At 42.6% G+C, this 288,358-nt stretch overlaps 4 protein-coding genes and 1 pseudogene across 5 annotated transcripts; 4 read left to right on the top strand and 1 right to left on the bottom strand.

Annotated features, from left to right (window-relative positions):
* Positions 1–16,349: 16,349 nt before the first annotated feature.
* Positions 16,350–19,459, top strand: LOC122124636 (annotated as a pseudogene).
* Positions 19,460–27,607: 8,148 nt separating this feature from the next.
* On the top strand, positions 27,608–39,088 carry LOC122124629 (proprotein convertase subtilisin/kexin type 9-like). The gene is made up of 12 exons (XM_042699307.1): positions 27,608–27,847; positions 28,278–28,466; positions 29,240–29,414; positions 32,200–32,342; positions 32,550–32,688; positions 32,837–33,033; positions 33,714–33,897; positions 34,270–34,443; positions 34,694–34,842; positions 35,702–35,870; positions 37,387–37,565; positions 38,885–39,088. Exons 1-12 carry the CDS (start codon positions 27,608–27,610, stop codon positions 39,086–39,088), a joined length of 2,142 nt encoding a protein of 713 aa, XP_042555241.1.
* A 19,532-nt stretch (positions 39,089–58,620) lies between these two features.
* LOC122124564 (E3 ubiquitin-protein ligase RNF180-like) lies at positions 58,621–60,404 on the top strand. Its single transcript, XM_042699214.1, has one exon. The coding sequence runs from the start codon at positions 58,621–58,623 to the stop codon at positions 60,355–60,357; it is 1,737 nt and encodes a 578-aa protein (XP_042555148.1). The 3' UTR covers positions 60,358–60,404.
* Positions 60,405–75,218: 14,814 nt separating this feature from the next.
* LOC122124619 (proprotein convertase subtilisin/kexin type 9-like) lies at positions 75,219–81,954 on the top strand. The gene is made up of 9 exons (XM_042699294.1): positions 75,219–75,377; positions 75,581–75,725; positions 75,897–76,093; positions 76,747–76,930; positions 77,299–77,472; positions 77,730–77,878; positions 78,281–78,449; positions 79,944–80,125; positions 81,751–81,954. The coding sequence occupies exons 1-9, from the start codon at positions 75,219–75,221 to the stop codon at positions 81,952–81,954; spliced, it is 1,563 nt and encodes a 520-aa protein (XP_042555228.1).
* Positions 81,955–84,228: 2,274 nt separating this feature from the next.
* On the bottom strand, positions 84,229–209,667 carry Usp24 (ubiquitin specific peptidase 24). 2 transcript variants are annotated; one of them, XM_042699227.1, is made up of 68 exons: positions 209,319–209,667; positions 186,565–186,730; positions 185,248–185,315; positions 180,271–180,414; positions 179,540–179,662; positions 175,905–175,940; positions 175,490–175,555; positions 174,090–174,155; positions 171,699–171,773; positions 171,000–171,158; positions 169,844–169,958; positions 169,590–169,693; positions 168,140–168,247; positions 167,906–168,001; positions 167,650–167,811; positions 167,407–167,454; positions 161,894–162,001; positions 160,463–160,612; positions 159,448–159,579; positions 158,596–158,707; positions 157,424–157,500; positions 155,618–155,758; positions 155,129–155,182; positions 153,857–153,972; positions 151,147–151,213; positions 150,908–151,018; positions 150,215–150,313; positions 149,958–150,131; positions 149,637–149,722; positions 149,378–149,471; positions 147,791–147,946; positions 144,703–144,800; positions 142,239–142,334; positions 141,898–142,126; positions 141,020–141,179; positions 139,497–139,652; positions 136,431–136,501; positions 135,528–135,688; positions 133,270–133,331; positions 130,944–131,135; positions 129,946–130,063; positions 129,211–129,355; positions 124,857–124,976; positions 124,187–124,312; positions 123,027–123,125; positions 122,112–122,194; positions 121,293–121,434; positions 120,980–121,099; positions 119,094–119,314; positions 118,149–118,273; positions 117,020–117,161; positions 116,361–116,511; positions 114,770–114,865; positions 114,086–114,189; positions 112,224–112,337; positions 105,579–105,675; positions 103,183–103,299; positions 102,120–102,212; positions 100,751–100,853; positions 99,882–100,003; positions 98,885–98,998; positions 97,052–97,117; positions 94,545–94,611; positions 93,075–93,153; positions 90,600–90,675; positions 89,093–89,179; positions 88,852–88,962; positions 84,229–86,851 (listed from the first exon to the last, which is right to left on the bottom strand). In XM_042699227.1, the coding sequence occupies exons 1-68, from the start codon at positions 209,634–209,636 to the stop codon at positions 86,789–86,791; spliced, it is 7,857 nt and encodes a 2,618-aa protein (XP_042555161.1). In that variant the 5' UTR covers positions 209,637–209,667; the 3' UTR covers positions 84,229–86,788. The 2 variants fall into 2 exon arrangements, with proteins under 2 accessions (XP_042555161.1, XP_042555169.1); XM_042699235.1 differs by having other exon boundaries at positions 186,565–186,727.
* Positions 209,668–288,358: the final 78,691 nt, after the last annotated feature.

The following is a 288,358-nucleotide window of genomic DNA, read 5'->3' as shown; positions in this document are numbered from 1 at the left end:
GGTGTAACCCAGGGGAGGAGCTGCTCGGGTGCTCTAGCTTCTCTCAGAGTGGGATGCGACAGGGAGAGCGTTTGGCGGTGAGTTGCAGCACTCTATGTGCCCAGTCCTCTGTCCCCTGGATTCCAATCCTTATCTAAACTTTAAAAGGCCTGGGGGACTCAGGACAGAGAGCAGCATCATGGGCAGCCCATGTTCCTCAGGCTCCAAACCTCTTCACAAGTTCCCATTTCTCTCTTGGACTCTCAGATCCTAGGAAACAGACGCATTTGCCTGGCATTTGGAGATAGCCAGGTTTCTGCAGTGGCCAGATGCTGCGTGCTCCCCCAAGCCAACTGCAGCATCCACACAGCTCCTCCAATCTCGATGGGGCTGAAGACCTACATCCACTGCCCGGATCCTGACCAAGTCCTCACAGGTAGGGGCTGGTCCCGCTAGGGTGAGGAGGACACCCTATCTTCTGCTGTTCAGGAGACATATCCCACACACTTGGTCCCTATGAGTGTGAGCAGATGATTTGTGAGCCTAGGATCTATAGCCAAGCAGGATCTACAACTTGCATGCTGTGTGGCCCTGGGTAGGTGGCTTCACCTCTCTTCCTCCCCTTCCTCAGTGGCAGCAATGAGAGGGGTGGCTGATGGGCTCCGGCTTGGGCACAGGGAGCTGTTTACCAGCTGTGTGGTGGGGAGCCCCGGTTCAGGCCTATCAGAATGGGGCACAGCTCAGGTTGATTCCAACTGCCACTCAGTAGCTGGCAAGTTCCTTCTCAGCCCTGTGCCTTAGTTTCCTCATCGTGAATGCTCAGCTGTTAGCCTGGGACAGTGGCATTCTGATGGCCACTGTCTTTGACCATCACTCTGAAGTCCTTTCTCTGGGATAGGGACCTTCTGTCAAAAACTTGCCCAGGCAGTGGCTGGAAGTCATGGGTGAGGGCCCCTCATTAGAGCTAGGGACTTTGGTACTTAGACTAGAGCTGGGCTCAGATGGAGCCTGCTGCCTGGGATGGCTTGGGGGAACTGTGGGAATTATCTTAAATAACTAGCTCAGGAGCTGCTCTTGGACAGCTAAGTACTGGGGACCCTGAAGTTTCTGGAATAGTAAGGGTTAGATGGGGTTAAAAGCTGGCTGGAATAGGATTAGCAGCAGTCAGATGAGCCCAGTGGCTAGAGCCTTGTTCAGAACAAGATCTCCATGTGGCTGCTGGCCTGACAGGAAGCCTGGCCTTTGGCAAAGCTGGCAGAGCCACAGGAACTCACTGCATAGCCCATGCCAAGTTCCATTTGCAGGTAAAGTTGCCGGGTGTCTTTCTTAAAGCCACAGAGCTGGGACAAGGGCTCTGGTCCTGGTTATCATAACCTTAATGTGGGCAGAGCCCGGGTCCTGCATGGGCAGTACAGGGACTTCTCAGGCTGTTCCTGCTTCAGCTATGCAGCATCTCTGCAAGTCGATGCAATTGTTCTGGCTGTTTTACAAAGAAGGAAAGTGAGGTTTGTTGAAGTCCAGCACACTGTCTATGATTTTACAGCCAGATGTACCTGACTGGCAAGCCCACAAAACAATGCTCAGGCTGAACTTCTTCTGGATTTGGATGAGGAAGAGACCTGAGGTAGGAGGGAGTTGGAGTGAAGAGCAGTTGAACATCTCAAGCATGGAGACCCTGCCCCATGGCTCCCCTTCTTTGATGGAGAGGGATCAAGTGTTTCCCAGGAACCTATGGCTCAGAGCAGTTAAGTTGCTCTCCCAATTCCTACACGTCAGGTCAGCTGCAGAGCTATGCTGGAAGTCCTGCTGCTCAAGCCAAAGTGTCTTCTACTCAGAGCTGCTCCTGGGTTTCCCTGGATTTGGACCCTAAAGAGAAGGGGGTGTGGTTGAGGGAACAAAGCTAGAGGGGTCCACATTCAGTGTGTGAGCTGGCTCTCCTCTGCCCCAGGTTGCAGCTCCCATTGGGAGGTAGAGAACCTTGGTGACTACCCACATACTTCAAAGCAGCAAGGTGACCAGCCCAGACAGTGTGTGGGGCACAAGGAAGCCAGTGTCCATGCTTCCTGCTGCCATGCTCCGGGCCTGCAGTGCACAACGAAGAAATACAGTCCTCCAAGCCCCTTGGAGAAGGTGAAGGGTTGGGATTATGGGAGGTGGGGTGGAGATGGCTGGGGCCTGCATCCTCTTGGGTTGGTCAGTGCCCAGGGGAAAAGGGCTTGAGCACCTGTGCTGTCATGTGCAGTGTGTGTGAGTGTGTGGGGGGGGGGGGGTGTTAGGTACTTCTACCTATTGCATGTAGTCTGGGCCCAACTGGTCAAAAAAACCTGAAAAAACAACCAACCAACTAACCAACCAAGAAACCTGAAATTACTGAATATCTGAAATTACTAAGGCAATATTGGCTAGATTTGTGACTCAAGTGGTAGAGTGCCTGCTTAACGCTCATGAGTTTAAATCACAGCATTGGGAAAAAAAAAGCCAGTAGCCTGTGTCTCACACATATATTCCTAGCTACTTAGGAGGCTGAGATCTGTGGGTTGAGGTTCAAAGTCATCCAGGATAGGAAAGTCTCTGAAACCTACCTACAATTAACTGCCCAAAAAAGGAATAAGTAGAGTGGTGGCTCAGGTTTGGAGTTCAAATCCCAGGATTGGCGGGCACACACATGCTCATGTGCATTCACACACACTCACAGCAACAACTATGCACTTAACAAACCTACTGGGAGTTGTTCAGGGCTGGAATGCCTGAGCAACCATGGACGGTTGGAGGAAGAAGGAAAATCTCTGAAGGGAGGGCAGGTCACACTTGGACTCTTGGAGTCTGAGAGCTAGCCTCTAGAGGCCCTGGCAGGAGGAGTTTGGGACCTGAGGGTGGTGGCTCTGGTCTGGGATGAGCTGCAACAAGGAGTGGAGGGCTGTTGCAAGGTCTTGTGGAGCTGCTGGGGGGATGGAGGTGCCATCACTGGGTGGGGAAGGCTGTGGGAGATGTGGCTTGTAGGGAAGTGGGAAGTGGGAGGGGCTTTGGTTTGTTAAGATGTCTGTCTGGACCCCAGTGTCCTGGTAGGCTGGGGCTGAAGCACCCTGAGGGAGTGGTGGGCAGCATTGGACACAGCCCCTTTGGGGTGTGAGGGGCAGAACCAAGCCAGGTGTTGACAGTTTGGTCCCCACTGAGGGTTGCTGGGAGGGACAGTGTAGCAGGTGGCTTAGAGACCTGACCATGGATGCAGGACCTGGCCTTACTTGTCTTCCCTGGACTCTGGCAGGTCACCGTAAGCTGTGATGCAGGCTGGACCCTGACCAGCTGCAGTGCCCATCCTGAGACCTCAGTCACCCTGGGAGCTTTCCCTGTGGACAACACGTGTGTGGTGAAGCACCAGGGTCCTCACAGAAGAGGATGGATAAGTAAGGAGTTTGTCATAGTCACCGCCATCTGCTGCCGGATCGAGCTCTCAGGACAGCCATAGAGCAGATGGAAAGACTTTACCTGCCGGGTGGTGCTGACCAGGGCAGAGCTGCAGGGGTAGTGGTGGGGAATTCTGGCCCTACACTGTGTACACTGGCAGCCATATTTTATGGAAGGGCCAGAGGGAAGAGGGCCTGCTAAGCACATAGCCGGGAAGTGAGGTGATATAAAGGGAGGTGGCAGGTTGGGCACTTTATTTCTGAAGGGAACAGTGTGAAGGCAGCCAGAGCTTCGCCTCTTGCTCTATGGCTGTTCCCTGGGGGCATGGAACTTCTCCTGTGGTGGTTCCACTCTTAGGGGCTGGGTGCAGGTAGCATGTGTAAGGATCGGCTGCCCACTCGTGAATAAATAGCAGAATGAACGAACACTCATCTATCCTTTGGGTCTCAAGTGTGTCAGTTTGGGGCTTGAACTCAATACCTGAATTTCCTGAGTTTTGTGCTCAAGACTAGCATTCTACCCCTTGAGCTACAGCTCTAGTTCCAGCTATTTGAGTAGGTTACTGGAGATAAGAGTCTCTCAGACTTTCCTGCTTGGGCTGGAACTAAGTTCCTCAGATCTTAGTCTCTTGAGTAGCTAGGATTACAAAGATGTACAACCTACATCAGTTCTCTGTTGCTCTTTTAAAGCAGCAGCTTTTCTGACCTGTTTTGCTTTTGTGACTTGGTATTTATTGCAGGGTTTACCACCATTTTTATTTTTAGTTGTATTTGAGTGAGAAGGAGAGTGCTTAGCTCAGCTGGGACTGGTAGGGAGACCAGGAACTCCCTCTGGATACTCATCTTACAGGAGCACCCTGAATATCGAGATGTAGCCACCTTAAGTCCCACACACACCTGTGGTGCCTCATCCTAGGATCTGCTCCACCACTGAGCCCAAGTTCCCAACCCCTTTCCCATCCCACCAGTCAAGAGGACAGGGCCTAACCCAGAGAATGTTCATGGAACCGCTGTTCACAAACCTGCAGATGCTTCTAAGGAGTCAAGTTCTTGACTTGAAACCAAGCCTGGCATGTGACTAGCTTTCCAACTATCATGCTGCCATAGAGTTACTCTTGGTGCCACACTGCAGCACAAGCCCCCTGCCCCATGGTGAGATGGTGGCTGCCAGGTCCACAAGACCCCAGAGAAGAAGAACAAGGACTAAGCCTGATAAACCTAGCTCTTCCAGGATGTCTTCTATTTCAGCCTGCAGTGATCTCTTCTGGCAGTAGGTGGCACTCTCAGGCAGGTTTCTCCACTAGATCTAGAGCATTATGAATTAGGAACTTTCCAGATGGGGGAAAAGGAAAGTTTCTGGCTTTAGGGAGACTCCAGATGACAAGAGTTTGAGGGAGGCTGGGAAAATACAGTCCCTAAAATTATCTATTGTTCTGTAATGTGTGCCTAGTAAAACTCATTCTACTCATTTCAGCTGGATTTGAGTCATTATTGGGCAGTGAGCGCCATCCAGTTTGAAGGAACACTGTTCTGCCAGGCCTCCCTATAGAATTCATGAAGCACATGGTGTCTCTATCCATTTTACAAAATATAGTCATCCCATTAAGTGTGGGAACTCCTGGCCCAAGATGATGTTGGTGCGTGTCACTGTTTTTAGGCAAAGACTACCTCCACTCAGCCAATGTAAAAGTGATGGGGTTCAACAGAGGCAAAACTCCTCCCATCCTATCTTCAGACTGTGTGTTCTGGAGAACAAACTGCATTGAGTAAATTGTGAAATTCATTCTTTTTTTTTTTTTTTTTTTTTTTTTTTTATTAGGGGGGTCTGGTCGTGGGGGCCCAAACTCTGGGCCTGGGCGCTGTCCCTCAGCTCTTCAGCTCAAGGCTAGTGCTCTACCACTTGAGCCACAGCACTACTTCTGGCTTTTTTCTTTTTTTTTTTTTTTTTTTTTTTTTCCTTTTTTTTTTTTTTTTATTGTAAAGCTACTATACAGAGGGTCACAGTTACATGAGTGAGGTTATGAGTACACTTCCTCTTGAACATTGTTACCCCCTCCATTGTTTTCCCCCTACCATCCCCTCCCTCCCTCCCTTCCCCGAGGTTCTTTTTTTTTTTTTGATTGTGATTAAATGATTACATAATTTCAAAGTCACAAGTTCATTCTAACTTCCCTGGAGCAAATTGTCTACCACAGTCTGTAATATATAACAGTGTTCACATGTTATATACCATATTTGTGATCAGCAGCATGAGGATATTTAGTAGTGGTTCAACCAGATGAGCGGGAGTTCTTTGTTTCTTAAGTCCTGTTAGTTTTGTCGTATCACTAACCTTTTGGATTTAGCATCCACTTATGAGGGAGACCATGTACCGTTTGTCTCTTCGTTCTTGGCTTACCTCGCTCAACATGATTCCTTCTAGCTCCATCCATTTCCCTGCAAATGCCATTATTTTGTCATTTCTAATGGCTGCATAATATTCCATTGTGTATAGATACCACAATTTTTGGATCCATTCATCTGTGGTGGGGCACCTAGGTTGTTTCCATATCCTAGCTATTGCGAACAGTGCTGCAATAAACATGGAGGTGCACGTGTCCTTGTATATTGGTTCCTGTTGTTCAGGGTAGATGCCTAGAAGTGGTATGACTGGGTCGTAAGGGAGGTCAATCTTTAGCTTTCTAAGGACCCTCCAGACTGCTTTCCAAAGTGGTTGTATAAGTGTACATTCCCACCAGCAGTGTAATAGGGTTCCTCTTTCTCCACATCCCCTCCAGCATTTGTCGTTGGCTGATTTGTGGATGTGGGACATTCTGACTGGGGTAAGGTGGTATCTCAGGGTTGTCTTTATTTGCATTTCCTTCACCACCAGGGATGATGAACATTTCCTCATGTGTTTCTTTGCCATTTTTATTTCTTCATTTGAGAAGTCCCTCTTTAGTTCCCTTGCCCATTTAGTAATTGGTTTGTTAGGTTTGGGAGGGATTAGTTTCTTGAGTTCCCTGTATATACAGGATGTTAACCCCTTGTCTGATATATTGCTGGTAAATATTTTTTCCCAATTAGTTGGTTGTCTTTCTAGCTTAGTTGCGATAGATTTAGCTGTGCAGAAGCTTTTTATTTTAAGGTAGTCCCATTTGTCGAGTCTCTCTCCAACTTGTTGTGACCCTGGGACTCTGTTCAGGAAGTTCCTTCCTGTGCCTATTAGTTCAAGTGTCTCTCCTACTCTGTCCTGCAGTAGTTTCAGAGATTCAGGTTTAATGTTAAGGTCTTTAATCCATTTTGAGTTGATGTTGGTGCATGGTGATAGGCTGGGGTCCACTTTTAGTTTTCTGCATGTGGCTGCCCAGTTTTCCCAGCACCAGCGGTTGAAGAGGCTGTGTTTCTTCCATTGTATGTCTTTGGCTCCTTTGTCGAATATCAGCTGGCTGTAGGCCTGTGGATTTATATCTGGATCTTCTATTCTGTTCCATTGGTCTTCGGGTCTGTTTTTGTGCCAGTACCATGCTGTCTTTGTGATTATAGCTCTGTAGTAGAGTTTGAAGTTCGGCATGGATAGCCCTCCCATATTGTCTTTATCCCCTAGAATTGTTTTGGCTATTCTAGGTCTTTTGTTGTTCCATATAAATTTTTGGACTGTTTTCTGTATTTCAGTGATGTACGTCATTGGGATTTTAATAGGAATTGCATTGAATTTGTATATTAATTTTGGAAGTATCACCATCTTTACTATATTAAGTCGGCCTATCCAGGAGCATGGGAGGTCTTTCCATTTCCTAGTGTCTTCTGCAATTTCTTTCTTTAACTTTTTATAGTTCTCATTAAATAGTTCTTTTACATCTTTGGTTAGGTTAATTCCTAAATATTTTATTTTTTGGGAGGTTATTGTGAATGGGGTTGCTCCCTTTATTTCCCTCTCTTCCTGTGCGTTATCAGTGTATAGGAAGGCAACTGATTTTTGTGGGTTTATTTTGTATCCTGCTATTTTGCCGAAGTGACTTATGATTTCTAAAAGTTTGGGGATGGAGTTTTTGGGATCGTGGAGGTATAGTATCATGTCGTCTGCAAAAAGGGATAGTTTCACTTCTTCTTTCCCTATGCGGATCCCTTTAATGTCTTTTTCTTGCCTTATTGCCCTGGCTAAGGGTTCTAGGACTATGTTGAAGAGGAGTGGAGACAGTGGACATCCTTGCCTTGTTCCTGTTTTTAGGAGGATTGGTTGTAGCTTTTCCCCATTAAGTATAATATTGGCTATTGGTCTGTCATAAATGGCTTTTATTGTTTTTAGAAATGTTCCTTCTATTCCTATTTTCTCCAGAGCTTTTAGCATGAATGAATGTTGAATTTTATCAAAGGCCTTTTCTGCATCTGTGGCGATAATCATGTGATTCTTGACCTTGGCTCTGTTGATATGCTGGATTACATTTATTGACTTACGTATGTTAAACCATCCCTGTGTCTCTGGGATGAAGCCTACCTGATCATAGTGTATTATTTTTTTTATGTGTTTCTGGATTCTGTTAGCTAGAATCTTGTTAAGGATCTTTGCATCTGTGTTCATCAAGGAGATTGGCCTGTAATTCTCCTTTTTGGTTGGGTCTTTGCCTGGTTTGGGGATGAGTGTGATATTGGCTTCGTAGAATGAGTTTGGGATAGCTCCCTCCTTCTCTGTTTCTCTGAAGAGCTTGAGGAGTATGGGTATTAGTTCTTCTTTAAAGGTCTTATAGAATTCTGCTGTGAATCCATCTGGTCCTGGGCTTTTTTTTGTTGGAAGACTTTTGATAGCTTCCTGTATCTCATTATAGGATATTGGCTTATTTAATTGGTTAACTTCTTCTTTGCTCAGTTTGGGTAACTTGTATTTCTCTAAAAATGCATCCATTTCCACCAGATTTTCTTCCTTTAGAGAGTATAGCTTTTGAAAGTAGTCTGTTAGAATTGTTTGGATATCTTGGGTACGTGTTGTGATGTTTCCCGTGGCATCCCTAATCCTATTAATATGGGTTTCCTCTCTTCTTTTTTTAATTAATCTTGCCAACGGGCCATCAATTTTGTTTATTTTTTCAAAGAACCAGCTTTTTGTTTGGTTTATTTTGGTTATGGTTTTCTGATTTTCTAATTGGTTAATCTCTGCTCTCAATTTGGTTATCTGGCTTCGTCTAGTAGCTTTAGGTCCCATTTTTTCTTGTTTTTCTAGCTGTTTTAGTTGCAACATGAGATTATTTACTTGGTCTGTCTCCATTCTCTTGATGTGGGCACTGAGGGCAATAAATTTGCCCCTCAGGACTGCTTTTGCTGTGTCCCACAAGTTTCTTTGTGAGGTGTTTTCATTTTCATTGAGTTCTAGGAAATGCTTTATTTCTTCTCTGATCTCTTCTGTTACCCAGGCCTTGTTAAGGAGTGTGCTGTTCAATTTCCATGTATTAGAGAAATTTCTGCGGTATGCTTTGTTATTGAGAGCTAGCTTGATTCCACTGTGGTCAGATAGGATACAGGGGATTATGTCGATCCCTTTGTATTTGCTTAAGTTCCTTGAATGAACTATGATATGGTCTATTTTGGAGAAAGTTCCATGAGCTGCTGAGAAGAATGTGTACTGTGTTGTTTTAGGGTGAAATACTCGGTAGATGTCAGTTAATTCCGCTTGAAGTATGGCCTCACTTAATTCGGTAGCTTCTTTGCCAATCCTCTGGTTGGTAGACCTGTCCTTTGGTGAGAGTGGCGTGTTAAAGTCTCCTAGTATTATCGTATTGGGATCTATTTTATTCTGTAAGTTTGAGAGCATTTGTTTAACATATCTGGGTGCACCGATATTTGGGGCATATAAGTTGATGATGGTTATATCCTCCTCTTGGATTGTTCCCTTTATTAATATGTAATGTCCGTCCTTGTCTTTCTGTACTGATTTTAATGAAAAGTTTATTTTGTCAGATATCAGGATAGCTACACCTGCTTTCTTATTGGGGGAATTTGATTGGTAGATCCTTTTCCACCCCTTCACTCTGAGTTTGTTTGTATGTTTGGCTGAGAGGTGGGTCTCCTGAAGGCAACAGATGGATGGGTCTTGTTTTCTGATCCAGTCCTCAGTTCGTTTTCTTTTAATTGGCGAATTCAGCCCATTTATATTAAGAGAAAGTATAGAGAGATGCATTGTTGTCCCTGCCATTCCGTTTTCCTAAGTTTTTCTTCTTTCCTTTCCTCCTGTGCTTGCTCAGTTAGACTTTGAGTAATGCCTGTTTGGGGCAGGTCCCAGTTCCTGGTTGCTTTCTTCAGGTTGTGTCCCCCCTCTTAGAATTCTTTGTAATGCTGGCTTAATGTTTATGTATTCATTTAGTTTTTCTTTGCTATTAAAAGTTTTCAGTTCTCCATCGAATGTGAATGCTAGCTTTGCCGGGTATATCAGTCTGGGTTGGCAGTTATTGGCTCTCAGGGCTCGTATGGTGCTTTCCCAGGCTTTTCTTGCATTCATTGTTTGTGTGGAGAGATCTGCAGTGATTCTAATTTTTTTCCCGTTGTAGTATAGCTCCTTCTTCATTTTTGCTGCATGCAGGATTGTTTCCTTATTATTCAGATCCATCATTGTTACTATTATGTGCCTAGAAGTGTTTCTCCTGGGATCTTGCTTGTTGGGTGTTCGATAAGCTTTTGTGATGTAGTTAAGATGGTCGTTTTTGAGGTGGGGAAAATTTTCATTGACTATCTTGTTAAATAGGTGTTGCATTCCCTTGCTCTGGAATTCCTCACCTTCGTCCACTCCGATTATGCGAAGGTTAAATTTTTTAGCATTATCTGCTTGCTCTTGAATTTCCCTTTGGTTTAATTTGAGTGATTTTTCCATATCTGTCACTTTTTGGTCCAGTTGGTGTATTCTGTCTTCTGTATCTGACACTCTACCTTCCATTTCATTCACTCTGTTGACCGTGGCTTCTATTGTGGTTTGCATGATGGAAATGGATCCCTTTATGGATTCAATGTTGGTTCTCAGAGTACTGATCTCACCTCTCAATGAGGTGATATCAGTATGCATTACCTCTAATTTGGCGTTTATCTCACTTCTTACTGAGGTTTGTGCAGCTTCTATTTTTGCATCCAATTTTTGTTTGATATCCTGTATATCTTTTGATAGTTCATCCTTGTGCTCTTTCAATTTCTGATCCATTTCTCGCTTTATTTCTTGAGTCATTGCCTCCAGCAACCCTTGGATGTAGTTTTTGTCTTCCATTCCTGCTTTGCTCCCACTGGGGCTCTCCCCTGCGTGGCTGCTGGCTTTTGAGGTGAGCTTGCTGTCCTGGGTAGTGGTAAACCTTGTGATTTTTCTCTGTGATTTTCGCATGGGGGTTCAGGAGACTGCTCTTCAATCTTGTTTTGGTGTGTCTGTCTTTGCTTGGTTGCTGATTCTCTATTGGTAGAGAGAGTCTGTGTCTGATCTGGATTCTGTTGGGAGCCTATTTCCAGCTGCTATTCACTTAGGATTCTCAGCTCTCTGCTGTAGCAATTCCCGCCTTTGGAAGGGTTGAGCAGCCTAGACTGCTTGTGTTTGCTCCTGCGGGTGCTCTTGGGAAGATCAGATGCTCTGGATGCACTCTCCCAAATACTGGAGTCTGCTATGGGCTCCTGATGTGTTTTTGTTTGTTTTGGGCTGGTTGTGGGCTTGAACTCTAGGTTTGGGTGCTGTCCCTCAGCTCTTCAGCTCAGGGCTGGCACCCTACCATTTGAGCCACAGCCCCACTTCTGACCCTTTTTGCTTTGTTCAGGCGCCGGTCCCCTGGCCTGGTTCCGGCCCCAGCCTGGAGCGCGCTCGTTAGGCCTGTGCTAATGTGTATACCACCTTGGTTATGCAGCCTGGAGGACACAGTTCAAATTTCTTCTACTGTTGGTAGTCTTGACCCAGGGGCACTGTTCCTGGCTTGAGCATTTAAGCTCCCTTCCCGGGGCGCTCTTGCTCTGGCCTGGCCAGCAGAGTGTGCTCCACCGGCTGGTGGGGCTCTCGAACAGTTCCCAGTTTTAGTGGGTCCTGTGGTCCGGGTGTTGGGGTAGGGAGTCTAGGTCAGGGTCTGGGGATTCCCTCCAGCTCTGGTCTCCCTTGATGGATTCCCTGTCCCCTGATGGGTACTCACCCTGTAGGTCGTCAGTTGTTGTTGCAGTCCGTCAGTTGTTGTTGCAGTCCGAGTTCAGTTGGGGTGGTTGCGGGCTGGGTTGGGCGGCCCCCCGCCGGGTCGTTGCGATCGCGACAGGTCCCTTTGTGGCGCTGCTGGTGCCGGGCGGCTTTGGCGGGATGGAGCCTCTCCGCTCCGGTGGAGAGTGATGGGTGGGGTGGGATCCTCCTGGAGACTCCCGGCTGGTAGGTTTCTCTGTTCCTGGCGATCCGCTGTTCTGCAATCCGGTACCTGGTGATCTGCAAGCAGCCCCCTGTGTCTCTGTGGCTCCGGCAGCCCCTGCCGGGCCGGCTGGCCGGCGGCTTGGCGCACTGCCGCGCGGCCAGTAAAGGTTGGGGGAGGGGTCTTCGCTCTTCTCTGTTCTGAAATTCTTCTTTTCCTCTCTTTCTTTTTTTGTTATTTTCCACCTCTGGTTTTTCTCTGAGTGTTCGTCTTTTTGTTGTTGTCGGTCTCTTGGGGAGATTAAAGGTTGGAACTCGAACTCTCTTTTTGGTTGGAGAGAGCTGTGGCGTTTCCCTACTGCCCCGTCGCCATCTTGAGAACTCCCTCGAAATTCATTCTTGAATTGAAGACTTTGTGAAAGATTATAAAACCATCATCAAAAAAATTATCAGTGAAAGGGAAAGTTCTTCCAAGGCAAGTCTGTCACAATTGTTACTTTGTAGTACGATATTAAAAAACAGTCCACATCAGGTTTGTTGTCTACAGCTAAGGATAATAGGTGGTTGCTAGCAAAGCAGACACGATGCTTATTGCAGCAACAACATAACAATGAATCAAGGTGTAGAGTGAACAGGGATGCTGATGTAGCTTCCCAAGTGGAGAGACGGCAGGTACAGGGGTGGAGGGCATCATCGTTTCCATAGGAAATAAGGGACTAGAAGTGGCCATTTCACTCCTGAATTTGGCTCCTGAGTGCAGTTGCTGGCAACTATATCTCAACACATATCACCGCCAGCATTTCAATGCATGGTCTCACACAATCTTTCAGCAAAAATGGGTGTGCAGAGAAGTGGCAGGGATCGGGGGGATATAGTAGAGAGCATGGAGCAATCAGGTATTTAAAATCAACTTTAGAACCTTACAATCAAAAGTATAAGAACATTGGAACCACATCAAACTTCCACTCATCTGTGTGCTTTGGAGGCACAGTTCTCTTCAATGCTAGTCTTCCATCTCCTGGGTGTGGGCTTACACAATTAAACTAGAGCCCATGGACCACAAGGGACTTTTGCAGGGGACCCACTGTCTCCTATTCTAAGGGCTATTCTAAGTGCACAGCAGGGACGTTGTCACTTCTGTCATGTGCCCCCACAGATGTAAAACAACCAGACAGGAACTTTGGGGCTGGTTGGGCCTCTTTGCCTTGGCAACTCTGGCTAACAGTGGTAATCTGGCACTTCCCAAGGCTCCCAAGCTCTGCACACAGTGAGTGGGAAATATGGCAGAGCATGCATCTAAAGCTGAACGAGGGCTGAAACTGAGCCATTCAACACACAAAAGGTACACAATACAGGAAAAGTCTGTGTCCACTCCTTCCCCACTGCCCTGGGCCTCTGAACCTGATAAGCTACACCGGAAAGTACAACTAAACTTAAGGGTGTTCAATCACTCCTAGAGATTTCTGAGGATGTCACTCTTACAGCTTTCCTCCTTTTAGTTTAGTCATTGAGGAGAAATAAAATTTCAAAGTAATTCTCAGTATTAAACTTAAAAAGAAACTCAAAACAATGTCTCCAGACCCAGATACCTGACCTTTGTATACAACCAATAATAAGGAACACAGCAGTTCTGATCAGGTAAAGCAAATGATTTCAGGTCCCATGGTTTGAGACTACAGTTTATTCCATATATCTCCAAGCACTAAAAAAATAAAATTTAAGAAGCCAAACTGGATAAAAATTATATCTGAGAATGCTTTTAATTTCACTTAAAAATTGTGTTTTGGGCTGGGCACTGGTGGCTAATGCCTGTAATCCTAGATACTATTGAGGCTGAGTTCTGAGGATAGCAGTTCAAAGCCAGCCCAGGCAGGAAATTCTGTGAGACTTTTATCTCCAATTAACAACTCCAAAACCAGAAGTGAAACTCTGCCTCAAAGTGATAGAGCAGTAACTGTGAGCAAAAAGAGCTCAAGTACAGTGTTTAGGCCCTGAATGCAAACCTCATTACAAACCAAAAAAAAAAAAAATGTGTTTTGTGAGCAATCCATAACTTCTTTAGGTTTGATGGCCAAGGGTGCAGCCTGTGCTTCTGCAGAACATGTTTTTATTACTCTGAAAAGAGCAATAATTGCATCCGAAAGTACCTTCAAGAGCTTAGTGAACGTTCCAGTTTTGATCCTGAAAGCTTTTCTTCAAGGTCTAAGCCTAAGCCTAGATCTCAACCAGACCCATGGGCAATGCTATATGGAGAGGGAGACATATTAAACACAAAGGTCCTTGTAAACGCGATTCTTCAGCCACTACTTCACAGTGAAAAGGAATTTTACCACACACACCAAAAGGCAGCTCGCCTTTCTCCCATAAAATATAAAAACAAAGGAGTTTCTCTTGTGGCAATGAAGACAAAGCTACTGCTTACCCCTCTCTTGTGTGCTTATGGGACACGAACTTGGCAGCAGCTCTGTTTCCTTGGTCTCCACACAAGTGTCAATCCACATGCGGGACTCGGGTCCATTTGCTGGAGTTTGCCTTCCAACATCTCCCAACCTTCTAGGGGCCAAAGAAAGCTTTCCTTCAGAGCACATGGCCCTCCAGAGTCACACTTTCCCAGCTCTCCAGGTTCCTCTAAGGGCTTTAAGGATGAGATTCTGGTTTCCCAGTGTTGTCAGGAGCTAGGCACAGTTTTCTAAGGGTCAACATCATCAAGGTCACTTCTTAACTTGCCATTCAAGGGATTTTCTGATCCCTGAGGCAAAGAACAGGAAATTAAGGTTCTTATAGTAAAAATGAAGGGCATGTTTTCTACACAAAGTTCCTTATGTATGTTCTCTATGTCCCCATTTACCCCATTAAATCTATGTCTACTAAAAGGTAATAAAACACAATCCTTGTACTCTATCGATTAGGTTAAACCTTTCACATGTACAGTCACATTTAGTCACAATAGCCATAAATATGCTCCAATTAGAACTGCAGTGAGCAAGAGAACCAAGCAGAGAGGTACTACCACTGCACTGCACCTGCTGCAGAGTCTCTGGCTCAAGTAGTAGAGCAGCAGCCTTGAGTGAATAAAGCCAAGGGGCAGTGCACAGGCCCTGAGTTCAAACCCCAGTAGTGGTACAAAAAAGTATATACCAATGAGAAATTGAGAGATGGTGTTTTAAACCATGGTGACACATGAGGTAAGTGTAAGGTCCGTTCCTGGATGGCGAGCAGACTCCACCCTCCTCACAGCAAAGTCTCCACCCAGTACCCGCATTACCTAGGCAACTGTGACACCTGGAAGAGGTCACATCTGCATCCACTGAGGTCACATCTGAATTTGATGTGGCCACACCTTTCTCCGCCCATACCCTACATAAGGCCTACCCCAGGCCCAGATGCTCTCTCTCTGCTCTCTCTGCTCTCTTCTAGCTCTCTTCTAGCTCTTTCCTCTCTCTTTCCTCTCTTTCCCAGCTCTCTCTCATTCCCAGGCCTTTCCCAGCCACGTGGAGTGCCAACCTTGCCTGGTCCCAGCAGGTCTACTGAATAAACCTACCCCTTACCTGAATACCACGTGTGTGCTGCTGTTCTTACTCGGCTACCTCTTTTTAAAAACCTAACAGTAAGGACAGCCTAGGCCACTGTGGCCTCCAGATTTATCCCTTCGGCTTCTTCCCAGGCTCTTGGTACACAGCTCAGTGTATAGGATGCTTCAGTGTATAGGAATTTTCTGAGTTGACTGAGATGTTAATATATGGGAATACAACTGTTAGCTAGGATATGAGGGCAGTGGTAGCCAATGCAAACACAAATTAGGCTCTCCCTGCTTTTGAGTAGCTGGAAGTCTAGGGGAGAGAGTTATCTGTATATAGGAAAGAAGTAACCCTGACAGAGCAAATGAGCTGGGGTTTTATAGGTTAAATAAGAATTCTTCCAGGGAGAAGGGCATGAGCAAAGCGGTGATAAGAGAATGAGGTCAATGGGTCAGCGTGGCTGCTGGCTGGCAGGCAGGGGAGCAAGTACAGATAGAGAGGAATGGGCTGAGCTGCCACGGAAGGAAGCTGGAGCTTCCCCTTCAGTTGATGGATGAAGGAAAGGGAGCAGCCGTGCTGAGTGAGAAAGTAGTCAGGCTGATGTCCAGAAGCAACAGAGTTGCTGTGAGACTGATGCTCTGTAGGTGGGAAACATGATGTCAGGACTTGAACCCAAGGCTGCAGGAACTGAGGAGCCATCCAGTCGCCTCCATGTGGCATGGCTGTGGTGGCTGGGCCAGCTCCAGCTGGTCGCCTGTGTTGACTCATTATGGTAAAGCATAGTCAGTGAGAGCCAGCATTCTCCTGCCCAAGGATGAGGAATGGAATGAGGGCAGAGCTAGAGGGTGGGGATGTGGAGTCTGGCAGCTGAGCTGGAGCAGGGAGAAGAGGAAGGACTGGAAGGGAGAGCTGCCTCTGAGGCCCCCAGTCCTTGCTCCTGCCTGCTCTGCCTTGTGCATGTCAGGTTTGGGATGAGACTCTGGGAAATGAATGATGAGACTTGAGTTCTAGGGCAAATGGTCTCTCACTCGTTGCTGCCCCTAGTGGCGGAGAGAGTGAGTGCACAGAGCAGGTCTGGGACAGCCACCGCCCACCACTGGAGCCATGCTCTGAACAGCACCTGCTTGTCAGATGGAGCCCCAGCCAAGTCCAGCTTCTTTTCCTGGGCACCCAGGGAGGTCTACCGAGGCTCTGGGCTGTGTGGAAGCAGCTGTGTTCAGATGCACAGGCTGTCTCCCTTTGTCTCTGCAGGTTGCCTTTGTGCCTGCTGACTCTGACTTCCAAGGCGCCCTGTCCCCGAAGGCACTAGGCCTGCTGGAGAGCAGACTGTCTGACTTGAAGAGGTGAGTGCAGGGGGGGCCCCGTCCCAGCCTCCCATCAGGAGGAGAATGAAGGAAGCAGAGGGGAAAGTGTCCAGTCCAGTGGGGGAGCAGTATCTTCTATTTTCTCTCATGACCCAGCTTCCACTTTGCCTCCCCATTTCCTGAGAACAACCTGTTACACATCGTGGGCTGTTTCTCATTCTTGGTTCTGGGAACTAAGTATTATTATTCCCATTGCACAGAATCTGAGACTCAGAGAAATAGAGTCACCAGCCCCAAATCTCATGGGGAGTCATTGATAGAGATGAAGCCTGAATTCAGGCCTGATGTGCTTCTGACACATAGCCAAGATCACCCTGGCCTCTGCTGCCCTCTGGCTCTGGCTCTGAGGACTGAGCTTCAGAGATGCTCTGCTTGGCTAGGGGAAATTGAGAGCACCGGCCTGTCTCTGTCAGGGGACAGAGTGGACAGAGTGGGGTGGCAATGCAGTGGGAAGGCAACGCAGCCCCGGGAGGACTGTCCAGCTCTGCCCTAGGACCACCTGGGCCTAGAACCACCCTTGGTTTTCTTATCATTCTAGATTTCTAGCCTTTTACTTGTCACTTCCTAGTCCTGTGACCTTGGGCAGGGTAGTTTGTCTCTGACCCTCAAATACCAGAGGTGGGACCATAACGATAGAGCACAGGACACTGGGCTCTGCACCAGCAGCTGGGCTGGTGTACTGTGGGCTCAGGCCAGTTTCAGACCCTAAGGTGAGGTCTCCCCACCAGGCCTCCTGGCATCATAGGGAAGGTCAGAGGAGTTAACTATCAGAGCCTGGCAGGCCAGGAGACTACAACAATTGAGTGACAGCCAGGGCAGCCCATGTGTTCAAGGAAAAAGATGATGTCTGCCTGGAGCCTCAGCTTAGAGTCAGGGTCTGCTTAGAGACCCATGCACTTCCATGGAACTGGTCTCTATTTTGCCCTCATACCACATGGTTCCCTTTGTAACACCAAGTGAAGAAACGCAGGGCTGAGAGGCAGACTTGGGGCCCAGGCCCAGCTCTGCCACTGAATTTACTCACTGTGCGAGAGCTGCACCTTGTCACCTACGAATGGGTACAGGGAGAGCCCCTGGGGGCCCTTTCTGAGATTTGTGGGTTCTCATGTGTGCCCCCAAGGCACGCAGGCCAGGGGAGGGCACTGAGGCTGGCTGAGTGGATTGTTGCCCACCTGCCTGGTCTCTCCCTTCCTTCCTCCCTTCCTTCCTTCCTTCCTTCCTTCCTTCCTTCCTTCCTTCCTTCCTTCCTTCCTTCCATCCTTCTTTCCTTCCTTCCTTCTTTCCCTCCCTCCCTCCCCCCCCCCCTCAGCCCTCAGTCCCAGCTCCCCTTTGTCAGGCTATGGGAGGAAGCCACCTATAACCAGAGCCTGCCCACCTTTAGCCATATCCAGATGAAGGATGGGCTACAGCAAGGACCCCCGGCCCACTGCTGACCCCTGAACTGAAGTCAGGAGCCAGAGCTGGAGGAGAGGGTGGCTCTCGTGACGCTCAGAGCTGGATGGAGGCTGCCATGGTTGTCCACAGGAGTTTGGACCAGAACCAATGAGAAGGAACCCGAGCTCAGGGCAGGCAAGTGTGCAAAGGAGGGGAGGGCTGTTGGGTCACCAGGGGTGGAGGGCACTTGGGAGTGAGGGGCAAGCAGCAGGGGATGTGGGACACAAAGACAGCAGCAAACACATGAGCAGACTGTGCAGACGGGCCTAGCTGCAAAACCAGCTCTTCGGCTGTGTCAACTTGGCAATTCTCTTACTCTCTGGAGCCTCCGTTTCCCCAATGGAATAGTCATTCCACATACCCAGCTGTGTTGTGAAGCTTGTAGTAATACATTTCTGATGCCTGGCACACAGTAGGTTCTTGCTTTCTCTGGATGTTTGTCATGAGTGCTGGAGGACAAGGAAGCAGAGGACGTGAGTCCACTGCTGTCAACCTCCCAGTGACCACAGGCCAGGCTGTCCCCCTGCTCGCCTGTGTCTGCTTGCTTGTGACTGAGCTCCTGACTCGTCCACTTGTTTACTCATTCCACTGTTAGAACCTGGCACAAGCTCCCTTCTAGGCCTGCCTGGCCTCCAACTGCTGTAACTCTAGTCTTGTGGGGCAAACAGAAGAGATAACAGAGGGACTCCTGGGGTGACAAGTGTTGTGAGAGACCTGAGGAGAAGAGGGATGGCTGGAGATATGGATGACTGGAGGTGTAGTCTGCACAGTGATCTAACAGCCCTGTGTTGAGCACCTACCACACGCTGGACATTGTGCAATGTGCTTTGCACATTGTTATCAGCTATGACTCTCAGAAACAGGCTCAGCAGTGGGTACTCTTATTTCTACTCATCTTCCAGGGGAGGAAACTGAGGCTCAGAGAGGTGAGCTTTTTCTCCTCAGGCCTTGCAGCTGGTGGCTATGATCAGGACCCAGGCGATCTGACTCAGGGGACTCTTGACCTCCTTGTTTTTGCCCCTGCAGCCCCCCAGTTTGTCCCTTGGCTCTTGCGCCCTTGGCTTCCTTCCAAGATGAGCTGGACCTGGACTCCAGTGAAGGCAGCAGCCCTAATTCATCTCCAACTGACAGAGAGGAGCTACGCTCTTGGTCACAGAAGACACAGGCTCAAAGGGGCCCAATGGACCCCTTTCACAACTTTGCCCTAATCGATGACACCCCCACATTGGATGACACAGCCCCAGAGAAGCACACTCAGGATGCAGCCCAACTCCAAAGCTGGCAGCCATCTCTGAGAGCAAAGGAAAAGAAGAAGGATTCTCTAGTTCCAGGCCCCTTAGAACTCAAGGAGCAAGAGGAAGACTTGTACTATGGGCTGCCAGACAGCCCTGAAGCCCCCATCCCAGCAAGGAGCTGAACTTTGAGCCTGACACTCAGGGCTGAGGTGGTTCTCTGCTCCCCTATTTCCAGCCTGGCAGCTCTGCTAACCCTAAGTGACATGACTGGGCCTCAGTTTCCCTATCTGCCAAATGAGACTGGATGGAGAGTCAAAGGAGACAGAGGATGACTGGAGTGTTCTAAGAACTGTAAAGGTGGAGATAACGACTCTCAGGGGACCATGGCTCTTCCAGCTTCTTCCTGCTGGAAGAGCCAATGAGATTTGCTGAGATTTTCAGCAGCTGGCTTCTTGTCTCCTCAAATACGGCCTCTGACAAGACCCCTCTGTGGTGCTTTCAGGGCCCTGGTCCTGCATGAAGGGTTCCTTCCTAATCCATTTCGGTCCCCTGGTGGGTGGTGTGATCCATCCCACTTAGAGCTGACTGGGTTTGTTCCTGGTCCTGTCCCTTCTGGGGCTCCCATGATCCTTTAGTGGGATGCATGACTAACCTCCTCAGACTCTTGACTTTACTCTTGGACAACCCCCTACCCAACCCGCCCCTACCATCCCACCAATCCACACACATAATCATTCTACAAATTCTATCCTTATTCTGCTGCCCATGCCCTGGCCTAGCTGCCCTTCTCTATCAAGATGCCTTTTGATGAGTTGAAGGTAATTTTGCCTTTGCCTTTTTGCCTTACTGATATCCCAGCTTCCTAGCATAAGGGAGTCCTCACTTCCCGAGTTCCCCTGGGGAAAGGCACATTTCTCACTGTGGCTTGCCTCCTGCGTCCTGCTCTATGGTGCCACCTCAACCTTACTCACTTCAGTCTCCAGAGTTCTGGAGGCCCAGAATTGGTAACTTCTGAGCACATGTAGAGCACCCTAGACCCCTCAGACAATGCCACCACCTTGAGTTTCCAAATTTGTACTCACAGCCCCTTGAATCTCCAGTATTCACATTTCTTTTTTCTTTTGCCTGTTATAGTGCTTGAACTTGGGGCCTGGGATCTGTCCTTGAGTTTTTCTGCTCAAGGCTTGCTCTCTACCACTTTGAGCCACAGCCCCACTTGCAGTTTTCTGGTGGTTAATTGGAGATAAGAGCCTCATTGAATTTCCTGCCTGGGCTGGCTTTGAATTGGGCTTCCCAGATCTCAGGCTCCTGACTTCCTAGGATTACAGCCTTGAGCTACCAGCTCCTGTCTCACATTTTCCTCCCTTCCTCCCTCCCTCCCTCCCTCCCTCCCTCCCTCCCTCCCTCCTTTCCTCCCTCCCTTCCTTCCTCCTTTCCTTCCTTCCTTCCTTCCTTCCTTCCTTCCTTCCTTCCTTCCTTCCTTCCTTCCTTCCTTCCTTCTTCCTTCCTTCCTTCCTTTTTCTCTTTCTTTCAACTTCTCTTCCTTCTTCTTCTTCTTCTTTTTTTTTTGTTTGCTGTTAGCAGAGATTGAACTCAGAATCCTGTGCTCTCACTTGGCTTTTTCTTCATTGCTCCTATTTGAGCCACATCTCCACACCAATAGTTTTCTGGTTAATTGGAGATAAGCGTCACTGATTTGTCTTCCCAGTCTGGCTTTGAACATCAACTCTCAGATCTCAGCCTTCTGTTTAGCTAGGATTACATGCATGAGCCACCAGAACCTGGGTGGATGTTGACATTTCTCAATAATGTGCAGACATCTCAAAGCCAGGCAACAAGGCTTCAGGATAACATCAGAGCTCCCCTGAGACCACCAGGAGCAAGCCTAGGAGCAGGAAATTAAGCTGACCAGCCTGATTCTGTTTGTTTCAAAGGGCATTTGCTGAGCATCTGCCATGTCCCAGGTGCTCAGCTGGGGTCTTCAGGAGGAACGAGACATGAATTCTCCATGTGGCCATGGAGCCTAAAGGACTCACCACCCAGGGACCTTGCAAAGCAGAAGCAGAGATGGAAAGAAAAGGGCTGACACTCCAGAGGAACAGAGTGACAACTACGTATGCCTGGGGTCATTGAGGGGTCAAAGAGCCTGAGCAGCTGGTGCAGGTCTTGCTGTCACTGTCCATGGCCTTCCAGTCCCCCTGCTTCCTGTGGACTGGGCAAAGCCCTGGGCAGCCAGCCCTGAGCTGGGCCTGGTGCTGCTGACCCATAGCAGGTCTGCACACTCAGCATTCTGCCCTGGCTGCCTCAGAGTGGAGCCCTTTACCTGGGCTGGGCCTCTGCATGGAGGGTGGGGCCCCACCAAGGGAGGGAGGTACCCTGTAATATGTCCAAAAGGGCCTGTTCTCCCTAGATTACACCCTCCTCTCCCCGGGCCATTTCTACCTCTGCAGTGGCCGTGGTTAGCTCCTCCTCTGTACTGATGAGACCCAGGGTGGACATCCCTGCTCATGTCCAGGTCATGGTGAGGGGAGGTGCAGCCTGTTCCTGTGCTCTGCTGGCCAAGGTGGGGCACCTGTGACCCCATCAGAGAAGGCCCGCACCAAGGCCTGAAATAAAATCCCTGTCAACAGGAAAAGAGTCGCCTTTATTTACCTATAAATTAACTTCTGTGAAACACCCATGCTCTCAGGGCAGGGTGAGTGAGGCGGCATGCCTGTGGGGCAGCAGTTACAACTGCACGGTGCTGTGACAGTGTGTGGTGTGTGCTGTGATGGTGTGTGCTGTGACAGTGTACAATGTGTTCTGTCATGGTGTGATGATGGTGTGGCAGTACGTGGTATGATGGTGTGTGGTGTGATGGTGTATAATATGTGCTGTGATGGTGTGTGATATGGTGATGGTGTGATGTGACAGAATATTGTGTGAAAGTGTGATGATACGACTGTATATTGCAATGGTGTGAGGTGTCAGTGTGTGGTATGACAGAATATGATTGACAATGTATGGGTTATGATGTGTATTGTGATGGTGTAACAGTGTGTCGTGTGATGGTGTGTGATGTGAGTGTGTGGTGTGATATTGTGATGGTAGTTTGGTGTGATAGTGTGATGGTACGACTGTGTGATGTAACAGTGTATTGTGTGACGAGTATACTTTGTGACAGTGTGATGATGTATGGTGTGATGGTAGGAGGCAGTATGTATCATGATCGTATATGGGATGATGGTGTGATAGTATAATGGAATGACTGTGGTGTGACAGGGTATTTGTGATGGTATACGGTGTGACAATGTGATGGTGTGACAGTATGAAAGTGTGTGGTCTGATGGTGTGTGATGTGACAGTATTCAGTGTGTCGGTGTTGTGCGATTGTATGGTGGTGTGATGGTATAATGGTGTGGTGGTATAGTGGCCTGGTGGTGGGATGCTATGGTGGTGTGTTGGTCTGGTGGCATGATGGTGTATGATAGTATGGTGTGGTGTGATGGTGTGGTGTGATGATGGTGTTCAGTGTGATGGTGTGGTAGTGTGATGGTGTGGTAATGTGATGGTATGGTGCTGTGATGGTATGGTGCTGTGATGGTGTGGTATGATGATGGTGTACAGTGTGATGGTGTGGTAGTGTGATGGTATGGTGCTGTGTTAGTAGGGTGACATGCTGGTGTATGATGTGAAGATGTTGTGGTGATGTGGGGTGATGGTGCATGCTGTGGTAGTGTGGAAGGTCTCTTGGTGGACACTGGAGCACCCCAGCAGTGTGGCCCTGCCTAAGCCAGGAGCTTCCCTTTCAGTCACAGTTCCACATATAGGAGTGGCTAAGCTACCCTGGAATTTATGCAAAGGAGGTAGTCTTACATATGTGCCAAGATGCACTGATAGAAGAGTGCTGGCTGGGCATTGATAATGCCCAGAGATAGGGGATTGGCTAAACAGCTGCACCCCAGCTCTGCAGGGGAGAGTGCACCACCATCCAATTGTCCTCTTGCTGTGTGAACCAAGTCCCCTCCCACTTGCGCACTCTATTGAGCTTGGAGTCGAACTGTATTTTTATGGTTCTTTCTGAGTTTCCTTGATGAATTCCTATCTCTAGTTTCAGAAACTAAGTAAGCTCCTTAGAGGCAAGGACTTGGTGCCTAGTTAAGTGTCCAGTGCAGAATGTGCTCAATAAATCCATGTGAAGTGAATGACAGGCTCTGGAGTGGCACATTCCTCCTTGCTCCTCACCGCCACCGCAGCTTTAATGCCAACTGGAAACACGCCCTTGGGAGGTTGGATCCAGATCAGCAGGCTGGGTGACACATCGGGTGTTTGCCTGGCAGGGGGCTGCTGACCGCACACAACCCTCGCCACATTTCGCGCATCTCATCCCGTGCTTTGTGGATGGATCAGAAGCTTTGCCAAAGCCACCATCTCACGTGGCTTCACCTGTCCTGGTAAGTTTGGAGATATTGTGGCCACTTTACCAATAAGTAAATTGAGAGTGGGGAGCGTGTTGTACTGGACACAGTGAGTTTAGTTGTAGAGCCAGGATGCAAACTCAGTGTCAAGGCCTGTCTGTGCTGCCTCTATAACTTTCTTCATACTCTTCATATTCCCCAGCCCCAGCACAGAGGCCTCCTTAGTGACCCTAGGGATCTGAAACCACCCTGTCCACAGCTGCGTGGAAGGGAGTGAGGATGGAGAGAGGGAATCACAGCCGTGGCTAGGTCTTGAGGGAGTGTCCAGAGAGGGCTTCCTGGAGGAAGTGATTTTGCAGTCCCAAAGGATATTGAGTCATTTGAAAGGAAGAATGCTAGGAGGAGGGAACAGCATTGCCTAGACACTGATCTAGCCCTGATCTTGTGACACACAGCAGGAGGAGCTGGCTCAGCTGGGGGTCCCTGGGCCACCCCTCCCCCTGGGTGGCTGTCCCATCCCCTACTACCCACGTGCCCCTGTGGGCTCTTCTCAGGAGCTCTCAGAAAACGTCCACACTTGGCTCATTTTTTTCTTTTTCTTTCTTATTTTTTTTTAGATTATCTGTAATCTTTTTATTCTTTTTATTTGCAAATGCTTAGAGCAGAGAGGTTATAGTTACACATGTCAAGCAAAAAATACATTTCCTTTTGGACATTGTCACCCTTTCCTTCCCTCTATCCAAGTTTTTCCCTTCCATCCCACGCACAAGGTGTATAGTTCATTTCAGCACAGTATCTGTGAGCACCATTGCTGCATTTGTTTATAAGCCAGATCTCTCAGGAGTGGGGGCTGCCTGGGGAGGGGACCTTTTCTACCTTGCACACTGCTGCCACCTAGTGTCTGTGACTCGTGCCGTGGCTGTTGTGTTCACTGTGATTATAGGCAGGCTCATAGGTGAGCAGGAAAAGAAAGGAAAGCAATGGCCCTGGCTCCATCATCTAACCACAGTGCCTGTAAGGAGCTTCTGGGAAAGAGAGGAGAGGAGCATTTAGAGGCCCCCAAACTGTGTTGAGCTTAGAGAAGTTCATGCACAAATGTGAATGAGTATGTATTGCAGAAAGCTAGTCAAGACTCCCTTTTGTTCAGAAGCTTCCAGAATCCCCCTACTCTCAGAAAGTGCCCTGTCCTGTCTTGGTCTGAAACATTAAAATCGACCCTGCACCCCCAATCCCAGCTTCTCCAAGTGGACCCAGCTGTGCTCTGTGGATGTGCTGCCTGTTACAGCTGGACCACAATGTTGAGCTGCCTCCTCCAGGAAGGCTGCTGGGACGCACTGCCCTCTGTCTGGGCTCCCACCACACCTAACCTGCCCTTCCTGTGTGCTTTGCCTCTCTTACCACCATGCTCTTACCACCTCCCTGTGGGCTTTGGTGGGAAGGCTGGAGCAGGTGATGCTCAGGCTGAGGTGGGCCCTGCCCTGCCAGCCTGTCAGGCTGCAGGCCGCAGGGCCTCACTCTGGCCACTGGGTGTCCTCTGCTGGTTAGCTGGGCACTGCCACTGCTTCCCACAGAGTCTCTAGAACTTCTTAGGGAGAAAGAAGCTCTTAGCCTGTCCCTCTGTCCCTCCTCCCTTCCTAACAGCTCCTCAGTGCTCTAGGCCTCCTGATCCTTGACTAGCAGCCCCCATCCTCAGCACCCTCTCTCCACATGCTGATCTGACAGTTAGAAGTGCAGGCAGCTTTTCCTATTTGCCAGCCCTTATTGCACCTGGGCACTGAGCCACAGCGTGCCCCTCTCTATCCTCTTCCAGCTCTGTTAGTCCAAGGGGAAGCCTGCGACTTCTGAGGAGAAGATACAACCTTTACCCCCACCCCTGTCCTGCTCCTTGGGGCTCCCAAGAAACAGCTGGAAAAATCAGATCTGCTTTGCCTCTAGCCTCGTGATGTTGATAAGATATTTCCCTTTCTGGTCCTGAATTTCTCCATCTGTGAAACAGGGAGATGACCCCAGTTCAGTGTGCCCCTCAGGCAGGGCTAGATGCTTCAGAAGAGCAGACACGTTCTGACAAAGGTGCCAATGAACACGGAGAGGAGAGGGAGTTGCCTGACCCCTGTTCATCTCATGTCAGAACTGCTGAACGCAGACATGGAGACTCCCTCCTGTTCAGCCTCATCTGTCGGCACAGGAGAACATTGTCTATACTGATGTGCTAGCATGTGGAAGAGCACCAGAGCAAAAAAGCTGAACAAATATTCAAGTCCAAGGCACTGTGCTCAAGTCCATGTAGTTGAAAATGAGGGCTGGCAGGCCCACCTTTCCAAACCTCCCAGGGAAAGATAACCCTTCTTTGCTTCTTTCAATACTTGGTTTTGAACTCAGGGCTCTCGGTTGTTTGGCTGGTGTTGTGCCACTTGAACCACCTCCCCAGCCCTTTTTGTTTTAGTTCAGCTAAGCCTTCACATTATCACTCTCATGCACTTGAAATTACAGCTGTGAAATACCAAACCCAGCTTGCTGGTTGAGATATATAGTCTTTTTGCCCAGGCACTTGCAGACATTCTTACTAGTCAAGAGAACTTTGTTGCTGTTGTTTTCTGTCGGTCTTGGGGCCTAAACTTGGGGCCTGGGTGCTGTCCCTCAGCTCTTCAGCTCAAGGCTAGCGCTCTACCACTTGAGCCACAGCACCACTTCTGGCTTGTTCTGTTTATGTGGTGCTTAGAAATTGAACCCAGGGCCTCATGCATGCAAGGCAAGCACTCTACCACTGAGCCACCTTCCCAGCCCTAGTGAAGAGAACTTTGTTGGGGAAGCTGCCCAAAGGGGAATAGCAGATACACTTCAGTGCCAATAGGTGACAGGAAGGAGAACTTCCACTTGATACTTTTAGCCAACAATTGAACACACTCTTTCTGTGCCAGAAAAGAAGAAAAGGAGTGTACTCCATCCCCATGATGCTGACGACCCTATGCTCTGGTGCTGTTCTGGTGCTGGTGTGGTGCTGGTCCTGGTCTTTGGAGATTCTGCAAACAGGTGGGAAGGGCAGCAGCTGTGAACCCCCAGGGTCCCAGCTCAGCACTGAGAATCTGCCAATCATTTTAAAGCCACTGGGGAGGGCCCCCCTGGGCTGGGCTGCCAGTCCCCCTTTCATCCTTCTGCCTGGAACATAGTAGGTGCTTTCTGGATGTTTGTCCCTTTGGGTTCTTGGACATGTGCCTGAAAGAAATCGTTACAAACTCAGTCGCTTGCAACACTGATGTGACGGTATCTCTGTGGCATTTTCCCAGATTCTAAGATCCAGCTCCTGTAGACTGGAACCGAGAACCCAGGCCATGCCTCTTCAGGGAGGCCTAGGTGGGGATGGGATGCAGGGCACAGAAGGAAGGGGTGGAGGCCAGAGAGGGATCCAGGCTAAGTTTAGGGTGCTAAGTTAGGCGGTGGGAGGAGGTGGGTGGGAAGTGAGGACTCTGCCATCAGACTAGTGGAATCACAAAAGTCAGAGTGGAGGGGAACCCCGAGGGAGCGGTGGGAAGAGCTGGATAATTACTCAAGGCCAGGGGCGGTGATCTGAGGGCAGGACTGGTGTCCAGCTAAATTAGGATTGAGGATATTTTTTTACAGCCCAGCTTTCCACCGGGGGCAATGTGGCACTTATGGAAGGCAGGATGAGACAGAAACTGGATGCTTCAGGTTTGGGGAGTGTGTGAGGAGGGGAGGGTGCTCCATTAGTATTTAATCAGATGGGACCATCCCAGGTTCTGGGTATACATCACTCTGCATCCTAGGTTTCACCTGACTTGGGAGTGCTGGGCTGAAGGCAGGTACCACATAGCTCCTCTCCGGATCAGAACCTGGAGGAGTAAGCCAGACAGCCCAGCTGCCCTGCCAGTCCTTGTGCTTGGTCCTCTCAGGTCCTGGTTCTGGGTGTCAGTGCCAGGGTGCAGATCTCTCCTCCTTCCCTGATGGGCTTCTATGGCTCTGGGTGGTTGCTGTGGCCGCTGCCACCCCTGCTGTTGCTGCTGCTGCTACTGGGCCCTGTGAGGACCGGAGCCCAACAGCAGCTGAACCAGTCCAGAGATCAAGAGGAACCATTCTGGTCCGGAGACCAAGAGGAGCTGGATGGAGACAGAGAGGGATCTGGGCTTGTCCCGCCATGGGAGATCCACCACTGGCCAACAGCCACCATGTACAAGAGCTCTGAGGTATGGGCAGAGTGGGGTGAGGCCCCGGGTGGATGCTATTTCTTCTCCAGCCTCGGTTTCCCCAGTGTAAGGTCTGAAGCAAAGATCCCCAAGAACTTTCTGCTCATTTCAGCCACTAGAGCTGCAGGGACTAGCAGTAGTTTGCAGCTGAGTCTCAAGAGAAAGGATCTGGGGAGAGACCAGGGTGGGTGCTGAGGGTCACCCACAGTTCCCCTAGGGGATGGACGCCACTTTTGGAAGTGTGTGGATCTGTTGTGGGTGATGTCAGTGGGGCTTTGTGTGTGTTGTGGAGAGGTTTAAGCCTCACCGAGTCAGCTGGTATCTGTAGTCTCTCTATGTCCTGGGTCTCTTTGGCTCTAAGTTGATCTGTAGACAGGGACGGGATCTTTCTTTTGATGTCCTCATGCTCCTTTTCCTCCCTTGGGGCCAGAGTGCCTGGAAGGTGCCCAACACCTCCTTGGTGGTATTCATGGAATCCCAAAGGCAGCAGATGGAGAGTATTGTCCACCACCTGCAGAGCCAGGCTGCCAGCAAAGGCTTCATGTTTGAAGTGCTGCATGTCTTCAAAGACCTCTTTCCTGGCATCCTGATAAAGTCAGACGTGAGCATGCTGGACCTGGTAAGTCCTTGAACAGGCATACACTTCTACAGGCTGGGGAGAGGCCTGTGTATGCTCCCAGATGGAAACTCAGGGGACAGAAGACATTGAGTACTGGTGGGTCTCTAGCTCAGTGATGCCAGCCTCCTCAGGCAGCTTCCTTGTTAGCCTGGCCAATTCCCCTATGGAACTTTGTCCATTCACCCTCATTTGAAGCAGGAGGGATCCCCGTGCAGAGGGACCACACAGTTAAGGTGAGAGAAGGGTCAGGGATGGGCCAGGATGATGTGTGAGTAGGGTATGCTACAGGGCAGGGAGAGGACTGAGCACACGCATTCTGCTCTCAGTTCCTGCAAGTATCCCCTGCCCCCTTTGTCTAAGCTCCCAGAAGCCACTACCAGCGGGCTTAGACAGAAAGGACTGGAGAGAAAGTGGGCACATAGGATGACTGGTGCTGACATCCTGATTTGGGCATGCAGTGCAGGCCCAAGGACTTCCCCCACTGTCCAGCCTGCCTAGAACTGGCAGTGCCTGGCTCCCGGATGAGATGTGGAAGCTGAATCCCTCCTGCCACTCATGTGGGCTCAGCTACCAGCTGTGGGGGCACTGGTCCCAGCTTCCTCCACTCCCAAGCCTAGGAGAGCAGTGAGGACCCTGGTTTGTCTTCAGGTCAATGGGAGGGGGAGTGTGGGTGGCCATGCTGGGGGCACTGGTGGGATCAGGTGCGGCAAGTGCTGGGTGCTGCTGGTTAAGTGACTCATGAAATTGAGATCCTGTGTCCTTGGCATCCGCAGGTCCTGAGTCTGAGGCGGGTCAAGTTCATCGAGGAGGATTCCTTTGCCTTTGCACAGAGCCTCCTGTGGACCCCGCATCTGATTTTCCGTCACCGGAACCACATTCGGAGCATCCTGTGGAACCTGCGGCGGATTTCTCCTGAGTGGAACCAGTCTCATAGCTTCAACCACAGCAGTAAGACCACAGCTGCCATGGCCCACCTCTCCTCCCTGTCCTGGGACTTGGCCTACTCTTCTCTTTCCTCTACTCTCCCACTCTGGACTGCGCCCCCTCCTGGTGCTCTGTGCACAATGCAGGAACATTTGTCTCTTCTATGTTCTTTTTCTTTTTTTTTCCTTTCCTTTCCTTTCCTTTTTAAATTAGAGCCTTGAATTCAGGGTGCTGAGTACTCTCCCTTAGTTTTTTCTATTCAAAGATATTGCTCTACAACTTGAATCAAAGCTCTACTTCCAGCTTTTTTTTCCTGGTTAATTAGAGATAAGAATCTTACAGACTTTCCTGCTCAGGCTGAGTTTTGAACTGCCACCTTCAGATCTCAGCCTCCTGAGTAGCTAGGATTACAGGCCTGGGCCACTGGTGCCTGAATAACCACCTTCATAATTCCTTTTCTCATCTTCTCTCCAGCAGGCCACTCTTGCCGGAGGAGGAGGCTGGACTTACAGTCTCTGGTCTCTAACTCTCAGTCCTCAAAACAAGACCAGATCTCCAGAGCTTCCCCCATCTAGGTCTCTGTCTCCCCGGCCTCCAGGCCTCTCTGCCCACATTTCCCTCTCCCTGTGCAGAGGGAGGCAGAGGAGGAGGCTGGGAAAATGGCTGTGTCTAGGCGGGTGTCACAGTGACACTGAGCTAGGGAAGGCAGTAAGGGCACCTACTTGGGAGAGGATCGGAGGTTCTGGCTGGACCCTGTAGTGTTGGACGAGCCTGTGCAGATCTGGGTTTGGTTTGTGCTGGGCCTCAGGTCTGGGGGTGAGCCCAATGCCTTCTCCTTATCCACGGATCTCAGGGTCTGAGGAGCCACCTCCCTTTCTAGGCCTTTCCCTTAGCTGTGAACAGGCCGTAATCAGCCTTGCCCTCCCCACTGTTTAGAGGCTAAGGGGAAGCAGAGGCAGTGTCTTCAGGACTGGAAGGTGGGTGATGTTGGCAGGCTGTCATTTTGCTCTGCCCCAGCTTCCCACCTTTGTGTGGTTTCTTGCTTTCTCCTCTTCCCATTCTTTATTTCTGTTTCTCTTTCTCTTCATTGACTTATTCTATTTATTTGATGAGTGGTATTGGGCTTGAACTCAGGGCTACCCATGTGCTCAGCTTACTTGTGCACCCTAGCACACTGCCACTTGAGCCACACCTCTAGCCTGGCATTTTACAGTAAATTGGAGATGGAATCTAGAGGACTTTGCTGCTTTGAGCTGTTAGTGCTCCAGATCTCTCTTTTCTGAGTAGCTAGGATTGTAGGCATGAGCCAAATTCATTCTTGTTTTCTCCCTTACAGTCTTGGGCTTTGCATTCAGGGCCTCATGCTTGCTAGGCAGGTCCTCTACCAGTTGAGCCATTTATACATTAGTTACTTTTCAGGTAAGTTCTCATGTTGATGCCAGAATTATGAGACCTGGACCAAAATCTTCCTTATGTGCTCGCTGAGTAGCTGGGATGACAGGCTTGTGCTACTGCACCTAGCTATTGGTTGCGATGTGGTCTTGTGAACTTTGTACCTGGGCTGCCTTTGATCCACCCATTCTCTGACTCACAAATAGCAAGGATTACAGAAGTGAGACACTTTGCCCAGGTTTCCTCTTCATTCTTGTGTGACGCCACTCTGCATTGACTTAGGGACTACTGGTTCATCCAGCATGATCTCACCTGGAGAATCTTCTCTTGATCCACCTAGAAAGACCTCTTTTCCAGATAAGGTCTGGTAGTGGTACTAAAGTTTAAATCCAGGGCCTCACATTTGTTAGGATACTACTTGAGCCATACCTTTAGCCTCCAGATAGGTCTAAAAGGATGTGGCATGTCTTTTCTGGGGCCACTGATGATTAGCTTTCCTACAAGTTCAAAGTAGACACAGGGGCCCATCCTGCCCTCTGGGGATGCCCAAGATGGCCTTGTCCCTACCTGGAGGAGTGGGGAGAGGGCTAGAAAGCATTGTCTAGAGTCTTCTCAAGGGACTGGCTGAAGGAGACCCTTTAGAAGCTGTTGGAATGGGACAGCGTAAAGCAGGTGCCATACGGACAGGTATAAAGCAGTCTGGACAAGCCCAAGGCTGTCCCTTCATTCGTAGAGAGGCCACACAGCACAGATGACAAGCCGGTTGGATATCCTCAAACCCAAACCCTGTGAGAAGGGGAAATTGGAGGAAACAGGTAGAACTTGGAGGTGGCCACAAACCAAGGAATGTCAGCAGTCAGCATAAGAAGGAAGATAAGGTCCAGTGAGGCTTCTTATTCAGAACCTTCAGAGGGAGTGTAGCATGACTGATCTCTTGATTTTAAATTTCTGGTTTCCAGAACAACAGTTCGAGTTGGTCACAAGAGCAACCATAGAGCTTGTGCTGCTGTAATCCTGCCTCAGGAGAACCAGTAGTAGGAGCAGGTCACTGAGGCCCTGCCTCCTGGGCTGCTCCCAGCCAATGACAGAGCTCAAGGTGGAGCTGGGCCATTTGAGTTGATAACAAGACCCAGTAACAGGCAGCATGCTATTAGGGAGTTTCCTAATTCAATCTCAATCGCCAGCTACATGGCTTAGGACAGCTCCCCATTTCTATGTCTCACTGGCCTCTTCGGTAACATAGTCCCACTAGCAGGTAGCTTGGGAGGACTTTTAGAAGATTGAGTTCATCTACCGTTTTTGAAACAGTGCCCACAATTAGTAAGCAGAGCATGCCATCATTGATACATGTGAACTACATAACCTCACCCTCCTGGTTCTCCTCTTTCTCCTCTAACACAAATGTCACCATGGGAAGACCAGGACAACCCCGTGGAGGTGTATCTCTTGGGCACTAGCATCCAGACTAATCACCTGGAAATCAAGGACAGGATCAACATCTCTGACTTTGAGAGAGTGCCTGAGGAGGTGTGGCAGAACACCAGTGCACCCAGGACACAGGTGAGCCATCCTTCCCCAGCCCATCCCAGAGGAAGATGAGGACCACCAGACCTGGAGCACCATGGCCACCCTCCCCAGCCACCACTGTCCATCCCCAGTCCTCAGCTGTAGGCAGGGAGGGCGGGCATTGCGGTTGATCCAGGGTCTGTTGGGAAATTGTGGGGCGGGTGGCATTCTCATCTGGTCCTTGTGTTGGTGGAGCAGGAGGTCAATTGTGTAGGCCATGGCACCCACCTGGCAGCTCTGGTCAGTGGCCAGAGTGTTGGCGTGGCCAAGGACATCAAGATACACAGCCTGCGTGTGCTCAACTGCCAAGGGAAGGGCACCGTCAGCGGCATCCTCATGGGTGAGTGGCAGACCCCAGCAGCCACTTTGGCCAGAAGCATTTGACTGATCATTGGGTCAAATAATGAGCATCACTGCTGTTGGAGGGAAGGGGCTAGGGGAAGGAAGTGTGTCCTTCTCCAGACAGTCATATGGCTCTGTTTTCTCAGGCTTGGAGTTTCTTTGGAAAAAGCTGGTCTCCAATCCCTCCAAGCGCATGGTAGTGCTGCTGCCCCTGGTGAGTGGGCACAGTCAGAGCATCAACAATGCCTGCAAGCGCCTGGCAAGGGCTGGAGCAGTGCTGGTGGCCGCTGCGGGCAACTTTCAGAGCAATGCCTGTGCCTACTCTCCAGCGTCGTCTCCTGAGGTAGGTGCCAGCAGGGCTTCCAGCTCATGTCCTGCCTTGCAGGTTGTCAGAGGCCCAGCATCCCCAAAGCCCAGTGTGACAAGGGGTTTGGCTAGCCCTGCCTCACCTTCAAAGGTGCTGCCACATTACCCCCTCCATCACATCCTCCCTCTGTGCCATCCCTCTCCTCCTGATTGACATTTGCAGAGCCACTGCTTTGTGTGGGGCTTGTGTGGGCCTGGCAGTATCAGGGGGAGGACAGGTGTCCCATCTCCAGGCCTTCTGGGCCCTGGAAGGAAGGGAAGGTACAGAGGCAAATGGGCAGTGCTGCCCTCCCCTTTCCCTCTCCCTCCTCACCCTGCACAACCTTCAGATAGCTTGAGGGGGTCTTACAAAGATACTGAACTTACAACCACTAGCACCCAGCCTGGCTCACTCTGGGTTGCCCTGACATCCCTCTGGCTTCTTGATGACAACACTGTCCATTTAGTATTTGATTCCCCATTAAGTACAATCTCTACAGGACATCAGGCATCATGTCTATATCCTATGGGAGCCCTAGGACAGCCTGGGATATCAGTTGTACTCAAGTGTCAGATTTTCCTCGGGAGGAGACACTTACATTGGGCTCAAATGGGTAATGTAGGAGTTGGTCAGTCTGCCCCCTGCAGCCTTTCCCTCAACTCTTTGCCACATTCTAGGTCATCACTGTTGGAGCTGTCGATTCCCAGGACCAGCCGGTCACCCAGGGACCTCTGGGGACCAACTATGGATCCTGTGTGGACATCTTTGCTCCTGGGCAAAGCATTGTCAGTGCCTCCAAAGACTGTAATGCTTGCTATGTGACGCAGAGTGGAACTTCGCAGGCGGCTGCCCATGTGGCTGGTGAGTCACCATGCCACTGCCTGGGCCACCAGGATTCCAGCGGCCCCTTTGGCCAGATCCTCCATATGCCTGGCTATGAGCAAGAGGACCCAATGTGCAGACCTGATGTTGATGGTGCCATTTTGCATCACTGGGGTTTGGGGAATGAACAGGTGTTCACCTGGTGAACACAATGGCCAATACCAAGGCTTAGAGGTAGGAGAACAAGATGTGTTACTTTCTAGCTTTCACTAAGCAAGGGATTGCAGGTGGCTTCATTTTGGGAAGATCACATCATGTGTGCATGTGTGAGCATTTGTGTCCTAAAAGGAGTTCCCAGCTAGGACGGAAGGCCAGGCTATCACCTTGTCTGACCTTTCCCTCCTCCATCAGGCATTGTAGCCCTGATGCTCACTGCCCAGCCAAACCTCACTGTGGCTGAGCTGAGGCAGAGGCTGATCCACTACTCTATCAGAAATGCTATCAATGACACCTGGTTTCCGGAGGAAGAACGATTCAAGACCCCCAACCTGGTGGCTGCACTGCCCCCCCGCACCCAGGAAACAGGTGAGCAGGGCAGGTGGGTAGGCAGAGGCCAACCTGGGCTGTGAGGTGACAATCCCCAACCTTGTCTACAGAAGAACTGTCCTCCTCAGATAGGACTCGGGGCTTGGGAGTATTGTTGCGACACTGACATTTTACCTAAAAGTTTCATGTGGTATCTTAGCTCCATTCCCTCACCTCAGACTGATGCTCTCTCTGGAGTCCCCAGGGTGTCCTGTACCCCAGAGCCTCATTACTCATGTTCTTGTTGCAGGTGAACAGCTGTTCTGCAGGACTGTGTGGTCAGCACCCTGGAACATCACACTGGCAGAACCTGCTGAGGCTGAGTGTAACCCGGAGGAGGAGCTGCTGGGCTGCTCCAGTTTCTCTCCTAGTGGGACACGGGTTGGCGAGCATGTGGGGGTGAGCTCACCACTCTGTGTGCCCAGTCCTCTGTCCTCTGGATTCCAATCCCCATCAAAGCTTCAGAGGCCTGGGCAGGGCCAGGTGCTCCTGGGGGACTTGGGACAGACAGCACCCTCATGGGCACAGGAGGGAAAGGACAGCGGTGGCTTTGGCTCTCTGCCTTGCCTAAAGCCATCCCAAGCTGGTTGTTACTGGCTTATGCCTGTTATCATAATGATTCAGGAGGCTGAGATCTGAGGATCATGGTTCAAAGCCAGCCAAGGCAGGAAAGTTCATGTGTTTCTTATCTCCAACTAACCACCAAAAAATAAAAAGAAAGAAAGAAAAGGAGCTGTAGTACCAGTGGTAGAGTGCCAGCCATGAGTAATAAAGCTAAAGGACAGCACCTAAGCCCTAAGTTCAAGTCCCAATACTGACACTCCTCTTACTTCCCTCCCCCCCTCAAAAAAAAGCCATACCCAGGACCCTCAGTTTGGGATGACAGAGGCTCTGTGAGTTTGGAACCTCAAAACTGCAGATGCGGTTGATGGGGCTCCCAGAGCCTGAGTGGCCCTGGGCAGGGTAGAGTGCTTGGAGGATGAGGGGAGCGAGCATTTCTGCACAATGTGAGGGAGGTTCTCAGGAGAGGCCTGTGGGGTCAGGAGCCCGCAGGCCTGGGCTGCTGTCTCAAGTCCCCTTGTGTTCACTTAGAAGTCATTGTCAGTGTCGGGAAGATTCATAGCTAAGCTGTGCTTGACAGGACAGCCTGCCTGGGGCTGAGCAGTATTAAGGGTTCAGGAGCCGGAACTTGCAGACGGGGTTCCCCAGGCCCCAAACCTCTTCACAACAATTTCTCATTCCTCTCTTGGTCTCTCAGTTCCTAGGGAAAAGACCCATTTGCCTGGCATTTGGAGATAGTCAGGTTTCTGCAGTGGCCAGATGCTGCCTGCTCCCCCGAGCCAACTGCAGCGTCCACACAGCTCCTCCAGCCTTGGTGGGGCTGAAGACCTACAACCACTGCCCGGATGCTGACCAAGTCCTCACAGGTAGGGGCTGGTCCCGCCAGGGAAAGGAGGATGCCCTAACTCCTGCTGCTCAGGAGACGTGTCCCACACACTTGGTCCCTATGAGTGTGAGCATAAGATTTGGGAGCCTCAGGACCCATAGCCAAACAGGATCAGCAACTTGCATGCTATGTGGCCTTGGGTAGGTTCACCTCTCTCTCTCTTCACTTTCTCTTCCTCCCCTGCCTCAGTGGCAGTGATAAGAGGAGTGGCAGATGGGCTCCGGCTTGGGCACTGGGAGCTGTTTACCAGCTGTGTGGTGGGGAGCCATAGTTCAGGCCTATCAGAAGTGGGGCACAGCTCAGGTTGATTCCAACTGCCACTCAGTAGCTGGCAAGTTCCTTCTCAGCCCTGTGCCCTAGTGTCCTCATCATGAATGCAAAGCTTTTAGCCTTGGACAGTATGCATTCTGGTGGCCTCTGTCATTGGCCATCACTCTGAAGTCCTTTCTCTTAGTTAGGGACATTCTGTCAAAAACCTGCCCATGAAAATGGCTGGAACTCATGGGTTAGGGCTCCTCATTGGAGCTAAGGACTTTGGTTCTTGGGCTGGAGCCTGGCTCAGATGGAGTTTGGTGCCAGGGATGGTTTTGGGGTACTATGGGCATTATCTTGAATAACTGGCTCAAGAGCTTATCTTAGACAGCTAAGTACTGGAGAACCTGAAGGTTCTGGAATAGTAAGGGTTAGGTAAGATTAAAAGCTGGCTGGAATAGGATTAGCAGCAGTCAGATGAGCCCAGTGGCTGGAGCCTTGTCCAGGACAGGAGCTCCATGTGGCTGCTGGCCTGGCAGGAAGCCTGGCCTTTGGCAAAGCTGGCAGAGCCACAGGCACTCACTGTGTACCTATGCCAAGTCCCATTTGCAGCTAACATTGCTGAGTGCATTTCTTAAAGTCACACAGCAGGGCAAGGGCTCTGGTCCTGGCTACCATAACCCTAATGTGGGCAGAGTCCGGGTCCTGCATGAGCAGTAGGGGGACTTCCCAGGCATATTCCTGCTTCAGCTAAGCAGCATCTCTGTGAGTCGATGCAATTGTTCTGGCTGTTTTAACAAATAGGGAAACTGAGGCTTGATGAAGTCCAGCAAACTGTCCACAATTTTACAGTCAGGTGTGCCTGACTTCCAAGCCCACAGCCCCAGGCTCAGGCTGATCTACTTGGTGATGGATGGGGAAGCAGCCTGAGGTGGGAGGGGTTTAGGGCGAGAAGTGGCTGGACAGTTCAGCCCTTGCTCTATGGCTCCCCTTCTTTGGTGGAAAGGAGACCATGTGTTTCCCAGGAAACTATGGCTCAGAGTGATTGAGCTGCTTTCCTACAAGTCAGGTCAGTTACAGAGCTATGCCAGAAGTCCTGCTGCTCAGGCCAAAGGCTCTTCTACTCAGAGCTGCTCCAGTGTTTTCCTGGTTTTGATCCTTACAGAGAAAGAGGTGTGGTTGAGGGAACAAAAATAGAGGGCTTCGCGCATTCCAATGTCTGAACTGTCCCTCTTCTGCCTCAGGCTGCAGCTCCCATTGGGGGATAGATCTTGATGTCTATCAGTATACTTCAAGAAAGGAAAATCCTCAGACCTCCCAGTGTGTGGGGCACCCAGAGGCCAGTGTCCATGCTTTTTGCTGTCATTCTCCGGGCCTGCAGTGCAAAACAAAGAAGTACAGTCCATCACGCCTCCTGGAGAAGGTGAAGGGTTGGGGTTACAGAGATGGAGTGGAGATGGCTGAGGCCTGCATCCTCATGGGGTGGTCAGTGGACAGGGGAGGACCTGAGCACCTGTGCTGTCATGTGCAGTGGTGCAGTGTGTGTGTGTGTGTGTGTGTGTGTGTGTGTGTGTGTTGGGGTTGATTTTGCTTCTGTCCAGATTAGTAAGTTTGCTCTCCATGTCCCCTGTATCCCTTTGAGGATAGCACACATAAATGTGGCATTAAAAAAATGCAATGCCAAGGCTGGACATAGTAATGTAATGCTGTGTCTTTTATGCCTGCTACTGATAAGCAAGAAATAGGATCTCAATTGGAGGCCCACCTGGACAAAAAAAAAAAAAGTGAGATCCTATCTGAAAAATAACTAAAGCAAAAAGGGGCAGAGTTGTGGCTCAATTGGTAGAGAGCCTGCTTAGCACTCACAAGTTCAAGCCCCAGTATTACCTTAAATAAAAAGCAAACCAGGAGTCTGTGGCTCATACCTATATTCCTAATTATTAAAGAGGTTGCGACTTGATATTGGGGTTCAAAGCCAACTTGGGCAAGAAAGTGAGTGAAACTCTTCTTTAACTAACTGCCCCCAAATTAATTTAATTAACTACTCAAAAAGCCAGAACTGGAGCTGTGGCTCAGTTCTGAAGTTCAAATCCCAGGATTGGCATACACACACAAACACACAAATGCACACTCAATCTACGGCATGCACATGCACGCACATGCGCACACACACACACAGAGCAATACTTCTGCATTTAACAACCCTACTGGGAGTTGTTCAGGGCTGGAATGCCTGAGCAACCATGGAAGGTTGAAGGAAGAAGGAAGATCCCTGAAGGGAGAAAGGATCACACTTGTCATCTTAGAGCAAGAGAGCTAATTTTTAGAGCCCATGAAAGGTGAGGTTTGGACCTGTGAGTGATGTCTATGGTTTGGGCTGGGCTGGAACAAGGAGTGGAGGGCTGTCCCAAGATCTTGTGGAGCCAGTTGAAAGATAAGTTGCCATTACTGGGTGGGGAAGGCTGTGGGAGGTGTGGCTTATAGGGAAGTGGGAGGGGCTTTGGTTTGTTGAAATGTTTGTCTGGGTTGCAGTGCCCTGGTAGGCTGGGGCTGAAGAACCCTGAGGGAGTGGTAGGCAGCATTGGACACAGCCCCTTTGGGGTGTGAGGGGCAGAACCAAGCCAGGTGTTCACGGTTTGGTCTCCACTGAGGGTTGCTGGGAGGGACAGTGTAGCAGGTGGCTTAGAGACCTGACCATGCATGCTGGACCTGGCCTTACTTGTCTTCCCTGGACTCTGGCAGGTCACCGTGAGCTGTGATGCAGGCTGGACCCTGACCAGCTGCAATGCCCATCCTGAGAACTCAGTCACCCTGGGAGCTTTCCCTGTGGACAACACGTGTGTGGTGAAGCACCAGGATCCTGACGAAACAGAAAGGACCAGTGAGGAAGGACAAGTAACCATCACTGCCATCTGCTGCCGCATCCAGCCTTCAGGACAAGCATAGAGTGGATGGAAAGACCTCAACCTGCCGGGTGGTGCTGACCAGGGCAGGACTGGGGTGGAGATTCTTGCCCTGAGAGAACTTGGTCTCACCTGAGTGCCCTTCTCTGCCAGAATTATAGAAAGGAAACCCATTAGGAGCAAGGAAGGGTGGTTTGACAGCATGCATGGTTCCTGGTAGACTTATGAGCAGAGTCACCTTTCATGTGCAGGAGTTGACACCTCTAGGAGTTGACACTGGCCTGGGGGAGGCACTTGGATTGAGAGGAGCCAGTGTTATCAGGAACAAATGAGGGTGACCAGTATTGGGGACCCCTCATGGTCTTCTTACTTTGTAGAAACTCCTTAAGAATTACTGATTGAGAGAGCCAGCCCCAGCCGGGACAAGCGTGTCTCAGGTGACCATAGGGCCATGCCTCAGTTTCTCCTTGCTATCCTTGCTCTGTTCCATCTCCAGCTATGTCCCTGTCTGCAGTACAGGCTAACAGATCACACCCCCACCCTTAGTTCTGACTTCCCATCTGCTTTATACCACATACACTAGCACCCATACTTTGTGGAGCAAGAAACAGGGCCAGAGGGAAGAGGGCCTGCCAAGCATGGTGAGGTGATATGTAGGGAGGTGGCAGGTTGGGCACCTTATTTCTGCGGGGAGCAGGGTGTGAAGGCAGCCAGAGCCTACTTGCTCTAGGGCTGCTCCCTGGGGGCATGGGCCTTCTCCTGTGGTGGTCTCACTCATGGAGGCTGGGTGGACATGAGGGGTGCAGGTGGCATGTGTAAGGATCAGCTGCCCACATGTGAATAAATATCAGAATGAACTCGTCTATCATTAGGGTCTCTGTTGCCTTTGTTTGTCAGTTCTAGGGCTTGAACTCAGGACCTGAACACTGTTTCTGAGGTTTTTTTTTTTTTACTCAGGGATAGCACTCTACCCCCTTGAACCACTGTTATACTTCCAGCTTTTTGAGTAGTTTACTTGAAGATGAGTATTGCCAGGGACCAGTGGCTCATGCCTGTAATCCTGGCTACTCAGGAGGCTGAGATCTGAGGATCCTGGTTCAAAGCCAGCCTGGGCAGGAAAGTCCGTGAAACTCTTATCTCCAATAAACCACTTGGAAAACCAGAAGTGGAGCTGTGGCTCAAGTGGTAGAGTACTCGCCTTGAGCTGAAGAACCGAGGAAAAGTACTCAGGCCCAGAGTTCAAGCCCCACAACTGACCTAAAAAAAAAAAAAAAGTGTATAGAAGACTTTCCTGCCTAGGCTGGAACTGAGATCCTCAGATCTCAGTATAGAAGACTTTCCTGCCTAGGCTGGAACTGAGAGCCTCAGCTCTCAGTATAGAAGACTTTCCTGCCTGGCTGGAACTGAGAGCCTCAGCTCTCAGCCTACTGAGTAGTTGGGACTAGAGGCGTGAGCCATTGACCCCCGGCTCTCTGTTGCCCTATTATAGCAAGCCGATTTTCTGACCTGTTTTGCTTTTGTGGCCTAATATTATTCCAGGTTTTGTAGCCAGTTTTTATTTTTAGTTGTATCTGAGTGACAAAGAGAGTGCTTGGCTCCGCTGGGACTGGCAGGGAGACCAGGAACTCCCTCTGGTGCTCATCTTACAAGAAGGTAGTAAATGTGGATCAGTACCCACCTCAATTGTGGTGTGTCACCCTAGGATCTGCTCCACCACTGAGCCCAAGTTCCAAACCCCTTTCCCATCCCACCAATCAAGAGGATTGGCACCAGCACAGGGAATGGTCATGGCACTCCTGCTCACAAACCTGCAGATGCTTCTGAGTCAGGGTACCTGCATGATGATGGTTCTTGACTTGAAACCAAGCCTGGCATGTGACTAGCTTTCCAGCTATCATGCTGCCAGGGAGTTACTCTTGGTGCCACACTGCTGCACAAGCCCCCCATTGCCCCATGGTGGGATGGTGTCTGCCAGGTCCACAAGATCCTAGAGAAGAACAAAGGCTAGCATGATAAACTTTACTTCCTGGATGTCTTCTATTTCAGTTTGCAGTGATCTCTTCTGGCAATAGGTGGCACTCTCATTCAGATGTCTGCACCACATCTAGAGCCATATAAATTAGGAACTTTCTGCGTGGGAGAAAGGAGTTTCTGGCTTTTAGGAGACTCCAGGTGACAAGAGTTTGGGCAAGATTGTGTAAATACAGTCCCTACAGTTATCTACTGCCCTGTAAGGGACGCCCTACAAAACATATTCTACTCATTTCAGGCTGGATTTGAGTCATTTATGGACAGTGAGTTCCATCCAGTTTGGAAGAACACTGTTCTGCCAGGCCTCCCTATAGAATTCATGTAGCACATGGTGTCTCTATCCATTTTACAAGGCATAATTATCCCATTCACTATGGGAACTCCTGTCCCCAGCTAATAATGTTGGATAGTGTCACTATTTTAGGCAATGTCTACCCCCACTCAGGCAATGTAAAAATGATGGGATTTCAACAGAGGCAAAACTCCTGCAAACCAGTCTTCGGACAATTCAGTGTCACATGTGGGAAATGCTCAATAGTCAAGAGATGATAATGGCTCCAATGTGAGATTGGGATCTCCAGTTCCACCTTCACCTCTGCTTGCTCCTTCCCTGAAGGCCCAGGACCTACCCCAAACCAGCAGGAATGATGACTGTGCTTAAATAGCTTCCTGCAGAGAGTTGGTCACCATGAGTCAGGAGGAAGGGCCTGGCATGCAGGAAAAGAAAGATCTGGAATAACACTAGGGAGAGGACTCATGTGAGCAACCCAGGACACGAGGTATAAGAACAGAGCAGGAAACCTAGCTTTACAGAGGGGGTGGATGGGGAAATGATTTGCACTGAGTAGTGAACTCCTTGGGAAAGCACTAAGCAAATTGTGAAATTCCTGATTGACTTGCAGACTTTGTGAAAGATTATTTTTAAAAATCATCCAAAAAATTGGCAGAAAAAATGACACTGCTTCCAAACAAGCTTGTCACAACTGTTACTTTGTGTTACAACATTAAAAACAGTCCTCAGAAGGTTTGTTGACTTCAGCCACTAGAAATAGGGTGGTTGCTAGAGAGCAGAAACAATGCTCATTGCAGCCACAACATAACAATGAATCCAAGAGTAGAGTGGACTGTGATCCTGATGTGACCACTGCTTCCCCCTCTCTTGTATGTTCATGTGACATGAGCTTGGCAGCAGCTCTGTTTCCTTAGTCTCCACACAAGTGTCAGTCCACTTGCAGGACTCGGGTCCACTTGCTGGAGTTCGCCTGCCAACATCTCCCAGCCTTCTAGGGGCCAAAGAAAGCTTTCCTTCAGAGCACTTGGTCCTCCAGAGTCATACTTTCCCAGCTCTCCAGGCTCCACTAAGCGATTTGAGGATGAGGTTATGGTTTCCTTGGGTGCCAAGCACCCAGTGTTGTCAGGTGCTAGGCACAGTCTTTTAAGGGTCAACATCATCAAGGTCACTTCCTAACTTGCCAATCATCATGGCAGATCCTGATCCCTGAGGCAAAGAACAGGAAATTAAGGTTCATATAGTAAAAATGAAGGGTATATTTTCTACCCCAAGTCCCTCATGTGCATTCTATATGTCCTTGTGTACCCCCATTAAATCTAAGTCTACTGAAAGGTAATAAGACACAATTAATCTTTGTACTGTGACTATTGAGTATGCAAAACCTTTTACCTAAACAGAGTTGTTTAGTCACAACCCCCACATACAGGCTCCAATTAAACACTACAGTGAGCAAGAGAACCAAGCAGAGAGATACTACCACTGGACTGTACATACTGCAGTCACTGGCTCAAGTAATAGAGCAGCGGCCTTGAGTGAATAAAGCTAAGAGACAGTGCCCAGGCCCTGAGTTCAAACACTCGTACTGATACCAAAAAAAAAACAAACCAACTTTATCCCTATGAAAAATTGAGAAATGGCGTTGTAAACCAGGGAGGATGATGAGGACAGCTGGGCCACTGCAGCCCTCCAGGCTCAAGGAGAGAAGGAGAAAAGGAGGGAAGGAAGGGAAGGAGGGAGGGAGGAAAAAGGAAGGAAGGAAGGAACGAAGGAACGAAGGGAGGGAGGGAGGGAGGGAAAATGTGAGCATGGTGCTAGTGGGAACAGGCTGTGGACACCACTGCAACCATCCACTTTTTTGTTTCCGCACAGTCTCTGCACCACAAAGCACATGAGAGTGACCTGTTTTCCACTCATGCACTGGCTGTGATTGAAGGGCCTTCTGCATGTCAGGCTTGAGATAATCTGGGAAATGAATGATGAGACTTGAGTTCTAGGGCAAATGGTCTCTCACTCGTTGCTGCCCCTAGTGGCGGAGAGAGTGAGTGCACAGAGCAGGTCTGGGACAGCCACCGCCCACCACTGGCACCATGCTCTGAACAGCACCTGCTTGTCAGATGGAGCCCCAGCCAAGTCCAGCTTCTTTTCCTGGGCACCCAGGGAGGTCTACCGAGGCTCTGGGCTGTGTGGAAGCAGCTGTGTTCAGATGCGCAGGCTGTCTCCCTTTGTCTCTGCAGGTTGCCTTTGTGCCAGCTGACTCTGACTTCCAAGGCGCCCTGTCCCCGAAGGCACTAGGCCTGCTGGAGAGCAGACTGTCTGACTTGAAGAGGTGAGTGCAGGGGGGGCCCCGTCCCAGCCTCCCATCAGGAGGAGAATGAAGGAAGCAGAGGGGAAAGTGTCCAGTCCAGTGGGGGAGCAGTATCTTCTATTTTCTCTCATGACCCAGCTTCCACTTTGCCTCCCCATTTCCTGAGAACAACCTGTTACACATCGTGGGCTGTTTCTCATTCTTGGTTCTGGGAACTAAGTATTATTATTCCCATTGTACAGAATCTGAGACTCAGAGAAATAGAGTCACCAGCCCCAAATCTCATGGAGAGTGACCGGTAGAGATGGAGCCTGAACTCAGGCCTGACGTGGTTCTGAGGCCCAGGCAAGAGCACCCTGGCCTCCACTGACCTCTGGCTGTGTCCCTGAGGACTGGGCTGCACACCTCAGGCATGTGGGGCTCAGAGACGCTCTACTTGGCTGGGGAAAGCTGTGAGTACTGGCATGTTCTGCTTGTGACATCCAGTGGACAGTTAAGGTAGCAATGCAGTGGACATCCTGGGAGGGCTGTCTAGCTCTATTCTGGGGCTAGGACCACCTTTGCTTCCTCTCACCCGGGATTTCTAACCTCTTCCTTGGTACTTCCTAGTCCTGTAACCTTGGACAGGGTAGTTTGTCTCTGACTCTCACATCCTAAAGGCTAGAGCATAGTGACAGAGAACAGGACACTAGGCCCTGCACCAGCAGCTGGCAGTGGTGTGCTGTGGGTGCAGGCCAGTTGCATTCCCTGAGGTGAGGTCTCCCCACCGGGCCTCCTGCATCATGTAGAGGATTATAAAGCTTATTACCAGAGTCTGGCAGGACAGGAGCCTATAATATCTAAGGAGCGATACCAGGGTGGTCCATCTGTACAAGGGAAATGACTACATCTGCCTAGAGCCTTGGCTTACAGAAGGGTCTGCTTAGGAATCTGAGGCCTCATGCACTTCCATGGAACTGGTCTCCATTTTTCCCACATACCACTTGGTTTCCTTTGAGGACATCAAATGAAAGGAACACAGGACTGAGAGGCAGACTTGGGGTTGGGGCCCAATCTGCCCCCTTAATTTACTCACTGTATGAGGTCTCAGCCTTGTAACCCGTGAATGAGTACAGGGAGGGCCCCTCGGGGCTCTTGGTGAGATGTGTGGGATCTCATGCCCAGGGCATTCAGGCCTGGGGAGGACACTGAGGCTGGCTGAGTGGATCAATGCCCACCTGCCTGTTCTGTCTCTTTCCTTCTCTCCACCCCTCCCTCTCCATCTTCCTCTCTCTCCCCCCTGCCCGGGCCCTCAGCCCCCAGCCCCACCGATGTCAGGCTGGGAGGAAGCCATCTATGACCAGAATCTGCCCAACTTCAGCCATATCCATATGAAGGTCATAGGCTACAGCGAGAACCCATGCCCACTGCTGACCCCTGAGCTGAAGTCAGGAGCCAGAGCTGGAGGAGAGGGTGGTCCTCATGACGCTCAGACCTGGGTGGAGGCTGCCGTGGCTGTCCACAGGAGTTTGGACCAGAAGGAACAAGAAGGAACCCGAGATCTGGGCAGGGCAGGCGAGTGTGCAAAGGAGGGGAGGGCTGTTGGGTCACCGAGGATGGAGGGCACTTGGGAGTAAGGGGCAGACAGCAGGGGATGTGAGACATGAAGGCAGCAGCAAACACATGAGCAGGCTGGATCAGAGGGGCCTGGCTGCAAAACCAGCTCTTTGGCTGTGTCAACTTGGCTATTCTCTTACTCTCTGGAGCCTCAGTTTCCCCAGTGGAATAGTCATTCCCACATACCCAGCTGTGTTGTGAAGCTTGGAGTAATACATTTCTGATGCCTGGCACACAGTAGGTTCTTGCTTTCTCTGGATGTTTGTCATGAGTGCTGAGGACAAGGAAGCAGAGGACGTGAGTCCACTGCTGTCAACCTCCCAGTGACCACAGGCCAGGCTGTCCCCCTGCACGCCTGTGTCTGCTTGCTTGTGACTGAGCTCCTGACTCGTCCACTTGTTTACTCATTCCACTGTTAGAACCTGGCACAAACTCCCTTCTAGGCCTGCCTGGTCTCCAACTGCTGTAACTCTAGTCTTGTGGGGCAAACAGAGGAGATAACAGAGGGACTCCTGGGGTGACAAGTGTTGTGAGAGACCTGAGGAGAAGAGGGATGGCTGGAGATATGGATGACTGGAGGTGCTGTCTGCACAGTATCTAACAGCCCTGTTTTGAGCACGTACCACATGCTGGACATTGTGCAATGTGCTTTGTACATTGTTGCCAGCTATGACTCTCAGAAACAAGCTCAGCAGTGTATACTTCTAGAGGATTGGATGGAGGGTCAAAGGAGACAGAGGGTGAGTGGAATGTTCTGAGAACTGTAAAGGAATCCAAAGGTGGGGATGACGACTCTCAGGGGACCATGGCTCTTCCAGCTTCTTCCTGCTTGAAGGCCCAATGAGATTTGTCAAAATTTTCAGCAGCTGGATTCTCAGAAACCCTTTCTAGTCTCCTGAAAGATGGTCTCTGACAGGACCCCTCTGTGGTGCTACCCAGGGCCCTGGTCCTGCATGAAGGTTTCCTTCCTAATCAGTTTCAGTCCCATGGTGGGTGGTGTGATCCATCCCTCTCAGAGCTGACTGCAATTCCTCCTAGTCCTGTCCCTTCTGGGGCTCCCATGATCCTCTAGTGGGATGCATGACTGACCTCTTCTATGACTGACCTCTTCTGACTCTCGACTTCACTCTTGGACACACCCCCGCCTCCCAGTCCACACACAAACACTCATTATACAACATTCTGTCTTTATTTTGCTACCCATGCCTTGGCCTAACTGCCCTTCTCTATCAAGATGTCATTTTGGTTGCAGAGATCATTCTGCAGGCCTTACTGATGTCACAGTGTTCTAGCATAAGGGGATCTTCTCTTCTTGAGTTCCTCTTGGGGCAGGCACATTTCTCACTGTGGCTTGCCCGCTGCCCTGCTCTATGGTGCCATCTCAGCCTTACTCGCCTCAGTCTCCAGAGTTCTGGAGGCCCAGAGTTGGTGGCCCCTGAGCACGTGTACAGCACACCAGACTACTCAGACAATGCCACCACCTTGAGTTCCAAAAGTTTATACTCAAAGACCCTTGACTCTCCAGCATTCAAATATCTTTTTTCTTTTGTTAGTCATGGGTCTAGAACTCAGTGCCTGAGCACTATCCCAGTGCTAGTGCTCTACCACTTTGTGCCACAGCTCCACTTGCAGTTTTCTGGTGGTTAATTGGAAATAAGAGTGTCACAGACTTTCCTGCCTGGGCTGGATTTGAAGTAGGATCCTCACATCTCAGCCTCCTAAGTTGGTAGGATTACAGGTGTGAGCCACCAGTGCCCTGCTCACATTTTCCTTCCTTCCTTCCTTCCTTCCTTCCTTCCTTCCTTCCTTCCTTCCTTCCTTCCTTCCTTCCTTCCTTCCTTCTTTCCTTCTTTCCTTCCTTCCTTCCATCTTTCCTTCCTTCCTTCCTTCCTTTCTTCCTTCCTTTCTCCTCCCTCCCTCCTTCCATTCCTTCCCTCCTTTTCTCCTCTCCTTCCTTCCCTTCCTTCTTTCCTTCCTTTTTTTCACTTTCTGGTATTGGAGATTGAACTGAAGACCTTATGCTCTCACTTGGCTTTTTCATTCACAGCTACTACTTGAGCCTCACCTCCAAACTAGTATTTTTCTTTTTCTTTTTCTTTGTTTTTTTTGTTTGTTTGTTTTGGTCCGGTCATGGGGCCTGAACTCTGGGCCTGGGCGCTGTCCCTCAGCTCTTCAGCTCAAGGCTAGCGCTCTACCACTTGAGCCACAGTGCCACTTCTGGTTTTTGGTTTTTTTTTTTTTTTTGAGTTTGAAACAGTAACTTGTTTATTTCAATAAAATGTTTAAAGGTTTTTTTTCTTATGTGGTGCCGAGGAATCGAACCCAGGGCCTCATGCATGTAAGGCAAGCGCTCTACCACTGAGCCACCTTCCCAGCCCCCACACTAGTATTTTTCTAGTTAATTAAATATAAAGGTCTCACAGCTTGTATTCCCAGGCTGGCTTCAAACCTTGACCCTCAAGCCGGGCACCGGTGGCTCATGCCTGTATTCCTAGCTACTCAGGAGGCTGAGATCTGAGGATCAAAGTTCAAAGCCAGTCCTGGCAGGAAAGTCTGTGAGACCCTTATCTCCAATAAACTACTAGGAAATCGGAAGTGGCACTTGGCTCAAGCGGTAGAATACTTGCCTTGAGCTGAAGAGCACAGGGACAGCGCCCAAAGCCGAGTATTCAAGCCCCGTGACTGACCAAAAACAAAAACAAAAACAAACCCTTGACCCTCAGATCTCAGCCTCATGAGTAGTTAAAATTATATGCATGAGCCACCAGAACCTGGCTGGATGTTAATATTTCTCAATGGCCTGTAGACATTCCAAAGTTGGCAAGAAGGCTTCAGGATAACATCAGAGCTTCCCTGAGATCACTGGCTGGCCTAGGGGCAGGAAATTAAGCTGACCAGCCTGATTCTGTTTGTTTCAAAGGGCATTTGCTGAGCCTCTGCCATGTCCCAGGTGCTCAGCTGGGGACTGCAGGAGGAAAGAGGCATGAATTCTCCATGTGGCCATTGAGCCTAAAGGACTCACCACCCAGGGACCTTGCAGAGCAGAAGCAGAGATGGGAAGAAAAGGGCTGACACTCCAGGGGAACAGAGTGAAAACCACATATGCCTGGGGTCATTGAGGGGTCAAAGAGCCTGAGCAGCTGGTGCAGGTCTTGCTGTCACTGTCCATGGCCTTCCAGTCCCCCTGCTTCCTGTGGACTGGGCAAAGCCCTGGGCAGCCAGCCCTGAGCTGGGCCTGGTGCTGCTGACCCATAGCAGGTCTGCACACTCAGCATTCTGCCCTGGCTGCCTCAGAGTGGAGCCCATTACCTGGGCTGGGCCTCTATATGGAGGGTGGGGCCCCACCAAGGGAGGAAGATGCCCTATAATATGTCCAAAAGGGCCTGTGACCCCTAGATCACACCCTCCTCTCCCCGGGCCATTTCTACCTCTGCAGTGGCTGTGGTTAGCTCCTCCTCTGTACTGATGCTCATCCCCAGGTGAGGGGAGGTGCAGCCTGTTCCTGTGCTCTGCTGGCCAAGGTGGGGCACCTGTGACCCCATCAGAGAAGGCCCGCTCCAAGGCCTGAAATAAAATCCCTGACAACAGGAAAAGAGTCGCCTTTATTTACCTATAAATTAACTTCTGTGAAACACCCATGCTCTCAGGGCAGGGTGAGTGAGGCGGCATGCCTGTGGGGCAGCAGCCACAATTGCACGGTGCTGTGACAGTGTGTGGTGTGTAGTGTGTGGTATGTGGTGTGACAGTGTGTGGTGTGTGCTGTGATGGTGTGTGGTGTGACAGTGTGTGGTGTGTGGTGTGACAGTATATGATGTGGTCTGTGTTGGGCGGATATGTTGTGATGATGGTGGGACAAAGTATGGTGTGACATTTGTGGTATAATGTTGTGTGGTTTGAGGTGTGATGAGAGCCTTGTGATGGTGTGACAGTGTGTGATGTGACAGTGTATATTCATTATATACTTTGTAATGGTATAATGGTGTGACAGTGTATGATGTAACGGTGTGGAGTGTGCTGGTGTGTGAGGTGACAGTGTATAGTCTGATGGTATATGGTGTGATGGTATGATGGTGATGGCATGGTGGTATGATGGTATAAATTGTGATGGTGGTGATGGCATGGTGGTATGATGGGATAAATTGTGATGGTGGTGATGGCATGGTGGTATATGGTGTGATGGTATGTTGGTGATGACATGGGGGTATGATGGTATAAATTGTGATGGTGGTGATGGCATGGTGGTATGATGGGATAAATTGTGATGGTGGTGATGGCATGGTGGTATATGGTGTGATGGTATGTTGGTGATGGCATGGGGGTATGATGGTATAAATTGTGATGGTGGTGATGGCATGGGGGTATATGGTGTGATGGTATGGTGGTGATGGCATGGGGGTATGATGGTATAAATTGTGATGGTGGTGATGGCATGGTGGTATATGGTGTGATGGTATGGTGGTGATGGCATGGGGGTATGATGGTATAAATTGTGATGGTGGTGATGGCATGGTGGTATATGGTGTGATGATATGACGGTGGTTTGCTGGAGTGATGGTGTACATTGTGATGGTGTGGTGTTGTGATGGTGTATGATGTAATAGTATAGTGTTGATGTTTTGGTGATGTGATGTCTTCATTGTGAGGGTGTATGGTATGATGGTGTGATGGTATACACTGTGATGGTATGTAGTATTATGGTATGTGATGTATGGTGTGGTATGATGGTGTGTGATGTGATGGTATGTGACATGACAGTGTAGAGTGTGGTATGATGGTGTTTGGTGTGATGATGCTATGATGTGACCATGTGGTGTGATGATAGGATGGCGTGTAGTATGCCAGCATGTAGTGTGGTGGTGTAATGGTATGACTAAGTGTGATGTTACAGTGTATAGTGTGATGGTATACTTTGTGGCAGTGTGATGGTACGTGGTATAACTGTGTGGTGTGACGGTGTGATATATGAGGGTGTGTGGCATGACAGCATACAATGTGATGGTATGGTGGTAGGATTGTGTGGTGGTGCTAGTATATGATGTGACAGTATGATGATATGACAGTCTGACAGTATAAAGGTGTGTGGTGTGATGGTATGTCATGTGGCAGTGTACAGTGTGACAGTGTATGGTATGATGGTATGTGGTGTGACAGTGTGATGGTATGATAGCATGACTGTGGGTGGTGTGATGGTGTAGGACAGCTGCATGGAATGACCTACCTTTGGAGGTAGGCCTCAGACAGACAAGTGCCTCTATCCCAGCCCTTCTGGCAGAGAAAAACCAGCCCTATCCCAAGGGTCTCCCTGTCCCTGCCATTGTACTGCTAAATCAAGAACAGCAGGAACGCCGGGCGCCAGTGGCTCACGCCTGTAATCCTAGCTACTCAGTAGGCTGAGATCTGAGGATCAAAGTTCAAAGCCAGTCCTGGCAGGAAAGTCTGTGAGACCCTTATCTCCAATAAACCACTAGGAAATCGGAAGTGATGCTGTAGCTGAAGTGGTAGAATGCTAGCCTTGAGCTGAAGAGCTGAGGGACAGAGTTCAGGCCCAGAGTTCAAGCCTCACGACCGACAAAAAAAAAAAAAAACAAAAAAAGAACAGCAGGAACATAGTCAGGCTATCCTTGACACTCATGCTACCATCAACTACCTACTCTTACTTCACCATCAAGGGTGCCAGGAGGTAAAAAAGTATGCTATTTTAACTTAACTGATAACAGCTATGCCATTAAGGAACAAATCAAGCGTCTCAAGGAACTTGAAAAAAATATCCAACAAAATAAAGGGGGACCTATTCGGGCAGCTTACTCCCTGGCTCATACCTATCTTGAGTCCCCTAACTGAAATTTCTTACCTTATTTTGATCATGCCTTGCCTGCTCAGGTGCATGCAGAACATCCTTTTGGGGAAAAGACTTGTCATCAATCAGTCCATCAATCAAATGCTCCTGGGAGGGTACCTGGTTGAGCATCCCTGCTAACTACTTCGCCCCCTCTCTGTAGGAAGCAGCTCCAGAAGAAACGACCTTCGTCCATAATCCTGACCTGGTGCCCCTTCCCTCATTCAATGATTAAACCAAAGAGTTGAGAATGTTATTCCAATGAGCTCCCTTCCCATAGCTTAGTCCACTCCTTCCCCTCTCCACAGCTTAGCAAGCTCCTTTCTTAGGCAACACTAGGCCCATTTAGTATAGGCAGTAAATAAGCAGCCTCCAACCCCCTTTACCTCAGGATGGCACTTCTCTGGGGCAGCTACCACCATATAAGACAAGAGCCCTTTAGAGTGACTTTCAGGTCTGGGCAGCGGCAGGGCCCCTTATCTACTATTTGGGCAGCAGCCATAAATCCTATTCCGCCATGATGAAGCCCCTGGCCCACATATCCACACCAGGATCTGCGACGGACCAGCTCGGCCGGAGCACTGGGACCAACGGGACAGGGATCTCGAGATAGGTGGGCAAGGAGTCAGCGAAGTGACAAACAGACACAGACTCAAAAAAGTTGCATCTGAGTGTATCTTTATTGAGGAGAATTAACATTTTTATACAGTGTGTGATTGCGACATAGGTTCTTTGTTTATTTAAGCACGTAATCAACTTTTTAAAAAGCAAAGCATTGATGCATTACATGAAAATTGATGACTATCCCACCAACTGTTTAAGCTAAGTGGTGAGAAACAAGTCTAGCATATTGTTTAATAGAATGCGTCATCTATTCAGCCTTTTTATGTTTAATAATTAAACCTAAGACAGGGCTGTACTTATATTGTACTCTTTTTATTTTTTCCATATATTTTCAAGCCCCTTTGAAACCATCCTAAAAACCACTTTCAGGTTAAGTCAGGCATTCTTCATTTCCTATGATTTTAATCCCAGTATTTGTTCACATAAATTTCTAATTGTTGTTTAAATAATTAAACACCATAATGATCTAGATCTACCTAATCTTTGTATAAAATCTAATGAGTTCCAAAATACTCTTTTTCCTTTTGTGTTAATCCAGGTATTTCCATCTTTATAAGCTCCTGGATAAGGCAATGGTTCATTGGTCAGTTCAGGAAATGTGATGTTACTAACTTTATATTTTGTGGGAAAACATCATCTATTCCCTATAACATAAGCTGGACTAAACTTAATCATAACTGTTGGGGGAATCTTTCTTTTCCTTTTATAATCAGAGGTCCCTTTTTTTAGAAGTCTCTGAACTGCTGGGATAACTCTTTCTAACTTAGTTTAATTCATTAATTCTATCTGTTGTAACATATCTGGAAATTTTAAGTTTCTATATTTACTATGCATGAGCCGCAAAACTGCTTGTGAAGTTATAGGAGTTTCTGGAGGCAGCGTCACATCAGATGATAGATTGATTGGGGCATTGCCCACATTTAATCTTTGGTCCTAGTCTTTATTATTTAGAGAAGCCGTCTCTATTGGACTGGAAAGATACAACATGCTCTGTTCGTGGATCAATAGAAAAATAGCTGGGCTGGGAAGGTGACTCAGTGGTAGAGCGCTTGCCTTGCATGCATGAGGCCCTGGGTTCGATTCCTCAGCACCACATAAGCAAAAAGAAAAAAGCCGGAAGTGGCGCTGTGGCTCAAGTGGTAGAGTGCTAGCCTTGAGCTGAAGAGCTGAGGGACAGCACCCAGGCCCAGAGTTCAGGCCCCATGACCGGACCCTCCCCCCCAAAAAATAGAAAAATAGCCAAAACAAGAATAAAGGCAATGAATGTACAGCCAAGAAGAATATAGTAAGAATAACGGTAGAGGCTATAAAGGTGCAGCCAAGTGTATGCGAAGTCTTGAACCAACACCTCCTTCCTGCAGGCATGCTTCCTTGAAGCTCTTTGTCTAAACGTGATCTCTCACACAGACTCCGCAGGAGGTGGTGTGGCAAGGGTCTCCACCTCCTAGCCCCTCTAAACCTCCTAGGTTATATAGGTCACTTCAGACAATAGCCGGTGCTGCTTCTCACTTCTCCCTTGTGAGAAGGGGCCTTGCTGGCCCCTTTCCCGGTAATAAACCTTTCTTTGTTCTCTGTACCTGGATGTCTGTGTTGTTTTTCTGGCAAAGTCTAAAATACTCGAACAGGGCAGGCCCCCATTTCTGCCACTATCTCTGCTTTGTCACGGTCTCACTCTGCCACCCTCAGAACCCAGGCAGAGGGGTGACAAGCACCTGGGATTTGGGCTCAGGGGTTGAGGGCGGGTTCTGGAAGCTGGAATTGGCTTAGAAGGGAAGCAGCCAGGACATGGGAGAACCTTGTAACCATTGTAAGGTTCTCTGGAAGGAGACTGCCACATGGTTCAGGTAGAATAAAAGCTTATTGGGAGGAGAGCAAACTGCTGGCCCTCATGAAATGTAGTGTGTAGAGAGCTGCACCAGATGTAAGTGTGCAGAGAGAGGAATTGAGGAATTAATCATGAAGATTCATTATATAGTGGGGAGGGCAGGGAGGGGAAGTGTGGCCATAGTGAAGGGCAGATGAAGATGTGACCTCAGAGGAAAAGGAAGTGACCGCAGAGCCTGGGGGACCACCCACTGTCCCCATGTGTACCAGTTACCTGGGCTACAGATGCTGGGTAAGGACTTCTATGGAAGTGGCCCGTGTGCGTGGGCAGAGAACAAAGGGAAGGGGCCATTTTCCCCAGGCAGACCTAACAGTGTGACTGAACCATCATTGGAGCAGTGGGAGCACTCATCCTGCAACCAGGAAGGGGAGAGAGTTCGGTCCTTATCGTGGCCCCAATCCCCCGCCCCCCTTTGCCTGCTCCACCACGGTTCCATGGCTGACTCACCCACTATTTCTCCACACCATGGCTGGAGCCCCAACCTTCACACTGCCCTGCCTCTGCTCAGTTGTCCCCTTCTCCTTGATGCCCTTTTTCCTTCACCCCTCACCACTGCCACTCCATCCCTCAAAGCCTGGCTCAAATTCTCCCCCCACTCCCTGGGGCCTGGACTGGCCCCCCTCCCAGGCAGGACTCATGCCAGTCCGTTTGTCTTCCAGCCCTTCTGTGTGCAACTGCTCTGAGCCTTCTTCCCAGGCTGCCTGTGTGGGGACTGGGAGAGCATTGGAGGACTCATCTCTGTGGACTCCCTCCTATTCCCATACTTAGCAAAGCAGGAAGTGGTCCATGATGGCATGGACTGAACAGAACCAAACAACCAGCGCCCACTCTCAAGGTGGTAAGCGTGGGTACAAGGACCCCCAGTCCAGGGGGCAGGAGCTGGCTTTGGAAAAGCAGCCCTGGGTTCAGGATGGGGTGTTCATCCTGGCTACCTCTGAGCCTGTGGCCAAGAGACTTAGCTTCCCTGGCACTTAATTAATTTTTGGCAGTTCTGAGGTTCTTTAACTCAGTATTTGCAAGGCAGACACTTGAGCCATGCCAATGAAGTGGGGAGATTTGGTCTGGCTGGCACCAGTTTGGCCACATGGTAGATGGTAGAGTCTGACATCTTGTCTTCATGGTCGGAGAAAGCGAAGCTCCTGCCGCCCAGGTGATAGGCATACCTGAATCCCTGAAGGCAGGTGCTGAATTGGTGTTAATATTGTTTTTGTTTATTCTTCCACTTTGGCCTTCATGGCTCAACTTCCTAACAGTGTTATGTGTATTCACTGGCTGCTGGTCAGGACTCTATCTTGCAGTCTCTGGCCTTTTAATAAAGACTCCAAAATTTGACCCCTTAAAATGTGGCTTCTCTGTTCCCTCACCATACTAGACCACCAGCCCCCTGTTATCTAAGGGTGTTTTTTTATTTGTTTTTTGTTTTGTTGGTCATGGGGGCTGAACACTGGGCCTGGGCACTGTCCCTCAGCTCTTCAACTCAAGGCTAGTGCTCTACCACTTGAGCCACAGTGCCACTTTTGGCTTTTTTTCTGCTTATGCAGGACTGAGGAATTGAACCCAGGGCCTCATGGATGCGAGGCAAGCACTCTACCACTGAGGCAACTTCCCAGCCAGGCCAACTTCCCAGCCCTATCTAACTTATGTTTGAGATGGGGTCTGACCTTATGATGTCTGGATTGGCCTAAGCTGCTATCTTCCTATTGGTGCCTAGGGAATGACAAGTATGCCATCACACCCAACCATTGTGCTCCCCGCTTAGCTGGAATAATAGTGAAATGGGGAGGCTAAGTCTAACTGGTGCCATGTTGGCCATGTGGTGGCTTGAGAATGGGGTTTAACTGGCACCATCTTGTCTTCATGGTTGAGGAAGGGGAAGTCCCACCTCCCAGGTGAAAGGCATGCCTGAATTCCTAGAGGCAGTGGTGGGGACCTGGTTGATAGGCTACTGTACCTCTCAGTCTTGTGCCTTGAACTGGGGAGACTCTCAAGTTTCCTGTGATCCTGCCTCCTGACCCTGGCTCTATTTAGGCTGGCCCAGCTCAGGCACAATTATGTCATGCCTCTAGTCTCCTGGCCCTCCTCCCACTTCAGCTCTCCATTGGAACTGCTATGGTTTGTTGGTATTGTTTTTCTGCTCTTTCTTTCCTTTCCTGCTGTCATGGTTCAGTTTTCTAACAGTGTTAAGTGTATTCACTGGGCTGCAAACTCTAAGACAGAAGTCCATCTGCAGACCACTGGTACTCCAAATTTGACCTCTCAAAATGTGGCTTCTCTGTCTTCTCACTGTACAACAATAGGAATGTACCACTATGTTCAGCCGATGGTTGAGATGGAGTCTCATAAACTTTCATGCCTGGGTTGGCTTAGAACAGTGTGTGATTCCTCCATCTTTCCCACCCGAGTAGATAAGAATGCAGACTGTGTCTGGCTTGGATGTTCTTAGCCATAAAGTAGATAAGAATTAATCTTAACTACTGAGGCAGCAGAGATCTGAGGATTGTGGTTTGAAACTAGCCTGGGCAGGAAAATCCATGAGACTTTGTATCTCGAATAAAATACTCAGAAAAAGCCAGAAGTAGAGCTGTGGCTCAAGTGGTAGAATGCTAGCCTTGAGCAAAAAACAAGCTCAGAGATAGTGCCCAGACCCAGAGTTTAAATCCTAGGACTGGCAAAAAAAAAGAAAAGAAAAGAAAAGAATTCATACATATAAGATGTTCATGCTGTGAAGATCAGACAGGATATATGTGTTGAGTGTGTAGCCTGAGGGCAGTGCCCAGCCAGCCCCAGTGAACCGCAGTCATCATTATCCTCATCATTGCTGAGCTGAAGCTGTGTAGACCAAATCCAGAGCCCACAAGCCAGTATGGCCTTGGGTCAGCATCCATGCATGGAGTTGCCAATATTTCCCAAATATGGTTTGGTAGACCCTGCTGAGCAGCTGTCATGAGACTCCCCCAGGGAGCCAGAAAATGCCCAGTTCAGTTTCAACCTAGGATGACAGCAAGTGAGGGACAAATGGCCTGGAAATGGGAAGCCCTGGAGTGGGTAACCGGCCCCACAGCTGCAAGTGTTCCCAGCTCTAAGCTATCTGAGCATCCTCCCTGTCACCCAGAGCAGGGTAGCCTGGGACAGAGGGCAAATGGGCGGCAAGGGTCACTCTAGCCAGCAGGGCTGGGAAGAGGCAGATTTCATCCACTGTCTGTTCCTTCCTCCGTTCTAGCTCCCAAAGATTTCCTAAGACTGTGCTTGGTCAGTGACCCCCTGTGACCCATCCCTGACTGGAATTCTCCCTCCCCTGGAGGCCCTGGGGTCAGGGCTGAGCCCAGGAGGCTTTGGAGGATGCCACCTGCCTGGGGAGTGGGCCTGAGGGACAGGAAGGGCAAACCACTGCCCACCTCCATGAGTGAGGACCTCTGCCAACAGAGGGGAGTAGGCATGGGGGGAGGGAGAGGGGCAGGACTCTGAGTGCTGCTCCGTGGCAACCCCAGTGGGCTGCGTGGACCGGGGTACAATTCTAGTTTCCACAGAAGAAGGAGGCTCTATCTAATACATGAAACAGAGGCTACGATGAGAGAGTGCCAAGAATCAGACAGGAGGAAGTGAAAGTGTAGCTCAAATGGTAGAGCACCAGCCTTACGGGAAAAATCCATGCCACAACACACACACACGCACACACACACACACGCACACACAGCACAGAACAGATAGACACTCCACACACACCCCAAAGAACAGACACAGACACACAGATACACAGACATAGACACATAGACACAGAGTCAGACAGACACACACACACACACACACACACACTACAGACACCAGAAAGACAGGACTGGAAAGGAGGGAAAGACCTGTTAAAGCAAATAGAAATAGCATCCACCTCAGGAACAAAGGAATGCAAGTGAAAACAGCAACCAACTTCCCCAATAACAACCTGAGGACAAATAGTAGCCAAGGCTGAAGAGGGGCCATGCTGGAGACAGATGGGGGAGTAAGGAAGGGGGCCCTGGCTTCCCTGTTGGAAGGTCTCTTGGTGGACACTGGAGCACCCCAGCAGTGTGGCCCTGCCTAAGCCAGGAGCTTCCCCTTCAGTCACAGTTCCACATATAGGAGTGGCTAAGCTACCCTGGAATTTATGCAAAGGAGGTAGTCTTACATATGTGCCAAGATGCACTGATAGAAGAGTGCTGGCTGGGCATTGATAATGCCCAGAGATAGGGGATTGGCTAAACAGCTGCACCCCAGCTCTGCAGGGGAGAGTGCACCACCATCCAATTGTCCTCTTGCTGTGTGAACCAAGTCCCCTCCCACTTGCTCACTCTATTGAGCTTGGAGTAGAATTGTATTTATATGGTTCTTTCTGAGTTTCCTTGATGAATTTCTATCTCCAGTTTCAGAAACTAAGTAAGCTGCTTAGAGGCGAGGACTTGGTGCCTAATTAAGTGTCCAAAGCAGAATGTACTCAGTAAATCCTTGTGAAGTGAATGATGGGTCTAAGATTTCTTGAAACGGACAATTTTAGTAATATATAATTAGGGAAAAAACATTGTGAAAGACTAGAGCCAGTACCCAGCTACTGCTAATTCTCTTCTTCTTTGTTTTTTTTTGGGGGGAGGGGGTGGGTGGGGGACCATCATGTGCCTGTCAGCTGCTAAATTAGGACTAATCCATAGCTAATCATGACAATTCTGTTGCTGTATTTCGTCCCCCCTGTTAGAGATAGCCTAATATATACTTTCGGCAAATGAGAGTTCAAAAGAAATATGTTGGGATTTATTATTGAAAAATGTTTTGCCTCCTCTGCCGCCGCTGCTGCGTGGGTCCTCCAAGCCCGGCGGCCGGGCACGCAGGGCCAGGGCGCGGAGCGGGCGGCTGAGGGACGCGGACGCCGCATGTAGTTAACATTCAATAAATGTTGCATGAATGAACAATGAAAGAACAAATGGAGAAATGTGATCAGGACGGACTCAACATTGCCTTCCTTTATGCTGAATAATTACCAGATGAAAAGAAGTGAAGAATTTACAACTAAAACACATAAGCCACAAGAAAGAAGTATTCTTCGTTGTTGGAAATGTAGAAACTGTATAGCAACTTCTGGTTGCTTCGTGAATTATCTTGAGAACCAGGTGATTAAGGAGAGACAGTCACTGGATGCCCAGCATAGCGGTCACCTGTGGCACATGAATGCAGAGGCCCTTCCAGAATGGATAACCTGCCTGGTACAAAGAGCCCAGTGGACAGTTGGAAAACTGAATTGCCCTTTTTGTAGGGCTCGCTTAGGGGGCTTTAATTTTGTCAGCGCTCCAAAATGTTCCTGTGGCCAGCTTGCAGCTGTCCATCTCTCTAAGAGCTGGACTGATTATCAACCAGCACAGGCAGACGGACTAATGAGACCATCGCTGATATCCATGTCACATCCCAGAGTTCAGTCAGGTTGTGACAAGAAAACGCTGCTGACAGGTGGTAGCTCCAAAACCAGAAACCATAAGCTTTTAAATATGGCCCAAAATAATAATGGTCTTGGAAGATTAACAGAAGCACTTTGCCTAGAGGTACGGGCCACATACTTTGAGATGAAGAATGAAAAACTGCTCTTCAAAACGTCAGATCCCAAATACCAGCTTTTTGTTCCCCAGCTGGTGACTGGCAGATGCACAAGAACGTTTCATAGGAAATCACATAGTTTAGATTTGAACATCAGTGAGAAACGGACTTTATCACCTACTTTGTACCAAATACATAGTAAGATTACAGCTTACCCCAGGCTAAATGAAACACAGCCCAGCGACCTTTCAGGACTGCCTTTACAGTCTAGTAAAAATAGCTGTTCTTTTCAGAACCCATCCCGTTTTGATCCTAATATGCTGCTTCAAAGGTTTTCAGTGGCTTCCCGTGAGACCCAGACACAAAGAGGAGAATTTCAGTGTGGACTAGAAGCTTCTTCAGTGTACTCTGACCACACTACTAATACCAGCAACCTGACTTTTGTGATGGATCTGCCCTCCACTGGGAGGAGCATGCTGGAGGCCTCAGAGCAAGAAGAACAGCTGTCTCCTCTGGACTTCCTGCATTCCGCCAGTTTTTCACTAGGCACCATTAACCAAAGGCTGAATAAAAGAGAAAGAAGCAAGTGGAGGAGTCTGAGAAGGAAGCAACGGAGGCATGAAAGATGGCTACAGAAGCAGACCTTGAATAATGAGATGAGTACAGATGATGACAATGAATATGCAGAAGAAAAGGATGGCTACATCTGTGCTGTGTGCCTGGATGTTTACTTCAACCCTTACATGTGTTACCCTTGCCACCACATCTTCTGTGAGCCCTGCCTCCGGACTCTGGCCAAAGACAATCCTGCAAATACTCCCTGCCCACTGTGTCGGACAATTATTTCTAGAGTCTTTTTCCAGACAGAACTGAACAATGCCACGAAAACATTCTTTACTAAGGAGTATTTGAAAACAAAACAAAGCTTTCAGAAATCCAGCTCTGCAAAATGGCCCCTACCAAGCTGCAAAAAAAGATTCCATCTTTTTGGGGATTTCCATAGACGTGCAGCTCCAGTTACACGAAGGCAGTTCCCACATGGTGCACACAGGATGGACTATGAGCACTTCGAGGACGATAGCCGTGGATGGTGGTTTGACATGGATATGGTGATCATCTATATTTACTCAGTGAATTGGGTCATTGGATTCATTGTTTTCTGCTTTCTTTGCTATTTTTTCTTTCCGTTTTAGGAATTGTCATATCTTACTACAATTGAACAATCGTAAATGTTGTAAATAACAATTGCTTACACATTTTTAAAATGTGTTTTTAAAATGTGTTTATAATGTTGTTATTTGCAACAATTTATATGACTGTTGGCATTTATGGAAAGCCTGGGAATAATGGATTTATTTATTAATGTCTTTCATGTAACAAACTAAACTTTATTCAATAATTAATGTATCCAGAATTTAGCAACAGTGACCTATTAATTTTATACTTCTTGGTTTGGGATTTGGGAATCTTATTTTACAAGGTCACTTTGATACTTTGATTGTAAAAGGCTGCAGTTTTCCTTCCACTTAAAAATAGTGAAAGTATAAAGTGAGATGATAATCTGGGTAGGTAGTATCTTTATTGATAAGCTAGTCAATCACTACTTAGGCAAATGAGATGCATTAAAGATTAATGATGTTCTCTGGGAACTAATCTAGCAGGGTGTATTGTTTAGGTTTCCAATTATCTCTACTTATGTCCCTTACTACTATCAAAAACTGAGTATCCTTTTTGTACAGATTTAAAAATAGGTCAGTACAAGATTTTTAATTGTAATAAGCAACACAATAACAAAGAAAATGAAACTAACCCCTCACAGCAGATGCTTTAGAGAGCCATATTAACCCTTCCCAATTTCAGGATGAATCACTTGAAGAAACAAAAAATAACTGATTTTAGTCATCTAAATGAGTAATGCATGCCCAAACTGTAATTAATGATTCACTTAACTAGACTATTGTCAAGTATATTGTAAATGTGCAATAAAGAGTGATTTAAAAAAAAGAAAAATGTTTTGATGCCCTAATAAAAATATAGAAGTGATTGCCTTTAGGGCCCTTGAAAATAGATGTGGTGTCATTTCAGCCATATTGTAACTTGAGGGAAATTGCAAAAGAATCCCAACAATGCTAGATTTAATGTTGTTGAGCCAGTGATCTAGTCAGACACCTCAGGTATTCTACCTACGTGCGAAAATTCACCTCTCTTGATTCAGGGTACAGCACTTGCAGCTGAATTCGCTCCACACAGACATAGAGTGGGATTCCATAAAGTATCCATATTGCAGAAGTGAACAGAAAAATAAGTAGAGATTATACCTGCGTGGTGGGATCCTCCTTCATAGTATCACATGTAAACAGTATGACATGTATCATGATCACAAAATAATACTTTGCATTCCGAAAATGGTAGTGGTTCTCTTTGACAGAAATAAACATAAGGTTAGGTCCCCAGGAAGCAGTTCACTCCTGGCCTCCTGTGATGTCATGGAGACCAGCGTGAAGCACGTGACTTGATGGTAAGGGTGCTCCTCCAGCACTGTGCCAGTCCAACCTCGGGAGGGCAGGCACGGTGGTCCCAGGTAGAACTTGGGGCTCTGGGAGGAGGGGAGGTGTCCCTCACTCTCACTAGGACATGTCAGTCCCCGCTTTCTCAGAAGGACCAGCCTGCCAAGCAGCTTCTCTACAAAGCAGCAACAGCCCTGGGTCTGCACATGGGGGCTGATGGGCAGACTCTACCTGTAGTGCTGTAAACACAGGTGTACAGGAAGTGGCCTTCAGTCTCTTCTACAACAAACCCGTGGTCTCTGCAAACATGACCCTGGGGAAAGGAGAAGAAATGCCAGTGAGGCAGGAAGGGAAATCCCCCGGCAAGGCCTCTGATCTCTCTGCAGCCAATGTGCAAGGCCACTGTGACAGCTCCATCTCCTGTAGCGCAAGTAGCCATTCACCACTGGGCCCCAGCCCACTGATCCCCACCCTGGGCTGGCATCCTCAGACAGGAAGCAGGAGGAGAAGTGGGGGCCAGGGACAAGCACGAATGACCAGAGGTGCTTGGGAGCCAGACTCCAGGGATGGAATCTGGAGGGGGCCATGCTCCCCTGCCCTCCTCTCCATAACTCTGCTTGTCTTTCAGAGTGGGGCAGGCCAGCCTAGACGGCCTGGTGCCAGAAGGACCCCCTCCGCAATTCTCTTCTCTCTTTCCCCTTCCTCTTCCTCTCTGTCTTCACATTCACACTCAGAACCCCCAATCCTGGCTTTCTCATCTGTACAATGAGGTACCCGCCATTGCCACTCCATGTCTCCAGGGACATCTGTGATTTTGCTGCCTGGTAGGGTCCTCACTGCCGGGGTCAACCTCAAAAAAGAGCCAGGCTGCTGGCTCATGGGGTGACACCTCAGGTCACAGCGCTACACCGCACAGCTGCTGCCCATCCCCCAGGTGCCCTTCCCTGGGCCGCCATCACCCTGAACGGGGATTGAGGGGAGGAGGAGATGGAAATATCCTAGCCTGGGGTGAGAGCTGGGCCCTGGACTGGCACATTCCTCCTGCTACTCCCACCCACCCAGCACTAATGCCAACCTGGAACATGCCCTTGGGGAGTTTGGATCTGGGTGACACAGTTGGGTGGTTGCCTGGTGGAAGGAACTAATCATGCACTACCCCCTCCCTCATTTTTCATGCGCCTCATTCCTGTGCCTTGTGCCATGGATCAGAAGCTTTGCCAAAGCTACCATCTCACTTAGCTTTACTTGTCTTTAGTGAGATTGGAGCTATTGCAGCGATTTCACCAATAAGTAAACTGGGAATAGGGAGGGTATGGTGGTCTGGACACTCTGAGTTTAATTGTAGAGCCAGGATTCACACTCAGCTCTGGGTCCCAGCTGCGGTCCTGCACCACTGGTGCCAAGGCTGTCTGTGCTGCCTCCACAGTCCGCTGCAAACTTCCCTCCTCATCTAACTGTGACCTCTCCCCAGCACAGAGGCCTCTTTAGTGGCCATATGGATGAAACCACCCTATCTATAGCCATGGAGGGGAGTGAAGATGGGGGGGAGGGACTACAGACATGTCTCTGTCCTGAGGAAGTGTCTAGAGAGGGCTGTCTGGAGGAAGTGACCTTGCAGTCCCAAAGGATATGTAAAACTCATTGAAAATGAAGAAATAGGGGAGGAGGGACCAGCATTAGCTAGGCACTGATCTGCCTGGTGGCTGCACAGCAGACATGGCCGGCTTGGGCCACTCAGACAGAGAGGCTGCATCAGTGCACGACTCTGTGGTGCCCTTATCTTGGGCTGCATCCATGTTTCCAGGGAGCTTATGAAATGCACAGCCTGGACCTATTCTGGACATCCAGGCTGTCCAGGTGGGAGCTGTGCTTCTCCTGGCTGGTGCTGGTGCTGTGGTCTGTCAGGTGTGGGCTAGCCCTGATCTTGTGACACACAGCAGGAGGAGCTGGCTCAGCTGGGGGTCCCTGGGCCACCCCTCCCCCTGGGTGGTTGTCCCATCCCCTTACCACCCACGTGCCCCTATGGGTTCTTCTCAGGAGCTCTCAGAAAACTTCCACACTTGCCTCAGTTGTTTTTTTTTTAAATGTTTTTTTATTGTGAAAATACTGTACAGAGGGGTTACAGTTACATGAGCAAGATAATGAGTACATTTCTTATTAAGCATTGTTGCCTCCTCCTTTGTTTTTCCCCTACCATCCCTTCCCTCCACCTCCACAACTACCCCCCTCCCCCCTCCCCTCCTCTCCACACCCCTGCCTAAATGGTAAAGTTACTTTTTTTCAACATAGTGTCTTCTACATCTCATTGTTGCAATGGGTCTTTTTCTTTCTTTTTTTTTTTTTAGGTTATCTGCAATCTTTTTATTCTTTTCTATTTGAAAATGCTTAAAACAGAGAGGTCATAGTTACATAAGTCAAGCAAAAAATACATTTCCTTTTGGAATTTGTCACCCTTCCCTCCCTCTCTCCCAGTTTTTCCCTCCCATCCCACCCACAAGGTGGATAGTTTATTTCAGCCAGTATCTGTGAGTACCATTGCTGCATTTATTTCAAATCTGGTTCTCTCCTCAAAAGTGGGGGCTGCCTGGGGCGGGGATCCTATCTACCTTGGTTGCTGATGCCACCTAGTGTCTGTGGCTCGTGCCTAGCTGTTGTGTTCACTAATTATGGACAGGCTCATAGGTGAGCAGGAAAAGGAGAGTAGAGGCCTTAACTCCATCTTCTCCCCACAAGTGCCTGTTTCCAGGAAAGAGAAGAGAGGAGAGAAATAGGTGCAGGCATTCAAACTGTGTTAGGCTTAGAGAAGTCCATGCATCAGTATGTATAGCAGAAAGCTAGTCAAGATTCTCTTCTGTTCAGAAGCTTCCAGAATCCCTCTACCCTCGGGAAGTGCCCTGTCTTGTCTTGGTCTGAAATATTAAAATTAAAATCGACCCTGCACCCCCAATCCCAGCTTCTCCAAGTGGACCCAGCTGTGCTCTGTGGATGTGCTGCCTGTTACAGCTGGACCACAATGTTGAGCTGCCTCCTCCAGGAAGGCTGCTGGGACACACTGCCCTCTGTCTGGGCTCCCACCACACCTAACCTGCCTTTCCTGTGTGCTTTGCCTCTCTTACCACCATGCTCTTACCACCTCCCTGTGGGCTTTGGTGGGAAGGCTGGAGCAGGTGCTGCCCAGGCTGAGGTGGGCCCTGCCCTGCCTGCCTGTCAGGCTGCAGGCTGCAGGGCCTCACTCTGGCCACTGGGTGTCCTCTGCTGGTGCAGCTGGGCACTGCCACTGCTTCCTACAGAGTCTCCAGAACTTCATGGGGAGAAAGAAGCTCTTAGCCTGTCCCTCTGTCCCTCCTTCCTTCCTCACAGCTCCTCTGTGCTCTAGCCCTCCTGGTCCTATGCTAGCAGCCCGCATCCTCAGCACCCTCTCTCCACACACCCTTCCCCATGGCTCTATAGCTCCCTGTCCTGAGCATCTGCTTTCCCCACATCTGCCTGTCTCTAGCACCAGAGGCCATGAAGCATCCCTCCTGATGCTGAGGGCTGCCTCTCCCAGCTCAGTGTCCTCCAAAGTCCTTGACACACATCACATTCCCCCTGGGCTACCCTAACCCTGTCTGTGACCAGTGTCTCCCGTGGGGAGTCCAGCAGGCCTGGGAGGGCCCTCACCACAGGCCCTGGGGACTCAGTCCTTGCACCTAGGAGGCCTTGCTCAGATGCACTCTCCTCCCATCTGCCCTTGTCCCTCTGGAACCTGTGTCCACTCTGCAGACTTGATGTCACACACCCTGTTCCCAGAGGGGACTCAAACCTTTCTAGATCTGGATCCCACATTGGCCATCCTACTGCCTTCCTGCTGGGCAGCCCTGCCCCCGGGGGCCACACTACATTGTCCTCACAGCCCATTTCCTCAGCTCCCTCCCTCAAAGGAGCTTTTCACACTGCCCTGTGTCCAAGCCCAGCTCTTCCTTCCCTGCCCACAATGTGCGTCCCCTCCCCTCAGCACTGGTGTCCAGATGACACCATCTCCACACTCTGTGTCTGCCCATCACCTTCACTGCTGTAACCCAGCATGCAGAGCAGTGCTGGGCACTAACCTAATCAGTCCTTCAGGTACCTATCAAGCTCTGGCTAGGTGCTGGGCACACCAAGGTGACCCAGTCAGGGTTTATCTTCTATCAAGTCCATAGCCTCATGAGGGAGACAGTTCTCTGACAGATATGCAGGCAGCTTTTCCTACTTGCCAGCCCTTATTGAATCTGGGCACCTCCAGCTCCATCAGCTCAAGGAGGAGCCTGGGGCTTCTGGGGACAAAATACAACCTTTACCCCCCTGCCCCCACCCCTTGAGGCTCCCAAGAAACAGCTGGAAAAATCAGATCTGCTTTGCCTCTAGCCTCGTTGTGATGTTGATATTTCCCTTTCTGGTCCTCAATTTCTCCATCTGTTAAACCCTCAGGTGGGGCTAGATGCTTCAGAAGAGCAGGAATGTTCTGACAAAGGTGCCAATGAACACGGAGAGGGGAGGGGGGTGCCTGACCCCTGTTCATCCCATGTCAGAACTCCTGAACGCAGACATGGAGACTCCCTCCTGTTCAGCCTCATCTGCCTGCACAGGAGAACGTTGTCTATACCAATGTGTTGGGATGAGGGTATATTTAATTGTTGGAGCATCTCCCAAGGGTCCCCTGTAATTGAAGACTCAGTAGTTGTGTTCTTACAGTTGGAAGATGGAATCTTTGGAGGAGAGAGCCTATGGGAGGCTCTTTGATTACTGGGAGTATACCCCTGGAAAGGGATTGTGGGACTCTCCCTTACCCTCCTCTCTTTTTCTGTCCTCACCTCCCTTTTCCTCTTACTCTTCCTGCTCCTTCTCCCCTTCAGCCCCTCCCCCCAGACAGGAACTGTGAGCATTTTGTTCCTCTTCACATATGCTGCCACTGCCATCCAAATCAAATGAAAGCCAGCCCATGCCTTTGAACCTGCAGAACTATGAATGAAATCAGTCTTTTCTCTCCAGTCTCAGAAGTCACAGTAATGCAAACAGAATAATCCAATATGTCACTCTTACTAAAATGAGATTATTGTATCATTTTGGTTTTGTTATTTGTTTAGTTAGTACTGGATGTGAACTCTAAGCTTTTTACTCTTGCTTGGCTTGGTTCTGTAAGGGGTAGAGCTGGTGTTCTACCACTTGAGTTACATCTCCAGTTATGAATTTTTTTTGGTTGGTCGTGAGGCTTGAACTCTGGGCCTGGGCTCTGTCCCTCAGCTCTTCAGCTCAAGGCTAGCACTCTACCACTTGAGCCACAATGCCACTTCCGGTTTTCTGAGTGGTTTATTGGAGATAAGAGTCTCACGGACTTTCCTGCCTGGGCTGGTTTTGAACTGCAATCCTCAGATCTCAGCCTCTTGAGTGGCTAGGATTACAGGTGTGAGCCACCAGCACCTTGCCAGTTATGACTTTTTGCTAGTTAATTGGAATAAGTGTCTTATGATTTGTCTTTCTGGGCTGACTTTGAACCACAACTCTCAGATCTCAGTCTCCAGGGGAACTAGCATTATACCTGTGTATTTAATACCACCAGTACCTAGCTGGTAACATACTATTGATAGCTTTTGATATCAAATGTATTTCTTACCAATAGATAAACAGCTATTTCATTCTTTGTAACAGCTGCCAGCCATTTCACCCCATTGACAGACCAAGATCTGCCCCTTGCTGATGAGTGTGCAAGCTACTGAAGGCTGAAGGGAAGGCAAACAAAAGTAAAGGACACTCAGGGAGACTGGAAGAAAGCTTCACTATAGCAGACAGCGATGCTGGAAGAGAGAGGAACTAGGTGAATGCACGCATTGCAGTCAGAGTCCAGAAACACACCTCCCTAAGAGCAGCAGGTGGAGTGAACTGAGTCCTGAGCAGCTCTGGCCAGAGACCTGGAAGCTCCCAGCATCAGGACCAGTGCTGCTTCCTACCCAGCTAGGCCAGGCCAGGGCCTCTGACACCCTGGCAGGCCTTAGTGAGGCTTGGATATGTGAGCTGATCTCATTGGCTAGCAGGATTTCTTATGCATAAGTGCATCGGTCCTTGTCCCCTTGTGCATCCTGACCATGGATGGCCTGACAGACATATCTGGGGTCCTTCCTGGATTGTGTTAGGACCCTCCACTCGCTGTACCGCATTATTCACAATGGTTGTTTTATGCCCTCGACTGATTATTTCCTTGGGATCACTTCCGAAGGAATGAAATGGCTAGGTGTGAATGTGGACACATTTTTTAGTTTGTTACTGACAGAGCTACTAACAGGGCCCAATGAAGAGCTCGAAACAGATACTAAGTTATAGAGAAGCCGGGTGCTGGTAGCTCAACAGGGAAGCTGAAATCTCAGGATCTCAGTTCAAAGCCAGTCCTAGCAGAGGAATGTCCATGATATTCTTTTCTGTAGTTAATCAGCAAAAATCCAGAAATGGAGTTTCGACCCAAGTGGTAGGTCACTCACTATCTTGGGGCAAAAAAGCTAAGGGACAGCACGCACCCAGCCTTGGGTTCAAGCCTCAGTACTGTGTGTGCGCGCACACACACATGCACACAGTCATTGAGGACTTAGTTACTGAGATGCCATTTCTAATAAGAAGAGTAAAGATGGGCAACTCAATGGAGCAGTGGGTGGCCATGGTGGGAAAAACCTGCGTGCTGCAGGCTACAGTCATTAGGGCTTTTGGGGAGTTTCGGGCAGGAAGTGGAAAGATACTTGAAGCTGCACTGGCAGGTCAAAAAAAGTTTTTTTTAAAGTTCCATTTATAAATATTAATGTAGTCAGACAACAGTGGCTTGTTCCTATGACCTTAGCTACTCAGAAGACTGGGATCTGAGGATCATGACTTGAAACCAGCCTGGGCAGCAAAGTCTGGGAAATTCTATTCCCAAAATAAGCGGTAAAGATGTCTACCTAGATGTAGTGGCCCAAGTGGTAGAACACCAGAGCAAAAAAGCTGAGCAAAAGTTCAAGTTCAAAGTATTGCGTTCAAGTACTTGGACTTGAAAATGAGGGTTAGTAGGGCCAACTTTCCAAACTCCCCCAGAAGAGATAACTGTTCTTTGCTCCTTTCAGCTCCTCCTCTTCCTCCTCTACTTCCTCTTCCTCTCCTCCTTTTTCCCCACCTCTCCTTCTCCTTTTTCTTTCTCCTCCTCCTTCATGTCCTTCATCTCCTCCTTTATCTCCTTCACCTCCATCACATTCGTTTGTTTCATCTCCTCTTTCATCTTCTCCTCCTCCCCCTCCTCCTCCTCCATCATTTTCCTTCTTCTTCTCCTTTTCCTTCCGTATTTGGGTTTAAGCTCAGGGCTCCCAGTTGCTTGGCTGGTTCTGTGCAACTCAAACTATCTACTCAGCCCTTTTTGCTTTAGTTATTTTTCAGATAAGGATTCACACTGTGCACTTGGGATTACAGCTGTGAACCACCAAATTTATCTTGTTGTTTGAGATCACTTTTTGCCCAGGCACTCCCAGACATTCTTTTTTGTTGTTGTTGTTAATAAAGGAGCAACTTTATTGAGAAGGTTCCTACATTGACCGGCCAGGGCCGCAGCACAGGCTCGGGAGCTGATACTACTCCCAGACATTCTTGCTAGAGGAGGGAGCTTTGTCGAGGAAGCTGCCCAAAGGAGAGTTGCAGACACACTTCAGTTGCCAACAGGCCACAGGAAAGAGAACTTCCACTTGACACTTTTAGCCAACAATTGAACACAGCTGCTCTTTTTGTGCCAGGAAGGTGGATGCTTCATGAAAAGGAGCAAAGGAGTACATCTCCCTCTTCTACATGTCACTGAGGATCCTGCTGGTCCATGGCTGGTCCATTGATGGTCCTGTGGTTCTTCAGAGGCTCTGCAAACAGGTCAGAAGGGCAGCAGCTGTGAACCCCCAAGGTCCCAGCTCAGCACTGAGAATCTTCTGCTACCTGCCAATCATGCTCAAGCCACTGGGGAGGGCCCCCATGGGCTGGGCTGCCAGTCCCCCCTTTCATCCTTCTGCCTAGAACATAGTAGGTGCTTTCTGGATGCTTGTCCCTTTGGGTTCTTGGACATGTGCCTGAAAGAAATCTTTACAAACTCAGTCACTTGCAACACTGACATGTGACGGTATCTCTGTGGCATCTTCCCAGATTCTAAGATCCAGCTCCTCTAGACTGGAACTGAGAACCCAGGCCATGCCTCTTCATGGAGGCCTAGGTGGGGATGGGATGCAGGGCACAGAAGGAAGGGGTGAGGGCCAGAGAGGGATCCAGGCTAAGTTTAGGGTGCTAAGTTAGGCGGTGGGAGGAGGTGGGTGGGAAGTGAGGCCTCTGCCATCAGACTGAGTGGAGTCATAGTCAGATCCCTGAGGGGATGGTGGGAGGGGCTGGGTGACAACTCAAGGCCAGAGGCAGAGAACTGAGGGCAGGCCTGGTGTCCAGCTCTATTAGGATTTAGGATGTTCTACACCCCCATCCCTCCCATTCCTTCCAGGACAATCTGGCACTGTATGGCGGGCAGGATAAGACAGAAACCAGATGCTTCAGGCCTGTGGGTGTGTGAGGAAGGGGGTGGGCTCCATTAGTATTTAATCAGATGGGACCGTCCTGGGTTCCAGGTATACAGCATTATGCAGCCTAGGTTTCACCCGACTTGGAGATGCTGGGCTGCAGGCGGGTGCCACACAGTGAGTCAGACAGCCCAGCTGCCCTGCGTGGCCATATGCTTGGTCCTCACAGGTCCTGGCTCTGGGTGTCAGCGCCAGGGCACAAACCTTTCCTCCCACTCCATGGGCACAAACGGCTCTGGGTGGTCACAGTGGCCATTGCCACCCCTGCTGCTGCTGCTGCTGCTGCTGCTGCTGAGCCCCTCACGGGCCGAAGCCCAAGAGCTGCCAGAGGGGTCGGAGTTTCAGCACAGGTCCACACCCATCATATATCGGAGTTCTGAGGTGAGGGTGGAAGGTGGGGGGGAGGGCTTGTGTGGATGCCATTTCTTCTCCTTCTCTGGTCTCAGTTTCTCCAGTGGAAGGAAAGATCTGAAGTGAAGATCCCGGAGATCCTTCTGTTCATTCGGCCACCGGCTTGGTGCACCTGGTGGGGAGCTGGGACAGCTGGAGCTGCAGGGGCTCAGGCGGTGCCCGGCTGTACCTAGAGGCAGGAGGTCGTGGAAGTGGCCAGGGTGGAGCCAGCTTGCTGTGCGCTCACATGAGTGCTGAGGGTCACCCACAGTTCCCCTAGGGGATGGATGCCATGTTTGGAACCGTGTGGATCTGTTGTGGGTGATGTCAGTGGGGCTTTGTGTGTGTTGTGGAGAGGTTTAAGCCTTACTGAGTCAGCTGGTATCTGTAGTCTCTTTATGTCCTGGGTCTCTTCGGCTCTAAGTTGATCTGTAGACAGGGATGGGGTCTTTCTTTCTATGCTCTCATGCTCCTTTTCCTCCCTTGGGGCTAGAGCTCCTGGAAGGTGCCCAACACCTACCTGGTGGTGTTTAAGGAATTCCCAATGCAGCAGATGGAGAGTATTATCCAACGCCTGAAGAGCCAGGCTTCCAGCCAGGGCTTCATGTTCAAAGTGTTGCACATCTTCAAAGACCTCTTTCCTGGCGCCCTGATGAAGCTGGACAACATGGGTGCACTGGATATGGTGAGACCCGGCTCAGGCATGCATTTCTTCAGGCTGGGGAGAGGCCTGTGCATGCCCCCTGGCGGATACTCAGGGGACAGCAGACACTTACTGAGTACTGAGGGTCTCTAGCTCAGTCAGTGATGCCAGTGATGCCAGCCTCCTCAGGCAGCTTCCTTATTAGCCTGGCCAATTCCCCTATGGTACTTTGCCCATTCACCCTCATTTGAAGCAGGAGGGATCCCAGTGCAGAGGGACCACACAGCCCCACACGGGGGAGCTGGGATCCCAGCTGCTGGCCCAGCTGGCCAGTGTCCTTGTACTGGTGCATTGCAGCCTGGGTCCACAGCAAAGGTGAGAGAGTGGGGTATGCTTCAGGACAGGGAGAGGGCTGAGCCCACACACATTACCCTCAATTCCTGCTGGGCCCCTCCCTCCATTGGCTAAGCACCCGGAAGCCACTACCAGGGGGCCTGGCATTGTGGTCTGAGGACAGAAAAGATGCAGGAAGGGAGTGGACATACAGGATGACTACTGCTGACATCCTAAGCATGGAGTCCAGGCCCAAGGGACTTCCCCCACTGTCCAACCTACCTAGAACTGGCAGTGCCTGGCTCCCAGATGGGATGTGGAAGCTGAATCCCTCCTGCCACTCACGTGGGCTCAGCTACCAGTTGTGGGAACACTGGTCCCAGCTCTCCCCACTACCTCCTCCAAGCCCAGGAGTGAGGACCCTGGCTTTGTTCTCTGGTCCATGGGAGGGGGCTGTGGGACACAGTGAGCCAGGCTCAGGGGTACTCATGTGATCCCATGGGGTGAGGGCTAGGTACTGCTGGCTAAGTGACTTATAAAATTGAGACTCTGTGTCCTTGGCATCCTCAGGTCCTGAGGCTGAGGGAGGTTACATACATCGAGGAGGACTCCTTCGCCTTTGGGCAGAGCGTCATGTGGGGACGGAACGTGATTTCCCCTCAGTGGAACTATTATCACAATGTCCTGTGGAACATGCGTCGGATTTCTCCTGAGTGGATCCAGTTGTATAGCTTGAACCACCACAGTAAGACCGCAGCTGTCATGGCCGCCATCTTCCTATAATGGAACCACACCCACCCATCTTCACTCTGTCCTCTCCTCTGCCCGCTCTGGACAGCAACCCCTCCTGGTGCTCTGTGCACAATGCAGGGACATTTGCCTAAGGTCCTCTCTTCTACCTTTTTAATTTTGTTGTTGTTGTTGGCAGTGGTTGTTAGTCATAGGGCTTGAATTCTGAGCCTGAGTGCTGTCCCTCAGCTCTTCAGCTCAAGGCTAGCAATCTACCACTTGAGCAACAGCGCCACTTCTGTTTTCTGGTGGTTTATTGGAGATAAGAGTCTCACAGCTTTTCCTGTCCAGGCTGGCTTTGAATCGTTATCCTCAGATCTCAGCCTCTTGAGTAGCTAGGATTATAGGCATGAGCCACCGGTGCCCAGCTTTTTAAATTTTTTTAATCAGGGCCTTGAACTCAAGATATGGGTGCTATACCTTAGCTTTTTTACTCTACCACTAGAGACAAAGCTCTACTTCTAGATTTTTCCTGGCTAATTGGGAATAAGAATCTCATAGACTTTCCTGCCCAGGCTGGGCTTTGCACTGCCACCCTCAGATCTCAGCTGAGTAGCTAGGATTATAGGCCTGAACCACTGGTGCCTGAATAACCACCTTCATAATTCCTTTTCTCATCTCTGCAGCAGGCCACTCTTGCCAGAGGAGGAGGCTGGACTTGACTGTGACTACAGTCTCTGGTCTCTGTAACTCTCAGTCCTCAAAACAGAGCTTCCCCCATCTAGGTCTCTGTCTCCCTGGCCTCCAAGCTTCTCTGCCCCATTTCCCTCTGCCTGTGCAGAGGGAGGAAGAGGAGGAGGCTGGGAAAATGGCTGTGTCTGGGCGGCTGTCACAGTGACAGGGAGCTGGGGAAGGCAGCTGCTTGGGAGAGGATCAGAAGTCTGGCTAGACTCTGTAGTGTTGGACGAGCCTCTGCAGATCTGGGTTTGGTTTGGTGCTGGGCCTCAGGTCTGGGGGTGAGCCCAACGCCTTCTCCTTATCCATGGATCTCAGGGCTGTGATCAGCACTAACCTCCTCACTGAGTGTTTAGAGGCTCAAGGAGATGAAGCAGAGGCAGTGTCTTCAGGACTGGAAGGTGGGTGATGGTGGCGGGCTGTCATTTTGCCTCGGCCCCAGCTTCCCATCATTGTGTGGTTTCTTGCTTTCTCCTCTCACCATTCTTTCTTTCCATCTATCTTTCTCTTTGTGTACTCATTTTATTGGTGATATTATGGCTTAAATTTGGGACTTCCCATGAGCTTACTCGTTCACCCTGGCACACTGCCACTTAAGCCAGATCTCTTGCCTTTTTACTAGTTAATTGGAGATGGAATTTAGAGGACTTCGCTGCCCAGGTCAGCTGCAAACTGTTGATACTCCTTTCTGAGTAGCTAGAATTATAGGCATGAGCTACTGGTACAAAATGTCATTCTTTTGTTTTCTCCCTCACAGTCTTTGGCTTTGCACTGAGGGCCTCATACTTGCTAAGCAGGCCCTTTACCACTTGAGACATTTATACATTCTTCTTCTTTTTTTTAAGGTAAGTTGTCAAACTGACTCCAGAACCTGGACCACAATCCTCCTTGTTATGGTTGCTGAGTAGCTTGGATGACAGGCTTGTGCTACTGCGCCGACCTGTCAGTTGAGATGTGGTCTTGTGAATGTTTTGCCTGGGCTGGCTTTGATCTACCCATTCTCTGACTCACAAATAGCAGGGATTACAGATAGGAGACACTGTGCCCAGCCTTCCTTTTCATTCTTGTGTGAGGCCACACTGCACTGGATTTAGTACCACTGGTTCATCCTGGGTGAGCTCTCCCTTGAAAGACCTCTTTTCCAGATAAGGTATGGTGGTGGTACTGGAATTTGAATCTAAGGCTTCATGTTTGTTAGGTTACCACTTGCACCATACCTGTAGCCTCAAGATAGGTCTAAAAGGATACAGCATGTCTTTTTCTTGGGTCACTGGTGACTAGCTCTCCTGCAGGTTCAAAGTAGACACGGTTCCCATCCTGGCTCCTGGGGATGCCCAAGATGGCCTCCTCTTTCCCTGGATTAGTGGGGGAGAGGGCTAGGGAGCCTCTTGTAGCCTTCTTAAGGGCTTGGCTGGAAGAGACCCTTTAGGAGCTGTTGGACTGGGACAGGGTAAAGCAGGTACCATACAGACGGGGATAAAGCAGGCTGGCCAGGCCTTGTGCTGTCCCATTCAGAGAGAGGCCCTGTTGTTCATCCTGAAACACAAACCTTGTAAGAACGGGAAATGGGAGGAAACAGGCAGAAGTTGGAGGTGGCCACAGACCATAAGAAGGAAGATAAGGCCAGTGAGGCTTCTTATCCAGAACCTTCAGAGGGAGTGTAGCATGACTGATCTCTTGATTTTGAATTTCTGGTTTCCAGAACAACAGTTTGAGTTGGTCACAAGAGCAACTATAGAGCTTGTGCTGCTGTAATCCTGCCTCAGGAGAACCAGTAGTAGGAGCAGGTCACTGAGGCCCTGCTTCCTGGGCTGCTCCCAGCCAATGACAGAGCTCAAGGTAGAGCTAGGCCATTTGAGTTGATAACAAGACCCAGTAACAGGCAGCATGCTATTAGGGAGTTTCCTGGTTCAATCTCATTGGCCAGCCACATGGCTTAGGACAGCTCCCCATTTCTATGTCTCACTGGCCTGGTCAGTAACATAGTCCCACTAGCAGGTAGCTTGGGAGGACTTTTAGAAGAATGAGTTCATCTACAGTCCTTGAAACAGTGCCCACAATTAGTAAGCAGAGCATGCCATCATTGATATACGTGAACTACATAACCTCACCCTCCCGGTTCTCCACTTTCTCCTCTAACACAAATGTTACCATGGGAAGACCAGGACGACCCTGTGGAGGTGTATCTCTTGGACACTAGCATCCAGACTAATCACCGGGAAATCAAGGGCAGGATCATCATCTCTAACTTTGAGAGAGTGCCTGAGGAGGTGTGGCTGAGCACCCATGCGCCCAGGACTCAGGTGAGCCACCCTTCCCCAGCCCCATCCTGGAGGAAGGTAAGGACCACCAGACCTGGAGCACCATGGCCACCCTCTCCAGCCATCACCATCCATTTCCAGTCCATAGCTGTAGGTGAGGAAGGGTGGGCATTGTAGTCCATCCAGGGTCTGTTGGGAAATCATGGGGCGGGTGGCTTTCTCATCTGGTCCTTGTGTTCGTGGAGCAGGAGGGCAATTGTGAAGGCCATGGCACCCACCTGGCAGCCCTGGTCAATGGCCAGAGTGTTGGCGTGGCCAAGGACACCAACATACACAGCCTGCGTGTGCTCAACTGTAAAGGGAAGGGCACCGTCAGCGGCATCCTCATGGGTGAGTGGCAGACCCCAGCAGCCACTTTGGCCAGATGCATTTCACCCATCATTGGGTCATCAAGTTGACAATAATGAGCATCACTACTATTTTGGAGGGAAGAGGCTGGGGGAAGGTAGTGTGTTCCTCTCCGGGCAGTCATCTCGTTCTCAGTCATCTCTGTTCTCTCAGGCTTGGAGTTTATTTGGAAAGAGCTGGTCTCCAATCCCTCCAAGCGCATGGTAGTGCTGCTGCCCCTGGTGAGTGGGTACAGCCAGAGCATCAACAATGCCTGCAAGGTCCTGGCGAGGGCTGGAGTAGTGCTGGTGGCCGCTGCGGGCAACTTTCAGAGAGATGCCTGTGCCTACTCTCCAGCGTCATCTCCTGAGGTAGGTGCCAGCAGGGCTTCCTGCTCATGTCCTGCCTTGCAGGTTGTCAGAGGCCCAGCCTCCACCCCCAGTGTGACAAGGGCTGGGGCTAATCCTGTCCCACCTTCAAAACATACCCCCACATTACCCCCACCCATCAAATCCTCCATCTGTGCCTTGCCTCCAGTCCTGATTGACTTTTGAAGAGCCACTGCTTTGTATGGGCTTGTCTGGGCCCAGAAGTACCAAGGGGAGGATGCCCGTCTCATTTCCAGAACTCCTGGGTCCTGATGGGGGAAGGTGCAGAGGCAAATCGGCCCGGCTGTTCCCCTGCCACCTCCCCTTACTCCCCACACTCAACCTCTGGGTCAACAGGGGCTCCCAGAAATGCTCAACCTAACACCACCGGTACCAGCCTTGCTCTTGTGTGTTGCCCCACAGCAGAGTGATAACCACACTAAAATTTGTCTCCCCATTTAGTACAATCTCCATGGGGCATGGGGAGTAGTGTATGCATCCTGTGACAGTCCTGGGACAGGCTAGGGTATCAGCTGTATTCAGGTGCCAGATTTTCCTCAGGAGGAGACATTTACATGGGGCTCAAACAGGTAGTATAGGAGTTATCAGTCTGCCCTTGCAGCTTTTCCCTCAGCTCTTTGTCTGCCACATTCCAGGTCATCACTGTTGGAGCTATCAATTCCCAGGACCAGCCACTCATCCAGGGTCCTCTGGGGACCAACTATGGATCCTGTGTGGACATCTTTGCTCCTGGGAAACGCATTGTCAGTGCCTCCAAAGACTGCAATGTTTGCTATGTAACTCACAGTGGAACTTCGCAGGCGGCTGCCCATGTGGCTGGTGAGTCACTATACTACTCTCCAGACCACTAGGATTCCAGTGGCCTCTTTGCCCAGATCCTCCATATGCCTGGCTATGAGCAGGAGGACCAAATGGGCAGACCTAGTAGTGACGGTGCATTTTACATCACAGGGTTTTGGAGGATAAACAGGTGTTCACCTGGTGAACACAATGGCCAATACCAAGGCCTGGAGGTAGAACAAGATGTGTTACTTTCTAGCTTTCAGTAAGCAAGGGATTGCAGGTGGCTTCATTTTGGGAAGATCACATCATGTGTGCATGTGTGAGCATTTGTGTCCTAAAAGGAGTTCCCAGCTAGGATGGAAGGCCAGCCCATCACCTTGTCTGACCTCTCCCTTCCCCATCAGGCATTGCAGCCCTGATGCTCACTGCCCAGCCAAACCTCACTGTGGCTGAGCTGAGGCAGAGGCTGATCTACTACTCTATCAGCAATACTATCAATGACACCTGGTTCCCGGAGGAGGAGCGATTCAAGACCCCCAACCTGTTGGCTGCACTGCCCCCCCACACCCAGGAAACAGGTGAGCAGGGCAGGTGGGTAGGCAGAGACCAGCCTGGCTGTGAGAGGCCCGTGTGGAGGTGACAGTCCCCTACCTGGTCTACAGAAGGACTGTCCTCCTCAGATAGGACTGGGGGAATGGGAGTATTGTTACAACACTGAAGTTTTACCTAAAAGTTTCATGTGGTATCTTAGCTCCTCTCCCTCACCTTGGACTGAAGCTTTCTCTGGAGTCTCCTGGTGCTCCCCAAGAGACTCCTTATCATGGTCTTGTTGCAGGTGGACAGCTGTTCTGCAGGACTGTGTGGTCAGCATCCTGGAGCCCCAGGCTGACACACGCTGCTGAGGCTCACTGTGACCCGGAGGAGGAGCTGCTGGGCTGCTCCAGTTTCTCCCAGAGTGGGAAGCGGCAGGGCGAGCATGTGAGGGTGAGCTGCACACTCTGTATGCCCAGTCCTCTGTCCTCTGGATTCCAATCCTTATCTAAATTTTAAGGGCCCTGGCAGGGCCAGATCCCCCTGGGGGGGAGGAGGGGGTAGAGGGGGGGTCTCAGCATAGACAAAACCCACATGAGCACAGGAGGGAAAGGAGAGTGGTGAGTTAGGCTTTCTGCCTTGCCTTAAGACATGACCAAGTTAGGTGACTATTATGGTAACTACTTTGGAGAGATCTGGAGATCATGGTTCCAAGTAAGGCTAGGCAGAACAGCCTGCCTGGTGCCAAGCAGTGCTGAAGGCTCAGGAACCAGAACTTGCAGATGGTGTCCCTCAGGGTTCCCCAGGCCCCAAACCTCTTCACAACAGGCTCCCATTTCTCTCTTGGATTCTCAGTTCCTAGGGAACAGACGCATTTGCCTGGCATTTGGAGATAGCCAGGTTTCTGCGGTGGCCAGATGCTGCCTGCTCCCCCGAGCCAACTGCAGCATCCACACAACTCCTTCATCCTTGGTGGGGCTGAAGACCTACACCCACTGCCCAGATCCTGACCAAGTCCTCACAGGTAGGGGCTGGTCCCACCAGGGAAAGGAGGACACCCTATCTCCTGCTGCTCAGGAGACGTGTCCCACACACTTGGTCCCCATGAGTGTGAGCAGATGATTTGGGAGCCTCAGGATCCATAGCCAAACAGCATCTGCAACTTGCATGCTATGTGGCCTTGGGTAGGTTCACCTCCCCTTCCTCAGTGGCAGCAATGAGAGGGATGGCAGATGGGCTCCAGCTTGAGCACTGGGAGCTGTTTACCAGCTGTGTGGTGTAGAGACCCGGTTCAGGCCTGTCAGAAGTGGGGCACAGCTCAGGTTGATTCCAACTGCCACTCAGTAGATGGCAAGTTCCTTCTCAGCCCTGTGCCTTAGTTTCCTCATCATGAATGCTCAGCTATTAGCCTGGAATAGTATGCATTCTGGTGGCCACTGCCATCGACCATCACTCTGAAGTCCTTTCTCTGTTCTATAGACTTTCTATAACAAACCTGCCCAGGAGAGTGGCTGGAAGTCATGGGTGAGGGCCCCTCATTGGAGCTAGGGACTTTGATTCTTAGACTAGAGCAGGCTCAGATACAGTTTGGTGTCAGGGAGGTTTTGGGGGGACTGTGGAAATTATCTTGAATCACTAGCTCAGGAGCTTATCTTAGACAGTTAAGTTGGGAGCTGGAAGTTTCTGGAATAGTAAGGGTTAGGTGGGGTTAAAAGATGGCTGGAATAGGATTAGCAGCAGTCAGATGAGCCCAGTGGCTAGAGCCTTGTCCAGAACAAGAGCTCCATGTGGCTGCTGGCCTGGCAGGAAGCCTGGCCTTTGGCAAAGCTGGCAGAGCCACAGGCACTCACTGTGTAGCCCATGCCAAGTTCCATTTGCAGGTAAAGTTGCTGGGTGCCTTTAGGAAAGCCACAGAGCTGGGACAAGGGCTCTGGTCCTGGTTATCATAACCCTAATGTGGCAGAGCCCGGGTCCTGCATGGGCAATACAGAGACTTCCCAGGCATGTTCCTGCTTCAGCCTAGCCCCAACTCTGTGAGTCAATGCTATCGTGAGTCAACAGGGAAACGGAGGCTTGATTCATGGAGTCCAGCAAACTGGCCATGATTTTACAGCCAGGTGTACATGACTCCTAAGCCCACAGAACTAGGCTCATGCTCAACTTCTGGATTTGGATGAGGAAGAGACCTGAGGTAGGAGGGAGTTGGGGTGAGGAGCAGTTGAACATCTAGTCCTGGGAACTCTGCCCCAGGGCTCCCCTTCTTTGGTGGAGAGGAAACCATGTGATTCCCAGGAACCTATGTCTCAGAGCAGTTGAGCTGCTCTCCCAAGGTCCTACAAGTCAGGTCAGCTGCAGAGCTATGCTGGAAGTCCTGCTGCTCAAGCCAAAGTCTGTTCTACTCAGAGCTGCTCCAGAGCTTTCCTGGTTTGAACCTTACAGAGAAAGGGGTGTGGTTAAGGGAACAAAGCTAGAGGGTCCTGGGCATCCCAGTGTGTGAGCTGTCCCTCCTCTGCCCAAGGCTGCAGCTCCCATTGGGGGATAGAGAATCTTGGTGATTACCCACATACTACAAGGAAACGAGATCCTAATCAGCCCAGATGGTGTGCGGGGCACAAAGAGGCCAGTGTCCATGCTTCCTGCTGCCAAGCTCCGGGCCTGCTATGCACAACGAAGTACAGGCGTTTCAATCCCTTGGAGAAGGTAAAGGGCTGGGGATGTGGGAGGTGGGGTGGAGATGGCTGGGGCCTGCATCCTCTTGGGGCAGTCCAAGCCGTGGGGAGAACCTGAGCTTCTATGCTGTCCTGTACAGCATTCTCCTGTGTGTGGTGGGCTTGATTTGTTTCTGTCCAGATTAGCAAGGTTGGCTCTCCAGGTCCCCTGTATCCCTTTAAGGATAACATACATAAATACTGTATAAAGAAATGCAAGCGGGCGCCAGTGGCTCACGCCTGTAAGTAATCTTAGCTACTCAGGAGGCTGAGATCTGAGGATGGTAGTTCAAAGCTAGCCGGGGCAAGAAAGTCCGTGAAACTCTTTATCTCCAATAAACCACCAGAAAATGGGAAGTGGTGCTGTAGCTCAAGTGGTAGAGTGCTAGCTTTGAGCTGAAGAGCTGAGGGACAGTACCCAGGCCCAGAGTTCAGGCCCCACAACTGACAAAAAAAAAAGAAGAAATGCAATGCTGAGGATTGACACAGTAATGTAATGCTGTACCTGTTGCACCTCCTACTCATAGGAAGTAGGATCTCAATTTGAGTCTTCCTGGGGCAAAAAGTTAAGAAATCCCATCTAAGCAAATAAGCTGGGTGTGTTGGTACAAGTGAAATAGTGGCTCTGTGTGTGTGTGTGGGGGGGGGGGGGGACACATGGGTAAGAGAACTGCATGTAGCTTGGGGCCAGCTGGGCAAAAAACAAAACCAAAACAAAATCAAAAACTGAGATCCTATCTGAAAAATAACTAAAGTGAACGTGGGCATATGACTAAAGTAGTCAAGTGTTGGCTTAGCATTCATGAGTTCAAACCCCAGTATTGCCTTAAAAAACAAAGCAGGCTCACAATTGTATTCCTAGCTATTCAGGAATCTGAGAACTGAGGACTGGATTCAAAGCCACCCTGGGCAGGAAAGTCCACAAAATCTTACCTCCAATTAACTGACCAAAAAAAGCTAGAAGTGGAACTGTGGCTCAGTTCTTGCGTTCAAGCCCCAGGTTGGGCATGCATGATTGTGCATGCGTGTGCGTGCTCAAACACACACAGCTACACTTCTGTACTTAACAAGCCTACCATGAGTTTGCTCAGGGTTGGAACACTTGAGCAACCATGGAGAGTCAAAGGAAAAAGGTCCCTAAAGGGAGAGCGGGTCACACTTTGAACTTTTGAAGCAGGAGAGCTAGCCTCTAGAGGCCATGGTAGGAGGAGTTTGGGACCTGAGGGTGGTGGCTCTGGTCTGGGATGAGCTGCAACAAGGAGTGGAGGGCTGTTGCAAGGTCTTGTGGAGCTGCTGGGGGAATGGAGTTGCCATCACTGGGTGGGGAAGGCTGTGGGAGGGGTGGCTTGTAGGGAAGTGGGAAGTAGGAGGGGCTTTGGTTTGTTGAGATGTCTGTCTGGGTTGCAGTGCCCTGGTATGCTGGGGCTGAAGCACCCTGAGGGAGTGGTGGGCAGCGTTGGACACAGCCCCTTTGGGGTGTGAGTAGCAGAACCAAGCCAGGTGTTCACAGTTTGGTCCCCACTGAGGGTTGCTGGGAGGGACAGTGTAGCAGGTGGCTTAGAGACCTGACCATGCATGCTGGACCTGGCCTTACTTGTCCTCCCTGGACTCTGACAGGTCACCGTGAGCTGTGACGCAGGCTGGACCCTGACCAGCTGCAGTGCCCATCCTGAGACCTCAGTCACCCTGGGAGCTTTCCCTGTGGACAACACGTGTGTGGTGAGGCACCAGGATTCTGAGGAAACAGAAAGGGCCGGTGAGGAAGGACCAGTAACAGTCACCGCCATCTGCTGCCAGATCCAGCCCTCAGGCCATCTGTAGAGCGGCCTGCTGGGTGGTGCTGACCAGGGCTGAGCTTCAGGGGTGGTGGTGGTGAATTCTGGCCCTACACCGTGTACACTGGCAGCCATATTTTATGGAAGAAAGAGAGCCAGAGGGAAGAGGGCCTGCCAGGCACACAGTGCGAAGTGAGGCGATTTAGAGGGGGGTGGCAGATTGGGCACCTTTTTCTGCAGGAAACAGGGTATGAAGGCAGTCAGAGCCTACTTGCTCTAGGGCTTCTCCCTGGAGGCATGGGCCTTCCCCATGGTGGTCTCACTTGTGGAGGCTGGGTGGGCATGTGAGGGGTGCAGGGGGCCTGTGTAAGGATCAGCTGCCCACATGTGAATAAATATCAGAATGAACTAACACTCACCTATCCACTGGGTCTCTGTTGCCTTTGTGTCAGTTCTAGGGTTTGAACTCAGGGCCTCAGTGATGTTCCTGAGCCTTTCTGGGTCAAGGCTAGCACTCTACTCCTCGAGCCACAGCTCTACTTCCAGCTTTTTGAGCAGTTCACTGTAGGTAAGAATCTCTAAGACTTTCTTGCTTTGGCCTTAACTGAGTTCCTCGGATCTTAGCTTCCTGATAGCCAGGATTACAGGGATGTCCACCTCACACCAGTTCTCTATTGCCCTTACAATTACAGAAAGCACCTTTTCTGACCTGTTTTGCTTCTGTGACTTGATATTTATTGCAGGTTTTGTAACAAGGTTGATTATGTACTTTTATTTGAGTGAGAAGGAGAGTGCTTGGCTCAGCTGGGGCTGGTAGGGAGACCAGGAACTCCCTCTGGATACTCATCTTACAGGAGCACCCTGAATATCGACATGTAGCCACCCTAAGCCCCACATCCTAGGATCTGCTCCACTACGGAGCCCAAGTTCCCAACTCTGCTCCCATCCCAGGCCCCAGTCAAGAGGACAGGGCCTAACACAGAGAATGTTCATGGAACCGCTGTTCACAAACCTGCAGATGCTTCTAAGGAGTCAAAGTTCTTGACTTGAAACCAAGCCTGGCATGTGACTAGCTTTCCAGCTATCATGCTGCCATGGAGTTACACTTGGTGTCACACTGCAGCACAAGCCCCCTGCCCCATGGTGAGATGGTGGCTGCCAGGTCCACTAGACCCCAGAGAAGAACAAGGACTAAGCCTGATAAACCTAGCTCTTCCAGGATGTCTTCTATTTCAGCCTGCAGTAGGTGGCACTCTCATTCAGGTTTCTGTACCAGATCTAGAGTAATATGAATTAAAAGCTTTCCAGGTGGACTAAAGGAAAGTTTCTGTCTTTTGGGAGACTCTGAGTAAAGAGTCTCTGAGTAAAGAGTGTGAGGGAGGCTGTGTAAATGCAGCCCCTACACGTATCTACTGCCTTTTAAAGACCCTTAGCAAAACTCATTCTACTCATTTTGGGCTGGATTTGAATCATTATTAGGCAGTGAGTACCATCCTGTTTGGAGGAACATTGTTCTGCTAAGCCTCCCTATACAATTCATGTAGCAAATGATTTTGTTCTTTATCCACTTTACAAAGTATGGTTATCCCATTCAGTGTAGGACCTCCCAAGTCCCAGCTAATGTTGGCAAGGGTCACTGTGTTTAGGCAATGTCTACCTCCACACAGCCAATGTAAAAGTGATGGATTGTCTTTTGACAATTCGGTGTCCTATGTGAGAGTGCTCGCTAGTTAAGGGATGATAATGAATATCAGATCTGTATTTCTAATTCCACTACACCTCCCCCCCTTGCCCTTTCCCTGAAGACCCAGGACTGATGCTAAGCCTAGACTGATGGTTGTGCTTAAACAGTTTCCTACAGAGAGTTGGCAGTTGGTTTCCATGATTCATGAGGAAGGGTCTTGGACTGTAGGGAAGGATCTTTAATAACACCAGGGAGAAACTCATGTGAGCAACCCAGGACACAAGGAATGAGAATAGAAGGAAGACTTTACAGGAGCAAGGAATGGGGGGACATGATTTTTACTGGGTAGTGAACTCCTTGGGAGAGCCAAAGCTCCAGGAGGATGTCTATAGACGATTAGCCTGAGTTTGGCATCCTTGCCCGAGCTTTACAAAGGAGTCCTGGGTAGAGGAAGATCTCAGAGGGGCCAGGACACCCACAGATCCTTACTGCAGAGTGGCCCTGACCACCAGTCAGAGCAGAGTGTGGGAAGGGAGCATAGCGCCACCTAGGGCCATTCCTCAGACCCTTGTGATCCGGCTCCCCACATGCTCCTATTGTGGTATTTGGAGAAAAATGTCTGTGAGACTAACTCACTCATGTTTGGAAAATTTATTTTATGCTCTTACAAGCTAAGATCTCTTGTACACATGACCCAAGCTTAGAATTAAGATTCCTCCCTAGTTTACCTACTTTCTTTTGGAATTTTATAAACAAGACTTTGTACACAGAGGTAGCAGAGGGAAATTCCAGTCTGCTGGTTCAGAAGCTCAGAGGTCTGCACAGGCCTCCATGTCCGCAGGGAGGGAAGGGTGAGCCACATGCGACTGATGGCTCCTGCTTTAGGTCTTTCAACTTTTGTCAGTGGCCACACCAGTCTGTCAGGAAAGCTGTGGGCAAGCTGCTCACAGGGTGCTTGCTCATCTGTCCCAGGGTACCTGCAGGTCCCACGAACAGCCTGGACTCAGGGAGCTTCTTGAGAACACACAGCATTGAGTAAGTTGTGCAATTCCTGCTTGATTTGCAGACTTTGTGAAAGATTATAAAAACGTCATCCAAAAAATTGGCAGTAAAAATGACAACTCTTCCAAGGCAAGCCTGTCACAATTGTCACTTTGTGGTAAGACATTAAAAACAGTCCTCAGCAGGTTTGTTGACTGCAGCCACAGGAAATGGGATGGTTGCTAGTAAAGCAGAAATGATGCTCATTGCAGCAACAACATAACAATGAATCAAAGCGTAGAGTGGACAGCGATCCTGATGTGGCTTCCCATGAGGAGAGACGGCAGGTACAGGGTGGAGGGCATCATCGTTTCCATAGGAAATAAGGGACTAGAAGTGGCAATTTCACTCCTGAATTTGGGCTCCTGAGTGCAGTTGCTGGCGATTATATCCCAATACATACCATCGCCAACATTTCAATGCATGTCTCACACAATCTTTCAGCAAAGATGGGTCTGGAGAGAAGTGTTTGTGTGTGTGTGTGTGTTGGGTGTGTGTATGTGTGTGTAGCAGAGCATGGGGTGTTCAGGTATTTAAAATCAACTTTAGAACCTCACATTCAAAATTGTAAGAATATTGGAATCATTCCAAATTTGCTACTCATCTGTGTGCTTTGGAGGCACAGTTCTCTCCAATGCTGGCCTTCCATCTCCTCCTGGGTGTGGGTCTGGCTGCTCGCCACAAAAGTTCCACAAGTGGACTTTTGCAGGGGACAGTGGAAGAAAGGGCTATTCTAAGTGCACAGAAGGGAAGTTGTCACCTCTGTCATGTGCCCCCACAGATGCAAAACAACCAGAAAGGCACTTTGGGGCTGGTTGGGCCTCTTTGACTTGGCAACTCTGGCTGACACTGGTAATCTGGCACTTCCCAAGGTTCCCAAGCTCTGCACATAGTGAGTGGAAAATACAGCAGAAAGTGTATCTAAGGCCAAAAAAAGGCTGAAACCAAGCAATTCAACATATAAAAGGTACACAACACAGGAAAGGTCTTTTTCCACTTCTTCCCACTGCCCGGGCCTCTGAATCTGATGAGCGATGGTGCTACACTGGGCAGTATAACTGGATGGATGAGTGTTCAGTCACTCTTAGAGATTTCTGAGTAAGTCACTCTTATCCCTTGCCTTTATGGTACTAATCATTGAGGAGAAATAAAATTTCAAGGTAAATCTCAGCATTATACTTATAATGAAACTCAGAAAACAGGGACTCCCAATCTAGATACCTAACTTCATATACAGCCAATGTTAAAGGGCCGCAGCAGATCTGATCAGGTTAAAGCAAATGATTGCAGGTCACATGGTTTGAGACTACAGTTTATTCAATATGTCTCCAAGCACTAAAAAGATAAATTTTAAGAAGTCAAACTGGATAAAAATTTTATCTGAAAGTGCTTTTAATTTCACTTAAAAAATCTGTTTTGTGAGCAACCATAACTTCCTTAGGATTGACGGCCAAGGGTGCAGCCTGTGCTTCTGCAGAACACAGTGTTTTTATTGCTCTTTTCAGTCTTAATCGTATCAGAAAGTACCTTCAAGAGCTTAGTGAACGTTCCAGTTTTGTTCCTGATAGCTTTTCCTCAAGGTCCAAGCCTAAGCCCAGAGCTCTCAACCAGACCCATGGGCAACGCTATATGGAGAGGGAGACATATTAAATACAAAGGTCCATGTAAACGCAATTCTTCAGCCACTACTTTACAGTGAAAAGGAGTTTTACCACATATCTTTACATCATTTTAAATGGGATATTCCTACTCAATATTACTGTAACATTAAAAATTTTCCCCCACACACCAAAAGGCAGCTCGCCTTTTTCCCATAAAATATAAAAACAAAGGAGTTTCTCTTGTGGCAATGAAGACAAAGCCACCGCTTACCCCTCTCTTGTGTGCTCATGGGACACGAGCTTGGCAGCAGCTCTGTTTCCTTGGTCTCCACACAAGTGTCAACCCACATGCGGGACATGGATCCACTTGCTGGAATTTGTCTGCCAACATCTCCCAACCCTCTAGGGGCCAAAGAAAGCTTTCCTTCAGAGCACATGGCCCTCCAGAGTCACACTTTCCCAGCTCTCCAGGCTCCACCAAGGGCTTTGAGGATGAGATTCTGGTTTCTTGAGGTGCCAAGCACCCAGTGTTGTCAGGTGCTAGGCACAGTCTTCTAAGGGTCAACATCATCAAGGTCACTTCTTAACTCGCCAATCATCATGGGAGATTCTGATCCCTGAGGAAGGAATAGGAAATTAGAACATATTCTGTATGTTCTCATCTAACCAATTAAATCTATGTCTATTAAAAGGTAATAAAACACAATCTTCGTACTGTGACTATTGATTATGCAATGCAAAACCTTTCACTTAAATAGTCTTGTTTAGTCACAACCCCCACAAACAGGCTCCAATTAGAACTCCAGTGAGCAAGAGTACCAAGCAGAGAGGTACTACCATTACCACTGTATTTGCTGGATGGGCTGTGTATTTCTGGGGTTTGCAGGCTGTTTCTCTCTCCAATTGTGTAGTTATTGGAGTTGGGACAGGGAAGGACAAGGGTCACTTTCCTATGGAAGTGACACATAAACTGACTAGGGTTTAATGATATATATGAGAAAAACCTAAGAGGAAGAAGAAAAAGCAAATCTGACAAATTAAAATCAGGAAAAGATGAGGGAGAATTATGCAGGGATTTGATCAAGCAGGACTTTATGTAGGAACCTCGTGTTTACCTGACAGCAAAGAAAAGCCCCAGAATGGTTTCACCCACAGAGGAGGCAAAGTGAAGGCAGAAGAGTTGCAGAGTTAAGACACAGAAGTGCTCGAGGTAGGCAAAGGGGCAGGTGAAAACTTTGAAACAGGTCTTCTGACCACAGCCTGTGTGTGTACTGGTTTGGATGTTATATTCTGGTTTGGCTTGGTATTGAGGTAAAGGACACTGGCAGGTTGATTGGGGTATTTTCTGAGACATGGCAGGTAGATGTCCTATCCAGTCTGGAGCTCCAAAGAAGCTTATAATAGGTGGGGATGAAAGTACTGAGGAGGGCCTAGGACACAGGATGGGGACTTGGGGTTCTGGAGGAGGCTATTTGGAGAAGAACAAGTAGAGGGGTCCAAGGAAACCTAGAATATGAGAAGCTGTGGGAGGCCTGGAAGAGAGTGTTTCAGAAAGGGAGGAATGGCCAGTAGCAACATATGCTGCTGGATAGGTAGCTAAGATGAGACTTGAGAAACAAAGGCTACTTGCTGTCTCACCTACGGATAGAGAAGAGGAAGTCAACCCTGGAGGAAGCTGAAGAATGCATGTGAGGTAAAGGAAAAGGGGGACAGCTAAGTTTGGAAAAGTCTGTGAGGAAGAGAAGAGAAGGTGTGGGGTAAGAAGGAAGAGAAAGTTCTTTAAGAAGATGGGAAAGAAACTGTTCAGGATGTTATCAGGTGAGAGGCAACTTTCTGCAGATATCAGGGTTTAAGCCTGGCCACAGGAGCTTGCCATTACTCTCTCTACAGATAAAGCAGGTGATTGGTAAATCGCCAACAGTGACCTGGCCTGGGTAGTCCTGCTTCCTTCTGTAAAATCAGGTAGTGGCTGTCCCACAAGTTGAGAAGGTCAAAGATAGTGCTTAAAGAAACCACTAAACAACCCCCAACAGCCTTCCTTTAGTGTGACTGACTCTGTCAGGTCCTATCCTGGCACCACAGACACAGGTTACTGGAGAAGAAGAACAGACACAATTACATTCACATTTAAGTTATTTTGCATGTATTAGGTGTTTCATAAATATTCATTTTCTCTGTATGGTAATAATGAAAACGTTAAAAAAAAATCTAGGTGTTAACTATTCAAAGACCATTGTAAACAGATGTACTTCAGTACATCTTTCCTTTTGAGGGCTTCCACATCCAAAAAGGCTGGAGAGCAAAGGAGAGATCATCAGCACATGTAGCCTGAATACCCGGATCCATACATCTGCAGTCAGGTGCAAGGGGCCATCTTCATGTGGCTGTAATCTACGGCCACATATCTTGCAGTCTACCACTCCTTTCACATTACAGTGCTGTTAAGCTGTGCAACGCTAGTGCATTCTCAACTGACAGTACCAGTGCCAGAGGGCTACACTATCATTCTTTACAAATACTATGAGTACCATCGTTTATTTCTTGACTTTGGAGTCTTTTCAGAAGTTAAAGTGCAGGTGCTGTGCTTTCAAAGACAGGTCCCTGGGGATATGTGTACCTGTTGTAAGTGCCTCTCTCCATTCTCATTGGCAGGACTGCTCTCTGACCCATTGCTGCTTCCTGATTGTTCTTTTTCATTCAACAAAGCTGTAGCATATGCTAATGTGTCCTGCAGTAGATTCAAACATAAGCACAAAAGGTTAGGGATTTTCAACTCACACTTCTCTTCCCTCAGCAGTGGTTTCTGAAAACCCTGAACAAAGGCTTTAAAAGCACACAAGCACAAAGACAGTTCTCACCTGAGCTGAGATGGTTCGCTGGAAGGTTTTTCCAGTTGAGGTTTCATTAGAAACATTGCTCTGTGGTGTCCAATAGTGCTCCGACATCTAGGATGAAAGGTGAGCATGCCATCAGATGGCAAGTAAGCCCCCATACGTCCAGTTTCAATCAAGAGATATCTGAACTAAAAAGGCCTAGGATGGAAATCTACCCAGACTGTTCACCACCCAAAACACCATGGAGGACTCCCTTTTCTTCTTTTAAAACGTCAAGGGAAATCCGGGTGCCGGTGGCTCATGCCTGAAATCCTAGCTACTCAGGAGGCTGAGATCTCGGGATTGCAGTTCAAAGCCAGCCCGGGCAAGAAACTCTGTGAGACTCTTATCTCCAATAAGCCACCAGAAAACCGGAAGTGGCACTGTGGCTCAGTGGTAGAGCGCTTGCCTTGAGCTGAAGAGCTAAGGGACAGCTCTCAGGTCCAGAGTTCAAGCCCCATGACGATGACTACCACCACCACCAATAACAACAAAAACTCAAGGGAAAAATGCTCCATATATAATCATTCCTGCCTTTGCACTAAAGCATGTACACAACTTGGCCTCCTTCAGTTTGTTACCCGAAATCATTCAATAGTTAAGTCTAAGAAATGGAACAGTTCCTAAGTTTTAAACCATATGACAGTCTGAGTATCATATGTTGCACTGCTCTGCCCAAATGTAAGTCATTTCTCTGCCGAGCAATATATCTATGTTGTCCGTTAGTGGCCCAGCAATCCTTGCAGTGACAGATACATCAGAACTGAAACAGTAGCATAGCTGCCTACATCGCGAAGTTGTCATTCATCCCATCCACATCATCTAGGCCCTGAACCATCTCATATTATCACAAGGGAGAATTCAGCACAACAAAGTATTCTGAGAGACAAAGAGACCATATTCAGAGGCTGGGAATGTGACTTAGTGGTAGAGTGCTTGCATGAATCCCTGGGTTCAATTCCTTAGTTCCATATAAACAGAAAAAGGCAGAAGTGGCGCTGTGGCTCAAGTGGTAGAGTGCTAGCCTTGAGCACAGAGAGAGAGGCTCAAGGACAGTGCCTAGGTCCCGAGTTCAAGATCCAAGACTGGCAAAAAAAAAAAAAAAAAAAAAGACCACATTCATATAACTTTCATGGCATTCTATCTTATTATCCCTCTCCTTCCTAGTTTATAATTATTATTAATCTGTACTAGACCTAAAATGTAAACTAAGTATTATCACAGAGAAGTGTATCTAGGAGAACAAAGAATATCCAGAGCTCAGTGCCATCTGTGGTTTTGGGGTATATCCCTATGGAGAAAGGAACACAAACTTAAGTATTGAGACATAACCTTAACACAGACAAGTAGGCATTGGCTGTACTAAAAAAATGTTTCAAGTCTGAAAATTCCTGGAGGTCAGTCTACCATTTAGGTTTAGGAGATTTTCTCTGATCAGATATGTGGTTATTAATTCCTATGTTATACCTAGAGAAGTTCAAAATTCAATTACCTTCTTCTGTAGCCACTGCACAGCCCAACTCCAGTGGTGAGAATTTTCCTTGAAGTATTCTTTAGCTGCAGGACACCTGGTGATCAAGAAGACTTATTAGCTGAATGCTTTCTTTGTAAATATTCCTATCCAATCTATGATACCTTTGTAGCACAGAAACATATACCACTTTCATTAAGTCAGCTGTCTCTGTATTATATTTTTACATTTTTTGGTTTTTCTAGATAATGCATTTAACTTGCAAAGGTAAACATGCAGTGCAAAGCCTCTCACTTATCCTCAACCTTTACCCAATTAGTCCTGCTAAAATTCAAAGTTGGAAAACAAAACTGAAAAAAAAAAAACCCAAAGCCAGATTTGTGCATTTAATAAGTGACTTTTTGATATAATCTAAAGAATGAAAGCCATTATGGAAACAATAATTTTAAAGCATGGGAACCCCTTCTCCCTTTTCTGTTTTTCCTCACTTATTTAGGAAGCTGTCTCCACTAGTGTATAGAAGAAATCAGTTTGTGAAGAATGAAGATGTACATGGAAAGAGACTGACAGTGAAACGAGTATTTGCAAGTATTAGACATATTATGTGGCCCCAGTACTATTTGAAATGTTACTCGACACACCACCAATATCAAGTCTAATTAATGAACCAACAATTGTGGCATGATGATAATATTCATTTGTGTCCACAATACTAATCATTTGGAAAACATAGTTCATGCTTTATTTTACCTGGGTTCTAATTTGTCTGGTTAGGAAGGTTTTTGTTTTTTGTCAGTTGTGGGACTTGAATTCTGGGCCTGGGAGCTGTCCTTGAGCTCTTCAGCTCAAACCCAGCACTCTACCACTTGAGCCACAGCGCCACTTCTGGTTTTCTGGTAGTTAATTGGAGATAAAGAGTCTCAAGGATTTTCCTGTCCTGGCTGGCTCTGAACCATGATCCTCAGATCTCAGCACTTCCCCAGAGTAGTTAGGATTACAGGTGTGAGCCACTGGTGCCCAGTTTGGATAGGAAGTTTAAATGTAGCAGAGTAAATATAATAGATTTGTCATTCTGTTTCAAGTCCAAACATGGCAATCCCCATACTTAAGAGTCAGAGTAAAATGAATCAAGTGATAATAAGAACCATGCCTTCCAAGTATCCCCCCATCAGTAAACAAAATGTGGCAACAGGAAGAATTCCTGCCTGACACATGGACAAACCCTGAAGACATGCTAAGTCAAATAAACTATGCATAAAAAGATACATGTTGTATGCTGTATTCTGAGGTACTTTCAGCAGTCAAATTCAGAGACAAATCAGAATGGTTGTGAAAGGCTGGGCAAAAAGCGAAATGGGGCTCAATGTTGCACGGGTAAAGACATTCAATTTTGGAAGATGAAAAGAATTCTGGAGTTAAATGGTGACTGCAGTTGTACAATAATATGTACTGCTAAGTTGTGTACATAAAAGTGGTTAACAAAGTAAGTTTTTTTTTTTGTTGGTCATGGGGCCTGAACTCTGGGCCTGGGCACTGTAGCTCAGCTCTTCAGCTCAAGGCTAGCACCCTACCACTTGAGCCACAGCGCCACTTCCGGCTTTTTTCTTTTTGCTTATGTGGTACTGTGGAATCGAACCCAGGGCCTCATGCATGCAAGGCAAGCACTTTGCCACTGAGCCACCTTCCCAGCCCCACAATCAAAAGAAAAAGAACTTTCACCTGGGGGTCCACCAGCCTGTGTTTTCATTTAGCTCTATGACTTGAGGCATGTCATATAAGCCACCTATAATAAACTAATTTATCTACCTCAAGAGACTGCTGCAAAGATCAAATAAGACAACTCAAGCCAAGTGCTTCACATAATGCCTTGATTCTTAACTGTTCAATTTATAGGTGACGAGAATTTTGTCCCTTGGGAAGCTTGTTTTGAAACTGGAGAACCAGAGCTTGAATGAGTTAGTACTTAATGGAAGAGACCTTGAGAAGGTTCATGAACTCTTGCTCAATTCCTGCTTTTATTTTATTTATTTATTTCTTCTTCTTTTTGTGTGCTAATGTCAGGGCTTGAACATAGCCTGGGCATTGTCCCTAAGTTTTTTCATTCAAGGCTAACACTCTATCACTTGAGCTATAGCTCCACTTCCACTTTTTTCCTGGATAAAAGGAAGTAGAGTCTCGTGGTCTTTCTTGCCTGGGGTGGCTTTGAATCATGATCCTCAGATCTCAGCCTCCTGAGTAGCTAGGATTACAGGTGTGAGCCATTGGTGTCCAGGTAGTTTTTCTCTTATAGGAATTTGATAAGAGACGTGACTCTTCTAATATTCTCTCTACATTTTCTGAGGGTCAGCTAAGCAGGTTTCTGGCCTCCCAGGAGGAATGTTCTGACTAATCAGACTAAGGCTCAAAAAGAGACAGATTCTCCCCCCCCACCCCACAGTCATATCTGACTTGCTGTTAAAATACACTTTCCTCTATGCATTTCAAGCCCATACTTACTTTTGAGCAAGAGTTACAAGAAATTTGACACACTGGTAGCAGCGACTGCTGTCAACGTGATTACTGTGATGCATCAAAGCTGGAGGCAGAGGAGAGAACATTTAACAATTAGGCACTGAACTGAAAGAGGGGCTGCTACGTCATAGCAAGCTCTACTGTTGCGAAAATTATGCTGATAAGTGGACAGGAAATAACTTAATGAAAGCTACAGTGATGCCTCACTCAACAGAACTTCTCCAATTCTAATGGGTAAAAATGCTACTTTAACTATGTTCACAAAACAGACATGGCAGTGATAGTTTCACTTTCAAAAGAACTGAAAATGGAATTACAATTTCAACTGGCTAATTATTCAAATCTTTCTACATACCACGCTGCTAAGAGAAGGGTAATTGTAATACAGTTATAGATAAGTAGGAATTTATGACACTGGTTCTTTCTATTCAACTATTTGCTCTTAATTATTTTACAGATTTAGAAATAAATAATAGTTGAGGCAGTGGGATCAAGAATTTGAGGCCAGCTTGGGTTATACAGCAAGAACCTGTCTCAAAGAAACCAAACCAATCAACCATACCAAACCAAACCAAACCAAAACTAACAACCTCCCCTTTCCCCTAAACAGTATGTTGTTCCAGTTTTTATGCATTTTAAAGTGCTTAAGTTCCAGAGAGCTTGGAGGCTGCTCTAATTAAAACATACTGTTCTTAATGAAGGGCTTGGAAAATTGTTATTAAAAACTTTTTAAGCTTAAGTCTCCTTTCTGCAATGAAAGGACACTCTGCAACTCCTCTTAATATAGTCACGTGCTGCTAGCAATAGAGGAATGCTCTGAGAAACTGTGAGAACACCAGAGTGAACTTACACAAAAGAAAATGGCTACCATGTTACTGGGGATGGTCTTATGTGACACAATTGTATGTATGTTTCATTATAGACAGAAATGTCATATAGTGCATGTCTTTACACAGAAAAATCTAAAGTGACATTCATCAGCTGGAAATAAAGGTGAATGATGAGTGTTGGACAAGTTTAGTTTTATTAACCCTTTCCTAATACATAGCTTATTACATGAGGTTAGCCTTCTGAGACAATGGTAGTGTGGGTATATTCACACATCATGCCAGACAATAGTCTGAATCAGGCTTTATTGGTTTTTCCCTTCCAATGGCTATTAAGTGGACGGAAAGATTTTTGGTGGTCTATAGCTTGTATGAAAGTTGTAGTACCCCTGAACTTTACCTGAAGAAAGGATCCAAGCCACTCTTTACTGAGGAGAAGTAGAAGAGGGTACAGAAGATCACATTCTCAGGTTTTAACTTTCCTGGCTAAGATGAGGAAGCCCAGTAACCCTGACTGGAAATCTACAGGACCAATAAGTCATCTAAGCAGATATGGCAGCAGGTTGGCTTTGGGGAACACAGCTTATCTACACAGGCACTGAAGATAGGCTCAGCCAGGCATACTTGCCTAGTAATCCATTTTCTGTCTCAAATACAAATTTAACTCGTTCCACTTGAATAGGATCTTCAATGACCTGGGATAGGAAGGAGACAAAGGTTGGTGAGTGGAACAGGCTAGGTAGTAGCCACTGGTGACTCACAATTCCACAATTCAGTTTCTGTGGGCTGAGGACATAATACTTTGGGATCCTAAGGACAAGAGGTTTATTCTTTACTAAAGTATGTTAAAAGTTTTGCTATAAACAGACTAAAAGCTGCTTTGTAAGGTTTTGCTTTGTTACAGACAGTTGGATCTGTTTCATTTGTCTCTTTATTTTCATGTTTTTGTTTCCTTTTCTATTTGTCAGTTGTGGGGCTTGAACTCAGGGCCTGGGCACTAACTGTCCCTGAGCTTTTTTGCCCAAAGCTAGTGCTCTACCACTCTGAGCCACAGTTCTACTTCCGTTTTCCGGTGGATAATTGGAGATAAGAATCTCATAAACTTTCTTACCCAGGCCTGCTTCAAACTGCGATCCTCATTCAGGTCTCAGCCTCCTGAGTAGCTAGGATTTCAGATGTGAGCCACCAGCATATTGTCTGGGTTTTGACAATGAACAATGTAACAATGTAGTGAACTATCTAGGTTTGTTATTGATCTATTTGGACAATGCATGGTCCTTCCAAAGTTTGTAAAAGTGCTAGGACCAAAAGAAGAGCCAGAAAGATGGGCATTCATGATAGATTTTTAAATTTCAAGCCAATTCAATGCTTCTTCTGAGTCAAGGCATACTACTAAGGACCAGGAATCTAAAGGAAACACAATCCTCTTTTCTATCTCTGGTATTGGCACTCCTAGCAAGCATTCTACCACTTAAGCCAAACCTTTTGCTTTAAGTTATTTTTCAGATAGGGTCTTGTACTTTTGGCCTGGGATCAAGATCTTCCTACCTAGCCCTTCCATGTAGCTGAGATTATAGGCACATACCACCATAGCTCGCTTATCGAGGAGGGGAAATGCTAACTTTTTTTCCAGGCTAGTCTCAAACCCTAATCTTTCTGATCTCTACCTCCCAAATAGCTAGGATTATAGGCCTGTGCCACCATACCTGACCTGCCTCTCTCTAGAGCTTCTGCGCTAGCCTCTCACATCAGCTCATACCATTTATCGAATTTGATTTAGTTTCCCTTCCCAAAGTACCTCTTGATCTGTTCCTTCCTGAGCTTTCACTTCATGCCACTTCCTTACTGTTAAACTTGTATCACACTCAAGATTATTGCCAGATCCCAGATTCCAAGATCCAACCAGAGAAATTCTGCTATCCCAGATTCAGGTCACATCATTTTCCTACTTAAAAACAATTCTATGGAGAGCAGGGTTGTAAGCTATATAACTATAGAGGCAGGGAAGATGACCAATGAACAAAATGGGCTGAGTCACAGACAATGCAAAGTGGTGGTGAGGATGGTGGAAAACTACAGACATAGGCCTCACCTAAAATGGTTACTGCTTCTGGTGGCCGTTATACTGACTAGATTGCATGATTTTTTAGTATTGGTGGAAATTCAGAAAAAAGAAAAAAGTACAAGGCCTGTGTATAACCTGTGGCCAACAGAAGTTGATGCTTTGGCATTGGTAGCAGAATCCTTTTATATCCTAGTTTGGGTTTGTCTTCTAAAACCCTACCTAATTCCCACTTTTTCCTCTAGTCATACCTCTCACTTATAACTCACAGAGCTCCTCAGAATCTGGAGGAGAGCCTGGGACACAAAACCAGTCATTTGGCAGGTAAGGCTCAGCTGTAAATCCTACATTACCCAAGGAAGGACTTTAGGCCAATCACGTAGTATTTCTAAATCTCCATTTCCAATAGTACTGTATTTTGCTGATTGTAATTGATTCTCCCCGCCACCCCCTGCATTATAACTGCCTTTTCTTTTTACTTTGTTGGTCCTGGGGTTTAAACTTAGGGCTTGGGCATTGTCCTTGAGCTCTTTTGCTCAAGGCTAACATTCTACCACTTTGAACCACAGCTTCACTTCTGGTTTTCTAGTAGTTTAATGGAGATAAGAATCTCATGAACTTTCCTGCTTGGGCTGGCTTTGAACCATGATTCTAAGATCTCAGCCTCCTGAGTAGCATGAGCCTTCAGAGCCCAACCATAATTGTTTCTTCTTAAGATTTAGTGGACTGTAAAGCTAACAATTTACCTCCTAAAGTTTATACCTGGAAACATTTGTTCTTAGCAAGATTCATCTCTTACTAGAAAGGCCCCAGTAAGGATTAATCGCCAGCCACCATTCTCTGACTCTGCACAATTACTGCATGTGTTGTGGCCTGACTTCATTAAATTCAAGCAGGTGCAGGTTTACTGCTGTTTATCTCTAATCAGTAATGAATGAAGACACAATTGATATGAAGAAGACTCAACAAATGCAGATCAAATAAACAGAAAATAAAAATAGAAGGACTAGTAATTCATAAACACATACTAATAAATATCTAAGTGTAAGTGAATCAGAACATTTATTACTTACAAGTATCTCATGAAGCAGTTGGAAGGTATTCTTTAACTCATGAGGTGGAGCAGTTTCTAGTTGATTCTGAAATTTGTTTGGAAAGAATAAAAATTCCAGAAACTTTACAATGGGAAGCCCATTTGATTGGTAACAAAAATTATTGGAACCAAACCCTAGTTCTACTACTGGAAGCCTCTAGGCAAGACAATTCCCCTCTCAGGTTCCTTAAATACTAAATCTGGGACAAATAACTTTTAATAAGGCTTTTTTAGTTCAATAGTCCATGACACTTGATCAAGAATAAAGGAAGGTGAAGAAGAAAGGAGAGAGTTTTAAGCTATTGAACAAACTTAAATTTATGTATGGACATATCTGATTTTGCTTTTAGAATATGTTAGTGTAGGTAATAGAATAATTGAGGCAAGCAAATATTAAGGATAGTATATTACAAAGGCATTTTATTGAATAAAAACATCTGCTAAAACACACTACATGAAAAGAAGATTCATAAAACTCACATTGCTTTGTACATTTTAATGTTTATAAACATCTAAGGTATGAGAAGGTACTTCATTCTTAATATTTATAAACATCTAAGGTACGAGAAGGTATTTCATTCTAACAGCAATTCCAAGGTGCCAGAGCATAACATACTACAACTCACTACACACTCTCAGTATGTAAAGTCAAGTCTTTTTCTCATTTTGCAGAGGGGAAAACTGCTCAAGGTTATAAATGCAGGAAACAGCTAAGAGGGAGACTTAATCACCTCAGAAGAGTTCTGTACAGAAAAAGCTGAGGGCAGGGGATTCCTTATAAGAGCGGCAAGACATAATCCATTAACTACCATATATCATTATTATAAAGTACAGGGTAAAATATTTTGGTGCAGTAGAATCTCTGTGGGAAGAATCTAATTCATATATATGCATAGAGAACACAGAAGGAAACCTATCAATATGACAATATTGTTCCTTGGGGCAAAGTGGGGAAAAGGGACAAAATGACTGGTAGTAGTCAAACTAGGCTTTGGCTTGGCCTTGTGAATTTAACTTTAGTAATATATCATCTATGAAAAGCTAAAAAAATAGTGCTCAAATATTTTACACCTAGGAAGGCAGTAAGCAATGAAGTTAGGAACACAAGCTATGCAGCTATACTTCTAGATTCGTCTCACCCCCACTGCTACTGATGAGCTGCAGGTCCCTGGCTAGTTATTCCCTGTGACTCACTTTCTTTAAGCTATGAAATGGTGAGAACACTATCTACCTCATAGCATTACTTGAGAACTAAGTGAATTAAACCTGTTGTAGCATCCAGCAGGTAGAATGATATTACTATGATGAGTGATGCTTCAAAATTAATTATTATTTTAGAAACGGAGAAAACCCTACTTAGGATTTTTAAAACACTGCATTGAAGGAAAAATGAAGATTGGAAAACAATTTTACACAGTTATTACAGGATTACTATGCACTATAATGGCTAAGTAGATTATAGTATATGAAAGGAGAAAATATACTCACTGATAACTCAATGACAGGAAAATATTTACAACATTAAGTGAAAAAAAATACAACTACAGACAATAAAATCCCAGTTATGCTACAAAATATGAATAGGAAATAAGAGGACATAATAGAGGACAAATTAAAAGATGTTTTCTGATCATCATTGAATACCAGGATTATGAGTTCCTAATTCTTCACTTTTCACATATAAACACAAATCACTTTTGTAACTAAGAAAACAATGTTATTAATAACCAGCTATTTCCTAGGACTAAAGGAAGACTCTCCTAATATGTCACAGAATGCTACCAGCTTTCATTAGGTTAAACTGAGATTGTACCTTAATAAAATGCAGCATGGTGAGAGAAAAATGCTCATTACAGAAACAGCAGTACACCACCATCTCAATGAGTGCTAGGAGTGAGCCAGTCAGCTCTCGCAATGCAAACATGACCTAGGGGGAAGGACACAAAGGACAGACTTAAGAACATCAGTTCCACAAAACAGAGTTCCCAGTTACAACTCTATGAGCATGCAGCATAACTCTGTCATATGTGCACCTTTTCCCCCCAGGAGTTACTCATTAATTTTTAAGGACAAATGCCCTTGAAAGATTAATTGCTGAGAGTTCAACAATGTTAAGCCAAAAAAAAAGTACAGCATTGTGGTTGTCATTTAGAAGTGTGATAAGGCTGTCCACACTCACATATATGTAAATCAGGTTTTAGAAAGAGGACATCATAGGAGGGGTAACTCTGGGTGTAAGGGGAGGCTTAGGCTCAGGACAGACACAGAGTTTGTACTCAGAGGGCTGAGAGCGGCCTTCTCTCACTCCTAGGTTTAAAAACACATATGGTTTCAAGTGGTACTAGTTTAGAATCAGGAACTAACAAGAGATTGGGAATAACTCACCCTGATATGATGATAATGTTAACAGGTGAAGTATAATTTTATGTCCTTCTACATTCTGGAGGACTACTTGCTGGACTAGACTTGGAAGTTTAGTCATTGGAAGGATTAGATCGGAAGGAAGAACATTCTCTTCTTATATGTAACATATGTATGTGGTACTGGGTATGCAACCCAAGGCTTTGTACATGCTAGTGATAGACACTGAACCCAAGGCCTTGTACATGCTAGGAACAGATATTGCATACTCTACCACTGACCTATGTATCTTCATCCTAATTATTCTGACTTTGACATAACCATAGAAAGGAATCATTTCTTCTCTTAATAATACTCCTCTTCAGGGTGAGAAGCAAAATACAGCAACAAGTAGATACTTCCTCAAATAGAACAACATGAAGAGAACATGGCTTGAGCACAGTACCTACCTCTAACAGGTAAGGCTTCCCTTCTGACAAGAACAGCAAGGCTTCTACTTCCTCATGGAGTGGAAGCAGAGGGCTTGAGGGAGCAATGCTAACAGGTGGCCGTTGTTTAAATATGCCAGGAGCTTTAGGGACCAAACAAAACCTGTCATACTTGGCATTATTTTACAAAACAAATATCCACAGAGCAATGTGGCTCTCAAGATTACACACACACAACTGCTGAAATCTTATCATCTGATCTTTCAGTCCAGTGGGGAAGTAAGGTACCCTTAAAAGAGAAAATGTCTACCTATTTCCTTCAAAGCAATATGTTTCAACTGTAGTTGTAGACTCTCAAGTAAGTCCCACACAAGACAACTTTTCAGAGGTGAAAATATAATAGTACATGAGAAAATACCCAAAGCTGCTACTAAAGAATAACTGAACAAGTCTTTTTTTGTTCTTCAAATAACTGTCTCCAAAATATCCATGTTAAAGCTTCAACTGATATAGAATGGGTTATCTCATTTTCATATGCAGTGCTGAATAAACTGTGAATTAACAACCTTTAACCCTTAGAGTCTTACAAATACAGGCAGGGGTGTGACTCAAATGGTAGACTACTTGCTTAACAAGTGCAAGGCTCTGAGTTCAAACAACCCAAAACTAAACAATAAAGAAACCAAACTTATTTACCTTTCTCAGTTTCCCTTATAACAAACTAATAAGATGAGGTTTAACATGAATTAAAACAAAACTTTAAATGTCCTTCAAGTATCAAACAGCCAAGTGAGAAACAATATTCATTCAATTGCAAACATTGGTACTTTCTATACTAGACAAATTCAGCATTTCTTTGTTTCAAATGTATAAGATTTGGCAATACTCACCAACATTCCTCTGAGAAGAGACATCTGAATGCAAGACAAGCAATGCTACTGTATTATGGAGATTCCCAAATTCCCGTGCTTGTGCTGAGCTCCATCGGCGTATCTAACACCAGAGAAAATAAAGCATATTAGTGTTTTACATAGGTGTTTTATCTAGCTCATGGTAGACTGGTCCATGATTATTTTTCAATGACCACAGAAGCGGTCAATATTAAAAAAAGTGAGGTTTTTAAACTATCTCCAGACATATTAATTCACATTCTAAAACAATCCATTTGTGTTTACAATTCAGTCCCCGAGTGCTCTCATAAATTTACAGGTATTTTCTAGTTCCTTGGCTAACTGCTGTGCTGCGTGAATACAGGCAGCTTCTCCACAACAATAACTGATCTCCTAGTCTGCTTCATTTGTGATTGAGGACAAAATGAAATATTAAAAATGAAAATGTGTCAAAAGTAATGTGTCCTATAAGCACAAAATAATATTAATTATATGTGCAGGACAAATACAGTGAGTTTAATCATCAGTGTCAATAGAGTCCAGGGGCAGCAGGGTGATGTGCCTGGAAACTGAGGAATGTAAGTGGCAAGCCTCCCTGGAAGAAAGGAAAGAAACCTCTGCTCAAACAATGCACAGCACACAGAGAAAAGATTTTAGCTTTGAAACCTTCATAGTTGAGCCTAAGTTCTTGACCTACCAACATATTCGTTTTTTTGACTGTCATCACTGCATATCTCTGTGCTGTACTTTTTGTCTGAGAATGGGATGAAACTATTTTACTGAACTGAATCTAAAGGACAATACCACAAAGTGAACAGGTGTGTCAGGTCATAATACACTGTATACATCATTACTTCATATTAGTATCTTAAAATCCATCAAACAGAAAACAGACATATGAGACTTTTAAACAGGAGAGTCATGTGTGGGTATATCCAATATTCTTTCTATAAAACTTTCATTTGATTAAGAGCATTGTACCTACAACATCCACTTATAGTCAACCAGTATCGTAAGTGCATTTCAACGATCAGCAAAGCATTCCTACTAACCCCAGGGAGGAAGGAGCAATGCTATCATTTCCTGGGTCTTTTCCATCTTCACCTTCTCTGTCAGAACTTTTCCTCCCCTGACACTCTGACACTCACACTTCCTACTGTGATGGAGATTGATGGATAATCATTTCCATGGGTTATTATCAGACTCAATTCTAAAAGAAGTTATAAAGTGATTGATTCCTCAAAATGTTAAAGCATACATAGTAGTAGTTAGTGCTTGGGACTTATAAAATAAAAAATATTGATCCTCTACAAAAAGAAACCAGGAGAAATTCAGGGTACTATACTGAGAATATGAAAGCAGTCACTACCTGATTGTTCTGGCGATTGGTCCCAAGAAGGAAGCTGATCATATGTCGGAGTGCTGAATGCCTCAGAAGAAGATCTCCAGCCCTAATACCTTGCTGTCACAAGACATTGAGAAGAACAAATTACATTTATTCAGACAAAAACTTCATCTATCCTTCCTCATTTTTATTTTTTGGTAATACTGGGGTTTGTACTCAGGAACTTGTATTTGCTAGGCAGGTATTCTACCACTTAAACCATGTCCTCAACTCGAGTCACCATTGCCGGGCTTCTCATCTTTTTCCTGTTTTTGGATAGTATCTCATGGTCCGAGACTAGCCTGTCACCATAATCCTTCTACCTATGCTTCCCATGTAACTGAATGAATGACGGTATCAGCACACTTGGCTTGCTGGTTAAGATGAGGTCTTACTAACTTTTTTCCCAGGCTAGCCTTAAGTTTCAACTGTCCCAATCCCTACCTTTCCAGTGGCTAGGATTACAGGTATGAGCCACTGCAGTGTGCCCATTTGTTTAAAAAAAGTTAGCTAAATAGGAAGTTTTAATATATTATTGCATGCTGTAAGTTAAAGATAGCAAGTACTTAAGCATTAAAATTTTTCTTAACTCAGGAGGCTAAGATCTGAGGATTGTAGTTCGAAGCCAGTCTGGGCAGGAAAGTCCCTGAGACTCTTATCCCAGAAAAGTCTCTAAGTGGTAGTATAGCTCAAGTGGTAGAGTATTACCCTGAGCAAAAGGAGCTTAGGGATATTGCCCAGGCCCAGAGTTCAAGGCCCAGGACTTGGACGGGGAGGTGGGGGTGGGAATATTAAGCCTCACATTAGTCCACAATAGCTACTATAGTTAACCACTGGTGTGAATGTAGGCTTCCACTATTGTCAGTGAGTAACTACACTTGCCTCTATCAGAATTCCTGTAAGTGATATGAACCCTCAAATTTAGATGTTTAAGAACCACGAAACACACATCACAAAGAGTCTATTGAGTAGTCCAATTTTTCCATGTGTAAAATTTCTTCAGATTATAACCTCTTTGTACTAAGGGAAGATTATTAGAAAAAATTACCTTTTGTACAAAAGTGTTGAACAGGAAAAAATACTGAGCACAATTTTTACAATTCTCTGGGACATCTTTATCCAAAAGAGCAAGAAGTACTTCCAGTAACTGATGAAGGCTTTTTAACTGGTTCGAGGAAAAAGGAAATTACAAAAAGAAAAAGGGGAAAAAAAGAAGACACATTTGTAACAGGATTAATTTGAAATAAACCACTTTAAGAACAAAAGGAAACTGATATAATTCAGTCAGGTTAAGATGATTTATGTTTTTTGTAAAGTAAGAATAGAATTTCCAGTTTTACCTTTCAGCAAAAGATTGATATCATAAGCAAGAACTAAAGGAAAACCTACTTTCATTTCCTGAATCTCAGAGTCAAAGGCATGATCTTATTGCCTAGCAGTGACATTTTCTTTAGAGCCAATTTTATCTATGTCTAAAAAAGATGGCATGTTCTGGGTTCCTATTTCTGAATCCCTCCCTCCACTAGACTACTTCTTCACATAGTCACAGATGCAAAGAATAAAACACAGACACAGGCAGAGGGGCTAGAAATCAAGCCAATGGAGAGCATGGAAAGCAGCAGCCTGACAGGATGACAACGGCAATACTGACTCAACTGGGAACTTACTTGAAAGCCCGCTGACGCCTCATGGAAAGCTTTGAAAAACATTTTTATTTGTTTAGAAACCATTTTTGGTTATGACATTGCTTCTTTTTCCCCTCCCACCCAAAATGTTTTTTGGACAACTCTCTAGAATTTCCTCAGTGACCTGAGCATTAAGACCAGGCTTACTACTTTTATTAGCTTATTCTTCTGAAGGTGGCATTCATAGACTTCTATCCATCCTATCACACCAGTTAGGTATGGTAAAATTTGGCAGCTATATAGCACTTCATTTTCAAAGTACTTTGCAGTATATAAAGTGGGTGGCAAGAGGCATCATTTCCACTATGGGGAACAATAAATATGAACATTATTGAGGTGGGTATCAGACAGAATTTACTTAGGCAAATGGCTTAGGCAAATGGAGTCACCACCTTCTCTGTCTACCACTTGTTCTTCTATCTAAGAGGCTGGTAGGTGCTATGGCCAACAGGGAGGCTGCACTAAATCTAATCCTTCCTTTTTCCTTTGGTTGGTTGGTAAAGGGGAGGCACAAGCAGAGCAAAAGTCTTTATGTTAAGGATTCTTGAGACACTTCAGGAAACTTCCACAGGGTGTCTCAGAGCAATGGTATTATTCAAAGGTCCGAAGCAGCTCCCAATGACTAACTTTAGATACCTGGATACATCCAGGCTAAGGTTTTGTTTGAACAATGATTCTGATATTTATGTTAATGGAAAACTTCCTGATGATTCCTGGAAGTGAGACAGTTTCCCAGGACCTTCCTCCTAAAGGGCATATTTTGGTATGTTCATTTTGGAATGAGTAAAGCTCCTGAGCTTGTCTGGTCTAAAAGTGCACACTAAAATAAGCAATGCAGAGGGAATTAAGTATCTAAGTACTAGGCACTATATAGCTGGTACATTCTCCTAAAAGGACAGGCTCAAGGCTACACAGCAAAGCCACATTTGAAGTTGAAGCAATTCCTACAATTTGTATTTAGTTCATTGAAATACACTAGATCCAGCCAATGTTTGTGAGGAGCCAATTTGTTTTGCAAATAACATTTTTCAAAGTTTTCCATGTAGTGTCAGCTGTTTGAAACAGCAAACTTGGGAAGTAACTGCTGTACTCATTAGGACTTAATAACATTGAATATTCAGATTTACAATGTATGCCATTTATTTTCCTAAGACACTTTAGGGACTGTGAGAATAAATGTCATAGCTTGTTTTAACACATAGATGTGGCACTGTGAACTAGAAAATATGTTGTGGAAAATAAGGTTAGGAAGAAGAAAAAATTCAGAAGCAGAGAAACAAAGCTTTGGGAAATAACAGAGACCAAGAAGAACTACTATGGCAGTGTCCTTGAATGAATGGCATTATTTGATTTGGTTGCTAACAGTAGGTTTTGATGAGGACAAAGCTATGAGGAAAGATAAAGCCAGGGGTGGCTCAACATGTCTAGACTAAAATGTCTAGACTCAGGTTAGTCTCTGTTCAGAGATCTAACAAAAATTCTCAAGGGTGGGCTCTAAACAGTGGTGTTCTGGAGAGAAAATATTGAAGCAGACAAAAACAAACCTGAACTCCCAGCATACTTTGATTTCCAGAACATGAGGAAGGGACAGAATGCCTTCTGCCCTGTTATAGTATCATAAAAATCACGACAGAGCATTCATGCTTGTCACATGACAAAATGCCCAGACTCCAATTCTAGGTTCTCTTTCTTATTATGTTCACCGAGAACATTTGGCAAAAAAAGAATGCAAAAATGAAAACTTCAAAGCGATACTGACCTTATCCTGATAAAACAAGGCACTGTCTAAGGTCTTCTCCAGAATGGTGGCCACAGCAACTCTCACCTCCCTTACACTGCACTCCAATAAGAAAATTCTAAAATAAAGAAAAATAAGATGTAATATAGAGTAGAACTATGGAACCCCAATCTGCCCAACACAGCTCCTACCTAATATAGCCAATAAACAAAATGAATACAAGATGCTAGTTCAGCACTCACAGGCAAGTGGTGTTTCTGAAGTCATGTTACTACTGCTTACTCTACACACTCTTAAAACTGAATGGAACCAGACAGATGAGGCCTTTAAAAGGTAACAGGCCCAGGGCTGGGAAGGTGGCTCAGTGGTAGAGCCCTTGCCTTGCATGCATGAAGCCCTGGGTTTGATTCCTCAGCACCACATAAGCAAAAAGAAAAAAGCAGGAAGTGGCGCTGTGGCTTGTCAAGTGGTAGAGTGCTAGCCTTGAGCCTTGAGCTGAAGGACAGCACTCAGGCCCAGAGTTCAGGCCCCATGACTAGACCCCCCCCCCCCCCCAAAAAAAAGGTAACAAGCCCAAGCGCTCTGTAGCTCTGGAGCTCAACTAGACTCAGGTAAACTCTTTTGGGAAGATAAACATTAGGGAGTCCAGTGTATTTTGTATCACAGTACACACTAGCAGGCACCAAGAAAATGTAAACAGATTCAGGATGTGGGGGATTGTAGCAGGCAAACTGTGGGTCTCCCCCAAATAAATTGCAAAAAAAGACTGTGTGGAGATGGGGGGCGGGGGTAACAAAGAATTTACCAAAAATGAAGAATCTCTTAAGATTCTCTCTTAAGTTTTATCTCTTAAGACATAAAACAAAGGCAAATATGTGGACCTTGCTGGGTCTGGATCTGCACACACCCAATGGTAAAATAGGTATTTCTGAGATGTTTTAGGTATTTCTGAGATGTTTTGTGGAAATATGAATGTGGAAGGGGGTTTAAGATGGTATGAAAGAGTCACTAATTTGTTTGGTGTGATAATTAAAATGTGGCTACTTATTTTTTTTAAGCTTTACATAAAATTTACTTTAAAATAAAAGAAAATAGCCAATGTAGTATGTGAATGTCAGAGAACTAGAACAGGTAAATAACAGTGAAACATTGACAATTGGAGCGGAGCTGGGGATGGGTATGTAAGAGAGTTCATTTTTCTGTCACTTTTATGTATGCTTCAGAATACTTAATAGGAAAAACTCTCAAAAGATATAACAATGCACCCATCATGTTAGCAATTTTAATTCCTTTAGATGAATTTGCAATATTTACTATGAATTGAATATTTTATAATAACTGCACTTAAAGCTGGGTACCAGTCATTATCCTAGCTACTCAGGAGGCTGAGATCTGAAGACCTTGGTTTAAAGCCAGCCTGGGGAGCAAAGTCTATGGGAGTTTGTTTTTTTTAATTGGTCAGTCATGGGGCTTGAACTCAGGGCCTAGCACTCTCCCTGAGCTCTTTTTGCTCAAGGCTAGTGCTCTGTTGGTTAACTGGAGATAAAAATTTCATGGATTTTCCTGCCTGAGCTTGCTTTGAACCACGTTCTTCAGATCTCAGCCTCTTGAGTAACTAGGATTCTTACAGGCATGAGCCACTAGCATCCAGCATTTATTTATAACACTCTCATCTCCAACTAACCACAAAAAAGCTGAAAGTTGATCTGTGGCTCAAATGGTGGACTGCTAGTCTTCAGCACAAAAACTCAGGGAGGGACAGTGCCCAGGCCCAGAGTTCAAGCCCAGGACTGACACAAAACAAATAAGCACCCAAAAAACTACTTAGAAAGCTGCCCATAAAAAGAACTACGTGTATTTTAGATATGAGACCCTTGTCCATTGTATGGTAAAGATCTTCTCCCAATCCCTGGGCTTTCTATTGATTTGCTAGGTATGTCCTTTGCCATGAAGAAGCTCTGCAACTTCATGCAATCCCATTTGTCCAACCTTTCTTTGATTTGTTGTTTCTGGGTCTCTATTAAGAAAATTTCGGCCTGCCCCAAGGAGACCTAGGGTTTCTCCTATTTCCTCCTGTAATGTTTTCAGAGTGTCTGCTTTTACTCCAAGGTCGTCTTTGATCCATTTGGAGTTGATTCTGGTGCAGGGTGATATATAAGGTGATATATATATATATATATATATATATATATATATATATATATATAAGCTTTAGTTTTCTACAAGTAGTTAACCAATTTTACCAGCACCATTTACTGAAGAGGCTGTCTTTCTTCCATTCTATTTTTTTAGGTCTCTTATCGAAGATTAGATGGCTATAGGTCTATAGGTTCATTTCTGGGTTTTCAATTCTATTCCATTGGTCCTGAGGTCTGTTCTTGTGCCAGTACCAAGCTGTTTTGATTACTATGGCTTTATAGTAGAGTTATACTTGGAACTCAAAAACTTAAATCCCCCAACAACAAATCCTCAAAGAAACAACTGCTCAATAAGTAAGTGGGCTAAAGACTTAAAACAGGTTCCTCAAAAGACTCCACATAGAGCTCTCTTATAACCCAGCAATCCCACTTTTGGGCATTTACCCAAATGTTTACAAACAAGACCACACTAAAGCTACCAGCACAACTATGTTTATTGCAGCATTATTTACTATAGCTAAGATATGGAACCAACCCAGATGCCCCTCAGTAGATGAATGGATCAAGAAAATGTGGTATATATACACAATGGAATTCCATGCCTCCATCAGAAAGAATGACATTGCCCCATTTGTGAGGAAATGGAAAGGCTTGGAAAAAATTATATTAAGTGAAGTAAGCCAAGCCCAAAGAAACATAGGTCCCATGGTTTCCCTTATTTGCAATATCTAGTATATGTCTGAGTCAAGCAGAAAAGGTCAGATAAGGTGATGTTAGGGAAATGAATCCTAAGATATGTATTCAAATGTTTTTTTTCTTTCATGTGATTGTTTCTAATGCATTTATAAGATTATTTCTTTGTTGCTTTGTATGTCCCTCCCCCACAGTATAACCCCTGCTTTCACTGTATTTGATGTCGGTATAATTTGTGGAGGGGAAGGGGAAAAACAAGTCGTTTAAATAAGGATACAGGTGGACCCGTCAACAATGAGAAGTACAAGTCGTTATGTCGAAAACGAACTTTACAACTTTGGTGGGGGTAGGGGGGTGGGGAATATTGGGTGGAGGGGCAGGGGAGGGGGGGAGGATGGGAAGGGGAAACAAAGGAGGAGGCTACAATGCTTGATAAGATATGTACTCATTATCTTGCCCATGTAATTGTAACCCCTCTGTACAGTATTTTCACAATAAAAAACAAATAAAAATTAAAAAAAAAAAAAGAACTATGTGGAGCCAGGTGCTGGTGGCTTGCACTTGTAATCCTAGCTACTGAGGAGGCTGAGATCTGAGGATCATAGTTCAAAGCCAGCCCAGACAAGAAAGTCCATGAGACTTTTATCTCTAATAAACTACTTAAAAAAAGCTGGAAGTGGCACTGTGGCTCAAGTGGTAGAGCAACAGCCTTGAGTACAAAGAGGTTTAGGACAGCATCCAATCCCTGAGTTCAAGCCTCAGGACTAGAATAAAAAGAGAACTATGACCCAATGCAACAATGAGATACAAATCGTTATGTTGAAAACAAACTTTTTTTTTTTTTTGGGGGGGGGGGGGTGCGGGAGGGCCAACAATGCTTGATAAGAAATGTACTCATTATCTTGCCCATGTAATGATAACCCCTCTGTATGGTATTTTCACACACAAAAAAAGAGAGAACTATGTAGAGAAGCTGATCTTAAGTTACAGATATTAACACAGGCTGACCATCTCCAAACAAAAATGCCCAAAATCTGAGACAAAACGTTAAGACCAAACATGATACCACATGTAGAAAACTCCACACCATGAAACTGTTTCATGCACAAAATGATTAACAATATTGTATAAAGTTACGTTCAGGCTATGTGTCTAAGGTGTTTATGAAACAAAGTGAATTTCTATTTAGACTTGGGTCTCCTCGCCAGGATACCTCTATATACCCAAACATTGTAAAATACAAAACAATTCTGAGGTACTCTAGTCCTAAGCACTTTAGATAAGAGCCATGCAACTTGTACAGCGTATCTGTATTTTATTATTTATGACAATGACATCCTAAACCATCTTAAAAGTTGTAAGGCAAGATGTAAGCAGAGGAAAAAAATACTGATTCTTTAAACATATAAACTCATAGCACTTGACAGTGATGCGTACTTAATCCTCATAAAAATATTAGATAATTTACTGGTATTCCTGATCATCAGAAATATTAAGAGACCAAAAATGCCACTAAAAAGATGGTTTCCCAGGAGTATTCAAGGTCAAGTATACTTCCTGTAAGGGAATGAAGAATTTGCTACATTTCTTGGGATCATCAATCTATGACAATCCAACACCTAAACAATACTTAGGAATTATACTGGAAAGATATTTAGAGCCAAACTAGAAAAACAGGATGAAACTTTACATTTATGGCAAATTCTGAAGGGATGGGCAAACAATATTTCAAAGAACTGCTTATTAGTTCTCTTTTTATGAGCTGCATTGATATATATGCATGCATAAATATGCAAGAGGGTCTTTGTGTACAGCAGGGGATGACCCCATTAAAGTATCCTCAAGAAGCTTATCAGTGGGAGAGATAGACAAAACCATCAGGTACAGACTAATAGGACAACCTTTTTCACAGTGGGTGATCAATGTATGTTACTTATGCTGACATCTGAAACCAGAAGGCACTTACTGGGTCAAGAGTGAAGGGAACAATGTTCCAGACAGAAGGAATACCTAGTGCAAAGAACCATTAGGCAGGAAAAAAATGCTTAGGACCAATAAGTCAAGATGGCTAACTCTCGATCAGCAAGGAGGAAATGAAACAAGATAAGCCTAGAAAGACAAGATCAAACAGTGCCTGTGGTTTATAGTAAAGACTTCTGGAAGTGGTGCTGTGGCTAAAGTGGTAGAGCGCTTGCCTTGGGCTGAAGAGCTGAGGGACAGCGTCTAGGCCCTGAGTTCAGGCCCCATAACCGACCAAAAAAAAAGAAAGAAAGAAAGAAAAAGACTTCTGACTTTATGATAGCACTATGCCAATCTACTTAAGAATTGTGAGGCAGAAAAGTAATATGATCTGATTTGTCTCAATTTTTAGCTAGGCATGGTGGTGGTGCACACCTACAATCCCATCTTCTTCTAAGGAGAAAGCCAAAGTGTCTTGAGTTTGAGACTAGAACGGAAAAAGTTAGTAAAACTCTATCTAAAAAAGCAAAATTAAATTAAAGAATTGGGGGCATAGCTTAAAGCTCAAGGTCCTAGTTCAATCCCCCACAAAAAAAAATCCCCAAATATTTCCCCTTAAAAAACACCAACCAATCTCCCAAACAACTCCTCTCTACACTCAGAACGTCTTACTGCTGAATGAGAGTAGTACCTTATAGGAAAGAGAAATGGAGATACCACTTCAGCCAATGCACATCTGATGGAGCTCAGTGACAAAGGGGATAGGCAATTAAGAATTTCTGATCAGGGCTAAACATAGTTTAGCAGTGGAGCATTTTCCTAGCATGTACCAGGCCTGTTTGATCACTCTCCCACAAACAAACCAACAAAAGACACCCCTCCCTAAACTTATCAGTAAGCCTGATTGATCCGCCAGTGGGAAGATATCTATCTGCAAGTCTGAATTTCCTGCTGTGTGCTTATTTTAAGTTGATAGATACCAGAGCATGTTGGTGTGATGTCAGAAGTGACTCAGTGGAAAAAAAGGCAAAGACACATGACAAGAGTTGATTATTAAAAGGTCAAGTTCCCTAAAAAGGCTTGCATATGTAGAGATTCATTTTGAAAGAGAGGATGCTTCCTCCATAGGAGAAAGAAGGAGAGAGGCAGACAGGAAGAGACTGGCAAGTGGGAGGCATGTGTGATGAGGGCTCACGTGTTATCTGTTTCTGTGATGTCTGCGGCCATGACACCATATAGCAGAGTAGTAAGCTGAGGTGAGAAGTTTGAGGGGTGAAGCAGAGGAAAGGAAGAACCCACTGGGGAGAAAGGAGAAAGGACACTGTCTCACCCACACTGAAGGTACTTGCTGGGTCCCCATTAAGACTGAATTCCCAGGGAGCTCAGAGGCTGATATGATGAGCTTGTTACATCATACAATCAGTGACTGGAGTAAGAAAGGCAAATTACCTAAAAAAAACTCAAGTATATAGGTAAATGTTGGCTAATTTTTGAAAAATAACCTTTTAATCAGAATCTAAACAAAATTAAACAGGAAGTGAACTGTGTTGTAATTTGTTTACTATTTACTTGCTACTTGACTGTAGCAGTCCCCAAGGGAAGGGACCTGCACACTCCACCCTGAGCCAAACTGAGGCTCAGGGGCCACTTGCCTGGAGAGCATTACCACATGTACAATCCCTGCAGTCTATGAACCTTTGCCAGTCTGGTCCAACAGAGATGATGTAAGAATGACTTAAATAATTTCCACACTGCTTTAGTGAAGTGAGATTCCAATGAGAAAACTGATTTCAAGTGGAAAATCAAAGGTTTACAACATCCTTATTTCTAATGCTGAGACATAAATTTCTCTTAATGAAAAGATCTTGATACTTACTTTATCAATTCTCGTCCTTCAGAGCTAATAAAATATTCAACCAGCCATTGACAAGCATCAAAACTTTTTGAAAGTAATGCTTCAATAGTAGCAATCCATTCTTCAGTATCAACCCTTTTATAAAAAAAGCAAAAAGCAATGTTCATCTCCAGCAAATAACCCAAGAGTATCACTTCTTCCTACCTATTGGGGTAGAGGATAGGTTAAATGTTCACTGACTACACTAACATGGCTCAGTGGACCTTCATGCTCTGGTTACTTCTGACATGACTCTTCTCTCCCCAGATAAAAATGTATTAAAGGAGCTTTAGATTGGCAGAGTGCCAGCCTCGAGAAAAAGCTAAGGGACAACTCCTAGGTCTTGAGCTCAAGCCCCACTACCTGCACAAAAACAAAACAAAATCCTTCAATTGGAAAGGTTAGACAAGTAACATTTTGGATATACTTATCTACATCTATTCAAATACATTTAAACTTATAATTTAAACATATATATATATATATACACATATTTATACATTTAAATTTTATTTAAAATGTATATTAAAATTATATGCATTTAAATATTCATATATTTTATATATTTAAATATATTTATATTTCAATTATTTTACAGTATTTTATGCTTCATTGCTATAGCCTATAGAATATTAATATTTTGTTATATTAATATAGAATATTAATATTCTACTTTATGGAATAAAATCTTTGGGCAGTAAAAGGTGCCATGACTATATCATACGATCCATGATCTCACACCACTCTGAGACCCCTAATGTCCTCAGATGGTGACTAGAAACAAAATGGAAATAGTGTGTAATGTGAAGACCCTAGGAGCAAATTTTACACATAACAGCAACAACTAAACATTTGCCTAATGAATCCTACAGACTTTATTGTTTGTATTGGCACTTGAACTCAGGATCAGGGTACTTACTATCTCTTGATTTTGTGCTCAAGGCTAGTGCTCTACTACCTGTGCTATATTTCTACTTTTTTTTTTTTTTTTCTGGTTAATTGAAGATAAGAGTCCCATGGACATTTTCTGCCCAGGTTGGTTTGAACTTGGATCCTCAGATCTCAGCCTACTGAGTAGCTAGGGTTACAGGCCACCAGCAATGAAACTACCATTATATTTGTAATCTTCTTAAAGAGTTTCACTAAAAAATGTTTCCTGAAACCTCCCAGACTTAGAGAAGCTCACTTTGCTGAGAAAGAGACTTCTGACTTGGGTCTCTTCACCCTAAATCCTTTAGGTATTTCTTTCAAATTGCTGCTCAACATTCTTTATTTTTAACTCTAGTCACTAAATAACTACTTACCTACAACCTGTGTAAGCTGGGTGCTAGAGATAGAAGCCAGTGATGAATAAATAAGAAGTTCCTACAGTATCAATCTGAACACACACCCTTGTTCAAAGCCTCTCCAGGATATACCATTAATAAAAGCCCAAACTTCCTACGTGGATACTCCATACTAACTTGAGGAGTCCCTTACAAATACTAGGAAAACCCAGCTTGCTAGTCATTTGCTAGTCATTTATAGCACCTTAGGCATGTCTTGTCTGCAACTCAGGTTTGGCCCCTTCTCTACTTTTGTCCTTTCAAAATCCTCTGAGGACATCAGTGTCTTCAAAGTCTATTCTTGTCTTGTTATCTAGATATGATTTTGCACAGTTCCCAAAATCATAGTGAATTTATAACGTGTACTCATTATTTCATTTTATCTATCCTTCCCACTAGACTGAAAATTTGAAAACAAAGATGATGTTTCATTCAGTGATCTGAATTTATAAATTTACCTTTAACTGAGTTAATCAGTGACTGTTATATCACAACCGACTATTAAAGCATCAGTCTCACCTGAGTTTTTTCTTTGTCCGTAGGTAGGTCTGAAAAAGGAACTGAATGGCAAGCTGCAAGCTCACCTTTGCCATACAAGGGTAATATGGGTGTTTTAATTTAGTCTGAGAGAGAGAAGGGAAAAAGAAATAATGTTTTCCACAGAAGTTTCATAGATTATTACAACTTACTTTGAATTGACTGCACATGACAAGGTTAATTTTTTTAAAATCTAGCTCATTCATTACAGAATTACATTTAAATTTTTAGAAAGAGGCAACATCTTCATTTTTTTAAATGAAGACCTATCAAAATAGCCTTTAGATTGTTCATTAGGATGTTAAGCACTCAAGAGTCTAGGAACATTGTTTCCATTTTTGGTACATAACATAATGATCACTGAAAAACAAGAAATAGTGGGAAGTTTATCTTGAGGAATATATGATTATAAGTCATTAATAAATCTTTACGAAGGTCATTAACCATCGATATATACCCAACTACTTGACCTCAAAGAAAGGCACTTGTTTAAAAATTCACTACATGGAAATCCACTGGTTTACAATCTATAATATACATCTTGAGGGCTGCCTGCATCCCAATAGGCACCTTTGTGAGAAATCTTTCTTGTACCTAATCTAAACACCGAGCGTAAAGGATGCCACTAAATGCTTTCTTCTTTGTAACAACATAACAAGTACTTACAGCATTCAATGAGGCTAAAGACAAAACAAAACTGAAATAATCACTACTGTACACATCTCTATTCTTCATAAACTTGAGGTTTTCATCTCTCACCATCTACAAAAGAAAACCATTAATTATTTTAAGAAACAGGGTAAAATATTCAATATGTGGAAGATAGTGCTAGTGAAATGGTTAGATAAGAAGGATAATATGGGTTATAATTTGATCATTCTCTCTGCAGAGATGATTGATTTCCATCTATTAATAGTGTATTCCTTTCCTAAAAAACTTTCCCATCGTTTTTGCTACAAAGAAACTACAGAATAAAAATTTCTTCCTCTCTGAAGTTTTAAGTTTTGAAAAAAAAAATACAGAAAAATACGAGACACTGTAAAAAGGCAAACCTCTGGGAATTCAGGAAACTACTATACAAGGACTAACAAGAGACAAGGACTAACAAGAGACAGAGTTTATACAAGTGATTCTATGCCTCCCTGTTTTAAATAGCTCAATTGTGTGTGGTGTGTGTGTGTAAACTACTATACAAGGACTAACAAGAGACAAGGACTAACAAGAGACAGAGTTTATACAAGTGATTCCATGCCTCCCTGTTTTAAATGGCTCAAGTGTGTGTGGTGTGTGTGTTTTGCCAGGGCTTGAACTCAGGACCTTGGCACTGTCCCTGAGCTTCTCTGGCTCAAGACTAGCACTCTACCACTTGAGCTTATTACCCTACTTTCATATTTTGTGGCTGGCTGTGAACTGTGATCCATCCTTAGATTTGGGCCACCTGAGCAGCAAGGATTACATGTGGGAGCCACCAGAGCCTCGTCTCAATTCCTTAACAAAAAGCTCCACATCTTTTTTAAAATCTCCATCTTGGCTTATTTAGCTAATAATGCCTGGACTCGGGAACTACACAGTCCTGAATTTAAATCCTGTCCTGTGATTCTGGAAGGGCATTTCTCTTTTCTGAGACTTAGCTTTGCCATCAAAAAAAAAAAAACAAAACAAAACAAAACAAAAAAACCCGAAATAAAATATTACTCTACAAAAGTTTCTTTTCCTTTTTCCCCTATATATTGGTCGTACTAGGGTTTACACTCGGCCTCATGCTTGATAGGCATGTACTTTACCACTTGAGCCGTGACTCTTGCCTCTTTCTTTTTTTGACAAATTATTTTTTTCAGCCAGGTTCTCAAGGTTTTGCCAGGGCCTGGCTTCAGACTGCAATTCTCCTACCTATGCCCCATGTAGACGGGAATATGTATGTAAACATATGTTTGGTTGTTAATATGGGATTCTCACTAGCTTTTGCCAGGCCAGCCTTAAGTCATGATTCTCTCATCTTTGCCTCCTTAAGTAACTAAGATTAAAGATATGAGCCACCAAACGTTGGCTACAGGTCACCTCTACCTCCTTAAGAATTAAGAGACTTGTTTAAAGTCAGTAGCAGAGCAGATATTCAGTAATAATGATCATCACTGACCATTTGTACAAGTAGGGGATGAAGTATCACAAGAGTGATAAATCAAGAAGGCTTTAGACCTACAAGATAAACTGATATTTATCTGGATTTTCTCCTTCAAACTATTTACATAGCTCTTACCTGGTATATTCGAGCAGGCATTTTCTCCACAAATAGTCCCTTCTTCTCACCTTTTTTTACCAGCTTGGTAAGAATGGAGAGTCGGTCATTATTAGGCCGATGCGGCCGAGGAGATGATTGAGGTGAAATCTCTGGTGAAGAAGGTGCTGACCTGAGAAACCAAATCAGAACTGTTTAATATGAAGTTGTTTGTGCTACAGCAATCATTACAACTTATCAGCTCATAAGCAGAAAACTAGCTTGAAACATAAACTGTTTATTTTCCTCATCTAGTATGTTAAAAAGCCAAATTAAATTCACTGACAAGACCTTTATTCAAACAACTGCGTCTGCACAGTTCTATGCTTTGACAGAAAGTGCATGCAGTAAATGCTGCCAAAACTTTAAAACATTGAAAAATAAAATTATTCTACATTGAATAATAAAAATTCTAATTAGAGTGAAATAATTTAAATATGCAGTCTTCTAAATACAAAATAACTCCTATCAGGAAACATAATGTCCTGGGAGCATTGAGTGGAAAAAATAAAGACAATTTTTCTTTTTAGAATATTTTTAGAATTTCTCTTTATCTAATGATCTTTAAACCCCAAAGAGTATATCATCAAAGATCACAATACTATGAATCATATAGCAATTTATATGGAAGAGAAACTTACAGAGAGAGATCCTCAGCTTCCTGTCTTACAACGCTTACTCGACTTTTCTTTGGCAATACTGGTGAGTTTTGATCAGATACTCTTTGGTAGAAGAGCATATAGGCATTCCAGTATCTTCGACGTACATCAGTATATGGATTTGCTATTTGATAATGACATTAGCAAAGAAATCTTTGTAAATAAAAAATGTAGACTAAACAAAGGACCTGTATACTCAGCAAGCAAATTTATTAAATTTGTTAAATGCAAAATATAAGTACAAGTGGATCTCAGAGGAATACTGTGTAAAATGAAGTGAGGGTACTTTAAGAGTTGCTGAACTGGACCAGATCACTTACTCTGGAGGTGAAACAGAGCAGATTGATGGAGGAGGGGAAGGCAAATACCTTTAGGAGTCTAAATTTAAGCAAAAGGCAAGCAACATTTAAACATGTGTGCTGTGGCACAGGGTAAGATCATATTGACTTCATTTGATCATTTTGGCAAAGACAGACAAACCTAGGTGAATACTGGACACGATTACCACCACCAGATGCATGACTGGTGAAACTGCAGCAAAATCTTAAGAGTGACTTTAGAAATGTCACCAAAAAGATTTTAAAATTAAGCTTTAGAGATGCTAAGGTCTCTGCAAAATGGTTTTAATACAAAATGATTTTAAAGTAAGTTCTGATAATACATGCCCTTTCTCATACTATTTCCCCCTGGGGGTGGGGTTGTAGAAGAAAAATCTACCAGGTGATAGATAATATATAATAAACGAAAATTTAAAGCTCAGTACTAGAAATGCCTTCTCTAATAATCATACTTTTGTGTAAGTGTAAAGGAAACATAGGCATTTGAGTGGGCAAGTACTTCTGTAAGACTTAAAGCTCAAAGTTTTACTTGGAATTTTTCTCTGATGTATCTCATCCTCTTTACTGACTATAATGAGCACTACCTAAAAATATTTTTAAAAATACTAACTGTACGAAGAAGTTTCAATTCCATAAGTCAGGTTATGATAACGTATCTTAATCAATGTCACCCCTTCCATTGTTCTCCCCATTTTTAAAAACTTTTGTTAAGTAGCTTGAAGAATAATTTTACTTTTGTGATTCTATAGCTAGAAAAGCATTATTATACTTACTTTGATCATAAACTTTAGGTCTATATTCTCCTCCAAAGCATTCATACTCCAGAGTCTCATCATTTAGGTCGAATTCTTCTATAACTGTATCATTAAATTTATACCACTTTCCTTTTCCACAGCCCCTAGAGCCCAGAGATTAGACAGATATTTTAAGGTTAAAAAATCCTCATCTCTTACCTTTGTCTCTATGTATTGCCTAAAAATAAAACAGAAAATAGCTAAGAAAAGCATAGCAATGACAATTTTAACTTCTAAAACAGCTTGGCAAATTGAAGGGGCAGAGTTATATATCAAGCTTTAAACATTCAACATAGCAGTTCCTTTGCATCAATGATAACTGGAGTAGGAGAGAAATGGGAAAAGGGATGGCAGGTAGGCCAGAGAGCAAGTGAGAGATACCTTTAGAAAATAGAATGCTTGTGGCTTATGCCTATAATCTGAAGCCAGACTGAGCAGAGAAATTCACTAGACTCTTATCATCAATTAACCAGCAAAAAGCCAACATGGATATGTGGCTCAAGTTGAGAGTGCCAGTAATGAGTGAAAAAATTGAAGTTGAACGTGAGTTCAGTAGTTTAGACTCTAGTGAAGGGCATGTACGCGCACGTGTATGCGTGTGCGCGCGCACACACACACACACACACACACACAGAGAAACCCAGCTACTTGGGAGACTAAAACTGGGAGGACAACAGTTTAGAGACCAGCCCAGTCAAAGAAGTTTAGAAGACCCCCTACCTCAACCAATAGCTGGGTCTGGTAGTATATGCCTGTTATCTTAGCTATGCTAGAAAGCCTAAAACAGACTTTGGCCTAGCTGTGTAAATCTCTACCTCAGAACAAAAAATGGCTAGAGGTATGACTCACTGATAAGAATACTTTGCTATCAAGCATGAAGCCTTGCATTCAAACCTTAATATAGAAACAAACAAAATCCCTTACCGCCTGTCTTTAATGAAGGAGTAGTAATGGCCCGCATGTGCCTGTCCACTGTGTACAATGACACCAACAAGTTCATAATTTTCTGTAAGGGCAACTTTTTTCCGTGGGGAGCCCCCACCACCTTGATCCATATTTCTCCCATTTTCACCAACTTCAGAAGATGAATCCAGGCGAGCCATTCCTGAAACTGTGTAAGGCTCCATGTTTAACATCCAGGGAAACTACATAAAGGCAAAAGAAGACCATGTTAGTCTTGTTTAGGAACATATTCAGCAAGTGCAGTAAAAGGCTGTATTGTCCTCAGTTAGGAGGCCTCTCCAATTCAAGTACAACATCTCCAATAGTCTAAGTCTGGACAAATGCAAGTCGCCCTTGGAATACCAATTACAGAGAGCAATTTACACTTCACAGTTATGCTAGGATGTCTTCCAGGATGACCAAGGTCACTGTGGATCTGCCTGTTTCCCTAGCAGTCACTTTTCAAGACCAGGGCTGCAGATTCCTCATTCTGCTGAGACTGGAGTTTGACATGGGCATAAAGACTTTGAAAACAGCAAGGAAAAGTGGGTGTGTGAGGCATATAGGCCATTCTTAAGTCTGCTACTGGGACAGTCTGGAGACAACCCCTAGAACCACCTCTGTTACTCATTTCAATAGTCAAAGTAATGTTCAAAGAACTAGCTCAGATCATCTTGGCAGGTGTTTAATTTCTATTCTAATACTATATCTTTATTTCCAGACTAAAAATTAACTTAGAAGAAATCAAAGCCCAATCAGCTGGGGGCTTGGGGTAGGGTGGGGTGATTGGGAGCACAGCTTCCCACAACTAGCTGGGGTCTCTGGTCTGAGACCTGGAGTCCAGTATGTAGGGTGGTAACCTTCTACAACAGAGAGCTACATCAGCTTAGCTGAACCTGCCCTTATCACGAATCTGGCAATTCAAGATTTTATGGAGCTTTTATTTTTTTTTTAATCTTATAAAGGTATTCACTCCATCTGAAATGTTACTTTGTGAAAGTAGTTTTTCCTTTGTGTGTCATGCTAGTCTCTTGGCTATGGCTGATAGTTTTAATTTTGTAACTATTTCCTTACTTTATGATAGAGTAAGGAATTATTAGTTTAATAAATGTAGTACTAATACTTTATTTTTTTAATAATTAAAAGATTTTATTGACTTTTGTAGATCAAAGGTACTCAAAGGCTTGTTAATGACAAATCCCACTATCTCCTAATACTGCAGAAGCAAAAAACAATTTATGAAAATAAACTAAAATTCACTAGAAAAGGACCATTCTTCAAATGGTAGCTTGGACTAGCAAATATTCCCAGACCTCAATAATGAAGTAAGCTTTAAGTTTTAAACATGATATGGCTACAGATAATTCTCTACAAATCCTCAGTAAAAAAAAATAAAACTTGAATATATACTGTGACCGATTTCATTTCATCCACACAGCCTTCCAATGATTTAATCAGATGACAAAGTGACAAAATACAAAAATATTGTTCTTATAAAAAACTATTTAGAATCCATGTAGTTTTTATGCTAATAAATATAAACATAATCATGTAATTCCTAATAATTAGCCATGCTACCACTTAAACATATTTTCCTTGTATGCTTAACGTAAGGTAACTTTTTTTCTGACAAGGGCCATCTGGATACTAACATCATTTGCAGGCCATACAAAATTATCAATACAGGCAGATGGTCTTGGAAGTTCATAGGAAACATATACCTTTCTGTCCCAACATGTACCAAACAACTGTGAGGACCTCACATTGCTTATGGGCTGGGTGTTTCTCACCTGTTTTACATGAACTATATCAAAACAAACTACTTGTGTGAGATAAATATGAGAAATTCAGGAAGGAAAACAATTTACCCTGATTTGTTCATCATATTTAATAGAGCGTCCACTCTCCCAGTCAAATCCAAATCTCATTAGGTGAATTACCAACACACTAGGTAAAGACTTAATACAGGTCCTTTTCACTGTTATTCTCTAAAGAAAAAAAAAATTATCTCCATGAAGAAAACATAAGAACAAAGTAATTAATATAAAGGCCTCCCCACCCTTGTAAAACAAGTAATGACACAATCTAGGGGAAGCAGCAATCAGAGCTTAGTATTGATTTTTCACCAAGAAATAGTATGAGCAGCAAATTAAACTTTTCTTAAAAGGAAAAATGCAATACCTTTTCTTTGCACTTTTCACAGTAGTATGCATTACTTCCTTCCAGAACTTCTCCTCTAACAAACTGGTCCAAAGAAATTTCCAAACTCTGACAAGAAGTAACTCCTAGATTGAGAGCCATGAAAGCTTCCTCACGCTCATATCTAATTAGGAAATAATATAAAACCCATCAATGTAGAGTTCTTAAAGCTATCACTACACTGAACTTAGGATACAGAATATTCAAGATCAATAAAATTAGCACATCTCAACACTTTAAAAGTATACTACCAAATAAAAACACCAACTTGTGTGACAATTTAGAATTGCTTAAAATTATAAATGTCAACACAAAAATTTTTTTTGGGGGTGGGGGGGGGGGTCCAGTTGTGGGGCCTGAACTCTGGGCCAAGCGCTGTCCCTCAGCTCTTTAGCTCAAGGCTAGCACTCTACCACTTGAGCCACAGCACCACTTCCGGCTTTTTTTTTTTTTGCTTATGTGGTGCTGAGGTATGGAACCCAGGGCCTCATGCATTCAAGGCAAGCGCTCTACCACTGAGCCACCTTCCCAGCCCAATAAATATTTTCTTAAGTCCACCAAGGAAAGATAGAAACCCAAGAAATTTATTAAACATTTATAGATCCACTAAAATATATTTATAAATCTTTTAACAAAAAAATTGTAACATACTAAAATGTTCATGTTAATATGCTTCCCTCTTCCTCTGTCCCTATGTAGGGGATAAACCTCAGGGCTTTGCATAGGCTGGTCATGTATTCTACCTCAGAGCTAACACTACAGCCCAGTAACACTTCCTGTGTCAATGACATCTTCACTAACCTGTGAGGACAGTCTTTACAGATCTTCTGATCAGAATAGATACCTTGAAAAGTATTCTTAAAGATTTGGTCTCTTCCCATTTTCTGTCAAAATAAAAAGTGCAAATTGTAATTAATGCCTCTGGAACTTACAGACTGATTCACAGAGCATTTCATTTAGATCTATGCCGAAATAATGATCAAATAACCATCAAAATAAAAAGAATGATTTTGGCAGTTTCAGTTAGGAACCAGTGGAAGGCCAATGACCTATCATCAGATCCAGTACAAGCTATCAAATAAATGGAAAAGAGGAAGTTCACTCAGAATCATTAACATAGTATTTTCCATGATTCTGAATCCTCTCTTCTTGTGCCACAATTACAAAGTTAGAAGAAACTCTCAACAATCTTTTCTTTTTGCTCATGACCAGAATGTTACAAGTTTACATTACTGTGAAGACATGAGATACAAAAACTGTGCTACTGATGACAGGTCACCAATCAGTGATAGCAGGTAATCTTAGAAGACAGTAACATCATGAAAGTTTGTGGTGTTGCAGAGAAGAGGATTTGGGTACAAATACAACCACTGACAACTTTTTGATGTGGTCCCCCTACCTCACCTCCCTTGCCAGAGATGCTTTTAGTTCTTTCAACTCACTATAGACAGGAGCATTTCTGAGGCCAGACCACCTTAAAGGACATGCAGCAAGAACAGGAAGGTACAAACAGTCATTACTAGGTGTTATAGACTAGGAATTTATGAACTAATCTATTGATTTTGTATATGTTACATTGTTTATACCAAGAAGAACTGAATCACAGCTGATGTTAAAGGTTTAAAGATCGTCTGATTTGTTAGTTTTTAAGTAACCACAAACCCTAAGGTTCTCATACTATAATTAGGAAGCTGAAGGGAAAGTGCAACTTCCTACCTTCAAATATTCGTCCATCTGATCAATGAGACTAGTGAAGAATTCATAAGCATCCTGCTGTTCTCTCACATAAAGTTCTTTGTTCCACATTTTGAATATCTATGTGGTAAGAATTAAATGTTTTAAGGAAAAGTTGCAATTTCTGAACAAAACAGACAAAGAATACATGTAAATGTGTTTAAAAACCAAGTTGGGATTAGGATGAAGTGAGACAAATTTGTGTTCAGCCACCTATGCTGTTCTACCAGCAAGTCTCTATAAACTTAGCTGCTCAGGGGGCTGAGCAGAGGTGGATACAGATTGAGATATCAGATAAAAACTAAAAGTCTGTCTCTTAGAAATTAACCAAATTCTTGGGAAACTCACAAAGTAGTCCATTTTGTGAAATGAAGTGAAGCACTTGGTAGGTTCAGAGGAATTATCTTAACACATATATTTGAGTATGTTGGTCCTGGTACTTGAACTCAGGGCCTGGGTGCTGTCCCTGAACTTATGTGCTCAAGGCTAGCGCTCTACCACTTTGAGTTACAGCTGCACTTCTGGCTTTTGGTAGTTAATTGGAGAGGAAAATCTCATAGGCTTTCCTTCAGGCTGGCCTTGAACCATGATCCTCAGATCTCAGCCCCCTGAGCAGCTAAGTTTATAGGTGTGAGCCACAGGTATGCCTGGCTTGGAACAAAACATTTTTAAAGAGTTAATATGTGGGTCAGTGGATGGGGGAGGGAGCTAGGAATGTGGCTTAGTGGTAGAGTGCTTGCCTAGCATGCATGAAGCCCTGGGTTTGACTCCTCAGTACCACATAAAATAAAAAGCTGGAAGTGGTGCTGTGGCTCAAGTGGTAGAGTGGTAGCTTTGATCAAAAACAGTTCAGAGACAGTGCCCAGGCCCAGAGTTCAAGTCCCAGGACTGGCCAAAAAAAAAAAGACTCACGAGAAATAGTCAAAACAGATGGCCAAATTTTTACAAATCATGAATGACTACACTTAACATTGTAAACATTTGAAACCAAGTATAAATTCTACTCCTAATTCTTATAGGTTTTTAACAATGGGATTAATCTAGAGTTAGAAAAGATACAAAACCATCATCACTGAGGAAAAATGTAGTCTAACTAAATATTTAACATCTTTAAGTTAATACAAAGTTGCTGGGAGAAGCACCTTCCAGAAGTTCTCAGGTACATAATACTGCAGCTTGCTTTCCATCAAATGCCCAAAGAGAGACTGTACTTGGTAAAATACACTATCATCTGGATTGTCTGTGTCATCATCCACTGAAAGCAGGGACTAAAGAGAAAGAAATGTACTTAGTTAGGTCATTTAATTGCTTCACAGGAAACCCACACATGTACAAAAGGATCTGAGACTTTCTTAGAATGTTATACTCTATGTGGCTCTGTACATATTTACCTTTGATATTTCCTCACTGTTTGATTAGGAAATTCTTGTAATCATACTAGGATCTCTTTAAGAAATGAAATACAACATGTGGAATATTTTCAAAATATTGCCTGTCATATCACAACTATGACATTATTACAAATCACTAATGACAGAGCCTATACATAAATCATAGTAAATTCATAGATTGTAATAAGAATGACTTTGGAGGTGAAACACATTAAGTCAAGTTTATCTGTTATAAAGGCAGATATAGAAACAGCAGATTTATGAAAATGTGTGACTAAGACCATGTCTATACTCAGAATCTACTAAAACTTCCTAGTTGTCTTGACTGAATTAAGCTAAGAAGCAATAAGAAAGTATGGAACAATTTCAGGCAATACACAGATCATCTTTCATATCAAACATGATGAAGAGAGAAAATCACCTCAGGGAGCCCAGGTTGCATATACAGCTGCTGGAAGACTGCATTCATATAACAGGTAGCGCCACCATTCCTGAGCCCCACAAAGCCTGAGCTGGATCTGCTATCCACTGGGGGAAGGTACTAGGAAAAGACAAAAACAACAGCAAAGAGATTTAGCACCTCTAACAGACTCCACTGCAGCCATATGTACTGTCTGTGAGGAGAAAAAAGTCCACTCAGATCCATCCAGGATCAGGAAACTCACACTAACAAAGTCAATGAAACTCAATGTTTCTTTTTTTGCTCATCAAGTATTTAGCATACAGCAGCTCTGTATTTTTTTGCTCATTTTTGTAATAAGGTATTAAGTTACTTGATCATCACTCAACAAATATTTATTGACACTATGTGCCAATGATTTAGAGAAAACTGAATGTTTGTGGTCTATGGCCAAGGGAATTCAGTCTAGCAGAATTAGATAGAAATTAATTAAGCAGATATACTAAATGCATTTTAAAACCTGAAGATGTGTTGAGGGGGGGAAAAAAGGCAACATGGTTTTATCAGAGGTTACCACAGAAATCCCACAGTGGTTAAGAAGGCTTGTATTCATTTCTTCCCTTTTAGAGAAGGTAATATTGTTTTACTAAACTTTTTCTTTTTTTGGTGGTACAGGGGTTTGAACTCACTTATATTTGTTGAACATTCTATCACTTGAGCCACACCTCCAGCCCTTTCTATTCTGGTTATTTTTGAGATGATAAGGTCTTGTATTGCACTCAGGCCAGCATGCACTACAGTCTGCTCTCCACCCTGCTCCCACCCCAGATAGATGGAATAAAAAGTATATACCCCTCTGTTCAGTTTTTTCTTTTGAGATGGGGAGAGGTGTCTCAAAAACTTTTTTCTTTCTTAAGTCAGGGTTGAGCCAGGCACTGGTTGTTCACACCTATAATCCTAGTTACTCAGGAGGCTGAGATCTGAGGCTCACAGATTAAAGCCAGCCTGGGCAGGAAAATCTAAGACTTTATTTTTGTCAGTTGTGAGGCTTGAACTTGGGGCCTGGGCACTGTCACTCAGCTCTTCAGCTCAAGGCTAGCGCTCTACCATTTGAGCCACAGCACCATTTCCAGTTTTCTAGTGATTAATTGGAAATAAGAGTCTCATGGATGTTCCTGCCCAAGCTGGCTTTGAACCACAATCCTCAGATCTCAGCCTCCTGAGTAGCTAGGATTACAGGTTTGAGCCACCTGGGTTCCTTGAGACTCTTTCCCCCAATTAACCACCAGAAAAGCGGTGCTATGGCTCAAAATGGTAGAGCTCTTGAGCAAAAGAGTTCAGGGACAGTGCCCAAGCCCTGAGGTTCAAGTACCATGACTAAAAAAATAAATCTGGGTTGTGCTTCCATGTAGCCGAGGTGACAGGTACATGTCACTACTCACTATATCCAGTTTTGACTGAGGCGGGGGTCTTACTGAGTTTTTGCCTGGGCTGGCCTTGAACTGTGATTCCCTTCAATCCCCACCTTCCTAGTAGCTACAATTATAGGCATGAGCTACTGGAGTATTCTCTTGGACCTTTTCTAATAAGTATACACTACTATTTCACTGACAAATATGAAATAATACAGATCCTAGTAGTACTTTTCTGGGTAGAAATATTCTAGAAGGGCTGGGAAGGTGGCTCAGTGGTAGAGAGCTTGCCTTGCATGCCTGAGGCCCTGGGTTCAATTCCTCAGCACCACATAAGCAAAAAGAAAAAAGCCAGAAGTGGTGCTGTGGCTCAAATGGTAGAGCGCTAGCCTTGAGCTGAATTGCTGAGGGATAGCGCCCAGGCCCAGAGTTCAGGCCCCATGACTGGACCCCCCCCCCAAAAAAAAAAGAAATATTCTGGAAAAAGTATCTTGGCTAACATTCAATATGTACTTCTTTCACGAGGAAGAGGATATTGTAATTAGATATTGAAATGTGATTATGACAGGAGCTTAAATCCCACGCCATGATCATACCTAGCACATCGTGTACTTGCACATTCATGTAATAATGGAGAAGTTCACAAATATCTCAACACCTTGACTCAAGGAAGGAACTGCTAGATATCATATTGTTTTAATACCAGATATTAACTTAGAGAAGGGTGACAACTAAGAGCTAAATACTACTTAAATTTATTTAAAATACAAAGCATAGACAAGAAAGTTACAAGAAAAATTGGTTCATAGTAGCATAAAAGAGGCATTTTCTCCATTATGCTGGCATAATTTCTTTTTTTTCTCTTGTATACTTTTGTTTTTTTAACACATATTTTTTATTGCAAAGACACTGTACAGAGAGGTTACAGTTACGTGAGTAAGGTAATGAGTACATTTCCTATTGAGCATTGTTATCCCCTCCTTTGTTTTTCCCCTATCATCTCCTCCCTCTCCACCTCCCCAACTCCTCCCTACCGCCCCACCCCCAAGTTGTAAAGTTTGTTTTCAACACAGTATCTTGTACATCTCATTGTTACAATGGGTCAACCTGTATCCTTTTTTTAAATAAGTTTTTTATTGTGAAAATACTGTACAGAGGAGGTAGTAACATGAGCAAGGTAAAGAGTACATTTCTTATACAGCATTGTTGCCTCCTCCTTTGTTTTTCCCCTACCATCCCATCCCTCCCACTTCCTCAACTACACTGCCCTACCCCCACCTGCCTAAATTGTAAAGTTCGTTTTTCGACACAGGTCTTGTACATATCATTGTTGCAATGGGTCAATCTGTATCCTTATTTAAACATTTTGTTATTTCCCTTCCCCTCTCCAAATTATACCAACATCAAATATAGTGAAAACATGGGGGAGGGACATACAAAACAACAAAAATATCACATGGTACCTTATAAATACATTAGAAACAATAGCAAGGAAGAAAAAACCACTGTGTCCCTCTCTTGGGGTTCATCTTATCTGATCTTTTCTGCTTGTCCCAGACATATATTAGTTATTGCAAATAAGGGAAACCATGGGACCTATCAACCTGTATCCTTATTTCATCATTTTGTTATTTCCCTTCCCCTTCCCAAATTAGAAAAAAGTACATATAAGATGCAAGGCACAGGAATCAAATACAGTGAAAACATGATGGCATAATTTCTGATTTATGAAAATATATGTTCATATTTTAATGCTTGATGTTCTGCTAATTACATAAAAACATGTAAAGCTAGAGCATAGCATAAAATAAACATCATAAATATGAATAATCAGTTTCCTCAATTATGTGCTCACATATTCTAAGTCCTTACAAATGCCATTTCCTCTGTGTAGGGTACATGTTCTCTTTTCCTTTCCTGACAAACCTGATATCTAGCTCAGGCATCCAAAGGGTAGATCTGACTGCATGACAAAAGAAAAAGCAAAGGCAGTTTTGAAAGTGTCCTCTCACTCCTGGTATTTGAGGGTAAGTGCAACTTATTTCCATCCTGCAAATCCTACCATATCCTAAACTGCTTTGTGGCAACATAGTATTGCTCATATTCTCATGCTGAAATGGAATGAATGACTGCCTTCCCTGCTTCAATTGGTCACTAGTTCTTAAGACTCTATATCAAGTTTCATGTTCGCTAAGCTTTCTAAGAAACCATCACTAGGCTGGTGCCACTCTGTGTTAGTGGAGCATCTAAGACATAACTTTATTTTACATGGTGTCACATTCTGTGATATGTGTATGGGTCTATCTCTTTTGGTATACACATAAAGATCTGCTTGAGGACTGACATTCTATTTTGAGATCTAAAAGCCTAACATACCTTTGCACCTGGAAAACTCTATGAATCTTATGCTCTATTACCTGGTATGATGCCCACAAAAAGCTACTCAAAAAATAGCTTATCGAGGGTTGGGCGCTGGTGGCTCATGCCTATAATCTTAGCTACTCATGAGGCTGAGATCAGAGGATCGTAGTTCAAAGCCAGTCCTGGCAGTAAAGTCCATGAGAATGATTATCCCCAATTAACCATCAAAAATCCCTAAGTGGAGAGCAGAGGCTCACAGTGATAGAGTGCTAGCCTTAAGCAAACTGCTGAAGCATAGTGCCAAGGCCCTGAGTTCAAGCCACAGGACTCTCTTTCTCTCACACACACTCACACTCACACACAGGCACACACACATACATACACACATTAGACTCTACTACCAACTTGAAATTGCCTCTCTTCTTTAAAAGCATCCATTTCATAATATACTACAGTATAAATTGGTGATAAAATGTTAATAGCTATTTTAACACCAGTGAACATAGCATGCAGTAGACTCTGTGTTCAGAAAAATGCAGTCTTAAAATGGCTTAAAGGACCATTCTAAAAATATTAGGTGCAATATGGCTTAGAAAACTTACATCAAACTCCTTTGTAAGAGCAGGGTCAGGCTGATGATGCATAGAAAGCAGTTCTTTTGTAATAATTTGAAGGTTTGAAGGGGAACTGTCTGCCAACATCACGAGGACTTCATAAGCTGCCAATCGACTATTCACTGTACTACACCTACAAGTAAGACACAAGCCAATTTCAACACTAAATCAACATTGAGCCACTTTCCCAGTGGGGCCCTCTCACCATCTTTCTTTTTGCTTTAGTCATTTTTTAGATGGAGTATCGCAGTTTTGCTTAGGGCTACCTTCAAATAACGATCCTTCTACCTATGCCTCTTGTATAGTTTAAATTTCTGCCCTGAGTCACCATGCTGACCTTACTGGTTGGGTTAGTGCCTCATGAACTTTTAGCCCAGACTGTCCTCCCAATTTCCATCCCTTGAGTAGCTGGAATCACAAGCATGTGCCACTCTATCCAGCTAGACATAATTATTACAACATGTTTCCCTTGGAATTTGTTTATGTCCAAGTTAACCACATTATTTGGTTTTCCATTAGATGATGGTATACTTTTTCCATGCTTACTATGTGTAAGGTGGGCTTCACACTAAGCCCTTTGCATGCATTTCTTTACATAGCACATACTATTTTCCAGGACACAGATAAGATGAGAGAAAAACTCCAAGTTAGAAAAATCATTTTGGACTAAAATTTTGAATTAGAATTTTTACCAAAACTGAACACAACGTGCATTTTCCATACTTTGGATGAAAATCCTGCTGACTGATGGCGGCACTGCCAGCTGGAGAATGACTATTTAAGATGATTCTAGAAGCTCGGAAAAGGAAGTCATCTAGCAATGGTTTAATGAGTGAAGAACCTGGAATAAATCATAAGATTCAAGTTGAAAACAAACACATATTTTAATACAAAGATCCTATCTTGCACTTTCCTATCAGAGAGGCAAAGGCCAGCCAAAGAGCAGTGTGTCTAGTTTAACAGAACATTGATTTTGTGAGTGTACTACTGTACTACCCCATTCTGTGTGGAGGATAGGATAGAAAGGTGAACAAAGGAAGGTGCCTTCCTGATTTATAAGCCTGTGATACAACAAAAGGAACCAAGCTCTCACCCTGAAAGCATCAAGGCCAAGTACACTATAAGGCAGAATGGATTAGAGAATACATACAATGGTTTATGAAACTATTAAGCATTGTGTTTTTCAGGCAAAATGATTTTCCTTCCTTTCTTGTTAAGAATCACTTTTTTCTATATATATACCCTATAGGTAAACAATATTCTGTAGAATTTAGTTGTTATAAAAGGGATATTTAAACTTTTGGTTTGTTGCCTAAATTTACAATATTGGACATATGTGCTTCTTCTCAAATCCCTTATGTACATCACCACTAGGAAAATGGTGGCTGAAGGAGCCACTACTCCCCAAGATGAGAATCATCCTTAAAAGAATTAAGATACATAATGTAATAGATTGTACATTATGAAGCATATAAGGCAAAAAGAGACCTACTTGGATTAAAATGTTACATGACTCAGCCGTCTTGAATACTGTCATTTTCTTTATGTAACTTAAGGACATAAACAGTTTGCAAGCCAATCAAATTGCAGACAACTTCCTACTCTTAGAGTCAATTTTTCATGGAACATCTAGCAATATTCTTATTGTTCTAGTTATATTCCATTCTGCGGCAATCACTGAGGACCAAGGTATCCTCAGGAGAAGATGAAACAATAATTACCAAGCATTTCCTTTTCTGCTCCACAGAGTGAAAGGAGGGTCTTAATAAGCCGCAAGTGGCCTGCCAATAAGATGTTGTCTGCTTCACTGGTCTCACATTCTGCTGTGCGATTAGGTTCAAAGTTATCCAGCCACATAATTTCATCTTCCAGCATGGTGGCTGGGCTGATTCGTAACTGCTCCATTTCTGAAGCTAAGAAGGAAAAACTTCATTACAAAGAAACAACTTAAAATGAGCCGTCAGTCCCAACTTTTCACTTTACAGACTCAAAAACTTGTCATTCATAAACAATTATGCACATGGACTGTGAAGGCATAAACTAAACCCTGTTAATTGCCTATCAGCACAGATTGATATGCTGCTGCAAGAGAATGGTGTTGGATGAAGGAGATAATTCTTGCTCTGAAGAAGTGCCTGGTGAGGAAACAAACTCTTCTGGAGAAGAGTGGAACGCTAGGAGGAGAACCAAAGCTCTTCCAGTGGTTCCTAAACCAATCAGGTTGAAGCTCTGCAAAGGAGAAAGAGATCAACAGCAGGGCAACAAAGGCAGTTTCTAAATAATGGGTCAAATTCCTGAGAACTATTCTTTTTTTATGGTAGGTAGCTCACTCTCTGAGAAATAAAAGGACTTACAGCAAAATTCCATAACAGAATTTGGATTAGAGAGCAGAGGAAGAGTGATTATACTCTACTTTCAGTGCATCAAAGAGAGGAAAGCAGTTCTTACAGGGGAAGAGAAGGAAGTGACACTATACATTTAGACAGAGCTGGTCCAGTGGCAGATATGAACCTACTCTCTTCCAGTTCCTCACACTGTAACTTTGCTTACTCATTTATGTAACAAGGCTAATACATATCACAGGGTACTCTGCATCCAATGTCTCATATTAGCACTGCTTTAAGAAAATACATGAAATTGGCAAGATATATTAAAAGGATATTGTTTCAAGTATATTAAAAGATATTAAGCTGGGCATCAAGCTACTCAGAAGGCTGACATCTGAGGATTCTAGTCCAAAGCCAGCAGGTGCAGGAAAGTTCTTGAAACTCTTATCTCTAATTAACTACCAAAAAGCTGGGAGTGCAATTCTGACTCAAGTGGCAGAGTGCTAGTCTTGAGCAGAAAAGCTTAGGAACAGAGACCAGGCCCTGAATTCAAGCCCCAGAACCAGCAACAAAAGCAAAGCAAAGCAAAGCAAAGCAAAAAAAAACAAAAAACAAAAAAAAAATTAATTCTCTCTAGTCTCTAAGACCTTGTTTAGCTGCATCCTCATTTATCACTCAAAAATACAGGAAAGTTGTACATTAGGAACTTTTTTATTTGGAAATTGCTCTTGAGACACAACTCTACTTTCTGCTTTTTCTGTGACTAATTGGAGGTAAGAGTCTCACAACCTTTCCTGCCTAGGCTGGCTTTGAACCTGATTCTCAGATCTCAGTTTCCTGAGTAGCTAGGATTACAGGTGTGAACCACGGCTGCCTGGCTATTTTACTTATTTCTTGGAGGCTGAATCAAATTCTTTTTTTTTTTTTTTTTTTTTGTCGGTCGTGGGGCTTGAACTCTGGGCCTGGGTGCTGTCCCTCAGCTCTTCAGCTCAAGGCGAGCGCTCTACCACTTGAGCTATAGCGCCACTTCCTGAATCAAATTCTTATGTAAAGAGTAGAGAATAAACTGACAAAACTGTTTAACAACTAAAATTTCCCCACAGTAGTTAAACTGTTTCCAATATATATTTGGCAATACAGGCAATTAGCATCTCAACACTGACAACTAATTCCCCACCATGATTCTCTGTAAATCACGATTATGAATTTCCATCACTATAAACACGCCTCAGCATGTTTCTTCCCCCTTCTTCTAGTGGTGTACCTTTTAAACTGTCAGAATATATTACATGTTGTAATAGTTCTGCGTGAGTGTCACTAAAATAGAAACCTTTGACAATTTTTAAGTTTAACAAATCTCAACACACTAATAGTTGGAAATGATTAAGTATACAATTGGTACATGGGCATAAATTATATTTTCTTTTTTAATTATTTTTTTTTATTAGTAGGGAAGCTTCATTGTGTTTTACACATGTAAACACATATCCTGATCAACATCACACCTCCCTTACTTTCCCTATCCTACTTCCCCTTAAAATAACTTCACAGGTTGTTTCATTATTCTATTCTCATATATGGTATTCAAGAAAACAAAACCAAACTTTAAACAATATCTATAATCTTATTTACATCTGAGATAAGTACATTATATTAGAAATGCACGTATGGCTTTCTCTTCTATTTACCCCAACCCAATCAAAGTTAGACATTTACTTACTTGTCAGATCGTCTAATAACTGGCACCTCAAATCAAAATACTCCATACATTGAGACAACAGTCTAAAAACAGATAGTTTTCAGTTAGTAAAAGAGACTGATTTGAAAATAAAAAGCATTTTTCTTATTTAAAAAAAAGCAGAAACAGCAAGATAATTTTTCTATGCATAAAGTAATTTACACTGATTTAAGTTCTATTATTTTAGCATGGAACATATTGGAGATTTTGTTAACATACAAGTATGGCAATAATGTAAAGAGGGGAAAAAATCTATCACATTTTACTTTGTATAAGTATAACAAAATTTATTTTCACTGTAGCAGTCATCAACTATTCTGTATATAATACTGCACAGCATTTTTCTTTCTTCTGTACAATGAGTCCATTTCATTATGACATAGTTGATTCTTCATCACTCTTCATGTTCATCAGTTAAATCAGTTCTCTGTTCATTTCTAAGACTCCATCTATTCATTTAGAAATATTTAATTACACAATTCACTAAGTACCTGAGAGGTAAGAATGCCCTTGCACTAGCACTACCCCTTGTCTCTATCACTAACCCTTTGGATGAACTTAGATTCTATTAAAGAATATTTAAGAATAACACTGATTCCATGTATGTAATGTACCGATTCCACTCATTTGTTCACTTAAGTATCAACAATTCCTAGTAGGCACCTACCTAATTCCTAGCACTGTTTTAAGGCAATACTGAACAACCAAAGAACAAGGGAGAAAAGGCAGTAAATAAAAAATACTAAGTAGTAACAAAGCAGAGTAAGATGAGAAAGTGGGGAATTATATATATTACTGGAATTAGTGGTTCAGGGCATAGGTTTTAGAATGAGATAAGATACTGGTTTCTACTAGCTACAGCTAGTGTCTATGGTCACTTTTAATCCCCTTCTCTGAAGTTTTCTAACTACTAAAATGACTGTTACATACTAGAAAGAAATGTTTCTATACACATAGAAGACATACAGTCTCCAGCATGAACTAATGATGAAATCACATAATGAACAAAACATTATGTTTATAAAAAATGGAGATAATAAAATGGACAAACTCATTTAGCCATTCTGAGGGTCAAAGATGAAATGCAGCTAAACATTGGAAGCACAGGTCCATAACCCTAGATATTCAGAAGGCTAAGATCTGGAAGACTGGTTTGAACCCAGCCAAGGCAGAAAATTCTGTAAGACTCCCATCTCCAAAAAACAGGAATAAAGGTATGTTTCAAGTGTTGGAGTGGTAACCATGAGCAAATCAAACAAGCATAAGGATCCGAAGTTGAAATATCAAAAAATAATAATATGAGACATGATTTTCAAAATTGTAACAAAATATAATTTTATATGGTATTAAGCAGTTCTACAATTCAATATTCTTCTACAGGAGTTTTTAAATATGCTAAACAAATCTCATCTAATATTTTTTGTTCTTGTCTCAAAGTTTAGAGGATCTGTAGTTAAATTAAATTCTTAAAAGTTAGCTGTATTTAATAAACTGAATTATAAAAAAAATTAAACTTATTAACTTAAATTTTAAAAATAAACACACACAAAAATCCAGCTCCAACATTTCTACTAAAGAATCATTTGTCTCAAGTTGGGTGCTGGTGGCTCACCAGCTCAGGAGGCTGAGATCTGAGATCTGAGGATCATGGTTTGAAGCCAACTCAGGCAAAAAAAGTCCCTGTGATTCTATCTCCAAATCAACCAGAAAAAAAGCTGGGCTATAGGCATGGCTCAAGGGGTAGACCACCAGCCAAGCAAGTGCAATGCCTTAAGTTTACATACAGAGAGAGGGGTAAATCACTGTTTTTGCCAAATAAAAGCATCATTTATGGCTGGGAATGTGGCTTAGTAGTAGAATGCTTGCATAGCATACATGAAGCCTTGGGTTCAATTCCTGAGTACCACATAAACAGAAAATGCCAGAAGTGGTAGAGCACTACTCTAGAGCACAGACAGGCTCTGGGACAGAGCCCAAGCCCTGAGTTCAAGCAGCAGAATGGGCAAAAAACAAAACAAAACAAAAAACCAAAACGCCATTTACGTAGGAAAATCTACTGCAAGCCAAATTTTGATTAAACTATAAAACACCTGTACGTTTTAGTTAAAATTTTTAACATTTTCTAAGTATGGTATTTTCTAATAAATCAAAAGTATGGACATCTCTATTTATATATTTGGAAAGTTAACACTGAAGTTCACAAATCCTTTGTGTAAAATAAGCTCTTCTGTCTTACATACCTCTGATTGACTCCTCTCATAATACTAGTTGGGGACCAGAGAGGCAGCTGAGCTGTAAGAATGACACCCAAAAGGAACTGATTTGGCTTCTGCACATCTGGATGGGTTGAAGTGTCTGTCTGACTCAGAGTGTACAGCTGGTCACAGGCAACACGACGGATCTAAAATTGTTAGCGGCAAAGGACACGTTATTAGCATTTAGAAGCTACTTCCTCACTCCATACTACTGATTCATTCAAGTTATTCAACGATATTAGAAAGGTATGAATGCTCCAGTTTTTAATGGACAACATCTACCAAATAAATGGGTAAGAAGTGTGGACTGAGGGGGTGTGGCTCAAATAGCAGCGTGCTTGCTTACTATGTTGAAAGACATGGGTTCAATCCCCATTACAGCTCCACCAACAAAAACCAACTGTGGTCTGTGAGCTGATTTCCCAAATTATTCTACTAGTCTACATTAGACAATAGGTTTATAACTTAATAAAAACAAAAGTTAAAAAAAAAATCTCTTTAAGTGTTAAAAAGTTCTTGTTCAGGACAGTAAGAAAGATTAATCAAAGTTCATGGTTTGAAGTTGGTCTTTTCACATTTAGACCATGTTGATGTCCTTCCAAGTTTTGGACACTCAACATAGGCTATAACATTTTGGCTGCAATAAACCTCAATTTTCTTTTAACAATAGTCTTGTAAGTTTTCTTGGGATATGCAGGAGGCAGCAAAAGGGAGGACAACATAGTTCAGTCACTTTTTCTTCATAGTGGTTGGTGGCCATTTCTTTGTACCCACCATGAAGTCATGGTATCTACCAGAGTCCACAAAGGAACAAGTCCACAGGTGATTTTTGTAAGCAAAACAACCGCCCCTCCTGCCCCCCCCACCCCTCCCCCCAAAAACCCTTACCTCAGCACTTGCTGATCCGAGCAGAATGTCAATGATAAAATCAGCAACACAGGGCAAGTTATAGAAAGATGCTAATAATAAGAAAAAGGAGAATTAAGGAGGAAAAATAAATTAGGTAATGAATTTTGAAATTTATGAGTTATTTCTATAAGCTCTACTTAGGTAGAACTCTAGCCCTTCTTTCTACATAGAATCAAATCCAGGACTTTCTTAATCTGGGCCACACTGTCTGCTTATCCCATGGAATTTTAAGGTTGCTCCAGAGGAGAAGCCATGTCTCCATTATTACCTTTGTATTGTACATGTTAGCACAACACTTGCACATACCAGTTACAGAATAAATTGTCTTGACAAACTATCAATACTTCTCTTTTGTTTTGGTCTGAGATTCGAACACTTGATCTGACATGCTTGCTCATTTGCTGATGTTCTACCATCTGAGCCAGCCTTCAATACCTATCAATACTTCTAACCACAAAATATATACTAACATATACTTACAAATGATATAAGATAAAAGCACAGAGCAAAGATAAAATTTGTAAAGATAGATGAAAATTACTTCTAGGTAAATCAAAGAGTATGGCTTAAGTTTTAAGAGTCATTTCATAACATCATACTCTTTTTTCATTTTCATGCCTATGCTAGGGCTTGAACTCAGGGACTTGGAGCTGTCCCTGAACTTGTCTGTTCAAGGCTAGTACTCTACCATTTGAGTCACAGTAAAGGTAAAAGTATCATGAACTTTCCTGCCCAGGCTGGCTTCGAACCATGATCCTCAAAATCTTAAGCCTCTTGAGTAGTTAAGACTATAGACATGAGCCACCAGTGCCTGACAGGTTATGCTTTTCATATACAAACTGCCAAAACCATTCTTGTTCAGAGAAAATCCTTTCAGATATGATTTTGTTTCATAAATGTCTAGCTGAGCTGGGTGCTGGTGGCTCACACCTGAAATCCTAGCTACTCAGAAGGCTGCAATCTGAGGACTGCAGTTGAAAGCCAACCCAGGTAAGGAAAGTCTGTGAGACATTTAGCTCCAATAAACCACCAGAAAACCGGAAGCGGTGCTGTGGCTCAAGTTGTAGAGCAATAGCCTTGAGCTGAAGAGCTGAGGGACTGTGCCCCAGCCGAGTTCAAGCCCCATGACTGACCAAAAAAAAAAAAAAAGTCTAGCTGCTTCTGTTTATCTTTGTTATTTTTACATTTGGTTTATATAGTAGAATGGAATGGCTGTTCTAAAACAAATCATGATCATCGATTCTACATAACTGGAAGTTGGAAGTTAACAGCTAAGAATGAGGCTCCTTTGGGTAGAACTTCTAAAATGTTATTCCTGGCTACTTACTTATTAAGGACCTATTACATATCAGGCAGTGTTTGGGTACTGGAGAGATTCAGTAGGGAACTGGACAAACAGAAGTCTCTGTCTTTGTATAGCTTAAAATCTAGATGCAGAGGGGATGATAACAATAACATGATAAATGAGTGAATTATATTCTATGTCATAAAGAGAAAATGATGTAAGAAAATAAAGGAAGAGACTTGAGCAAAACTAGGTCAAAGGGAAGGTTGTATATTCTTTCTGGAGTTGGTCAGGGAACTGTCTTACCATGATTTATAAGCAAAGCTTTGCAGGAGATGAGTAAGAAAAGGGCTCTGAGGATGGGGAAAGAAAATACCAAAATGAGCGAACAGCCAGTATAAACGCCCTGAGACAAAAATGTGCTTTGGGTGTTGGGGAATAGCAAAGAGTCCATTATTGAGGGGAAGAAGGAAAGGAAAGCACCGCATTTCTGGAGGATTACACTGAGTGGGGCCCTTAGGCTTTAATGAAGATTTGGTTGTTAGTCTGGGTGAACTGAGAAGCCTAGGAAATTTTCTGAGAGAAGGGACCCAATCTGGCTTCATGTTAGACAGTCCTCTCTGCTTCCTGTGTATAGAATAAACTGCGTGGACAGGGCAGGAACACTACTTAGGGTACTACTGCTGCAATCCTACAAAGACTGCTGGTTGGCTTTAAGCACTAACAGGGGAAGTATGGAAGAACACCAAGCATGGGAATCTAGATAGCGTGAGGAGGAGGATGTACTGACAGCTCAGAAAAAAAGGTGGGAACAAAGCCATCAAGTGTTACTCCAAGGCTGGCAGCCACCGTACATGAAGTGGGTAGGGAGAAAATGCCTTTACTTTGGGAAGTCTCTTTAGTGAGAAAGGCAAGATGAGGAGTTCAGTTCAGATATCTACTAGATCTCTGGGTAGTCCAGGGACTGTTTAGGTCACAGAATCACACGAGGATGCAGACTATCATGTGTCAGCACCCAGATGGAATTAAAGACTGAAACAGGAGGGGAACACCATGATAGTGAGCACAAATGATGAGGGACTGAACTCTGATTACTATAATGTTAAAGGTTGATATCAGCCTTGCTTTCCCAAAGTCAACAATAAAAATAAAAAGGCTAATCTTAATGTTCAGTGTTAGTTTTCGGGTTGTTTTTTTTGGTGGTACCAGGGTTTGAACTCACGGCTTCAGCCTTGCTCAGCTGACACGCTACCACTTGAGCTATGTATGCCTCCAACCCTGATTTATGTGTTAGATATTCTGAAATGGAGTCTTGCTAATTTTCTTCCTGGGCCAATATCAAATTACAATCTTCCAGATCTTATCCTACCGAACAGCTAGGGTCATAAGCATGAGCCATCAGCATCTTGCCAGGTTTCATAATTCTTAATTATCAGGAATTGATAATTGAGTCATTATCAGGAATTGATGTATAATTCTTAATTACCTTAATTTATGAACCAGTAATCTGGGGTGTTTGAATTCTTTAGCTAGACAGAAAGCTCCTACAAGGCAGATGTATCCTTGAAACACCTCTGTAAATCCTGTGCATAAATGGAGCTCACTTTTTCAGCATGACTACTCTGCTATATTCATATCTGTTCCACATACCAACCTTGTTCCCATTACTGGAAGACTTTATATATGAAGAAATGTAAGAAATTCCTAACACAAACTCAACTGTCCTTGAATGAAATGAATTGCAAACAAGATCTTCCTACCCAGTTGCTGGCTGCGGAGCTGTAGGCATGTCACAAGAAGAGACAAAGCTTCCCCGGCAATCAATGAATCTTTGGTGGATACAGACTGCTGTCGAACACAGATTCCCGCATGCAGAGCTATTGGCTCTCCTTCACTTCCAGAACTGCAATTGCTTCCTGGAAGTAGGCAAGGACAAGTTTACTGTGCAACTTACAAAAGCTGGAATATTATAATATTCTTTTAACTTAAGGGCCAGAATCCCTCGAGAAAGCCTTGCTTTTTTTCTAAAAAACAAAATTTTTATCACTATATTCCAAATACTGATTTATCCTTAAACACATTTTTCAGATTTCAAAATGGGTTTACATCCAGACATGATGAAACATGCCTGTAATTCCATATACTTGGGAGACAGAACAAGAGGACAGCAGTTTGAGATCAGCCTAGATAATTCAGCACTGACCTATCTCAACCAACAAGTCATTGTTGGGTGCGCCTGTGATTCCAGCTAGGAAGACTGTGGTCTGAGGCTGACCTCAGACAAAAATATAAGACCTATCTGTAAAATAACTAAAGCAAAAGGAGCTGGGAGTCATGGCTGAAGTGGTAGAGCCCCTGCTTAGGGAGAGGCCCTGAGTTCAAGCCCAAATAGTATCAAACTCCCTTCCAAAACCAACATGAGTTTATAAGACAAACCTAATTTCAAATGGTAGAAATAAGAATAGTACAATTGTGGGGCATGAGAGAATCTCCTAGGGATATCAGAAATGTCCTATATCTTACAAGTTGATTTCGTGTCACATGTTCATAAAAATAGGCACTGAACATTTCTACATTTCATTATTTTAGAATGTGTATGTATGTATGGTAGTACTGGGACCTGGAAGTCAAAGCCTGGTGCTGTACCTTAGCATTTTCACTCAAGGTTGTTACTCTACCACTTCAGCCATAGCTCCATTTCTAGCTTTTTGGTGGTCAATTGGCTATAACAGTCTCACAGACTTTCCTTGTCCAGGCTGGCTTTGAACAGCAATCCTTAGATCTCAGCCTTCTGAGTAGCTAAGACTACAGGCCACTGGCGCTCGGCAATTTTAAAACTTTTATTACTGATGTATTTATGAACACATACAGAAGAAAAACCAAAGGCTATTAAGAACTAAAGCTGGCCAGGCTCTGGTGGCTTACACCTGTAATCCTAGCTGATACTCAGGAGGCTGAGATCTGAGGATTACGGTTCAAAGCCATCCCGGGCAGGAACATCTGTGAGACTCTTATCTCTAATAAACCACCAGGAAACTGGAAGTGGTACTGTGGCTCAAGTGGGTAGAGTGCCCATGCCCAGAGTTCAAGCCCTACAACCCACAAAAAGAAAAAAAAAAAAGCAGAAGACAAGAACTTAAGATGCATAAAAAAGGCTAAAGAACTGTTTCCCAGATCAGAATTATAGTTAAGGGCACTCTTCTTTTTGTAGCTCTGTCAAATCTACACACATACACACATAGTCATACAGCTACTTCTTCCTTGTCCCTCTATAATTCAGTACCTGAACTGCTGAGTCTGTTTCGAATTCCAGCAGGATACAGAGAATTACTTTCTTTAATTGGTTGGCTACTTCCAACAAGGTCAAGTCGTCCTGCAGCCGCAGCCCATGACAATCTCATGAAACATGCCACGGTAGAAGTGAAATCACTCACTTCCATGGTCTAAAGTAAGTGTGGAGAGAGCATCAGAAGAAAAGGCAGTATTGGACCCAAACATATGCCACTGACTTCTACCAGCTTCTCACTGGCCTCTTTTGTGACATGCCTTTCCTTCCAAGATCATCCAGAGGACAAAACCGAAAGTTTATAGACTTTCAGTTTTTCTGTAATCTATAAGAGACTGAAAATCTCTGGCTTCAAATGATTGTTGGTCACTTTGGTTTTAACAATTTAATTTCCCTCTCCCATTTACTACATTTTGGTTCCTAAATGACTTGGTGACTTCTCATATAAGCTATGTTTTTTCCTCCTGACTTTGCTCTCTCAACTTCTCGTATAAGCTATGTTTTTTCCTCCTGACTTTAAGTGCTCTCTCTCTCGCTCTCTTTTCTCTCTTGCTTGAAGAAGTTTTCTCTCTCCAAGACTCTAAATATCTCTCTCCAACTTTCAAGTCCAATCCCTACCTACTCTTCAAAACTTGGCTCAGCTGCCAACCCCAACATGAAATCACCATGAAGGAAATGACTCCATTTACTGCAAGGGCCCACAGAATGCTTTGTCTTCATAATTTTACACTTGACCTCTGCTACCCTGAGTCTCTTTCTCATCATAAATTCCTTGAGAGCAATCTTAATCACTTTTACATCCATACTGTTCTCTCTCCAAGCAGCTCCCTCTAAGTAGGAAGTATTCATACTTCTCAAACATACCCATCACTTACTTGTATTGCTACCCGAGCAGCAGGGATGATTTCCTCAACTCTGATAGAAGATCTATCTGACACCGACAATTGCCGGTAGGATGACTTTTCTGGGGTACCACATAAGGACATCTGTCTGCTTGTCTGTCGGCTGACATTTCGGAATGGGCGAGAAGAAAGTGCTTCGATGCCATCTTTAGTGAGGTCTTCATCTAATAACGTAGGCATTGTTTGTCCAACAAGTAAAAATCTTAACAAGAAAAAGCTAGACTTACTCAAGGTAATTTCCAAGTATTTAAAACATGATTTGGGAAGAAAAATAAAGCATTGCCTGGCCAGACTAATGCATTACATTTACATACCTTGCAAGTTGTAGACAGATGGAATAAACACCCTGTCTTGTCTCATAGTCTACTTCTGAGGGGATGGAATCCCTCTGCATGACATTTACAACCAAACTTCAAAGGAGAGAGAAAGTAAAACATCAAAGATAATATTTTCATATGAATGCTCACAAATGTTTTTGAATACTAAATTTCTACAGGATTACTTAAATATAAGTAAACTATATATCCTATGATATAAAATATAACTTTCTAGTCCATTAGACTTTTGGCTTAGAAAAAAAGATACTTGTTCAGATAGCAATTTGAGTCTATAGAACAATCAGTACATTGGCATCAGTAACACTATGGATTCAAACATTTATCAAGAGTTAGTGTGAATTATGCAGTCCAGGTTGTTTTTCATAGTTAGCATACCTTACTTACTACAAAACTTCCTTTTGTTCTCCTTGCTTCCACCCTTACCTCCCCACATCAACCAAAATGATTGAGTACTGATCACAGTACTCTTTTGTATAAAAAAAATCCTTCAATGGCTTCTTACACAGAAAAGAAAGTCAACACAGTAGCCTATGAGGTGCTAACTTTCTGTATAACTTTTGTGTCCCAGTCCTCTATTTCACTCCCTTGGCCACATACTCTGGCTTCCTATGTCCTCTACAGGTACCTGACATATCTCCATGAAGTAAATGCTGGTTGGAGATCTGACTGGAGAGCTGTTCCAGGCATCTCTAGGACTTGCACCATCTCCTTCATTCCCACCAGTGAAGCCTTGTTTGTCCCTCTATTTAAAATCATAACCATCTCCAACCTAGCTTTCTTCCTTTGTATCTCTCCAGCTCTGAAATAGTTTGCCTTCTGGTTTGCTGTCTGCCTCCTCCTGTAGCCGACAAACTTCATGGGGACATGGATTTTATCTGATTCATTCACTGCTCTTTTCTGAGGGCTTAAAACAATGCCTGGTACATGAACTAATATGCACAAATTACCCAAACATAATGCCCTCATTACATTACAACTGTAGATGGCTAGGTAATTTGAAATAATTTTTGCTAAGAACACACTGAAACTACTGAATCAAAAAACAAAACCACTATATGTTCCATATCTCCCCCTTTACTTGAGAATTCTTTTAGTCCTCACTGTTCTGTTTGCCATTCCCTTCAACTTCTCTGATCCCTGTTGAGCTTCTCTTCCCTGCTGAACCTCCATAGAGGAGTTCTTGCAACTGTCCTCTGCTGAAGCTTCATGGTAGCCTTCTAGAGGACCATTTTGTTTCTCTCCTTTGCTTATAACTCACTGTAGTTCTGCAATAGCTGATATATCTTCTGCCCTCTCCCTACTTAGAAGGATCTTTCTCTTATCCACCTAGGAATCTCTACTCCTCAATTCCCAGCTCAACAGCCACTTGCTGTGAAGCATTTCCTAATCTGATTACCCGAGCAGATTTAACCACTACCTTCTTCTCTTTTGGTGAAACTGGTTATTTTCTGGACTCAGGGCATTATGCTTGCTAGGCAGGTGTTCTACCACTTGAGTCATACCACTAGCACTCTTTTTGCTTTTATTTATTTAGGCTAATTATTGGGCTCTTCTTGCCAAGGGCTGGCCTCTGATCATGATTCTCCTACATAGCAGGGATTACAGATGTGTACCACCACATTTGGCTTCCTTGTTCAGATGGGATTTCATAAACTATTTTTCCAATCTGGTCTCAAACCAAGATACTCTTAATATATTTCTCCCAAGTGTCTGGTGTTACAGCAGTACTCTTTTTTTTTTTTTTTTTTTTTTTTTTTTGGGGGGGGGGGGGGGGCTCCGGTCATGGGGCCTGACCTCTGGGCCTGGGCGCTGTCCCTCAGCTCTTCAGCTCAAGGCTAGTGCTCTACCACTTGAGCCACAGCGCCACTTCTGGCTTTTTTCTTTTTGCTTATGTGGTGCTGAGGAATCGAACCCAGGGCCTCATGCATGCAAGGCAAGTGCTCTACCACTGAGCCACCTTCCCAGCCCAGCAGTACTTTTTTGATTGCCTTTTCCCATCACTTTTTAAAATTAGGCCTCTATTTTAATACTTAACTACTTAACAAGACAGTTAGCTGGCTGTTTATTTCCCTTACTAAACCACACACCACTTAAAGGGAGGGAATTTGTGCTAATTTATCCCTTGGATAATGCCTTATGCAATAAAGATTTACTGTGAACCTCACCTTACTTCAGTACTAGTGACAGATTTAAAAGAAACAGATAGGGGCCCTCAATCTCAATTTTTCTTGGGAGTTCCCCCACTACCAGAAGAGAAAGAGAAATGATTCTGGTAAAGTTTTCTAAGTCATAAAATAAACTAAAATATACTAATGGATTGAAACACCATTCCTTCTAGTTATTCTCTTAGTATGTACTTCACATAATACCCAGTAGAAGGAGGCAAGGCTTTTATAGGAGAAACTGGTAAAAATATATGTATTTTCTGCAAAGCAGGTACCTCAAACCTCCTGCTCTCAGGAAGTTTTCACAGAAGGATTTTGCACAGCTTCTTGCCATGTCATCATCAGCTGTTGGCATAAGTTTGGAACTTAGAACCTAGGATACAGACAAGCATAATTAATTATGTCAACGTTTTCTGCAGAAATTACTCCTTTACTAAATAAAACATTTAGATAACTCAAGTCAGAATTTCTTTAAACATCATGTGCTAGTTCTCTTAGAAGTATACAGACAAGACAATAAATTCACAATGAAGACAATCGTACTTTTCACATTCTGTATAAAAGCATTTATGTTCTAAAGGAAACTACCATATTTTTCTTTTCATGGAATTCACAAGTGTGCAAGTCCCTGACCTTCTAGTTCACAGAATATTTTATGTGATACGCTATATGTGCTTTAAAAAAAAAAAAAAAAAAGGGCCAGACAGCTAAGCACTAGTACCTAAGATCTATAATTCTAGGTGCTCAGGAAGCTAAGATTTGAATGATTGTGGTTTGAAAGAGCCATCCTAGGCAGAAAGCTCAAGACTCCATCTCCAATTAACTATCAAAAAGCAGGACTGCAGGCATGGCGTAAGTGGTAGAGCATAGCCAAGCCAGCAAGCCATGCAAGCAGGAAGCCTGAGTTCAAACTCAGGTATGGCAAAATAAACTAGTACAAAAGCTGAAGTTTTAAATAACAATACCCTGCAATCTCCCTTATGAAACTAGCCCAGTTCATTGAGTATCTACAATGCACATGTGATTTACTGTACTGTTCAGGGGACTGAGATCAGAGACTGACACCTACTCAGTCATATGATTAGATTGAAAATCTGGATGTGTCCCTTTCTGACAACTGCAATGCCTACTTAAAGAAAAGCTTAACAAAATATTGTGGTGAATTAGAGAGTTCTGTCACACAATTATACTATAGTACAACTAAAAATTTAATTCATATTCTAATTTGACCAGCTAGGAACTGAGAGATCATAAATCCTCTCCCTGGTTTGCCCATCGGGTAAAGGAGAATTATAATGAGACTCATCAGAGGAATGCTTAGATTATGTAAAATACAAGTTTAAGGTGCTCAGTGCAAGCACTAGCAAAAAACAGTTGCTCCGGAAACAATAGTTTACTTATGATTTAAAAATCTCCTACTGCTTCAGTTTTAAGTTACTATAGTTCAAGATCCTTTTTTAATGTAAAAAAAATCTGCTTCTGTGGTTATGAACTTGATTTCTAATTGGGATTTTTAATGTATTAGAGATGCTTTGTTCCAAGGGTGCTTTTTGGGAAAAGGACTCCTCAATCTCAGGACGAGCACTATGTAGGAGAAAGGGGGCCCTCTGCTCTTCCCTTTCTTCCTGTGCTCACTCAGCTTTTCATTTACACGATCATACTCTTCATCTTAATGGACAATAATTTAGTGAAAATCATAAGTTCTTCTCAGGAATAGCTGCTTGGAGTATCTTTTTTGAGGTATTTTTTGGTGGTCAAACAAGTCAATGAGCAAAATACAAAGAAACAAGGAAATTAACCATTCAGGTATCAACAAAAACAAGTACTTTGCAAAGTTTTCAAAATATTTTGTATATCAAAAGCAAAATACACTTGTCAAAGTCATTCAATTACTCTATAGTCCTAAAAGGATACTGTTGATATTGCTATACTCCCCCTCCCCTGCCATACCCCATTCCATACCAGGACTTGAATTTAGGGCCTGGGCACTGTCCCAAAGCTTTTTTGCTCAAGGCTACCTCTTGAGTCACAGCTCTTTTGGTGGTTAAGAGTCTCATGGACTTTCCTGCCTGGGAGGCTATGAACCTCAATACTCAGATCTCAGCTTCGTGAGTAGCTAGGATTACAGGTGTGAGCCATTGGTGCCCACCTAATGTTTTGACTCAAAATAATGTAATTTTAGTGGCTCATGACAAGCTACCCCCATCTCCACTGTTTCTTTAGCTGCTCCTATTGGAGACAAGATTGTATTTTAATTCTTTTGGAGACAATCATCCAAAAGCAGATGATAAATCTAACATTAATTGTAGTAATTGTAAGATAAGCTTAAGTTAGCCAAATATTTCTAGGCAATTTTCTACATGACTCAAGCGCTAAGAGTATGATCCATCATTTTCTAAGAGCAGAAATGTTTATACCTGGTCACTTTTTCACTTATTTTGTTTGCTTTCCAGATTCAATGTATACAGACTCCTATATATCTTAATCATAAATCTAGGAGCAAGTATCTGTCTTTTCAACTTTTGACCCTTTAACTACCACAAAGACTTGTACATAGTGACTTGTACATAGTAAACAAGTAGTAAATGTTTACTTAAGCACAGTAAACCTATTAATTTAAGGCTCCTTTCAGGGACATGGATAGTTGCTATAGACTGTTATCACTTTGAAATTGGGGGAGACAGAGGGTGGATATACTAGGGGTAGGGACTTTGGAAAGTGATTAGGTCATGAAGGTAAAGCCTTCATAGTGTCCTTATAAAAGAGACCCAAAGGGGCTGGGATGGTGGCTCAGTGGTAGAGTGCTTGCCTTGCATGCATGAGGCCCTGGGTTCGATTCCTCAGCACCACATAAGCAGAAAAAAAAAAAAAAAGCCAGAAGTGGCACTGTGGCTCAAGTGGTAGAGTGCTAGCCTTGAGCTCAAGAGCTGAGGGACATCACCCAGGCCCAGAGTTCAGGCCCCACGACCGGACCCAGAAAAAAATAAAAAAATAAAAGAGACCCAAAGCCTTGGGAGCCTAGCAAGTATAAGGCAATGAGTTTAATCCCCAGTACTGTCTCCCCGCCCTAAAATAAAAGGAAAGACTCTAGAGAGCTCCTTTGTCCCCTTCCTGCCAAGTGTGGACACAGCAAGACAGCTATCTATGAAGCAGGGAGCAGGCCCTCACCAGACCCCAGATCTATCACTGTCTTGGTCTTAGCCTTCCCAACCTCCAGAACTCTGTCTACAGAATTTATTAAAGCATTGTAAGTGGACTAATAATAATAATGCAAATATTATTTGTTCTAATTCCTCAAAAACTTTTTTAAATCTTGAAATAGTTTTTTTGTCAAAGTGAAGTAGCATAAATGAAATTTCTTACTTCCAGGTTGTAGAGTACTCTAAAGGTAGACATTCCTGGAGCGAAAGATCGAAAGAGACTTTCTAGGATTGAAGTGGCACTGGGCTGATGTTGTTGCTTTGAAGAGAGGGATGGAGATTTTGAAGACTGAGAACTTGCTTCAGAAAGTAATGTTTTCTAAATGAAAAAAAGATATAAATGCATTAAAAGCACAAATTCAAGAAGATAATGCATATTCTAATATTCTTTTTCTCCTTAAGTCACATTGTTTCTAAAAAAATTAGTGTCCTAAGGCCACATAATTCTGTAATTCTATAAAACATCAAACTTCACCATACAACTGTGTTCAACATTAGTCAGGTCTAACACATGATTTTAAGAATGTATTCTAACTAATACAAGCAATGTTATTTTAACTATCTTAATGTTTAAAATTTGTACTACTAAATATAGGTAATTAAATTATAGGATTGCTAAAGCAATTGTCTTGAGAATTATTTTTTAGCTAACATTAGTGACATATTTTATAATTATATTAATTCCTTCTCAAATGCACATCTAAGCAAAAAGCTAATTTAAATTTCAAACACTAAAATACAGGATACAAAATTCAGTTCAAATTAATTTGTTCTAAGTGAATTTATTCTTAGGATATAATTAAACAATATGATGGATAAAACACAGTTTCTTTATAAAGTTCTTAAGGAATAACTCTATAAAAAAATAAGCAAACTGAAGTTGACTATTATGTTTTTGGCTGTGGAAGTTGGGATGAACCCAGCCATTCACATGCTAGGCAAGCACTCCATCACTGAGCTGTGTACCCAGCACTTGTATTTTGTTTTTGTTTTTGAGACATAGCCCCACTGGGTACACAGGCTGGAATTGAACTTGAAATCCTCCTTCCTCTGCCTCGACAGTGCTGAGATTATAGGTATGCACCAATATGTACAGTTAAAATGAACTTTAAAACGGGAAAAAAAAAATCAATAATTCATTTATATAAACAACTCAATAATCAGGCCTAGAAAAGCATCATGAGAAGGAAAAAAAAACATTTCAATGAAATCAGAATTGGAGTCTGACCCTTGACTAGTAACAATATGTCTTTGGGCTTCAAGTTCCTCATACAAATCAAGAAGGGAAATAAGATAACATTTTAATATTTGATCTAATATTTGATCTCATTATTGACTCTAGACAATTTAAAAACAAACATGAAGTTCGGATACTCATTTATCGCAATAGTAATTTTCAAAAGAAAATGACCCTTATGTGAGTTCATGTTGTTTTCACTGAATCATGACATAAAATTTACATGCTAGTTAAATAGCTATTTTAGATATGCATACCTGCCGGGCGCTGGTGGCTCACGCCTGTAATCCTAGCTACTCAGGAGGCTGAGATCTGAGGATCGCAGTTCAAAGCCAGCCCGGGCAGGAGAGACCATGAGACTCCTATCTCCAATAAACCACCGGAAAACCGGAAGTGGCGCTGTAGCTCAAGTGGTAGAGCGCTCGCCTTGAGCTGAAGAGCTGAGGGACAGCGCCCAGGCCCAGAGTTCAAGCCCCACCACCGACAAAAAAAAAAAAAAAAAGATATGCATACCTTTCTGCCTAATGAATCAAGTTGATCAAGGGCTTCCTGAATGGCTGGATCAGTAGGTATCAACAGCAGAAGCTTTCGTACTCGTAGCGTTATCCTGAAAAAAAAAAAAAGTCAAATATTAATTTCTTTATATAAGCCATAGTTACATTAACAAAGTCATTTTGTATGTATAGTGAAATACACTCCAAGTAAAAACAGTTCCCTGGCTCATTAACCTAAATAACTCTCTTTTTCAAACTTCACAAGTACTCATATTTACCTTGGCTCCTCTAGATTGGCAAGCTGGTAGAGCATGTCAAACACATTACACACAAGAGCCATCACTACACCAGGAAGGGATTTCTCCTGAGGGAAAAAGGGAAAATATAAATATACACTTACAAGAAGAATTTTCTCTGCTTATAATTGAAGGTACAAACCATATAAATATTAGTTCTGAAAGACTAGCCACTACCACTCAGAAGACTGTAAGTTCTACATCTCCCCCAACCTGAATGCCAACAGTCCTCATTACATAGTTCTAAAGTTCTAAGTTGTCTGAGAAAAGACCTATGTCTCTATTAAGGTTGATCCCCAGTACCTGCTCCATGGCATACGATGAACTAAAGACCCCACTGCTGCTGCTGCTAGAGCTGGTTGAGGAGTCTGCTGAGCTCCCAGAAGGGGTCCCACTGCCAGAGGTCTTTACTGTAAGGACTTGCTCATCAGAAAAGCCCAGCTGGTGGAGGAGCTTTTGATCTTTATTCACTGTCAGCTACAAAAAAATGAAGTTTTTAATTACTGAGAGGGCAAGAAGAAGAAAGTATCACTGAAGTGTCAGCTACTACTTAAACTTACCAGACTATCATTTGTAAATATCTGTATATTATCCACAGGACAGCACAACTGCTTTGCTATCTTCCACCGGACACTGCCTATTGTTTCATTACTGTGGGCCTGTAAAACGCAACCCAACATTGGTGAGACAGAATGTATTTACTTATTTTTTAAACAACACTTACTGCACATTTATTATTTCAGAAGCTAGAAACGCAGCTAGAAACTGAGAAGCCCTGACTTCCAAGGCGTCCCTTATGCTTATGCCAGCATTAAATAATCTAAACCCTCCCTTTTCTGCAATGCCTGCCACTCCTTCCCTTTCCACTGTGCTCCATTTATGCCAACCATCTTGTAGGCTTTGGTACACACTGTTCCCTTTGCCTGGAGTGTTCTAAATAAGCACCATTTATTTACTTTGTCACTTTATTCAAATCTTAGCTCAAATGTTACCATCTCAGAGATCTATCTTTATCTAAAATAGCCCATGTATATCTAACACCTTCTGCGAAGTTATCCTGCCTACTCCTTTTCTTTACAACACTATAATCACTTGCTATTATGTTATGTATTTATCTATTTAGCTGCGTGTACTTCAGTTTCATTTCACATTTATAGCCATGACTCATGCAGCTATCTCCATCAACACTGTTCTTAACAAAAATGACAAATAACAAATCATGAAAAAGGCTGCAGAACTTCATGTAAACTTACCTCTACAGTGAAAGTATCTTTGGTAGACTCATAAGTAACATTAAGAGTTAAAATATGTCCATGAAATGATGCACCATGAGGTAGAATAGTTCGTGGAACACAGTAAAAATCCTTGGAAAAAAAGTTAAGTCAGATGCATTATTCCATTATAAAACATGTCAAAAAACATATATCTAACATACCTTATCTAGTAATGATGAATGAGGTTGCATAAAAAAAAAATCAAACCCAATGCATACCTCTATTGTGATCACGTAGCGTTCAGCCAGAAGCAGTAATCTCTCAATTATCACAAGTTTTGTGGATCTACAGATTAAAGGAAAGTAACAAACTTTAAAATGTATTTTAAATGAACTTTGAGTTCTGCTCAATTCTGCTTTTTTTTTTTTTTACCAAAACCATAATAGTAATTACTAGTCAATGGTCAAATCTGAAATCTGCAAAGATTATAAACTTCCCTTTCGCCCAATGAGGAGGTGGATTCACCTACTCACAGCATAGTGTAGACAGAATAGGAAGGAAAGGACTGTTCCTCTCACATTTCCTTTCTTCCTTTCATTTTTCAAACCAGGGCTTTAGAAATAGAGGACCTGAGTCTCCAGGTCTATCTACTATCATTTCACCAAAGATAAACAATTAAGAGTCTGACTCTCATAACTATACATGTCACAAAATTCTGTAAACACAGGAATTTGACAAAGTTCTGAAGTATTTGAAAAGAGGGAGACAAATGCAAACCAGTAGATATGCTATTTGAAAATTAAATCTGGCTGGGTACCAATGGTTCAGACCTGTAATTCTAGCTACTTGGAGACTGTGACCAAGAGGATGGAGATTCAAAGCCACCTGGGGCAGAAAAGTCTGCAAGACTCCATCTCCAACTAACTAGCATAAAGCTGGAGGACAACTGGTAGAGTGCCAGCTGCGCGAGCAAGTATGAGTCCCTGAGTTCAAACCTCAGTACCAGCATAACAATTTGATTAAGCACATAAGCTCTAATAAATATGTCTGAGTTAAATTCTTCTAGAACCTGTAATTCAGGTTCTATCCCCCTCTGAACTGGAATGATTATGGGGAATGTCAAAAAGTTCTTTCAAAAATGTTAAAATAAGATAAACTACAATGCTCTGGTTGAAATTCAACTGTGAAATTGTATTATGAACTCAACTTAAGATCTGTAACAAGACAATTAAAAAATGTGCTTTTTCCCCTACAGTCAGTCAAATATTTAAGTGATTCAGAATAAAAAACAGGCAAGAAGAAAAATAAGTACATTCATTTCAAGAAATAGTAGTTTAAAATTCCAATCCAATAGTTTCTGAATGATTTATCTGATAAATTGTTAATGAACTAAGTAACTGAGGGACCTCTAAGTAACTGAGTACATCTCACAAATGTGTAACAGAGAATTCTTAATAAAGTCTACTCTTTTTTTTTTTTTTTCTGGTCTTGGGGTTTGAACTCTGAGCCTGGGTGCTGTCTCTCAGCTTCTTTTGCTCAAGGCTAGCACTCCACCATTTGAGCCACAGTGATACTTTCAGTTTTTTCTGAGTATTTTACTAGAGGTCAGAGTCTCACACTTTCCTGCCTAGCCTGACTTTGAACTGTGATCTTCAGATCTCAGCCTCCTGAGTAGCATGAGCCACCAGCACCCAGCAAGAAGTTTATTCTTAATCAAGTACTTTGTTTCAAGACCATGAGAATAGGAAAACGTGAGTATTCCAAATCCTACATGGAATCTATAACCACTTCTGCCATTAAAAAGTGAAGTCTGGGGCTGGGAAGGTGGCTCAGTGGTAGAGCGCTTGCCTTGCATGCCTGAGGCCCTGGGTTCGATTCCTCAGCACTACATAAAGCAAACAAAAAAAAACAAAAACAAAAACAAAAACAAAAAAAAAAGAGCTGGAAGTGGTGCTGTGGCTCAAGTGGTAGAGCGCTAGCCTTGAGCTCAAGAGCTGAGGGACAGTGCCCAGGCCCAGAGTTCAGGGCCCACGACCAGACCCTACCCCCCCACCCCCCCCCCCAAAAAAAAGCGAAGTCTGAATTGTTTCTTTCATAGTAATGCAGCAACACAATATTAAACACATTTTAAAAATTATTTAAAAAGAAGAATATGAGCCAGGATATAGTCCATGTTCCTAAGTATCTCTACACAAAACTGACCTTAGGGGGAATACATAAGTCCTAGCACCAGAGGATAGCAGAGCAACGCACAAAGCACAAGCCTTACTCTAAGGCCTACTGTGGTTCTGGAGGAATCAGTGACTGGTACTACCTAATGAATTCCGCTCAGAAAACCCCACAGACTGTTACTACCTAATGAATTCTGCTCAGAAAACCCCACAGACTATCTCAGTCACTTGAAACTAGTTACTATGCTCTGAATACATTCCTCCCTTCACCTTTCTACTTTAAGGAAGTTAAGCAAACAGTAAACTTAGATTTCACAGATAATATCTTACAACTCTAAAAGTAGCCAATTCAAGTAAGGGACGTCAACCTGAAGTTTTAATAAGTAAGGATAAATGCTTTCACCAAAAATTATTTCAGAAAGAGATTTTTGGCAAATATTTAAGTGACTATGTTTATTCTTCATGTAATAAAATCATATTTATTCTGTCCTAAAGAGAAAGCTACCCATGGTATACAGAATGAAAGTACTATAAAATAAAAACAATGAGATACATTTCTATAAGACACAATGGTAGGAGCAAAGAAATACTTGGGTGATTCTGATGATGACCTGCAGGTCTTTGAGACACAGATTTGGGGTACATGATGGGGAACTTATAATCTCCAAAATATGAGTGCTTATAAATGTCATGATATACAATAAGAAAACCAATAAATAACAAATATTCCTGGGGGAAAGAAACATACCACTGCAACCAACAAATGTGTATTCATGTGTTGTATGAGTGATTTATTTTCACTTCTGTAACTACTTACCTATATGGAGACTGAACAGATGTTGCTACAGTTGGCATGGCTGTTGCTGTAAGCATTTTTGTTGCTCTGGTCACAGCATGTGTTAGAGTGGGGCCGCCAAGTGCTGAACTAGCTGCCTATTATAAAACATAATAAAATGATTATAGATTATAGATTGGTAATTTTTGTTGCAGAAGACAGTCCTGGGTACTACAGAAATTGGAGCCAAATACTCGGCCTCTTACAACAGGACACCTTCTGGTTGTGACGATGAAAAAAGTCACTGAACATTACTAACTTATCACTGGGAGGCAAACTAAGAGTCAGATGAGAACTACAGAAGAATATGAATATTTGAATTTTTATGACATAATTGACAGAAGTCATTATTGTATAGATTATAGTACATATTTGTTACCAGGAAGATTAACTAACTGACATCTGGTGACAATAAGTTATGCTTTTGTAATACTCCTTATTAGATACAAAGCTTAAGCACAAATTTCACCTGAAAATGAGTATTTAATGCTTTAATGGTTGTGCTAGAAATAAAGCAGTAAAACAAATGAGCTAGTATTAAACAGCAGGCTTCCAATGGACAAAACAACTCAAGACTACTGAGTGCTGTGGTCTTTTTCTTTTGTTGGTCATGGGGCTGGAACTTTGGGCCTGGGCACAGTCCCTCAGCTCTTCAGCTAAAGGCTAGCACTCTACCACTTGAGCCACAACACCACTTCTGGTTTTCTGAGTGGTTTATTGGAGAAAAGAGTCTCATGGCCTTTCCTGCCTGGGCTGGCTTTGAACTGCAATCCTCAGATCTCAGTCTCCTGAGTAGCTAGGATAACAGGCATAAGACACTGGTGCCTGGCTGCTGTGGTCTTTAATAGCAATTATAAAAACTATGTAAAACAGAGAAGAACAGGAAAAGAAGCAAGTCCATGCAGAAAATTCCTGCACAGAAAAAAGGCAAGACTATTATTACAAATGTGAATGCTGGGACTGGAAATGTGGCACAAGTGGCAGAACACCAGATATAAGTGAAGCAATGTGGAATATAATGCCCTGTTTCTGAACATAAAGGGAGGAAGATTTCCTACAAAGTATATTTCCACAATGAAGGCATCAAAACAAATGTCTGTTCCTTAAGCCAAAATACAGAACTTTTATAGTATAACATAGTACTTTCGGTAAATTCTTCAATAGGATCTAGCCACAAACATCAACATTACACATCATCTAAAACCATACAGGAAAAAAAATTAATTTACAGGTTAAATAAAACTTATTACTCACTTCTAATCTTGTATAGCAATCCGCAATAAACTTCTTATGTAAGGACACTGAATCCTACAGGAATGGGAGGAGGAAAGATGAGCAAAAGTGGTCATTATATTCGATGCATATTATGTAAAAAATGAACTATGTAACTTGAGAGTTGAGATGGGAGAGACAAAGTAGGAGAGAATGAAGGAAGGGTGACACTAATCAAGAAACATTTGTACTCATAACTTGACGTATGAAATTGTAACCCCTTTGTACAACTATTTAATAAAGAAAAAAGTGTCTGCAACTACACAGGTATGAAGAAGAAACAAAACAAGAAAGGGGAAGATACATGGAAATTAAAATGAGGTTTTGGCATTTAGTTGTAATGATTACTCAGAAGAAAACATCAAAATAAAAAGGACAATTTAGCAATATACCAAGGATTAGAATTTATCAATAAAAACATACATTTTCTGCAATTTGGTGTAGTACTAACTTCTTTCCTTGGATACTCACTTTCTTTAACCTAGGATTTAGATTAATATAACTGTAGTTTATGATCAACTGAATAGCTTCATTGGCAATTTCTTCATCAGGTGATTCCATGGCAATTTTCCAAATGAAATCCATTCCTATCAATTCCAATTTTTCTACATACTGTTCAAAATAAAAACATTAAATTATGTTTAAATAAAGTTATATAGCAAAGTAGGATCACAAAATTATAGATAATAAGCCAGACGCTGGTGGCTCACGCCTGTAATCCTAGCTACTCAGGAGGCTGAGATCTGAGGATCACAGTTCAAAGCCAGCCTGGGCAGGAAAGTCCATGAGACTCTTATCTCCAATAAACCACTAGAAAACCGGAAGTGGCGCTGTGGCTCAAGTGGTAGAGCGCTCGCTTTGAGTTAAAGAGCGCAGGGACATAGCCCAAGCCAAGAGTTCAAGCCCCACGACCGACAAAAAAAAAAAAAAAATATATATATATATATAGATAGATAGATAATAGTTTTCTGTTATATTATGATTCTGAAATTCTTCAGTTCAATTATGAATTAAGGCTGCAAAAAGCTAGCTATAAGTGAAAACACTATTAAACTGATATGAAACTTTAAAACAAAAATCTACCAACTACAGAAACCCTGGATAACTCCATGTAAACTATGGAGATGATTCTGTAGACACTTGTTGAACCCAAGCTGGACATTTATCCAAATAGGCTATTGATAAAGAAACCATGAAGAAGTGAGATAGCAACCATCTTTGTGAGTTTTTCTTCAAAAGGAAGAGCATCAAGCTAGAAGTAGTTACAAATTCATGTTCTTAACTTGGGTATTTCCAAAGATAAGGTAGAAGTAGTAGGATCCAGAGTTTACCAGACCTTATAAATATTCTGACCACTCTAAGAAGACAGGACATAATTGAAAGGACCTTATTTTTGCAATTATCACCAGTATTAGAACTTGAACTCAGAGCCTTGCATTCTCTGTTGAAGAATGGCTACTATTTAAGCCACACTCTACTTCTGGCTTTTTGGTAAATAACTGGAGATTAGGGTCTTGGATTTTTTTTGCTTGGGATGACTTCAAACTGAGAAGTTTAGCTCTCAGCCTCCTGAGTAGGCCAGATTACAGGTGTGAGGCATCAGTGTCTGCCTTGCTTTTATTTTTTTAAAGGATACATGTAAATAAATGTAAGCTATATACGTTGTACAGATTCCCATTTTCCTGCTTCATTTTTCTTAAAATTTATTCTGCAGGGCTGGGAAGGTGGCTCAGTGGCAGAGTGCTTGCCTTACATGCATGAGGCCCTGGGTTTGATTCCTCAGTACCACATAAGCAGAAAAAGCCAGAAGTGGTGCTGTGGCTCAAGTGGTAGAGTACTAGCCTTGACCTGAAGAGCTGAGAGATAGTGCCCAGGCCCAGAGTTCAGGACCCACGACCAAAAAAAGGAAAAAAAAAAATTTACTCTGCAATCCCTGCTATTGAGATCATAGAACTGAAAACTCTTGTGACTTTAGGTACAGATGAATTGGATGCCTAGATAGGAAACTATTTCCTTTCAATATTCACCTAGCCACAGGAGGGCACCACTGCCCCTTGATAAAAAGAAGCCAAGTTAATTATGAGGAGAGAGTATGATCCTTCATGAGGCTGGTTAGGTGAGGCTGTACTGGACAGGGAGCCTCCAGGGCATCTGAAAGAGAGACGTCTGACAATGCACACGTTTTCTTTCAATTAGGACACGTGAGTTTTGTTGTTTATTTTGTTAAGTATCAAATAGATAATCTAAATTATCTGGATTTGAGAACAATGTACTTACCAATTGAGCGCCTTGTCTTTTTAATCGATGATCACAGAGATTCACATTTTCAAAAAAAGTCTTAAATAAGTTAAAACCTGAAATTATAGAATGTCACATAAATTCATATACTCTAAGTAACACAGAAAGTCAATGAAAAGATTCAAGTGGGTCAGCAGCTTAAAACACAAAATTCTTAGCAAGAGTTTATTAGATATGGTATGAAAAGCACAAGTAGCTACTGTAAAGCAACATGGGGAAGACTGTTTGAACCTAAGAGTTCCAAAATCAGCCTGAGCAACACACTTGGACCCTATCTCAGAAAGATAAACAGTCAAGTGTAGTGGATTACACCTATAATACTGTAGCTAGATCTCAGGACCTGAGATCTGAGCATTCCAGTTAAGAGATCAGTAGGGTAGACAAATCTGAGAGACTCTTATCTCCAATTAGCCAACAAACATTTGGAACTGAAGAGCGACTCATGGAGTAGTGGAAACAGTATAAAAAGAACAGGAGGCCCTGAAGTCATGCCCCAATACTAGCATGAACTCACTCCACAAAGAAAGAAAGATAATTTACAATCCTACAAGCACTAGAAATACACAGGCATCAAGGTGCACTTTAAACATAAGTAGATATGTTAAATTGAAAACCTTTTGTATAAATACAGGTAAATTGCATGTAATCAAAATTTACACCTGTGTTTCAAAGAACACAATCAGGAAAATGATACAAGCAAAATAGGAAGATTTGCAAAATATGTAACTGTATCCAAAATTTGAAAAGAACTTCTACAACTCAACAATCAAAAGACAAACAACTCAATAAAAAGATGGGCAAAGGAGTTAAACAGATATTTTACTAAAAGATATATGCAAATAGTCAAGAAATCAGAGTAGGCAGATTCTTAGTATCATTATGCATCGGGAAGAAAACATACTGCCTCACACCTACTAGGATGTGTTATAAAAAAATAAGGTGAGACAATCTTAACTATTGCCGAGTGTGTGAAACTAGAACCATATATTTTTAGTAGGATTATGTTCATGTTTGTTTGTTTGTTTGTTTTTCTTCTGCTGTTAGGATGGAATTGGGGGTTGAACACATGACCTCTAGCCTGTTAGGCAGATGCTTAAGCCATGCTTACAGCTCTTTACTAGTGGGATTATAAAATGTGTAAGTTTGCTTACCATTCATAGTGATTTCATATGACTCCAATTTTAGTATTTTCTCCTTGAAGAGTTGCTGCTGAACATCACTCTCAAGATCGTGCTGACCTTTTGTAAACCACTCAAAACACATCTGTGGATTAAGACGGATATGATCCTATAAAAACCGAACTCCTTTCCAAGCAAAAACTCACAGCACATGGGGAAAGCAAAAGACATTATCTTTTAATGCTTATTTAATTGTCACATGTCACTCAAATTTGAAATGTTTGCAATTATGAAGTTAAATAAAAAGCTGCTAGCAATCTTTTCCCCAGTCAATCCAAATTTACACTCATACTGTGGTTTTTCCATCAATTTTCTAAGCCTTACAGTGCCAAGCATGGTGCTAGCTATTGTCATGTACTTAGTCCTCTCAACAATCCTATGAAGGAATTAATATGATTCTGTAACAATGACATGTGAGACTCATTGTTAGCAAACATCAAAGCAAGTATTTATGCTCCTGGTTTATTACAATTTTGACAAGCTGCTTTTCCTTAAGTGTTACTAGGATACAACATCAAGGCAGGGAACTCAAGGCAGGGAATTAAAATATATACTTAATTCCTTATCTGTACACTTTTGGTTGAATTTGGTATTTTGTTCAGAATGATATAAAAATCATCCAAAAATTCCCACATTCAATTATATCAGGGATATATATTTCACAAAACATCTTTTCCAGTATTGATAATTTACCAATCAATGCTTATATAAACTGAAAAGTATTTGGAAATTTAAGGTATGAGGTACAAAAAAAATTTGAGATGAAAAAAAGAGTGAAGTATGTAAATACTTTTGCCTTACTTAACTACAATCCTACCTTCTTACCTCTCGATCTAATTCACAAACATCCTGTCCAGTCACAAGGCACTCCCAGATTTCCTTGGCTCGGTTCCACCCAAGATATAGGGTGGCTTCTTGCAAGAAAAATGCTAGAAATTTCAGGTGTGCCTCTAAATACTGCAAAAAGAAATAATATGAATCTGTTAACTTTAGGCCTCCATACCTAAAAGAAACACTGAAACAAAGATACTTCCTCAAATCTATTACAAATTCAGTTGTCTCTGAATGTCAGTAACATTTAATTCCAGTAATTTGAAAGTAAAACATCACAAACTTACAAATAAAAGACTAAGATTTTTGAAAAACTACCAGTAAGTTTATTTAAAAGGCATAACTCATTATCTACAGATACCGAAGACAAAAACTAATCTTAGGGGCTTGGAAGGTGGCTCAGTGGTAGAGCGCTTGCCTTGCATGCTCGAGGCCCTGGGTTTGATTCCTCAGCACCACATAAGCAAAAAGAAAAAAGCCGGAAGTGGCGCTGTGGCTCAAGTGGTAGAGTGCCAGCCTTGAGCTGAGGAGCTGAGGGACAGCGCCCAGGCCCAGAGTTCAGGCCCCATGACCGGACCCAAAAAACAAACAAACAAAAAAACTAATCTTATTATTATAGGCAATTCTTAGATAGTATTGAAATATTAAGTCACAAATATTTTTCTAAACATCAATTTGAAATTATTGTCAAAAAACTAAATTGTTCCATCTTAAAAAGATAGCTGGCACCAGTGGCTCACACCTGTAATCCTAGCTACTTAAGCCAAAGATTTGAGAATCACAGTTCAAAGTTAGCCCCGGTAGGAAAGTTTGTGAGACTTTTATCTTCAATTGACTACCAAAACCTGGAAAAAGAACTGTGGCTCAAGTGGAACAGTGCTAGCCTTGAGCAGAAAAGCTCATGTTCCTTCTTTATGGTTATACCCACCAAGTATGACTTTTACAGTTCAAGTAGAAAAGAGTCAAGTCAATGCTGAAAATCATGAAATAAAAACACAGTGCCTGATACCTCCCGGTAAGTGTATCGGCCATCTACTAGGGTCAAAGCAGTCAAGCCTCCAGGTCCAGCTACAGCTGCTGCAAGTCTATGACAAGCTATCAAACTTCCTGTTACCAGTTTCACTATTTCAAAATTTTTCTTCAAGTCTTGAATAATGCTCTTGAAAGAAATAAAAAAGAAGAGTGGTATGAAAATTTTTTAGGTTTAATAGAACTTCTATTTTCAGTTTTAATTTCATGTGAGGAAAAAAACAAGGATTATTTCTTCACATTTCTTTTGTAATAGTAAACAAAATCAATCCGGTATGTACATTTAATAGGGAATGAAGATACTAGTTAACTTTTTACATCTGAAAGAGTTTTGAGTTTTCAGTTCCTGTCATTTTTCTAGATCTTTCTTCCTAGGTCTACAACACTGAGAAAAGAAAGGCTAGTTCTTTAGGTCAAGTAATCTTTTTGCAATATAAAATGAGTTTTTACAAAAGCTGAGTACTGCCGGGCACTGGTGGCTCACGCCTGTAATCCTAGCTACTCAGGAGGCTGAGATCTGAGGATCGTGGTTCAAAGCCAGCCCGGGCAGGAGAGACCGTGAGACTCCTATCTCCAATAAACCACCAGAAAACCGGAAGTGGCGCTGTAGCTCAAGTGGTAGAGCGCTCGCCTTGAGCTGAAGAGCTGAGGGACAGCACCCAGGCCCAGAGTTCAAGCCCTGCGACCAACCAAAAAAAAAAACAAAACAAAACAAAAGCTGAGCGCTGATGGCTCACACCTATAATCCTAGCTACTCTGGAGGCTGAGATCTGAGGATCATGGTTCAAAGCCAACCCGGGCAGGAAAGTACATGAGTACAATAAACCACTCAGAAAACTGGAAGTGGCACTGTCGCCTTGAGCTGAAGAGTGCAGGGACAGCGTCCAAGCCCAGAGTTCAAGCCCCATGACCAACAATAAAACAAAACAAAACAAAAAAAAAAAAAAGCTTTTACATTTAAAAAAATTGGCTTAGGGGGCTGGGAAGGTGGCTCAGTGGTAGAGTGCTTGCCTTGCATGCATGAGGCCCTGGGTTCGATTCCTCAGCACCACATAAGCAAAAAGAAAAAAGCCAGAAGTGGCGCTGTGGCTCAAGTGGTAGAGCGCTAGCCTTGAGCTGAAGAGCTGAGGGACAGTGCCCAGGCCCAGAGTTCAGGCCCCACGACTGGACCCAAAAAAAAAAAAAAAAAAAAAAATTGGCTTAGTTATTTCTAAAAATAAACAAAAACAAAAGGAGTAATGGATATACCACAAGAATAACACCATAAATACTTAATTTCAAGATTATCAAATGATTTAAATTACATTAATAATAACCACAATGATAAAAGACAGTGACAATAAACTAAAAAATTTTAGCCTTGTTTTGTTACAAAAGTAATTACAGTAATCCAAAGCAGCTATACTCTTACCTTGTCTTGCTTCTGATATGTCTGTTTTATGAATGAGCGGGTGATTTCATGGAGCTGACGTAAAGCTGGCACCACCCACACAAACTGGGGGCTACTAAGCTGAGATGACTAGAGTTAAGAAGAAGTTATAGTAAATAAATTTAGAGATAAACAGCAGATTTGTGTATTAGCTACAAAAAACTCTCAAGTCAATTAGGTTTTATTGTTAAACATTCTATTATTTTCCTCTTCATATTGCTAATTCATAGCCTCTATCTTCATGCACTCCTAATTCAGTCTTCAACTTCTTATTCTGCATGCAATTTCTTAAGGCCAACAACTGCAAACAGGAGTGGATGTGAAATGACAGTAAATGTACAGGAGTGTACCAGCAAAAAACAGACAACAAGGAATTAGCAACTTCAGAGGATAGATTAAGTAGCACAGGCTGCTTAAGACATATTAACAAAATAAAATAAATTCATGGTGAAAGCCTAATAGTCAGCAAGCTGGCAAGCAAAATGGACTAAGAATAGGCTTTCTTTAATTATATCATTAAGATAGCAACAATCCAATCAAGACATTAACTGTGGTCTACATAGTAAGGAAAATATGTTTCCATTTCTCAGAACAATTTATGTAAGAATTACTATCTGTATTAATAGGGTTGGGGGTACAACTAAGAGGCAGAGCATGTGCTTAATATACATAAGGCTCTGGATTCAATCCCCAGTCTCACATCCCATTTACCCCCCTAACAACCTCATACTTTTTTTTAAATTAATTATTAGTTTCCTCACATTAAACTTTATAATTCAAAACATTTTCACAAGTATTATTTCTGAAACTGCTCCATGACAATCTAGTCTGACATTCATGAAATTGTTTTTTTTTCTCTTAAAAAAGAAAAGCAGTATCCTTTGAACTATGAAATCTCATTGTAAAATTTCGAAGAATAACAGGTTAAATATTGTTGATAATCTGGTTATTAATTTTTAAAAAAGAAAGCAATTAAATCTTAAGTCCTTAACATGTCTTTAAGAGGCTAAAATTTTTGTTTTAAAAGCATTCTTGTTTTATAGGCTCTTTCTACAAAAGACCCCTGTGGAGAAGAAAAATAATTTTAAGTCTTTTGCAGAAAAACATGTTACTGCTGAATATGTCAATGTGTGTAAGCTACAGACAAAAACTATGCTGTTTTTCTTGTCTCACAGAGATTCAGCCAATTAGTAAATACCATTATTTCCTGGATTCTAATATAGAGGAGTTTTATAAATTTCCAAATTGACTTCTTACAAATTTCATCAAAAGAAACTAATTAACCACTAATCATGGGTGTAAGTTTTGACAGTTCTAACATGAGGGTGCAAATTAACTGTATACAAAAGGTGTGTGTTCAGGCACTATCAAGTTCAGAAGAGGATGATTTTTTAACTTAAATTTGGCTCACTAATTTGTTGCTTAATATTATCAAAAAGGTTACATTATGATGCAAGACTGACTAATCTGCAATTAAAGTAAGCCGTCAATGGTCTCAGATTAAAGCATTTTTTTCAAAATCAGAAGCTGGTGTGACAAGATTCATACCCTGTGAAGAAGGGCTGTATCACTCAGCACTGTCTATCTCTTTTAAACTGCATCTTAATCCAAGAGAAGCTGTTTAATTTGAAGTATCTATCAGTCAGGAAGAAAGTAGCTTGAGTAGTAATAAAGCAGCAAACAAAGTAGCAAACAAAACTCCATTCTTCAACATGCCTCAAAATTCCACAGCCAATGTGAAAGGATTCTGCAGGTCCAAAGTGTTCCTATATACTACTACAATGACTATCAGTGTGCTACAGGGAAGCTGTACCTAACTGGGCAGCAAGAGGTTACACTCAACCTCTGACCATGAATCTCAGCAATAGTTGGGAAAAGTAAAATGTCCAGTTTCATTTTATGATACAGGCTGGAATCACTGGCATCTTAGAATCAGAGAAATAAGGTATATAGTAAATGAAACTACTTGAGAAACTAGTAAATTTTTGCTAAAATATGCTACAAAATGACAATGAGTAAACTGAGCTTACATCCAAATCTATACCTTCTAGAAGGCTAACAAAAACTAGGTGAAAATACCAAGTCTTAGCAATAGACACACATTTATATTAAACAGTATCATTATGACCAGTTAAGTCAATTATGACTAGAATGCTTTTACTTAACATGGAAAATTACCCTTTGAAGATAAATTACGATAAAAAAATTTTAAAGTTGTGTAAAATTAAAGAATTCTGATACAGCCCTTTTAAAGTGCAGCAATCAGTAAAGGTACTATTCAGTATTATTTATCCCATCTAATTTATGATATTTTGCCAAGAGAAATTTAAATTATTCTTTTCCAATTATTAAAGACTGTGGTAAACAATGAAAATGCAAATATCTGATGATGTCTTGGTGTTGAGATTTCAGAGTTAATGGGATGTCCTTATTAGAAGAAGCCTTAACCTATAATCCTATGTCTAAGGTCTATTTCCAATGATGAGGAATGCACTACCTCAGAATGCAGTGTATACTGTTTTCAGATTGTTTTCAAAAGATAGCTCATTGATAACTGAAACATGTCTCCATATACCTCCTTAGGAGTTAAAAAAAAAGTAAACTGGACTAAGCGTTTCTATAGTAGTCCTCTAAGTACCCAAAGAATGCTTTCATATTCTTTGTTGAGTTCTCTTACTTCAAAACAGAACATCCTCACTTCCTCATTTCTTGCTATTGCAGCTTTTTAATCTACAACTAAAGTAAGAATCCTTACATTAGGAAGAAATTGTTTAGATATTTCCTCCTCTACTAAGCACGTCACTGTGAGACAAATCTTGCCACATTTACTTTCTGTTGCCCGTTCTTGCAAATTGAGGCAACTTAACTATACAGTTTGAGGATCTCTAATTCAAAATCTAAATTTTGAAATTAAAGTCTGAATGCCAGAATCATTCTCAAAAAGTTTCTTTAGGATTTTAGAATTTTAGATTAGGGATATTCAGTGAGTGAAGTCTATGCAGATATTATAAAATAGAAAACTCTCAAAGTCTGAAACACATCTGGCACAAGCCTTTCAGAAAAAGGACATTCATCCAGTACAAAGGAGGATTTAAGTATCTTCACAGGGTGAGTAGAAAATAAGCAGAGGAACTTACATTTATTGAAAAACCTACCAGGGCTGTCCTAGGAGGCCTGAAGAAAACAACTTAGAGAATATGAAAACACAACTAACTGAGTAAAAATGCTATTTTAAAAATTGGTATTTTAGTAATTTTGTTGGATGAGTACATTCAAAATTTTTAATTGAAAGAAAAAAAGAAGTGAAATAAGAAAGAATGGGTTGGGATGGACAGTGGAAGGTATAGAAGAAGCAAAGGGAAGAAAGAGGACCAAAGGAGCTGAGGGGACCTTGGCAGAATCTACAGAAACAGTTAAATAAAGGTCAGAAATTCTGAACACAACAGTGGAACTTGGGAATTTTAAGAGTGTCAAAAGCAGAGGGAAGGGAATCAGTCGGGGGCATAGAGGTAGCTGAGGGTGGGAGGGGAATAAGAGGTGGGTGATCTTGTCTTACCCTTTGCTTAGTTTCTGTGTAGCCTGGCAGGGAGACATAATCCCCAGTCAGCCCACCTTGCTGCCTGGCAGGAAAGGGCATAGCACAGAAAAACATCTTTAGTGCAGTAAATACTTCACCCCCCTGCCTGGAGCGATATCCAGGGGGCTTTGATCTTCCCACTGCCCCCCCTTTAGCAATGTGTATTTAAGTGTGAAAGCACTTAGTAAATTGGCTAGTGCTATATAAAAATGCAAGATATTATTGGAAGAGACTAATAGTACATCAAAATTTCTTCATTGGGAGCAGTGGGGAAATTAAAAAAAGGAAGATATTCCTTTCAAGTCCCACAAAAGGACTTTAGAATTTTCCCTGTTACTCTTTGGGTTTTGCTACAAAGACATGAATGAAGTAACTGCGAAGAGAAGCAATAAAGATGCAATGGTATGATTGACTGTAAGAGTTAGGTAATGCCTAACTATGACAAGGGGGAGAAAGACCCAGAAGGATTTTCTGGTTCCAAAAGCTATTTCCCTGAAGGGAGGGAAGATCCCTTTAGCTTTGACCTTCACATCTAAAAAGAAGTGTGTGTTGCTGAGAAGAAAAGACCATTTTACCAGAGACCCTTTGCCTCTTACTGTTACTAGTAGAACCTAAACTTCAATAACTTGATGAAACCTTTCAATCACAAGGAGAAAGTTTGCTAAATTGTCTAAGTCACTGAGCTGAGAAAATGGGAAAAGTTAAAATTGCGTAGAAAGAGTAAGGCTTCTGAATTTAAAGAATTATTTCTTACAACTAACTTTGGTTTGTGAATATCTTTCAAAATGTCTAAAGCTAAATCATACACAGAAAATTCACTTGATGAAATTTCAGTGTCAGAAATAGGAACTATAACATTCTTAAATACCTCCAAATAAACTCTGTGAACAGTGACCAACTATAACTCAAGACAAAGCAAGTCCATTATATCACCAAAGGTAGAGTCTCTGACTACACCAATGAAAATTAGCAGTATCCCAGCTCCTTTGAAAAAATGCCAATAAAAACCCAGTAATACATTTGGCCAATGAGATATTAAGCACTAGCTATTTTAAAGAAACTCTTCCTACATTAATACTAATATGGAATTCAGAACATTAGATTCCATTATTGTAGTTAGGCTTCAAGTTTTGTGTGGGCTACCTGAGAGATAAGGGAGAAAACTACAGACACAATTCAGAGCTGCTGCAACAATGGTCATGTGCTCTATTGAGATAGCCACTGTGATGAACTCTCTCAGAGGAAAGATGTTAAGTTTAAAGATGGGAGCAAGAGAAATGCTGCCATCATTTTTGCTTTATCTGCCAACTATTACTTCCAGGGACATTCCAAAAGTTCACTGAATCCTTAGGGCCAGAGTCCTAAAGTTAGGGCTTTTATAGCCCCAGTCCTCTTGTAGATGCTACTTAATCCCACCTTCTAAAACTGAGGGCCAATACTAAGTACTCATTCAATAACTGTGTGTGTGTGCTTAAGGAATTACCAAGGAACACATTTGAATCAAGCACCTGAAAAACATGTGCCATCAATAAATAATCGCCTTCTTCTCTTGTTTCTTTCTTATCTACAAATGTTCCTCCATTTATTTCTCCCTGGCTCTGGAGAAAAATGGGCATAGTATTTATTTAGACTCAATTTCACTTAATAAAATTATATATACTTTGCTTCTAGTTTTAGAGTGGAAAACTTGTTTAAAATCTTTTACGAAATGTCATTAAAACCATATAAAAATTTCAATGTGCCCTACATACACATTTTTCCCTTTAAAACTATCAACCTTTAAATAAAACATGGCTCATCAACATCATGCTAATATTAGAAACACTAAAATATATTATTTTAAAATTGTGATGCAAGTTATTGAAGATAATTATTATATTAGTGTACCTTTTAGTTGGATCCATCTGCAAATTCTTACCTTGAATCCATCCTTCTTGTTTCTGTCCAAACCTGACCATTCTCCAGGCTGAAAATTTCATTTTAAGAGATATTTAAATGATTTAATAAGGATACATCTGTATTTTCTAAATTTAGTCTCTAAGATAAGAGCTTCCAGACAGGACATTTGATTTACCTAACGGGATGAAAACTAATTGTCTCTAATTGTTCAGGCAATACTGTTGCTCTTGACAACAAAATTAGACCAAAGAGAAAAACCAACCCTTTTAATATCTTCTATGCACTTAATGATGTAGTTCCTCTTGACTGCTTCCTTCACTGCATATGCATCACTAAGGATTGTCAGGTGCTCCTCCAATGCTTGCTGAATAAGGCTGCTGGGCAGGGTTGGAAGATGAGCCAGTTCCCATAGTACGTCTAACACCTACAATAACACCACTATGATGAGTCAGCCGATATGCACACAAATCTGTTACAAACATTTGTAGGTTAACAAAAAATTCATTTAATTTTCTTACCTTTCCAGAAGTAGTCTCAAAGCGGGCTTCCCGACCTATTCTTCCAATCAGACTCAGCAGTTTCTGCCGTACTCTATCACTCTCTGTCTCCCAGCTCTACATAACAGAAAAAACAAAATAGCTTCACAAGCCAAAACTTTAAGTACACTAAACTCATCTACTGGTGGGGGTAAGGAGCTTAAAGAACTTAAAGTCTTTTGGAAGATTTAAAATTAAGCAAGTTTGAACACACACCTTCTGAATGAGAACAAACAAATGGTTAAGCTGATCTGAATTAAATTTCACAGCTGCAGCAGCAATAATCGTGTGAATGTTCTCGATCACGGTAGATGATTGTCCAGACTAGAAAAGAGGACAACAGTTAAGACTTCGAGCATGGCAAAACTTGCCTTCTTACAGGCAGTTTATAAAGCAAAAGAAATAACTAATAAGCAACCCCTTACAGTAATATTGACAAGACTACATCTAATGATTATTAGTAATGATTTTTACTTGAACTCCTAAAAGCATTAAGTCATTAAAAGGACAATGTGAGAAAATGAGAATCAAGTTCTCTGCTTAACATTTATTTTAAAAAGAGAATAAATTATTTTCAACAAGGTTAAAAAGTTCAAACTGATTAAACTACATAACAAATGTGGCTTTTTATAAATGATTTTGATGGTCTCAGTTTAGAGTATTATTTTCCCTATTTTAAACAAATACTTTGTGACTTTGACTAGTATGGGCAGTAAGTATATACCAGAGTTATTTAGACTTACTCGACCTATGACTGACACTTTAAAAGTGAAACTTGAAAACCAGAGTAAGGTATTGGTAAACTCATTTCTTAATTTTCTCATTATCTATTACACTTTCCAATGAACGTATCCAATAGATATATACAGTGATCTCTAATCTTCAACCTTATGTAGATTCAAAATACGCACTCACAAAGCATTACATGAAGGTATTCAACCTAAAACAGACATGGGAAGAAAAATCTATAGAACCTAGGATCCTTTTTTGTTTTCTTGTTTTAAAAGTCCTGCTCCTAAGTTTCTGTAGTGTACTCTGTAAAACTGGGTTGGGAGCCTGCCAACTGCACTTCACGGTGTCTCCTGACAGCTATCTTCTCCTTACATTTTACCAAGAGGTGGTAGTGGTGGGAAATGACACAGAAGGAAGGAAAGTGTTTCTGGCTGAGAATCAGAAAATGACCACAGTGGTCAACAATGTCATAAAAACAACACTGGACACATAAAAGCTATACACCTGCCTAGAGCTACTGGCTCATGCCTTTAATCCTAGCTACTCAGGAGGCTGGATCTGAGGATGGTGGTTTGAAGCCAGCCTGGTCAGGAAAGTCTGTGAGACTCTTATCTCCAATTAACTTCAAAAAGTGAGAAATGGAGCTATGGCCTAAGTGGGAAGAGCACTAGCCTCAAACAAAAAAGCTCAGGGACAGCAACTAAGCCCAGAGCTCAAGCCCCAGGACCAGAAAAAAAAACAAAAAACAAAAAAAAAACAACAACAAAAAGGATATACACCCATTCCTAATACATAATACTCAAGAAAGCTTTTAAACAAAGTACAGCTACTCTGATTAAAGCAAGATAGAGGTCCCAGTTCCAATACCACTTACCACTACCCTCCTTCTTCTATAGTCTAAACTTGTCAGGAAAAGGAAAAAAGTTCACCTTACCTGTATCTTCCAGATTTTAGTGAGCTCATCTAAAGACAATTTACTGCCCAAGAGTTCAATAATTCCCTTTATACGGTCACAGTATTGTGCTTGGTCTATGTTGCCTAGTAGAGAAAGCACAAGATATGAAGTCAGGTATGATGGATAATGATTGAATGCAATAACTTAGTATAAGATAATTCAAATAAATAATTTTTCACCTTTTAAAATGAAATTCCATACAAATAATTTTTATTTCTTTGAAAGTAACTCACCTTCTAGTGCAATTGACAGAACTGAGTTTTCAACTAGCCAGTCTAGCAATCTGTCTGTATCTATAGCATTCTTCACAGATTTGGATAAGGTGCTATCTTCTATTAATTTGGTTACCTAAAACAACAGGATTATCATGGTTAAATCAAATGTGAATAATCATTTACATTCACACAAAATACCTAATCTTCAGTCTTGCTGTATGATCTAATAATTAGCCAAAAATTTATCAAAAGACAGTTATTAGAAATCATCAGATTACTACTTGTGATGATGCTTTAAGAAGAATATGAGCCTTTCTTATAACTCCCATACCTATGCTGACTGGCCTAGTGATGACATCTAATTCAGCCTTCAGTCAGGAATTGTTTTGCACATTTAATAACGGAGACAAGAAGTATCAGTGTCTTTCTGGTAATGGGAAATACAGGGTATGAAGCTTGTGACCTACTGATGGTTAGTGTCTCAACTATATAAAAGATGCCACATTGTAGGTAGAGAGAGGGTTGAGGCCAGTATGCTCAGTATAACAGAATCAAGAATTGGACACTGACTGTCTCAAATTCTAGATGTTCATAGCCCTCTCACAGGTGGCTATTCAATCCTTCAGTCAAATGAAACAGTCCTATCTCCTAATAAATTCTTGTTCGAGTTTATTCCACTTGTATCCAAGAACCATAAATAACCCAAAATTCAAAGGAAAAATATCTAAATTATAAGTGAATGTATCAGTGCTTTTGCTATTCACAAACTTCAACTGCATTGTTTGTGTGGCTCTAATGCTAATTTAGGTTACAGAAAATCATTCCATTGTTTTGCTTAGTTCAAACTGCTTCACTTTGTTTTTTGTCCTAACATCCGTTAGAAGACAAAGTAATGCCTCTCTAAAAGAAAACAAACTGTCCTATAGTAACTTTCAAACTACATATCCCAAGGGATTAAGCTATAGAATTCATAAATATGCCAGAGAACTTTGAAAGTAACACAATTAAGATGACTTTACTAACAATTATGAACACACAGACCTTTTCTACATAATCATTATTCTCTTTTTAAGCAACTTTTTTTACTCTCATTTTTATATTAATAGCCACAAGTTTTGATAGGATTAAAAAATATCTGTATTTTAAGTCTTCTAGGAACAAATTCAGAACTTACTTCTTTGAGGGAATTCATTTTAGCACTAAAATGTGGTGATTTCAGCATGCGCAGTAGAATGTCAAGTCGAAGGTCATCCACAATTGTCACCAGATCCGGTTGGAAGCGCATACAAAGTAACTTAATGGCAGATAAGAGCTCAGGGATGCTAACCAATCTCTTATTAAAAAAACAACAACAACAAAACACAACATAAAAGAAGAACTGTAAAAACATTCTGATCTCAATTCTCATAACACACAAGAATACAGGAAAACAATGGTATGGAGATATCTTACATCTTGGCCAATTAACTACAGTAAACAGAAGTGAAGCACATAGTGAGCAGCAAAGGAAAATGAATGGTCTTTGGAGAAATTGTTAAATGCTACAATGGCTTTAAACAGTTCTAGACAAGCTTTAATACTACATGGTTTTAAAGTTCTTTTACTCCATACCGACTGTATATCCCATTAAGGTTACATTAGTAAAATGCTGCTTTATCATTTACTTAGAATACCTTATTTATCTTATTGACTAAGGTAACACCAACTAGTGGTGTTTTACAAAACTATTTTTAAGTCAGGAAATGTAAAATTACTATCATGTGAACTTTGTATGACCAGAATCCAGACTGATGGTGTGGGAAAAGTCAATTCCTAGCTCTGCTTTTATGGACTAAATAGCACCAAAGTCTAAGTGGTGAGAGAGACCATTTACCTTGTCTTTGAGATCTTTTTCCTCCACACTCCGCACATCCTGGATTGTAGTAAGGATGACTGGGTCCAGCATAGGCTGCCATGATAAAATATTAGTTAAAAGATCTCCTGAATCTGCCAAAAAGTAGGGGAGCTTTTTTTCACCTGCCACTTGCAAAGAAGGTAGAAGGAAAAATGTAAATTCTAGTTTTGGTGCCACCACTAACTTGTTAATGTTTATTTAAGTATGTAATTAAGTAAATGCAATTCCTGTGCATCTTATAAGAATAATCTGAAGTCTGGTACAATGGCTCATGCATATAATCTTGTTACACTGGAGGCAGAAATCAGGAGCATGGGAAGCCCCAACCAATAAAAGCTGGTTATGGGGGCATGCACCTGTTATTTCAGTTAGATGAGAAACATAAATAGGAAGAACAAACTCTAGACTGGTCGAGGCAAAAATGTGAGATCCTATCTGAAAAACAGTGCAGAAATGATTGGGACATAACTGAAGAAGTAGGGTGTGTACCTAGCAAGCATAAGGCCCTGAGTTTGAATTCCAACACTGCCAAACATTAAAATAAAAAGATAATTTGAAAATCAACTCAAGATACAGTGACTAACTTATTAATACATTAAGCATAAGTGTGCTCATTTGTGTCATAAAATAGATAATTTTGTATTTGACTTTTAAAGCTGAGTATATGCAAAATAACACTGTTGTACAAACTACATTTAGTTGATGGTAAGTGAAGCCTATAGGTAAAACCAATATACCACAATGCTCCAGAATGGTAACATAATCAGATAATTATCACTATACAAGATATGAGATGTGGCAGAATATTAGCTAGAAAATCCATCTCCATAATTTAAAAAATAACTGGTATGAAGAAAACAGACATTTAGCTGTCAGAGTCAAGAATAAACAGCAAATTACAATAATACCAGACAATTATCCAGATAGAATTTACACATCTGCCTATTGTACAGTAAGGACTGGGACTGAGTCAGAGTTCTTGCTGTCATGGATCAGGCCTTGTTTACTCCTCTCTACTGTGAGATAGGTATTATTATTATCATTATCACCATCATCATCATCTTCCTTACAAGGGAGGAATGGAAGAAAGCACACAATTTAAACAAATAGCAAATGGTGGAGACAACTGTTAATTTATGTCAACTAATATGTATCATGGATTTGCTGGTGGCTCAATTTAAGTCTGGATAGTTTGTTATAATTAAAGATGACATTATACATGTTTCTTATGCTTCTTATTCTCTTTAAAGTTTCACACACACACATATCACACACACAAACACATGAGAGCTATAATTTCTAAAAACCTCAATTGGCATCCAAAAAATTTATGCTGACTTTTTTCCATAGAGTAAATATATTCAAAATTTAATCCTGGGTTTGATTATTTAAAGTCATTATTAAATTATTATTTATAACTAAACAATATTAAAAGGCCAAAATATTTTTCCTCTATTTTTTAGTGCTTCAGTTACAAAACTAATGGTTATATTTTATGGTTAATAAGCTGAAAATCACTAGAAGTTTAACATAAAGAATGAAGAAAACATGTGCAAAAGCCATCCTAGCTCACTTGAAAATTGTACAGCATTACCTTGACATCTAAAATAACCCATTTAACATTTAGAAATGGAAGCAAGTTCCAGTATCTACTAAAAAAAAATTATCTCCCTGATTAAAATTACCCTGCAAGAATACAACTTTGGAAAGAAGGGAACAGTGCATACAGAAACACTGTACCCAAAGGATATTATGCTTTCAAAACAATTTATGGTGAGTTTAAGTCTATATAAAAGTTACAGGTTTCACAGACTCAGTTATAAAGAGAATAACAGAAGTATTTCAATTTGACACTTTGTTCAATAAAGCTTGTTAGCTGAAATGGAAAGAAACAACAAAGTAAAATAGATCTTTAGGATTAGAAAGCTGAGCAGTATAGCTTTGAATATTCTATGACTTATTGACTTGCAATTCTGCAGCAGCAGGAAATCAGGCAAGATATGTTGAAAAGCTGTTACTCTGAAGTGAGTGATTTGGCTGATCTATTGTAACTTATAATTGGCAATGAACCTGAAACAATTTGTGAAGAGGACAGAGATACACACTGCCTACTTTATAGTTGAGAAAATGAAAAATTACAGACATATTTGCTCAATTATTCACAAGACAAAAACCTTAAATGTCTAGGTCTCTAAACTTCAAATTAATAGTTTTTGTTCTGAGAATATTCTTTTAAAAATGGTAACTATTTTGGAAATCGAGAGTTTCTATGGATTAATAAGCACAATTCTAAACAATTTAATTACAAGTAAATGATTGCTTGCAGGTCTCAGATTGTTTAGGCAATAATGTAAAACGGCTTAATCCTACCTGCACCACAGGGGAATTCAGGTACTCTGCACATACACCTAAGGGTTGCACCAGTGCTGACACGGCCTGGAAAAGGTAATGAAGATACAAAGAAACATGAGAGGATTTTTTCTTTTCCAAAGCAAGCAATTCCTTTTTTATGCCTCTGTGAAAAATTCAAGTCATGATTTCATTAAGCCATGAATGAATGACTGGAATACTAAATCCTTGGAGAGCAAGGGAAGTGATAACTGATTAAAAATGCTCTAATATAATATTAGGAAAATGAACGTTACATATAGAACTATCACACTCAAAAGACGTTATGCTTTCAAAACCATGTGGGGTAGGTTTTTTAAAAAAATCAATGTGAAAGTTACAATTTTCAAAAATTTATTTATGAAGAACGTAACAAATTTCAATGTGCCCCTTTGTTCAATAAAGCTTAATAGCTAAAATAGAAAAGGGACGAGAAAGTTATGAGTGAATTAAAGTCATGAAATGAATGAATGACTAGATAATAAAATCCTTGGACAGGAGGAACTGATATGAAGATGGCAATCTATTTGAGTTCTTACGAGAAATTTTTATAATTTAAATAAAAATATGTTAACCAGTCAAACTTTGGCATAGGTCCAGATGAATACCTCTAAAATTCACAGTGTTGAATAGTAAACATTCTTTTCATTTCTTACAACTGTATTTTTTATTATCTTAAACATTATTTTAACAAAGAGGTTAGGGAGGAAGTAAAATATACCTTTAATAACAAAAAGCTTACTTGGAGAAAAGTACAAAAACATTACTGGAATAAGTGAGAGAGATACTGTGCTTCTGAGTAGGAAGAAAAGGCTAATTACACATTGTCCTACACATTTCATATAATACCAAACTGGCCTCCGTAACAATCTTACAGATATAACAGCTCAGGTAGAAGAGTAAATATCTAAGAGTACTCAAGAAGACTTTAAAAAATAACAATACTGGATACAAGTGCCAGTCATCAAAACAGTGAAGCGGTAAAGGCCAGACTGGGACAGCTAGTCACAGGAAGACACGTACCACCACTGTCTTCACACAGGTTACCTGGGAAGATAAAGGAGCTCTACAATGAGGTCCACTATCACTGAGGAAGCTCCATCCTGGGTCTAAAACCATGGCTTGATTAGTCAAGGTGAAAAGGCTCAGGCTACAGAGCTTGCTACTATGCTGGGTTAAATGTGCAATGTTGACTTCTCTGTTCCTGAAGATCATAAAAACTGTCATTTCCTTCCCCCTTCCCCTACCCCCTCCCAGGGGGGTGTAAAAAATTTAAAGATTAACACTTAACAATGTATCCAAACGGTGTCTTCTGGTGCTAAACCAACCTAAATAAAAGTGAGCCTGCACTCTGAGCACATATAGTGAGAAGTTTAACTCACCCCAAGTTCTATGTCTGCTGAATGGAGTTTGACTTGGATTGCTGCGAATCCACCTAGTTCTCCAAACTAAAAAGAAAATAGATACAAATAATAATTTAAACACTATATACGGTTTCAGCAAGCAACTAGTACTAACATTTTATCACTGTGTTTCAATATTATTGTATGGTCCTGTAGAATCACCAGAAAGGTAAATTCTAATGCTACAATACTATAATGCAGATATGCTAGTTCCAAAAGCTGGGATTCATCTGTATGTATTGCACATGCAAGAAGAGAGGAAACTATAAAATACACCTCCCCAGGAAACATTCTGATTATTCTCCAGTTATCATTTGTTTAAAATAGGAGCTCGAGGAAATGTCATTAGAAAATTGGAAAGATATCACAAAACTGTGTTAGTGGAAATATGTACCTTATTTACCAAGTCCACAACCCATCCATGAGGTTCCTGTGAGAAAATAAAAAATTGAGACATTAATGTAAAAGCTTCCCTATTAATCCTTATATTTCTTGTATCCTAGATGAAAAGTCAGAGGAAAAAAAATTAAAATTTAAAAATCACTTTGAAAGGTTTCTGCAACTGTTTCCCTAATGTAAGACTTTGTCATTATTGTATACAATTGTGGGTTTGTAATGTCTGAGTTTTGGTGGAATTGCCACAATGTAGAATATTTATATGCATTTTGAGGCATCAGAGATCAGACAAGTTCTCCAAGGAACAGGATAACTTCTGTTAAATTCTTTATGAAAGTGGTATTTTTGAAATTAAGAATTATTTACCTAAATATTATGTAATTAAAGTTTTCATTCTAGCTGTAGCACTAATGCCCTTAAGCAAGCTTTCTAAAACTCCGCCTTCCCTTCCTCTTTTCTTCTCTAGGCATTTATAGTGCTGACAACTGGGTAACAGATGTGCCATGTGATTTCAGACAGCTCATATTCTAGCGGAGTTAACAAAAATTGTGTCAATACTCATTAAAAGAAAGATCTTAAGGGCTGGGAAGGTGGCTCAGTGGTAGAACGCTTGCCTTGCATGCATGAGGCCCGGGGTTCAATTCCTCAGCACCACATAAGCACAAAGAAAAAAAGCCAGAAGTGGTGCTGTGCCTTGAGCTGAAGAGCTGAGGGCAGTGCCCAGGCCCAGAGTTCAGGCCCCATGACCGGACCGCCCTCCCCACCCCCCCCCAAAAAAAAAGATCTTGAGAGGACAAGGGTGTGCGCGCGCGCGCGTGCGTGCGTGTGTGTGTGTGTGTGTGTGTGTGTTTATTACGGACCTCAAAAGAAATATCATAAAAGATCATAAAAACTTTCATTTCCCTCACCCTTACCCCACCCCCCAAGGGTAAAAAATAAGGGGGTGTGTGTGTGTGTGTGTGTGTGTGTGTGTGTGTGTGTGTATTACGGACCTCAAAAGAAATATCATAAAAGATCATAAAAACTTTCATTTCCCTCATCCTTACCCCACCCCACCCCCCAGGGGTAAAAAATTTAAAGGTTAACACTTAACAGTGTATCCAAATGGTGTCTTCTGGTGCTAAATAAAAGTGAGCCTGCACTCTGAGCACATATAGAGAAGTTTAACCCACTCCAAGTTCTATATATATGGACAAGGTCCTTGAATATACATATACATATATATACATCTATATACACACATACATATATATGTATGTATATATATAAGGAGACTGCTCTGCTCAGGATAATGGTTACTGAAGACCTCTAATGGACAGTCACTAAGTTGGAACCTAAAGGATGTCACAGATTTGAGCATTTAAAGAATAGTTCACATAAGCTGTCATGCCAAAGGCAGAAAAGAATATTATGTTTGAAAAACTAAGAGAAAATTTTCCAAGTAGGGTGAGAGCAACATAGGAGACTGTAGACTGAAGGCCAGATCATACAGAAGCTGGTAGGCTGGGACTAGGAGAGCCATGGATGTGTTTTGAGCAATAGCATGCTGTGTATTTATGTTTGAATATTACCTATGCAGTTGTTAAGAATGTAATGAAAGAATGGGAGAGTAGGGAGGAGTCATCCAGAACCAGTTAAAGCCTTGCTCAGTTACCAGACAGGATGGGTGGGGTGAGGAGTAGGATGGTAGTAGGTCACTGGAGTTATAGTTGAGATTAAGTTGAAGGACCTGTTTATTTGGATATAAGGGATAAGGAAAATGAGGAATTGAGTTTTGGCTCAAGTACCTAAGTGATGGTGATACTATGGATAGGTTGAAAACAGAATAATAAAGGCAGGGAGGCAACACTGAGACCTTCTGTAGGCATACAAAGCCTAAGAATTCTGTGTGGCAAACAAAGAAGATGGCTGTGTGTGCTTGTACTTGTGCATGCTGGGGAGGTAATTACAGGAAGCATGGTTTCATAGTGTTCAGAGGTGAATAAGATAATGAAAGTTAGGTTTTGTGTAGTCAATTCATTTAGAATTGGAGGGGACCTGGAAATTTTCATGAGGTATGGTGAAGAGGAATCATGCTGAAGCCAAAGAGGATATAGCAATCAAGGGCTAGAGCATGTTGAATATAATGGAATGATCCAGCATGAGGACACTGGTGAAGGACTAGAAAACCTAAGGAGCAAAATGCTTGAGAAGGTAACAGGAGAGGGATCTAAGGCATTGGTGAGAGAGAGTACCTTTATGATCTTGAGAAGAAATACAACACTGAAATCTTTCACATCTCAGTAGTGGAAGTCAGAGGGAAAAGAACAAGTATCTAGGGCTGGGAAGTTGGCTCAGTGGTAGAGCGCTTGCCTTGCATGCTTGAGGTCCTGGGTTCGATTCCTCAGCACCACATAAGCAAAAAGAAAAAAGCCGGAAGTGGCGCTGTGGCTCAAGTGGTAGAGTGCTAGCCTTGAGCTGAAGAGCTGAGGGACAGCGCCCAGGCCCAGAGTTCAGGCCCCACGACCGGACCCAAAAAAAAGAACAAGTATCTACAGCATACCATTACATTTAGAATTTTTATATAATTTACTATTTAATAAACTTACAATAAACCAGAGAAGATTTTGCTATTTTGGGAGGCAGTTCTGTCTATGGTTAAAGAAAGCAGACTCTAGAGAGCTTAATTCCAAGAACTTAGATCTAAGTATTGGGGCTTAGGCAAATATTTAACCTCTGTGTCTGCTTTTCATATACAAAAGAGGATGAAATAGTACTTAACTCAGCGTTACAATGGGATTAAATTCTTAAGTATCTATGCACTGCTCTGGCCACCCAGTTCTGACATCTCCTATAAAGATGGCCTGATCCATGAAGGTAACTACAAGGTAACTCTCTTTTGTCTGTACACAATATTTATTATGGTTGTCCTATGTATTATACTGATGACTGTTTTCATATTTCCTCTACTACACTCTAAGAGCAACATAATATTATTCTCCATATTAAAGACAAAGACTACTGGTTTATATTTTTATCTCTAAAATCTGGAACAATGCTACACACAATAAGTGTTTGATAAATGGATGCTGGGCAATAAGTAACACAATGGGAAAGTTACTATCAACTCATTTGACTCTATTTCTTGAAAACCAATATTTGAGCTAGAGCAATATTTATACATTTTCTTGTGAGTATAAAATTACTGCCATACTGCAGACCTTTTGATATAAAATATTGGTTCTGGAAAAGCTACAGTTTTAAAGAAAATTATATCTGAGACTAGTAGGGTTATTTTCTTTCATTTTTTTTAAAGGTACAATTAGTCACTTCAAATTATTTCAAATACTCCAGTCTCTAAATTATCTCTAAGAAAGTGGGGCACCAATTAAACTGAGGTTGATAATATAGTATGTAGGACACTGAAGTTGTTTCTTATTTCACTAAATAAAATTTCACCTAAGATTCTTATTATTAATAGCTACAGGAAAATATGTAACATCTGAACATATTTTACTCAGTTCTATGAACCACATAGAATACTCATCATTTCCTCAGATTATTTTAGCCCTCTGTGTAAATTATCATTTTTATAGCACAGAAATCTTTTTCAATACATCTCTCTATAAAAAGACAAAAAAGAACCATGTTTACCTTTTGGAAAGTAGATATGGGTGAAATAGCAAACATATTTCCTTCTCCAAACACTTCTGCCCAATTCCTCTGAGACACTTTCATTCTGTTTTTAAAATGGTATTCATTATCAGGATTGAAAGCCTAGATTCAAAGAGAACAGAACAACATTATTATCTATTTCTATAGCAACACATTAGCATTAGAAAAGAAGGTAAAAATATAGCCTTGTACTCTTTCAATAATGGAGTTGTTTAGGAATAGTGACAAAGCAGTCAACTAGTGTGGTGCTCCCCTGGCCTACTCATGTTCACTCTGGGGAGAGAAGGAGCTAACAGGATGAGAGGTCTGAGACCCAAAAGGTGAAGCCACTACCCCTAATGTACCAGGGCTGTCACAGGTATAGCTGGGAAACAGAGGCAATGAAGAAAGTTATGAGAAAAAGAACAAATGGGGAAAAGGCAGAAGCCAAGTGATATCAACATTTAAGATGAGAATAACCAGGGGAGGTAAGGGAAAACTATTTCAGCTCATAAAATTATAAGCTGACAAATTCCTTAACATTAGAAAATTATGTCAAACTCAAAACACAGTTTGGTTGCTCTGTTTTAATTATTAAGGACTACTAACAGCTGAATTAATAGGCTTAATGATAAAATTATCATTCATTTTCATTACAAGTCAATTAATAGCAAGTATTTCAAGTAAAATCAAAACACAAAGAAAAATACTCCATTTTAGAGATACTATACCATTGTAAGCACACCCAGAAGCCCAATGGGAATTGGATCTTGTTTTATTCTTTCTGCAACCAGTTCTATCAATAGCATCAGCATGTTGTAGATTCCTTCATGAATTTCAGTACCCCACTTGTGAACGGCACTTGATGTCAGGAGCTACAAAAAAATAAGAGTCTAGAGTCTAACTTGAGAAAAGAAAAATACAGTTTATCAAGTTGACACTAAATAACCAAGAGATAATTGCTTTAGTCTTTTGTTTATTAAGAATAATTTTTAATTAATTGATCTGAAGATCCATAGCTATAGTCCTTCACTTTTAATTTGAAAGTCAACATAAAGTTTTGCTTTTGAATTTTAATTCCTTTGCATTAAAGCAGATTGTTTAAAAAAAAGGAAATACTCCTTTTTAAAACTTATTATCAGGGAAGAACAGTGTACAAGCAAGTAAAAAACCTTAGGTCAACTGTGGGAACTACTGCTGTGTGGACACAGGGAAATTTATCGGAGTTCTCAGAGGCTCAGTTCTAATCTTTAATGAGATTGAATTCCTGCCCATTTCCCACAGATGTTACAAGGATCCAAAGATAGAACAAACATGACAGCATTTAATGAATGTCAAGGCAATATTAATGATTTGGTAGCTGACTATCAATACTTAATCAGTCCTTCTGGAATACAAGTAGATGCTGTGATCCATGGACTCTGATATACATGCTTTCCACATTTTTCCCATCTCAGAGATAAGATTGCAGCAAGACGCAGGTGGTTCATGCCTGTAATCCTAGCTACTCAGAAGGCTGAGATCTGAGAAGTGTGGTGCAAAGCCAGCCCGAAAAGCCAGCAGAAAAGTCCCCGTGAGACTCTCATCTCCAATAAACTACTCAAAAAAACCGGAAGTGGTTCTGTGACTCAAGTGATAAGAGTGCTAGCCACAGGACCAGCAAACAAAACAAAACAACAAGCAACAAAAAAACATATATAAGACTGCATCTTTTCACCTACTAACTGGATGGGAACAGAACTCTAAATGTGACACATCTTAGATATACCTAAGTAATTTCATTTTCCTTTCTCATATATCCAAAATTAGTACTCAACTTTTTAAATGATTAAACCTAAAATAACTCTAAATGAAAGATAGTGATTTACTGTGCAAATATTTTCTTAAATATCAAATATAAAACAGATATCTATCTTGTAATCAGATAGCTTCTAAAATTCATTAGAAAGTAATGGAATTGTATCTTGCTAGTCCTCTGTCTTCTATTCCTGGGGAAAAATAATTAAGGAAAAAATTCCAGAACAAGGAATGAGAACTCAAAGGAATATTGCTATAATGCTCATGTTTTCTGTCATTGTTTGGGGTTTTCTTTTTCTTTTTTTGAGACAGTCTCACTAATAATCCAGGCTGGCCTTAAACTTTTTGCTCTCTTGCCCAGCCTCCAAAGTGCAGATAGGACAAGCATGCACTGTCATGCTTGGCCCAGTTTCATGTTTCTGTAAGATTTCCCTTCAGAGGGAAAATATCAGGTAATAAAAATTTCACCCAGGACCCACGATAGTTCTTCAATAAAGAATAGCTTGAAAGAGCCCAAACTTCAGCAGATGCAGAGAGAAACCTCTGTTCCAGATTAGCTGCACTTACTAGTTCAACTGAAGAAAAAAAAAAATAATCACAAGATTTATTTTACAAAAACCAGTAAGTTACATTTTTGGGGGGCAAGATTTTTGACTATAAGGCTGGGAAGGTGGCTCAGTGGCAGAGTGCTTGCCTTGCCTGCATGAGGCCCTGGGTTCGATTCCTCAGCACCACATAAGCAGAAAAGGCTGGAAGTGGCGCTGTGACTCAAGTGGTAGAGCGCTAGCCTTGAGCTGAAGAGCTGAGGGACAGCGCCCAGGCCCAGAGTTCAGGTCCCACGTCCAGCAAAAAAAAAAAAAAAAAAAACATTTTTGACTATGTATTCTTCTGATACTTAAAAATTAAATAGTACAATAAAGTGAAACATAATTAGGCCTTAGGATGCATCATCTGATTCCAAAATAAAAATGGATTAAGCACTATTCAAGTCATCTCATTTGTTTATTTTTTACTTTGAAAATGCAGTTCTGAGCAGGGTGCTGGTAGATCACACCTATAATCCTAGCTTGGGAAGCTGAGATCTGAGGATGGTGTTTGAATGTTCAAAGCCAGCCCAGGCAGGAAAGTCCAAGAGGCTACAATTAACAATCTATCAGCTATAATCTATCTACAATTAACTACCAAAAAGTTGGAAATTAAACTATAGCTCAAGTGGTAAAGCACTTACCTTGAGCACAAAAGCTCAGGGATAGTGCCCAGACACCTGAATTCAAGCTCCAGAAATGGTTACCTCCCCCCCCCCAAAAAAAGAAAAAGAAAAACAAAATGTAGTTCTGCCTACATTCTAGCAGAACTGGGAATGACAGGTGGCACTTTGTGAGAAATGTATACACAGGTTTAAATGTAACCATTTACTATGGCCAGACTGAGATTGTTTTCCTCATCAGCTGGAAGGTGGGATGGGAGTAACACAGAAATGACAGCCAGCCGGGTGCCGGTGGCTCACGCCTGTAATCCTAGCTACTCAGGAGGCTGAGATCTGAGGATCGCGGTTCAAAGCCAGCCCGGGAAGGAATGTCCATGAAACTCTTATCTCCAATAAACCACCAGAAAAACGAAGTGGTGCTGTAGCTCCAAGTGGTAGAGCACTAGCCTTGAGCTGAAGAGCTGAGGGACAGCGCTCAGGCCCAGAGTTCAAGCCCCATAACCGACAAAAAAAAAAATGACAGCCAGCAAAGCTGCTTTTTGTTCTTATTGTTGTTGGTCATGGGGCCTAAACTCTGGCCTGGGCGCTGTCCCTCAGCTCTTCAGCTCAAGGCTAGCGTTCTAACACTTGAGCCACTGTACCACTTCCAGTTTTTTCTGATTATGTGGTGCTGAGGAATCGACCCCAGGGCCTCATGCATGCAAGGCAAGCACTCTACCACTGAGCCACCTTCCCAGCCCCAAAGCTGCTTTTTGTACTTCAGTCATGTACTCAATTATTCAGATCCTTATATCTAAAAACATTTGAGGCAGTTTTTAAGAAAAGCCTGAGAAAGAGAGAAAAAAACTGGTCATCATATCAGGAAACAGAGCTAGAAGTGGTGCCAATGATATAAATCCTTGAGTTTTCTGGAAGCTAGGCCTAAAAGCAAACATAACCCTGTAGCTCTACTATTTTAGGGGAAAAAAAAAAATCACTGGGACCAGGAAGTGTTGTTGGTAGAGAAGGTTTCAATCAATAAAATAGTCTTATATTATTCTAAGTGAAAGAAGAAAGTCATAAAATACCACATATTGTATGAGCCATTTGTACTTTGCCATGAGGCAAAGTAGAAATCCCTGGTGGGTGCCAAGGATAAGGGGAACAGCTACTGGAAGTCTCAGGCTTTCTTTTGGAGTGAATGATGAAAATGTTCAGGAATTATATTGTAGTGATTGATGGTTGTACAATCTGTAAATACACTAAAAGTTTTTTAAAAGGGTGGAATTAATAGATAATCTTCTTAATAGCTCTGAGAGAACTTAACACCTATACATAAACAAAACTGAATCACATTATTCAGGGTAGCTTTGTGCTCAGTTTTGGAGGAAACTAACCAATATCCATTTGACCATTAGTTATATAGTGCTACTATCAGTTGAAGGCAGAATATATAACAGTCCTCTGAAGCACCTCCAATCAGTTTAGTGTATAATAGCCCAACCATGCAACTTGCTGGTAAATTGACTTAATGCTGGGTTTTCTGGACTTTTGGCCCTCAATGTTGCCTTTCTTAAATAAACAAGTCCTTTTGTCATGATTTTTTAATATACTTGAATTTTGCTTTTCTGTAAATATATGCACGTACTATGGCTTCTGTGAAAATGGCTCACACCTTAATCCTAGCTAGTCAGGAGGCTGAGATCTGAGGATCGCAGTTCAAAGCCAGCCCTGGCAGGAAAATCCATGAGACTGTTATCTCCAATTAACCACCAAAAAACTGGAAGTGGTGCTGTGGCTCAAGTGGTAGAGTATTCCCCTTGCGCAGGGACAGGGTGTAGGCCCAGAATTCAAGCCCCATGACAGATCACAAAAAAAGAAAAAAAGATTCTCCCTCTCCTTTTTTTTCCCCTAAAGACTAAGCTACAATTGTTTCTGAATCAATTTTGCTATTTTTACATCTTTAATAAAGGGTGAGTCTATCAAAATGCAGATGGGAATAACTATTTGCAAGTGGACAATGTGTTTTACTGAGTTGTAAGATACCCATCTGTAGTCCTAGTGACTTACTTACACATGGAGAAAAAAGATAGATGTCAAAAATCCAATAGTACAAGACAGCAGGAGACTCATTTATGCATTCAACCAAGATTACTAAGATCTTTCTATGATCTAGGCACTTGGTTATCTACTGAGGAAAACGGCAGTGACTATTATGAGGATTCAAGACCCTTGTTCTGAAACAGGCATCATGCTGAGACAGACTGCTTTTAGAAACACAATTCCTGTGATCTCCTACTCCCATTATTAAGAAAAACTGCTCTTTAAGAGATGTGGCCAGAATGAAGCACAGCTATCACTCTGGCTCGAAAAAGAGATGTTTTCCTGAGCATACATTTTTTTCAGGAAGAAGTCAGACTTTCACATAAAGCTGCTTATATTTTGGAAAATATAATCTAAGTGCCATAATCCTTAGTTGACTAAGATGTAGTATAATTATTACTATATTCTTCACCAGTTAAACAGAAGAGTTATATTCAACCAAAAGCAAGGCAATAAAAATAGAAGTAAATTGTTAGCCCAGCCTGAGTTTTTTTCATATTAGACAATTCTCCAGTTGAACAAAATTTGCATTGACACACTAGCCATAAATAACTAAAACAAAACTCTTGTCTATCTCAACCCCCTACCACCCAAAAAAATCAGATCAGCACACTTTTCTTACCTTTTTAAATGCTTCAGGCATGCACCTATCCATAAATCTTTTACAATTTTCATCAGATTCTGAAAGACCTGGGTAAAAAAAAAAAAAAGATATACTCTATTTAGATTTTTAGGTAGATTTTGCAAAATTACATATATATGTGTATATATATATATATACGTATATATGTGTGTATATATATATATATATACACACACACATATATATATAATTCTAAATTCTTACATATGGAAGTTATTTGTCACAAGCACCTTGATTCTTAAGGGATTATTAATAGTTGGAATAATTTTAAAAAGAAATAAAACTTAAAAATAGTTTGATAATGCATTTTAGTAAAGTAACAGGGTGAGAAATAATCATAGCATTCAACCAAATGAATACTGAACAAAAATTAAATGGCTTACATATATTCATTTGTAACATGATCTGACTAGATAAAAGAGAGTAGCTACTTACTAGCCATTTTTGTCTTCCTAAACAGCTCTATAAAAACACAAATATTTTTAAACGAAAAATGACATTTCTCCTTTCCTAAAATATTTGAACTATGAATAATAAAATACACAGCATGTCTGGCACAATTCATAGAGAATAAGATAAATGTTGAATGAACAAATTAACCCATTATAAAAATCATATAATAGGAAGTGGCGCTGTGGCTCAAGCGGTAGAGTGCTCGCCTTGAGCTTAAGAGCTGAGGGACAGCACTCAGGCCCAGAGTTCAAGCCCCAGGACCGACAAAAAATAAATAAATAAATAAAAAATAAAAATCCTATAATAATGGTTCTGTCTCTCTCAGTGCCAGGGATTGAACCCAGGAACTCATAAAGTGCACTAACAGAGTGGCTTACTTTCTTCTCTTCAGAACTAAACAAGTTGGGCACTGGTGGTTCACACCTGCAATCCTATTCAGGAGGCTGAGATCTGAAAATGGTGGTTTGGAGGCAGTTCATGTAGAAGTCTGAGACTCTTAACTCTAATTAATCACCGAAAAGCCGGAAGGGGAGGTATATCTCAACTGACAGAATGCCAACCCTGAATAGAAAGTGAGACCATAAAACAAACCTGAACTGAGAACAAATTTAGAGTGTTCCAAGCATTTGTGGAAGTTCTTCAACTGAATTTTAAATAATCTTACACTCCTACTAGAAGTAAGAAAAAAATAGCAGATTCATTTCAAAGCTCTTATTCCACTTGGGGCATACATAAGTAAATAATCTGTCCAAGACTGCAGAGAGAGACAATAAAAAGAACTAAGATTTAACTCAGCCTCCTATGACAAAAACTTCCTCATATCCTCTGGGGTATGAAGCTTACCAAGTCTTGCAAGGTAGGTAGATGCCAGCAGGCATTTGCCTAGGGATTCTTCTCGCTTGTACGGGATGGACCAATGATCAGTCAAAACACGACTTTCTAGTTCATATAAATTTGTTGTAGGGAATTCAATTCCTTCCCCTGAGCAGTTTCCATTTTCATCATTCTTCTGGCAAAAAGGGATTGGAATAAAAATTAAACATAACAATTAGACAACAGACTACTCTAAAAAAATTTAATTTAGCAGAGAGTAGGATAAATGATGGTAGCTATTAATACTAAATGTGGGTTCCATCTGTCTCAAAACTCACATTTCAATGAAATATCTTGAATAGTCTTGACTTTACCATTCTGAAATCCCAATCCCCCTAGAGAGGATCTCTTTTTTTCCAAAGACAAACGCTTGGCTTTCTTCATTATGAAATGTCAAACCTATCTTCATCTCCAGTCATCCTGTTCTCACCTGTTTTTCATTGAGAAATGTCTTCAAAGATGTATCTAATTTGCTAATTTTCATCTCCTTATCATTGACTCACTCCTGAAAACATCCCAATCAAGATTCCAGAGTCTCTACTTGCCCTAAAACAGCTTGTTATGTTCACCACTGCAGTTTCAACCACTAAATCCATCAACCATGTTTCAGACCTTTCCAAATACTTCTCAGGAGTATATGACCTTCTGCCTAGCTCTCTTCTTGACAGGCTATATTCTCTCTTCCTTTACCTCCTAGTTTCTCCTATAGTCTGCCAGTGAGTCTAGTTACTCTCAGTTGGCCTCCTCTTGTGACATATCCTCCCCTTCCAGACTAACCATCAGATCTTAAAACCAGATGAAGACAGTTTACCTCTCCTAGAATGTCTATTATCAAAAATACTGACAATAGTGTTGGCAAGAATGTAGGGAAAATTGGAAGCTTTATACATTGTCCATCAGACTTTGTGCAACCACTAGAAATAACAGTATGGTGGTTCCTTTTATTCAGCCTTGAAAAGAACATTCTGAAACATGTTGCAACATGGATGAACTTTGAAGATGTTATGATAAATGAAACCAGCCCATAACAAAAGGATAAATATTATAAGATTGCACTTAAATAAGGTACTTAGGGCAGTCAAATTCACAGAGAGAAAAGTAGGATGGGAGATGCCAAGGACTAAGGGGAAGACAATGTAGTGTTAGAATCTAATGGATACTGAGAAAATGAAAATATTCTGAAGAGGGAAGGCAGTGATAGCAGCAGAACAATGAAAATCCCCATACTCATCAGCAGTTTCTGTTCTACCCTCCCTCTCTAGCTTCTAGCAGCTACCAACTAATCTGTCTATTTTAGAAATCGCATATAACTGGAATGATACAATGTTGACTTTTTCTTGTACTGAGGTTTGAACTCAGGACTTAATGCTCTACCACTTGAAATGTACCTTCAACCCTTTGGGCTTTCTTTTCTTTTCTTTTTTTTGTAGGTTGTGGGGCCTGAACTCTGGGCCTGGGCGCTGTCCCTCAGCATTTTAGCTCAAGGCTAGCGCTCTACCACTTGAACCACAGCGCCACTTCCAGCTTTTTCTGCTTATGTGGTGAAGAATTGAACCCAGGGCCTCATGCATGCATGGCAAGCAATCTACCACTGAGTCAACTTCCCAGCCCTTGGGCTTTATTTTTTTCAAATGGAGTATCACAAACTTTTCTCCCAGGCTGAGGAAACTTGAACCAAGGTTATCTTGATTTCAGATTTCTAACTTGTGGTAACTTTTACATATTTTTACCAGCTTACAATAATATACAAAGATATCACAACCCCCACACACACCCCTACATATTAATATCCCTATAAAAACTAGCCTCGTGCCTGTAGCTCACACCTGTAATACTAGCTATTCAGGAGGCTAAGATCCGGGGATCTTGGTCCTAAGCCAGCCTAGGTAGGAAAATCCTATCTACAATTAAGCACCAAGGAAAGTTGCAAGTGGAGCTATGGCTCATATGGTAGACCACTAGCCTTGAGCAAAAAGACGTCAAGGACAGCGCCCAAGCTTTAAACTTCAAGACAGAGGGAAAGGACCTACATGTATGTGCTTGTGAACACAACACATATGCACACACATAAAAAGAGCTTAAGTGCAGTAATAAAGTGTTTGTTTACATGTGTGAGGGTCTAGTTTCATTTAAAAGAAAAAAATGTTTCAAGGTTTTTTTTCTGTTGTTTTTTGTTTTTTTTTTTTTCAGTTGTGGGACTTGAACTCTGGGCCTGGAAGCTGTACATCAGCTCTTCAGCTGAAGGCCAACGCTCTACCATTTGAGATATGGCACAACTTCCTGTTTTCTGGTGGTTTATTGGAGAGAAGAGTCTCACAGACCTTTCCTGCCTGGGCTAGCTTTGAACATAGATCTCAGATCTCAGCCTCCTGAGTAGCTAGGATTTCAGGCATGAGCTACCGATGCCCCATAAAGTTGGTTTTTTTTTTTTTTTTGGGTCCAGTCGTGGGGCCTGAACTCTGGGCCTGGGCGCTGTCTCTCAGCTCTTCAGCTCAAGGCTAGCACTCTACCACTAGAGCCACAGCGCCACTTCCAGCTTTTTTCTTTTTGCTGATGTGGTGCTGAGGAATCGAACCCAGGGCCTCATGCATGCAAGGCAAGCGCTCTACCACTGAGCCACCTTCCCAGCCCCAAGTTGTTGTTTTTTTAACTCAGTAGGTTGAGGTAGGAGAATCTTGAGTTCAAGACCAGCAGGGGGCTAAACAGTTAAGATCTTGTCTAAAAACAACTCTTCTCACCCAAAATGAGTTTAATGATTATGTAGTAACTAAACATTTGAGTGTATGAATTTATCTAAGAATTTTAAAACACAGTTACCCTTCAAATTATCTATTGTAAAATATAGTATCTATGGCCATTAAGACAGTTTTAAACTAGAAACAAAATATAAGAGTTGACAGGTGAAAAGAATATGCTGCCTGCTAACTAGGTAACATTCTTATTCTTAAAAAAGGAAGGCAGGCAGGCTCTGGTGGCCTAATACTACTAGCCACTCAGGAGGCAGAGATCAGAGGATTGTGGTTCAAAGCCAGCTTGGGCAGGAAGAGTCTGAGACTCTTATCTCCAATAAGTTACTCAGAAAAAGCTAGAAGTGGTACTGTAGTTCGTGGTAAGAGGGCTAGCCTTGAGTACCAAGAGGCTCATAGAAAGGGCCCAAGCCCTGAGATCAAGCCCCACGGCCGGCAAAAAAAAAAAAAAAAAAGGAAGAATTCAGAGAGAAAGAAGCCCTTATACACTGTTGGAATGTAAACTTGTATAACTACTATGGAAATCAGTATGGTGGTTCCTCAAAAAAGAGACCTCCTCTGTCTCCACCATACCATTTTTAGCATATATCCAAAGGACAGTAAATCAAAATACCAAAAATACACTTGAATATCTATGTCTATTGTACTGTTCATAATAACCAAATGAGAATCAACTAAAGTACCCAACAACAGATTAAAAATATTACACAAAACACACACATACATGCACACACTCACTCCCTATGGAATAGGACACAGACATAAATGAAATCATGTCATCTGCAGAAAAATGGATCCAATTGGAGAACATACAACTAAGGCACAGCAAGCTCAGAACACAAAATACTATAAGAAATGCACTCGCTACCTTGCCCATATAATTGTAAACCCCTCTGTACGGTATTTTCACAATAAAAGAAAAAAAACCCACAAAATACTGCATGAGTTCACTCATATGTGGAAGCTAGACCCAGAAGACAAGCATACTAATGGACATGTGTATGCATATATATACATATATACATATATATCCATTTGTACCACTGTGTGTGTGTCTGTGTGTGTGTTTGTGTGTAAATACAGAACATGAATTTAACTAAGGGACTACTTAGGAGTATGAGGAAAGGAAAAAAAGTAGAGGGTGAATACAGTTGAAACAGATTGTTTACAAACACAAAAATAGAACAAGGAAATCTGTTAAAATTGTTTTGGGAACAGAGAAAGATAGTGTGAAATTAATTGGAACTGGAATATATTGTAAATGTGTGAAAACGTAACAATTAAATTCCCCTCTGTATAACTCTGTATATGTAAGCCTCTCCAAAAACTGTGACAAAAAAGAAGAAAGGGATATGTAATACACAAGATTTCACAAATCATACAGAGCAGCATTACATTTTGAGGAGGCTGTTGCCAACCCAGAGTCAGGGGATGATGAAGAGGGAAACAGTGACAGGAACCCACATAAAGTTTGGTTTAATATTTTGACTCATCACATTGAGTAGCCTGTTCTTGGCAAAATTACAAATTGAGCGAGAGAACAAGCAAAGTAGCTTAGGTTGTCCTATTGAAAAAATAGCTCCCCATAGATACAACGTATTAGACTTGTAGTAATAACTCTAGAATATAAAATACTATGTCATATTAGATGCCAAATCTAAATAATGCAAAAATAACCATTAATGAACATAGGTTTTAAGGTGATTATAAACTTATTTATCCAACAGTTTGCTAATCCAGGCAACATGCCTAGTGCCAAGAGACAAAAGTAATGCTGAAATTCTTGCCTTTATAAAATAAAACTATGTGAAAGTAAAGAAATGTAACAAAGAAGAGAAAGTAAGTTGGTCCATAGTATCCTTCTGAATCTGCAAGTGAGAACAGATACATTTAAACTTCTTCAATTGAAGAAGTTTAAATAAGTGGTACTCCAGGCAGAAAACAGAGATTATATTTCAAAACCAGTATTGCTTTATTTTTTAGGTGTATTAGTAATAAAATCTCTTTTTTTAAAGCTATTTTATACAACTCATGGCAATGGCTTTACTGGTACTAGACTATCCCAAGGATTTCGCTTATAAGTGCAGAGCACTTAAAAAAAAAAAAAAGTTCACAGCCAGATGCTGGTGGCTCATGCCAGTATCCTAGCTACTCAAGAAGCTGAGATCTGAGATCTGAGGATCACAGTTTGAAGCAAACCTGGGCAGGAAAGACCATGAGACTCTTATCTCCAATTAAGCACCAGAAAACCAGAAGTGTAGCTCTGGTTCAAAGTGGTAGAGTGCTCAAAAAATAAGAACAAAGATGTTTATGTTTAATGTATAGATTATTGCTTTTTATGTTGTCACTTATAAATAGAATTAGTCATGAATGTGTCATGACTTGGTATCCAGAAACTTCCTACTTGAAAACTGAAAATTAACTAATATCGACACTGACAAAATCTTATTTTGGAGCTGAGAGCAAACAAAAAACATTGACACATGCTTTAAAGCTGTCTGGTTGGTTTTGTTTGTGGTGAGTTGTTTTTTTTTTTTTTCTTTGCTAGTCCTGGGTCTTCAACTCGGCCAGGGCACTATCTCTGAACTTCTTTTGCTTAAGGCAAATGTTCTACCACTTGAGCCACTGTGCCATTTCTGGCTTTTTCTGAGTAGTTTACTAGAGATAAGAGTTTCCTGCCAAGCTGGCTCTGAGTCACAATCCTCACATCTCAGCCTCCTGAGTTTTAAAAAGACAAAGGAACTACTCTTGAACTTGTCAATGGTGAATTGTTAAAATGTAAAACTTCTTTGGTAAAAGAAATCAAACATTCTTGCAAAAGTACTTTTACTGACAGTACAGAAATAAGCTTCTATCTGTCCACTGACTCACCAAACAGAGGTAAAAATTATTCAACTTAGTGCGTAAGAGACTGACAATTTTGAGGCTTATTTTAATACCAACAATAATTATTAATCTATCCTACTAGGCAACAATGTACTCAAAAGAATTTCTACAAATGAAGATGGTAGATCATTTTTCCATGTTGATTTTAAACAGATTTGTTTATTATTATTGTTTTGTGTGTGTCAGTCCTTGGGCTTAAGCTCAGGGACTGGGAGCTACCCATGAGGTTTTCTCGCTCGCTCTCCCTCTCTCAAGTCTAGCACTCTACCAATTGAGCCACAGCTCTAGTTTAATCTTTTCTGGTAGTTAACTGGAGGTAAGGGTCTCATAGGCTTTCCTGCCTGGGCTGGCTTCAAACCACAATCTTCAGTTCTCTGCCTACTGATGACAGGCATGAGCCACTGGCACCTGCCATGCATTAAAAAAAAAATTAGCTCCATTATGTCAAAAATTAGTTCTATACATTTTTTCTTGTTTAAGGAAAAACAAGAACACACGAACATTTGATTCAAAGTCATTAATTTATAATAACTTTCATTAAATGTTAACTGTCAGCCTTATTTACAAAATATTTTTCAGAAGCAATTCAGTGGCAGTGACTTGCAGATCTGGTAATCATTTGTTTTGTTCAAAGTAGAGATAATATTTCTTAAAATATTGCTTTCTGGAAAAAGAAAAGATGTTAGACAAGCAGTCCCCAAGCTACTAACACATTGTGTCTTGTCTGTTTGCAAACTATTTTCCTGGAATGCCTTTTCAAACAGAACATCAATCTCAGGAATAAGAAAGCAGGTAACTGTAGCTGCAATTCCTTAGGGCATCCCCTCAATGAACATTCAGTTTTAACAGACAGCACAGAAAAACAAAGATATGCAAAAGAGATTTTCACTAATTAAGGTGAGAATAAACTGAGTGGGTTGCAAAGGAAAACTTGGAATGTATATATTTAATATAATTTAATTTTTCCCCAATCTAAAGTAAAAATCTCCTCCTCCTCTTTAAGTAGGCATATTGATGCTCATATAAGATAACTCACCCAAAGTCACATTTCTTCTGGTCTCTTACCTATTAACAACAGTCATTATGTATTCAGAGTGGAATAAAAATTTAATTTGAGGTTTTCTCAAGTGTGAGAGGCTACATTAAGAAGTACTGCAATACCTCTTAAAACATGCAGAATGCTCGGGCCTGAAAAAGCACCATTCTAGAATGGAGGGAAAAATATTTTTACAAAAACACGGAATTTGCACAGTGTACCCACAAGCAAGATATGAAAAAGCAAGAAATTACCAACTAAAATTACTTTCAAAGCACTAGCACAGGCAATTTGCATTCATTCTTAATTTTGGTAAAATTTCTTTTACTATGTGTTCCTACACAATAGATCTTAATATGGATTCTATAACCACCACTTGCTAGCAGTGTGGTAAAAATAGCTTTTGAATCCCTCTACAGATCTTAATTTGCCTCAGTGAGAAACAAAGACTAGAGCCTGGTTTGCAGTGTTAGTGCACAGATGAAAAGAATCCGTGTAGCTGCAGAGAACAAGAGCAGAGCAGAGAGAACAGACAACAGAGAGGCCTGAGCCTCTCTTTAAGCTGCAGGTGAGTGCTTCTATCACCCAGCTAGACTAATCTTGGTACTTCACATATCCCACAGACAAAACAGGGAGTTCTACCTTAAATGTGTGTAGTCTCTACTATTATTCCTAATTTCTAAAACTTTGTTGCCTTCCCAACCAGTATATTATATCACAATAATTCCATCTCAGAAATTGCTCCTGAATAGTCTCTCTTAGCTAAACACTTCTTCAGTTGAAGCTTCCAATGTGTGTTGCTTAGATTACCCCAACACTTTCATAACTGCAGTCCTCCCAGCCCCCACCACAAACGTCACCAGAGTAATCTTTCCTCAAAACAAACATGCAACACAGAGTCTGAGCCCCTCACTTGCACAGAAACTTCCATTACCTTCTAGCTGCCTACAGGTACTGGCATGCAGGCAAGGCTCTTCCCCACCTTTCCACACCCACATAGATAACTGCATCTACCACCCTTCAAACCCCTTCAGTTTCAGTTCAGTTCCACACTTAACTTCTAAGGCCCCTGGATGCAAAGCATACATTGCTAAATATACTCTTTAATGTCCTTAATGCTCTCTTTTAGCCTAATTCCTACTTTTTCAAAACAAGTTCAAGGATCATATCTTCAAAGTAAGGTCCTCTATCTTTTATTTTTACATACAATTCTCATTCAGAATTTTTTAAAGGCTGTAAATGCATTTATGAATATGACAAATACATTCTGCTTTTGAAGTTCTGGAAAGTAAATAAATAAAACATTACAGTTTCTGGTAAGGAACAGGCTACTCAATGCTATGAAAACACATGAGGGGACTTACTAGCTTAAAAAACAAGGAAATCCAACCCAGGCAATGGTGGCTCATGCCTGTAATCCTAGCTACTCAGGAGGTTGAGATCTGAGGATTGATATTCAAAAGCAGGAAAGTCTGTGAGACTCCTATCTTCACTTCACTACCTGAAAACTGGAAATAGCTCTTCTGCTCAAAGTGGTTGAGTGCTAGCCTTGAGCAAAAAGAGCTCAGGGACAGCATCCAGGCCCTGAGTTCAAGTCCAATGACTGACAAATAAAAAGAAAATCCTATCACATACTATACAACATGAATATATTGAGGACATTATGCTAAGTGAAATAAGCCAATCAGAAAAAGTAGTACTATCTGAGTCTACTTAGATAAGGTTATCTAAAGGAGTCCAACTCACTGAAACAGAAAGTAAAATGGAGGTAAGATGAATGTTACCCAAATTTTTGCAAGAAAAAAATTCTAGAGATAATGTTACATGACAATTTGAATATATTTAATAGTACTACATAGTTAAAAAGGCTAAGATGGTAAATTTTGTTGCTTCTTTAACACAATTAACAAAAGAACTCACTAATCATAGTCAAAGGTAGCCCACTATGTGACAGAGTATTGAAGCTGAGTCCCAAGAAAACATGCAAATTCTTTAGCGTAAGTTCATATGTAATATACATAATTCACTCCCAGTATCCAATCACTAGTCTCCAAAGGTCAGTACCTTCAAGGCCAGTCCTCAAACCTCTTCTCTACTTACCCTCTCACTGCCTGGGTTGGAATGTACTTTAAACCTTGCTTTCATTATTACTTTTCCAAAGAGCTCTTAAAACAGTGTTTTCTTAAATCACCCCATTCCCCTTGAAATTAAAATACTAAGGAATACAATTGTTAGGTAGGACTCAATTTTGGACTAATTCTTTGTAACATCTAAGACATGTTTTATCACTTTCTCAAGAATCAATTTTTGCCTCCTCCAAGAATACATGCTTTTATGGTTTGAATACTGTCCCTAAGCTGAAAGCTTATACTCCACACATATATTCAACTACCTTTGTGACAATTCCACTTGGATATGTAACAGGTATCTTAAATTAACATGCCCAAAACAACCTCCTCATCCTTCCTACCAAATGGTATTATCTCTGTTTAAAATCTTCAATGCCTTCCTTGCTCTGCCAAAAACTTATCAGTATAGTAAGGAGCTGATCTCTAACTATACAGACATTCCCTACTGTAGCTACAACATATCAGCCCTGCTTTTTCCTACCCATAGTTTTTGTATTAGATGTTGCTTCCACTTAAAGAGAAGTTGACAAAGTATGGTCCACTGCCTATTTTTTTCCACTATCTACATTTTAAGTAAAGTTTTATTTGAACATAGAGCTATTAATTTGTTTACAAATCATCTATGACCTCTTTCATATGACAACAGCAGTTGAGGAGGTGCAATAGAGATTGTATGACCAGCTAAGCCTTCAATACTGACTAGCCCTTTTCATAAAAGCTTGACAATCCCTAACTTAGAGCGTATTTTCTTCATATAATCATGCAGTGCCCTCCCTCCCTTTCTCCAGTGTTCAGCTATGACCTTCTCAGTGAAGCTTTTCCTCAATGATCTATTTTAAAACCACCAGCCCTTGTCATATCTACCTATCTAGCATGCACTCTCCCTTTGCCTACTTGACTTTTTTCTAAGCTGACACTCTACATTTCCCTTGTTTTTCTTCTTTCCCCATTTCCTCTCACTATGGTATACACGCTGTACCAAACAACATTTGTTTGCATCATCAATACAGAATAAGTGTCCAATAAGTATATGGTTGATAAATAAGTGAATGTTAAACACCAGATAAATACTTGTAGAAATGAAAGTGAAAGGAAGGGATTCTGGACACAGAATCTCTGATCAGGCACTAGAGTGTGGCATATTTACAGCACTTTCTTCTCTCTCCATAACCTCAAATGTTGACTTACATTGAATTTTCATCTATGATTTCCCAATTAGATTGTTTTATAATGAACTTATATTTAATTCTCCACTCAACTTCCAACGCCTATTTTTTATGATATACCTAGATTGCTTATACAACAATCCCTTGTACTATACCCTAGAACCTCTACCTCAAGGTTAGAGACCAAGTTTTTAGGTCATTTTTACTGTTTGTTTCCTTCTTGCAGATGAAAGCTCAACTGAAGTCTATCTCCAAGCAATTTTGACTAAGACCTACCAGACAGGTGTTACTATGTACATCTTTACTTCCTAAGAGAATTCCTTTTGCTTTGCTTATAACTACCATGGATTTTAAGAACTAAAGAAAATGTATTTGAAAACGCTCTGAAATTTCTATCTTCAATGAGCTTTCAATGAAAGTAAAGAAGATACATAATATTTGAGAATATTGTATGTGCAACTTATTTTCATTTTCAAAAGGTCCAGGATAGCCGGGCGCAGGTGGCTCACACCTGTAATCCTAGCTACTCAGGAGGCTGAGATCTGAGGCTTGAGGTTCAAAGCCAGCCTGGTCAGGAAAGTCCGTAAACCACCAGAAAACTGGAAGTGGCGCTGTAGCTCAAGTGGTAGAGTGCTTGACTTGAGCTACCACTGACAAAAAAAAAGATCCAGAATAAAGTTTTAAGGAACTATAGGTCACAAATTTTAAAGAGTAAATAGGGCAGCATATTGTCTCAAGAGATGGGTATACTGACTTTTTTGTGGGAAAAGTACAAGGCTATTAGAGTTTGAGCATAAGGCTAGACAGGAGCTCCAACATCTTGAGCCACAAAGTCCTTTTTGCTTCAGTTACTTTTCAGGTAGGTCTATCAATTTTGCTTAAGCTGGCCTGATGGACAACTCTACTTGCATCTCTTGTGTAGCTGGGCTGACAGACACATACCATCATACTCAGCTTTTTTATTGAGATAAGAGACTTCCTAACCTTTTGGTGGAGTTGGCCTAGAATCACATGCAATCTTCCTCATCTTTATCTCCCCAGTATCTGGGATTAAACTACACTTGAAGTTTAAGTACTCAGTGTTGATGTCACCTATGAATAAGACTCAGGTAGCAGGAAGGTCAGATATACAGAAATGATTGACCTTCACCTCTTTCTCAGCTTCCATCACTTTTATAAACTTAAGAGTAATTGCTGTAGAAAGTGCTGAAGGAGAAAGCAAAATTTCAATAGTAACTATGTCCCTATCCATTCACTACATGATATCTAACAAAGGAAATGGTGATGTATTAAAGATGACCTGTAGTTAGAAACTTCCTCATGACAGAAAAACATAATAAACTAAGCAAAATATACCTTGGAATGCAGAAGACTGAACTCCCTTCCTCACTTTATTAATGAGTCCAGAGTCAAGGTCTTCATCCTTAAATGGACAAGACTTGACACCACAATATCTACATGAGACCTTCCACCCCATCTTTGCATTTCTGATTTATCACTAAAGTTATAATGTTTAATTTTGGGGGAGGGGAGCAGTTCTGGGGCTTGAATTCAAAGCCTGGGTGTTGTCCCTGAGCTTCTTTTTCTTAAGGCTAGAGCTCTACCATGTGAGCCACAATGCCAATTCCAGCTTTTTCAGAGTAGTTTATTAGAGGTAAGAGTCTTGTGGACTTGCTCATTCAGGATGGCTTCAAATCAAGGTTCTCAGATCTCAGCTTCCTAAGTAGCTAGGATTACAGGTATGAGCCACTGGTGCTCATCTTACTTTTAAGTGGAATAAGGAGAGCAAATGGCAAAAATATAATCAATTCTCTTGATAATTTCCCTGATAATTTTCCAGGTAATTTTAAAAAGTAAAAATCTTGTTAAGAAATCTTAGTATTACTTATTTCTCTACAGATTAAAAACACTATGAACTGGATGAATCCAGAGAAACTTACTTCTGATTTTTGAACCTCAACATTTAGAACGCTTTTACTATTGATGTGTTTTATACTTTAGCCAAATAAAGCTCAGAATAATGAAAAGCAAACCCAAGTTTCTTATTTGCTACAAATGTCAATATATTTTTTTGACTAGTATAATTCAATAGAGATTGAATAACACTGGTCAGTAAATAGATACCTTACATTTTCTCTGCATGTGGATGAGTCTATTTTAACTATTACTAGTGAAATACAGATGATCTGCTGCTACTGTATTTCACCAGAACACTTCCAAGGGAAGCAAGCAGAAGAAATAAATCTCACAAAATGAAAATAATATTTAAAAGTATTATTTTAGCAGTCCATTCTAATATAAAGCCACAAAACTGTTGATAAAAACATTAATATTTGTGTTAGAAATCACAGACAAGTTTCCATTTACAAAATAATTGTGATTTCCCTCATTGTTAATAAGTCTTTTAAAAATTCCCAACATTGTTGTAGCTTTAAAATAAATTTTGCATTATCAACAATCATAAAACATAACTTTTAGCCTAAAATAAGATTGGTTTCTAGAGCAATTTCCCTTTTCTGGGAAAAACTTATACATATACGCTTTCAGGACAAGAAGTAATAACATCAAATGACAAATATTAAACATCCAGCAAGTAAACAAGTACTAACTCTGTATTACATTCCATGGCACAAAAGAATTATCATTGGTTTCCTGGCAATGAATACCACCACAGATCAAATTATATCAGAAAAACTCTTGTACTACCCAAATGCTTCTGAGATCAAAGCTTTTTCATATTTAACCCACAACTTTAAGGTCTCTAGTTCCTGAAATCAAATACTGTAATTTATTATACTTAGGACACAAGAAATCTACCAGGCTCATGGCTGTAATAAGGGGACAATGTCTGATTTGTTCATCATCATATTTATTCCTAGCATATACTTCAATGCCTAGCATACAATTCTCAGCGAAATAAAAGCTCGTTTGGTAACCAAAGTATTACTTATATGTCTGCTGTTACTATTTGAATTTGATCGAAACCAATTATTATTTAATGCATAGCTAAGGGTTTATTTTCATTTAATTTTTTTAAAAAACACAGAAATAGCTCTATCACCTTATTAAAAACAAGCAAACACAGATGTAAGATTATACTAAAGTAGGTAAAAGACAAAAAGAGTCAAATGAGTACAATCCTTGAGCATACAAATGGACTGTCTGGAGAATAGCAAGAGACCAATTAGTATCACTGCTTCCAGGAACACAAGTAACCAACAGTGTGGGACAAGTATATGTCTGTATTCTGTCTCATTGGCCCAAACAAAAACAAAACCTCTAAAGATAGCTCTTTTTCAAATATAGTCACAAACTTTTGAGAGCCTTCAAAAGCTGGCAAATAATCCAAAGGTCAATGAAAACATATAATAATGGAGTCATATATAAAAATGTCCTAAAAACATCCAACAGGCAAAATGCTGAGGAGTACACATAAAAGGAGCAGAGTAGAGTACCTAACTCTGAGTGCCACTTATTTTGGGACTCAAATTTGCCAAGTCCTACTGAATCACATCTCCTAAGACAGTTTGGATAATTAGAAATAACTATAAACTGTACATAAATAGAAAATAATATATGATTTCTTGATTTTTTTTCTTTTGTGGGTCATAGGGCTTGAACTCAGGGCCTGGGTGCTGCCCCTGAACTCTTCAGCTCAAGGCGAGTGCGCTACCACTTGAGCCACAGTACTACTTCTGGTTTTCTGGTGATTAATTGGAGATGAGTCTCATGGACTTTCCTGCTTGGTCTGGTTTTGAACCATGATCCTCAGATCTCAGCCTCCTGAATAGCTAGGATTACAGGTGTGAGCCACAGGCATCTGGTGATTTCTAGATTTTAAGAGTAACTTCCAATTATATGCTAGGAAAGAGTATATTGTTGTCCATATTTCAGTTAGATAAAAGCTAATTAAAGCTTTTTTTTATTTACTTTTCCACAGTAGCAAATTTTAAGTAATTTTGGATTAATTTCTAAGTTATGTCATACTTTTAAGTATTTGAGTTTTAACGGACGGATACCACACTGTAGTTTATCTTTATTTACTTTAATATTTACTTTAACACTATACTTTTTAGTTCAGAAGGATGTAGCCCTATCACTTCAAAATAACAGTATTAAAATCCTAAAAATGTAAACATGTATATTTAGACGAGTACAAAATTGGTCCACTGTCATCATTTTCTCAAAAGGGTCATTGAAAGAATTAGCCAGACATAGCCTAGATGCCTATTTTATAAGGAGACAAGCAAAGCAACTGCCAAACTGCCTTGAGGTTCAGAAAGGTAAACTAACTTGCCTAATTGTAAAGCTAGCAAGCAACAGATCTCTGATCAGATGAGTTTCCTAAATCCCTTGATACTTTCAAATGCCATCTGATCTCTTATTTCATATTACTTTAGATTCTCTTTCCATCCATTTACAAAGTCATCTCTCCATACAATCAAATATTATTATAAGCAAAGAGTACTAGGGACACATACAAAAAGAAACAGTACTGATTTTGAGAAGACACAAATATGGAAACATGCATTAAAATAACTAAAATGCCATCACACTTTCCTTGTGCAGAACACAGAGGGAGAATGTAGAGGGAGCCTGAAAGAGGTTGGTGCTTGAACTAACTTGGAGAGTGAATTAAAGAGCCAGCAAAGGCAGATGAGAACCTGAGGAGCAGGGAAAGGTAAGGAAGCAGATCGCATCCAACCTGCAGGGCACAGCATAAGACAGGAAAGCAGTAGGTAAAAGCCAGACAAGTTAAAGCTGGAGGGCCCTAGAATAGTAAGTTTTTAGATGAGGAGAGGAGGAACCACCAAACATTTCAGACAAAGTTATCCCAAGGTTAAAAGTTACATTTGAAGACCATGCTGATGTCACTCTGAGTTACAGAGACACAGTAAGAAAAGGAACAGAAAAGGGGCAGGATAGGTATTTAGGGTTGTAGAACAAGTTTTTCCAATAAGAAAAAAGGAAAGAGGGGCTGGGAAGGTGGCACCATGGTAGAGCGCTTGCCTTGCATGCATGAGGCCCTGGGTTCGATTCCGCAGCACCACATGAGCAAAAAGCCAGAAGTGGTGCTGTGGCTCAAGTAGTAGAGTGCTAGCCTTGAGCTGAAGAGCTGAGGGACAGTGCCCAGGCCCAGAGTTCAGGCCCCACAACTGGACCCTAAAAAAGAAAAAAGGAAGGAGTCCAGAATAACTAAGACAATTAGTAGTGGCTATGGTCATTTGTAGTATGGAATACCTTCATGTTTTTGAGAAGCCAAAATATATTTAAATCACTACTAAAACGCCTCACTATTGATTTCTAAGTACAGGTTTCAAAATATAGTTTTCAAACAAAACAGTGAGAAAAGACAAAAAAGTGACAAAAAAAGAGGTAATGTTTATGAAAAGTTGGCACACTCAGCAGAGACTCAAAAGTGCTGGTTACAGAATGGTCTGACCAAGAAGTCTACCTGATAAAGACTGATTTTCAGAAGCCATTCTGCACAGATAAGGTAGCATTTTGCCTTTAAACATTCCTCATATAAACTTAAGTAGAAGCACATTAAGTAATATCAACTGATCTTCACTTTACAAGTAACTAGATACACCAAGGAAAAGCCAATTGCATGCTGGAATAAGAAATTTCATTCAGATGGGGGCAGAAGACAGATAAACACCTCAGATCTACTTATCCATAAAAGGAAAATCAAGTCTTCGACTCAGCCCCAGGAAAAGGGTTTATAGACATCTGTATCATGACCCTACGTTTTAATTTCTCTAAAGGTTAACACAATAAATTTGTGGCTTTCTTCTGTTAGCTCTTTCGTTCTAGACAAATAAAAGCAATCAAGTCTATAATTACACACTCCATTAACTAGCTTAAAGTCATTTTACATAGATTCATACACCCTGTACACATACACACACAGGAAAAAACACAGGGCAACAAATCTATAAGTTATCAACAGTGGGAGCCATGTTTCTCACTGTTGGACAGAGATAGGAACTTATAAGCATGACACAGAAAATGCTTAAACTCAGAACAGACATGATATAAATAATAATACCACCCCCTAACAAGTGCCATAAAAAACTTTATATTTCAACTATGACTGAAAAATGGTACACTACTCAACAGTAAAAAATTTCTTATAACAATGAGAAATGCAAGCTTAAAAACAATCTTAAGCCAGGCATTGGTGGCTCACACCTGTAGTCCTAGCTACTCATGAGGCTGAGATTTGAGGATCGCAAAGTCAGCCCCAGCAGGAAAGTACGTGAGACTCTTATCTCTAATAAAGCACTAGAAAACCAGAAGTGGCGCTGTGGCTCAAGTGCCTTGAGCTGAAGAGCTGAGGGACAGTGCCCAAGCTGAGTGTTCAAGCTCCAGGACTGACAAAGAAAAAAAAAAAAACTTAAGACTCCTTAAAGATAAATTAGGCAAAAAACCAAAATATTCTTCTGAAAATGAAACATAACTTTCTTAGTATTACTTCTGCAATTTCTAATCCTTGGACTGAAATATTCTCAATATCTGAATTCTCCAAGTATTTGAACTTATTTCTTTATGCTTTCAATATCTTACTTCAGTAAAAAAATCACCTTGACAATAAAATTATAAAAATGAATAAAAACTTAAAAACCTACAATCTTGTTAAAAACATACTACACATTCCTGACCCTTCTTAAGCAGAGCATGCAGGAACATTTTCTTGGCTAGGTCATCCATGTAACAACACAGTTGCTCTCTAAGATCCATGATGTACAAGCTGCTGCTAGAATTCCCCTGTAGCAGTATTGCTAGCCTGCTTTCCTAGTATTCTGGGGCTCTCCTCTATCTCGGAGCTGCCATATCATTTCCCACCTCTGTCAAAGTGCTAATCACCTTTAGTTTGAACTGCCACAAAATCCTTCTAATGTAGGAAAACTTATTTAATTGTGCTTAAAAAAAAGTGTTTAAATACAACAAGTGATGCGTATGCACTTTAGGTATATGGAGATTGGATTTGAAAGACTCTTCTGGATCTTGTAATTCTTTCTTACTAAAATTAAAAAATGTTCAGTATTGCACTCAGATTCAAAAGAACGGTATACGACATTTGTGAGGCAAGCATAAAATATGCTTGTACATTATAGTATTTTTCTGATAAAGTTGAGACCTTCTGTTCAAATTGTTAAAGCATTATATTTACTTTTCTAATGTGGCAATTGGCTTTAAATTTTAAGCTAATGATAGTATGCTGTATAAAGTTTTCATAATCCTTGTGATTTCATTATAATAAATAAATTACATTTATTCTCAAAGCAAATGACCAACTAGTTACAGGGTGAAAATATAACTCTGGGTTGAATTCACAGACCCTAATTCTCAAAGGAGAAAATTCTTATTTCAAAAACTAGACTTTTCATATTCACTTTTCAGATTTCCTATTTTTGTTTCCTTTGGTTTCAATTATTTGGGAAATTAATTTTAATTTTTTTTTGTTGGTATGGGGCTTGAACTCAGGGCCTGGAAGCTATCCTTGAACTCTTCTGCTAAAGGCTAGCACTTACCACTTGAGCCACAGCTTCACTTTAGGTTTTCTGGTAGTTAATTGGAGATAAGAGTCTCAGACTTTTCTGCTGCATTCAGATCTCAGCAGCCTCCTGAGCAGCTAGGATTACAAGTGTGAGCCACTAGTGCCCTGCTTAAATTTATTTTTCACTCAACCTTTTAAATAATTCTTTAATTTACCAAAACATAGTAAATTGAAACTGCAGGCCACTAGCTAGAATTTACTCCTTTAATTTATGCTCAAGAAATATTAGGAGGGGGGCTGGGAAGGTGGCTCAGTGGTAGAGTGCTTGCCTTGCATGCCAGAGGCCCTGGGTTCGATTCTTCAGCACCACATAAACAAAAAGAAAAAAGCCGGAAGTGGTGCTGTGGCTCAAGTGGTAGAGCGCTAGCCTTGAGCTGAAGAGCTGAGGGACAGCGCCCAGACCCAGAGTTCAGGCTCCATGACCGGACCCCCCCCCCCCCAAAAAAAAGAAATATTAGGAAGGCTGGGAAGGTGGCTCAGTGGTAGAGCACTTGCCTTGCATGCCTGAGGCCCTGGGTTCGATTCCTCAGCACCACATAAGCAGAAAAAAAAAAAGCCGGAAGTAGCACTGTGGCTTAAGTGGTAGAGCGCTAGCCTTGAGCTGAAGAGCTGAGGGATAGCGCCCAGGCCCAGATTTCAGGTCCCATGACTGGACCCAAAAAAAAAAAAAAAGAAATATTAGGATTAGTACTTGCTAACTAGAGCTGATGGTTCACCATTCTGAGCAGAAGTAAATTTTGCCTTACTGAGACAAAAAATAAAAGGGTTGTTAATTTAGGAAAAAAGAAAATGAATTAGAAAATAAACCTCATATATATTCTAACATTTCCCAAAAGGAGGCAGAAGTAGAAGTGGGTTAAAGAACTACAAGCTAATGTGATTTTAATTTTTATGGCATTCAAATATAGCAGGATTAACTTTGGAGCTCTTAACAATAATAAACACACACACACACACACACACACACACACACACACACACACACACACACGAAGCAAATACTTTTGGAAAAAATACTTCCAGAAGGGTTGTCCACATTGAAATAGGAACAAAACAAGTTCACAATATTTATCAGATCATGTATTGCACGCTACTTCTGAAAATACTAACAGAATTGTAGAGCTAAGAAAGGGATATCCTTAGTTAATGTGAAATTCCTGGCAAAGAAATTATTTTTGAAACACAAAACTGAGATTGTACAAGATGCCCAGGGTACATGATTCAGATTTCTACTGCCCTCCCAGGCAGGATCTGAAGGACCAACTGAAGACCTGTGAAGAGCATGAGGAGTTCAAACAATGGAGTGTTAAAAATCAGGAGAAGACTGTTGCTAGTGTCTCATGCCTACAATCCTAGCTACTCAAAAGGTTGAGATCAGAGGAGAGCAGTTTAAAGCTAGTGTGGGCAGCAGACTGTGAGACTATTTCCAATGAATTACTAACAAGCTGGAAGCAGAGCTGTGGCTCATGTGGTAGAGCGCTAACCTTGAACAACAACAAAAAAACCTATGGAACAATGCCCAGGCCCTGAGTTCAAGCCCTAGAACCAGCTAAATAAAAAGAGAGCTCATGCTTTGTAATGACAGAACTGAATCTTGCCTGACATGGAATGGTTTTGAAGTAATGCTCTTCAAATCAAAACCAGAGAGCTTCACAAAGTCTCTTTCAGACTCATCCAGGGGACCAGGCACTACATGAAAACACACATTCAGCTATCCTAGTAAGAATCCAACACAACTCTGCAAAGCTGTACCTTCCTTTACCCAGCTTTATCCAGTTAGCTTTCTATGCAGTTATGTGTTTTTCAAGACATCTGGGTCCCTACTTGCATTTTCCTTGCTTCTCTTGACATAGAAGTTAACTTTTACTTTTTCAATTTTTAAACAACATCATATCAAAGCCCCAAATTACTAAACTGATTCTAGCCACATGACCTTGGGAAATCACTCATTCTTGTAAAATGAGAGCTCTGGACTCAGCCCCACTTGAATGTAAACGCTATGTCTGTTTGCCACTTCACTCCCTGCCCCTGGGATGTGAATTCTTAACGGAGTGAAAAAATGTGCCTGTCCCCAAGGCACACATATAAAATAAACTCATTTACCTTTTCTTTCCTTTTTTTTTTCTTCAGTGCTCAGGATCAAACCCAGGGCCTTGTGTATGCTAGGTACTTGATCCATGATGAGCTGCATCCCCAGACCTCATTTTTCTTTTTTTCTTTTTTTTTTTTTTTGGGGGGGGGGGTCGTGGGGCTTGAACTCTGGGCCTGGGCGCTCAAGGCTAGTGCTCTAGCACTTGAGCCACAGTGCCACTTCTAGTTTCTGGTGGTACATTGGAGATTAGAGTCTCATGGACTTTCCTGTCCAGATGGCTTTGAACTGCAATCCTCAGATCTCAGCCTCCTGAGTAGCTAAGATTACAGATGTGAGCCACCAGCGTCCAGCTTTCATTTTTCTTCTTAGATTTTATTCCATATAATCTTAGATATATTTAGAACATTAAAACTGAAGATTTTCTATGCAGAAAACAGATATGCATATAATTAAGTTCTATACTCAATTATTAGAAATAAAAAGGGTGAATTATACACTAATTGACAATGGCACTGTTATTTACTCTCTTCTTTCCCTAGAATACACTTCAGCATGCTGTTCCTTCTTCCTTTGAAAGGAAAGCAGCTGGCAAAGAGAAACAGCCCTGGTCCCATCAGTGAGAGGCCTGAGTTAGAGCCCCATCCTCTGCAGAGACAAGCCATTTATCTTTGGGGCCTGGAAATTGTATCTGTGCAACTATTAATTTCTAAGGGGCTTCTGCTTTAACAACATCTGATTCTCCTTTCAGTCTCTTTTCTATTTACTCCTTTATTTAGTGCTTGACACATCATTCCTATTTTTCCTTTTTATCCATACCTCCACCAAGTGAACTGAACTGCAAAACCATAAATGGAGCAGAGCACACTGGCTTTTGACATCAGAGACCTGACATCAGAACAAATTTAGTTTGCTACTAACTAATCATATTCAATCAAATCTTTAAAATGGTGATATAATAACTATCTCACTGACCTAAAGTCTCTAATAGAGAGCCTGACACATTGTAGGCATTTAATAGTTTCAGTTTCCTACAACTTATAAGTAAGGATGTACAAGCCTCATGGGTGGCATGCATGGGAAAACTTTAGGTGAAACACTCACCAGGCTTCTCTGCATGCCAAGAAAGAGTCTACATGCCTAGCGACATGCCTCATGAGTAGGACAGCCCCAATCATCCACTCTCTTGAGATTTCAAAAGTAAAAAGTGCAGGTGCCCCCATGTCAAACCCACAAGTCAGAGGAAATAAAAGACTTGACACAGCTTCAAAAAGATAGATTCTTAGTTACCTGAAAGCAAATGCTGTCTGCCACTGGGCTCACAAGAAGGTACTCAGAATTTTTCATATTTAAATGTACAGGAAGTATGCTAACGTTACTTACACCACATAGTACATGTTACTTTTGAGTTTCAATCACGGGAACTAAGCGTGACAGAGAATAAATTTCTTACATAGTGAGGATACCTGAACTTTGTACACATATACAACCACTTTCAGAAAAAGCAGCAGCTTTCTTTATTTCAAAACTGGGTCAAAACTAGCAAGAACAGGGAAAGGCGTAATTGGGACTGACAATGAGATTCATTCGTTAAAGTGACTTAAGCATAGTTAAGGCTGCAAAGAATTTTTTTTAATGATTCCCAAACTATAAGTTTTTTCTTCCACATATTCACCAATGATACAAAGGAATTAATGGGTAATAAAGGCCAGTCTAACCAAGTATGGTGACAGCCTGGAAACCAAAGAAATCTTGTGCAGAAACCCAGGGTTTTCTAAAGTATCACCTTCTTTCCTAAACTCTTTCAGCCTAAGCAACTACTACAAAAACATAGTTACAGGACATAACACTGCTTAGGAAACTCTTCCAAGCTTAGCTTCATTTGTCTAAAAATATAAATCATCATTAATCATCTGTAGTTAGGCCAGGTTGCTCTCCTAGACCCTAAAATGCATTTTTCAACAGAATTTCTGCCATAAGCTGTCATTTTTCTTCAAAGGAATCAATCAAAAGCACTGTTGTTTCTGGTTAATTTTTTTCCTCATTTTAGTAAGTCTGCCTTCTCCCCAAGTTTCTGCTCACACCCCAAACTAAAGAAACCTGGTTTTCTCCAATTAGACTTGAGCTGTCTGATGAGAGCTGGCAGACTGCTCCTCGGGCCCATTATCCACCCCCACCAAGCTTAGCTCTACCCCTGTCACCCTCCTAGTTGCTACAATCGCACTCCCCAGGCTACTTCCTCTCCTTTCCATGATCAGCTTTCCCTTCACCCAGCCTAGGACCTAGCTTGTATCCTCCAGCTCCAGATCTCACCACAGCCGTCCTCCCTCAGCTCCCATTCCTACGCAGGCCTCCTACCTACCTATACCTTTGCGCAGTCATTTAATACCCACCACAAGCTACCAATACCTAATCTTGGCAAAGCCTTAAGCATCTAAATGAGACTCTTAGTAAGGTGCGTCTCCTCCCCCCACCTTACATCAACTCCTATCTCATTCCAGGCCCTGTCCAGTTCCTTGTCAGTTTAGACCTTGCTCAACAACTCCCTTCCAGACCCTGGGCCCCAAACCCAAATCCCATTCCAACAGTCCTCCTCTTAGCCTAAAAAGGCCTAGTACGGCTGGACCAACCCACTTTCTCCCTGACTGAACTGCTGCCTTCCTTACTTCCCCCATCTACTCCTGCAGCCTGGGGCCAAGAGATCTAGACCTAGCTGGTCACTTAGGGGCCGATTCGCGACGAAGGACACGCGTGTCCTCCTCAGGTGCCACTTTCCAGTATCGTGGATGCAGGCCTCGGACCCTCCACCCTGCCCGGGATGGCCCCTTCCCACTGCATCCGCGTGCTAGGTTAGAAGGTGGGGACACCTATCCGCACCGCGAGCCCCCAGCTCCATTCCAGTCCTGAAGATCACTCTCCGCACTTGACCCCGGCCGGGTGACCTCTGCCGGTGCCCAGAGCCGGCCCGGTCTTCACGGTCCCGGAGCCCTGCACCCCCACTACATGCACACGCGCGCGCACATACACACACACACACACACCCATGTCTGGCGGGGTGTGTCCTCTCCCCGCGGGACACTCCGCTGGGGTCGGGTGGCCCAGCTCACCTCCGCGTCCACCACCTCGTGGTAGGCAGGCGGGGGATCGAACCCGCCGCCGCCTCCCGTGCTCCCGCCGCGGGAGGGGCCGCCGCCGTCCCCGCTACCGTCGCCCCGTGGGCCGCCACCGGGCCCCGGGCTGGGGCCGCCGCCGCTGTCCATGGGCTCGTAGCCGCCGTAGTCGAGGCCCGGCCGCTCGTTGGTGAGCAGCGCCACGGCCTCGTTGATGTCGTTCTTGGCCAGGCGCAGGGCCTTGCGGATGGTGGCAGGGTCCGAGAAGCCCATGCACAGCAGCGTGGTCATGTGCTGCTCCTCCTCCGATTCCATGGCTCGCGCCTGCGGGCCGCGCCGGCCGGCGAGCCGCAGCGAAGCGGTGGCGGGTGCCGGGCCTGGCGGGCCTCGCGCCGCGGCCTGGGCGCCGGCCCCGCGGCCGAGCGGTCTGCTGTGTCCGTGTCCCGCGTGCTCCGCGGCCAGCGGGCTAAGATGGGTGCGGACGCGGGCGTCCGGAGCGCAGCCGGGGTAAGGAGTCGCTCAGGCGCGGCCGCCCGGCCCAGCCCTGCGCGCCGCCATGTTGGCCTCTCCTCCTCTCGCGCGGGGCCGCGCCTCCGTTCCCGGAAGCCGCGGCGCGGGGCCGTTCCCGGGCGCCGAGGGCCGGCGGGGGCGGGAGGGGGGGGGGGGCGCTGGGATGGGTGTTGCTAGTGAAGGCGCGTGGAGCGGGGCGGGGCGAGTCAGAGGTGAAAGGGCGGCCGCGCCGCCGGGGCCCCTGGAGAGGGAGGGCCCGTCCGTCCGCCAGTCCGCGCCGCGCCTGCCCCGCGCTCCGGCAACAGGTTCCCCCGGGACGGGCGGGGCCCGAGCGGCGCGGAGCGGGACGCAGAGCTGCGCCGGGTCCCCGCGGCCGCCCGGCACCCCGAGCCGCGCAGGACCCGCTCCCGAAGCGGAGTAGTCCGGGACGCCCCTGCATGTGGGAGACCCCAACGCCTCCAGAGGGACTCTGGCCCCGCCCTCAGGGTGCACCTACACCCCGCCACGGTGCCCCGCAGTCCCGAGGCGTCCAGTCACCGCCCCGGCCCCCCCCCCCCCCCCCCGAACCTGGCCGCCGAACCTCGCCGCACTTGACCAGACTTAGGCCCAGGTGCCTGCGCGTAACAACCCCACATCGAAATCCCAGTGCACGCTGTGTTCCATCCCTTCCCTCATCCAGAACCTTCTAGACCTCTATGTCCATGCTGGGCTAACCAGCTCAAGGTTCACAAGCTCCTCTTTGGGGAGCATCCCATCCCCCATTTTTTTTACTCTTCCCCCCCCCCCCCATTTTTTCAGTATTCTTTCCTCCCTTTAACGGCCTACTTTCCCTTTCCACCTCAGCTTTGGCATTCTGTGCCCATTTCATGGTCCTTTCTTAAGGAAATTGTTTTCTCCAAGTTCAAGCTTCTAAGCTCTCTCCCAAGCTCCTGGACATGTATTTATTTGCCTTCTATCATAGCATACTTGCTAATTTAGTACATATCCTAATGCCTTCATCCTGCTTCATCTCGGAACCGGAAGCCCAAATTGGTAGCAATACCCAGGACTTCCTTCTGCATTCTGTTTGCATCTTTCTCCCTGATCTCCAGTGATCTTTTTCTGGCTTAATAACTTGCCTTCCATGTGTATAAACACCAACGATTTGATTTACAGGGTGAATTTATTATGTTCACATTTAAATGAAGTAACTATCCTGTGTTTGTCCTTCTCAATTGAAAGCTAGCATGGTAGACTAAAAGACCAGTCTAGGCCTCATACTCAAAGGAAGTAGAGTATGTTAATTTCTGAGAGAAAATTACAAAAGAAATCTTCCCACTTCTGAACAACATTAAACGACAACAAACGAACCTGCTAAGGAAGGATGCCAATAACTGAAATGGATCACAAAGTAGATATTGAAATAAAATTTTATTAAGTGTTAACCATCTTGTAGATATCAGGGAAGTATTACATATTTACATGTGGATGAAGAACAAAAGTAATGCATCTGCAGCCTGTCAGATAGTACATGTTGATGTATTTGATTTACTCAACAAATATTTACCTTTTCCAGGTGCCAGGTTCTGTTGTTGGTACTGGTGATAGAAGAGACCGTTTGAAGGCGGAAAAAGGAGAGAAGCATCATTGTCCCTGTGTTTGAAGAGTTAATTCAGTGACTAACTCAGATGAATTAGGAAGGGAGAGAAAGTAACAGGTAAAGACAAAATTGTTTACCACTATAATTTGAGATAGAGCCTAAGAGGTAATGAGACAGAGGCAGCTGATTCAGATGGCACATAAAAAGACTCATCAACAGTGGCAGGCTTAAAGAACATGACAGAGGAAGCTGGAACTAGCTGAGAAGAGGAAGCAAGAAAAACAGTCTGATACAAACTGGAAAGGAGCCACAAAGCCTACAAAAATACAAGGAAGGCCATTTTTGAATCAGATCCTAGAGTGATTGAAAAGCCAGTGTCATTTGAGGATGCAAACAGTAAAATCACACTTTTTTGCATGTATGAAAGCAAACCAGCACTTTTAAATCCTGCTGAGTTGAGAAAGCAGGGGTAAGTTCTATGGTATGAATATTTATACTTTTCATTTACATTTTTATTTTTATTCAAGTAATATCCAGAAAATGTTATCTATATTTTTTGTTTACATTTTTACCTTTTTTTCACAGTAAAATCCAGAAAGCATTTTTTAAAAGGACCTAGAAAAAATTTAAATTACATTCAGTTCACATAAAAATCTTCAAAAGAAAAAGGGAAAAAAAAACTAGGACCAAAAGTAGGTTTGGTGAACTATTTTAAAAACAAAACATAGAGGATTCTAATATTAATTAGTAATTTTAAAATTTTCTTTAAGTGTCTATTTTGAGTCTGGCTGAGGACAAGGGAGACATTTGTGAGCATGACATACAGTTTCTGTCCTTTGGGGATTTGTAGTCAATAAAGGGAGATAAGTGATCATAAAGTATGATAGATGCTTTGATAGCAGAATTTCAGGATGTAAGGGGAAATTTCTTGCTCTCTAGAGATGAATTACCAATTCTAGGAAAGCTGGAATGAAAAAAGACATTTAAACTTTAATGTTAAAAGTCAAGCTAGGAAAAGGAATATGGAATAAGTAGTCCCAAAGGAGGGGAATAGCATTGTGTACAGGCCCTGTGGTGAAGGTAAAGCTGTTTAGTGAGCTTGAAAGCCAGTTGAGTGGAGTATAAAGTTCTAGAAAAGTATGAGAGAGAAAAGAAGCCAAGAAGATAAACACTGGATCCAAGAGGGCTACGTAAACTATGCTAAGGGGTTCAAATTTTGTTCTGGTATAATGGGAGGCCACTGAGTCATTTACACATACATGTAATGTTACTTAACTTTTGGAAAGATCAACCTAACTGCAGTGTCAACAGTGGTTTATAGGGGAGGGTGTGAAGTTAGTGGGCCGTTAGGAGTTAAATTAAATCTTATTAGCTTTCCTAGATAACCACTTTGAAGCAAAGAGTTGAATTTTGTTTTCATATCTAATACACAATCTTTGACTTCCTTTTTCCTTTTCTAATACACAGTCTTTGACTTTTACTTCCTTTTTTCTTTTCGTTCTTTTTCTTTTCTTTTTTGTAGTGTCAAAGATTGAATCCAGGGCCTTGTGCTTGCTCTATCAGTGCTCTGCCACTGAACTATAGCCCCGTACAATCTCAGTAGTAGTAGTAGTAGTAGTAGTAGTAGTAGTAGTAGTAGTAGTAGTAGTAGTAGAGTAGTAGTAGAAGAAGAAGGAGAAGAAGAAGAAGAAGATTACCTATCATGAGTCTGAATTTGGTTTTCTTTATGCTTGTCTGCAGTTGAGTTTGTAGAGATTTTTGGATATGTTGCTTCAGGTCTTTCATTAACTTGGCAGATTATTGGTCATTTTTATCATTTTTATTGTTATTATAAAGATGATTGAACAAAGAGTCATTATTATTTTGAGACAGGGTCTCACTGTGTAGCCCATACTGGCCTGGAACGTCAGATCTTTTCTGCCTTAGCCTTTTAAGAGCTGGGATTACAGGTGCACACCACCATAACTCAGCTATTCATTACTTTTTTCAAATACTGTTTTCCATTCTCCATTTTCTCCTTCTGAGACTTTAGTTATATATATGTGAGACTTTTACATGGAATCAAGTCACTCCTATGCGGATTTCTTTGTTTTTCTGTCCTTTTGTCACTCTGCTTCATTTAGATACTTCTTTCCTCTCTTCTAGTTCACAGATTATGTCTTAGGCTATATTCTAGCTGCTGTTAAATGCATTTACTAAGTTCTTTTTTTTTTTTTTTCGGGGGGGGGTCAGGTCATGGGGCCTGAACTCTGGGCCTAGGCGCTGTCCCTCAGCTCTTCAGCTCAAGGCTAGCGCTGTACCACTTGAGCCACAGCACCACTTCCGGCTTTTTTTCTTTTTGCTTATGAGGTGCTGAGGAATCAAACCCAGGGCCTCATGCGTGCAAGGCAAGCACTCTACCACTGAGCCACCTTCCCAGCCCTGAGTTCTTAATTTTAATTATTATATGTTTAGGTTTTTAAATTTCACTTTAATTCTTTTTATGCCTTCCACATCTTTGCTGAAACTGCCTTGTCTCTTAATTTCTTGAATATATTGGCCACAGCTGCTAAGCTCCATAGGTGACCTCCCATGGGTTTGTTTTTGTTGTCTGATTTTCCCCTTGCCAGTACTTCTATTCTGTAAGCACAGTGGTTAGAAGTTTGGATGCTTAACTACTTAATACAATCAGGGGTTTTTATTTTGTTTTTATTTTAAGCTGGATATCAGTGTTTGTGAGGGCAAGTCTATTTTTGACCCACCCAAGGTTCTTTTTTCTTTTCCCCCCTTATCTTCTTCTGAATATGAATTCATGGCTTCATTCATGCTAGGCAAGCATATTCTACCATTTTACCCATGCCTCCAGCCCTTTGTAGTATGGTGTGTGTGTGTGTGTGTGTATGTGTGTGTGTGTGTGTGTGTGTGTGTGTGTGTGTGTGTTTCTGTTTGGTGGTACTGGGGATTGGACTCAGAACCTGTGCATGCTTAGCAAGCCTTCTATCACTTGAGTCATGCTTCTAGTTCTGCTCTGGTTATTTTTGAGGTAGTCCCTCTCTTTCTGCTCAGGCCAGCTTGGACTCAACCTCAAGTGTTTCACACAGTATCTGGGATGACAGGTGCTCGACATTGTGCTCAGCTATTGGTTGAAATGAGGTCTTCTGAACTTTTTATCCAGGCCTGGAACCATGATTCTCCATATCTCTTTCTTAAGAACCACCTGTGGTTCTTTAGGATCTCTAACTGTGTTGTCTATTTCTTTACTCAAATCACCTTGACATTTATGGCTTTAAATTATATTTGATAGTTGTGAGAATCCCCAGAAGCCAAATTGTGAGACCCAAAAGGATTGGGAGGATGGGATGCCTCCTCCCAACATGAACTCTCAGAATGCTGAGAGTTTTCTGAAAGTTTCAATCAGTCCTGGCTTGATGGGAATTCAGATTTCTATCCTGGTGTAGGCTAATTTCACACCAAACTTTCTGAGAACTTGGAGACAGACAAAAATCTATGCTAACTGTAAGTCATTTACTGTTTACACCTGCTTCTTAAGATAAAGAAATTATCACTTGAATAAGATTATACAACATGATTGGTGCTTGTGACTTTAAGGAAATTGTGACTTCACTCTCTGCACATGCAACCCCTACTCAGCAAATACCTTGTAAAAGGGACTCAGGACACCTGAAGCTGGTGGAAGACTTTAGGTTCCTTGTACCCCAAACCTCAATTCCACAGTCTGATGGGCATTGTTGTTTTGTCCCTGGTCACCACAGGTTGTAACAGTTCTAATAATTCTCTGAGTTAGCTGAAGTCTTGTGCATTGTCTGGAACCACTCATAAAGCTACATTCAACTTAGAGCTGACTAGAACATTTTGGTCTCTTCCACATGATCTCTTCTCCATCCTCTAGAGCCTCTTTGTGTGGTATAGCTTTGCACTGGAACAACCTTGACTGAAGCCTGAAAGCTGGATCCTAAGAAGGAGAATCCCAGAAGTGCAACCAAGTGAGCAAAATCCCTTATCAACTTCCTTTTTGTGTCACTTTTATGGATGTATTGATAGAAAAAACAAAAACAAAAACAATTAACATGGTCACATCCAAAGCCAGTGTGAAGGGCACCACACAAAGGCCTAAAATCCTGAACTGTATAGTTCTTTGGAGGACCAGCAGTGCAACATATTACTCTATCTAATGACACTTTAGGGCGCTCACCAGGGCACCTTCTCTTTAGTGGCTTTTGATCTCCAGTTTTTGTCATCTCATCCCTGTAGGACTACTCAAAGCTTTCCTCAGTCTCTTTGCCTTTAGGCTGCTGGTAAGAATCACCAAATACATGAAAGCCATGTTAAATAATAGGCCCAACAGACTCTACTTTCTTTCTCTTTCCTTCAAATTCTCACTGTCTTGGGTGCTTTTCAGTGTCTTCAAACAGATATTTCTTGTGTTTTTGTCTAGCTATTCTGGTTATTCTCCACAGGAGTTATGATCTTAAGCAAGCAGATCTGTTATTTCTGGAAGCAGAAATCTCATAAAGGAAAAAAGTAGACAAGAAGATTTCAAGGTAGAGGTGAAAGGAGCAGGCCCTGACAGACAAGGAGACTTTCTACAACTATGAGAAGTTTCTGTTTGGGGAATTCTGTGAGGAGGAGGAGTTTTTCCCTCCTGCTTCACAGTGCTCGGGAAGTAGACAGAGCTAAGAGAGACAACTGCCAGGGAGGATCCCAAGATCTCTGGTCTAACCTGTCCCCCCTACCCCAATTACCTGATATTTAGCATAGTAACTTCCCTCAAAGAACCATATCTACACACACAGACTGAGCCTTAACCAGTGTAGACCAAAGACCTGAGGGCCCTTAATACTTTCACCACATAAGCCTCAATAACCAAATAAATTTCTCTCTGGACATAGAGGAAATCCCATTTACGATTATAATTCAGTGTCTCAATACTTTGTAAATGGGGGTTCAGGTGAGTTTTGTTTCAGAAAAAAAATCCACAATATTTAACACATCAGATTTTAATGCATTCAAATGGCATGTGTGTGTGTGTGTGTGTGTGTATATATATATATACACACACATACATATGCATATATTTGCATATATATGCTATATACACATAAACATGTGTATACATATATTTACATATGTGTACCAGGTATCAGTGGATCATGCCTGAAACCCTAGCTACTAGTCTGATACCTGGAAGTATCAGTTTGAAGTCAGCCTGAGTAGTCTGTGAGATATCATTTCCAACTAACAAGAAAAATGCTGGGCTGGCATTGTACTCATAACCTGACTTATGGAATTGTAACCTTTAAAAATGCTGGACTGAAAAAAAAACATGTAACAAAAAAAAATGCTAGACTGATAAAGTGATAAAGGCACTGGCCATGAGCAAGAAGACTGAATGAGAGCATACACAAGGTCCTGTGTTCAAGCCCTGGTATTGTAGACTAGTTATTACTCCCCTATCTTCCCATACATTCCCCAACAAGTATAAACAATCATGAATCTACTTTCTGTATCTATAGATTTTCTTACTCTAAAACTTTATATAAAATGGACTTTTTAATATGTGCTTTTTTGGGTCTGACATTAGCATGTTTTTGATGTTTTGCTCATTCTGTCCTATGTATTGGTGCTTCATTCCATTTGGCTGAATAAGATGGCATTACAATGGGTATACTACATTTTGTTGTTGGTGGTGGTCATGGGGCTTGAACTCTTGGCTTGGGCGCTGTTCCTCAGCTCTTCAGTTCAAGGCAAGCGCTCTACCGTTTGAGCCACAGTGCCACTTCCGGTTTTCTAGTGCTTTATTGGGGATAAGAGTCTTTCCTGCCAGGGCTGGCTTTGAACCACAATCTGTGATCCTCAGATCTCAGCTTCCTGAGTAGCTAGGATTACAGGCATGAGCCATCGGTACCTGGCAATTTACTACATTTTTTTATCCATTCATGATAGACATGAGTTGCTTCCACATTGGGGTATTATGAATGGTGCCATTGTAAATTTTTAAGTTTTTGTGTGGACATGTGTTTACATTTCTTTTGGTTATGTACCTAGGAATTAAATTGCTGAGTCAAATGTTAAATCTGTTTAACTTGTTGAGAAACTGCCAAAATGTTTTCCAAGATGGCCTGACCATTTCACTTTCCAGCCAGCAGTGTATGAGGGTTCTTATTTCTCCACATCCTCTCTAGTTTTATTGACTCTTTGAAATTATAGCCATCTTAGTGGTTATGGAGTAATATCTTGTTGAGGTTTTGATTTGAGTTTCTCTGATGATTTGTCATGTTGAGCATCTGTTTCAAGTAATTACTATCTTTGCTTTTGCCTTTGACGAAAGAATTTTTACTCAAGTTGATTGGCCATATTTGAATTGGGTTATGTTTATATTTTTGATACAAGTGCCTTACCAGATATGTGATTTGAAAGTATCTGCCATTCCATGGTTGTATTTTTCACCTTTTGTAGAGTCTTTTGAAGCATAAAAGTTTTAAGTTTGTCTATGGTCTGGTTTGCTCACTTTCTAGTATGGAAAGGAACAGTAATCAAGACAGTGGCACAGCACTGAGATTCCAGAAACAAAGCCATATGTGTGTGCTTACTTGGTATTTGACAAAAATGCAAAGATGATTAAACTAAGATGACTAGGAAGACATATGCAAAAGAATGTAGCTATCTCACACCACAACATGAACTCAAAGTGAATCAAACACCTAAAACTGTAAATCCCTTTGAAGAAAACATAAGCAGAGGCTTAAAGTTGTTGTGCTTAGCAGTGACTTGGATATAACACCAAAAGTATAAGCAATAATAAAGAAAATTAGGTAAATTAGACCATAGTGTGAGTCTTCCAAGTTTGTTCTTCTTTTTCAAATTATTTTGGCCATCTGGACCCCCATATGAATTTTAGAATCAGCTAATTACTTTCTTAAAGGAAGTCATCCATGATTTTCATAGAGATTGCATTGAATCTGTAGATAAATTTGAAGAGTATTGTCATTGTCATGTTAATAGAGTAATATTAACTCTTAAGCCATGAATGCCAGATATCTTTACACTTATTTAGGTTTTAATTTCTCTCACCAATGTTTTACAGTTTTCAGAAATGTAAGTCATAGTTCTTTGTCTAAATTTGTTCCTAAATGTTTTACTCCTTTTGTACATGGAATTATTGTTTAAATTTCATTCTTGGACGGCTGGATAAAAGTATAATCGAATTTTATATAGGAATTTTGTAATTTGCAACCATACTTGTCCTAATGTTTTTTAGCGTATTCCTTAGGATTTTGTATGTACAAGATTCTATTATCTGAATAGATGTGGACTTACTTTTGTCTAATCTGGATGGCTCTTACTTTTCTTGCCTAAATACCTTGGCTAGAACCTCTAGCATGGTGTTGAACATAGATGATGACAGCAGCCTTCATTGTCTTGCTTCTGATCTTAGGGAAAAGAATAAGCTAGTCTTTTACAATAAGTATCATGTCATCATATTTTTTATTGATGTTCAGGATCAAGTTGAAGTTCTCTTTTTCTTCTGAGTGGATTTGTTTTAGTCATAAAAGGTATTGTATTTTATCAGGTACTTTTTCTTCATCTACTAAGATAATCATATGGAATATTTTTGTTTCTTTTTTTAGCTAGGGTCTTGCTATGTTGTCAGCTGGTTTCAAACCTTTGCCTCAGTCTGCCAAATAGCTAGGACTATAAGGGCATAGCACTATGCCTAGTAATCATGTAATTTTTAAATATCCTATGGAGACAAGACAGCCAACAGTTGCCTTAAGGGGGAGGTCTAGACTACAGTATGTACAAAGACTGTAGAACACAGAAGAGTTGGATAGAAAATAGCTGACAGTATTCCATCCTAGTCTAGACAGGTAGGAACCATTCTCTTCCTTCCTTTTCTTCCCATTCCTCTTCCTTCTTCTTCTCATTCTTTTCTTTTACTTCCAGATACTAATTAAATTGCTTGATCCCAAATATGGAGATCCTTTTTAGAATTTTCAATAAATGTCTAAAATCTGAAAAAAAAATCTGGTTGATATTGTCTATTGTCATTGATTTTCAGATGTTAAACCAGACTTGAATTTTGGGAATAAATCCCAGTTGGTCATGCTTGATAATTCTTTTTTTTTTTTTTTTTTTTGGTCATGGGGCTTGAACACTGGGCTTGGGCCCTATCCCTGTGCTCTTCAGCTCAAGGTGAGCACTCTACCGCTTGAGCCATAGCACCACTTTTGGTTTTCTAGTGATTTATTGGAGATAAGAGTCTCACGGACTTTTCTGCCTGGGCTGGCTTTGAACTGTGATCCTCAGATCTCAGCCTCCTCAGTAGCTAGGATTACAGATGTGAGCCACCGGAACCCGACTTTGATAATTCTTTATATATGACACTGGATTAATTTAGTAACACTTTGTTTTAAAATATAATGATAATATTGGAATAAGGACAATTACTTTTAGAGGAATCGTGTTTCTGAATATGTATTTCCAAAACAAAAAGTATGGACAATAGAATAAGCTGAGATAAAAGTAAAGATAATTCTTTTGTTGTTGTTTTGTTTTGGTCCTGGGGCTTCAACTCCAGGCCTTGGCATTTTACCTGAGCTTTTTTTTTTTTTTTTAACCTGAGCTTTTTTGTTCAAGGCAGCACTCAATCATTTGAGCCACATCTCTGCCCCTGGCTTTTTTTGGTAGTTAATTGGAGGTAAGAGTCTCACAGACTTTCCTGCCTGAGCTGGTTTCGAGCTGTGACTCTCGTGAGTAGATAGGATCGTAGGCATGAGCCTCTGGTGCCTAACAGTAAAGACAATTCCTAAGTCCATCTATCCCTTGGTAAAGACAGTGTTGCCAAATGAAGAGTCATTTGTACTTTGCTTACACATTAATGTTATCTTGTACTTCACTTAGGAGGAGGATGTAACTGACCTAATGGCAATCACATACTAGCTTGTAGTTATTTTCCAGAACCAGTAAGCAATGGGTTGTCTTCAGCTCCTGTAAACTAATAGGTAGACCTGTTCTCTGGGCAAGTTGTTTTTGCCATCTCCACTTTGGATTTTTTCTTTGTTTGTTTATGACAGATAAGCTATGAATCCAATAGACTGACACAGAAAGTGTCAGACACTAAGCATGATACTAAGCATGGTGGCTAATACCTGTAATCCTAGCTACTCAGTAGGCTGAGATCTGAGGACCATGATTGAAAGCCAACCTGGGAAGGAAAGTCCAATTAACCACCAAAAAGATGCAAGTGGAGCTATGGTTCAAGTGGTAGAGTGTTGGCCTTGATTACAAACGGTCAGGGACAACACCCAGGCCCTGAGTTCAAGCCCCAGTATTAGTGCATGTGCTCTCTTGACTTTAGTAACCTTCCACAAACCCTTTCTTCCCAGTGGATGGCCTCTTTCCATGCCCTTTAAGAATGCTCTACTCTGTGTGGTAGTCGTGTTTCATTACTGTGACAAAACACCTAAGAAAATCAACTTATAAAAAGGAATGGGGGGCTGGGAAGGTGGCTCAGTGGTTGAGTGCTTGCCTTGCATGCCTGAGTCCCTGGGTTCGATTCCTCAGCACCACATAAGCAAAAAGAAAAAAAGCCGGAAGTGGCGCTGTGGCTCAAGTGGTAGAGCGCTAGCCTTGAGCTGAAGAGCTGAGGGACAGCGCCCAGGCCCAGAGTTCAAGCCCCACGACCGGACCCAAAAAAAAAAAAAAAAAAAAAGGAATGGGCTGGGAAGGTGGCTCAGTGGTAGAGTGCTTGCCTTGCATGCGTAAGGCCCTGGGTTTGATTCCTCAGCACCACATAAGCAGAAAAAGCTGGAAATGGTGCTGTGGTTCAAGTGGTAGGGCGCTAACCTTGAGCTGAAGAGTTGAGGGACAGCATCTAGGTCCAGAGTTCAAGCCCCACGACCAGCAAAAAAAAAAAAGGAATGGTCTGGAGTTGGAGTCATGGCTTAAAATGTCAGCCAATGAGTGAAAGCCTCAGACCGAAAGAAGAAGAAGAGGAAGAGGAAGTGTTATGGGACACACACACACACACACACACACACACACACACACACACACACAGAAGGAAGAGGAAGAAAGAAAAAAAGGAGTGGTTTATTTTTATTTGAGGCTTCAGCTCATGGTCAGATGAACTTTGGGGCACTTGGTGAGGCAGAACATCATAGCAGGGAGGATAGGGTGGAACGAAACTTCCCATGTCATGGTGGCCTGAAGATAGGAAAGGAGGAAGGGACTAGGTCCAGATACTCCCTTTGAGGGTATATCCCCTCTCCAGTGACTTGACTTTAACTTCCTTCCACTAGGCCCCTCCTCCTAGAACTTATACCATCTCCTAATAGTGGGATAAACTGGTGACATTTAAGATCTGCACCATAATACTCAGCAATGTCAACAAAAAGTTTTGTATGTCATCCTTGCCTCTGCCAGGACCTCTGCCAGGAGACAGAGATTTGTCCACTTTATCTTAGTTAAACTTGTAGGCTTAGCTTCTCCAAAACCACATTCTTATGAGGCATCTACAGGCATAATATACAACAGCTGTAATTGCCTTCCATATACTATAACTGATGTAAATTCTGAGAAATATTTTTATCTTGGTGGTAGTGTTGAGATTCAATTATTGAAAATGGAAAGATGGATTCCCCTATATTTGGCTGAAAAATCAGAGTCCGAAGCTTTTCAGTCATTCAGAATTAGGAGGAGTTGGCCCTCAGGCTTCAGCGTAATTCTAGCATGATTTAGAAGTCTGTTTCATTTCTCTGCTGTTGAGTCACCAGATAGATTAATTTTCCGGGGTGTTGGGCTAATTATAGGTTAGTGGAGCTAATGGACTAAATCAAAGTGGCAACAAGTGAAAAAGTAGCAGGGCACTGGGTTCTGCTCCAATACAGAGCTATTTATAATGTCACAATTGTATAGTTACTATTAATTAGTAAGTGTGGCAGTGACCCTCAATTTTCAAAGGCGTCCACCATCATTTTCTAGTTAATCTTTCCCATCCATTACTGCATTCATTTTATATGAAAGGCGGAGCTTATGAATTGCTAGCCTGAAGTCATGACTGTGGTAAAGCTAAAATTACACTTTAAATGGTATGAATAATAATCAAAATATTTGTGAATGCTTCAGAGTTTTCAAAAGACTTCCTCTTTTACTATTCATTTACACTTACTCAGCATCTTGAGAAGATTTCCTGTTTGTTAGTCAAAGACAGCCAAAGAGAAGGGAATTAAGTTCCAGCTATCTTCGTAAATTGAAGTTATAAAATAAGGAACATAACACCATTGTGTAGGAGCGCAGAGGTATGTCCTCCCTCACCCTCTCCCTCTCTTTGGTAGTACTGGGATTTTTAATTTAGGGCTACATCTTGCTAGGAAAGTGCCACTGCAGTGATGCCCCATCCCTTTTTTCTGTAGTTACTTTTCAGAAAGTGTTACGCCTTTTGCCTGGAGCTGGCCTTGGAATGTCACCCTTTTACCTATGCCTTCCTTGCAGCTGTGATTACAGATATATACCACCCCTGGCAATGTTTACTACCTTTTTTTTGGTAGGATTCTCAAGCCTTTAAGGATCTCTAGAAAAGGGCTGGGAATATGGCTTAGTGTAGAGTGCTTGCCTAGCATGCATGAAGCCCTGGGTTCAAGTTCTTGGTACTATACAAACAGAAAAAGCTGGAAGTGGCTCTGTGACTCAGGTGGTAGAGTGCTAGCCTTCAGCAAAAGAAGCTCAGGGACACGGCCCAAGTCCAGCCAGAGTTCACGTCCCATCATCAGGAAAAAAAAGAAAAAGAAGAAGAAGAAGAAGAAGAAAGAATCTCTAGAGAAAAATTCAGTCAAATGATCCTTTCCTTTTATAAGGCTTTTACTTTGTTTTAGAATAAACTTAAAATTTAGAAAGCCTCAGTGCTATGTAACAACCTGTTTAAGAAAGTATAACTCATGTTACAGTGTTAGAATAAACTCTCCAAAAAACTGAGCTGAATCTAGTGACCATTCAGTTCAACCCACCTTTTCTCAATAGGCCCAGAGTACCCTTATTCTTCTTTGACACTTCCTGAAGCTCCTACAGTCCCACAAAGAATTGCAAAATTGGACAAGTTCTTAAGTGTCATAGAACCTAACATTCATTGTCTCATAAAAACAAAAAACAAAAAACAACTGAGGCTCAAGTAGTCATTTTCCAGATATAGCTAGTGAAAGCCATTATTGGGGCAAGAACCTGTCAGATTTTTTGCTCCAAAAAGGAAAGAAACTGGATGACAACAAATCCACCACAGCCACGTTTGCCCTGGCACAGCTACTGACTAGACATGTAAAGCATGATTCTCAACATATGTTCATGGCATAAGGTTTTGTGGTCATATTACTTGGCCTGGTTGGAAATTCATGGTGCAAATTAGAAGATTGGGAATTCTGGAAAGTCCCTTGGGAAAGAATTTGTTTAAGCACTTCTCAAATCTTTTCATCATTTCCCCCTTCTTCTTAGAAAACCTAGTAATTGCCTAATTACTGTTCCTTGGTTATACTGACATGTTGATGAACAAATAAATGCTGTCTATTGTGATGGAGCACAAGCTAGCTTCTTTACTACATGTATTTTACCTTCAGAATACTTTAGGAGTAGGGATTGTCACAAACAGCCAATAAGGTCCATTTGCTCTAGTCAGATGAACTTGTCCATAGGCATGGGGTAGCTTTCTTGGTGTTGGTGGTCATGAACTCCAGAGGCTGAGCCTTTGTAGTTCTAGACCCTAAGCTGATCACCTTGGGCTTCCAAAACCAGAGTTTTGTGGCTTTAAGCTTTCAAAACCAGAGACTTATGGCCCTAAGTGATGAAGTAAAAATCTTATTGCTCCAGACATTGACTGCCAACAACCCAGTAGCCAGTGACTAATTTTATAGTCCCAGGCTTTAGGTATTGATCTTCAAGTTTTAAGTGAAGGCTTACAGCTATGGGAATGCTTGCTAAAAATAAATTAGAGTTATTCATATGTTACTGTTATTTATACTCTTTGAGTTTGAGTATAAGTAATACTCCTTTGAGTATAAATAATGGAATAATACTCGAGTATGAATACTAAAATAATAATGATCTAGTCGTCTTCATTTGCAAGAAAATGAAACATTGAAAGGGTAAAAGGATTTACCAAATTTAAGGCATCACCACCAAATTAAGACTGTCTGTATCTGAGCTAAACAAGTTCACCAGATATAATTGTCCCATGCTTTCTTCATTCCAACTTATTACATAATAACAATAAATGTAGGTTGCAGATAAGTAATATCTTTTATTTATTGTTATGCTCATCCCATTTTATTATAACTTATCTTGAGTATTGATTTTCCATACTAGACTATAAACTTCATGAGGGCAACAATTATGCCTGCTTGTTAATGTACTGCTAAATCTTTAGGAGTAGCTCATGGAAGAATAACATCTCTGATGCCCCTCAGTAGATGAATGGATCAAGAAAATGTGGTATATATACACAATGTAATTCTATGCCTCCATGAGAAAGAATGACATTGCCCCATTTGTTAGGAAATGGAAAGACTTTGAGAAAATTATATTAAGTGAAGTAAGCCAGGCCCAAAGAAACATAGGTCCCATGGTTTCCCTTATTTGCAATAACTAGTATATGTCTGAGACAAGCAGAAAAGCTCAGATAAGATGATGTTAAGTGACATGAACCCCAAGATAGGGACACAAGTGGTTTTTCCTTCCTTGCTATTGTTTCTTTTTCTTTTTCTTTTTTCTTTTTTTTGTCGGTCGTGGGGCTTGAACTCTGGGCTTGGGCGCTGTCCGTGCGGTCTTCAGCTCAAGGCGAGTGCTCTACTGCTTGAGCCACAGCTCCACTTCCGGTTTTCTAGTATTTTATTGGAGATAAGTAGCAAGGAGTTTCCTGCTTGGGCTGGCTTTAAACCACGATCCTCAGATCTCAGCCTCCTGAGTAGCTAAGATTACAGGTGTGAGCCACCAGCACCTGGCCCTTGCTATTGTTTCTAACGTATTTATAAGGTACCATGTGATTTTTTTTTGTTGCTTTGTATGTCCCTCTCCCACGGTATAACCCCTGTTTTCACTGTATTTGATGTTGGTATAATTTGGGGAGGGAAGGGAAAGGGAAAAAGCAAAGTGTTTAAATAGGGATACAGATTGACCCATTGCAACAATGAGATGTACAACACTGTGTGGAAAAACAAAACAAACTTTACAGTTTAGGCAGAAGGTGAGGGGGTGGGAGTTGGGGGGGGGGGGGGTTGTAGTTGAGGAGGTGGGAGGGACAGGATGGTAGGGGAAAAACAAAGGAGGAGGTAACAATGCTGGATAAGAAATGTACTCATTACCTTGCTCATGTAACTGTAACCCCTCTGTAAGGTATTTTCACAATAAACTTATTTAAAAATAAAAAGAATAACATCTCCCTTCCCTCAATGACTGTAGAATGCCTGGAATGGCAGGAATTCTGCATTTGAAGTCCAAATTCACTCTTTGCTATTTATATCATTCCTGTGTTGTAGTTTCTGTCACCCTGTCCCTCATTTTCCTCCTTACCACCTTCCATAGTTTCCTAATGCTCTTGGCTCAGGCCAGCGAAGCCTCTACCTTCCATATATGATGCAGGCCCAGTGATTTCTAACTCTTGGTTGGCTGGATAACTGAGCCCTGAAAGTAGAGTTGTCTCCTCCTTTGACCCTCTTGACCCTCAGCAGGAAAGTTCTAGACCCCAGGGAAACAGGTGTGTGGCCTGCTTTAGAGAGAGGACCAGTTCTTGATATACCACCTCTTCCTTAGTGACTACTACCACCCAGCCCTGATGGGAATAGACTTTTTTGTGCCAGTCCCAGGGCTTGAACTCTGTCTGGGCCTGGGCTCTGTCCTTGAGCCTCTTGTGCTCAAGGCTAGCACTCTACCACTTGAACCACAGCACCACTGCCAGCTTTTTCTGAGTGGTTTATCGGAGTCTCACAGACTTTCCTGCTTGGGCAGACTTCAAACATGATCCTCAGATCTCAGCCTCTGGAGCAGCTACATTACTGGTATGAGTCACCAGCACCTAGCGTTAGACCTTTTTCTTCATCTTGAAGCCCAGGCCAGCTTTGTCCTGAAGTTCTTAATGGCTTGACAGAAAGCACACAGGGATGCCTTCTCTGTCATCTTGCAGTTCATGTCCAATTTATCCAAGGGAAGTGTCTGTGATGTACATTTAATTTTCTAGAGAAGGTTAGTGAGTATTCAGACCTTTGCAAATTTACACTGAAATTAATTTTTCAAGGTCCACATAACTGCAGAGTTGTCAGATCTTTCTTAGAAACATAAAGTGTGACTTGTCATGATAAATTATACAGCTTTATAAATGTCATCTTCTGAAGTGTTGTTGCAAAACTTTCAGAGAACTGAAGTGTGAAGTCAGCCAATGGCGCACTCAGCATGTTAATTGCCTTTCCTCTTAGTTCTTTCCCAGGTACTAGGGCAAGAGAAGCTACAACAGATGAAACTCCTATGTGTGTGGAGTAGGAATGACTTTGGTTGTAACAGAGAACACAAGAACTTAAAGAAACAAGAGTTTTATCCCATTATACAACACTGATATTGGAATTTGCTGGTTTTGTGTTAGACTTGGAGCCCAAGAAAGACATGGCTGGTGGCTCTTCAATTCTTGGCTTTTTTCCTCATGTCTATTGCCTCATGGTTTCACAATAGTTGTTATAGCTTCAGACACCATATTTATATCTAAGACAGAGGGAAAGAGTAAGAGACCCATATAATCCTTTCATCAGCAGAGCAAACAATTTTCCAGACCACTGTCTGTAGGCCTCATTGGCACTGCTGCCTCACAGGAAGTTGAGAAAATGTGTTTCCAACATTTATAATAGAGACAGACAAGGGAGAAGGTGATGGAGAATGGTTTTGGTTCAGCTGCTGGTAATATTACTACACTGAAGCTTTCAGTGGAGCCTCCATTGGTTTACAGAGCTCTTAGGAAGAGAGTTGGGGGTCAGTTAGCAAGAACTTTATTTTCTTCCTTTTGCCTAACCAAAAAGCCAGTTTATCACCATTGGGACATACATGGGTCTAGTTAGTGGCACAGTCAGTAGGGGTGCTATAAGGGGGTACTGTAGGTGATTGTTAAATTTAGAGCAAACCAGAATTAAAAATTGAAATATATAAGCTTTAGTTAAATTAAGTACATACAACCTAGAAAATCATAAATTGTGAGGTTTCATCACCTCTTATTTTACTACTTTTTTCTACTTACCATGCTATTGAGGTTATTTATGTCTACTGTATCTGTTTTTTGTTTTTTTTGTTTTTTTTTTTGTTTTTGTCGGTCGTGGGGCTTGAACTCTGGGCCTGGGCGTTGTCCCTCAGCTCTTCAACTCAAGGCGAGCGCTCTACCACTTGAGCTACAGCGCCACTTGCCTACTGTATCTGTATGGCAGTGTGTGTATGTGTGTGTGTGTGTGTGTGTGTGTGTGTGTGTGTGTGTGTGTGTGTGTGTGTGTGTGTGTGTGTGTTCTGGTCCTGAGAATTGAACTCAGAGCCTGGGCCCTGTCCCTGTGCTTTTTGTTCAAGGCTAGCTCTCTATCACTTGAGCCACAGCTCCACTTCTGGCTTTTTGGTGGTTAATTAGAGCTAAGATTCTCATGGACTTTCCTACCCAGACTGGCTTTGAACAGCAATCCTCAGATCTCAGCCTTTTGAGTAGCTAAGATCATGAGCCACTGGTACCTGTCTATGTGGTGTGAAACAACCTTTAGATCTCATAGAGAAATGATCGCTGTGTTTTCCATCAACCCAATCAGAATGCATTTCTTTTTTTCTTTCTTTTTTTTTTTTTGGTCTGGTCATGGGGCCTGAACTCTGGGCCTGGGCACTGTCCCTCAGTTCTTCAGCTCAAGGCTAGCGCTCTGCCACTTGAGCCACAGCACCACTTCCAGCTTTTTTCTTTTTGCTTACATGGTGCTGAGGAATCGAACCCAGGGCCTCATGCATGCAAGGCAAACATTCTACCACTGAGCCACCTTCCCAGCCCTTCAGAATGCATTCTATAGTTGCTTTCTTTCTGCAAGGATGCAAAGTAAAGTGCAGTTTCACCTGTTCGTGATGCTTAAGAGTCATCCTGACACAGTCCTGTTCTTCCTAATATCCACTAGCAACATGAATAAGCATCCGTTGCATATCTATGATAGGTTAGATCCGATTTTAATTAAGTGACATGAAACATAGTTTCTATTCAAAAGGAGCTTATGATTAAAATGAAACATGCACAGAAGAAAAATAAGTGAGGACAGTATAATGTAGACATTCCATGCTTTCTCTTCACAGCCCTTGTCTTGATTATACTTAAATATAGGTATACACACAATAGTTGTTTTATGCTGTATTGTATGTTAGATGATGAGCTCTATCATTCAGGCTTACATCAATATTGTCTCCTCAGAATGCTTTCTCCATTCAATCTAAAGCATCCCTTCGTCTATTCAATGTCATTTCTTAGCTATTTTCTTCCTACTATCTGCCAGAATCTGAAATTTTCTTTCTTTTTCTGTTTTATCAGTTGTCTTCCTCTGTTGGCATAACTTTGTTAGATCTGGAACCATGCTGTGCCTGGTACTGGCTTCTATAATAAGCAACTTTCTTTCTCCTTTGGTTGTGTGCATTTTCAATAATATGATGAAAGAGTGAGGACAGAGTGCTGGGAGTAGTGTATTTGGAAATATACCTTAGACAGTGCTCATTGGTAAATGAGGCAGTCTTTCCTACCAGGTTAGTTCCATCCAGCTGTGGATCAGATTAATTTCTTCTTCTCCAGAGCCTGGAATATAGGTACATGGTAGGTCTTCTGTGAATAAAAGAGAGGAGGAAGAAAGGCTGTGACAAATGCTTGCATCTGGGTGCATATAGGGTCCAAGGAGAAAAACACAGATGTAGACCTGCTGATTCAGAGATAAAGAATTAATTCACTGGAGTCTGATGAGGACAGCTGTAGAAACAGGTAGTAGACATCCGTTAGAGAATCGCAAGCACCAATCCAGAGCATTGAGAAGCTATCCAAGGTAAAGCTAGAAATGATGGCAAGTCTTTGTATCTATCTCAATCCATCTGTTTATTTTTCCATGTACTACTTTATTTTGGGGGGGGAGAGGTATGATTACTTTTTCTGTTACCTCACTTTAGTGGTACCAATCTATGGGCCTTAATAAAGCTATGTTTTTTAATACAATTCCTTTGTTTCAAAAATAATAAAAATCATACCTAACATAGCTACTTATCTATTATAAGGAGTCATATTAACTAGAAGTGGAATTAGAAAGAAATAAGACAACCCATGAGTTACAAACAACTACCACAGCATGTCTTATGATGGAACTTTGAGAAGTCAGATAAATTGTCTGGAACAATTTGGCCAGAGCTATGAATAAGAGACAAAAAAGTAACTGTCAGCAGTGAGGGGAAAGCATAGGAACATGGGTTGGACAGAAAATGGGTCATCCCAGGATATGAGGGATAAAGAGCACTAGCAATCTTGAAAAAGAAGATGTCTATGAAAGATGGAATACTGTTTCTTCCCAGAACCACTACCACCAGTTTGTCATATTGAACCAATATTATTCAACCCATAAATCTAACTTTCTCTTCATGGTTTCTCCTTTATTTCCCTGGTTAAACAGTGTACCTAGAGATACATGTAGAATTGTATCTAAATGTATGTCTTTGTATTTCTTTATTTTTATATTATATTCTATGCCTCTGGTTTGACTTTGGGTTCACGAGGCAAGATTTAGTCTCTGAAATATGCTGTCAAATACGTCAGATAGACTGTTTAGGAGATCATTTTAGGATTTGGAGAGCGGAAATGCCTTAGGAATAGCTTGGTGTGTTAGGTTTTCTCCTTGTTATGCTGTGGAAGAAGATCCTTTGTGACTGAGTAGCATGAAAGGCAAAGACAGGGAAGGTAAAGACAGGTTTTACCTCAAGATCTGACTTCGTGTCTATGTGCAGAAACCAGCTCATTATAATCAACATGCCTCTCCACATTAATCTGGGTCATTCAGTGTTGCAGGAGAAAGTCTCAGTCAGCTGAAGTTTATGTTGTAGTCAGGCATTTACCCACAGGGGTGGAAAACATGCTTGGCATCCTGTAGCCCACAAAGGAAATGTTTTTGAGACAAGCATTGAAAATCTCTCTAAAGTTAAAGGACAGAAAATATATCTTGTCTGGTGCTTAAATTTATTATCATGTTTGTTTGTTTGTTTTTTGCTTATATTACCATTTAGCTTTTTGACTGCTTAACTTCTTGTTCCCCTAAGTAAAAAGGGGAAAGGTACTTTGTCAGTCAGGGTCTGTTGCTCAGAAGGAATTGGAAGGAGAATTTTTCAAGGACTTTGTTTGTTTTTTTGTTTTTTGTTTTGTTTTTGTTGGTCATGGGGCCTGAACTCTGAACTCGGGGCTTGGTTGCTGTCCCTGAGCTCTTCAGCTCAAGGCTAGCACTCTACCACTTGAGCCACAGCACCACTTCCATTTTTTTTTGCTTATGTGGTGCTAAGGAATTGAACCCAGGGCCTCATGCATGCAAGGCAAGCACTCTACCACTGAGCCACCTTCCCAGCCCTCAAGGACTTTTTATAGAGGCAAAGGGAGGCTGAGGAAAAAAATATAGCCATGGAGGCATTAGCATCAGCCATAGTGAAAAATCTCTTTTCCTGATGGCTTCAATGGCTTATAGGAGCTGAAGTAATGAAAGGAAGAGATCTCTGAGGGACTCCCAGAGGCAACACTATTGCTAGAACTCCTGTGCTGAAGCAGCAGGGGGTGGGGAAATATAATAACATACTTCTCTTGCTCTCGTTCTGTTTGTGCCTCACCTTAGGCATAGGGAGCATGTGAAACCTCCCCCTTGTAAGGGATATGGCCCATGGCAGTTAGCCCATGGGACACGGAATAGGGCATGAAAGGCAAGACAGCATTCCTGGGGGCCCATAACACTGAGTTTTGCCAGTTAATATCAGGGTGCTTGACATTCCGGGTGAAAGGAGATTTTGAGTTGGTAGTTTCCCTCTGAATAGGACCATTCAAAAGAAAAGTGAACAGTGGAAGGAAACCTGTGGTTGCTTTTTTTTTTTTTTTTATACATAATGAGCAATGGAATCATCTAGATCCAGCCTAGGGATAAAAGAGGAGAAGATCACATATACTCTCAGATTGGTGTCCAGAGGCAGCAGACAATCCAGATTTGAAGCAAGTGCCCTGTGTCTGGAATATCTGACCCACTCTTTCTAGAACATTGCTCCATTTAAAGGAATTCAGGCAAGGGTTCATTTAAATAAGAGATCTGGGTTGTCTGAGAAATTATTTTGGCCAAAGAAGAGTTGAATGAGCTTACCAGGTCTTGCATTTCCAAGTACTAGCCTTTATAGCAGAACATTCTTATCTTGCATGCTCTGAACAGAGTCTGACATGTGCATGCTTACATCTGGGTTAACCAGAAGTGATCCTGCTTAAAAAAATGGGCTTACCGGTCTGGGAAGGTGGCTCAGTGGTAGAGTGCTTGCCTTGCATGCATGAGACCCTGGGTTTGATTCCTCAGCACCACATAAACAAAAAAAGAAAAAAGCCAAACCCACTACTATCTCCTACATTTAAGCTACCATACCTTTCCTTGAACTCTAGCAATGACTTGGGTTATGGATGTCATACTTGCTTCTTCTTTAGTAAATTCTCCTTAGGACTGCCACAGTGATCGTTTCAAAATACCATATAAGCATGTTACCTCTCCTCTTAAAATAATCCAGTGGCCTCCTGCTGCCTGAAGGGTCAACAGCAGCATTGTTCGCAAGGCCCATAGGCAGAAGAGATGTAGTTCCCACTCCCTGCTTCAGTCCCAGCCCTCTTTGTCCTTCCCTTGTTCGGCCACAGTGGCTTTCTTCCTGTTGTTCCTCCTTCTTTGAGCCAGTTGGTCTCTAGTCCCTCTACCTAGAAAACCTCCTTGCTTTTGCTTACTTAACTAACTTTTAGATCTCAGCTCAAACATTATATTCTCAGGAGTCTTTCTTGAACTCAGGCTTGATAAGGTCTTAACAGTCTGCTTTCTTATTTTTATCATTATATATATTTGTGTGATTACTTGATTGATATGTGTCTTCTATAACATTCGTGTCATGAGTATATTTCAATGTGCTTCACTAGAGGATTTCTAGTTAGTGCTGGGTACATAGTAGGTTCTCAATAAAAAAAAAATTGAAGGAAGGAAGCTTAGAGATATTTTGCAATCTGGAAGGGCCTGGGGTGGGCTTGGGGAGTGCCTGAGGGTAGATAAAGCGATGGCCTTTGGTATTACTCTGGAGAGGTGTGGATGATTTGGTGGGTGGGTGGATTGTGACAATGTTGCCATGTACAGGAGAGAATGAAAAGGCATTTCAGAGACAGAAACTTGTCTCCTCTGTAAGGCTATATCATATGGGGTAAACACAGGAGGCAGAAGTCCTGATTTCTAGGTCTAGAGCTGATGCCAACTGGCTTGTTCTTTCTCTTTCATTCTACATGCCATCTGTGAAATCATCGAGTTTGGTTATTAGAGCAGTCACAGCTTTTCCTTGTAAAGCACCAATATCTCCTTTGGGCACTTCAGATAGAAATAATTTCGTTGAAAGGTTACTACACAGCTCATGATATTACCAAGAACCCCTGAGGATCCGACCTAGAGAATGAGGAGGAACAAGGAAGACAGTGCAGACAAGCCAGGGCCAGAATCTCCCGAGGTCCAGACTTTGGCCACTATGTTGTACATTGAGCATTACTACTTGCACCTGTGCCAGGAGTGGGCATCAGATACTTCTGTTGCTACCATCAGCCACACTGCCTGTGGGAACTAGATGCTGCTGTTTGATGATACCTTCAGAAAGAATTGCACATTCTTCCTTCTTTGTGTCACTAATTCCTGACTCAGAGACCTGAGCAGGTGCACATGACATTCTGAACTAGGTCATGTATTAGAGCCCTGGCTGACAGGGGAACCAGGAAAACAGAACTGTCTAGGGAATGAGGCAAGCTCAAGCTCAAGCTACACTACTAAAATGAAGAGTTCCCAGGGTAGAAGTCTGAGGACTTAGACTCTGGGCAGCTAATAAACACTTAATGTCCAGTACTAGGCTGTGTCTAAGGACCTCTCAGTGCTGATTATCTATGTATCTATCATCCCGATGAGAAAGGATACAGGTCCCCTTCAGCCTCAGCTGCCTACAACAGCCATAGCATCATTGCCTTAGCACTAAAAAGAAATTGTTTTCCTCACCCTTATTTCTAGGTACTTCGGAGATATACTCTGTGTGACCTTGTATTACACACTTAAATGACCCACTGAGGCCAGCCTGTTTCTCCAGGCTATACAATCCTAAAAATAGGGCATTATTGAATAGCCCAATAACCTGGTCAGAGCTCTGTCAGCCTCTTGTTGATTCATATATTTAGTGAGCACATGTTCTATCTATTGGAGTATCTATTTTTAAACTTGTCAAATGTCAATTCTCTCTCAAATGTCAATTCCGAGTCATGTCAAAGACATGAGAGATTGTTTTCCTGACAGAATTTATTCTCCAATATTAAAAGCACATTTGTCACTAATGATTCTCTTTGGTCAGAAGTAACATTTAAATAATTACTGTCCATACTCTTTTTTTATTTGAATGAGAGCTAGAATCAAGGAGAAAAGGAATTCTGGAAAGTACAGGGTCTAGGATCTAGCAACAATTTATGCATCTTCTTTAAATGCAGTTTCTACCATAGCACCTTTCTTTTGTGACATTTAAAGTAGCCAAGCTACCGGAAAGAAGCAACCTTTTAAAATTATTCAGCGTGAATAGCTAATTCTGGCTTAATTTGTTACTACTCCAAGGTAACAAAGAGGTGTGTGAATGTAAAGTAGTGTGACTGATGCCTTATCCTTCTTCTCCAGAGATCTTGCAGATTTAAATTTAATGCTGAACTCCTGCAAGATTCCTCTTTAGAAAGAGGTCTGAAGACATCTCTTTGCTCAGAGCACTTTCGCAGTGACTTTCCAGATGTGGTTCAGTTTCCTGAATGCCCTCAGTGACAGCAAACCTTTGTGCTTTTGGAGCATCAGCTTAGGAAAAGGTGCTGTCCACTTGTTGGTGCTACCATTGGGGGGAGGTATAGTAGTAGTAGTAGTAGTAATAGTAGTAGTAGTAGTAGTAGTAGTAGTAGTAGTAGTAGTAGTAGTAGTAGCATAGTCCAGAGATGATTTGGGTTCCAATAACTTCCATTTAAGCTCAGTCTTACAGTTCAAGGATCCAAAAGCATCAGTTTTTTCATGTTTGAAGTGTAGGAAATTATGTTTCCTTTAGGGGATTGTAAATACTCAGGAATTAATATATGCAGAGTCCCAGCACCTTGTAAAAAAAATCAGAAAGTGTTAATAACCTCTATTCCACTATTTCTCTCTTCTACCGATCCTTTTTATTCAGGGTCTCAACATATAGATTAGGTTGAACTCTGCTGCTTCAGCCTCCTAAGCAGGCTTACCATCCTAGCCTTTTGTATGCTTACTGATATTCTTCCCAGTTTGTCCTTCATTTTTAACACTAATTTTCTACCTCTGTGTGTCCAAACCCTAATATCCTTAGAGGTCTAGTTGAAATAAAAATAATACTGATGAACAGGAAGATTGAGATATTTTATCAAGGTCTCTCAGCCTCTCATGAGAGTAGTAGAGCTCATCTTTGGGCATGGACCATCAGATGTCAGTGTCTAGAGTCTCCAGTGTCTATATTACAACATTAGGCTACATTATTTATGTGTATCAGCACCTCTACATTCAACTTCCATTTTCTGCCAGGCACTTGTATCTCATCCCTGTAATGCTAGCCACTCAGGAGGCTGAGATCCAGAGTATTGAGGTTTCAAGCCAGCCTTAGCAGACAAATCCATGAGACTGCATCTCAAAATAAATAAACCAACCAGCAAAAAGCAAGCTGGAGGAATGGTTCAAAGGGTAGAGTGTTAGCTGAGCAAGCAATCCAGAAAAGCTTGAGAAGCTTGTGGCCTTAAATTTAAACCTCAGTACTACCAAAAAAAATTTTAAATCCATCTCCTTCAGGAAGCCTTCCAGATCCCTTATTGGAATTATACCCTCTTAGTGGAGCTGTGCCTCAAAGTGGTAGAGCACTAGCCTTGAGCAAAAAAGCTCAGGGACATTGGCTAGGCCCTGATTTCAAGGCCCATGACCAACAAAAAAAAAAAGAAAAAAATAGAAATATCCTCTTCTGCTTTTGATTGTACATACTCACATTGAAAAGCTTTTCTAGTCTGATCACTAGTCTTATCTATCTGCTAAATAGAATGCTAAAAAAAAGGATTATTTGGGGCTGAGTATGGTGGTACAGGAACAGGGAAAGCAGAGGTAGGATTATTGTCTAAGGCTAGCCTTGACAAAAAGCATTTTTTCCCAACCTTTTCTGGAAAACAATAAAAGCAAGAAAGGGCTGAGGACATGGTTCAAATGTGCCTGAGTTCAAACTCCATTGTTGCCAAATTTTTTTTGGAAAGGATTTTGAAAATAATAAGTGTTTAAGAATACAATAATTTTAAAAGGCAAATCTGATTATGTCTTTTCTCTGTTTCATTTCCTGTAGGGTAAAAACTAAAGCCCTCAACATGGCCAGCAGGTACTGGGTGGTGAGTTGGTTACTCAACCCTTCTTAGATCTCCTGGTACTATGGCCCCTACTGCTCTTCTGTCAACAGTGGCTTTTGTCCCTTTTTCGAACCATCTTACCTTCTCAGGATTTTTATTTACTTCCCTCTCCTATGGCTATGGTCTAAGGCTATGGTCTTTTTCTCCACCTTGACTTTGGATCATGTCCTGAACATGCTAAACATAAAGCTTGTTATATTACCTCCAGTCACCCCAGCAGCTGCACGGGAGGGGCTACATTATAGTCTGGCCAGGTCTACCAAATCTGTAAGAGAGACCAGAGGGGCAGTGCTCTCCCTCTCCTGGTAGAATCGACTGACACTTGCAGAGGCCTTTGGGGCAACAGAAATCACTTGTCCAAGCCAGCTTGCCCTGCTAGGGAGAGGCGAGCTCTGACTATATGCCAGTCATTGATCTTGGCAGCAGCATTTTCTGAAGGGACATGTGCCCTTCATCTCTACTTGGCTTGGACATCCTAACTGCCAGCAGGCCTGACTCAGAGCCATCTTGCCAAAGAGGAATTTTGTGTAGCCTCATTGGTTTAATTTTATTTTCTTCCCAAATTCCTCATCCCAGGCAGAAATACTTTCCAAACAGCTATTGTAACATGGGGAAAATGATGGGACTAGGTAGGACATGAAAGAGATCAGAAAAAGAACACTTAAGTTAAAAAATAGATTAGTTCTTCATTTAATGATAATATGTAATAAATAGTCTATACTATTATAATATAATATAATAACATTTATGAGACACCTACCAGGTCCCAGGCACTGTACTAGGAGTTTATACATATATTTTTTCACTCATTTACTTTTCTTAATTATAGTTCTATATTAGGCCCTTTTATTGTCCCATTTTATACATTAGAAAGCTGAGGTTTTGAGAAGTTAGGAAGCTAACTAGAGTTAGTAAACAGCAGAAGGAGGCTTGTAACTGAAAGTAGGAGAGTTCTCTGAGTTGTTTGCCTTGGGAGATGAGACTAAGTACATTATAGATTCCAGTGCAGAAGTTCAGCAAAGAATGGTTATCTCCAAACAGCAGATTCCAGAAAGATCTGAGCATATACTTCAATATTCTCTCCCATGTCCATGTCAGTGACTTCCTTTTTAAGCTCACCAGGAAGCAGGCCAGGTGTAAAGAAGAGAACATGAGCTTTGGCAACACTTGGAGCTCAGTGTGAAGCAGAATTCAGCCTCTTCAGGTTATAATGTATGTAACCTGACTCGGTTTCTTGGAAATGATTTATAACTGATAGGGCATAAGCTAGAAAACACAATGAATTCTTGTACCGTGTGACCAATAAATGGTAGTTATTAATGCAGTACTGATATGAAGAGGTCTCCCAACACTACTGTTAACTTCACTCCTTTATTTTATTATCAGTGGATAATTGACATTGAAGGCCCCATCAAGAAGAAAATTCTTGGGGCTGGGAAGATGGCTCAGTGGTAGAACGCTTGTCTTGCATGCATGAGGCCCTGGGTTTGATTCCTCAGCACCACATAAGCAGAAAAAAAAAAGCTGGAAGTGGCACTGTGGCTCAAGTGGTAGAGCGCTAGCCTTGAGCTGAAGAGCACCCAGCTGGGACAGCACCCAGGCCCAGAGATCAGGCCCATGACTGGACCCCCCAAAAAAATGCTTTAGGGGAAACAGATTAAATAATGATCAATCTAAATTATTGTCCTGTTTTATAATTAAGCTATATATTTTATAAGCTTTGTGGAAAGTGAGATGCTCACTTGTAAAAATGCCTTAAAGTAGTAATACTAACAGTGGCAGCCTTTACTTACTTAGGAACTATTATGACTTGATGTCTTTTATTTCATCATTAACTTTCGTAATCATTCTATGGTCTAGTTTTATTGCCATTTGATTTATGACACTTAGGAAGAGATTAAGCAACTCATTGAAAGCTACCTGCGAGGAAGTGGTAGAGAAAGGATTTGAAGCCAGGCTTGTCAGGAATAGAAATGTGTTTTGAAAGGTGGTTGTACCACCAAGATACCAGGTGGGGTTCCCCATACATGGAAAGTCTGGTTAATCTTTTTTTTGTTGTTGTTGGTCATGGGGCTTGAACTCTGGGCCTGGGTGCTGTCCCTCAGCTCTTCAGCTCAAGGCGAGCGCTCTACCACTTGAGCTACAGCGCCACTTCCGGTTTTCTAGTGGTTTATTGGAGATAGGAGTCTCACGGTCTTTCCTGCCCGGGCTGGCTTTGAACCGCGATTCTCAGATCTCAGCCTCCTGAGTAGCTAGGATTACAGGCGTGAGCCACCGGCGCCCGGCAAGTCTGGTTAATCTTGACCTTAAATACCATAGCCTATTACATCACAAGTCCTTTGTGCCATTTTCCCTGCCTCATTGCTTTGCTCAAAGTCCACCCCTTCCATAGAGCTCTACAAACAACACATAGGTACTAGCTGTTTTATTAGCTTAGTTTCACTGCTCAGAAGGGAGGTAGAGACTGCAGTTTGGGGGTGGTCACATCATAGTCACTCAGCCCACTGCCTGCTTCCTGTTCCATATTCTCCCTTTTTCTGGTCTCCTTCCTCTTCTCCCTCTGGCTCATATACAAATTCCTCCCTTATCTTACGTTGGGGAAACAATACAACCCAGGTACTCAACTGTATATTTTGTCAACAAAGGTAATTACCCATAGTTGGCAGAAGTCTGATGAAAATATTGTTCTGCATTAATTTTATGAATATTAGGCCAAAATAACATTTATGTTCCTGTCCTTTGGGGCAAAAAAGTGTGTTTAACGAATAATAATTATAGAAATGTAAAGATATGTATAAATAAACACTGGTCTACAAGTAGAATTTGAACAAATGAGACCCCACTATTGCAACTAACAACCAGGTGACCCCTGAAGGATTTTAGAGACCCTTGAGGATTTTAGGAACAGGTTTATTCCATGTTTTTCTTTCTTTCTTTTTTTCCCTTTTTAAAATTTGAGATCATACGAACAGCATTATGGAAATCAGAAAAGGAGGGACAAAGAAATATAAAAGCTACAAATGAAACAAAATTTTAAGATCTGGCTTGTTGGAGACAGTGGAATACAGGAATGGATTTAAGGAGCTGAGTTTATGGAAGGTAGTAACCAATGAAAGTTAGTAATTAAGGAGCGAATCTGGAACCAGGGTTAGTCCTGGTTGCTTAATATTTTACCAGTTGAAAAAGTGAAAGTTTATTGTCCTGTGAACCCTCTAGTCCCAGCCAAACCAGAATTGTTGGTCTTCTAGGTTTATGACTCAGAAGAGTCAAGAGTTGGCAATGTTGTTCATTAAAATGAACACTAGAAGCCAGGCATCAGTGGCTCATGCTACTCAGGAGGCTGAGATCTAAGGATCATGGTTCAAAGCCAGCCCGGGGAAGGAAAGTCTGTGAGACTCTTACCTCCAATAAACCACTAGAAAATCAGAAGTGGCACTGTGGCTCAAGCTGTAGAATGCTTACCTTGAGCTGAATTGCTGAGGGTCAGTGCCCAAGCCCCAAGTTCAAGCCCCACAACTGACAAAAATAAATAATTAAATTAAATTAACACTAGGGTTTTGGAGGGAGGTCAGATAATGGGAACCAAAATCCAGTTGGGTTGGAGTAATGTTCTGTAGTAGAGTAGGGTGACTATATTTTTAAAAATTCATTATATATTTTATGAAGAAATAGAAGAGAGCACTTTGGTGGCTACCAACATTAAGGACCGATGTATTTTGGATGGATATGGTAGCTCAAACCTGTAATCTTATCTACTTACGAGGCAGAGATTGAGGGATTGAAGCCAACCTGGGTATAAAAGTGCAAGAGACTATCTTGGCGTGGGTTATCTCATCCGCAGGAAAGCACAATGGCTGGGTGCGATTGCTTTTGCCTGTCATCTCAGCAGCACAGAGAACCACAAATAGAAGAATCACAGCTGAGTATGGACCAGGCAAAACAGGACTGGCAAGAAGTGGCACTGTGGCTCAAGCAGTAGAACGCTCACCTAAACTGAAGAACTCAGGACAGCGCCCAGATCCAGAGTTCAAGACCCATGACCAAAAACAAACAAACAGAAACAATAAATATTTAAAAAAAAGACAACAGGACTGGCCGTGTGGTTCAAGCACTTGCCTAGCAGGTGAGAAGTTCTGAGTTCAATTTAAAAAAATGAAATGATAAAGTTGGTAAGGAGAAATGCTAATTTCACAGGTTTGACCATTACATATTATATTCATATGTGGAATGATCACAGTTGTGCTCTTTAAATACATACAATTAATTTTTACAACTATTTATTTAAAATATTAATCTTCCCCCAAAGAACATAGATGGTTGGTGGGAGGCGGTGTTTGGTAATTATTCAGTCTTAGGTAAAACATTTGTGATGCGTTAGGGGTGGTTTAGAGTCAGGATAATAGCCTGGTAACTAGCTGGGAGGTGAAGGTTGACAATAATAAGTCATAAGTACTGCCTAACAAAAATGGCAAAGATTACTAAGTACTTATTATGAGCTTGTTGTATATATGTTACATGTTTTAGTCTCATTTGAACCCCTACTACATGGAAATTATTATCTCCATTTTATAGTTGAGGAAACAGAGGTACAGAGGTGATGAGGAACTTGGTCAGAGTGAAGAGTCAAAAAGTTAGAGGCAAGTTTGGCACCAGTAGCTCATGCCTGTAATCCTAGCTACTCAGGAGGTGAGAACTAAGGACTGAAGTTCAAAGTCAGCTTGGTAAGAAAGTCCATGAGAATCTTTATCTCCAGTTAACCACTAGAAAGACAGAAGTGGTACTGTGGTAGAGCGCTAACCTTGAGTGCAAAAGCTCAGGGACTGCCTTCAAGCCTCACAACCAACAAAATAAAGTTAGAGGTGGGAGGCATAGCTCAGTGATAGAGCACCAGCCTAGTAAGCACAAGGACCTAAGTTCAAACACTAGTACAATCAAAAAAGGTAGAAGTGCTGGGACAAAGCTCCAGCAAGGATGTTCTTTGTATTTTACAGTGGCTCACTTTAGCCTATGAATGAGAGCCCTGGGCTAAAGAGTGAGACCTCATCTGAAGAAGAAGAGAATCAATGCATTGCTGCTGACCGCAGTTTTGTGACAGTGACAGCACTTTAAGACAGAGCTAAGGTAATGGTCTTCTTTATATTGTTACAGCATGGTCCTGTCAGGAACAACATAGCAGCAATATAATATGGGGTCCTAGCACCATGACCAGGAAGGACAAAAGAAGTCTTCAGGTGCTATGAATATATCACATGCATGGTCCTGGATCCCATTCAAACAGGGATAACCCCAGCCCAGACCTCCCAGGAGCATCTAGCATAGTGGAGACAGATGCCCATACAGACATTTCCACTGAAAGACAGTAAAATGGATTGGTTGCTGATAGTCTACACTGCTGGATACATGGGAAAAAGAGGCAGTCCATGTAGATTGGACTGGGGTTTATGCTGGAGGAAATATCAGCTGAACTATCTTGAGGGAAAAAAGAAGGCAGGGCAGAAACGATATTCCAGAAGGGCAAAGATGGGAAAGTATGAAAGTATGTGCACAGACACATCACCATTACCAGAAATGAAGTCTGAGATGGGGACAGAAGCTGATGGGACCAGAAAGGAAGCAAGAAGGCTAACAGTCTCAGAAGGGCTTTGAAGCAAAGGCCTAACTCCAGATTTGTGTTTTTAAGTGAACCACTCTGAAGGGCAGTGAGGGAAGGATACTCTGGCGGCCAGGTAGGTAGGGTGCTTAAAGGGGTGCGGAGCAGTCTCCTTGGGCAGGCAACTCCACATTGCCAAGATTCAATTTGCTTTTCTTTAAAGAGAAGGTAACGCAATCTACCTTGAAGGATTTTTTGAGGAACAATTATAAAGTGCTTAACACAAAGTAAATACTTTGAAAGCTGGAATTTTTCATTTGAGCCAAAGAAGTAAAAAATGTGATGGCATAGAGCGAAGAAGATGAACCAAACTTGAGAGGAATTGAGTGAAGAAATTGTGTGAACTTTTCAGGGATCTTGGTGGCATATGTGGTTAAGAGAATTACTTACAGTTCTATAGTTATTAGCAACAGCAAACTAATGATGACTAACTTCAGCAGAAGGGAAAGTAAGTTGAGGCAAATGGCCTAGCTCTCAGCATAAAATAGAAAGCTTTGCTCACCATATCTCAGAAAGGACAGCAATGGCTCTGGGATCCAGGACAATGTCAAAACTTCAATCATTTATGTCATAGCTTTGTATCTCTTTTTTTTCAAAGATCTGGTAGATCTTGACCAGTTTTCCCACACAAAATGCATTGGACTGGAACTTGAGAAATACAGGTCCTCAAGGGAACATTAGGTGTTGTTTGTAGGAATTGAAGGGAATGGAAGCTGGGTGATAAAAGCAATTAATATCCTAGGTATCACTATCACAGCTATCAGCAGTGCTGTTTATTCAGTTCCCCCATTCACTGAGGAGAGATAGATGAAGAGTTCAGCAGTGAATACATTGAGTTAGATTTTTCATGTGGACATGTATTACATTGTTGCTGTTGTAGAGCTCTCCCAGGAATTCTGAGATGGAGATGTGGAAGTGGAGGTTACCAGTTGACAAGAGGTTACCAGTTGACTAAGGGAAAATATCTAAGAAGAGATGCTAAACTGAAAATTGACCCCTGAAGAAGTAAACACCTGCTAGAAAAAAAGGAGAAAAAGTTTGTTTTGGAGTGTGAAAGTTTCCTTGAGAGACAGAAGGAGTGGGAGAGAGTGGAGGTAGAATCTCAAGAGTCAGGAATTCCATCAGTTAGGCTGCTTAGCCATCCCAATTTGCCTGGAATTGTCTCAGTGTTTGGCCCTAAAAGTCCCATGAAGCCTGTCCATCAGGACACACCTGGAGTCAGCAGGGTTGGGAGTCAAGTGCTGTAGGGAGTGTAGTGTGAGCATGGAACAACATTTATTGGAATTGGCTGTGAGGTAACATAGGTATCTGTGGCCAGAGCTGGGTGGTAGAGGCAGAGGCCGGACTACAGGAGCTGAAGGATGAAGGGTAGAGGAGGAGGAACAATGGAGAATTCTGGGTATACTCTCAAGAGGATTCACCAAGAAGGGAAGGATCCCTGGGATATCAACTGTTTTTAGGGAGGAATTTTGAGCAAGTTGATAGGCATATTTCAGGTAGAAGAGAGACATCAAGGTTGGATGCTGCAGAGAAGAGTGTCCATGCTAAAGAGCCAGGTTCTTGGGAAGCAGAAACTAGCAACAAGCCAACAGGTACAGGAAAGACAAGGCTTCATAGTGGTGATGTAAATTCTTGTGTGGTGGGAGTGAAGATGTGGGGCATCTGTTGTGGTTGTTGGGAGTGTGTGGATGAGCAGGAGGAAGATGATGGGGATGGGGGGGGTAGAGCAGCACATACTAGTGAAAGCTGTCAGATCATCAGAGGGAGAGGCCAAGAACCAGGCTTCCCTGACTGTCAGAGAGGCATCACTGAGACAGGTAAGATAGGAGAGGGTGGTGATGAGGTAATGAGAGTGTTTTAAGCCAAGCAACAGTGGGCTGAATCGGGTGCTGAGGAATAAGCAGAAAGGGGAAATGAAGATCTATAAGTAGACCTATGGTCTCTCCTGCACCAGAATAGTCTATAGGGACCATTCTGCCATGCTGCTTAGCCTTAGTGATTTCACCTTTCTGAGCCTGTTTCCTCTCATAAGATGATGTAACCATTATGGTATTCTCTAGTTATAATCATGCATGATTATGAAAACTAATGTATCCTAGCCCATTGGGCTTTTGAGTAGGTAACTTTCTGTACTTTCTATTCTGGAGTTGCTTAGCCAGTATGAATCATTTTCTGCTCAGGAGGAACAAACTCTGACAACAAGATGTGACATTTCAGCTTATTAAGGGTTCCTGGGAAAGGGTAGTTCCAGCTTCCACTGGCCAAAAAGTTTATGTTTATGTTACTTTGCCTCAGGGGTCCCAGTAAATATTAACCAACACACTGGATGACCTTGGATAAGCTATGAAAACACTTCACCTCCCAGGTTTTTTTTACTCAGCCACCTAGGAAAAGCAAGTGGTCAGGTACTCACTGGGCCACTAAGAAGTGTGAATCAGAATGATAGGTCAAGGTACAGAAAAGAAAATTTTATTCCTGGAAATGAATAAAATTGCTGCAGGGGAGGGTTCCCAGAAGCAGAGTTCCAGGAGGAGATTCCTGGTAAAGAGCATTTTGAGGCGACTCCTGGCAGGGGCTGGGAGGAGGGGGGCACAGGAGGGAGAGACAGGGATGTTAGACAGGGGGACAAGCTGGGCAAGAAATCAGCCTCCTCTGGAGCCAGCTTCACTTTGCTTCCATGGAAAACTGTGGAGCACAAGTCTACACAGAGTTAGTCACGTGGAGAGTCTTTTGTACCCAGAGGTAGGCTGGTCATTGGCTGAGCTCTGTGGGCATGTGAAGTGGGAGAGGAAGTGGTGTTGTCTGACTGATATGGGTGCCTTCCTTTGGCGCAGGGCTGTGTAGGACAGGGTGGCAGAATCTTATCGACAGTACTACCATGTACTGGATGGAAAGGGGAACCCACTAGAGCCACCAGAGCTATTCTTATGGCTTGGATATGAAACGTCCTCTACTCCATATGCTCATGTGTTGAATTATTGCTCATCAGCTGATGTCACTATTTTGGGAAGTTATAGAAACTGCAGGAAATGAGACCAAGCTGGAGGAAGTAGGTCGTTGGGGGTGTGCCCTTGGGGATAACTTGTTCCAGGTATTCTTTCTCTCTTTCTCTCTTGCCTTCTGCCTCTCTGTCTCTGTCTGTCTTTGTCTGTCTTTCTCTCCTCTACCATATGTTCCTGCTGCCATGATGTTTTGTAAAAGTGCATGGGACCAAGCAACCATGGACTGAACCCTATGAAATGACAAGCCACAATAAATCCTTCTCCCAAGTTGTTTGTATCAGGAATTTGGTAAGGTAGCTAACACAGCTACCTTACAAATAATAAGCAGAAGTTCTATCTTTAAGTCTATAGTTGAAGGAAATGATGCATAGCTAGATAGAGCAGAACAAAATTGAGGGTAGTGGTAGTCCTACCATTCATGAAGATTTAAAATCAATTTGAGGGTAATATCTAATCAATTCATAAATATTATTTATCATCCCAGTGACATACAGTAGAATTCTTTCACCCCTCACAATCATTAAATTTCATAATGCCAGTAGAAAATGTCCTTAGTATATATAGTGTTTCTAGGAACCAATAAAGTCCATATTCCTCATAGTTACATAGATAGAGGATATTAACCAACAATCTACCAAGGAGGAAATATGAAGAGCTGTTAGACTTATAAGTAATCCATTCAATCTCACGAATAATCAAAGAAACACAAAGGAAGGAATAGACATTTTCCATCAAATTATAAATACTTTAAAATGATTTTTGCCACTCAAAGCTGGCAAGGATCACGAGAGATGGGTGCTCTCTACAGAGTTAGTGGAAGTATCTATTGGTTCAAGTATACTTGGAAAACAGCGTTATAGTTTGTTCATGAGATTTAAATGTTTAAACCTCACTTTATATGGTTCCTTCTCAGCTATACATCCTAAGGAAATAATATAATGTTTCACTGTCACTGTACAATGGGATTGAGAAGTTGGCTATATGCCAGACATGTGCCAAGAGCATTAGACAAGCATTGTTGTGTTGTAGCAATGATGAGGTATGAACTTGCACCAAGTCTCCTGTTACAGGAGAGGAAACAGGCTTAAGGAAGTTAAGAAAAGGTTACCTGTATTTTGAAGATACAGGGGAGCTGAAGTTACCTGATTCCAGTATGAGGGCCCTTAGCAATTTTCTTTACTCCATGGGATATTTAATACATGGATCTAAGGAGAGGGAAAAGTTGCTTTTTACAAAATAAATAATTAAATCAGGCAAACTGTTCTTTGCTCCATTGATCAGAGTGGCTTTGCTGTCTTCAGAATTCTAATTAAGTCAGGCAGATTGAATTAGGGTTCCTAAGGCTTTCACCTGGTCATGTGGAAAGTTTTGTGATGAGTTTTACCCAGTAATATAAAACAGTCCTAGGCTCTTTTGGGAAAATTTGAAGACAAGTACTAAGTTTCGCACCTTTTGGGGTAGCAGCGAACTGATATTCCTCTTTGTAATGTGTGTGTGTGCACATGGGTGTGCGCATGTGTGTGTACTATTATCTAAAGAGTATATCTATTTAAAGAGTATCTCTCTCTATATAAAGGGTATAGCTAAAGAGTCTATTTAAAGAGCTATCTATCTATCTATCGATCTATCGATCTATCGATCGATCTATCTATCTATCTATCTATCTATCTATCTATCTATCTATCTATCTATCTATCTATCTATCTATCTATCTATCTATCTATCTACCTATCTATAGCAATACTGGTTTGATCTATTACCCCTACTATTTCCCTGATCTCCCTTGGAATCAGACACTTGAGTGACAACTTCTTTTAGCTTCATTTCTCTTACTCATCTTTAAAGGGGACAGTGACAATATTATTGTATAAAGTATCCAGGATGATGCCCACATTGGGTAGTTGGTTTTCTTTTTCCTTCCCTCTCTCCTAAGAGGGAAGGTAGATTATGGGAGGTAGATTATGGGAGGGCAGACTTTTTAGAATCCCCCATTAGACTTAAGGTCCTAGAGGGGTGGAGAGAAAGAGAGAGGAGCAGGATGGCCAGTGGGAACCTGCACTCAGGGCAGTCTGGCCAGCACCCTTCCCATGACTGACACACACATCAAGAGAGCTGTCAGATTCCTGGATCCCCTTGGGCAGGGGCCTGGGCACGTGGGGTGTGGGGAGGCTGTTGTTTTTCCGCCTACCAGAGTGCTTCCATTTCCGATTCTCACAGGCGACCTGAATGGCCATCACATCAGGCAGGGAGAGCTGCCCAGATCTGACACTAACCCCTTGTGGAAGTGGCTGGCAGGCCCACGGGCCAGAAGGACTGCCTGTGGGGTGGTAATGCTGAATGAATTTAGTGCCTGTGAATGAGGGGAGGATTGGCAAGACAGAGACAAACTCTCTCTTGTTCTCATGGCGCCTCCTGAACAAGGGCAGTGCCAGCTCTCTTCTTTCCATCCTGGCCACATTCTTTGGCTAGCTCAGCTGCGAGATACAGGCTCCCATGATTTCAGCCCTAGTAGAAATAAATCTGTACCTTGAAGGCCCCTAAGCAGCCTACTGGCTGCCTAGGGGAATCTTAGAACTGAGTAGCTGAGTGAGGGGCATGTTTCACTGTTGTGTGCAGAGAGAAATTTTCGGTTTTCATCAGGACTCAGTCACACACACACACACACACACACACACACACATTTTTCATACAGTCACTTAAACTATGAAATGGTCTTGACAGTATCAGAGTACAAAGATCAACAATTACTTTGTGAAACTTTTGCTTGTACGTTTGCTTACCCATGATCTACATTATTTTTCTTCTTTTTCAATCTAGTGGTACTAGGGTTTGAACTCAGGGCCTCGTACTTGTGTTATACCTCTAGCCCTTTTGAGTCCTTTTTCAGATAAGGTCGCGCTTCCTCCTCATCCTCTCCGCCTGCTTAAGCTGGCTCCAGATTGTGATTCTCCTACCGATGCCTTCCTGGGCATCACCATGCCCAGCTTTGTTTGTTTGTTGAAATGAGTCTTATTAACTCTTTGCTTGGACTGGTCTTAAATTGTGATCTTCCTGATCTTTGCCTCCTGAGTAACTAGGATTATAAGCAAAAGCTTCCATGCATACTTACAATTGTGTATGGATAAAGCATAGATTAAAAAATATGGAAGCTGGGTGTGTTGATGCACATCTGAAATCCCAGCACTCAGAAGGCTGAGGTAGGAGAATCATGAGGCTACCATATGCAATGGAGCAAGTTCAAGTGCAGCCTGGGCTTCATGCTGAGATCCTGTCTCAACAACAACAAAACAAATGTTAAGAGACACTTGTCTAGATCACCATTTTCGAACTATATATTAAATTGCTAGCTTGGAGATTAGCCAAACACATTAGCATTCAAGGCTTTGATGATTCCTGCTGTAGATGAATTTGTTGAACTTTGCTGCTCAAATGACTGGCTCTCTCTCTCTCTCTCTCTCTCTCTCTCTCTCTCTCTCTCGTTCTCTCTGTCTCTCTCTCCCCTTCCTTGCTACCAAATGCTTGGAACAATCCAAGAGTTGTATCTACAGGAAACAGGCCTCCTTCAACAAGTACAGAGCTATGGTAGATTGCCATGTAAGACTTTCTTAAAAAATATTCTGTTAAAAATATTTGAAATCTAGCTGGGTGCTGGTGGCTCACACCTATAATCCTAGCTGTTCTGGAGGCTGAGATCTGAGGGTCATAGTTTAAAACCAGCCCAGGCAGGAAAGTCCATCAGGCTCCTCTTATCTCCAATTATCCACCAGAAAAACCAGAAAACGTTGAACACTGAGGCTCAAAGTGGTAGAGCTCTAGCCTTGAGCAGAAAAAGCTCAGGGACAGCACCCAGGCCCAGTTCAATTTCCATGACTGACAAAAAATAAAATAAAAAATTAATATCTGTAAAATAAGTCTAGTCCAACTTTCTAATGTTGCAATTGGGGAAACTGAGGCCCAAACAAGGGGAGTGATGGTGCCAAGGTGGAAGAGCTGACATCCAGTTTTGCTGAGCTATAACCCCCACCTCCACCTCCAGCATCAGGTGGGACATCCCAGTGCACAGGGTCAAAGGACAAGCAATGAGTCAGGTGTAAGGTATATTAAATAGGTAATTTTCATTAGGTAACCTGTGAAGAGAACACCACACAGTATTCAGGCAGGAAAAGAAGTTTATTTACCCACCGCCTCCCCCCACCCCCTCCATCAGAACTTATCTAGGCCAGGGATGGGAAGAGGTGTGGCCACACTGAATCCAGATATGACCTCAGGGCCCGGGACGCTCCTACAGTCCGATGAGAGGTGTGACTGGGGGCAGTCCTGGATGTGACCTAGCAGGAGGAGGAAGTGACTGCTTCCAGGTGTGCCAGTTACCTAGGTAACTCCATACAGGGAGGAAATGTAGCCTAGAAGTAGGGAGGTGGCTGCACTGGGCCTGCATGGACTGGGGCAGACCTTACATCAGGGAATATGTATAAAAATAAGTGTCTTTGAAAAGGTAGACACTGAAGCCATAAGACTGGGTCTAAGCAAAAGGCCATGATAACAGAGGGCATTCTTTAGTTTACAAATGTGTTTTGAGTCGGTAAGTTCCAGAAAAATCTATTCTCCTTAGGTGATTGGTTCTTATTTCCCTTGATTGTGTCCACATTTGATTTGTTTTGGCTTATATTTGACATCTCCATTAGATTTGAGTGCTCATTGGTTTTTTATTTACTTTGACTGTGTTCACATCTTATTTGTCCTCCACATTGTTAAGATTATTCCATGTACCTTGTGTGGTTTGGGGGCTAGATAACCTGTGTGTTAGTTGTATTCAAGGTAGTAGGTCTTTGTGACAGAAGTCCCCTTGCTGCCTGCTAGAGCTCTAATGAAGGCTCCAAATTCAGCCTTGTAAGTGGTGGCTTTTCTGTTCTCCTGAGTGGATCTACCATACAACAACACTGTATGATATAATACAAGACTGAAAGGGCAAGCTTAGTTCAGAATTTGCCACCTACTGCACTGTAATTTCATGACAAAATTTCCCTGTTATCTAATGCTAAGGAAACTTGCTTCTTATTACATTGACATTAGAAAGAGTCCACAAAGTTAGAGTTTAGAAATTACTTTTTCTAACTAAAGCTCTATTACTATCTTCCTAGAAATGATTTTGTAAGCAGCCAGAGCAGTTCTTTCCTTAGCCATAGTAGTTCCAAGTGAAATTATTGCCCATGCAGGAGGTGTTGGCTACTCAGCTTTGTTGAGTACATAAACACTTTGCCACTCTGTTCTGTGGCTCAGGAAGCTGGCCTCTGGGACATCCCCCAGGGCTAACTTGCCTTTTGGCTTCTGGAGTTCATAGGGTCCTGTGGCTACTGAGAGCCCACCAGGGGGCCCAGCCAGCCTGACTTGCCTCTGAGAGCTTCCTATGGCCACTGCCTGTCAGTAGGGAGTGGCCTGGGGTCACTGTCTCCACAGGCACTGATCCTTGTGGTTTCTTTACATCCTGCCTGTATTTATGTAATTCCTTTATGAAGGTTCCCCCAGGGTCCCATACTTAAAGTATGCCATCTGTTTACTGGGGCCTTGACTGAGTACTATTGCTTTCCATATATACTTTCTAACCATAATATATATTTTATTGCTTTTTTTTTTTTTCCTGTTTAGTGCCCTGAGGTCTGTGAAGCATAGAAGGCTCACATTTCTCCCGTTTGAATCCCATGTATGGAGAGGCAGCAATGGATATGGCAAGTCTTCTTGACCTTGGAGTACAGGTACCCCAACTGGAGATTTTCATGCCCTTGGTCTATGTGGTCCAGAAGTCTGTTGCCAACAGGGGAATGCTGAGGAAGGGGAAGATCCTAGCTATTCAATCTTGGAGACTGTAGGTGAGGTGAGTCCTTATCCATGAGCCTCAGTGTGTGTGTGTGTGTGTGTGTGTGTGTGTGTGTGTGTAGTGATCCCTCATTCTGGATCTTATCTTTTCTTGCTGTCCCTTATTCCAGTCCTAGAGGGAAAGGCCCAATTGAGAACACAGGCTTTGACTGCATACACCACTGCCCTCTTGTGGATATCAGCCTAAGTTCGGACACACTGACATGTTCTTCCTAGTTATCTACCGTTAGAACCTACTACTAGGGGACAAAAAAGGTTATTTTGTCATGTGTGGGAAGGGCTACACTTGACCATTCCCAGGAGAGAGCCTTCTCTGTCTTTCCCTAACAGGTGAATTTTTTTTGTTTCAGGGGTGTTCTTTGTGTGTGTGTGGTGGGTTTTGAGGCTTGAACTCAGGGCCTGGGGGCCTGTCCTTGAGCTTTTGTGCTCATAGCTAGCTCTCTACCACTTGAGCCACAGCTTGCTCCACTTCTGTTTTTCTTTTATTTTTTTTTGGAGATAAGAATCTCAAGGACATCACTGCCTGGGCTGGCTTTGAACCAAGATACTCAGATCTCCTGAGTAGCTAGGATTATAGGCATGAGCCTTTGGCACCCAGCCTTTATTGGGCATTGTTATTTTAAGAGTTGCTTTATTTATTTAGAATTAGCATGCAGAGTGAATGGATTAAGTTCTTTGCAGAATAACCATAATTAAAAATAAAGAACATTTAGGAAAAAAGCAAAAAGACCCCACATGGGCCCCTAGGAGACAGTTACAAAGCATAGAATGTGAGCATCATCGGGATGAGGGAGTAAAGGCTCTTTGTGCGGCTGAGTTGCTGAGAAGGTGACCTGTACCTAGCCAGATGCCCTTTCCTGGATCCTGAACTGCTGATTGTGAGCCTGGTCTGCTCAGTTCCCTGCACTACTCCCTCCCCAGAACCCTGCATTTTCCTCCACATACGTGTTCCTCCCCTTCAGCACATCATCTGGCCTCCTTGCAGCAAAGATGCTGGCAACTTGCTGACTGTTTCCAGCAGTTTGTTATGTAGTGCCCCTTAAAGACTAGTACACTTTATATTATTATTGTTGGCCGTGATGTAAGAGGAAGCAAATTGATGCATTTTATATTATATAATTTTTAATCTTTTTTGCTAGGAAAGATGTAAGAAAAAGGATAACTATGGGCTTGGAAGGTGGCTCAGTGGTAGAGTGCTTGCCTTGCATGCATGAGGCCCTGGGTTCAATTCCTCAGCACCACATAAGCAGAAAAAGCTGGAAGTGGCGCTGTGGCTCAAGTGATAGAACACTAGCTTTGAGCTGAAGAGCTGTAGGACAGCGCCCAGGCCCAGAGTTCAGGCCCCACAACTGACAAAAAGAAAGATAACCATGTTCTTAAATTTTTGTTGCAATTCTGCCGGATGCTGGTGGCTCACACTTACATCCTGAGGATCGCGGTTTGAAGCCAGCCTGGGTAGGAAAGTCTGTGAGACTCTTATCTAGAATTAACTACCAAAAAGCTGGAAATGGCGCTATGTGGCTCATATGGTAGAGTGCTAGCCTTGAGCAATAGAAGCTCAGGAATGGTGCCTAGGCCCTGAGTTCAGGCTCCAGAGCAGGCATTAATTTTTGTTGTTGTAGCTAGTGGCTCATGCCTTTAATTCTAGCTGTTTGTGGAGGTTGAGAATGGGAGGATTGTGGTTTGAGACCATCTGGGCAGAGACATTTTTAAGACATCCTTCTCAACCTGTAACTGGGTGCAGTGGTAGGTCTCTATTATCTCAAGCTTTGTGGGAGGCTGAGGTTGGGAGGATTGTGGATCCAGGCCAGCCTGGGCAGCAAAGTCTATGTGGTTCCATCTTCACATAACGAAGCTGAGCATGATGGCATGTGCCAATGATCCCAGAAACAGTGGGAAGCCAAAAGTAGGCAACTCATGGCCCACATATATGCACTGGCTGGAAGTGGGATCCTATCTTAAAAATAACCAGTCAAAAAACAGGATGGCAGCATGGCTTAGCAGGAATCACGCCGACTTAGCAAAACCTGAGGCCCTGAGTTCAAACCACCACAAAGGTAATTTTGACCAATAAATTTACCTAAAACAAATTTTTGTGCCAGGTTTTGAGTACTATTTACCTGTGCTCAGACTGAGGGCACATAACAGGTTGCTGTCCTCTCCTCTCCACTGCAAGGTTCAGTCCACAAGGCTAAATCCTCTGATTCTTTACCAAACTGCAGCCCCGTTTCACTTTTCTGTTCCTGGCCACTAGGGGGCACTGTTGGCTAGTCTAAGAAGCTTCCTGTTTTTGTTTTCAAATTTGGCTTGAGTGTTTTCTTCCCGGGAACCTGGTGGAGAAGAGCCTGAGTCAGCCCGTTTGTCTCTTGTGAATGTTAATACCAGGGCTGAAGAAGGCAGGTGTAAGTGGTTTTTGGTGAGGCTTTGGTTCATCTAGCAGCAGTCTTTGCTCTGGAGGAAGATGCTCATAAGGAATCATGGGAGAGGGTGGTTAGGTTGAACAATGGGTCTCCAAAGAGGTCTCTGTCTTAGTCCTTGGATCCTGTAGTGTGTTGCCTTACATTGCAAAGGTCATTTTGCAGTGGTGTTTAAGGGTCTTGAGATCAGGAGATTCTCTGGATGGAACTTTTTGTGAGGCAAGAGGGCAAGAGAAGATGTGACAATGAGGCAAGGGTCAAGATCAGAGAGATCTGAAAATGCTGCTTTGCTGGCTCTGTGGATGGAGGCTGTCGATGGAGGCTGTGAATCGCTGGATGAACGTGGCCTGTGGTAGGTGCAGGCTGATTTTCCCCTCGTACTTTCAGAACATAGGCCCTATTTACACCTTCATGTTGTCCCAGAGCAACAGTGAGAGCACAAATGTGTTATCTTTGTTGTTTTACCACTAAGATTTTTGGCAGCCATAGGCAACCAATGCACAAGACTCTCTGAATAATGTCAGGCTATTTCTAATCCCTTCGTTCCCTTTTCCAGAGTACATACATTCTAGCCTCCCTCATAGACAAGGGATGATTATGTGGTCCAAGTCATAACAAAAGTCACCTTGGAAAAGATTCCCACTCCTAGTGATACTGCACAGCCTCATAGATAAGATTAGAAGCTATAGTCCAAGATTTTAATGAAATGTCTCACTTCCTTGACACCCCTCCCAGACAACTACTTGAATACACATTTGGAGAAAGTGATGTCTGGAGCTTTAGCAGCTATCTTGGAACCATGAGGTGAAAGTCCATAACTGTTGCTCTCATCTGTTCTTTTGATTTGAAAACATAATTAGGTCAGCTTAAAGCACCCTAATGGATCTTACTTCACCTTCCAAAATAGGTCCCTCACGACACCATCTCTCTTACAGAAGCATATAAAATCAAGAAACATTTATTGAATGGCTCAGGCTCCAGGCTGAGGATTGAGATGGAGACATGAATTAAACAGCCCTTTTCTGGAGAGATTGCCAGCATGTATTAGGTGAGTCATTGTTGGTCGCAAGTGCCAGAAATCCAACTTTATAGTGATGTCACAAGGTCATGTGAAGAAAGAAAGAAGTCTCAGGAACCACTTTTAATTTCTGTATCTTTTGTCTTGCATGAAGTTTATCTGTTTTGGGGAAGGTAAGGAGGAGCACAGAAATGGTAAGACAAAAAGGAGGAGTGAACAAGGTGCACCAGTGACACTCACTAGATACTGTTGAAGATGAACTTCACAACTTGTGGGGGAGGTGTGTCGGGAGGGGATAACTGGGAGAAAACAAGGGACAAGGTGACATTGTCCAAAAGGAAATGTACTCGTTACTTGATTTATGTAACCCCTCTGTATATCACCTTCACAATGTAAGCAAATAATAAATACATCTTAGGTACCAGGAATGACGTTTAATGCAATATCAAGGTGTAAAAAGTCTGTCATATGTTTTTCATTTTAATTTTTGTCTTCATGATGATCCTGGAAAATAACAAGAATAACACAGTTACCCTAGTTTACAATAGAGACTCAGATTTTTTTTTTAAAGGCGTGATAAGCTGGATGTGGTGGATCGGGCATACAATCCTAGTTATTTGGAAGATCTGGAGACTGCAGTTCAAGTTTAGCCCAGGCAAAAAGAGATGGGTGTAAGACCCTATCTCAACCAATAAAAAGCTGAGTATGATAGCAGGCCTCTTTCATCCCGGTTAGTGGTCCCATGGTGGTCACCATTGAAGATGTGGACCTTGGGGTAGGCTTGCTTTGGGGGAGGGATGGGCCAGCAGGATTCTAAGGAGAAGGATATAGCACAACCAAGGTGCTGAGGGGATTTTATATGCATAACCTTCTTTTTTTTTTTTTTTTTTTTTGGTCGTGGTGCTTGAACTCTGGGCCTGGGTGCTGTCCCTCAGCTCTTCAACTTAAGGCAAGTGCTCTGCCACTTGAGTCACAGTACCACTTCCGATTTCCTGGTGGTTTATTGGAGATACGAGTTTTACCGCCTTTCCTGCTTGGGCTGCTTTGACCCTCGATCCTCAGATCTCAGCCTCCTGAGTAGCTAGGATTATAGATGTGAGCCACCTGGTGCTAAGCTATATGCACTATCTTATAACAGTGTGGCATCACTGTTATTTTTAGGAGATGGAATGTACATCAGGCTGAGGAGATTAAACCACTTTCTTGTCATCACCCAGCTTAGTGAGGAATGGATCCCAGATTAGAAACTGAGTATGTCAGGAGCCAGTGCATATGGCCACCATGTAGCATTAGGACTGTGAGTCCATTGGTGTTGTATGGAAAAAAAAAAAAAAGGTATAAAACTTGGCCAGGCAGGGAGGCTCTGAACTGGCAGGGAAGGAGCTCTCGACATTGGTAACTTTGGGATGAAGCTCAGAGGTGTACTCTTCCTTCTTGAATTCAGTGTAGATTACTCTCAACTCCAGGGGACATACAGCAGGCACTGGCCACGCTGCTCCTTCTGTGGACTCTCTTGCTGTCTCTCCCTCTAACTGATCCCTCCGTACCCTCCCAAGTGATTTTGAAAATATGAAAATAAAAATAAAAGTCACCTTAGAGTCTCTTCTGACATGTAAATTCTCAAATCATTCTTGCTGAGCACTTGGACAGGGTCCTGTGAGGAGGCCGAGGGCCAGCTCCTGTCCAGGCCAGCTGGCCAGCAACCCCTGTGGAGCTGCTCCCTGGGAATGCTCTTTTTGGCATCCTTGACTGACTGCATAAACCCCCAAGTTAACCTTCGGGGTAGAAATGCTCCTGTGGGGGCCTCTCTGGAGAAAACATGTCCCTGAACTAAATGGGTCTGACATTCATGTGTCTCAAGTCCTTCAGCCTAGCCGATGTGGGAACTGTTTTCCCAATGCCAGACTGGCCAGTCATCACTGAAGCCACAAGGGCCCGCCAGGACTCCTTGCTGGCTTCACACGTCACCACAGAAAACACCTCATGGGATCTGTGTGTTTGCTGGAAACTTTACTCAAGAAGTGACATGATAGGGTGAGTTGTGATGGAACCCAAGTGGCCTGGTGGTCTCCCTCCAGTGGTGATAACTTCCTGTCTGTGGCCCTAATGCCATCACACATACATAGTACAGCATATCTGTCTGTTGCTTTATAGGGATATTTTGCATACATGAGTTCATTGAGTTCTCACAAAGCAATCCTGGGAAATACAAGTTATTTTCTGAAATTTGTAGGTCAGACACCTCTTATTGGATTGGGAGAAATCTTGGTATATCTACCCCCCCTCACCCCACTTCCCTCCTTTCTATCTAAAAATGTACACTTGGGATTGCCAAGCCAAGCACGAGAAGAGAACAGTTTTTAGAAATATCCGATGACGTGCTGCTTAGCAGAAGGGCTGTTTATTGGATGACATTTCTGTTCCGATCCATTCTCTTTTCCATATTGTTGTGTGTCCTGGGAAGCTGACTGGAATGACCTGTTCTCTAGGTTCCGTTGCCCTCTGGAAACGATTGAATGAACCCCTTACTCCTCCTCACCTGCGGTCTTTTAAACAATTTTGATGCATTTTATTCTGTTTCCATACGTACAGGCAAAGCACTCCCTCCTCCACATCTCCCTTTGTCCTTCCTGCTCCCATTGTTCTCCTCCTCAAATAGTCCTTCCTTTACACTCTTCATATTTTTCTATTAAAAATTGATTTAGATTCTGCCTATGAAGAGAACTTGCTATATTTCTTTGAGTCTGATTTATTTTACTTAACATGATGATCCCCACTTCCATCCATTACCCTGTAAACTGCATAATTTCATTCTTCCTAATGGCTAGATAATACTCCATAATACCACAGTACCATAATACTCCATAATACCATATACACCATAATACCATAATACTCCATAATACTATATTTTCTTTTTTCTTTTTTTATATTTTTTTATTGTAAAGATACTGTACAGAGGGGTTACAGTTACATGAGTAAGATTTCCTATCGAGCGTTGCTACCCCCTCCATCCCTTCCTTCCCTCTCCCACTTCTCTCTCCTCCCCTCCCCCCCCTCCCCCCGCCCAGTTGTAAAGTTTGTTTTCAACATAGTGTCTTGTACATCTCATTGTTACAATGGGTCAACTTGTATCCTTGTTTCAGCATTTTGTTACTTCCCTTCCCCTCCTTCTCAGTTAGGTAGATATAATTTCTATATGGGCTTCTTTGTGGTTTGTAATTTTTGTTTAGTTTCTTTGCTTCTTTGTGGCCCATTTCCTCCTTTGTAAAATGGAGATGATTACACCTCTTTCTGTGAGGATGAACTACTTTGTGGAAGTGTTAAGCCCTGGATTTGACATGCCGCCAGGCTGGGGACAGTGCTCGTTTTCCTTCCTCTCAAACCATTACTCATTGATCCTCATTACTCACCTGACCCTTTGCTTTTCTCAACAGTTTGGACTCCTCTGTGGACTCATAGTATATAAAGAAACTGAAGGCATTGAGCAAGGATCTGAATTTAAATATGATGTCACCAACTCACTAGCTGTGTGACCTTATATTCACTTAAACCTTTTTAAAAAAAAATGTTTTACAGGGGCTGGGAAGGTGGCTCAGTGGTAGAGTGCTTGCTTTGCATGCATGAGGCCCTGGGTTCGATTCCTCAGCACCACATAAGCAGAAAAAAAAAGCCGGAAGTGGCGCTGTGGCTCAAGTGATAGAGCACTAGCCTTGAGCTAAAGAGCTGAAGTGCACAGGCCAGAGTTCAGGCCCACGACCGAACCCCCCAAAGAAATGTTTTACAAATTATTTTATTTGGTCTTATACAGTATTTTTGTGATAGCTGTTTCAGGCAGATCTCTGAATTGTATTTTCCATTATATGAATTTATTTATTTATATATTGCATGGAATAAAATGGCATATGTTTTGCATGTTTATTTAAGAGAAGACTTAGTTGTTTCTGTATTCAAATAATATACAGTGCCTAATCAAAACACAAGATAGCAACTTGGAAAAAGAAATGCAATGTGTAGATTTTTTTTTTTTTTTTGCCAGTCCTGGGTCTTGAACTCAGGGCCTGGGCACTATTGCTGAGCTTCTTTTGCTCAATGTTAACACTCTACCACTTGAACCACAGTGCCATTTCTGGCTTTATCTGTTTATGTGGTACTGAGGAATGGAACCCAGGGCTTCATGCATGCTAGGCAAGCACTCTGCCACTAAGCCACATTCCCATTCCAGCAATGTGTAAATTTTGAAAAGACAAATAACATTCTCATTTTTAGATTATATAATTATCAATATCTTACAGCCCCTAAAATAGGCAAACTATTAGAATTGCTAAACCTGTTTTCCTACTTGAAAAATAGCAATCTATACATAATATCTACTTTATATAGTCTCCATGAGAATAAATGACCTAATGAATGAAATGCCCATGTCTTAATAAACATCTTTCCTCTTTCTCCAGGAATAGGGAATTTTCATTGTATTCCAGCTTGTACTTTGGCCATCAGCTGTTTCTTATTCCCTTAATCAGGCAATAACCAATTGGTCTATTCCAGAGATATAATCTTCTGGCAATTCACCTGAGAGATAGAGCAAGGTATTGAGTTTAGTTCATGACGTTAAGTTAACTGGAACCAATTTTCCTAGAAGGATTCTAGGGGTAAGTGTGATTCAGAGAGAAACTAGACTTACGATGACTCCATGCCAGGTTCTGCTGTGGTCCTGGGATTACAGAGATTAGTAAAACAGCGTTTTTGTCTTAGAGACAGAATCTTGCTTGCTGATAGGAATATCTAGGTGACTATGGGGATGCAGAGAAGATAGGTGCTGCAGAGCAACTCAGAGTTGGAAGTGTGGGGCAAGGATGAGGATGAGAGCCCTGGAACAAAGAGTTAAGACCTGGCGTCTGTTGGAGCTGGGGTTGCTTGGTTTGGCTTTGGCAGTGGAGAGGAAGCAAGCAGAACTATCCAAAGCTCTGAGTCCCTGCATGTTAACTCAGGAGGAAACACTTAATATATCCGAGAACCAGAGGTCAAAGGGAGTACAACCCTCGGTTTGAAATCCACCTAGAACCGGAGCTGGCTGGGTGACTATCTGTTTGAGGAAGTTAATGAGAAGAAAGTTGTTGAGACTGATGTTTAGGTTTTTGACGCAGGTGTCAGTAACTGTTTGCGCTACTCATTAACACAGGAGACCAACAGCTGTAGGTCATTCAAGAGGTAGGAAGCTGGGCTTGGTTTGGGTATCTTAAGTTTGAAGATTTCCCCAGTAAGAGAAGTCCAGGAGGCACATTGTATCATAAGAGTGGTCTGAGTGATGCTGATCTGGAGAAGCAAAAACACAGAGAAGTAAGCCCTGACTCAGTTCTGGGGAGGGAACATAGCCACCTAATGACAAACTAGAGCTCATGGTGGTCCTTCAGGTCTCTCCTACTTCAAAGAGCAATCCTCTCTTTCTGTTTAGGATACAACTGCCCACAGCTTTGATGGTTTCTTCAGCCTCATTTTCCTGTTCCTTGAACTAGATGATGGCCAGGGCCAAAATGTATCTTCTTCTGAGCTCACCTCTGCTAGGATAACTCCAGCAAGGTGATTCCTCCTGCTCTCGGGTCCTGTTTTCTTAGGCTCCATGTCCAACCATTGGTTTTGACCTCCCCCAGCCTCAGCACAGTTGTTGAACTGGAGATGGTGGCAAGCCTCTGGATGCTGAATTCTTCAGGGACCTCGCTGTCCTCCCCAGGCAGCCACTGACAGCTTGATTTAGGCATGAGTTCACACTTGGGGAATTTTAATAAATGCCCAACATCTTAGCCAGCCCAGATTTCTCAGTTTCTGTGCCAATGACCTTTCTAAGGTGATCCACTTCCCATTTGTCATTCTCTGTGACAGCCTTCTTCTGGCCCTTTCAGTAAAGCCCTTATCCTCCCTAACCCCCAAAGAAGAAAGTATTTTGGAGATGTGGTGAATGCTACATGTCTCAAAACTCCTGTGGTTCAGTTTATAGAGTCTGACCCAGGTCAGAAACATTTGCTTTAATGGTACTGCTTTTTTTTCCTTCTTGAAACTTCTGTAGAAATTTGTTTGCCAGACTGGTATAAGCCCAAATCCCCTTATCTTACCTAAGTTGTCATAGATGATTTTGTGGCAATGAAAATACTAGAAGACATAAAATTTCATATTGTAGGCTGCAGAATGATCAGAGGACCTTTTCTAGCTCTCATAAGAGCATTACTTAAGCATTACTGTTTGTACCCAAGAAATTTGGAGAAGACCCACAGGGTCCTGACTGAGCTCTTGAGCCATTTTCCTTTCTTTCTTTAAGTCTGCATTTCTGGAATGCACCGATAAGCAAAGGATTGTGTAGCAGAAACCTTGACTGAAATGAGATGGTAGAGTCAGGGCTGGGCTCCCTTTGCTGTATGGCTCTACCATCATCTCCAGACTAGGATTGCCTTCTTCCCTCTGTCTTCCACCTCTGTGCTGCTCTGTGCTTGTACTTAGAAGTATGGGAAAGATGGTCACCAGCTGCTCCTGGCTTATGTTTTACCAGCTGGCACCTCTTGGTTTTGAAAGCAGCTTCCTGCCCTAGTTTTAGGAAAAGCCCTAATGTGGACTCAATTTGCACTCATGTAAATAGCTAGAAGCAAGCGTCAGGAAGGACTCTTCCCTTCTAAATATTCTGTTGGCACATTATCTGAGTTAAGGTGGAGCCGAGGCACTCCTACCTAGATCACCTAGATCACATGGAAAGCTGAAAATCCTCAAAAGGTATGGAAGATGGTTGTCAGGACAAGGAACAGAAATGGATGACAGATAAAACTGTCAAATGTTCTCCATACTTGCTCTGGAGCATCACTCAGATGTCTGAGACTTAAAGCCTGCTCAGTCCCTCTACCTAAGTGCTGTAGGCCAAATTATTCCACATTAGCAAGGATAGGGTTCCCTTCAGGTCTTTCTAGACTAGGAGTCTTACCACTTTTAGCTATTTCTATAGCCTACCTATCCAGCCCTGTTTTCTAGGGAGGAGCAGGGTGAAGGGGAAGGAACTATCATCAACCAAAGTTCTGGTGTCCAACTTATTGGGCTCCAGATTGTCACCTATAAAACAGGGATAAAGACCCAAACTTCACAAGACTGTCAAGATGAAAGAATAAGATACAGCAGGTAGCCATGGTCCATCTTTGTGGAAATCCTCAGTGTTTAAGGGAGAGGGATCTGGAAAGTAGGTTTTAGCTGTTCAGAATTGCCCTTAGTCATGGAGTTAGCTGCTTAGCACAATAGTAATGCTGGTTAGCTTAGGAGGGGCAGCTCTGGTGAGTCACACGCCTCTCTGTGTCAGTTCCAGCTCCCCTGGACAACAGCAAAGGGCATGATCCACAGGTCAAAGAATACCTTGTACATTAGCCAGGAAGCAGACAGCACACTCCACTTAACATAAACCCAGAAGTTAAGAAAGGAACTGTGTAGGGGGTGCTGCAGAAGCCTGAAGTTAATAACAGAAGCCTCTCTTCTAGCTCTGAAGGGTGGAGGGCAGGGAGCAGTAGCCAGAACCAGACAAAGAGAGGGCTGTGGGGAACCTGCAGGTGGGGCATTCAGCCAACCTGCGGTGGCTGGAAAGAGAGGGAGCGGTGGGAACGAACACCTAACTCCTCTTTTTCTTTTTCTCTCATCTCCTGATCATATTTCCCATTGGCTAGAGAGTGAGGAAGCCCAAGGATGTAATTCATACAATTGAGCCACTAGAGACAGAGAGCCAAGTATAGAAAGGTGGTGAGTAGTACTGTAACTGGATTCTAGGCCAGAGGCCCAACTCCAGAGGTTCCACAGTGGGTCTGGCCTTTTGCCCCAATATGTCAAATAAAGAGACCAGTAGTGGTGAAGGGCAGATGAAGGAGATTTATTACATGGCATGGGCACACCACAGGAAGCAACAAAGTAAGTACCTCAGCCTATCTTCAAAAGACATTTGTGAGCTTGCTTATCCCAAGGTCATAGAGTACATGTTTGTAAGGTCAAAATGATGGGCAGGAATGCCTTGTGGACATGCTCAACTTACAAAGTTTTAAATGAAAACAAAGGAAAGGATACTCTGAAAGCACATTAATACAGGAGTTGGCTCCTGATTGTGCCTTCCTTGTTTAGTGGCTCACAATGGGTGTGCACTGATAATATTCCAGGGCAGTAGCTTAGCAATGCTAAGTCCACATTTTCATATCCATAACATAAAGGTAGAAACAGCAGGAAGTAGGTCAGTGTAACTAAGTATGTAAGTAAGAGACATGTGTGGAAGTATGTGACCTACACACAGGCACTTTTACAATTCAAAGCCAGTACTGACTCCTTTTCTGGGCTCACAAATTCACTAAGAGCAGGGTCAAAGCTTGGCATCCCAGCCTCCATTCTGCATCTGTCTGTCTCTGAATCTCTATCCTACACTCACTTTGTCTACGAAGGATAGGACTGACAATATCTTTATAATAAAGGACCGAAGAAAAAGCTAGGAGCTAGAACTACCCAGTAATGACTACCCCTCAAATGAGAACAATTACCTATCGTATGAGGCTGCACCCTGGAGCAGGAGAAACCTTTTCCTGGGAACCAGCTTGCTCCTCTCAAGTGATGGTGCCAATAACAACTTCTCCAGAATCCTTTGAAGACCCAGGAAAAATCATGGTGTTCTCTTCTAAGGGGTGGGATCCAAAGGTCTGGAGGCACATTTTGGCTAGAAAATTCTAAAGTCTACAAGTCCCAAGTCCATCACAGATTTTTCATAACCTCCTAAAGGGGAAGTGTCTTTCCAGGATCTTTCTGGTTCTTGCCAAGGAGAGCTCAGGTTTCCCCCTTAGCATCAGCTGGAGGAGTTCCCAGTAAGAGAACCAGTGAGGCTCTTGCCTGCAGATGTCTCAGGGCCTGGGCCAATCTCTTTTTGATAGTCTCCATCTGCAGTGGATCTTCTGAAAGCTCTCTGTGCCAGAGGAAGGGGCAGACACTCTGCTGGTGGTCCTTGGGGACAAACCATTTTTGTTTAAAGGTGTTTTCCTTGGAACCCGAATCCTGATTGTGAGGAAAGAAGCCTGGTGTAGGAAGATCAGGGGGCTACTACACCAATCCTGGCTGTGGAGGAGGGTCTGAGGCCATTCATTCTCTGAAATCCCACTCTGGGTTTTTCAGCTGCCAGTCTGATCTTAAATGGCTGGAACTCAGGAAATCTGCCTTTCCTCTTGCTTTCTCATCGTAATTTCCCATTACATTTTTTTCCTCTTTCATCCTCTGGATGAAAGCCTCTCAGTATGACCAGTGTGGGTTTTAGGGCCTAGCTTCTCTCCCAGCTTTCCTTGTTGCCAATGAAACCTTTACTTTCCAAGCTCCAGGTTGTCTGGGGGGTCTTGGTTCTCAGTTATATAAAGCATTCTGTGCTTCAGGGCTTTGGCACATAGTGTTCCCCATAAGGGGGACACCTCTCCATCCTTTTCTCCTTAGCTGTCCTGCTTACCAAAGTCATACAGCTTTTTGGGGGTAGGGGCCTTGAACTCTAAGCTTGGCTGCTGTCCTGAGCTTTGTTGCTCAAAGCTAGCACTCCATCACTTGGGCCACAGCTTCACTTCCTGCCCACTCTTTTGGTGCTTAATTGGAGATAGAGTCTCATAGGCTTTCTTGCCTGGGCTGGCTTCGAACAGTGATCCTCAGGTCTCAGCCTCCAGAGTAGCTAAGATTACAGGTGTGAGTCACCAACACCCGTCAAAAGACACACAGCTCTAAGTTTTTAAGCTTTTAAGTGTCTGTGTGTTTTAGGATTAGAACTCATATTCTGCAGTCTTCTAGAGAATCCTCGTGTGTGTGTGTGTGTGTGTGTGTATTTTAAAATTCTATTTTAAATTTTATTTGTGAAAAAGACTTGTGCATGATAGGCAAATGCTCTAGCACAGTGTTCCCCCTTCTAAACATATAACCTTGTATATGTTTAGAATAATGACAACAATAATAAGTGTTCATAAGATGTTACTTGTTGCGATGATGATGATGATGATGATGATGATGATTTCACAGGTGTTATGATTTCACATAATTCTGAAGTTAAATTGCATTACTCAACTCTCAGTGATTCTGGGGAGTAGAGATGAGGTTTTGACCTAATTTCAAGCTAGAGAATTCACTAATATAAGCTTCTATAGAGCAGGAGTTTATAAATTAACAGGCCCTAAGATGCCTGGCATTCCTTAGTTGCTTGGTAAAAGTTGATAGAATTAACTATTTACGTTATTAATACATGTGTGGAGCCAGGCATGGTGGCACACATTTATAATTGTAGCATTTGGGAGGTTGAGCCAAGAAGATCAGGAATTCAAGGCCAACGTGAGCTACAAAGGGGACTCTTTCTCAAACAAAAAACAAACCAATTAAGCAAACAAATCAATAAACAAACAAGCAGACTTTATGAAGCTTTGAGTCTTTCTCTGCAGTCCTCTGTTCCTTGTACTGGTAAATTTAAATGACTGGCCTTTTTTCAGAGTACTTGGTATAAGCGGTTTCATTTTACAGATCCAGAATCCAAGGCCCACAGAAGAGACAAGACTAGCCCAATGTCTTCAGCCTCTGTGACTGTGGGATTCCTGGCTAGATCTCTGTATTCCTGGGCCAGTGTTCTTTGCATTATATCATTGTCAGTCTCCCAGAAGTCTTATTTGAATGAAACTTAAAGATGGCTGGTAGAGCTGGAAGCAATGCATTTCCAATGCTTCTGAGGCGAAAGAATAAACTAATTCAGCAGTGATACTAGACACTATGTTAAAAATGAACTATACAATTTGTGGGGGAGGGAGTTCAGGAGGGAAAAAAAAACTGGGAGAAAATGAGGGAAGAGGTAATGCTGTTCAGAAGAAATGTACTCTTTAGCTGACTTATGTAATTGCAACCCCTCTATATACCACCTTTACAACTGAAAAAAATATAGGTGGCTTTTGAGGTTCCAGGGACTCACAAACCTTTGAGAATAGGGGATCTCTGAGAGTCAAAGCAGGTAGGTGCTGGGATTTGGTGTTGAATGGTCTGGGTCTGTTCCTCTTCCTGCTGAACATAATCCAGGTGCTATCAACAAGCAGCAGGAACACCTGGTTGTGGGGTCCCAGTCTCCCTCAGGCACCCTGCTGTTCATGCCCCAGCCCTTCCACTAAATCAGTCATCTGACGGAATTTACTGAGACCAACTTCCCTGCTGGTGGGAGCTACAGCAGCTGGGTTGGGCTGGCTCCCAGCAAGGGTGCCTGTGACATGGCTGCTCAGGTGGGCGTGACTCAGGACTTGGTTTGAGATTGGGATCTACTAGTTATTTGCAGAGAGTGCTAGAAAGAAATAGCTATGTCACTACTCCAAGCCTCAGTGACTCCAATTGTAAAATGGGATCACAGTGTCTCCTCATTGGTTGTTGTGAGGCTGATGTGATTTATAGAGTCCTCAGCTGGCACTTGATTTATGCTTTATGAGTATTTGTTTTTCTTCCTTTTATTTTTTCATGGGAGCTAGGTGTTCCAGGGAATTTCTTGGCAATGAGGAAGGGAGGAGCAGAGTGTACCCGGCTTCCTACCTCGGAGCTGGCAGGCATGAAGCAGGCCAGGATACATGCAGGAGGGGTCCTGTATCCTCACCTCCATTTGAATTCTCAGGCATTAATGTGAGCATTGTATCATTCCAACCTCTATATTTTCCCTCACCTTCACATCCATCCTCTCCTTTCTGCCTTCTAGCATCATCTAGCTATCTTCAGCTAGCTTCTGAATATCTTTTCATTGCCATAGCCAAAGTGAATTGATCTTGCTTTCTGGCTTGCCAGTATTTTATGAAGCTTTCTGAGGCCTCTGTAAGACCTGTGAAACAGGGGTCTTATGCCCACCTGACAGATGGAAGCATCTAGGCTCATAGCAGTCACTGGCAACGTCAGGATGAAGCCCACATCATTGGCTAATGAGGCTGCTTTGGCCACTCCTCACAAGACTTTTTGCATCCACTTCTCTTGTTGCTGCAGCCATATTGATGTCCTCCAACACTGATGAGTCATACCAGATCTCTGCCCATTGGCTGCTCACCCTCTAAGTCTCCTCTAGGAAGTTTTCTGTGACCCCCATAGAGATGCGCTTTCATCTCTGGCTCCATCCCTCCCTAGACCCCTGCTCCCTGATTATAATGGACCCCTTCCTGTTGCCATTGGTACACTGAATAGGTTGGTTTGGTGAGATATAAGCATGAAACCATTTTTTTATTTAATCCTTTTATGTGCTTCATGGAATATGCTTTTATAGCATATAGCAGAGCTGAGCATTTTCAGTCTAGTCTTTTAAAATTTGAGTCTTTTTTTTTTTTTTGGTTGGTTTTGGGGCCTGAACTGTGGGCCTGGGCGCTGTCCCTGAGCAATTCAGCTCAAGGCTAGCGCTCTGCCACTTTTTTTTTTTAAATTTAATTTAATTTTATTTGTGAATATACTGTACAGAGGCCCCCCCCCCCCCCCCCCCCCCGCACCGACGTTGTAAAGCTCGTTTTGGACATGACAACTTGTACTTCTCATTGTTGCAACAGGTCCACCTGTATCCTTAAACAGTGCCACTTTGGCTTTTTCTGCTTATGTGGTGCTGAGGAATTGAGCCCAGGGCCTCATGTGTGCAAGGCAAGCACTCTACCACTGAGCTATCTTCCCAGCCCCAAACTTGAGTATTATATACTAATTTGCAATTCATTTTTTCCACTGGTCCAGGCCATGCTTTGGCCTGGGGACCTATGATGAAGAAAGAAGCTGTCTGCCTATGTCCTTTCCTGCATTTCTTACTTTCTATACCTAGATCTTTCAGAATTCTGGAAGCTGTGTGTGTGGAGAAGGGATGGGGGCATCTGTTATGTGCTAGGTGCTGTATTTTAAGTGAATGACTAGTGGAAAAAAATGGAAGACAAAGGATTTGGGGTGAATTCTAGCTTTGGAATTAGGATTAGAGAGATGACTAGAGCCTCTAGATCTATTGTTGTTTACCAACACTAGCTAACACTAACACTAGTGGTAGCAGGTGGCAAGAGGCCAGAATATTCTCCTATGAGACTCAGTCTTAATAGGCATCATAGGACATTCTCACACTTCCTTAACCTTTTGATCTCTGATTAAAATAAAGGCTTATTCAGCGTTCTCCTCCAGGACGCTTTGTCATATGGAAATCTTCAGACAAATCTAGGAAGTGAAGCTGTTTTGAGTTTCCCAAGCTACTTATTCAAGAAGTGTGCCTTCACCCCTGACCTGCCTGATACATTTACCACAACTGCAAGGGCAATTTAAGGCTGAAACATTCAATTACTAGGAATCCATTCTTTTGGTCTGGTCTAAAATTTCTTGCTCTTTGCTCTCCTACTTCCAATGCCTATTCTGACTAGGACACAGAGCAGAGGCTGAGGAGAAACCCTCAGGCTGGCAAGGGGGGAGTCATTTGGGCGGAGGAGATGGATTTTGGATTGAGGGGGGGCACAGTTTGGCTTACATCTCAATACTTGACCTGGTGACCTTGGCTGCATGCCTACGTGCCTGTTTCTTTGTAGGTAATTGAGGATGATGCTTCTTAAGTTGCAGACAGACCTACAGTCTGTTACTCAGCAGTTTCATACTTAATGATCACTACTAGTTATCAGACACCTATTACCATGGGTGGCTTCAGCTGACTGGGGGAATATGGTAAGGCCAGCTGAGCTCCTGGCCACTGGTGCTCTGGCTGTGCTTGTGGAGAAAGGTGGATTGTGAAGAGGAAAGTTTGTGCCATGAGTCAGCAATGAGGCAGGGGAGGTGAATGACTGAGATGATCAGAACCATTTTTCTGTTTCTATTCCTAGTCCAAACCCAGGTTTGAGACTATTGTCTGAATAGAAGGGACCAGTGCAGAGAATTAAGATGTGATCTTCTCTCAAAGTCCTTTGTGAGACTTGGGTTCTGACTAGGGCTGCTTTGAGGCCTAGCAGACAAGCATGATAGAGGTTTTTGGTTGTAGTGGAATATGAGCATACATACCCAGGGCTGTGATGACATTTTGTACATGCAGTTCTTGGAGCTCTGGAAAAGTGGTACCATCTTCCTTCCTTCCCTCTTTCTTTCCTTTGTTTGTTCTTTTGTTCTTTCCTTCCTTCTTTTGTCAGTCCTGGGGCTTGAACTTAGGGTCTGGGCACTGTCCCTGAGCCTTTTTGTGTTTAAAGCTAGAGCTCTACCACTTGAGCCACAGCACCACTTCTGGCTTTTTCTGAGTAGTAGATAAGAGTCTCACAGACTTCCCTGCCTGGGCTGGCTTTGAATCGAAATCCTCAGATCTCAGCCTCCTGAGTAGCTAAGATGACAGGTGTACCACCAGTGCCTGGCTAAGGTGGCACCATTTTTGCTGGAAAGGTTGGTAGTAGGAAGGATCTTCTGTGGGTAGCTTTCAGGTGGCATACATGTTGAAGGTGACAAAGTGGTAGAGAAACCCAGGGGAGACTTTGAGGGAGGCTGAATCCCTTCATCAACAGGTAAGGGCTGAGTGAGTAACATTTGAATTATTATGTGACCTTAGCTGGGGCATGGGGATAATCTTTAGTTGAGGGCCTCAGGGGATGTAATTGTGTCAGTCTTGATTTTAGAAATGATTAGGATGGAAGTGACATGCAAATAAGCTACAGTAGAGTAGGGAAAACCAGTTTCTGGCAGTACAGTGAACTGCTAGGAGATCATCTCACTAGAGTTTACCAGTAGGCAAAGTGGAATAGAGACAGCAGAGAGCAGGGGAATGAAGACTGCCCCCAGGCCATCTGGGAAGAGGAGTGGGAGCCTTGGAGCTCCAGCCAATGTTTGGATTCAGACAAGGCAGAATCAACAAGCAGTCAACAGGCAGAGGAGGCAGGGCTCCGGGGTATGTCAGAGGGTAGACAACTAATATTTGATGAGAAGCAGGATACATGGCTAGAAGCACTGTGGCCTAGTGGTTAAATGCCTGGACTGGAGCCAGACTACCATAGATAAATCATACTCTCTACCTTCTCAACTCTGTAACCCAAGGCAAATGTCACAGCCTGCTGTGGCCCTCAGAATCATGTTATGCAGGCATAGCATAAGTGCCAGTTTTCATTATGTGTCTGCAACTTGTGTGCCAATGGTTATATATTTAAGGTGGGGAAGAGTCTGGGTCTACAGTAGGCTGTCAGTGGATCTGCCTATGAGGGGATAGAAACAGATAATGGTCAAGACTTCAGGCTACGGGTGACAAAGTCTCCTAGTAAACATAACAACAAAAGATGCTATAAACATTTCTTTTCCTTACTTTTTATTAGCATCAATTAATTGTGCAAGGGGGTTGGTTCATTTTGACATGTCCATATGTGCATATAATATACCTTGACCAGACTTCCCCACTCTTAGTCTTCTTCCTTCTTCCCCCTTCCTAAGCTTTAGTGCTCTATCTTCACGTATATACAAGATATATTTTGACTCCATTCATCTTACTTCCCTTCTCTGTTCACTCTTTCCCTCTCCCACTAGGACCTACACCCTGGACAGGACCTATTTGACATCCCTATCCTTCATTTTGTTCAGGGTATGCTAATTGTTTAAAGGTGTTTTACTGTATTATTTCACACTTGGATATATAAGACTTGAATCAGATGGACCCTTTGCTTACTCTTACTTTTCCCATTCCACACTACCCTTTATAATTCAATAGCTTTTTTTTTGTCAGTCGTGGGGCTTGAACTCTTGGCCTGGGCACTGTCCCTCAGCCCTTCAGTTCAAAAATGGTACTCTACCACTTGAGCCACAGTACCACTTCTGGTTTTCTGAGTGGTTTATTGGAGGTAAGAATCTCATGATCTTTCCTCCCTGGGCTGGCTTTGAACCGTGTTCCTCAGATCTTAGCCTCCTGAGTAGCTAGGATTAAAGGCATGAACCACAGGCACCCCACTTAATTCAATAGCTTTAATGAATTTTTACTAACTTCATTCACTGATCCAGTGTCTTTTGGTATTGCTCCCTCTCTTTTTTTCTCTTCTCTCTAATACCTCTAGTACTCTAAAACAGTCCCACAATTATAAAAATTCTCTTTTCTCTCTTTCTTTCTGATTCTATGTATGCATATGTTTATGTTTACCTTTCTCTCATCCACATATGAGAGAAAACACATAACCTTTGTTTTTCTGAACATAGCTTACTGAACTTAACCCAATGATCTTTAGTTCCTTCCATTTCCCTGCAAATGACATTCATTCTTATGGCCTTTGGGTATTTATAGATCATTTTCTTGATCAGTTCATAAGTTGTAGAGCATCTGGGATGTTTCCATAGCTTGGCTGTTGTAAATAGTATTACAATAATGAAAATGGAGGGGCTGGGAAGATGGCTCAGTGGTAGAGCGCTTGCCTTGCATGCCTGAGGCCCTGGGTTTGATTCCTCAGCACCACATAAGCAAAATGAAAAAAGCCGGAAGTGGCGCTGTGGCTCAAGTGCTAGAGCTCTAGCCTTGAGCTGAAGAGCTGAGGGACAGCGCCCAGACCCAGAGTTCAGGCCCCACAACCGGACCCCCCCGCAAAAAATAATGAAAATGGATGTACACATGCCTTTCATTTCTTCTAATATATGGTTAAGAGTCATATCACTGGATTGTACAGTAGCCCTATTTATAGTTTTTTGAAGAATTTTCATACTCATTTCCATAGTAGTTACATTAGTTCATATTCCTACCAGCAGCAGTATAAGGATTTCTTAATTGAGAAAGAAATCTATGTGCATTGCAAACAATCAGATGACATGTTTATAGGTATATAGAAATGTATAGATCAGTCTGTCTTTTTTTTTTTTTTTTTAACCAGAGCTTTCTCTAGTCCTTCTCAGAATAGTTTCCTGAAACTATTTGTTTATATACAGTAGAGCCCCTCTTCCTCAGAGGATAGGTTCCAAGACCCCCAGAGGATGCATAAATCCCAGGTGGTGCTAAACCTGATGTAAGCTATGCCTTTTCTTTATATGCACACCTTTGATAAAGTTTCACTTGTAAGTTTGACACAGAGATCATTAGTGATAACTAACAATGATACACAATAATTATGGCAATACACTGTGAATGTGGTGTCTCTTAAAATGTCTTCATCTCAATATTTCAAGATCTTGGTTGACTGTGGAAAACAAAGCTGCCAGTAAAGGGGACTACAAAACAAAACTGCCAATAAGGGGAACTACTGTTCAGTACATATACTGTTATGAACGTCAAACTGCTTCTATTAAGCTAATAGTGAATTTGTATGATCTACCAAGCATAAGACTAGAACTTCCACACTGGCTTTCTCATTTAGTCCCATAACAACCTTGTGTGATTCCTGTTACTTTGAATATTAAGGTCAAAGGAAATGGAGACTTATTGGAGTATGAGCTACAGTCTGTCCATGAGCACAGTTCTGAAGACAAGGGACAGGAATCAAATCAAGAGTGTCTGACTTCGGAGCAGGTGCACTCCTTACTACTTGTGCACCCTCTTAACTTCTTTCCCTGGAAATATTTTCCTAATTTCTTAATTTAGTTTCAAACTTCTATTATAGGCTAGATACTGTTGGTTTATGCTTTTAATCCTAGCTACTTAGGAGACTGAGATATGAGGATTGAGTTAGGAAGCCAGCCCAGACAAGAAAGTCTATGAGGCTCTTACCTCCAAATTAACTACCCAAAAAGCTGGAAGTGGAGCTCTGGCTCAAGTGATAGAATGCTAACTTTGAGCAAAAAAGCTCAAGGATAGGATTAAGGCCCTGAGTTCCAGCCCCAGGACCAGCACACACACACACACACACACACACACACACACACACACACACACACACACACACACACACAGGTCTATAAAAAATACCTAGCCAACTTATTAACATGAGGAAAAATTTACTTTGGTCCACAGTTAAGTTATGGAAGTTTCGATCTGTAGCTGCCTGGTCTTTTGCTTTTGGGATATGATGGGGGTAGAACAATACGGTTGGGAGATACAAGGAAAGGAGCTGATAAGAGGAAGAAGAAAGGGCTGGGTCCTAATATCTTCTTCAAAGGCATGCCTCCAATGACCTGAAGACCGCCCACCAGGCCCCACTTCTTTTTTTTTTTTAAATTGTGAAAATACTGTACAGAGGGGTTACAATTACATGGGCAAGATAATGAGTACATTTCTTATCAAGCATTGCAGCCTCCTCCTTTGTTTCCCCTTCCCATCCCATCCTCCCCCTGCCCCACCCATCCCCCCCAGCCTTCCTCCCCCCCCCCAGCCCAAAGTTATAAAGTTTGTTTTCAACATAACGACTTGTACGTCTCATTGTTGCAATGGGTCCACCTGTCTCCCTATTTAAACAATTTGTTTTTCCCTTCCCCTCCACAAATTATAACAACATCAAATACAGTGAAAGCAGGGGTTATACTATGGGGGAGGGACATACAAAGCAACAAAGAAATAATCTTATAAATCTGTTAGAAACAATCACATGAAAGAAAAAAAACATTTGAATATATATCTTAGGGTTTATTTCCCTAACATCAACTTATCTGACCTTTTCTGCTGGACTCAGACATATACTAGATATTGCAAATAAGGGAAACCATGGGACCTATGTTTCTTTGGGCCTGGCTTACGTCACTTAATATAATTTTTTCCAAGTCTTTCCATTTCCTAACAAATGGGGCAATGTCATTCTTTCTGATGGAGGCATAGAATTCCATTGTGTATATATACCACATTTTCTTGATCCATTCATCTACTGAGGGGCATCTGGGTTGGTTCCATATCTTAGCTATGGTAAATAATGCTGCAATAAACTTAGTCGTGCTGGTAGCTTTAGTGTGGTCTTGTTTGTGAACATTTAGGTAAATGCCCAAAAGTGGGATTTCTCATAGGGAAGCTCTATGTGGAGTCTTTTGAGGAACCTCCATACTTCTTTCCAAAGTGGTTGAACAAGTTTACACTTCCACCAACAATGCAGTAAGGTTCCCTTCTGTCCACATCCCCTCCAGCATGTGTTGTTATCAGAGTTCTTGATTATAGCTATTCTAACTGGGGTGAGGTGGTATCTCAATGTTGTTTTGATTTCAGGCCCCACTTCTTAAATGTTCTACCACACCCTAATAATGCCACAGGCTAAATACCAAGCCTTCAGTATATGTGCCTTGAAGGGACAATTTTCCTAACCTTATCAGCTCTCAATGCTAAAAGTTGTGATAAGAGACCAAATACAGGAAATCAAGAAAATATCAGGAAACATGATGCTTCTCTCTGTAATAATTCTAAATATTAATTGTCTTAATTCTCCAATTAAAAGAAGAAGAGTAGCAGCTTGGATAAAAAATAACTTCTATCCATTGTTTACATTCTGTTTTGGGTTATTTTTGAATTGATTAAAGCTTCCATCAATTTTTTTTTTGTTGTTGTTTGTGGGGCTTCAACTCTGGGCTTTGGTGCTGTCCCTCATCTCTTCAGCTCAAGGCTAGTGCTCACTGCTTGAGCCACAGTGCCACTTCTGGTTTTCTAGTGTTTTATTGAAAAGTCTCATGGACTTTCCTGCTAAGGCTGGCTTTGAACTGTGATCTTCAGATCTCAGCCTCCTGAGTAGCTAGGATTATAGTGTGAGCCACTGGCGCCTTGCTCCAACAATTATGACATATGTCTTTTAATATATTACCTGTATGTCACATGTATTAGATTAATAAAAGAGTTCAGACACAGACATCATGCAAAATAACATACCTTTAGATATAAAGAACTGTCAAGAATGTCATAAAGGCTATCAAACTAACTTATAGTAGAAAATAGCCCTATTGCAAAGGAGGAGGAGGAGGAGGAAGAGGAAGAGGAGGAGAAGAAGAGGAGGAGGAAGAGAAGGAGGAAGAGGAAAGAAGAAGGAGGAGGAGGAGGCGGAGGAGGAGGAGGCAGAGGAAGAGGCGGAGGAGGAGGTGGAGGCAGCGGCGGCACAGTCCCAAGCATAGAGTCTTTTTTTTTTCTCCACCACTCCACAAAAAAATAAATAAATAAAAATTTAAAAAACCCAAATATTAAAAAAAGAAAATCTAAAAGAGTTTATAATTGGAATGCATGCATCATTTGTTTGTTTAGTGTCCTCTTAATAATTATCTTGAACATGATTATATTTGCTCCTAGATCCAACTGACCTCAGCTGTGTGTGTATGAGTGTGTGGATGTGAACATGTATGTATGTTGGATGTGTATGAGTAGGGAGGATGTATGTTAAACACTTGAGTCAGGGAGGTCTGAGAAATCTACATCTTGTAGGTTCTCCATTGGTTAAGGCCAGTGGAGACAAAAGAATGACCCTTTAAGTGTTTTTTGAGATGGTCTCAATCCCTTACTTAAATTTCTTTTTCCGTTTTATTTATTTATTTATTTTTGCCAGTTTTGGGGCTTGAATTTAGGGCCTGAGCACTGTCCTTGAGCTCCTTTTGATCAAGGCTAGCACTCTATTACTTAAGCCCCAGCACTACTTCTGGCTTTTTCTGTTTATGTGGTACTGAGGAATTGAACCTAGGGCTTGATGCATGCCAAGCAAACATTCTACCACTGGGCCATGTTCCCAGCCCCTCTTTTTAGTTTTTATAAAGAATCAAGTAATGTATATCCAAGAGAAAGGAGTCACCTCTCATCTTGGTAAAACTTTAAAAGAGGATGAACATGTTTGTACATGTTTGTCTTTCTGTGGTACCAGGTTATCTGGGTCTAAGTCCTGGCTCCAGTTATTGCTGGCTGTGCAACTTCAGGTAAATTATTTACACCTTTTTCCCTTTGTACCTCAGTTTTCTCACTTGCAGAGTAGAGGTAAAAATAGCATCGGCTTCACAGGAATGCTGTAATGGATAAAAAAGTTATAAATGTAAAAAGCTTAAACCAGCATCTGTTTTTAGTACTCAGTAAGTATCAACTAGTATGATTATGTGGATCAGAATAAAAAACCCACATTCACTTAAAAGAGAAAACAGAGACATAAATGAATCTTGGTACTTGTTGAAGTCAGCCTTGGGCTGTGTTTTTACAACTGGCTGGGATTTCATATTCATTTTGTGTAGCAAGGGGCACTTCTCTGGAAAATCTGGCACATAGTTGGTGAAAAATACACTATACCTGTCATCATTGACATTGTTATTACCATTGTAAGGAATGTGATGTTGTCAAATGTGAGAATTTGCTCACTTAACTTAATGAGCTGACATTAACAGGGGATGCTGGCATCTTCTTGTCAAGCAAAGCCTTTCAAAGAGACACCCTGGAGAAAATCAGACCTAGATCACTTTAAGATTTGGGAATTAAATATGGAGTCAGTTTTCCATGTTTATAATTCCCTTCTTATTCATCAAGTAGTTATGGATGGCTTTTGCTGATTTCTAAAAATCAAATCTACTTTAGAAGACAAAAATTACTATGAAAAAGTTTCCAGATATTTGCTGGGTAATGAATATATGAGTGTAACTTAACCTAATTAAAAATCTTCTAAATGTAAATTAAAATTACTAGACAATATTTTCTGGGCTTAAATTAGTTCAGGCTGGGAAACTGATAACATTCAAAGATGACAAGGGAATGGTGAGTTGGGCCAAGGTCAAGTGACATCTGATCTTGTAAAGTACAAATTGTAAGCTCCCTGTTACTGGGCCCAAGTCTTCCTGCTTGGTGCTGAAAGAAGGAAAATGAGAGTTGATGAGAAGGAAATAAGGTTTAGGTAGGTAGAGTTGTCATTTTCCCCAAAAAGACTGTCCTGGAGAACTCAGGTACACACAATGGCTTTATAAGGAATGAGGGGAGAAAGGAAGGAAGGAAGGAGAGTAGTAGGGCAATTGGCAAGAAGGCTGTATGTAGAACAGGGTCTTCATCTCAATCATGCAGAGTGTGTGTCTCTGCATTTTTCCCTTATTGGGAATTGCTTTTGACCTCCTGAAACTAGTTCCTTTAATTTATTTTTATTGCTTCTAGTAATTCTCTAGAAGTTTTCTACAAGTTGAACCTCACAGCGACTTATATACTTCATGCTAGCTGGTTCATGGGACTAGGAAAAGGAGGATGCTGACATTTTGATGGTTGCCATGCTCTAGGTTCTGCACATCTAGAGGTTTAGCAATTACCCTCTGAATCACTTGTGTGCAGCTTTTCTGTAGTATTGAGAATGCCTGGCAGAAGGAAAGAACTTATAGGACAGCTCATGATCTGTCTGCCACTGCTGCATTCCTTTCTTTTATAAATATTTTTCAAGACCATCATAGACCACATGTAATCCTGCTGTAAATTTTTAAATGCACCCAATGAAGGGAAAATGCCATTATCATACTTACCAAAATGAACAATAATTTATTGATGTCAGCCAATACCAAATTTCCTTTATTATCTAAACTGTAGTTTTGCCATTTGTCTGTTTTATGATTGCAATAAGCTCCACACCATTCACATACTTCTTACAGTGAAAGCCTGCACTACAAGTTATTGTCATAGCCACCTACTTCAGTTGCCAGTTTTGTTAAGACCAGCAGCAGTCAGGTGGCTCCTCAGCCCTGGCCAGCAGAAGCCTTGAAGCCAGAGGCACAGGACTCTTCACCTGCCAGAAAGGCACTAAGCCTCACTTCCTCCTCTCCAAGCCAGATGTCATCTTGGAGAGGAGTGGACTGGGAGCCAGAAGACTGAAGCTCTGAGAGACTAAGCCTTTATTTGCCCCCAGAGAGTAAGCATTCTTTATGGGGCCACTTAAATTACAATGTTATCCTAAGCCTGATTAGCCATCCAAGTAATCAGATTATCCTTTTGAATATTTCCTCAGAGGACAAAAATGAGCTATTATTGAGAAGCTTCTAAAAATATTTCAATTGACAGATACGTGACAAAAAGCTTATGCACATTAATTATCCTCGCAGATACAAATGAAAGCAACTATTCCATACTTCCTTCTTTGAAATGTGTATACATTGAACACAAATACAGGGAAAACGTTATAGACAAAACAAAGGGGTTGCCTATGTTCAATCAGTGTGAGCTTTGTTCCGAATTCAATGTTGCCTACTGATGACGGCTGTCTGTGTCTACACTGGTGGAAGAAGGAAGCACAGTTAGAAGATGGCTGAGAGCATGTGAGAATGTGAGGTGGAGGTGGGAGGCAGATCTGTGTCTTCCTTTTCCTACTCTTTGGTGAGAAAGTCTCTTGCTTTTAGTGGGTTCCTAGCAATAGGGAATAAAGATTGGACCTCTGATTATGGGACTCTTCATTTTTTACTTATTTTTAAATAATTATTCATTTAGGCAGGTGTGGTGGTTCATGCTTGTGAATTCCAGGGTGGGTAGCAGGAGGATCACAGTTGGAGACCAGCTTGGGCAAAAAGCTAGTGAGATGCTGTCTTAACAGATTAGCGAGGTATAGCGGTCCTGTCTAAATGGGTTGCCATAGGTAAGTAGCAGCCTAACTGTGATCAAGCATAGGAGACCTTATCTAAAAAACAAAACCCCAAAGCCAAAAAAAAAGGCTAAAGTGGCAGAGTGCTTGCCTATCAAGTACAAGGCCCCAAGTGCAAACCCTAGCACTGTCAAAGAAAAAATTATATGTAAATATGCATATATTTACTTTGAGACAAGGTCTTGCTATGTAGCACACAATAGCCTCAAAGTCACAATCCTCCTCCCTTAGCCTCTTAAATATTGGGATTATAGGCTTGTACCTTGGGACTCTTTTCTTTCCTTCCTTCCTTCCTTCCTTCCTTCCTTCCTTCCTTCCTTCCTTCCTTCCTTCCTTCCTTCCTTCCTTCCTTCCTTCCTTCCTTTCTTTCTTTCTTTCTTTCTTTCTTTCTTCCTTTCTTTCATCGGTCATGGGGCTTAAACTCTGAGCCTGAGCACTGTCCCTCAGTTCTTTAACTCAAGGCTAGCACTCTACCACTTGAGCTACAGCACCACTTCTAGTTGCCTGGTGGTTTCATGGAGATAAGAGTTTCACAGACTTTCCTGCCCAGGCTGGCTTTGAACCACAGTCCTCGGTAGCTAGGATTACAGATTTGAGCCACTGACACCCGGCTACCTTGGGACTTTTAATCATTCAATCAAGACTGCATTTAATTTAAAGAGTATAGTACATTTTATCTTTAAGTAATCTAAGTTTAAGGATGTATAAGTATGAAAATTATCATAATTTTTATCTAGAAATACTGGAGGAGTTTTTCTATGGAATACATTTATTTGAAGCCTGTCAGGAGATAACAAGACATACGTCCTGTGAGTGCTGTTTGTTTCTTTGTAGAGGGCAATGCTTATGTAATAATATTAGCTGAAAGGCAATCCATCAAGTGTGTGCATGTGTGTGTATGCGTGCGTGCGTGTGTGTATGTGTGTGTGTGTGTGTGTGTGTGTGTGTGTGTGTGTGTGTGTGTGTGGAGAGAGAGGCAGAGAAAGAGACAGACATAGAGAGAGACACACACAGAGAAAGGCATACTGAGAGAAGGATGTGAGGGAAATAATAACTGCTCAGTATTTTTCTCAGCTCCAGAAAAGAGGCTTGATGGCATTCTTGCCTTCTAACTTACATGCATCAACTTTTCTGACACCATCTCAATACTATGACAATTCAGGCAGAGCATTGACCTATGTGTCACTAATTAGACAGGAAAGTATTTAAGGGAACCATGTTTATTTAGGGTGTTTGAGTCTCAATAACTGTTGCTATCTCTCTTTTCTACTCTTAACAGTTTCCCTTACTTTTCCAAAATGCTTCCACTTACTGACTTTCCCATTAAACAGATGGTAGGGACCTGCCTCTCCCTATACGTTCATTGTGGCAGAAGTTAAGCATTGTTAGAACACTACTAATATTAACAATAAGCTGTTATTGTAAGCATGCCTGTTAATGTTTATTTTCTTTCAAATAAGCTAAGGTATCTTGGGGCTGGGTGAATTTGACTTGATAGTTGACCTTTCCAGTTGCCCTGGTTGCTTTGACTATCAGTTGCGAAGGGTAGTCAGCCCAACAGCCAGCTGGAATGAACCTCATACCAGCACCATCTGTTTTAAACATCCCATGGACACCTTGAGAAAGCTGCATGAGAACCACAGCTGCTTGCTGCTGAAGCAGGAGTCTGGCTCAGCAGACAGCTTGCACCAGACTTTTTGCCATCATATTCAGTGAACTATATCCTGACCCTGCAGCTATTTGCAGCCAGGCTAGAGAAGATGGCCCCACCTAAGACCTGTGATTGGTGAAAACACAGTCCTTCATTTTCATGAAAGGGCTGTAGTACTTGGTGAAGACACCTTTGTCTTGCCCCCTTTTGGTGATATATCTATGTATCTATCTATAGATGTATCTATGTATGTATCTATGTATGTATGTATGTATGTATGTATGTATGTATGTATGTATGTATGTATGTATGTATCTATGTATCTATGTATCTATGTATCTATGTATCTATCTATCTATCTATCTATCTATCTATCTAAAAGCAGGTTGTTTGGTTCAGTTTGTCAACCAGTTGGGAGATAATGTTGCAACATTGAGTCCAGTAAAGTGGTCTTTTTTTGAGGGGGGGTCAGTTGTGGAGCCTGAAATCTAGGCCTCGGTGCTGTCCCTGAGCTCTTCAGCTCAAGGCTAGCTAGTTCTCAGCCACAGTGCCACTACCAGCTTTTGTGGTGCTGAGGAATCGAATCCAGGGCCTCATGCATGCAAGGCAAGCACTCTACCACAGAGCCAGTAAAGTGGTCTTTCTTGCATATTTTTGGTTTTCATCATTTCTATAGCATCTGAGCTGGTATTAAAGGTATAGAATAGGTAGTAACAGAGGTGGGACCAGCAACAGGGTGATTGGAGCCATCCCTACAGGACAGCCGACATGATTGGCTAGTGGAGCCACCTGGGCATGTGCCACAGAAACAGCTGGTGGAGGAGCAGCCTCAGAGCCAACAGCAGCTAACTAGTCTGTGATGCAGAAGCAGAAGTCGAGGAAGATCAGAAGGCTGTAGAGAACAGGAAAAAAGTAATGCTGGACCTGAGTTGTGGAAGGTAGCTGTAACACTTACCACCACGATGCTGCACGAAGCCTCAGGCTCAGCTTCCAAGGAATGAGTGCTGTAACACTTGCCACCAGCTGTTGAACAAGGTGGATTATTGGGTATCGGAGGTGCACACTTGTTGCTGTGAGGGTAAAGGTCCTGGCTCCCAAGGCCTGCACAATGTCTGTAACACTAGAGGGCGCCACTTGCCATTGCTTGCTTCCATCTGTTTCTGTTCATCACATAGGATGACAAGACACTGTGTTGGAAATGAACCTTATAACTTTGTGGGTAGGTAGGGGGAGGAGTGGGGGAGGTAGGAGAGGGAAGGAATAGTGGGGAAAAAAACAAAGGAGGGGGTAACAATGCCCAAGAAATGTACTCATTACCTTACTGATGTAACCTCTCTGTACAGCATCTTTACAAGAAAGTAAAATAATAATAAAAAAAAGACAAGATTAAAAACCTGCTCAGGGCCTAGAATAACTAGAGAATCTCCATACATATGTTCTTATCTGGTCAGAGAAGAATCTAGGTGTGATCCTGCACCTAGCTGGCAGCACTAATGTTGGAAATTTGTTAGTAGTTTGACGATTGGATCTGTGTAATGTCAACAATAATAACTACTATTTATTGAGCACCTCCTACAAGCTGGTCCCAGGACGTGCTTGGCATAACAAAGTGCTAAAGGCTTTGATTTTTACCGCAATCCAGCGAGGCAGGTTGTATCAGTTACTGCATCTTGTAATAAGAAAATTAGTGGTCTGTGCAGTTAAGTGTGGGCTATACACTTATTGGTAGTACTGGTGTTTGGAGTCAGTGCTGCTTAACTGCCTTTCCAAATCTTGTCAAGGAGTTTCATTTAAGAGCCATCTTGACGCTGGTGGACTCTGGAAAGAAAGAGGAAAGAAAATTATTTGTGTTTCTAAAAATAAGCCTTGGGCCGTGCTTTGGCTGTGGAATAAGGCAAGGACCTGTGAGGGATTACTGTCCACTTGTGAGAGCCAGCATGTTCTCTTCTGGAGTTGCTGGCCTGTTCCTCTCAGGGGCCCATACTTGTATGTGAAGGGATCTCAGTTCCAGCTGGAGGAGGGCCTGGCAGATTCCACTCTGCTCAGTGAGATAGCACCAGAATGGAAACATTATCTCTAATGGGAAAGGCCTGCTTTCAGGGGTGAGTGAAGATAATAATTTGCATTTCAGGCTCTAGTGGGTTCATGAGCTCCTCTTGACAACGCTCCTGCAAGGCAGCAGTTTCCTTCTCCACTGTGCAGATGGGAAAACTGAGAGCTAGGCAGAATCCTAAACCTGCTTTTTTTTTGGTTCTTCTAAGTCCTGTGTGACACTATGCCGTGTTCTTTTACTTTTTTTGTCATGAAGCTTGAACTCTGGGCCCGGGCACTGTTCCTCAGCTCTTCAGCTCAAGGTTAGCACTCTACCATTTGAGCCACAGTGCCACTTCCAGTTTTCTGGTGGTTTATTGGAGATAAGAGTCTCATGGACTTTCCTGCCCAGGCTGGCTTTGAACCGTGACCTCAGATCTCAGCCTGCTGAGTAGCTAGGATTACAGGTGTGAGCCACCGGCACCCGGCTATGCCGTGTTCTTTAGAGTTCACGGGGGAGTCTGGGGAAGATCCAGTGTACATCTCTTCAATGGAGGTAAATTTGGGAGAAACATTGCTGGGCTTAAAATCCTGACACTTAAGAGTTATATGGCTGTGAGCAGCTTACTGAGCCCTATGAATTACCTATACAGTAAGTGTAATGATTGTGTGTGTTTGTTCAGATAAGCAGTGGGTTCTCACTATTCACGAATTTCCTCTTTGTGAATTTGCCTAACCTTACATAAATACTTTTAGTACAATTTTTTCCATACTAGGAATTGAATCCAGAGCCTTGTGCATACTGGGCAAGCAGTGTACCACTGAACCACCCTCCACCCAGGCCCACATGGTACGTTTGTAATTATTTGTAAATATACAAGAATGATGAATATTTTGAGTCATCTGCTCCTCACACTCTCAGCTGAAGTTGAACAACATGACACCCTGCCTTCTTGTTCCAGCTCTTCTATTGGAAACAAGCGTCTTTCTCATGACTTATTTAGTGCCACATTGCTCACATTTGTGTACTTCTTTGTTGGTAATTTTGCTGTTTTAAATGCCCCCCCCCCCAAGAATAATGCTGAGGAGCAGTGGGTCAGTAGTCATGGTAACCTTACAGAATATGACTACTGCAAACAAGAGCCAACTATGTATAGTTCAGGGACAATTGAACACCAGATCCTTTATACTACAGTTCCACTCATTGGCTTTTCTTGGGAGGGCACTGCTGATAGTGCCCTCAGACATATAGTTGAATGCCTGAATGTAGACTCTTCCTAGGAGACTTGGAGCAATTTCTTTCACACCTTTTTCTCCAGGCCTACAAAGGAGCACCCTGTCATCTTTGTCTTCCAGGAGGACAAATGACCCAACACCTAACTTATGATTAATGGTGAGGATTAGGCAAGTCAGTATGTATCAAGTGTGTAGAACATAACTAGGTGAACAGGACTGGGGCTAGGGTAAGGTGCCTGAGGGGCAATATTTGTGGAGCATGTGCCCTGTGCTCCATACCCCCTTAAATTGTGTGCCCTACACATAGGTATTCTCATTTCACCCTTTTCCAGGCCTGCTAGCAAATGACATTAGCTCTGTCCCTATTGATGGATGGCTATCTTCCTCTGCCAGAAAGTCCCATTCTGGGGCTATTATTGGCTGGCTTGGGTCCCCTGAGCCCTGGCATCTCTGTAGGCATGGCAATCTCCTTCCTTGGGTCTCTGTTCTTTCATCTGCCAAATGGAAGTGACATCACCCTGACATTGTTGGCCACACCGTCAACCATGATGGTGGTATGAGGATCAAAAGAAATGGTGAGTGGGTAGGCTTTTGAAAACTGTGAAGTGCAGGACAAATGGGAGATGTTCGCCCCTTCTGGCTCTGCCATCCATCAAGCGATCTCAACTTGAACTGAACCTGCTTATGGCTTCAGTCTGGACCGCCTCTCAGGGAAATGAGTTCCATATGGCCAATCCTTGTGGTAGGAAAGGGAATATTACTTTTTATTTATTCAGAATGAAGAAAAAACTTTCATTTGAAATATACTTCAATCTTGGCCTTTCCAAAATTTGATGACCTGAGTTTAGGCTGTTGCCTGTAGGCTCATGTTGGTCTTTGAAGGTACTACTATAATTTTCCAGGAAGATGGAGACAAGACATTTATTAACGACCTCTCCCAGGCCAGGCAACATGCTAAATACTGCAGATAAACCCTTTGTCAACCTGACAGCAACTCTGCCAAACAGATGTGCTCTCCTCACTTTATCTATGTGGAAACAGAGGCTGGAGAAATCCAATAACTTGTCTGGAGTCACACAGTCAGTTGGTTCTGAGCCAGGACTTGAACCAAGGTCCAAACTGACTTTGAAAGGGGCAAGGGAGATCAGGAGGTAGGTGCAGGCAGGTGGCTCAGTCACTTGCACTTGGAGGTCACATGGTTGTACACTACCTCTTTTCTTACCAGTTGGGTGAACTTGAAAAAGAGACTTTGAGTTCTCCAAATCCTCACCCTTTTCACCTACAGATACAGTGATACAATTGTTGTGAGAGTTAAGTGAATGAATGTGTATCTTGCACAAGTCACAGCTCCTGGTTCAGAACTAGTACTTATCAGCATTCAGGAATGGCTGACTGGATGGGGGGAGCTTCGCATGGGGGGAGCTACCTGTTGTGGTGGGGAGCAGGAATAGTTCTCTTACAGATGTTTCCAGACTACTGCTTCCCATAACTGAGGATGAGAGTAGCTGTGGTGGGCTCAGGCCTGCCCCTACCTACACCCCTCCCAGCCTCTTCCAGTGAGCTCTGCTCACACACAGAGCCAACAGACCTGCGTTTCCTCTTCCATGAGAGCATGAGCCAGGTTCAGAAACAGTGTCTGCTGTCTTAATTATTTCTACCACAGTGTACTCTGGACCTTGGCAAGAGGGACTGAGGCCGTTGGAGTTGGCTGAGTATGTGGGAGCACAAAGAGGGGCTTTGGGAAGCAGGGCTCTGTGTGGAGTCAGTGCCAGTCCCACTGGCACTGGACAGTAGTGGAAAGAAGGCATCAGGGACAGAGCTTAAGTTCAGTTTCTTCTCGGTGCCAAGAAAGTGTGGTCTGTGTGTGTGTGTGTATATGTGTGTATGTGAGAGAGAGAGAGAGGAGAGAGAGAGAAGGAGGAGGAAGAGGAGAGAGAAAAAGAAGCACTCATGATTGACAGAGTTGTGAAAGTCTGTTTGTAGAATCACTGATAAACTCAATTATCTTTTTTTACTTTTGTCCATCTTGGGGCCTGAACTCTAGGCCTGGGCGCTGTCCCTCAGCTCTTCAGCTCAAGGCTAGCGCTCTACCACTTGAGCCACAGCGCCACTTCTAGCTTTTTTTGCCTATATTGTGCTGAGGAATCGAACCCCGGGCCTCATGCATGCAAGGCAAGCACTCTACCACTGAGCCACCTTCCCAGCCCCATAAACTCAGCTTTTCTTGGGACAGGTAGTGAGTGGCTGTTAGATGTGAGAATGTGTGAAGAGTCTGTGTGTGTCCTCTGTGTGAGTATGACTGAACCAGTGTGGTGGATATATGGTTCTCAATCAGTGTTAGCATCTAGGAATGAGTAGGCCTGATTACAAGATATCTAGAGAGATGGGTAGCTCTGATCCTGGGGGGTGTGAACTGATGTGGTGGCCTCTTTCTGAGAGAGAACAAGGAGTGAGATACTAAGGACAAAGCTATTGTGGGATTAGGGCACCGAGTGGTTATAGAGTAAAGGAGCAAGAGCTCATGGAGCCTCCAGGTTAGAAAAGCCCTATGGGATGATCTAGAGAGTCCCTATTTCCTCAGTGTAAGATGGGGGCTGAGGTACAAAAGGGAGTCACTTACCTCTAATCATAGGGACTGGACCTTGGGCTTTGTAGAAGTATCTAGTCTTGTACTAGAGAAAGTGATGCCTAGGAATGTTGTGGGGGGCCAGAGAAGTGGGCCTCAATGCCTAGTGAGTCAGGGACACACATGCCAAGGAACAGAGGGCAAACAAACAATTGAAGTGGCAGCCCAGTACTACAAATGGGACGTAGCGGAGGGAGATCTACCGAGGGACACTGGGCAGAGAGATACTAACAGAGCTGAGGTTTGAATGTAGTCAGCCTAGTTTTTACCCTGAAGCAGTCACTAGACTCCTCAATGACCCTCACTGTACCTGAGGGACACTGGGCAGAGAGATACTAACAGAGCTGAGGTTTGAATGTAGTCAGCCTAGTTTTTACCCTGAAGCAGTCACTAGACTCCTCAATGACCCTCACTGTACCTGAGGGACACTGGGCAGAGAGATACTAACAGAGCTGAGGTTTGAATGTAGTCAGCCTGGTTTTTACCCTGAAGCAGTCTCTAGACTCCTCAATGACCCTCACTGTACCTGAGACAATCTTTTAGGACCTATCCTGGTGAGTTTCTCTTGGGTTCTGGGGAGCTTTTCTGTGAAGGTGCCTCAGTTGATGCCTCACTGGGCTGCTTTGGCTCTATCTTCACTGAAGGAAGCTGACAAAGATAACGTTTCTGTCTACTGGGAACCTCACCACTACTGGGGTTGTTCACTACTCCACTTTGTGAGTGGCCCCAAGGCTGGGTCTGAGGAGCCAAAGCCCAGCTTGTTGATGGGGCTGAGAGAGTTTAGTGCCAGAAAACGAAGCTGGGTCGGAGGCTTGGAAGGAGATAGGTAGAAGGTCAGATTAAGGGTTGGAATACCCTGGAATGATGATCAGGCCAAGGTTAGCATCATGGTTTAATATATGATGTCTTTCCCCTCTGCCTTAAAGGCTCATGTATTGAAGACTTGGTTCCTAATGCAGAGGTGTTCAGACATGGAGATTTTAGGGATCACAAGGTTTTGAGTCAACTGATTATTCCATTGGTAGATTAATACTTTGGTGTCATTATTGAGAGATACTAGACAGTAGTAGTGGAGCTGCATTTGGAGGAAGCAGGTCACTGAGGTACAACCTGTCACTTGCCACTTGTCTCTGTCGCCTCCCTGTCTGTCTCTAGGTATATCCACCATGGGGTGAGAGTCTTCACTATTCTTCCATATTATCCCATCATGCTATTCAGCCTGACCACATATGGGTCCAGAAACTAAGAAACCAAGTTGCTATGAACTGAAACCTTTGAAACCATGAGCCAAAAGAAACCCTTTCTTCTTTTAGCTTGTTTTCAGAGCTACTTGTCACTGTGACAAAAGACTGGCTAGCAGCATGAACAAGGCAGAAGGAACAGAGTCCTGGGGCTCCAGGGCGTCAAGAATACTGGTCCCTCTCCCACATTGCTTCTATGAAGGATGAGAGGAGCACCACAAGTCTCATTTGATGAATATCTGTAGTTGCGTCTGCAGCAAAGATGAAATGTACATTTGGGTCCTTTGAGAAGCAGGCAGCAAATCAAAGTTGCATTACAAGAGATTTATTGGAGGAAACACTTGTGAAAGATACAGGGTAGAAAGTGGGAGCAAGAGATGTATAAGACACTATGTTGAAAAACAAACTTTACAATTTAGGCGGCGGGGGGTGGGGGGGGAAGGGTGTGGGGTGGGCAGGGGGTGGGAGGGAATGTAATTGTGGAGATGGGAGGGAGGAGATGGGAGGGGAAAAAACAAAGGAGGAGACAACAATGCTTGATAAGAAATGTATTCATTACCTCGCTCAGATAACTGTAACCCCTCTTGTATACAGCATTTTCACAATAAAAAACTTATTTAATAATATTTAAAAAAGAAAGTGGGAGCAAGCTGGGCAAGCCTGCTGCCATGATACATTTGACTTACCTGGGGAAACTGAGGGGAATGAAGGAAGACTGGGCAGGAAAGTCTCAGGCTTCAATAGCTTCTGAAGAACAACCTGTTCTCTAGTTCCCTTCCTCTCTGAGGAAGTTTTGCCCAGGTTGGTATTGTGGCTTCTATCTGCTATTGGTGCCTGTATCGGGTAACAGTGGGTAGGTACTAGAATCCTGTTATGCCCTGTCATGGGCTAAGAGTTGCCCATGGCTGTCTGTCCCAGCACACATGTGATAGTAAATACAAAGGAGCTGTAAAGGAAGCAGTGGTGGTCATCTGTGCTCCTTCAGGTTGGGCCTCCTGAAGCATTCATTTTCATCGCTTCTAAGCAGCCTGGAGGCAATTCCAAAGTACTTTTAGGGGTGTAAGGCTTTATATTGCCTGTTGCAGTAGCTTCCTGGCATTTAGAGTTACTTATCCAATCCACCTGACACTTAACTTACTGAAACAGTACAGTTTTAGAAATCATGGTCACATGACTCCATGTTTCTGAGTCTGTGTTGAAGCAGGGCCTCATGGTGGAAGAGTGTGGAAGCGAAAACTGCTCATCTCATGGCTGCCAGTAAGCAGAGAGCAGAGTAGAGAAGGTGCTAGGGACAAGATACATCTTTAAAGGCATATCACAGTGATCTCTTTTTATTTTATTTTATTATTTTATTGTGAGAATACCATACAGAGGGGTTACAATTACATGGGCAAGATAACAAGTACATTTCTTATCAAGCATTGTTGCCTCCTCATTGTTTCCCCTTCCCATCCCTTCCCATCCTCCTCAGGGATCTTTTTGTAACCAGGCCCCACCGCCTAGTTTCCACCACCTCACAATAATGCCATCAAATTATAAATTTATTAGTGGATTCATTCATCGATTAGGCCAAATGCCTTATGATTGAATCAATTTCAAAATGCTCCATCTCTGAACATTGTATTGAGTATCAAGCCTTTCAGTAATATGTGCCTTATTTGAGGAATGCTTCATATCCATAACATAATAGTGGATTTCATTAGAGGGGTGTGGGCATAACCTACTGAATGATGGAACAGTTTGCTGAAGAATTTTGCAGCATTATTTACCATAGCTAAGATATGGAACCAACCCAGATGCCCCTCAGTAGATGAATGGATCAAGAAAATGTGGTATAAAAAAAAAAAAGAAAATGTGGTATATATACACAATGGAATTCTATGCCTCTATCAGAAAGAATGACATTGCCCCATTTGTTAGGAAATGGAAAGAGTTGGAAAAAAGTATATTAAGTGAAGTAAGCCAGGCCCAAAGAAACACAGGTCCCATGATTTCCCTTATTTGCTATAGCTAGTATATGTCTGAGTCAAGCAGAAAAGGTCAGATAAGTTGATGTTAGGG

This window comes from Dipodomys spectabilis, unplaced genomic scaffold, assembly GCF_019054845.1.
Source record: "Dipodomys spectabilis isolate Male_0828 unplaced genomic scaffold, ASM1905484v1 ptg000007l, whole genome shotgun sequence".
Taxonomy (NCBI): Eukaryota; Metazoa; Chordata; class Mammalia; order Rodentia; family Heteromyidae; genus Dipodomys; species Dipodomys spectabilis.
The sequence above is the reverse complement of the archived record's forward strand: the minus strand, read 5'-3'. Positions and strand labels throughout refer to the sequence as shown.

What these genes read in the sequence shown, in the direction of transcription:
- LOC122124629 (XM_042699307.1), top strand. Translation starts at nt 27,608, where the DNA reads ATGGGCTTCTATGGCTCTGGGTGGTTGCTGTGGCCGCTGCCACCCCTG. An exon ending in TCATAGCTTCAACCACAGCA is followed by an intron (nt 29,415 to 32,199) that starts GTAAGACCACAG and finishes CACCATGGGAAG; the next exon opens with ACCAGGACAACCCCGTGGAG. An exon ending in TGCTGACCAAGTCCTCACAG is followed by an intron (nt 35,871 to 37,386) that starts GTAGGGGCTGGT and finishes CTTCTGCCTCAG; the next exon opens with GCTGCAGCTCCCATTGGGGG.
- LOC122124564 (XM_042699214.1), top strand. Translation starts at nt 58,621, where the DNA reads ATGAAAAGAAGTGAAGAATTTACAACTAAAACACATAAGCCACAAGAA.
- LOC122124619 (XM_042699294.1), top strand. Translation starts at nt 75,219, where the DNA reads ATGTTACCATGGGAAGACCAGGACGACCCTGTGGAGGTGTATCTCTTG. An exon ending in TCCTGACCAAGTCCTCACAG is followed by an intron (nt 78,450 to 79,943) that starts GTAGGGGCTGGT and finishes CCTCTGCCCAAG; the next exon opens with GCTGCAGCTCCCATTGGGGG. An exon ending in GTTTCAATCCCTTGGAGAAG is followed by an intron (nt 80,126 to 81,750) that starts GTAAAGGGCTGG and finishes GGACTCTGACAG; the next exon opens with GTCACCGTGAGCTGTGACGC.
- Usp24 (XM_042699227.1), bottom strand. Translation starts at nt 209,636, where the DNA reads ATGGAATCGGAGGAGGAGCAGCACATGACCACGCTGCTGTGCATGGGC. An exon ending in GCATAGAAGATATTAAAAGG is followed by an intron (nt 167,455 to 167,649) that starts GTTGGTTTTTCT and finishes TGAAATTTTCAG; the next exon opens with CCTGGAGAATGGTCAGGTTT. An exon ending in CGGACAAAGAAAAAACTCAG is followed by an intron (nt 112,338 to 114,085) that starts GTGAGACTGATG and finishes TTTTTATAAAAG; the next exon opens with GGTTGATACTGAAGAATGGA.